The 288,358-nt window shown below is 40.0% G+C and overlaps 1 protein-coding gene and 2 pseudogenes across 1 annotated transcript; 1 reads left to right on the forward strand and 2 right to left on the reverse strand.

Moving 5' to 3' along the window:
• The first annotated feature begins 41,118 nt into the window (after positions 1-41,118).
• On the forward strand, positions 41,119-226,347 carry SATB2 (SATB homeobox 2). Its single transcript, XM_028122827.2, has 11 exons — positions 41,119-41,144; positions 45,492-45,719; positions 66,754-66,930; positions 119,109-119,235; positions 120,418-120,541; positions 131,979-132,081; positions 152,301-152,773; positions 170,990-171,202; positions 175,643-175,798; positions 190,970-191,167; positions 225,886-226,347. The coding sequence occupies exons 2-11, from the start codon at positions 45,551-45,553 to the stop codon at positions 226,345-226,347; spliced, it is 2,202 nt and encodes a 733-aa protein (XP_027978628.1). The 5' UTR covers positions 41,119-41,144; positions 45,492-45,550.
• On the reverse strand, positions 81,226-81,748 carry LOC114223834 (protein S100-A10 pseudogene; annotated as a pseudogene).
• A 40,223-nt stretch (positions 226,348-266,570) lies between the features above and the next one.
• LOC148164684 (small ribosomal subunit protein uS8 pseudogene) lies at positions 266,571-266,924 on the reverse strand (annotated as a pseudogene).
• Positions 266,925-288,358: the final 21,434 nt, after the last annotated feature.

Raw genomic sequence — 288,358 nt, forward strand, 5'->3', positions numbered from 1 at the left:
TAAGAAGAGCAAAAAATCAGAAAAATCCAATTATATGTTGAGGTAGGGAAGTGTGGGAAAGGGAGAGTGGGGTTAAGAGGAACGTTAATCCTATCAAGGCATCCAGGGAAGAAAGTAACCAACCAAACCAAAGGGGACCATATTTGCAAAACACGTTTTTGATGTTAGAGCATTTCCAAGAAAGACTCCAAAAACATACGGTTTATTTAACTGACTGATACCTACTTTACAGTTTTCACACTTGAAATGTAGTGTACTATAACCCCCCTCTTTTGCCTTTAACCTACCTGTAACAATTATGATTGATAATTTCAATAAATGTCAACTTTTTAATACCCAAGGCTTTGACATCTATGGTTTTAGACACACGTAATATTTTACTTTTATTATATATTTTGCTGATGTTATATCTTAGATTTGCTCTCTTGATGTTTGGGATTTTGCTTGTTTCTTTGTTTGCCTTGCCTTTTGGTGATATTTTATTTCGTAGAGATTGTGAAAGGTGATTTCAGCTGCTGAGCGAAATGAGTTCTCCTGTCACTTGTGTTTTTTCTTTGGCACAGTAGAAGTAAACAAACAAACAACAATTAAAAACTCACCACTTCACCCTTACCAAAATATTAACCATGTGAATTAAAGCAAAATATAAAAAGGATAATATATCATGATCAACTGGGTTTTCTCTCAGGAAATGCAAGGCTGGCTTAGCATTCAAAAACCATTCAATAGATTTCACCACATTAGCAGAATAAAAGAAAAAAAAATTATGATTTCAACAGATTCAGAAAACTCATTGAACAAAATTCAATGCCTCTTCTTAATAAAAACTCTTTAAAAATTACAAATTGATGAAAATATCCAGGCTTAACTCATATCCTCCTTTTGATGAAGTGCTGTGATGGGGGCAGTGAGCAAAACACAAATTTATAATCTCAAAAATTATGGGAATAGGCAGAGCACAGAGGAGCACAGAGGAAACTATGCAGTATCATACCACAATGGTTGATACATGTCATTACAAATTTGTCCAAACTCATAGAATGCGCATCACCACAGTGAACCGAATGTTAACTATGGACTTCAAGTGATAAGGATGCATCAATGTAGGTTCATCAATTGTAACAAATTTCCCATCTGGTGGGGATAGTGGGGTAGAGTATGCATATGTATGGGCAGAGGGTATATAGGTAATAACTGTCCTCTCTGCTCAGTTTTGCTGTGAACCTAAAACTACCCTAAAAAAATAAAATCTGTTAAAATGTAACATCATTACATAAATAATATACAATCATAAATTACACAATATGCTATGAGGACATATATAGCATGTAATGAGAATGCAAAACAGAAGTCAAAGCTTCATTTGGTTGTGCCTCTTTGAAGATGCTTCATTATATTTTAAATGACTATGAATAAATGGTAGAGTTCAAAGATTATTAGGGCACATACATTTGTATCTCTAACAATGGACTGACTGTCCCAACACCCCTGATAAATAAGCCATTTTCTCCCTCACTTATAGTAAATGCCAACTTTATTGGTCACTACATCTTTATGTAACCTAAGTATTGATGGACCTTCCATTTTACCTTATAGTTAATTTCAGCACATTATCATTAACAGCATACAAAAATCCCAACAAATAGTCTCCTCCAAAAGGACTGAAGGGCATGGTGGATTGGGGGGATGCTGACAAAGGCATCATATGCCTCTGCATGCAGTAAAACTTGCTTAAAATTCTTTTTAACTTGCCATCTTGCCCTCTACCAAAGTTTTATCCAAGAATTTAAAAACTTACCACCCCAAAACTACAAGTGTAATTTGACTTTTTCCTCTGTCTCATCTTAGTCACCAGAATACAGTCACTTGCTAGTCCTCTTCTAGAAGCAGGTGCTCCTGCCCAGTGATGCTTCCCACTGATGGCAGCCTCTTAAGCAAGTAGCCCATCTCTTATCTCAATGGGGCAGCTCCCCAGGAATTCAGGCATAAAGACCTCATATTCTTTACTTCCCTTTGCACATCTATGCACCCCTTCTTTTATTACCTTAGTCGTGGGTTTTAATATCTGATAGGGTAAATAATAAGTCAATAATCTTTCTCATTCTTCTTCTTAAAATGTTTTCTTGGTCAATCTTGTTTCAGATAAACTTGAGAATCATTTTTACCCTGATCTTCCGCTTGCTTGTAGTTTTTTAAAAAATTGTTTTGAGGCTCATCCATGGTTAATTAATCAATTTTTCCAGCTTTATTGAGGTATAATTGACAATTAAAATTGTAATATATTCAAAGTGTACAACATGATATATACATACATATGATTTGATGTATGTATACATTTTTGTGAAATGATTCTCCCAATCAAGTTAATTAATACATCCATCACCTTACATGGTTACTTTTTTTTTTTTTGTGCTTAAGATCTACTCTCTTAGCAAATTCCAAATATACAATACAGTCTTATTACCTATAGTCATCTTGCTATTCATCAGATCCTTAGATTTATTCATCTTATAACTAAAAGTACACCATTTGACTAACCTCTCCCTATTTCCTTGCCCACCCCCCAGCCTCTGGCAACCACCATTCTACTCTGTGTTTCTGAGTTTGACTTTTTATTTATTTTTTTATGATTCCACATATAAGTGATTCCGTACAGTATTTATCTTTCTCTGACTTACTCACTTCACATAATGCCCTCCAATTTCATCCATATTGTTATAAGTGGCAAGATTTCTTTCTTTTTTATGGCTGAATAATACTCTATCGTGTGTGTGTGTGTATATCACATTTTATCCATTCATCCATTGATAAGACACTTAGGTTATTTCCATATCTTGGCTATTGTGAATAATGCTGCAATAAACATGGGAATACAGATATCTCTTTGAAATAGTGATTTTATTTCTTTTGGAAATATACCCGGAAGTAGGATTTCTGGATCATGTGCTAGTTCTATTTGTAATTCCTTGAGGAATCTCCATACTGATTTTCATAGTGGTTGTACCAGTTTACATTTCCAACAACAAGGTACAAGCATTCCCTCTTCTCCACATCCTTGCCAGCACTTTTTAGCCCTTGTCTTTTTTTAAGAGAGACATTTTAATAAGTGTGAGGTGATATTCCTTTGCAGTTTTGATTTGCATTTCCCTGATGATTGTTGATGCTGTGTACTTTGTCATGTACCTCTTGCCCGTTTGTATGTCTTCTTTGAAGAAATGTCTATTCAGTTCCTTTGCCCATTTTTTAAGCAGATTATTTGTTTCTTTGCTATTGAGTTGTAAGAGGTCCTTATATGTTTTGGATATTAACCTCTTATCAAATTTGTGATTTATAACTATTTTCTCCCATTTCATAGGATGCCCTCCTTCCTTGTTGTTTTTAATTGAGATTTTAATTAGCATTGCATTAAATTTATTATTTGGAAAAACAACTTTTTCACAAAATTATCTTCCTATCTAGAAACATGGTTTGTATTCCTATTTAAAGTCTTCTTTCCCATACCTTGCATACAATTTTGTCTTTTCCTTCGTATAGGTCTTTGTGAATTGTGATAAGTTTATCAGCAAACTGGAAGCGGGTACTTTCTAAACATTGCAGATTACCAATTCCCAGCCTCATACTTAATGTAAAACACTAAAAAGTCCTTTAAAGTCAGAAACATAAGAAAAATACCCATAGTAACTTCTGTTATTCAGTGTTATTGTATACATTCTAACCAATACAGGAAGGAAATAAAAATAAGAAGATGAAATTATCATTCTTTGCAGACATTAAGATTGTGTGCCTGAAGATCCAAAAGAATCAACTGAAAAACTATTAGAACATAGATAACCTTTAATTGGTGTATCTGTTTATGAAATTATTATGCTAAAAATTTGTAACTTTCTTATATACAGCAATAACTAGTTCAGAATGTGAACCATTAACGGCAGGGCAAGTGACGCCACAGATCATAGTGACTTATCATGCCCCACTAAAGGAGTTTTCCTATGCAGCCCTTCTCAAAATAGCCTAAGTGCCCCTAGTTTTAACTCACATCCTTATTGCAGCAACTTCTGCTATGCGCTAGTATGAATTGCCTGGCACTATTGTCTGACCCCTCATCTCCATGAGATATAAATTGTTCGTGGACGTGACTCTCATCTGTGTTGTCTTCATCATGCCTCATTTCTGCCACACGAAAGACCATATTCCACCTCTAGACACCCAGTATGTCGCTTGGTATTCAGTGTGAAGGGTGCACCCCACAGCATAGGCATAAGAGAATGAACAGTTGGGTCAGACATAGCTGTGTTCAGATTCCAGGTCCACTAATCCACTACATGATCGTGGGAAAGTTCTTAAACTCTTCCTTGTTTCACATTTCTTCATCCTCAGAAAGGCAAAATAGTAGTGTCTACTTCATAGGGTTGTTTGAGGGTTAAACAAAGTGATATACACTTAGTAGTGTACTTGACATCTCCTAAACACCTAAATATTAACAAGCTGGTTAACTACCAGCTGGTAATGGCACAGATAAATTACCAAGCTGGTAATAGTAAGAGTAAAAGTCAGCGTTTTGGGATGATTGAGGTAATTTATAATCATTATCTGAACCTGCTCGGAATGCTTAAGATGAACCAAAATATATCCATGATGTTGGGTTGACTGTAACTACCCTCCACTCACCTATACCACATGATAAAGTCTTTGTTAGGCACTGAAGCCAGGATGGGTTCCAACTATTGTGACTTAGGTCATGGCGTCTCTGTCCTGCAGTGTCAAGGAAGCAGATGTGGTAGCCTAGCAGCCATGTTGACCAGCTAGCAGTGGTGAGAATTTCAGACCACCATGCTGACATCTTCCGCAATGTGTCACATGACGAAGAAAGCAATAGTTGTTCTCTGGTCACAAACTGCTAAAGAAATACAGTCACTTCTTTTTCTAGGCACTTTATTTAGCAATTTAAATCATGCCTTTTTCCAAAAAGGGACTTGAAATTGCTTACATGCAAAAACATAGTGCAAGATGAAAAAAGTAAGCGAAGAAATTGTGGAAAGGGGAAAATTAGAGTAGGCCAACAAGCTAAAACTGGGGATAACATTATTACACAAAATACATATCTAAGAGTTTAGTATAAATTGTGAAATAAGGTCAGGAATTCGACTCAGCTTCCTAGCATCAAGAGCAAAAAGAGTGAAACCTTTTCATAAAAGTTGTTCAGGAAAATGACAATCATTCCTGATGCTGAGTTCTGAGAGGAATCTCTCTACTGAGTAGCCTTAAAGACAATAATGCCCCATAACTTAGTTGACAAGGCCCTCAACAACGTACAAACAGTGAACAATGCAAGCCCTCTGTGTAGGCAGCCAAGGGAAGGATTTGATATTTTTACACCCATTGATTCTCATATAAAAAGGACTGAAAATGTCTCCTCTTCCTTGATTAGCAAATTCTGTTAGATAAAGGAAGACAGATGTTATGAATGGCCATAACATGTGGTTCAAGATCCATGAGGCAAGTTTTGGTTCCTTTGAATTCCTGTAGTGAAATGTTTGCTGTAGCTGGGAGGGCTTGAATAAGAATTTTGTAGCAAAAAAGGACTTTCACATTGAACTCTGTGAGATTCTTTGCCGGCTTTTTATTCCTATGCAGTACAAACTATCCTTTTTATAACTCTGCAGGGTACTTAATGAACAATATTTTATTGTAATAGTAATATGAACTACACAGTTGATTTACTACCCACATGACTACTGTTCTCTTCCTTCTATTAAGACTGGCTTTGTGTGCATTTTTACATACGTAGATTGAGCAATAAGAATGATGAGAGTAGCTCAGAGGAAAAGACAGAAACAAAAGGAAGGAGGGGGTACACATTTTTATGGTCTCTGGTTTTTGTCCCTGGTGCTCTTATAGACACAGAAGTGGGGCAAATTCACACTTTATGGAACACAATCAGCTTGGGCAGAGACTGTCCCTGTATTTGGAATTAGTTTTGGAAGCAGAACAGAGGTGTGTTTTTCATTATGCCACATTGGATTTTCGCATTCGAGAGTATAATTACCAAACCCAGCCCTCAAACCACTGCAAAAACATCACATGCTTCTTACACACATTTTTTCCCTTCAAACTAGCACTCAAGCGCCCACCAAGGGCCCTGCCCACAGTAGGGTTAGTTTAAAATTCTTTTCAGACACAGTTGCAACATGGCTCTCATCCACAAAACAAGTATTATCAGCAGTTAAATCACGGGATTATTCTTACATTACAGATAACTAGGTGCATTTCGTGTAGAGTAGCTATTATAGGAAGACCCCGGGTCAGACTCCCTGTGTGTAAGACTGCTCTCCAGGAGTCAGGCTCTCAGCAGCACGCCGTATCCCTTTCAAGCCTATAATGAACCCGTGCTACAAACTTGAAGTCTAGAAGGCCAATTCAGTTTGGAGTTTAACTTCTATTAAATTTAAAGTTTAGAAATGGTGCTAAGGAGGAACAAAGACCAAAAGCGGTAGACATTTTATGCTTCTTCTCTGCCTGAGAGCCCACTGGGGGTCAGTCAGGGAGAAATTCTAAGTGCTGGGTCTTCTTACAACCCCCCTTCCTCCCTGCAAATCCACGATTCTCCTGCTCGTCCCTCCGGGCTTGGGGGGGGGGGCGGTGGCAGTAACTGAGGCTTCCTGGGCAGAAGCAGTTTCTTACTGAATTGGATTCTAGCAGCTTAAAAGATTTAATGCACTTCTGGAAGAACCTCAGTCGAGAGGAGTAGCAGTGGAGGGAGGGGAAAAATTGATCACATGGGTTAGTGTAGACTATACAACACTAATATAATGCAAGATGATTTTAGATGACACATAAACACATTTATCATTTTAATAGTGAAGTGTTTATAATAATAACTTACATTTAAGTAACATTTACTGTGTGCTAGACATTGTTCTCAGTGCCTTATACATATTAACCCATGTCACAGCAGCTCCAGGAAGAGGGTAGGTAAGGTGTTACATCCCCTGTTACAGATGAGGAAGTTAAGGCACGGAGAGATCAGGTGATTTGTCCTTGGTTGTTTAGGAAGTTACCACTACTGTTTGGGGGTAACAATCATGTGAGCCAGCAGTTGCACTGTTAGGCATTTATCCCAGGAAAATGAAACCCATTCACACAGAAACCCATGTACAAATATTCCAAAAACTGGAGATAACCCAAATGTTCTTCAACAGGTGAGGAGTGAAAAAAATAGTGGTAAATCTGTACCATGGAACAAACTATTGACACAGGGCAACAACTTGGATGGATCTCGAGGGAATTATGCTTAGTGAGAAAAGCCAGTCCCAAAAGGTTACATGGTTTCATTTCTTTAATATTCTCGAAATGACAAAATTATAGAGAAATAGAACAGATAAGCGGGTGCCAAGATTCAAGGAGGGTGGGGGAGAAAGGTGGCTGTGGCTATAAAAGGGTAGCTTGAGAGATCTGTGTGATGGAACTCTTCTGTTTCTTGAGTTGATGTCATCACCTGAAACTACACATGTGATTAAACTTCCATAGGACTAAATATACACAAAAATGAATGCATGCAGGGGCGCTTGGGTGACTCAGTCGGTGAAGCGTCTGCCTTCGGCTCAGGTCATGATCCCAGGGTCCTGGGATCGAGTCCCGCATCGGGCTCCCTGCTCAGGAGGGGAGCCTGCTTCTCTCTCTCTCCCTCTTCCCTTCCCTGTCCCGCTAGTGCTCGCTCGCTCTCTCTCTCTCTCACTCTGCTCTCTCTCTCTCTCTCTCTCTCAAATAAATAAATAAATAATCTTTAAAAAATGTGTTCATGCAAACTGGTGGGTGATACCAATGTAAGTTTCCTGTTTGTGATATTATTCTACAGTTATGCAAGATGTTATCATTGGGGGAACCTGGATGGAGGGTATATAACACTTCTCTGTATTATTTCTTTACAACGGCATGTATAGAGCTCCTTTAAAAATACAACAGCCAACCTTATTTTAAAAATCAGGAGAAGGAATAGAGTGAGTCCATTCTGAGAAAATCTACAGAAAGTAGTACACAAAGAGATGCAAAATAAGAGAAAAGAAAAGATAATTATATAATCAATATGGGTGGGGAGTGGCTATTAACTATTTTGTGGTTTCTTTTTGGGGTCGTGAAAATGTTCTAAACTTAGTTTATGGTGATGGTTTCACAGTTCTGCGAATATGCTAAAAACTATTTGAATTGTACACTTTAAATGGGTGAATTTCATGGTGTGCAATGATTTAGAAAAACAAGAAGAAAGAAAAAATCAAACCAGGAGTGCTAACACCTGACGAATAGAAGGACAAAGAGAGAACATGAAAAACATTGGGGAGAATATTTCAAAGAAATATTTCAAAAAATGTCCTAGAATGGAGAGATATACATTTATAGAGTTAAAAGACCTATGTAAGGCATAGAACAGTGAAGACAATATACCTACCAGGGCACAATAATGTAATATTCTAGAATGTTTGGGACAAAGAGAAAATTCTAAAAATTTTCAAAAGAAAGTCACATATAATGGTTGGGGAATAAGAATGTTACCAGCTTTGTTTAACTTTATTTTTAAATTTACACAGAACACAGTCGGCTTGTTTTGGTGTACACTTCAGTGAGTGTTGACAAACGCAGAGTCATGTAACCACCACCACAAATGAGATACAGACCAATTCTTTCTCCTCAAAAAATTCCCTGTGCTGCTTCACTGTAGTCACACCCTCCTTCACCGATATCCTCTCACAATCGCTGATGTGTTCCCCATCCCTATGGTTTTGCCTTTCCCAGGTGTTATGCAGGTGAAATAATGCAGGGTTTAGCCTCTTGAGTCTCAGCCATGCTGTCGCATATATCAATAGTTCATTCCTTTTGGTGACTGAGTAGTATTCCGTTACATAGATGTACCGCAGTTTGCTTATCCATTCACCAGGTGAGGGACATATGGGTTCTTTACAGTTTGGCAAGTAGGAATAAACCTGCTAAACTCATTTACCTATGGGCTTTTGTGAGAATATAAGTTTTCATTTCTCTTGAGTAAATGCCTACAAGTGGGATTCCTGGGTTCTGTGGTAAGTGATTGCTTATAAGAGACTGACTCTTTTCCAAAGTGGTGTCATGTGGTATTTCGACCAGTAGCGTAAGAGAGTTCCAGTTTTTCCACATCAACGCCATCATTTGTGTTCTCTCTCTGTTTTGTTAAATTAGTCATTCCAGAAGGTACTGGTTTCTCAGGGTGGTTTTAATTTGCAGTGCCCTAATGACTAATGATGATGAGCATCCTTTCATGTGGATGAATTTATTTTTTGCCATCTTTTTGTCTTCTTTGAGGAAATGTCTCTGAATGTACTGCTCATTTTTTTACTGGTTTTCTTTTTTTCTTAAGAAAAAGAGTTCTTTATACATTCTGGGCACAAATTCTCTGTCAGATATGTGATTTGCAAATATTTTATTCCAGTCAAGGAGTTGTCTTTTCATTCTCTTGTATATAGTATCAAGTAAGGATGCAAGTGTTTGTTTTACTTGTAGAGATTCCATTGTCTCTGCACAATGTATTCAAAAGACAGTCCTGGGGCACCTGGGTGGCTCAGTCATTAAGCGTCTGCCTTCGGCTCAGGTCATGATCCCGGGGTCCTGGGATCGAGCCCCACATCAGGCTCCCTGCTCCGCGGGAAGCCTGCTTCTCCCTCTCCCGCTCCACCTGCTTGTGTTCTCTCTCTCACTGTCTCTCTCTCTCTCTGTCGAATAAATAAATAAAATCTTAAAAAAAAAAAAAGACTGTCCTTTTGCCGTGCCACTGTTTTGGCACCTTTGTTGAAAATCAACGGATCATAAATGTAAGCATTTATTTCTAGACTTTTTATTCCATTCCATTGATCTGTATTTTTATCATTGTGCACGATCTTGAATATTATGGCTTTACAGTTAAGTTTTTAAATGAGGTAGTGTGTATCCTGCAACTGCCTTCTTTTTCAAAATTGTTTTGGTTACCTCAAGTTTTGCATTTCAAGTAAATTATAATATCAGATTGTCAGTTCCTAAAAAAAGAAAAAAAAAAGACCTTCTTGGGATTTTATAGGGATTGTGTTGAATCTATACATCAGTTCGGGAAGGATTGACATCTTAACAGGGAACGTCTCTCCAATTATTCAAACTTTTTTTCACGTCCCTCAGCAAAGTTTTGTATTTTCAGTATACGGGTCTTACACTTTGTTAAACTTATTCCTAAGTTTGATGCCGTTGTGAATGAAATTGTTTCCTTATTTTCACATTCATATTGTTTGTTGGTAGCATGTAGAAATACATTTATACTAATCTTGTATGTCATGACCTTGCTCGTCTTGTTTATTAGTTGTAATAGTTTTTGTACATTCTCCAGGGTTTTCTACACAAAGCATCATATTGTCTGTGAGTGAGAATGATTTTTCTTCATTCATCTGCATGCCTTTAACTTCTTTTTTTCTTCTTTTTTTTAAAGATTTTATTTATTTATTTGACAGAGACACAGCGAGAGAGGGAACACAAGCAGGGGGAGCGGGAGAGGGAGAAGCAGGCCTCCCGCGGAGCAGGGAGCCCGATGCGGGGCTCGATCCCAGGACCCTGGGATCATGACCTGGGCCGAAGGCAGACGCCCAACGACTGAGCCACCCAGGCGCCCCTTTCTTTCTATCTTCTTATACTGGCTAGAACCCATAGTAGAATACTGAATTGAGGCAGTGAGATTGGAAATCACTGCCTTGCTCTCGATATCAGGCGAAAGCTTTGGTCTTTCACCAGTCAATATAATGTTAACTGCAGGTTTTTCATAGATGTCTTTTATCTGATTGAGGAAGTTTTCTTCTAACCTCTGCTTATAATTAAGAGAGCTCTGTCTATGGGAACTCTTCTCCCTCTCTCTCCTGTGTCCAGCAGCTTTTTCCTGCCTGCTCTCCTTTACCCTCAGTGACTCATGTGAATTCAACCTGAAGTAAAAAATCCAAAGAAATAGTCAAGCCATTTTCACTCCTTACACTGTGGACTTCATGGGCTTCCAAAGCAAGGACAATCTGTTGTTCTGCAGCCTATATTTTTAAAGGAAGAATTAGCTCAGATGCTATTAGTAATTAGAGTATCACGCAGAAGTCGTGTTTACTTAAATGTGATTTTTTCCTAGCATTTTGACATTTTGTGCCAGCAAGTAACAGCAACAGAAAGTAAAGCCCCTAACACAACTGGGGAGCACAAAGCCAAGGGTGTGAGTACAATCCCCACAGTCTTCTTGTGTCCATTGATGTGACTGGCTGCTTCTGCCCATCGCTGTGTATTTTGCATTTTTTGCCATAGTTCAGCAATCTTAACTCTTCCTTTCAGCTCTGTTCATTTATCTATTGCTCTATAACAAGCCATCCCAAAACTTAGTGGTTTAAAACAACATAAATACTCAATTTACTCATGTACTGGCAGTTTTGGTGAGGCTTGGAAGGGACATCTCTCTGCCTCACTGCATCTGGGGCCTCCCTTAGAATGACTACAGGGTGCAGTGGGCTGGCTGAGTCTCTCTCTTTCAATCTCTGTCTCTCTGCCCTGTCTCTGTCTCTCCCCTCCCATGTGAATAGCTCAGGCTTCCTCAGAGCATGCTGATGTCAAGTGGTTGGACTGCTTATACGGCAGCAGACCTCTCTAAATGGCCAGCAGTCCCAGAGCCTATGGTGGAAGCTTCACACGTTCTTACGATCCGACTCAGAAATCCTAGCACGTTACTTTTGCTACATTCTGTTGGCCAAGCAAGTCACTAGGGCTAGCTCAGATTCAAGGAGAGGGAACTCAACTCTGCTTCTCAATGGAAGGAACAGTGAAAAAAAAATCGTAACCATCTTTTATCTATCAAAAGCCCCTGTCGGGGCGCCTGGGTGGCTCAGTCATTAAGCGTCTGCCTTTGGCCTGGGTCATGGTCCCAGGGTCCTGGGATCGAGCCATGCGTCGGGCTCCCTGTTCTGCGGTGGGAAGCCTGTTTCTCCCTCCCCCACTCGCCCTGCTTGAGCTTCTGCTCTTGCTATTTCCCTCTCTGTCAAATAAATAAATAAAAATCTTTAAAAAAGCCCCTTTCAACAAAATAATTTGATTTTTTTCAGCTCAAATTCCATATTTACTACAGTACTTTTTATTGGGAACTGATCGTATCATTTTAAATTGTGCTGGTATACTCATTTTAAATTGTGCTGCTTGTTGATTTACGTGGTGCCCTCTAATTCTTAAGTTCCATAGGTTTTGAATGGTTTGGGCCAACCCAACTATATTTTTCCCCACAAATGTTGTTGTTTTGAGTGTGAAATTTCACAGAACTCAGTATTTTCAGGACGACTTTAAAACATATACACCATTAACAGCGAAACATCTGCAAATTCATGTGCTTATGGTCCAAGGGTCTTTACTGAGTGTTCCAGGCCTCTGTTTAGACCCAGCATTTCTTAAGGAGTCCCAATTTCTTATTTTACTCCATGACCCCAATGCAGAAGTACACTGTTAAATCAGACAATGCTCATTCTCCTAGCAGAAGCTGCCACAAAGAGGCAGTAATAAAACTGATCTTCTGCGATGAAGATGGAGATTAATTTCTGGGTGAAATTAGAAAAGTGTTTTTTTCAGATTATTGTTGTGTCTGTTTTAATAATTCAGCACCTTGTTACACATGTGGCATGATGGAGAACTGCATGTAAGTTTAGCTAAAGACATGGAAGGCATTTCAGTTGGCATAATGCCCAGAGGAAGTGGGGTGTGAGAGAGAGAGAAAGAGAGAGACAGGTGGAGTTGGGGGGGACAAAGGGTGTTCTGTCATTCAGAGGCTCTGTTGAATTCTTCTCATGCCTACTTTGTACCCTCATCATCCCTCTGTTAAGTACTTTTCAAAACAGAGGAACACTATAAAGAAACCAAATACCGTTCTTTTACTACTGAAGCTAAGGTATTGACTTTTCTTCTGGCCACATTCTCTGAAAATAAACACACACACATGCACACACACACAGAATTTAGTACTCAGAACTTGAATGCCACCACTGAAGGGTGGGTCCTCACACCAGATTTCTGACTTAAAATCCCATAACAGGATAAGATCATTCATAAAAATTCTATATAAGACTGACTAAATTAGTACCACCGTTGGGGCACTTGGGTAGTTCAGTTGATTAAGCATCCAACTCTTTTTTAATTTTATTTATTCATTTGAAAGAGAGAGCGTGCACAAGCAGGGGAAGCAGCAGAGGGAGAGGGAGAAGTAGACTCCCTGCCTAGCAGGGAGCCCGATGCAGGACTCGATCCCAGGACCCCAGGATCATGACCTGAGCCGAAGGCAGACACTTAACGACTGAGCCACCCAGGCACCCCAAGCACCCAACTCTTGATCTCAACTCAGGTCTTGATCTCAGGGTCATGAGTTCAAGCCCCATGTTGGGCTCCACATCGAGTGTGGAACCTATTTAAAAAAAAATTAGTAGCACTATTAAGATGAAAGTCATGACAACTTATAGTTGCAGAGCAAATTTCAGCAAGTATTTCTTGACAACTTGCTATATACTCATAACCATGTGAGGAGGATGTATGAAAAGAAATAAAATAATTCACTTCCTATCCCTTAGTTGCTTGAGCCAAAAAGCTAAACTCTGAACACTTTGGCTTCTCCCTTTTCCAAAGCCTCAGTAACTGCTGTAGAATCTACTACCCCGAACATGTCTGGTCCAGAACCTCTTTGCCGCCCATGGCGCCCCCTTTCTAGTCCTGGCCACTGTTCCCTCCCATGGACTCCAGCAGCAGCCCCCCAACTGTCCTCCCTCTACCCCATCCCACCCCGTCCTGTCTGATTGCCACACAGCAGCTGGGACAACCTTGCTAAAAATTAAATCAGATCACCCCATCAATGGTCCAAATAAATCCAGACTCCTTGCTGGGCCCTTCAAGGCTCCAGCTCCTCCCTCCTCCCTCATCAGTGCTCTCCGCTCTCCATCTTGCTCACTCCAGTCCAGCCACGCGAACTTGCTCACTCTACTCTGAACACACTTTGTTCATCCCCCCCCCCCAACCCCAGGGCCTTTGCACCAGCTGCTTCTTCTGCTCGGACTCATCCTCCCCTTGCCCTGACACCTGACCCCAGAGAACCACTTGATTTGGGTTTCTGCTCAAATATCATTTCCTCACAGTGGCCCTCCCTGCCCTAAAATATCTTGCTAAAGTAGCAGAGGCTCCCAACTCTTCAGTCTCCCCTTAGCCTAATTTTTTTAATCTGCATAGCCCTTTTCAATATTCATTTTTGTCTTTGTTTTTCTTCCCCACTAAAATGAAACTCTTAAGAGCTCTGTCCATCTTGTTAACTGCTATAAGCCCTGTGCCTAAAACAGTGCCTGTCGCATAGTAAATACTTAACAAGTATCTGTTGGATGGTGAAATAATCTCAGGGTTTCAGAAAGATTTTACTGGCAGCTGTGTGGTAGACTGTTTGAGGCAGGTAGGTCTCGCTGTTGTCCTGGCCAGAACAAGGTCATCGCAGAAAGAATGGAGAGATGGTGAGGGACAGGAGGTGCGTTTTGAGAGAGGGTTGAGAGGGCTTGGTGACCTAGGTGTGGGGGACAATGGGCCGGGAGGAACAGGCCTGCGTATTTTTAGACTTGGATGGCCTGATGACATGCGTCCTGGTAAGGAGCACTGGAGACGCGTTCAGGGAGTGAGGAGGAGGAATAGCTGTGCTCTGCCTGGTGTGCTTCCATTCCAAGCCCTTGAATGGCTCTTTCCTACTTTCCAGCCATCAGTTAATGGGGGGAGCCCACCTGCCCGTGTTCTGCAGTAAATTGGGCGTGGCGGGACTCACACCTGCTCCTCCCTTCCACCCACTGAGTCTCAGTTATTAGGCCACACATGTGAGCCTGTCTCTCTCTGCCTTTGGGACAAAATGTCTCCCAGGTGGCTCTTTGTCTATCTTGAAAATAGATTCCAAGCAATTCTGCCCCACTGGTCGTGCTCAGGCATGCTAAATCCCAAAGGGGGCCAAGACTTAAGCTCAAGCCTGGACCTACCTTAACCGCATTGTATAATACTATTGGATTTCTGTTACTCTTTGTATGTAATTTTTATATTATTCAACTCATACATGAACGCTTTCCCATTATTAAAAAAAATGCAAACAGAAGTACACAAAGTCTTGAGAGGCTCCTTTCATACCCCTTCCTTGAAAAGTAAAGAAAGTCTACTCCCCCTCCTACCAGTAAGATGTACCTCTTTTTAGTCCTTCAGTGTATGCATTTGCACAAGTACACGCTCACGTACACACACACGCATGCACACACACACGCACGCACACACACACACAGAAACAATATGTGGTCTTATGCGCTGTCTTTGGACTCCGATTACTCAGAAATCTTTTTCCCTTAAAAATCTGTCTTCAAAGGTTTTCACATCATTAAAAATAAATCCACTTCTTTCTTTCTGAACTACTGAATAGTCTTCCATGACAAAGATGTGTGTTTGTCATTTAATCATTCCCCTTCTGAAGGATGCTTGGGTTGCTTCCAAATTCCCAAGATTATAAAAAGTGAATACCTTTGTACAGTCTTTTTTGAATACATTTGCAAAATGTCTCTCTATGGTAGATCCCTGGAAGTAGAATAGGTGGACAGTCCTAAAGGTATTTCATTTTATTTTTGCTGTGGGCTTCCAGCTTTTCTATTCCGTCTTACTATGTGCTTCCAGCTGTTGGTACTGAAACAAAAAATTTTCCTGAAATTGTGAAGTCAGTTGAATCTTGACAAGATCCATACTGAGGCTAACATCAATCCAAGGACAAGCCCAGCACTCAGTGCTGGTTATTGTGTTGTGTCCCAGAAGGCTAGGAACAGTTGGCCAACAGGCATAATTCTGAGGGCTCTATAGCTTTTCTGGGGCCTCCTGAAAGGTTTGAGATCTGACAAAAATGTTTGTTTCAATATACGAAAAGAAAACTAGAACATTGAAATTAACACAGATTTATAAAATAATTATAAAATGTAGCATGTGTCGACCTCATTGATATTAGATTTAGTATTCATCAATGTTCTGTTATTGAACAACCCAGAATTCTCCTGAATCCCAGACCTGCTCTACCTCCTAGGTCAAGGGACCACCACCAGCCCTTTGGTTTCTCCTCCTCACGTTCAAGGAAGAGATTCACCCAGAAAATAGTTTCGGGGCTTCCCTTTTCCCTTCCCTCCTTGCGGCTTCTTTCCAAGGGGATTCCTTTCTGCTCCTGTTCAGGAATGGGGCAAGTTAACCTAGGACAGCCTTTTGGGGAGAGAGCTCCTTTCTCCAGGAGGGGGCAGTATTGGGGAAGAAACTGCATTAGTCAGGTGGCAAATGCTGGGGAACATTTCTTTGGTCGTCTGGAGGAGAGAAAAGACAGCGGGAGCCTGGAAGGAACGGTCCCAAGCCCTCAGCGGGGCAGTGGGGCAGTGGGGCAGGGGCTCTGGGTCACAGACTCTCTGTTGTGGGGGTGAGGGATAGGTGATGGATGGGATCTCCCTCTGCCTCACCTTTTTAGTCTGAATATCAAATTCTTTTTCAATGTATTTATTTTCCTCTAGTGCTTAATTTCTAGTGTGGCAATGACATTACAGCCTACTATTTTTCACTGTAAAGGTATCCTATTTCAGCAGCACTGTGGGTTAAATAGTCCTTTTGGGATAGGCTGAGGCCCTAATCAGCAACAATATTTCTATGGGATGCAGGGGAAAATGCATTCAGATTGCCAACAGCCGATTTACAGATGAACTTTTGTGCACAGTCCTTTCCTGATTGAGCTCTGTTCCCATGGGCCACAGATGAGATGACAAGACCTTTCTGTTTTCCCAAAGAGTTCCATTTTGTGATTCCCTGGGAGATGTCCCAGGCCAGGGGGTTCCTCCGTAACAAGCTACAAAGTACTGTGCGGGATGCTTTATGGACTGGTCTATTTTATACTGTTTTTAAACTGGTAATTTTGTAGTTTACTAAACGATCTGTAAAGTTTGGAGGCTTGCTGGGATGGAAAGCTTGAGATGCATTTCAAAGAGTACAGACCTCTTCTGCTGGCCACTTGGGTCCTAAAACCCACAGGTTCCCCTGCATAGGGATTGTTGGGTCTTCCCTTTCTCCTTTTCTCTGACTCCTTCTTCCCTGCAGCCACGCGTGGAGTTCTGTCCGGGCTCTTTAAAGATGAAGTGGACTAAGCTCTATAAAGTTGTAGGAATCGTCCGACTACTCCCCACCCTTCTCCCCATGAAAAGTACCTGACTGTAAAAATCTCTTTATAGATCATTCACGGTCTGGTGACCTTAGTTCCCTCCTTTGTCAGACAATGGAGACTGAGTTGTGGTCTTCACCTGGAGTCCCCTCCCGCACACACCCAGGAGAGCTCTAGGTAGGCAAGAAGCTCCCCCAGTGAAGCTCAGTGCTTAAGAAAGCCTCCCAAATGTTTACTTATCTGAAATAAAGCTGCACAGGAAAATGAAAACATCAAATGTCTTTTGCTTTTGGCTGAAATTGTATAAACTCACCAGTTGAGACATTGGCCATACGGAGATGAGGAAGAGATGGTCCTATTTTCAGAGTTTTCACTGTCTAGCAGGATACTTGGTAAGTACTCAACACATGCTTGTTGAATTAAATTGAGAGCCAAGAAACACTGGAGGTGATTACATCCACGAACTCTGCTGTCCTTAAATCCCCAGAACCCTCAGTTGTCCCTTGTCTTGGCCGTTGCACTGGATAGGCCTGTCCCTTCTCAAAAGGAGGTACAGCTTTTGTTTTGAGGAAACTTGCAAGGGTTTCCCGTACCCCCAGCACATGCCACTCTCCGTCCACAACTGACCTGAAATTCTCACCTTCGCAGCACGCTTTTAGGTTAAGCCACTGTTCTCATTCAAATACCTAAGTTACTAGGAAGGGAGGAAGGACCCTGCTGGTTCAAATGTGTGTACAGGTGTGTGTGTGTGTGTGTGTGTGTGTGTGTGTGTGTGAGAGAGAGAGAGAGAGAGAGAGAGAGATGTGGTGGTTATTAAAGGAAAAGGAAGAGTAAAGAGGCTGGACGCTTCTAATTTCCTCTTATTACCATTGAGCCACAGATAGCTTCCATCAGGTCATTTATTGGCACTTGTAAGCCTCGGAAACTTGGCTTTGAGGATATAGGAAATGAAATGGCACTGGGTGATACACTTTAGTGCTGCGCTGTCTAATCCGACACCACCAGCCACATGTGTCTCTTGAGCCCTTGGAATTCGGCTAGTCCGAATTCAGAAGGGCTATAAATATAAAATACAAAGTATCTGTATTCAAAGACTCATGAAAAAAAAAAAAGAACATAAGACACGTGTCATTAGTAAATGTTTATATTGATTACATGTGGAAATGAAAATATTTTGGATCTATTGGGATAATTAAAATCTATTATTAAAATTATTATACCTGTTTCTTTGTATTTTTTTAAAGATGGCTGCTGGAAAAAAATGTAATTATGTATATGGCACTATCTTGTTCTTGGACAGCACCGCTCTAGTGGCTAGGAGGCCAGACCCACCCGGCAGGTGCTGTGTCCAGTGCTTGGGCAGAGGGGCCAAAGGAATGAGAGGTAAAGGCAGCAATGTCGCCAGAAGAAAAGAGTAGCCTTGACGCAGGGGAGTCAAAAAGACTCCCCTGGTGTATCTGGGTGGCAGCCTGGCTGAGCACACAAGAACCCCCCCCCACCCTCTCTTCCCATCCCAGGCACTTTGAGTCAGTTGGTTAAGTTCCCTCCTCCTGACTCCAATGTGGAGGAATGGAGTGGGGACCAGGTGCAGATCCCTATGTCTCTAATGAGATTTGGCTTGGGATTAGCTTCTGGAGTGATCCTTGCACCTTCCGATCCCAGGTTCCACATGCAGAATGTACATGGTAGGGTACTGATAATGTTCCATCTGAGCTCAATGTCCTACTCTGGCTTGGGAAGGCAAATAATTCTATTGATTTGGTTGATTTTAACGTTTCAGATAATAGATTTTATCTGTAGGAGTTTTCTTTGTTCTTTTTCTAAATGGACTTTGCAGATCACTGCATAGACATTGATCTCAAAGCAAGAATAACTGGATTTTACATAGTAGTTTACAGTTTTCAATGTCCTTTTCAGCAAATTATCACTTTTTATTGTCACAACATCTTGTGAGGCAGGCGAAGCATGTATAGATTTTTATCCATATGTTATAGCTAAGAAACCAAAAAAAAAGTTGCCTTGACCAGCATTTGAAAGCTGTTAAATGACAGAATCAGGAATGGATCATGAACAACCTAATTGGAAAGCATGGCTTCCAGTCTTTGGTGGCCTCTACTGGTACACAGGGGGGTCACCAAGGTGGGCCAGGGGATGAGTGGCTCATGGCTTCCTGAATTCAAACAATTCTGCCCCCTTAAGGATCAGGAAAATAATATATGGGCCCAGATGTCAAGATTTGGAAAGCTGCCATTTGGGCATCCAAGGAAGGAGCAAAATTGGAGCACTGCCTTCCACTCAGCGGGAATGCATTTGAAGTCAGCGCCTCTGCTTAATTCCCTGAGGCGGCCTCCCTGGTCCACGTCCAAGAGGCCCAGCCAGTTCCTCTGCAGAGAGAGCTTCTGAGCGGCAGGCAGAGCCCCAGCGGAGGGTGCTGAGAGCCCACTGCTTCAGGGTGGAACGGGGTGGTCAGTAGAAGAGGAGAAAACGAGAGCTTTCCTATCACTAGAGTGATGTTGACGATGATGATATGAATAAAAGCCAAGATACACATGGTGGGTATGGTGTCATTTGGAAATGTTAGAAGATCTAGGACAAGTCCTCCGTTTCCACCATGTGCTTGTGGTAGGGCTGTTAGTTGTGAAATGGCAGCCAACAACAAGCAGGAATTGTGAGGCACAGAAGTGAGGGAACCAGAGGGCTGGGGGGAATAGTAGCAATGATTTCTGGGTCAGTACCGCAGATCATTTTGTTGGGCTTGACCACACTTTTATGATACATTAACAGATCACCATGATCACTGACATGGTACATATTGGAAAAATAGGTTCAGCTACTGATCTAGATCCCAGCAAATCATCGCACGGCCAAACTTAGAACCACAATCATTCAGTAGAGTGATGGAATTAAAGGAGACCCAAATGATGGTCAATGCCTTCGTTTTATAATTAAGGAAAATGAGATCCAGAGATGGAAAACTCCTTGCCAAACATCACATAGCTTGTAGTGGCCTAGCATAAGAACTAAAGACAGTGAAGTATCAATATCATGATCAGGAATACAGGTGATGGAATCAGATTTGGCTTCAAATCTGGGCTCTAACAATTATTTGTTCTGTGACTTTAGACAAGTTATTTCACTTTTCTGATCTTGGCTTCCTCATCTGTATAATAAGGATAAAAAAGTACCTACCTCAAGGGTATTAAGTCAGATAATGAATGTGAGCATTTACATAGTAGCTGCTCATTGTAAACATTATGTAAACATTCAATAAATGATAACTGATGTGATCATTAGAATTCAGCTTTTCTGACCTTCAGGCCAGAATTCATTCTTAGTGTATGTGCTACCGAAGCGAGCACTAGAATTCATTCTTTATAGTAGGCAGGCTCCCCCAATCCTCCTCAAGCCTTTTGCATGCCTATGCCATTCCCTACTTATTCATTTTGTTGTGACATCTTCATGGAAGATTGTATGAATGGTATTAAGGGAGTTACTTGACTTCGCAGTTTCTTTACCAATAAAATAGGGTAACACTAGTCGGGCTCCAGGCTGGCCGATATAACAAAATGACTCCTGAGTAGAGTGGCTTAAGCAAGATAGGAGCTTGTTTATTTTTCATGTAACAGTCTAGAATTTGGCAATACAGGTCTAACAGGACAGTCTGCTATCCTCAACATTCGATTCTGACATCTAGGTTCAAAGTGACTTCTCCAGTTTTTTATATTTTCTCAGACAAATGGGACCAGCAGGTGCATGCCTGATCCTTTCAAAATTAAGACCAAGAGTAGCACCCATCTCTTCTCTCTTTTAATTGGTCAAAAGTCAGTCACATGGTCACAGCTCACGGCAAGGGGAGCTGGGAAATATAAGCTTCGGCTGGTCAGGCAGGTGACAGAGGAAAATGACCAATATTAGGTGAAAACCTGAGGCTTATCACAAGCTCTTTACTGTTACATCCGTGGGAGTTGCTATTAATGTGAGTGCTAATATTTCTGAAGATTTATCCACTTCCCTTTTCACAGAAGACCCTAGAAAAGTCTACTGTCAAAAAGAGTTTGGTTCTTGGTTTGTGATTCAAAAGTCACTTAGAGGTAAGGCGGTTGCTGGTGGTTATAGAGAGAGTGATGAACGATGACTCATATAAAGCAGGGCTGGAAAATGAGTGGAGAACCCCGGAAGCAACTGAGAAAGTGACTGCTGTTGGAGAGACAGAGACATCAAACAAGGAAGCGGTGTGCTGCACAATGAAATAGAGATGCTGTTTGACCGTTTGGGGGTTACATTTCCGTCTCAGAAGGAGATGCCCCTCCAGCACCTGGCTGACCTGGAGCCCCTCTAAACCTGCTCAATCTGGAGATGGCCTCAGGAGGTCAGTCCAAGAGTCTGAATTCATAAAACTATTTCTGAAAAGCTGGAAAACAGTTTCCAGTGTCTTCTCAATATTTCTAGTATGTTAGTACCTTCTTGGCCTTTGGGCCAAGATTAGTTAGATCCACCTAACTAGGATCAGACCGTTTTGTGAGATGCTAGGTGATCCAGGCTCTGGAAGGGAGTGATTGGGGTGGGAAAAGTCCAGGCAAGGATTTCCAGAGACGATGCCCCAGGAGCTGGGGCTCCAGTAGGCTGGGTTGGGGGCACTCTCTGTGCCATTTCAGTTATCAGGAGAATGGCTGATGGTGGCCTGCTCTGGAAAGTTTCTCAGATTCAGCCTTTTCTCCCCCTTCCCACTACTCCTGCTCTGGACTTGGCCCTCAGGACAGGCTTGTTAATCCTGCTACCCTTCTAATTTGTCTCCTTGCCACTCATCTTTTGTTCCTCAAAGTCATCCTGCATATTGCTGTCGTGATAATTCTCCAAAATCCTTTTCTTTTTTTTTTTAAGATTTTATTTATTTATTTGAGAGAGAGATAGAGAGAGTGAGAGAGAGCACAAGCATGGGGGAAAGGGAGAAGCAGGGAGCTCGATGTGGGACTTGATCCCAGGACCCTGGGATCATGACCTGAGCTGAAGGAAGACACTTAACCGACTGAACCACCCAGGTGCCCTTCCAAAATCCTTTTCATTGTGAGCCTTCTTTTACTTCAGAATTTACCAAGTGGAGTTATTAGGGATGTTTTATATTTCTTTTTTTTTTTAATTCTTTCTTTTCTGTTGTTGTGTTGAGCTGTGGTTTTTCTTACACGTACTTTTAAATGCCTCTACAAGAAATACGTGTGATTTTTATAATAATGAAAAGATGGAGCCAGTTTTAAATGTCTCAGAAGTTGAAGCGGGGCAGTTGGGAGTACGGTGGCTCTCATTTCTTCTTCATCAAGTCTCTTTCCTTTTGAGTAGTATTTGAGACCTCCATAGGCAGTCCTACTTTAGCTACCAAACATAATTCCCTTCAATTCTTCTGTGGAGAGTGTTGCAGTTTCCTCAGGGCAGCTTCTGCTCTTGCCACAGCCTGTGCCCCCAGACCACTTAAGTCTCAGCCATCTTTCCAGATCTAGTTAACATGTCACCTTACTGGACTTAATCCTGAAACTCATCTGTCACTTCCCTGACAATTTTGTTTGTACCACACTCTTTATGATGCCCTTTTAGTTGTTGCCAACTCTTTTACCTGAGCGAATCTTGTCTCTTGAATGAATTCCAAGTGCTTGGAGGACGAGGGTACTCTCATAAATTCTTTTCTTTCCTCATTCCATCTGGCGTAGTTCTAAGCATATAATCCATAACTCACTGATATTTTGAGAGCTTCATTCACATTGTAGCTGAATGATTTCCCATGTATCAGACCACTGTGCCACCCTTCCTACACAGTACTTGAAGGAGGATTTCATAGGGAAGGTAATCATTAATATAGAGAAACAAAAACGTAATGGGCGGATTTGAGGTATCGGTAACAAGCTGACTGTGCAGCCTTAGAAAACATTACCTCTGCCCCGACTTGCCAGTCACTTTCCATGTGACTCTTGTCGGCTGTTCTGACCACTACCCTGGTGAGACCATCTTATGTCCTTACGAGATTGTGAACCTCATTGTCTACACCAGGTTGCTCCCCCCCACCACTGTGGACAATTTTGTTCATTCGTCTCACTTCCATCAGCATCAGGAGTACCCCTTTCTCCAAGAAGTGGGCCCTAAATATTGTCAGTGAGATAGTGATCACTTCTCCTCTAAGCCTTCATTTCCAAATAGGCTATGCCTCTGCAGTTGTCTCTCGACAATATGAGCATGTAGCATTGTATATTTGGCTAGAAAATGTTTGCTTTCCCCTGCCCACTATCTATGTGGTCCAGCAGTATGTGGGCCTTTTAATAGTTGATCTTAGGTTGAAAGTTCTTTGAAGGTGCACATGATGCTTTTTTTTTTTTTTTTTTTGATGTGCCAGGGGCCGTTCCTGGCCTGAAAACACGCTTCCAAAATGTTCGCTAAATGGTACCTTTAGATAAGGTCACATGCATAAAAACTTATCTCTGACTTCTCGCTCTTAAGCTGATGCTAGAACTAGATAGGAAGTCTGAGTAGCTCAGATCTGCTAGTCAAACCCCACTTTTTTTTTTTAAAGATTTTATTTATTTGACAGAGAGAGACACAGCAAGAGAGGGAACACAAGCAGGGGGAGTGGGAGAGGGAGAAGCAGGCTCCCACGGAGCAGGGAGCCCGATGCGGTGCTCGATCCCAGGATCCCGGGATCGTGACCTGAGCCAAAGGCAGACGCTTAGACTGAGCCACCCAGGCGCCCCCAAACCCCACTCTTAATTAACAATGTAATCTTGTGCCAATTATTTAATCTCTGAACTCACGTTTGAAATGTGGATGATAATAGTACAAATCTCACAGTACTGTTGTGTTAAATGAGATAATGCATGTAAGGTGCCTAGTAACGTTCATGGCTATTATTTTGGTAGTTGTTTTCATTATTCCTTGAAATTGAAGGATAGCTGAGCAAAAGAATGTATGAACCAGTAGCTTCTCCGTGTATTTGTTGAATTGAAATGGTTCAGTGACCTGTGTTTGGGTGTTCCTGATGCCAACAGAAGCCTGAGCCTTTCAGCCAATCCAATTTGGTGGCTACTAGCCTTATCCAGTCCTCTTTTTTTCCTCCTTCTCCCTTCCCTGGGACTGAAGCTGTCTATAGAAAACATAAAAACAAATGGCTATTTTGCAGGAGGGGAGGGAAAGAGAGAGTTAATACCTCGGGCTCCATACTTTGTTTTGTAATAACCCAACCCAATCCAAAGAGCCTGAGGATTTTCATCTTGGGATGAGGGTTCCCAGAGTGTTGGTGGCATCTTCCCTTAAGCTGCAATAGGGAATTGGTTAAAAGAAATCAATTTATGTTTGGTTTGTGGGAGGGAACACGGTCTGGAAGGTCATTGAAATTTTATTGTATGAATGTTTCAAACTGATGTAAATAACTAAGCTGAGCTCCTAAGGGACAAAACATGGAATCAAAGAGAGAACCAGACAGAACAGCATCTTGTGTTTTCCTTCTGACATTCTCTTCCTTGGCCTCACGACTCTGCATTTTAATACCTACATCTTATGTCAAAGGCAGTGGTAGGCCAGGTGTAGAATGAGCCTGCCTAAATGAAACTAATCTGGTTAGTGTGTGGACTTTGAGAAACCCTCAAAAAAAGAGACACAAAACCACAAGAAGGAGAAAGTGGGTCTTTGGCGGTAACTCCCACCATCTGCTCTGCTTTTGCTAAAGCTGGAGAGGCAGTTCCTTTGAGGCTTCAGGCGTAATTCTCCCGTTTTGCATTTGGTCTTCCAGGTAGGTGAAGGGAATGACTTGGCATTGCTGCTCCAGAATCCTCTGCTTTTCCACTGCCCCCTTCTGGGGCTGCTCGTGCTCTTGGTGTAGCTAAAAGAACACAGCCCAGAGAAAAATCGGACCACAAAGAGTACAGCATAAGAATGTGTACACGGGATGGAGAATACTGCCCAATCTAGCAAGGTGTAATCTTTTTCTTTCATAAAATCAGATGACTGTAACAGGGAAATGGCAATGTTTTCTTGGTCATCACCAAATAAAACCACATTGGTCCCTGGGCAAATTCAATGTAGAGCGGTGAGAGAGCTATTTCTCAGAGACAGCCTAAAGGGTTCTCCCCATTTGGTGTGACACCATGTGTCCCTGCAGCAGCAAACAAAAGACCAGAGGACACAGTCTCTGAGTCCCTTTTCCGGTATCCTGAGCCGATATAATGTCACACCTTGGAGACAGTATGATGAAAAGTTCCAACCTGCCTGAGCAGAGCCCTGAATGGAAGAATTTGAAATAACTTCTGGGCAGATAGTCCTCATAATCTCTGCCCATCTTGCCCAGCTCAGGAGCCTCTGGTGTAGGGACAGAGTGCAGGACAGCTGATGAAAATGTTCTCAAGAAATGCCTACTAAAATTCAGAAAATCAAATTCAGAAAAACTTCATTGGTGATGAAGTAATGTAAGGTTTCCTGTGTTACTTTGGTTTAAGAAATGGATCTAAGAGAATAATGTGATTCAAGCTTCAACTCCTAGTTCACAGTCAGTGATCTGCAATATGAATTAAGAGAAAGAGAGAGCCAGTTGGATCAGCAATTCCCACATCATAATATAATGAACATTTTTTTAAGTTGTTGCTATGTTGCAGGAACTGTTTTAAGCAAATTACATGTAGTATTTCATTTAATCCTCAGTTTTATGAGATAGCTATTGGTATGACGCCCATTTGACAGATAGGGAAAATGAAATTCAGAAAGGTGAGTTAAGGGCACCTGGGTGGCTCAGTCGTTGAGCGTCTGCCTTCGGCTCGGGTCATGATTCCAGGTCCTGGGATCGAGCCCCGCATCGGGCTCCCTGCTCGGCGGGAGGCCTGCTTCTCCCTCTCCCACTCCCACTGCTTGTGTTCCCTCTCTCGCTGTATCTTTCTCTGTCAAATAAATAAATAAAATCTTTAAAAAAAAAAAAAAGAAAGGTGAGTTAACCTCCCCCAGGTTTCACTGCTAGTAAGTGGCAAAGACAGAACTGACTTACCGTGTAGGTTTAAAGTCCTGAAGCACACTACTTCACTGCCCCCCCAATATTTATAGATTTTACGAATTTTTAATGGTTATTAAACTTATCATTGTAGCGTGATGGATACTATTGTCTAAATAAATTTCGTTTTTTTTTTTAAAAAGAGTTTTCTGGGGTGCCTTAGTGGCTCAATCATTAAGTGTTTGTCTTTGGCTCAGGTCATGATCCCAGGATCCTGGGATAGAAGCCCACATCGGGCTCCCTGCTCAGCGGGAAGCCTGCTTCCCCGTCTCCCTCTGCCCCTGCTTGTGTTCCCTCTCTCGCTGTCTCTCTCTCTGTGTCAAATAAATAAAATCTTTAAAAAAAAAAGTTTTCTGCACCAGGTCCAAGCCCATAACCTCCTTAAAAGTGGCATAACCTCCTTAAAAGTGGTCATAGTTCTACTTTTCTCTCCATCATACTCCCACACCCAACGTCTTCTTGACACGAGCCTTCTCTGAGGAGAAGGATGTAGGCAGTGTTCCAGATCCTTCTTTATGGGCATCCCCATCCAGTTTCTCTTGGAGAGGAGAATCCCTAGAATCCAGCTTCAGGGGGAGGGGGCATGACTAGAGTAAAATGAACCACATGTTCTGGAAACACGCCCCTCTTCTAGAGTGGTGAACAAGAAAAACTCGCTTCACCATATCCTTCCGCCCACTCCCACAGGCACAAGGCAGAGAAAAACTCAACTCACCCTAGCCAGCAGGGATTTCCTAGATCATGATGCTAAACCCAGAGGATTGAGCTAAATGAATAGAAAGCTCTGGAAGGCAAAGATGTTCAATTTTTCTTGGAGTAAAGGGAGGGAACAGGAAAATCAAAGTAGCCAATATGCAGTTGTGTTTAGAAGGCATTATAGTAAACCTTCCCTGTTATTCAATGCCGTTCACCCATAGGGAGTGCCAGGGGAGAGGAAGTCTGAGGTTTGTTTTTATTCATGTATTTTCAGCTTTGCTGTAGATACTGTTGTGTGTGGTAATTCCTAGGCAGATGTTACAATGTAGAGTTTCTCCAGGCATTTTTCGTTGGCATTTTTAACAGGACTTGGATTAAAAGTTTTTCTCCTCAAAAACCTATTCAGTGATTGAGGCTGAAAGGAGCCTGGCTTTGAAATTCTCTCCTGCGAAACCAAAGACAATCAGAGCAGCATTATTGTCGTGAGTGAGTCGGCTATAAACCTTCGCAGGTGTAGGCCACAGGAAGGTCTCAGCCCCTCCCAGGTTGGAGGTCACTCCAGCCCCCAGACCACGGAGACCCCTTGTGAGATCCACAGCAAGTGCTAGGCTTCAGGGACATAGTCTGGCTGTCAGGGCCCTGGAGCAGCATTTATGGGGTTGGTTTGAAAGCAAATGTGCCTATTCTGTTTCCTGCCCACCGCCCCACCCCCCCAGCCTACTCTTTCCCTCCTGCTCCCGTTGTTGTATATAGGCTAACTGAAGACTTGGTCTTTTTTGACTTCTATAAGGTTGAAATTGGAAGGGCAAATAAAATGACAGGGTGGGGGAGAAGCAGGTTGATCAACTGAGTGGCCTCCACGTCATTCCTTTATGAATTTCTGTAAGCAATATTTCTGAATTGTCAATTTTATCAGCCAAATAAATTTTTGCAGGTGTATGATAGTATAAATATTGCACATCTCAGCCAACCTGTGTTTTTCCTTCTTCTCCCCAATTCCCAATGGACTTTGGAGAAGGGAAATCAATAAATCAATTGGTACCTTGTCCAATAACCATTTCAATGACCTCACAGCGCCATTTGCTAAAGATCAGACATTAGTTACAGAAAGAGACCGAGACATTTCCATTTGATAATGTATGTCTTTGCCTTTTTGAACCAGATACAAAAAAGGAATAGTGGAGTGTCCTTGTAAATAACAATCTTTGTGTTGACCATATCAAAAAATGAAGTAATTGTGGAGAGAATGATAGAATATCATTTACATCTCAGGGTTTATTACAAACCCAGTGGGGAGTGTTTTCTAGGCTTATCTTATAGTATTTTATTCAAAACAATTTTGCTCTACTGTGGCTAACTCAACTTTTTAGAAATTAGATTTTTCTTTTTTCAAACCTGATTTTAGAAATGTATGTATTATTTCCTTTGGGTCCTTAAAAATGACATCAGAATTTAATACCTTCAAAACCTATAAACAAATACATGCACTAAATTAGTTCTGATTTTTTTGGAGAAAAATTACACAACTTAGAAGAATACCTTTATAATACCAATGATCCTGGGGTTTTTTTTTTTGGTATTATTTTGTTCATTCATTCATATATTTGCATATATCCCATGTTCTTAAATTGGGATAAAACAATACAACTATTTTTGTTTAGTCTCTCCCCCAAATGCTTCAAATGTTATATGTAATTTCACTTCTAAAATTCAGCCTTCCTTGAACCAACTGTAATACTCTTTTCACACAGACCTTGCAGATTTTGTTATTGTTGCAATTTTATGAAAGGAGTATGTCTTACTAAGAACCCTAAAATATATGGAAATATATTAATAATGACAAAGATAGCGACAACAGTAAAATGCAATTCTGGTCCAAACTGTACTGGACTGAGGGTCAGAAGAGGAGAGCTAGTCTCACCTCAGCATTCGGGGACTTTCTCACCTGGAGTGTGAATCTTTGCCTCTCTACTCAGCTCAAGTCCTCACCCGTAAACTACAACCATTAGACTAAATGGTCTTTAAGTTTCTTTCCAACTGTGAAATTCTTTGCTTATGCGATTCTCTCTGAAGACCTTTGATGACTTGGCCTTCCGAGTTGTGGATTCCTGTGGGAAGCATGGCGTTTTGTAGAAGGAGAGCTTGCAGGCTTTATCTGTGGAAGCATTCTCCAGGAAGTCTCTGGCCCCTCAAGCTCAGGTGTTCCACCACCCTGCGCACAGTAGAGTGGTGTGTGGGTTCACAGCCCAGCTAACGTCTTTCCCCTTGACCCTGGATTCGCGTTGTTCTCTAGACATTGGTCGCATCTTAAAATGAAAGCTTCTGAGCCCTGGCTTAAGTATATGGGGTCAGAAGGGGAGAGAATCCCTTGGTGCTATTACCGCAGGAAAGTCTCATCTCAGCGGCTGTTTTGTGCTAGAACCATCTAAAGCTTCTTGGACGACCTGGAAACACAATGAGAAGGGATTAGATCACCTAAAATTTTAAAGAATTTTAAAGGCTCAAGAACAGGTCTTAACCACTGAAATGTGTTTTTCCTCCCGTTGGATATGGTCCAAGGAGGTGATCTCACCTACAAATTTCCTTAACTTTATTTGGACCTACAGAATATACTTCGGTCGTGTCTATCTTCTTTCCTGTGCAATAACCGGGACTCCGGAACAGGCCCGGCCCTGTGTTCCCTTCTCTGCCGGCCGTGCTCCCCTTAAGGGCAGGTGAAGAAGCCGCCGCCGCGCGCCGCGTTCCGGGTTGCGGCGGGCGGCAAGGCCGAGCCGAGAGGCCCGGACCCGGGCTGGCCTGGCGCCCGAGGAGGCTCCCCCTACCGGGAATCCGGAGCAGTGCCGGTGGCCGGGCCCTGGGTGGCACACAGCCGCCTCCCTGCCGCCGGTTCCTTCGTGGCTTCGCGGGTGGGATCAGCGAGCTGCCGCCGGCGGGGTCGACCAGCGCAGGGCGGAAGCGCTCGGCCCGGGTAACGAGCATTTTCCTGCATAAGCAATTAGCTGTGAATAAACATCTGAAACGGCGGCTCCGTAAACCGAGTGCCCGCCGCGCGCCTCTAACGGGCGGGGCTGTGTGGGGGGTGGGGTGGGGCAGGATGGTAAGATTCGAGGCCAGGGAAAGAAGGGGGTGGGGGACTGTGCAGGGAGGTGCCCCAACACGCGCTCCCCGAGTTCAGAGGCGCTTCTTAAGTTACCAACAAAGTCAGGGCCGATCCCCGGAGAGGTAACCGATCGTCCGGTTACACGGCGCCCTTTTCCCCGCCTGGGATCTGCGCGCGCTGCAGGTAGTCAGTACAGTCTACCCCGACACCAGATGCCCTTCGAGACCCGGATTCGGGGAACGAGTGCCTCTGCGGGGCGCAGCCACTTTGCACCCGTCGGCCCTGATACAACCGATAGTTCATTCGGGCCTTCGAGTGTCTCAAGTCAAGGTGAGCAGAGGAGTCCTCCAGCCTCCGGCCCTCGTCTTTGGGACTTCTTGCCCTGGTCTTGGGTCCCAGTATTGCCCCGAAGGCAAAGCCGTTTGGGGTGACAGACGCGGGGCGAATTTGTTCCAAGTGGGAGGATGCTTGCACGTGCTCGGGGACGCCAGCTTGTTGAGGGTGCGCACTGCAGGAGCTCTGGCGAGGTTGCAGCTCTGGCGCTCAGGTTTGGGCGAGGATTACTTGGCTGGGCCCGAACAGCCGTCAGTTCTGCCAAAGTGGGCTCTGCCCTGGGTTCTTCCGGGCGCGGAGAGTGGGTAGGGTACAGAATACCAAAGAGCGGTCACCTGGGAAGCTGAATCTGCAAAGTCTCGTCCAATCCTCGGGGCATTTTATGTTGAGTAAGCTGTTGGAATACAGCAGTCATACACCTACCTAAAAAAGATAAGGACATGGAAAAAAGAAAAAAAAAAAAAAGACTGTAAAGGGGTGAAGGTTTGACCCATCACGGAGCATCTTGCCTTTGCCTTCTCCACAGGCCGAGGGCTCTCCTGCAGGTAGCACCAGGCGCAGTGGGTGTCACCCCACTGCCTGGCCCCTCTGAGGTCGTGACCCACCCCGCTGACCCAGGCGGAAACCCACCAGCTTGGTGCATCCTGGGACCCTGGGCCCAGTCTTGGCATCCACGGCTGAGACGGGGCCTAATCTAAGGGCCGCGGTGGGTGTCCTCAGCCGGCCTCGCCTCAGACCAAATTCCAAGGAGTCCGGGGAAAGGAAGGCCGACGCTTCCGACGTCCCAGGCTGCTTCCCGGGAGGCTTTGGGCACAGGGTTTGCGACCTGTGAGTGGAGAAGGTGACCTCAGCTGCGACCTCAGAGGTCTTTCCAGTGTGGGGCTCTCTAGGGTCAGGGGCACCACGGGAGACTGCAACGACCTTCTCGAGCAGCCCGCGCTTCCTTGCCCGCCTGGACTGAGCAGGAGCCGAGAGAGCTGATGTCTTTTCAGCGCACTGTCCGTTCCCAATCGGGGTGAACTGGGCTGGGGGGCGATGGGGGGGTTGGGAGTTGGGGGATGGAGGCATTCGTTTTCGACATGCTTCTGTCATCTCTTTTCCTTTTCAGAATATGCCTGTGCTTTGACGGTTGGGCTCTTACAAAGACGGACTTTATAACACCCCCCCATATTTCTTGAAGGTGTTGCAATATCCCCCTACCACCCGCCTTTCTCTAACCTGCTCCTCCTCCCACTTTCCCCGGAAAGTGTGAGTAGTATGTGTGAAAAGCAACTTAGCCCAGGTCTATAGCAGAGCTGCAAGTCGAGTGCGAGAAGAGGCTTCCCTGAACGGTTTGGTGTTTCTAAAGTTGCTAATATAGCCGTAGCAAAGTAGCTGGGCTTGTTGGCCAGTAAGACGCCGAGTCCCGGCGCGCTCAAGCTGTGTGCAACTCGCACGAGGAAGGTCTGGCCTCTCTGGGCTCTAGGCCCTTCGGATCAGCCAGGGGCCAGGATCAGGCTCCTAAGGCAGCAGGAAAAGGCAGACGCGTAATTTCACTACTTTACCCTCCCTCGCCCCCACCACCACTTTTGTTTTTGTTTTTGTTTTTGAAGACGGGCTGTGTAATAGGCAGGTAGCCCGGAAGCTGCGATGTAGGAGTTGTGAGCGATCCCGGAGCTGGCACTGCCCTTCTGGATTTAGGAACCGTGTGGGGGAGGAGGAGGGTCAAAGGGGCATCCGCTTCTTTTGAACGAGGGCGCGGTTTACTTCCCGCAGACAGCGGGCGGGGAGAGCTCAGAGCGGAGGGCTCCGTGGGATGTCTCTTTGAGCAGGTAATTTCTGCGGCGGGGTCGAGAGCTGGTGACTGACACTCTCGGTGACAGCAACCAGGCCGGGCAGCGCCCTTTCCGATTATCAAGATTATTAACCTCCGGGCCTTGCCTCTGGTGGGATCACCGCTCCTCCATCACCTTTTCTCTCACGGGGATTAGGGGGCGCTCCTTTCAAAAGAGGACCGGAGGGTCGCGGCCTTGGCCCTTCCTTAGCTCTGTGTGGCCTTGCATCTGAGCAGGGCTGGGGGAGGAGGGGGCGGCATGCAGATCCGTCCCTTCTCGTCGCCTACCTAGCCGAGCCGGGTTCACTGGGCCGGTCCCCCGCGGTCCCTCGGGTCACCTCCCCCCGCAACCACTTGTCTGAAACTTACCAGATTCCAACCTTAAGGCAGGAAAAAAAGTGTTTCATATACAAACCGATCAGGGTATTTGCAGATAATTGCGAATGTCAAATACTGGGGCGTGATGACAAAGTGCAGAGATTGCCAGGACCCGAGCTCCGCCTGAGGGGCGGGGGCTGCTGGCCGGGCTCCCGGGCCACCTCATGCCTGCTCAGAGGAGGGGAGGGGGCAGTCAGCTGCAGCTGCCTACAGCCCATTTAACGGAGATGGCTGTTTCTTCGACCCCTCTGCTGTAGAGCTGATTCATGGATTCATCCACTGCGTCCACACTTGAGCACCGCGCGGGAAGGCGCTGCTACGGTGAATACAGCACCAGCCCAGCTCTCCCCACACCCACATGCACACACAAACACCCTAGGCAAGATGCACGCATTATGGGGGTTACTGGGCCTCAGTTGGACGCCAAGGCCCAAAGCCCTGCCAGGCAGCGTTACCAGAGCTATTGCCAGACTGTCACCCGCTGCTGCCTGACAACAGGGGGGAGGGGGGAGTCACAGCCTACCTTGGGGCCAACTGCTGCACCCCTCTAGTACCGGAATTAGTCCTTTACAGAAATAAAAATTTTTTTAAAAGGCCCCTAAAACTTGACCCTCCAACCTAATTCTGCCCTGCTTGCAGGAGGCCAAGGAGGTGGTTTGCCCTGGGAGCCCTAGCACATACAGCCCACCAAAGTCGACCCCGTCAAGGCCTTGGCGACAGCAAAGGTGACTGCTCCCAGCAGCTTTCAGGACAACTCCTCTGAGACGCCCTCCCCCGCCCCCGCAGACATGCTCAGAATGTTTCAAGTCCCCCAGATCCTATCTATATGTATATATGGTTATCCTTGTTGGATTCCAAATCTACTGAAGACCGAGGGGATCGATTATAGATGGCACAATGAAGTTAGTGGCAGGTCCGCAGCTTTCCGGGGGTCAGAACCGCAGGGGTGGCGGAACGTGGGTGCTATTGCTGGGGACTGGAGGTAGGGTACGGAGAGGAGCAGAAGAGGTGCACACACCCCCTACAGGCGTCATGATGACTACCACAGGCAACACAGGGCTCTGGCCCCTGAGTCCTGGGTAGCTGGACAACGTCAGGGGAGGGGAGGAGGCTGAGTGACCTTTGACATGCTGGCCCCCTTTCCTTTCCGAGGGCTGAAGAAGTGGCGGGATGTTCCGGAAAGTGGGGGGGGGGGCGGGGAGCAGACTGGGAGGGGGTAGGAGGGAGGGTGGATTACTGCTCACTCTAGTGCAGCCAGGCTGCCAAGGGAGGAAAGTTCAGGAGAGAGAGCAAATTGGGACGTCTGTTGCGAGTCCCTGTCCCCAATCCTCAGCCTCCCACCCCCTTCCATTGAGCTCCTGAAGTCATCATAACCCTGGAAGCCCTTAAAGTTTTACACTTCAATTGTCTGAGGTTTCCAATGATGACAAATTAGAAAAAGGCTTCTGCTGCAGCCCAGCACCTAAGTCGGAGAGTTGGGGGGAGATAGGATACTGGATGCACAACTAGGGAAAAGGAAAGTCTTGCCTCCCTGGCTTTCTCTGCCAGGTTGGGGCAAAGGAGAACGGAGGACTAGGGCTTGGGACTAGGAAGCACTTTGGTAGCCTGGATCCACAGAAGTCCAGGGCCTGGCTCCTCAGCTAAAGTGCCCCAGGAGTGCTTTGGGTGTTCAACCTTTCTTACCCTGACCAGGAAGGCCTTGATCTTGCTGGAAGACCCAGCTGGGGGTCATGGGAACAAACAGGGTGACAAGATTTGTGGGAGAGACTCGTTCAGGTCCAGTGAGGCGGGTGTAGACGGACAAGAGCGTCTATCTCCAGCGTGGGCGGCCAACCGCGGACCCACAAGTGTAAGATGTGATTCTATTTGACTTTCCAAATCAAAATGCATTGATTGGGGCCCCGAAGAGTTCACGGCACATAACCATCTTAATTAAACCTGCTGTAAACAGACAAATCACTTCTCCTCTTGCACATAGAGCTCTGGGAGATTGCACAGGGTCTGGCAGAAGCTAGGCTTGAGGGATGCTCTTTAAAGAAAGGAGTGTAAATGAGGCAAAGAAAAAAAGTGGAGCTTCTACGACTTAGAAAACAGCTTAACTGAAACCAAAACTCGAAACAGCCAGAAGGTATGGGATAGGGGGAGATCCTTAAAAACCAGGGGACAACCTGGTTGATGGAGCAGCTCCATGGGGACCGGCAGACCAGGGTGGGACCTGCAGTGGAAGCGCAGGGAGGGAAGGGGAGGCCCCAGGTTGTTTGGGGAGGCTGAGGTACTCATCGCTGAGGCTCTGAGTTACCCCACTCAGCCCTGCGCTTTCCTTTCCAATCCTTCCATCTTTCCCTGCCACTGTTCTCGACTTCTGGCACTCGGAGGACAGCGCCGAGAGGACACGTCCTCCCTTAACTTAGTGTGGGGGACAAGGGGCGGCCGCGGTGAGTGCCCTTAGCACGGAGCCACTACGGTGGGGCACTAGGAACCTGGTGATGGCAAGGCTGGAGAGGATGGGTGGGAACAGGAGCTCAGCCGGAGCAAATGGGAAGGGAAGTTGTCCGTAACCCTCTGGGAAAGCGGGAAACGGGGAGTAAACACCCATAGCTCAAGGTTCACTCCCTCTTCAGCCGAGTGCCGACACCGTGGTGCGATCTCAAGAAGCTGGATGAGGGTCAGGCGCTCTGGTACCATCAGCCCGCGGGTGCGGAGAAGAGCTTGGGGAAGTGGCGGCGTTGGGAAGGGCCCGCTAGACACCCTTTCTGCCTGGAATATGCAAAGGGCTGAGTCTATCTCCGAATAATTCTGGGCCTCCGGAAGTTACCTGGCAGAAAGCGACCCTCGAGCTGACTTTGGGTCTCACATCCTAAAACAAGACGAACGAAGGGGAGCTCATCGATTTTCTAACTAAAAGTGAAAAGGAGAAGTTCTCCATGATATGTAAACACTGAAGATATAAGCGCACAGGTTTGGGTGTGTTCCTGGGAACTTGGGGAGCTGCCTCCTCCACCCTCCATGGTTTGCAAACTTGAATTCTCATTGCTTTTCATTGACTAGCTTCTGACCCCAGCAGTAATCTGATTCAGAAATACTCTTCATTTCGTTAGGCTGACTTTGGCAGGCACTAGTTATGTTGTATCTGGTAGCGAATTTAAGTTCAGTTAAATTTTAGCATAATGCTTTTCGAAAAAGTCTTTTAAAAGATTTTTTTACTTCCATACAGCAAATGAAAACATATATGTGTGTGTGTGTGTGTGTGTGTGTGTGTACGATTGGAGAGAAACATGCTTAGATTGCCTTTAGATTTTTGAGATTTTGTATAGACGCCAACAACTCCGTGGACAGAAACAAATGGGCTATTTGCAGTTATTATTCATGAAAGGTCTTTTATATTTTTAAATTGAGGCATGGTTCCCAGGTGGAAAAATTCTTTATGACTAAGAACATGCTTTCAAAAAAGATTAGAAAATTTAAACAAAAATTTGGAGTGCATGATAGTATAGAAGTCTACTGAAAACAACCGATACCACTACCATCCAGGAGTTGAAGTCAAAATGTAGTAAAAGTTCATTAAAATGCAAACTATTAGGGAAGCATTGCAAATGTCTTTGTCACATCCAAAGGGAAAAATCTTTAGAAACCTCTCTCCCTTGTTTTATACTTGAATTGTCAACATTTTTTTTCTTCTGAAATAACAACAGTTCACCTTTCAAAACTCTTCACCACAAGAGCGACAATGATGATTGTTCTCCAGGCGAAGGACTTTTGAAACAAACAACTTCTTTCACATATTCACACTTGCACACCCCACACAAATGCACACAGTTGCCGTTTTTTTTTTTTTTAAACGTTGCTTTTGAATGAGAGAGAGAAAGAGAGAGAGGAGAGAGAGACAGACTAGGAAACTCGAGCTTAGGTAACCAACGAACCCAATTACTAGGCTTTATTGATACTAAAAGGAAAAGTTCCCCTCGTAAAATTTCTCTGAGCTTATTAGTTATTTAAATCAGCCCCAGGGCTGGCCAAGCGACGCCGCAGGCACCCACTGTCGGCTCCTGGAGGTGAGCAGACGGCGTCCGCGTCCTGACCCGCCGCCTCTCGCCCGGCACTTGGCACCAGGGGCAAAGGCAGGCACGGCGAGCTGAGGTGAGCCACTTGGCACGAGTGCCGGGCCTGGCATGCTTGGCGATAGCTCCGCGTGGCCGACGGGTACTACAATTTAGAAGCGAACAGGTCACAGCCAATGATGAGGGTGTGGGTGAGCAGGCCAGGCGGACAATGGGCACCAGAACTCAGCGCGCTGACGGAGCTGCTCCGCCGCGGGAACGGCTGGGCACCGGCCCCTGCGGCCCCGGTGAGAGCGCGTTTGCTCTCCCCGCTGGGCTGGCGTCCTGTAAGGGTGGATTTGGTGGCGGCCGCCAGGCGTGACCGCTCAGGCCTCCAGGGCTCACTTCTGTTTTGTGTGGGGCTAGGAGTTTTGTAATTGGATAGGTACCAGGTGAATTTACATTGTTCTGGGTCATCGTCCCTTTCAGGAGCTGACAGTCCCAAAATGTGTGTGTGCGTGCGCGTGTGAACTGTTGAATTTATTAAAAAGAAGCCCCAACCTACCCATTGAAGTCCTCTGAGAACGACATGGGGGCTCTCAAATCTGACGTAGCGCTGGGGCAGCTCAAGGTGATGCCTAGCTCAGCTGGGCTTGGCCGCGGGCCCGGAGGCAAGGCTCGGCGGGGCCGGGAAGAACCGAGCCCCAGAACACCGCGGGCACAGACTACCCGGGAGTTAACCCGGGGGTCAAGCCTTGACGGACTAAGAGAGCTTCCGTGGGGCTTCGTGAGACGGAGAGAACAGGAGAGTCACCAGCCCAGGAAACCCTCTAGATTCCTCGACATTCCAGAAGGGTTTGGACCGCCAAATAGACCGACTACCCGCTTCGTCCTCGGTCCCAGTAAGTGCTTGGCACCTTGGGTCCCGCAGAAGGCTTTCTCGCTCTCCCCCGCGCGGTTCTAGACCAGCGCGGGCCCAGGGTCGCTAAAGGCTCCCGGAGCTGCTGGAGCTTCGGCCGCCTGGGACCCGGCTTCCTGGGCCCGCTCGCCCCTGCTACGGGTGGGCGCAAATTTCAGCACGCAGGCTGCCCTGCCTGTAGTTTAAGGCACCCGTGGGGCGCCTGGAATTCCCAGGTATGCTTCTCATTACAAGGGGTTGGGACGCCGCAGAGGTTTTGCTTGCCCGGTGGGTTTTTGTGTAGGGTGGTCCGCTTGTGACCCGGGCCGGGGACCTGCCCATTTCCCGCCGCATCCTTAACCCGCGGACGTGAGGCGACGCGGAAGGGCGGGCTCCCGGACACAGCGGACTGAACCGGCGCCGCAGGTTTCGGTCGCAGCCCACGCGGTGGCGCTGTCGGGAGGGGACGCCTTATCTCCGGTCTGCGACCCGGGCGGTGACCGGGCTCCAAGGCGACGGGGCCGTAAGGATGAGTCGAGGTCGCGGGCTTCTTCGCCGCTACCTTGGGCCCCGGGATTAGAGATGGGACAGACCCGTCCTCCTTGCTCGGTGTTTCCGGACAGAAAACGCCGCGGGTCGGGAGCGGGACTCCGGGCTCAAACCCCGGCCGCCCCGGGGTGGGGGCGGGGAGGCAGCGACAGCTCCTTTGGTGTTTCGTTTTCTGTCCCCCATAGCCTTGTCACTGGTCGTTTAAAGTCGATTTCTATTTTAAAGAACTAGTCTGGCAGGGCAGTCATTCTCTGCCTGCGATGCTGCAGGAGATCCCGCTGTTAAGCTCTAGACTCTGAAAAGGAGTGAAAGGATCCAAGAGCCTGGGGGCGTTGTCATGTGTCCTTGGAGTTGTGCTCGGAGCAGGCCCTCCGCCTTCCTGGGCTTCCCAGCCCGCGGCCGCGGAGGAAGCACTTGCACACCTTCAACCAAAGTCTCCCTTACCTTCAAATCATGTCCCTTGGCTTTCCTTACTCAGGGCAGACACTGCCCACCACCGACGCCTTTTCCCATCCCCTATATTTGGGACCGCAGTGCACAAAGCTCCCAGTCCTCGACTGAGGCAGCTCCTGGGCCGACCTTCGCGTGTCCCCTCCCGCCCTCTGGGCTTCTGCATTGTCTGTTCCCCTGGTTTCAGACCCTCCGACTTCCCGGGCGCTCAGCTCACTAACACAAGCTAGTTGCCCACCACGCATCTCCAATCAGTCGTCTCCCTGGGACTCATCTCTCTGTCCGGGCCGCAGGGGCTCGTTCATTTGAGGATGGGTGCAGGACCTTCACCACCCCTACCTTAGGCGGCCCGACGGCTTCCTCACCGCTCCGCCCCCGCCCAGGCCCCAGAGCTGCTGGGGGAGCCAGGAGTAATTTATCTTTGCCTGGCGCGGGTTGGGATTTGTCCGGCTCTGATGCCAACGAGGAAGGCGTGCGGATAACGAAGTAAGTGTCCCCCGCCCCCTGCGCTCTGGTCAGTCCCCAGACGCCCCAGAGCAGTCTGGGAAAGGGCTCGAAGCCCACCCTAGTTGATCTGCCTTCTAGGCGCGTGCCCCTCGGGGCGTTCTGGCCCCGGGCCCCAGTCTCCTTGGCACAGGCAGTTTCCAATCCAAGCCTGGGGCAGTTATGAGGTCCGTGAAAATGTGGGTCGCCTAATTCTCCCCGGACAGTCCGCGGCGGAAATTGGCTCCAGAACTGGTGTGGGCTTCGTTTGAGAGAAACGATTCCCTCCCGCCCTCCTCTTGCCCCCAGCAGAGCAAGCCCCGGGTGGGGGGGGGGCGCGGAGAGGGGGAGAGGCAGGCCTGCGTGGGTTCCTAGGAGCCATAGAAGGCTTTCGACGCTGGCAATAACCGTAGAGTTTTTCTTGTGTGTGCGAGAGTGGAGGGAAAACGCGGCATAACTTTCCCGTGTTCTCTAAGAGGCAGCGCACCGCCGGGAGGGCCTCTTTGCCTGGGCGACCAGACTTGAAATCCAGGAAGCCCGGTGATGGATGCTGGGCCCTCAGAGGTGTGGGTGGCCCGGCTGAGGGCCGGCGTTCCACGCCCGGCACCCGGTACCCTACGCCCGGGCAGTCGGGCCTAGGCCATCCTGCGCGGTCATTGGGGAAGGAAGGTTGGCCACAGTCAAGAGCTAGCACAGTAGAAACCTCGGTGTCCAGAGAGAGAAATCAAGAAATGTTGCCATTTAAAAGTGCAGGCCATAAAAGGAGAAGAAAGGCCTGACAAGAGATAGAGAGAAAAGGGAAGAACATGAAAATAAGCAAAAACATGCATATTTAAGCCCAGCGCATAAAGATCCGTTGATTTTTAAAATAACAAATCTCAGTGTGATTATGAAAGACAGGCGACCTTTGACTAAATGACATATGAAAAAAATTGGGTGTGGGGGAGGAGAGGGGAAAAAGTCTTAGTAGATTCCCGACAGAAACGTCAGTGAGAAGCAAGTTGGGGGATAAAAACGTCCCCCAATATGAACTTTATGCTTTGAGCACTGGAGCAAACTATCTGTACAAAAATGCGTTTTGGATCAAATTATTAAAAAAAAAAACACAAACGTAATTAAAACCAATTCTTTTCTTGAGTGTGATTGTTTTAAAAATGTTTGAAAATAAACCACTTGAGGAATATAAAACGAAACCAAACAAAACTTTTGAATCATAATTTATTTACTGTTTTAAAAACTAGAAAGTCTTAAGCAAAAGATAAAAATGCTATTTAAAATTTCTTATTGTCAAAATTAAACATGGTGAAAATAATTGCTTACTTCAGTTGAATTAAGGTCAACACAAAAATCGTGCAGTAAAAAGCTTATGTAATTTGAAACAGAAAAGGCCTTTATTAGGGACAAAACTCAAGGGGAAAAAAAATAACCCACACCGGGCATATATCACAAAATTTACTAGAATTCGCCTTTTCTAAATCGAAAGAAATTTGTAAAATGTGTTAATAAACATAAATCTGCAAATATTCAAAATACATTTCTTGTAATAACTCATAGTTTCCGATATTTTCTTTTATGCTAAACGCACCTTTATATAGAGTTCTTTAGACCAAAATGATAGTTTTGTTCACTATCAAAAACGGACAAGAAGAAACTCTAATAATGAGAAAATCAATTGATTTAAAAGGGTGCAGAGTCTGAAAAGAAAATAGCCACAATGTACATTTAATTGTACTTAATTGTATACTTTATTTAAATCACCCTTCTCAGGGGTTTAATAATTTAGAATCAATAGTTCCCTTCAAAACATAATAAAATATTTACACTTTATAAAATATTAACCCATTAACAATACCGCTGTGTTGTTTATAAGAGTGTGACTGAAGTCCCATAATCATGCTGTTGACATAAGCATGTGAGGTTAGCGAAGTGATCCTTCGCAAAATGTAAATGAAGATCTTCAGACAGTGGTGTTTATAAAATAGCTCATTAATGACTTAAGATTGAATCGCTCCAACCATTCGCATCATCAGATATAATAATAGTGACGAATCAGACAGGAAAGATCCTGGCTAAACCATTTGCATTTTTTTTTTCCAGAAGTACTGAAGTCCTAATATCACCATTTCTTCTAAGTTCCTGGACACTGATCCGGAGGAGGATTCTGCAGTTCAACACCAAGGTAAGGAAAGAAACAGCGTTATTATCGTTGTTAAGATATTTATAAGAATTGCGCCTCTCCCCATTTTGAAAACGGGCTCAAACTTTGACAGTGGTAGTTACCTTTTGCAAAACCCCCTTCCCATTCCGACGTGAAAGTACAGATTTAAAAAAAAAAGTTTGTTGATCAAACTTACAGTTTCTTTGCAGCCAAAAACCTTTTAGCTACCACCACGAGTTGGTTTACTTGAGCCACTTTGTTCTCACAGACTTCGAATTGTTGCATTTTCTCTAACCCGTTCGTTCAGGGAGGTAGGGGAGATGGGGTTTGGGGAATAAAAAAACAAGGAAAGGAAAATGCTGCCTAAAACTCCCAGGGTGGCTCCCCGAAGGTTTACTATCAAGCTTGCTTCCTTTCTCCGCTGGGCTCCGACCGCCTCCCGGGTGGCCACGGGCTGCTTTGGAACTTGGTGGGCGGCGCCTGGGTGCGGGGGTACTCCGAGATCTGGGCGTTGAGACTTAGGCCGGGGCAGGTTTAGTTTCTGGGACCCTTTCTCTTCCAGAGGCTTCCTCGCCTCCCAGGCCTCTGCTTTTGAGGGGATGACTGCGCGCACGCCGCCCACCGCGTAGGTGCGGCGAGTAGATGGCGGCCTACCTCCGGGTACACTAGACTGAGGCGGCTTCCCGCAGTCTGTGCACCGGCCCGAGATTTCCAGAATTACACCCGAAGCGCGTTTCCCAAAACCGAATTTAGTTTGGCCCTCTGGCGCCGCCGTACAGCCAATACTTCTTAAGGGGGACCGGCGGCTCAGGCAGCGAGATGGTGGGGAGTTCTCTGGGTCCAGGGGTTTAGGAAGGAGACACAAGGTGCGCGGTAGAGACTGGAGGTACCGCCAGCAGAGGGGCTTCACCGGCCTCAAGGCGGGCGGGGACGCGTCCTCATTTTCCCGCCACAGTTCGGGACCAAGAGTGTAAGCCGGCGCCCCAGGCGACTTGCGGGGGCCGCGGCCCCTACCCACGTGCTTTTCTTTAAGGAGGTCCCGCGCCCAAGCCGGACCTTAGGGACAAAAGCGCGGCCGGAGCTCGGCCTGCTCCGCTAGTGCCTGCGCCACCTTAAATGAGCACCGCGGCTGGAGTAGGGCTGCGGGCGGCTGCGGCCGCGGGAGTCGGCAAAAGTTTGTGGCTCAGTTACACCATCGCGGGACCTGCTGTGGACGCCCCCGCGCGGCCTCCCCCGGGACGAGGAGACCGGGTCCTCACCGCACACTCTGCCCGTACTCGAAGCCTAGTGCCTGAGCCGCTTGGGGTCCCAGGAGTCCCAGACGCGCAGCTGGAGGACAGGCAGCCCCACCGCCCTCATTGCCTCCGCGTCACGGCCTCCAGGCGGCCCGGGCGGAGCTGCTCGAGATGTCGCCGGTGCTGCGAGCGCTCCAGGGACGTCATCCAGGGATGCCCCCCGCCCTGCGCCCCCCACGCAGCCCCCTCTCCTGTCCCACCCGCAGCCCGGCGGGCAGTGCTGGTACTCCTGCCACTCAGGACACCCGGGCTATTGTTCTGGACCCACGGCCGCGCCGGCTCTGAGAGAGAAGCGGCCTTCCCCGCGCGCGCTGCGGCGCGGCGGGCCCGGACGGCCGGCTCCGCGCGAAGGGGGAGCTCACAGGCATCGGGAAAAGTTGCTCGGAGGGGCGGAGGCGGTGGGTGGTGGGCGGAGGCGGTGGGTGGGGGAGGCGATAGCCCTCCTATCTCCAAAGTCGAAAGTACTCGGCGCAGTTAGCAGAACCGGGAGCCGAGGCAGCCGCGGTTGCCTCCTGCGCGTCGGTCTGCGCCTCCGCCGGAAAACGAGGCGACCAGCGCCTGCCTTGTCGCCGCCGCCTCCGCGCCGGGACGAGTGCTCCTCGGGGCCGGGCGAGGCGGCCGCGCCCCGGACCCGCCACGAGGAGGAGGACCATACCCGAGCCTCAGCGCCCGCCTGCACCCGGGCGCACCCACCCGCCGGCCTCGGCCACCGCCTCGCGCGGCACTCGGTTCTCTGCCATCGGTCCTCTGCCTCCCGACGCGCGCGGTCCTCGCCACACCGCTCTGCTACAGCCGACTCTCCCCTTCCTCCTCCACCCTCCTCCCTGCCTCCCACCCGCCCCTCGCCAGTCCCTCTGCCTCCTTCTCAGCCCCGCCGCTGTTTGGGTCGCTGGGCTCACAGCGATTGATTGATTGATGTTTAATTTCCTGCCAGGCGGGGCCCCCCTCCCCCCGCAACCTCCCCAGCCCTCCTCCCCGCCCCCCACTCTCCTCCTTCATTGCGGTGGACCAGTCTGGCTTGGGTTTAGATCTTCCCCCCCCAACCCCCATCCCGAAATAACCCAGAGACTTCCCCTACCCCCACCCCAAATTATTATTTTGAAGGCGCTAGATCTGGGGACGGAAAGGGGGAGGGGGAGAAATCGGAAACCGAGGACAACCCAAAAGGACTCACTTTGCCTGATGACTCAACGCAACTAATAATCATCTCCCTCTCAGTGTATCTCTCTCTGCGGCTTGTCAGTGAGTCCGGCTCCGGCTGCTGGCGGCGGCGGCCGAGAGGGGAGAGGCTGGAGGTGACAGCTTGGGCGGCCGCCGCGTTTCCTCCCGCGCGCGGTCCCGGGTCCCAGTGCCTTCTCGGCTCTCGGTGACACCGGCCCTAAGGCTCCGGCCGCGCCTCCTCGCGAACTAGCAGACCTGCGAAGCGGCAGCACCGGCCCGCCTCCGCCTCCTCCCAGTCCTCAGCCCTTTCTCTCCAGAACGGGTCTCCTTCCCGAAGGTGTGAAAAGGCTTTTTCAGCCTTCTTCTCTCTTTTCCCCTCCTCCGCCGTCTCCTCCCCCGCTCGCTCGGGTGCCCCTTTGGAGGAACCCTCCTTTCCCTCTCCTCCTCCTCCTCCCCCTACCCCCCCCATCATCATCATCATAACAACCATCTCTGCACTAGAAGACACCCTGACCCAGGACCTTAAACGTTAGGACCTGGGAAAGAGGAAAAGGGGAAGGAGTAAAGAGGAAAGAAGCCTAGGAGAACACTGCAAGGCAAAGCACCAGAAACTTTCCACCCTGGATTCTCTACTTTTGCTCCATGGACAGAGCCTCAGCCAGCCAAGTTACAGACAGACCGTGAGCAGTAAGTACTCAGGGCGAGGACTCCCACTCCAAGCTCGGGAGTTCGGGGAAGCCCCGGGTCCGGCTAAGGTCCCTCCCGGCAGCTGTCGCTCTCTCGGACAGCGCTGCCGAGGGAGTGCGGGCGGAATGTTCGCCCGCAGCCCTCCCGCTCGGTCTGCGCATCTCTCTCATCTCTCCTCTCACCTCCCCTCTGCCACCCCCACCTTGTCTCCTTGACACGCGGCTTCTCCCACGGCGAGAGCGCCCGCGAGGATTCCTAGCGCACTTTGCTGTGCCGGGTTCCTGCTTCTCGGGGATGTCAGTGACAATGTGAGTGCCGTTTCATCAGGTGTTTCCTCCTCTTCCGCCGCCCCCCAAATATCCCGGGCTGCCGAGATCTGCGGGTTCCTTGAGGAGCACGCTGCCAGCCAAGAGACCCAGAGGAAAACTTTTTGGAAAAAATTTTTAAATTGGGGTTGATGAAGTCTGCTCCTTAACCTAATAATTTAAGTGCTTTTTGCTTTTGTGTTTTATGCCGAAGAGCTTTTAAAAAATCACTTAGGATCGGAAGAACATAAGAACGTTCCAAAATAATAACGATTGTTGCCCCCGCCATTGTGATGAAGGTTATTCTGGAGAGTATTCTGATGAATACCTCGAAATGTTTTTGGATGCTCATGAGTTGGTTTTGTGCAAAGTGTGTTTGTGTCTCAAGACTTGCTCGGTAAAGGTAAAAAGCGGGGATTCAAGGAGTCCTTATGCCAGGCCTTTGGCTCCTGCCCCGCCATTCACAGCACATTCATCATGTGGTTAATTCGGTTTCTTATGGACTTGTGTACATCCCCACCCCTTCTTCGAGTGGGTGAGATGGCTTTTTATGACGTTCACTTCTTCCGCAACCCTGACCCCCACACGGCGAGGCTGTCTCATCCGAGAACGGCTTATGCCAACCCTGCCCCAATGAATGGGCCACTTCTGGGCGCCCCTGGGCGCTGGCCTGGTGATCGTCACCGAGAGCTAACTCCTGGAGAGCGACTGGGCAGTGTCGCCGCACCTCGAGCTTCCTTTGGGCCGCCCAGTGTAAGGTGGGGACCCGCTTCCCGGCTCGGGCCCCTCAGGCAGCGTGGGAGGAAGTTTGTGTGGCTGTGGTGCAGCGCTCTGCCACTGGCCTGAACGTCTATCACGTGTGTGAGCGGTTTTCCCTCTTTTTTTTCCCTCCCCCTTCCCTCCCCCCGCCCCCTCCCTAGGTCCCTGCGCGTTTTATTGCGACCTGCCGGTGGGAACTTTGTCTCCGAGTCGGAGCAGCATGGAGCGGCGGAGCGAGAGCCCGTGTCTGCGGGACAGCCCCGACCGGCGGAGCGGCAGCCCCGACGTCAAGGGGCCTCCCCCGGTGAAGGTGGCCCGGCTGGAGCAGAACGGCAGCCCCATGGGAGCCCGCGGGAGGCCCAACGGCGCCGTGGCCAAGGCCGTGGGAGGTAACAGCCCGGAGCGGGGAGGCGCGCGCAGCCCCGCGGCCCCGCGGTAATGGCCCGGGTGTCAGGGTTCAGGTTGATTAGGCGCTGTCGCGGTGTAGGATTACAGGAAGTGAATTCCAGGTTGCCAAATAATGCCCCCGTCGCCTCTCATCTGCAACTGGTAGCTTCATCTAGAGTTAAAACAAGAAAGTGGTTTACCCAGAGGGTGGCATTTTTTGGGCACTTTGCCACTGTGTGCTGAGGTGTTGGCAGGTTTATGTCACAGCCAGCTAACTGTTTCTAGATTTTCCTAGAGAGCTTTTTAGTGATTTAACTCTTGTGCTTTGCCTCAGAGTGTCTGCTGTAGAGATGAAGTTTAGGTGCGATCGCTTTTGTGGACTAGTTTTTAATGCTCAGGAGCAAGAGTGTTGGTGTTACTTTGTAGGTAGGACAGTGCTCCGAGATAGATTAGTAACAACTGGGAATATTTCCTGCCACATTTCAAGTAGGAAATAAAGAATCATTATGAATCTGTCAGGCCCTTAGAGGCTTTAAGGTCACCGTTTCTATAAAGTTTAAGGTCATATGCATTTGTAACTTTGTTATGAATCCTAGCACAACAGGTAAAAATAGCAAAGTAGTCTTAATGGCTACATGCTGTTTACCTTTCCAAGAATTTAATACTATTTAAAGAAAAGCTTTTGTAGATTTTACTACTTAAACACCACTTTCTTTTAAAGTGATTTGGAAAAAATTTTTAGAAAATAAAGATACATAAGAAATGTAAACATTATTAAAATATTTTGAGACTTACACCATTTGCTTAGTTGTTTTCTGCATATAAAATGCACAATTCAACCTGGCAGGCAGTTTTTTTGTGTTTGAGGTCAATCATTAGTTTAAATCTTTTTTTGCTTCTAGAGGTTTTTTTCCCCTAATATTTTCAGCAGTAGCTTATTTAATATAATTCTTTATATTCCTGCCTGAAATGATGCAAAACCGTGGCAAAACTTAATGATAAGCTCCAACCCCATGTTCTAAATAGCCATAGTATGTATTTCAAAGTAAAGACTTAAGTCTAAATGTCCATGCCTTTTTAAAGAGTTAAAATGGACTTTTTATAAAATAACACGTTTCTATTTTTACTTGGTTTGCTATTATTATTTCTTCATGGTATACATTCAGAATGGTTTGCCGTAGTTCCTTATATTAATCATCTCCCTGGAGAAGCATTCATTCTCACCATTTCTAAAGCTTTAAAAAATTATTTGGCTATACATTATGGCTTACGTGCCTTTTATTTTACGGACTTAAAGATATACTTTAATGAAGCAAAAGAAAACTTGATAGTTCTGTGACCCACTTTTTTAAAAGTGGTGTTTGTTTATGTGTTATCTTGAGACTAGAACAATAACTTCAGACTTTTTGTAACATCTTTAGTATATGCATATAAGAAAGAAAAATATATAGCGAATATGATAAAAGCAAGTGTAAGATGATATAAGTGCTGATACTATTTGATTGAAAAACTGGGAAATCCCTTGGAGGAGATGTGTTCTCGAAGTGGCCTTATGCACATAGAAAAAAACTTGGACTTGAAATTTTGGTTTCTTTCTGAAGACCTACTAAAAAATTCACTAGATTGAAAGAAATCTATCTAAACATTTTAGAACGTAATTGTTACCAATTGTGATTCCTTAAAATAAGGTTGTTTTTTTTTTTTTCCTATAGCATATCAATTTCGTTGACCAGGGATACCTTTTGTGTAAAATAGTGGTTACGTTTCTTATTTTCTGAGATTATGATTTACATTTGACCACTTATTACAAATTTGATATAAAGCAAAATTAAGTCTTCAGGAGGAATAATGGGTTTGTTTCAACAAGCTGCTTTAGTCATTTTTTTCTAAGCTTTAATTTAGTAATATCAAAGGTCTTATTAGTTGCTTTCCAAACTGAAAATAGATGTCATTAGTTTGTCTCAATAGATATTACATATAATACTTAATAGTAAAGTGGTTAAAAGAATTCACATATGGCAGGTTTTAAAAAATTTTTAAAAATTTTAAGAAAGATTTTGCTCTATATAGCATAAGAGATTATTTGGAAAGATTTTAATTTAGAAAACTTTAAAATATAACAACTCCTAAAATTTTGACAGTGTAAAGTTTTTCATTGAATGTTAATATTAGTTTTGGGGTTTAAGTTTGTATAATTTCCTAATGTACATTGAGATGGTGATAATTTCATTTCTTTGTAACTTTTAATCATGTGTATAGATTGGAGAAAAGCAAAACCTTTTAAAAAATACACATTTTAAATTTTAAAAGAATGTTTAAAATACATTTCTAGTTAGCAGTTCTTTGTAATTGAAAGGTTTTTTGGGACATAGAATAAATATAAAATAGATTATATTTCTCTTACCCTACCTTCCTTTGTTTAAGTTTTCTTTATGAAACAATATAATAAGCTAGACAACTACAAAATTCTTAAAACTATCATTTATTGCCATTTTCAGATATATTGTAATCCTGTCAGTGTTGTAAAGATGGTTATAATAATTAATGTTTTAAAAATAGAGCTCAAAATTTGGGAGGATGTATTTGTTAATCTTTAGTGATTCTCTTTCTTAAAAGCTTTGCCCCTAAAAATAGGGGAGATCATTAAGTTAATTGGTTGCCCAATAACATGGCAGTTTATCTTACTATTTTTGATAAACAGTGAGGTGAATAAATTTTTCTGAATGCATTGGTTGCAATAGTGAATTCTGTTGCCATGATTCCACATTTTTAGAGAGAGACAGTTTGGTATATTTTTTGAGAACGTGTTTGTTAAAAAAAAAGAGAAATTATTTTAGTGTCTGGATTTAACTAGTTGAGGTGGTAGATACACTATCACAGTCTTCAAGGTTGCGTTTTAATAGGGGACTTAAAAGTTAGTGTGTTGTTTACAATGTGGTTAGCTTTAGAAGACTATTAGAAAGTAGTCAGTTTTGCTTTGTCTTTACAACACTTTCTGGGATGTTTTTGTTCTTATCTAAGTAGTGTGTTTTAAACCATGTATGTAATAAAATAAGTGCTCAGATGTGTATGACAGTCAGCTTTTATAGAAGGTCCCCAGGAAAAAAAAAAGGCTAATATCTCTTTAAAAAACATATGAAGGCTGGGAGAGAGTTTAGAGCAAGCAAGAGCACCGTGGTGTTGACAGCTTTATATCCCTGCTGGGTAACATTCACTTACTAGAATTGGCCTCCCCTCTCAGCTAGTAATTCACTCCATAAGGATTTTGAAAAAGGATGATTAATGGTGGGGAAATTTATATTTGTGAAATTGTTGATTAAAACTTACAGATCTATTTGAAGATTTAGAAAAAGAAGATTATTAAGGATGACGAAAATAAGAATCAGATGATCCTTTTTGCCACCATTAACATAAGTACCTAAAATGTTCTGCTGTGTGTAATGCTTCAGCCACGAAACGCACAGCATAAAATGAAAGTGATGCCAATCAAGTTTCCAGAGGAAGCAAGGCATTCTGCTTTCCTCCTGGACTGCTGAAAGGCGCTGGCCAGTTGTGCTTTAATAGCAATAAATTATTGTGCTTCATTCATTGTTAACACAAGTATTTTCATTTTTAAATGTTTGGCTTAAAGAAGAACTTTCAGACAGCTTTATTTAAACTGAATGAACAGCGCTGTAGTATACCAGATGGTGTATTTGCTGATAGGAGGCATTAAACATCAGAAATCTTTTTGATATTTTTCATTTTTCTATGAATTTTGATAATTTTTTGGTGTTAAATGTTCTAGATTTTAGGGGAATGAACACTGGGAATATCTTTTAGGGTTATTTGCTGTTTTTGAAAAAAGTTTGCTTTTTTTTTGAAAAAGAATTTTCTAAAATAATGATTTAATTTTGTTGAGAAATTGCTTGTTAAAGTTATCTTATAAACTAGTTGACCCAAAGTCGGCCTATTCTTCTTGCTAATAGGCAGCCCTTTGAAGAACATAACTGTCTTGTTACAAGGGGGAAAAAATCATTATGCAATACACACTGATGTATTCAAATAGGGAAGCAAATGTGATCACGATTGTTGGGCAGGGCCTCATTTAGAGCTGAACATTGTCTGCAACAACAGTTAGTTTAATTGTCTACATGTGGAACATTTCCTTTTAGGTTAAAAGAAATGTAGTTCAGGTCAGGTGCAGTCACCATATTAGCAGTTGTAGGGAGACATTTTACTTTTTGAAAGGAGTGTAGATATGAAAGAATATAGATATTGACATATTAAAATGTATAAAATACTTGGAAATTTAGAAACATATTGTCAACCTGGGTAAAATGTCAAAAACTCATTAAATTCATTTTAGCCAAGGATGAACCCCATTATGCTTGTAGGGAGGCTTCAATGTTATTATTTCAAAAGAGAAAAGATTGTATTTCCCTTTTACATTCTACTTTTTTTTTTTTTTTTAAGGGTTTAAGATCTTTTAATAGAATGAACTTAGGCTTTGGGGTCATCCAACAATCTAGCATGTCCTCTGTAGTTTTGCTGAGGTAGAAAAATAGCCCTTCTCTAAAGTGTTTTTAGTCCTTGGCCTGTTATTAAAATAAAGATATACTTGGTTAAAAAAATATATGCAATGGAACATACACATTAAACAGAACATAGGGTATCCGCCCCTCAAAGTCCTGAGCATAATTTGATGTTTCAAGTAATTTTGGAAGCCTTGTATTCCATCAACAGAAACCCACTGACCATTATATATTCAAGATCATCTGCGATGAAATGTGTGTCTATGTGTATGTGTGTTGGAACTACATAGATGTCCCTTAAGGCATCTATTTTTTAACCCCTCTAGAAAATAAGCAATATAATTCTTTCCCAGGGGGTTGTGACTAGTAGAATCCGTCTGTACATCTTAGATATCTTGTATATATGTTATTATATTTATGTATATATAAACAGACTTATTGTCATTTATTAAAGATCTAGGAATGTGAATTTGCATTATTTTAAGAATGTGGAAATCAGTTTTATTCCAGGCAAGACAGGGTAGTTATTTGGTATGTCTGGCAAGGTATAGCTGGTAAGCAGTCAAGTTTGATGGTTCTACTTTAATAGTTTAAAACCTTTATTTTTCTTTTTTAAAAAGAATTCAGTGTAGAGACTCTATATGCATATGTAAAAAAGACAATAACAGGGCTAGGTGAATTCCAAATTGTATTATTTTTTTAGGTCTTTTTAGAGTATTTAGGTTTCTGTTGAGATAAAAATGACCCATTTCTTCACCATTAAAAAAGTTTCTTATAACTAATAATCTCACATTAGGTGCATAAAATATGTTCATAATTTGTCTTATTTCAGAAAGCCAAACTTTATCCTACATAGCATGTAAATTAACAAAAAGTCCTTTATATTCTTTTATCTAATAAGTAGGCTTTTTAAAAAATAAACTTATGTAACTAATGTGTGGTAACAGTACTTTTTGCTATCATCCTTATATGAATGCTGAGGTACAATGGCATTTTGGAACATATTTAAAGATGGAGCATTTGACAAAAGTTGTATGTGTAACAGTTTGTCAGTGAAAAGTGACAAGTGGTAAATGACAAATGAAATGTTGGCATCATCACTCTTTATTTTGATAAAAATGTCTCAATTTGCAGTGATATAATACTGTTTCATATTATTTCATGAGTTGTGTGAGATGCATAAGGGGAATTTAGATTTTGTGAACGGAAAATTAGCAGCCCAAACTCTTTTCAGAAGCTTTGGCAGCACGGTCCCTGTCCCCCCCCCCCACTCCCCAAGAATAAGAACAGCAGTGAAATATTGGATCTAACCCATACATTTTAACTCATTATTTTGAAAGAAAGAAAGAAAGAAAGAAAGAAAGAAAGAAAGAAAGAAAGAAAGAAAGAAAGAAGAGTGAAAATGGTTTCAAGTAGAAGACCTTTATGTTTAGCTCGAAAAATGGAGAGAGTTTGCCTTTTAGCTTCCATTCTTTTCTTTATAGTGATTTTAAAATGAGTGATTTCCCTCTGCTGACTTTGATTATATGGGGCCTGTCTCACTTCCAATCACCACTGCTCTCTAGCATTAATTTAGGGTGCCAGTAAAGAGAGTTGTGAATTCCTTTTATTTTAAAGTGCAATAGAGGTTTGAAAATGTCTATGTGTTAAAAATGGATTTTTATATACAAAGGATTCATCATCCTCCTACTTACGGGTAATGTGATAGATATTTCAGAGTCCAAGTAGACGGCCCTGAGTGGAATTGAGGTATGAGTTAAAACAAAAGCCAGTTGAGTACTTACAGATTTCCAAAAAAGCACAGACGCAGCCTCTATAGTGTGTTCTTTTCCATTTTCTGAAGTCACATTGGTTCCCTTATTATCAGTGATCAGCCAAACATTTATTTTCTTCTTTTACATGAAACGAGCCCTACAAGCACCTCATGCTACACAGCATTTATGTAAAAGTGTTCCATGCAGGAGTTTTCAAAAGCATGGAACTCTATGTAATTTTTTTTTGTTTTCAGTTAGCAGAATTGTTTTGCTGCTTAATAGCAAGTGATTTCGAAATTGTGGCAAAATCAGTATAATGAAGTGAAAGGCTACATCAGAAATGGTCTTCTACAACTTGTATCTTTTCTTCCCATTTGCAGTTTTACTTATTACAGATTTTTTAAGAACTAGGTAAAAATGACTTAATATGGAATAAATGTGCTTTAGATATATCATTATGGCAATGGGGTTTATGGGATGTATTTTTTCCATTTTTCATTGATGTGTGTACCTTTAAAACTTTAAAAATAAACTAGTGACTATTATAGTTACTAGTTTGGCAAATGCTTAAAATGAAGAAAAGACTATTAATAGAAATTTTAAGAATTTGAACCTTGCAATAAAATTATCATCAAATTATGGCAGCTGTATCGTAGTAGTAAGAATGTTCTTTATTTGTGGTTATGACACATTAGGACAGTAAAACTCTGGGGGGAGTAGATTTGCATTTTAGTTGCTCACGATAGAAGGCAAATTTGGATCTCTCCTTAACTAGTTGTCTTATCATTGGAATGGAGTTCTGTCTTAGCACAGTGGGTTATTAAATGATAGCATTTAACATAACAACAGAGATTAAAAAGTTCAGGGGAAACACTGCAAGCTACCACTTATAAAAAAAGTATGCATTTCACACCACAGTAACTGTTTGGTGCCCACTGATGGTTGTACAGTTACTGAAATGTGCCCAGCAGCTCAGTGACTTTATTTGTTGAAGACTTGCACAGATATGGAAAAAAAATTAATAGAGACTCTAGTTAGAGCAAATGTTTTCCAAAGCACTAACATCTGACAGAGGTGATTTGCATTTTTCATAGAGACAATTTTAATTTCATCCTGTTCAGCAGAGATATCTTTCTCTTTCTTTAAAACAATTTTTTTTACTTGTTTTTTTATTTGGCTGGAAAGCAAGTGTATCAGTTCTTTTATAACTGAATATGATTGATTTTCAAATTTCTTGATTATTCCCTATATTAAAATTGCATATTTTTATTGCATTTGTTCCAGTTCTTTGTATGTATAAGGAAAGGCAAAATTGATAGCTTATTAGGAAAAAGCACTCATATCAAAACTCTTTAAAATGGCAGTGTTTTCAAAACATTATATTTTTTTGGTTAACAGAACAAGAACTTTCTTTTATCATAATCCAAAGATGCTAACAGAGCAGCATGATAAATGTCTCTTTAAGTATCGTAGTAAAAGAAAATGACTTGCCTTCTGAGGCAGTGGAGAGTTTATGTTGTTTTGGACCTATTTCCCAAGCAGTGATCGAAAACAGATTACAATAACAATTATACAGTCAGAAGATGCAATATCCATTTCTGCTTTAATTGAGTGAAAGAATAATAAAAACATCATTAAGAAAAATGAGGTGGACCTGTCACACAATGTACAAATTTTTAGTCTTGGAGAGGATGCAGAATAACTGAAATGCTTTTCACTTACTTTGTTGCACTTATTAGCTAAAATCAGTTTTGGGAGAGACCATTTGGTTCTTGATCCTCCCTGGGAAGTTGGGAGAGGAGCCCCTGGGAGGTGGTTGCTCAAGGGACAATTAAAGTGCTCATTGATTTTTGTCTTCATATGATGTTTGAGAAAGGAAATCAAATTTTCTTCATTCTACCTGAGGTATAACTACCTCTTTTTTTTTTGTTTGTTTGTTTTTTTTTTGTTTTAACCTGTGTAATGGAAGACGAAAGTAATGAATATTTCTCTTACTACAAACTTTCCCTAGTAAAGGTTAGGTGTGATCCCTGGGCCTGCTGTTCTTTCTCCTCTGGACGTTATAACCAGGCTGAAGGGGAGAGAGGGAGTTGAAGGTGAATCATGAGTGCCCTTATTTCTCCTCAGAACACACAGGGTTGGGGGGACGCTGAGTTTTCGTGTGTGCACATCACTGACATTCACTCAGGTCATAGAGACTGTCACTTGAGATGCATAGGCTCTGGCCTCCATTGGAAGCCATTGGAGCCATTATTAAATCCATAATCCTTCGCATTGCTGAGCCTCCAGGCCTCATTCCCCAGAGTGGAGCTTTCAGCAACTTGGAGTGAGCTGACCGGCAGCAGCCAAAATCAGTGGCTAGTTTTCTTTCACTCTGAGCTATATTTCTTACTCTATTCATAGAAACTGTGAGCTCCTGGCAACTTTGATGATGACAGTGGAGTTAGCCAGACAGTGGAGTTAACCCCTGCTCATTGTGGGGGTCCTAAAGCCACAAATAATGTTGGCCATCAGGACATTTGGAGCCCAAAGTTGGACTCTGTTGACAGAGTTAGAGGAGAATATCTCTTTAATCTGTAGCTAAGAATTTTCTTGGGTTCAATATTTAAAAATCTTTCTGAGGATGGTAAAGTGAAAGGAATAAGATGGGCAGTAAACCCTTACTGGCCTAGGTCTCCTAATCCCAGAACTGTCCCAAGCATAATCCTCCTTAGAGTGGAATTTATATCAAACAGCTCAAAAGGCTTTTCTTTTTTTTTAAAATCAGTTCAGAGAGTCTACTTAATAGCACCTTCATTAAAATACTTTTGTCAGCAAAGGGTTTTTCAGTTTTAACATTTACATAACCTAACAGTGGTGACGAATGCCATGAGCTTTAAGGGTCTATTAGTGGTTCCGTTTTTTCTGGACTTTATAATTTAAACCTAAACATTAATTCTGGGTGGAACTTGGCATAATGTCTTTTTGCCTTGGAGGGAATTTTTGTTGTACAATTAAAAAAAGTTTTTTTTTTCGTACAGTCACCTTCTCCATGTCTCCCCTTCCCCAAGTAAATAGCAGTTAAATAGTCAAGGTCTTAAAAGGGCTTATTTAAATTAAGAAAAAAAAAGGATTGATTATTTTAGGTAAATTTAACAATTTTCCATTAGTTCACATTGTAAACTAGTGCTTTTGATATTAACAAGACCTGTGAGGCTGATAATGCAATGAAAATATTTTTCTTCTCTCTCTCATGTATGAAACTCATGTGGTAAAATTTTAAAGAAAATCAAATTTGATGACCCATGAGACTTACAAATCAGTGTCTTACCTTCTTTATTAGAAGGTGAGAGACAAAAAATTCTTTATTTTATGTCACCTGAAATTATAACCTTGACCAGAAGGAAAGAAGTTGGAATCTCACTTTTAAATAATAAAGTGACAGAATATCCCAGTAGTATTTTGGAAAATTAAAAATGATCTTTTGTGTATGTTAATACCATGTTGGAGTTGAAATATTATATAGGGATCTGATTACAAGATAACGGTGAAATTAAAAACAAGTGAGGAAACCAACCCTGCAATGACGGACTGTCATCCCTCTGAAAACTAGAAGGCATTCCGAACGCTAGTGAAGATGCATGCCAGGAGAAAAGAGCTCGTGGAGTAGAGTGGGGCTAAGCCAGGGTACTCCTGAAGCTTTGTGCAGCGTTCAGCTTCTGAGGCTCCGTTCAGACAAGATTTTGTGCCATAGATGTGGCAGGTGTAGTCTTAGAAGACTAACACCTTTTATTATTGAGGGGGTATAAGAGGAACATTATTCTCTGAAAGTAAGTTAAACACATTTAAGACCCAAGTAAAGGTACTTTGCAAGAGTAACTAAGGTGATCCTGATTTTTTTTTTCCTTCCTAAATGAATCTCCAGGTAACATTCAGCAAAACTCACTCTATTTACAGTCCTGTTCATATAGTAAGTTTGAGCCTTAAGCACATTTTTAAAGCTAACTTATAAACCCCCCCCAAACTAGAGCTTACCATTGAAGGCCTGCCAATGCTGTCACAAATGGCCATTAGTTCCCAGGAGACTTTGAGGAGAATAAGAGCCATACGAAAATGCCGTGACTTTGGTAAGAAACATTTTGTTGCATTTGTATTTTTTTGCCATCATGGTGAAACCTTGGGCGGAGGGGGGAGGCGACCTGCGTGTTCAGGACTGATACTGCAAGCTCTCCCATGGAAATGTATAGAATTCCAATTAGCACAGGGTCAGAGTATAAATGTACCTCTTTTCACACTGTTCCAAGTGGGTAGTGGAAAACAAGCTGCAAAGTAATTCCCTTGGCCCCCCAATAAAGAGATTTATAGCAAAATAATTCTCAGCCCCATAATGGGACTGTTGTCGGTTTGTGTTTGATATTTATAAAACTGAAATACAGTCCATGTACCCAAACTAAACATTTATTGTAAACAAGTTAACTGCCAAGAGCTTATATTCTGTCAAACATAATTATATTGAAGATTGATGTATAGCTTGAAAGCAAGTTTGAGGGAGACAGTTCTCTTTACCCAAGGACAGCCTCTGAGGTGCAACCCTCTTCTCCCTTTGACATAACTCACGAAATCGTCTTTCTTGCTGCCAGCCTCTCAGATACACAGTAAACACAGGCTCGCTCTTTGAAAACATCACTTTTGTGAACCCTACTTCTGTTAACAAAATAAAGAGATGCGTTTATGTTCATGGAAACTGTGAGGTACAGTTTCTTTCATCGTCTTTATGTAGACGCAGGCAGCGGTGGTGCGAAGAGGAAGGGGCCGCTCTCACCACGATGGGCAAGGCACCGTGGCCACACTGGAGCTCACCCACACATCTAACCCTCAGTTCGCCCCAAAAGGAACCACTTTCTCCTTGAATGTGGAGTTTGAAAAAGAGCCTTAGGCTTGTCTTTTCTGTTATTTTGTGTTGAGCTTGTGAGATTAGATCTGTTTTGAAACTGGCCCTTTGTGGGTGAAACTACATCAATATGCTTGATTTTGTGGCTCAGAAGTTAGAGAGTTAAAGAAATTAGGAATCTAGGGAATCTAGAAGTAGAATCTTTGAGATTGAGATGTTCCATATCTGGGATCATCCCAGATTTAAAAAGGTGCAGTATTCTTCCAGGGCCTTTTGTTTTAATGAAAGTAGAAACTTGTATTATCTTTCCAATTAAGATTTATCCTTCTTCCCCCCCCCCCCCCCCCCGGGAGACAAATAAATTTCTTTAGGCTTTTCAAAGATAGTTAAAAGCGGGATGACATTCCTCCTGTGGCTGGATAGTATCCTTTGGATAACATTAAGGATGAAAATAAGATTTTCAGTGGATTTATATGCTGTAGCTTAAGTGATCTCTTTAGTTTTTTTTTAATATTAAATTTAATATTCTCTCTTGGAAATTATATACATTACAAAGGGGATGTATTAGAATCATGAAGTGAAAATATGAGTTTTCTCTGTTCTCTTTTTCTTATTTAAGTAATTGCTGTAAATTGCACAGGTACATATATACTTAAAATATCTTTTCTGGCAAGTATTCCATCATTGGGGACCTGAGTTTCCCCAGTCTGAAGGCTGGGTTTTATTAACTTCATCTCAGTCACAATAATAATATCCTATGTATTGCAATTGAGAGATCTCGGTGTACCCTTAGGGAACTGCAGAATACACACTATGATTTTGACTTTCTTGCTCTCTCCTTGTTCTTTTCTTTTTCTTCTAGTGTCAGCCCTTTCAAGGGCTTGCTTGCTCTTACCTATCGGTGGAGGCATTTGTTGGGTACGAGAATGAGAGTGGCTTGTAGTCCTGATGGCTGCTTGTCTAAGCTTGGCTTTGTGAAATCTGCATTCACTTCACAGTGATGATTTTTACACATCTATTAGACATCCCTACCTGTTTTGCCGTTTTGAGAGTAGGATTTCCTTTTGTAAGGAGAAAGCCTTTTATTTTTTACTCTAAAAACTTCACCTTTTCAGGTTTTTATTTGATAAAAATCTCTCCACTCTAGTATGATTTCCTTTGGGGCTTTGCACCAGTGTTTGATCTCAATTTTTAATAATTTTGGTGAGTTAAACTCCCCAAAGAAAACATGCTTGTGTTGTGAAATATTCCCACTAGAAATCTGGGTAGTCTTGTCTTATTGAGAGCCCAGTGCTTGATTCCTTTATTAATTTCTTGCTAGTGAACCTCAGTACAGTTAACCTTTCCTTAACACTACACTGGAGAAATCAATCAAGGATTTTTTATTTTAATTGTTAAATTAGACAGAATCACATTTAGGCAAAGCTCAAAACTGGATATGATAAAGCAAATGTTAATATAAAGACAATTTTTATTGACTCTTTTTCTGACTTTTGGGACTCTAAGTTGCAACTAGCTTTTCCAGAGAGGATAATGAGAATGAGGGGAGCGGCACATACATCTACACTTAAATACGATCTGAAAAATTATCTTCTCAGAGACTGCTAAAATAAAATTTTACATAACGAAGGACAGAAATCTTACCATTAATGAATTATGGTGTAGTTATTTTAACAAACCATTGAGTCTCAAGACTTCCTATATGCATTGATAACCCACTGTGAAAAGAACCGCAAACATTTAGTTTTGAACTAAGGGATACTTCATGTTTGAACTCCTCTGTGATAATTGAACTTACATATTCTACTTTTTTCTTAAAATTTTTTTTTTTTTTAAATTTCGGGGTCAGTAAACATTTTTGTCTGTCTGATTTAGGAAAGATGTAGATGTTGCAGTCTTCCAGTATGGGCACTATAGGACTGCAGATCAGACCCCTAGGGCTCCAGGATGTATATGGTCACAGAGCATAGTACTGCTAGCCACTTGCTTGAGTCTTAACACCAATAGACTGCGGTGCCTTCCTGGTGATAAACCAACAATTTCTGTCCACAGTGGTCGCACGCAGCCCTGTGGTCTGGCGGACGTTCCCCGGAGAGCATGGAGCAAGCCCCCAGGTCCACTTGTGTGGATTGTTTCTTAGAAAGCTCTTCTTGTATGCTGATGCTGAATGCAATGCAGTGGGCTATGGTGATGTGACAAGTTCAGCTGGGAAGTAACGGCAAAAAGCCAGAACTGACATCGCCTCTTCATGGTGGTTCTGAATGTCTGGCTAGAATTAGCATTTTGTTGAACTGCACCAACATTTATTTTGGACTTGCTGTAAGTCAGGCTCAGGGCTGTAGCGGTGAGTGAGGGAGTGAGGAAGACTTAGACCTAAGTCCAGCCCATGTTGGAGAAGGAAAAGGCAGGCCTCTCATTCACTTTCACTGGACATTCCTGACATCAGGGGATTTAGTTCCTTGGGTCAGGCTTGCTATGGCCCAGTTCCCAGGTGTAGCTCAGGCTTTTTTGTTTAGATAAGTAGCCACACTGTGCCTTCTGTGTGCCTATGAAGTCCTGTTTTGCAGACGGCCTGGCCAACTTGATCCTGCTACCACATTTCTATAAATGAGGAGTATTGAGAGACGTGGAGTTTATCCTGCAGCCTTCAGATCTGGCTTCAGGTTGAATCGTGATCTCTCAGTCTGGGGACAGGCCTGGAAGACCAGAACCCATCTCCTCTCCCTACCACTTGAAGCTCAGTTTGAGCCTTTAGGGTGTTAAGTAAGAGAGGACTAGAGTTCGTGCATCTGCCCCACCCCTGGCCTATTTTTGTTCTTATCTTCCAAAGTTAAGATCTGCCTCAGGGGCTGCAAGGTAGTGTCTGGTTTTACTAGACAGGATTCTGAGAGTAAAGTATTTCTTGATAATCTTACCTCCCCACCCTACTTCCCTAAAGGGAGAGAGGCATTAAGGAGCGTTATTGTTGAAGCTTTATTTGGAGATGTAACCTTGAGTTACAAATAATTGGGTCATGGATGAACGTGAAATAACATTTCTGCATATATGACTTAATATGCCTTAGAGTAATTGTTAAGCAAATTTTGCCTTCTCCATCATTGTAGGATTAACTGTGTTCCTCCCCCTTTGAATGACACAGGTTGCCCCTCTCAGTCAGCTCTTGCTTCCTCAGCAGTAAGACTTAAAAAAGAAAACCAACAACTAAGACAAATGAATTAATCCTTCAGAGAACCTTTTGCAAGCAAGGGTCAGAGAGAAACTTTGAAAGTGGAGCAGTTGAGGGGAGCCTAGAGGACCTCCAGTCCACCTGCGGATGGCTCCCTTGCCCCCAGATATTTTTGCTCTCCTGCCACGCCAAGCCTGGTGAAAACTTTTTTTTTTTTTTAATTGCATTACGTGAAATTCTTTCCATTAGAAGTTAATATAGGATACAATGAGTTTCTTTTACAATGAAAGTATATCTAAGATTAAAGGACTGCTAAACCATTCCAACAACAAAAGTGTAGCATCTTTTTATCTATTAATCTCTGTGGAATTTTTGAGCTCAGCCCCTGGGGGAATGGGAGGTTGGAGTGGAATGGTGGAATGCGGAGCCTCTGGTTACCATAGCTCAGGAGATTGGGTGCCTAGGAGAGGACATCAGGGGCAGAAAAGAGCAGAGTAAGAAAGATTTACTTGATCCATCTTGAAATTTTGCCTGGGACCCCAAGAAGGAGGTGAGGGACACCCTATTCTTTCTTTTTGTTTCTCTCTGCAATCTCAGTGCTCAGACTTGCCTTGATTGTTTTAGGGTGGGTGGCTAGAGGCTAATACTGAAGGTTAATATTGAAGTGACTTCTTGTATGTGACTCAGGGTGTGTGTGTGTGTGTGTGTGTGTGTGTGTGTGTGTGTGATAGAAAGATAGAGATGGAGAGGAAAAGGGGGAGGGGAGAGAGAATGAAGTTTGTTTTGTTCTTCTAATAAATTTGCAATAAGAAAAGATAGTTGCCACCCCTCACTCTTTTCTCTCCCAGTCCTCCCGGTAGACCCTGTATTCACTCTCGGTTTACACGGTAGAATTTGTTTCAGTGTTTCAGGGTTCTGTGATTTATTGATTGTGGTGGTTGCTAAGTGTGGTGCTTTACTCCAGGTTCAGTTTTATACAAAGAACAGATATGAGAGGCTCTGCCCTAAAGCCTTTGTAATCTTCAATTAGCCCTGGGACCTTCTCAGGTGATAGAACCAGATATACTGCCAGCTTCAGGGAAGGGAGTGGGCCCTGTGGCTGCCTTCCTTCGGGAAATAGACTGTTTCAGGAGCCCTTGGAAAGGGAGGAGGAGAAAGGCTGGCCTCCTATCATAGACTGGCTCCTGTCATTCAGGGGGCAGGTCCAAGAATGAGGGTGGACCCAGGAGACAAAGGGATTGGGGTGGCGGCTGGAGCCCACTGTCACCTCCACCTCCACTATGACTCATTTGAGCCTTTCTTTGTCTATGAGTGACCAAAGGGCAGGGACTGTGTTTGATTCCTTCTGTGTGCCTAGCACAGTGCCTCACATGTCAGAAGGTGAATTTACTTTTAAGCAATGCATGTCACCCATTGGACTTTGCGAGCAGTGAAGGGGCCTTTGCCAAAAGGCCAAGCCTTTGCATTTTTGTGGGTGTGGGTTTCCAGGTGTAGTTTTCCATCCCCAAGAAAGCAGCGTGCCTGGAGTTTAGAGTTGGCTAACCTGAACTGTTCTCCTTGTGCTTCTCTTGAGCATGTTACTTATTTTCCCATGGTGTTTCCTCATTTACTGGATGAGAATAATGATACCCTCTCATGGGGTAAAGGTGGGGAGAAAGATGAAGGTACGGTGTATGCTAGAGTGTGTGGTAAGTTAGCAGGTGCTATGCAAGTGACAGGTTTGTTTTGTGCGACGGTGGAAAGCGGTGTAATCCGGTTCTCTAGACCCTAGCCGCTGGACCTTCTTCCATCTTTCATTGTTGAGGTGAGCTATCCAGAGCATTACAGGATTCTTGTTCCTTGGGCCACTTTCATGACAGTGTTGTGGCATTTCCTGAAAACTGTTCTTTAAAATGAAGGGAAGGGGGGAAAAAGCCTTTCCCTTATTAAAGAAGTTGGATTAATACAGTTAGGAATAAAACAATGGCCTACGCTTTGCTTGATGATGCAGAGATGTCACGTTAGATTTTGGAGTTTAACCAATAGTACATCTGTCCTCAAGTCTTCTACGATCTGGAGCACAGAGGAAAGATAACTGAGGGGCATCCAAGAAATGCTCAAAACAATTGCACAATTGTCTTAGTTATCAGTTTGTGATGACTTTATCCTGTGTCAGAAAAACCATTGTATATGTTGGTGTAGGCAGGTTGCTTAGAGCAGCTCTCCTAGAAATATAATATGGGCCACATGTATAATTTAAAATTTCCTAGTAGCTTCATTTAAAAGAAGTTAAATAGGTGAAATTAATTTTGATAATATATTTTATTTAACTCAGTGCATCCAAGATATTTCTACCTGTGGTTGATTTTTAAAAATTATTCATGCTATATTTATTTGTTTTTTGCTATTAAATCATTGAAATTGAGTGTGTATTTTACACTTACAGCACATCTCAATTCAGGACTAGTCACATTTCAAGTGTTTAGTTGCCACATGTGGCTAATAGCCACCGTAGTGGGCAAGCAGTTTTAGAGTATAAAATGTGTTTTTAATACTTTCACCCTTTTGCTTGGGGCACATTGAACATCTTAAGTAATTCAATGATTATGAGTATCGTTTTTATTCTGAAGAAAAGCTTTTTAGTAAGTTTCATGAGCATTGATTATGGACACTGAAAAAAGTTATTGATTCCTTATTTTCCTCTGTATTAATGGTATTAATTAATGGTATTAATACTGATTTTGAAAAAAAAGAAAAACAAATAGGTTCCATTGTTTGAGAACTGTCAGACTACTATTTCACAGAGTTTAATCCTCACAGCAACTCTGTGATGTAGACATTATTATTTGCATCTTACCTGGGAGGAATTTGAGCCTCTGAGAGGTCAAATAAATTACCCGAGCTCACTACAATAGGTAAAGAATGACAGTGCCAGGATTTGATCCAAGAGTTGCCTGCCTCCTTATGCAGAGCTAGTCACCACCACATTTGACCATCTCCCATTTGTCTCTATTCCCATGGCTGCCGTGGTGAAGATTAGGTTGCCTTTATAATCATACACACTTTTTCAGAAATAATGTCACAATGAAAATGACAGTTTGAGCATTGGATCTAATGACAGTTGGGAAATGCATTTTTCTAGTGGAAGGAATCTCCTGCTCATTTTGCCTCAGTGCTAACAGAATTCACCATTCATCCCAATTGTCAGAACAACTCTTAATTCTTAGCAAATGGCTGGGACTGTGTGCTGTCCCTTAGACAAAACTACCTGCTTAACCTGCCACAATTGTAAAAAGCTTAGCGAGGCTTATAATCAAAAGGTTCAAAGTTCCCTACTTGATCATCTGGAAATGGGTCTGTGCTACAGTAAAAGAAAAATAATGTCATAAGTTCCAGATACAGGGCTAGAATAAGAGTTTCTTTCTTTTTTTTCTTGATCATTTCTAAATTTTGTTGTAAATACATTTCATTTTTACATTGTTATTCTTTTATTGGAACTTACCTTTTAATTCTTCCCATTCTTATTTTTTGAATTGCTTTTCAAATACTCTTGCTATCTTTTTATCTACTGCCACTTTTTTCTTTTTCTTTCTTTTCTTTCTTTCTTTCTTTCTTTTCTTTTCTTTTTTCCTTTCTTTCTTTTTCTTTTTCTTTTTTGCCTGGAGAGAGTGAGGAGGGGGGACCAAACGGAATGCCTTTTTTTGATATATATTCCTACTCATCCTTTTATAGTTTTATTTGCGAGGGATTTGCTGTTTTTAAGTTTTTAAAACCTATGCCTTAATTTTCTTCTTCCTCACACTTGACCCCAACTGGACTGTTTTACCATTTTTCATTTCTCTTGCTGTTGTCACTAGTAATCACACCTATTTTTCCTCTTCTTTTGTAAAAATTGTGTTTCATTGTAAAAATTTCATAATTGAAATTTGATATTTGATTCATGAAATTCTAGTAAAAAGGTACATTTTTCTTTATATAATCCGTTTATTTTTAGTAGCTCATATATATATGCTTTCAGAGTAAATTCTATTGTCATACACTTCTGGTTAATATTGTTTTATTTTATAAATGACTTCAAAATCCTTTTCTTTTCCTTTCTGTTCTTTTCTCTGCCTTGCCTTTTCTTTCCTTTCCTTTTCTCTTTTCTTTTCTTTTTAAGTAGGTGATGCCTGTGAAGGATCGGTGCTTGCTTTTTGACTGGAAGGAGTTATTGCTCTCATGTCAGATAACAATTGCTTTCTTTAATCACTGGACTAAACTGTTTAGGAAATATTTTGATAACTGACACTTTCAAAACATAAGTTCCTGAATGGTATAGACCCTTGTGCTTTAATGTTGTATTTCATTTCTTACTCACTGAACTGTTATTTTTAAAAATTAATAGGGTCTTAGGTTTTTTTTTTTTTAGTTGACTATAGACTTGAAAAAGATTTATGGTTCCTAAGTAATGGATACATGATAGCTTATGAAGGCAACTGGATTCATTGAAAGGCCTTATCTGTGATTCCCAGATGTGTGACACTCAGATGTTGACATTAGGAACTGCACATGGATTTTCAGCATTGAAACTTATGTACACATAGGTATTAGTGGTGAAGTAGCTTATGGCACCACTGACTACATGGCCCTATGTGTGCATACGCTGAAATCATTACAAGTAGAAATCAACCTGCTTCCTTGGACAAAGATCATATACCAGTATGTAAGAGTTAAAAGGTCTAAATGGGGGCTATTCCCTGCTGGTAAGGACTCTGATGGATAGGTCCTATAAAATGCCATTATGCTTGCTTAGGAAGATTTTACAGCACCTTCAACAGCATTGAGGGCAGGAGCCACATCAGACTTGTTCTTACTTGTGTCTCTGAAGCCACAGGGGATACCTGGCACACAATAGGTGTTCAGGGAATAAAAATTGGATAAATGAATGAGCACAAAGATAATTTGGAGGCAATGTAATTTATAGTGTTCATTTCATGTCTTACCTACATTTGGGAATAAATTGGGCATAAGTAAGTAAGCATTTGATAGACTAATACTGGTCACAATTCTAAAAAATATTTTATAAGGCACCATGTGGCCAGGCTAAATTTCCTTCTTTGTCTAAAACAGTCTGCTTCACCCTTATTTCCTATTTTCTATAAATCTGTACCATAGATAGTGTATTTGCTACAAACAATAATGCTGCCTTATTGTTCTTGAGAGTGAACACGGAGTCAGTAGTTGTCCCGGGGAATGGTATGGTGTGACTTGTTAGACTGTTGTGCTGGCTTAATAATAATTACCATGATCCTTAATGATAACAATTCTTAATGAGTATTATTATTGTTAATAATGATTACATTTAATAATTACACCCTATACTTATTATCTTTAATAATAATAATTAGCACATGGGAACCAGTTGCACCATTGTATTATCTTTAGAACAAAAATCTGCATCTGTGACCTGGTAGTTTGTAGGGTGTCTGCTCCCACCTTCTGCTTTCCAGATGAGAGTGAGTCAGGAGGCTTCTAGGGTCTAGGCAGAGGGGAGGGGCTTTTAGAAAAACTCCTGTGTAGTCTGTGTCTCACAGGCAGAAGTCCCATGGGTCATTTACACAGAGGTCTTATTTTTATTGTAAAGTGCCTTCAGCAATGACCAACTAATTGTCCACCTCCCCCCATCTCTCAGCTTGCCCACCTGTCCTTCATAACTTTTGGTTTTCTTGCACGAAGAGAGAAGACCCAGAACAGATCTTACTCCATAACATACTAATTTGTGTGAATTACATGGGGCAGAGTCCATGTTTATTACTTGTATGTTGGTAAAACTTTGATCTTCTTATGCCTTGGCTATGTTTAGATTTAAATGCCTGTATGACTTTTTTAAAAATAAAAAACAGTTTATAAAAAAATCTTTGGCGAATTAAACATTTTTTAGCTTTTCACACTTTGATACAAAGCAGAGAAATATTTCAGTGACAACAGATTTCAACAGATTTTCAACTAGACTAATTTGCTTTATTCTTTAGGGTAGTTTACTTCTTTTCTCTGAAAACACAAGAGGAGATAATTCCCTTTATAGTGGTAACTGGTGTTAATATGTAAAATAATAATTTAAAAGAAGACAAAGTTTTACATTTGGTTGCGTGTTTTGACATAAGTTAAATGTCAGTTAAGATTTTCGTGAGCAAGATATTTGCAGACTAATTGATGACCTGTTTGCTGGGACTTAGATAAAAGATACAAGAGGGACTGTTAAAAAATTCCTATTGGCTTTCTTAGACATAGTCACTTGATAACTTAGGCCCCGAAATCAAATATGCCTCTCTATAGGTATCTTACAGCATTTCCAGACAAAAGCAGATCTGATCTGGAAATGCTAGTCCCGATTAATAGTTAATGACAAAACCATAGACATGAAGGTTATGAGGGTCTGGAAGGTCATCACCTTAACCTCAGCTTTGTGGCAGCTCTGGAGTTAGGGTCTCAGGCAGGACACCTCTGATGGGCACACTCCACATTTTAATGACTGGAATCTGAGGGCTTCTGCCTTTGCCCAGGGCAATTCTGCTGCAGTCTGATAGTAATAAGGAAGGGGAAAAAAAATCCACAGCTTTCCCATTAGGCCCATCCAACTAAGAGGCTTGTTTAATCTAAACCATTGTCGATCACAGATGAGTAACTTTTATAACTGCCTCTTCCCTTCTCATCACGGTGACTGAGATTTGCTTTGTAATGTTTGTGTTTTGCTCTTGAATTTTGTCTCTTCAGGTTTGATGATTCCTGTCTTTTGTGTGGTGGAGCAGTTGGATGGCTCTCTTGAATATGACAACAGAGAAGAACATGCAGAGTTCGTTCTGGTTCGAAAAGATGTGCTTTTTAGCCAGCTGGTGGAGACCGCGCTCCTGGCCCTGGGATACTCCCACAGCTCTGCCGCTCAGGCACAAGGTAGTACTGCGTGTCCCCTCCTCTCCTCTCCCCATGCCTCTGTGTGTCATGATTTGAGGAAGAATGTGTTTCCTGAAATAATTTTCCAAACAAGGGTTGAAGAATGGTCAGGTTTAACATCTTTTCCAAACAGCGAATAGCAGAATGTTTCTTGCGGCGTCTTATTTTCTGGTTGCTTTGGGAAGCATTTGACCAGCACCTCTAGAGCCACCAAAATAAACTTGCATTTTAAAGTGATCATCTTAGTTTTTTTGGCATTGATAACTCTGGTATTCTCTCTAAGTCCCTAAAGTGGGGTTCTCAGAGTGCAGAGATGTTTGATCCTAACTTATCCAAACTTCAGTACAGGATTTATAAGCTTTCAGTTTTCTAAATTTATTTATTGCTTTTAGGCCTGCAGCTTCTGCACTTTACAATCAGCTTTTAATTAAATACAAAAAAAATGGATGCATTTTACAAAACTTTTGTATCTTTGAAAATTGCTCTGTAGTTTTAGGGTAGTCCATTCAGTAAAAAAAAACAAAACAAAACAAAACAACAACAAAAATCTCAGTGTTTTTGTGATCAATTCATTTTATCTATTTAATTAAATATTAAAATTGCATCATTATTTCCGTGTGTATTGTACAGCACTGGCGAGCCCAGCCCATTGTGAGCTTGTGTGGCTTCACTCTGAAGCATAGCCCATTGTTCTTTCATGGCAAAGAATTGACAAAACAAATAACATAAAAATATCCCCCAAACCTTGAAAAATGAAAAAAAAATTGACCTAATGGAATGATTGTTACTGTATTTAAGCTGAAATGATTGAATTGTACAATTTATGATAATGTGTTATAACCAAAGGAGAGACATATGTAACTTCCAGGTCTTGTTTTATATATTAATTTTCTATATTATTATTCTTACTTAATGTTGGTATATGTGCCACAGATTTTTGCAACTTTTGTTATGAGTCCCTCTAAATATAATTCCTAGGAATTGTCAGTCAGAGTCTCCATTTATTCAGATAAGAAAACTATGAAAGATTAAGCAATATATACAAAGTTACAAATATGGTGACCGAGGACATGGGATTTAATATCCAAGCCCTTGACTCTGATTCTGTAAGCAGATCATCACTGTTTAAAAAATGTTTAAGTATTTAAATTAGATTTTAATTCTACCAAGAAAGCAACCCACCTGAAACCAGAGGTCAAGAATGTTTTCCCAGGGCAGGTAGTAACCCCATGGATCATTATGAGTCCAAGCGCTGTCTGAATCCGAGCGCTTGGCCTGTCGGGTGCAGTAATAACAGCTGAATTGTCGAGTCCACTGCTTTCAAAGCAGTGTGATAAAGGATGATTCATTTCCTTTCTCTGACGACTTTCTTTCTTGTGTAAGGGATTCAAGATTTGATCCCGAGCAAATTGCATACTGGGCACCATTGCTTTTATTTTATGCTATGTGCCTAAATGAAATAAAAGAATCCCTCCTCCTCCCCCCCATAAACTTTTCATGCCATTTTAGGGATTTTTTTTTCTGAATGTAAAGGTCATTGTATCCCACTGCTTGCATCCTGGTGTGCCAGCTTCCTGTTTGACAGGGCTATCCATCTCAGTTAGCACGGTTGCTCAACACGCCGTGAGCTCACATGTGGAGCACAGAGCACTAAGTGGCCAAGATTTGATTCTTGGCACATGCTCAGGGAAGGGGCTCTCAGGAAATTTGCACTAGGGAGCCACACTGTTCCATTTAGTGATGTGGACTGAGAGTTCTACCCACCAGGGTGAGATAGATACAGTAGCAAGGGATATGGTCTACAGTGGAGGATTAAACAGGAGAAAAGTCAAAAGCAAATACTTGCTTCCCCAAAGTTTTTGAAAACCATGGTTAAAAAATACTGAATGTTACACTTTTAAAAAGTTGAATCAACATTCTGAAGGTACTCTAGATCACAGTTAATACTTTATTTTGTAGGTAAACAAAGGTTTTGGTACTAGGTCCTGTACTGTAATCTTAGAGGGGAAAAAATGCAGTTTGCTTAGTTTTAAATTAGGCTGCTGATCTCTGTTTTGGGTACATGGAAAAACTTGGAATTGTTTATTTTGAAATGAATGTATTAGATCTTTGTTGTCATTTAGATCATCAAACATAGGCAATTCGCTGCATGTTTATTATAGACCAAACAGAATGCATGATAAGACTGGTCATTTGTGTGCTGGACAAGCAGCAGCAGAGTGAGAGAAAGCTAGAAAAGGAGGTAGAACAAAATATGACTGCATATTCCAAGTCTGAGTTTGTATGGTTCTGATTTTCTGTTTTGTTTTGATTTTGTCTGTTCATTGGTTAGGTAATTCCCCCAAGTTGGGGAAGTCATTGGGTGACCTAGCAAATCCATTTGCAGCAGAGAAACTGAGCGTTTCTGAACTTCTTCCTACGTTGGGAAACTTGGACAGAACTAAACTGCAAGGAGAGTGGGTTGCTTGAGCCTATATTTATTTATTTGTTTGTTTGTTTGTTTATAAAAGATTTATTTCTTTATTCTAGAGAGGGAGAGCACGTGAATGGGGTTGGGGGAGGGACAGTGGGAGAGGGGGGAGGGAGGAAATCCTAAGCAGGCTCCGTGTTCAGAGTGGAGCCTGACTCAGGGCTTGGTCTCACGACCCTGAGATCATGACCTGAGCTAAAATCAAGAGTTGGGTGCTTAACTTACTGAGCCACCCTCGCACCCTGAGCCTATTTTAAAAATTAAGGCTCTTGAAACATGATTTTTTTTATTTTGACATGCCCAGAAAAGAGTTTGGAGGGTATTGAAATTGCCTTGAAAAGAGAAAATACATTAGCAATGTCATTATTTTGGAGTGATACTCAGGTCCTAATGACAAGATAGTGCACCCATGCTTTTGTGAGTGTGGGATAGTCAATTTCTTTTTTGAGAGGACATTCCCTCCAAGTGAGCTTAAGAGACTTTATTAAGAAAGAATATTTGCTTCTAAAGGATGAAGAAATTCCACTAAAATGGAGGTCAGGGATTTCCAACACTCTCCCCCCTCCCCTTTGATAGTAACCTTTATTTGAAGCCACATATTGGGACTCCAGAGAAGATAAGGGCAAAAAATACTGTCATAAGTGATGGGCATGGTGCTTCTAACCGAGCCAAGCCCTCCATTTGCCAGGACACACACCATTAACTCTCTGTGATTCTCAAGGACGAGAGATCCAGGATACATTTGACCTGCTGTTTTACATATGCAAAAAGTCAAAAGATAACCAGGCGTTTTGCTTTTCCTAGAGTAGGCAGTCTAAGAGATAATGAGTAGCAAGCACATTTTATGATGGACCAAGAGTCCGTATCTTTGAATCAAAAGTCTTCCTGGTTTTGAAAGAGGAATGCTAACCTAGGAAATTGCTATGTAGCAACCCTACCCACTCCCCCAAATTAAACTTGGTCATTCCCTTTCTTCTTTCTTCTTTTCTTTTCATCCTTTCAGTTCTGCTCCATACAGCTTTTGGTAATAACTATGGATCTCTCCACGTTATTGAGAGAGTTCTTTATCCTACTGATTAAGTAGCTATTCATAGGTGCTAACGTAGATGGTGGATTTGGGGAGGTGGCGGTGATGGCAACGTGAGTCCTCACTGTGTACAATTGACTAAATTTGTAAGTGGGCATCTTATTTCTCCTCTGCTTCCTATAAATTTTAAAGTAACTTGTAGAATTTTATTTATATATATTTTTGAGGCATAATTGACATAAACATATTAGTTTTAGATATATAACATAATGATTTGATATTTGTGTATATTGTGAAATAGTCACCCCAATAAGTCTAGTTAACATCCATCACCACACATAGTTGCAGAATTTTTTTTCCTTATCATGAGAACTTTTAAGATTTACTCTCTTAGCAACTTTCAAACATACAATACAGTATTATTAACCATAATCCCCATACTGTCTATTATATCCCGAGGACTTATTTATTTTATAACTGGAAGCTTGCACCTTTTGACTCCCTCACCTATTTTGCCCACCCTCACCCCCACCTCTGGCAACCACCCATCTATTCTCTGTACCTATGAAGCTTGGTTTTTTTTTAATTTAATTTTTTCTTTTAAGATTCCACTTAGAAGTGAGATCATAGGGTATTTGTCTTCTCTGTTTGACTTACTTCACTTAGCATAATGCCCTCAAGTTCCATCTGTGTTGTCACAAATGACAAGATTTCTTTCTTTTTTTATGGCTCAGTAATATTTGTGTGTGTGCATGTGTGTGCCACATTTTCTTTATCCATTCATCCATTGATGGACACATAGATTGTTTCCATGTCTTGGCTTTATAAATAATGCTGCAGTGAACATGGCTGTTTATATCTTTTCAAGTTCGTTCTCTCTCTCTCTCTCTCTCTTTCGTGTTAGTATTACCTTTTCGGTAAATACCCAGAAGTAAAATATCTGGATCTATGGTAGTTCTATTTTTAATTTTTTTTTATGATTTATTATTTGAGAGAGTGAGAATGAGAGAGAGAGAGAGAGTACATGAGAGGGGAGAGGGTCAGAGGGAGAAGCAGGCTCCTTGCCAAGCAGGGAGCCTGATGCGGGACTCAATCCTGGGTCTCCGGGATCATGACCTGAGCCGAAGGCAGTTGCTTAACCAACTGAACCACCCAGGTGCCCTTATTTTTAATTTTTTGAGGAACCTCCATACTGTTTTTCACAGTGGCTGTACCAATTTACATTCCCACCAACAGTACATAAGTGTTCCCTTTTCTCCACATCCTTGCCAATACTTGTTATTTTTTGTCTTTTTGATACTATGCATTCTAACAGGTGTCAGGTGATATCTCATTGTGGTTTTGATTTGCATTTCCCTGATAAGTAGTGGTATTGAGCATCTTTTCATGTACCCGTTGGCCTGTATGATTTTGGAAAAATGCATGTTCAGGTTCTCTGTCCATTTTTCAATCAGATTGTTCATATTTTTGCTTTTAAGTTGTATGAGTTCTTTATGTATTTGGGATATTGGCCCCTTATCAGATATATGATTTGTAAATATTTTTTGTCATTTAGTAGGTTGCCTTTTCATTTTGTTAGTGGTTTCCTTTGCTGTGCAGAAGCTTTTTAGTTTGATGTAGCCTCACTCGTTTATTTTTGCTTTTGTTGCCTTTGCTTTTGGTGTCAGATCCAAAACATCATCTCCAAGACCTATGTCAGGGAGCTTACTGCATGTATTTTCTTCTAGGAGTTTTATGGTTTCAAGTTTTACATTCAAGTCTTTAATCCATTTTGAGTTAATTTTTGTGTGTGGTGTAAGGTAGTGGCCCAGTTTCATTCTTTTGCATGTAGCTGTCCAGTTTTCCCAACACCATTTATTGAAGACACTGTGCTTTTTCCAATGTATATTTTTAGCTTCTCTATTGTAAATTAATTAACCATATATGCATGGGTTTATTTCTGGTCTCTCTATTCTGTTCCAGTGATCTGTGTGTCTGTTTTTATGCCAGTGCCTTACTGTTTACTCTGCCTTTGTACTATAGTTTGAGATCAGGAACAGCTTTGTTCTTGTTTCTTAAGATTGTAAAATTTAGTTTTGACCAGAAAATTTTATTTAAAAACAAACATGCTGAGCAATAAATAAGCAAAAATTCTTTCTGGCTGGTTATTTTTGGGTTCATCAGTATATAAAAATTATGGAAGAGAAGGTGTATTAATTATCATTTTTTCTTGTTTATGTTGGAATAATTAAATTTACACAATCATTTAAAATGATATTTTTAAAAAGTGACGCAAAAGTACATTTAATACCATGTTATGTGAATCAAGAAGAGTGCCAGATACAGTCTCAATTATATAATATTATACATATATGCATAGAATAAAGACAAAGGAAATCTATTCAGATGTCATCAGTGTGGGTGGTGGGATTATCTGGTAGTGGGATTGTGTTCTTTTTCTAATCAGAAAGAATATATAAGTATGAAAGTCTACTTTCTCCATGAATTTTCTTAATAAGTGGGAATTTGATATTTCTACCTTATTACCAAATTTTGATAGGTAATTCACTTTGTCCCTAATGTATCCATAAGTGTAAAAACTCGTCCACGATACAGATGTACTTCTGTTGTTTTTTCAGTTTAAGATGAAAAAAAGAGTAAGTCGTTAATGAGTCCTGTGATGTATAAATAAACTAAGGGATTTCATAGAGTTTTAACAGTGCTAGGTAATATTAATTGAGCAGTTACAGTATAGCAGGCACTATTCTAAAAGATATACATGTACTGATTCATTTAAATATCACAACAGCTTTTTGAAGTAAGTTATATGTTCCCCCATTTCAGAGATGAAGAAACTGAGGCAAACAACGAAGGGAAGTAACTTTCCTGGGCACACAGGGCTATGGGTGGAAGAGCTGAGATCTGAAGCCCAGGGATCCAACTCCAGAGTCAGGGTTCTTAACCACAGGACTGTTCTGTGATAGCCATCATCAGTGGGAGTTGGGGTAGGAGTCAATTCTTATTTAATGTTTGCTTCTTACTCTTTGACATAAACCCTAAAAGGCAGGACTTTTAGAGTGGCTGCTTAACATAAGGATTCTAGCTAGCTAGCTAGCTATGAAAGAGTGTGAGCAGGTTGGCAGGGGGGCACAGAGGGAGAGGGAGAAAGAATCCCAATCCCAGTCTATGTGGGGCTCAATCTCACCACCCTGAGACCATGACCTGAGCTGAAATCAGTCAGATGCTCAACAGACTGAGCCACCCAGGCGCCCCAGGATTATATTTATTTGATAATGATTATATATATTCAGTACTGATAAATTATACATAGAGATACTTTTTCAAGGCAACTGAGACAGCCTTCAGTAAAAACAAACAAAAAAACAAATCTTACAGAATTGTTGTCTATTGAAGCCAATTCCTAAAACTAAATAGAAGGCCTATAGTAGGTTGAGTAATTCAAATATACTGTTCCTACTTACGAAGCCTAAATGATTCTTGATATGAAAATAAAAGCATATTCCTCAGCAATTCTGATTTTCAAATTAGTTAATTAAGCAGTATTAAATGCCTACCATGTTCCTGTCATTATTCTAGGCTCTGGGGATAAAGAACTGAAAAAAATCTTGCTTTCATGAAGCCTACATTTGGTAGTTCAATAACACAAGAAAAGTTTAGTATGTAGATTATTAGTTGATTTTTGATCCTCTGAGCTCAGAAATATTGAATACTGAGGTTCGGAGAATAGAAATGCATATAAAATCTGTTTACAAGTTTAGTGCTAATTTATAACTAAATGTTAATTTTATTCTTGAAAAATACTCAAGAATTACTCTTTTTAGTTTTTGGAAGTAGGTGACCAGTTGGAAAATATGGGTTAAAATTTCCAGAAAATTCTTGCTTTGCTTCATTAAAAGAAAGCTATTTATTTGCCACTCCGTCTACTGTTGTCTCCATTTTTAAAATAGGCTTGTTGTTGGCTTTTTTATTGGTGAAACTCTTGTGTTCTCAGAGACTCATTTTTTTTTAGAACAAAGGGTGGGACTTGTGATAGGCATTTAGTCAATGTTGGAAGATTGAACAGATGGATTGACGGTATTATTTATTACCCTGGAGAAATATATGCAGTTCTAAAAAGTGCCAGTTTACTGTCTTCAGTCGTTATATTTGGACTTATGAACTAGAAACTATTTTGTTCCCTCAAAACAGAGTGATACATAGGACAGTGTGAAGTCTATAGGAATTCAGTAACTGTTTGTTGACAGTGAAAACAGGTATTTTTAAGGTTCATTTTTACTAAACTTTATCCATGAAAATTTTTTTTCCTTGTATATCACTGTGAAGTTGGCTCCCATTCATGAATTAGCTGTTTTTATCAGAAGTAAAATATAATTTGACTCCTTAGTGATCAGCTTCACCATTTCCAGATTATTCCATGTCATCATCCCATGGGCAGTGATGTTTTGGTTCCACCCATGGGGGCAAAACACTTCAAATAATAACTTTTAGACTCAAAGAGCTATTTATTCAAAACATACAAGATTGCTGGGATCCAAATTCTTCTAATCAAAACAGAGAGGTATTTTGTCAGTGTTTATCTGGACCTCATCTTTTTGAAGGCATTCTACACAGGGAGAACAGTTTCAGTCTAGAACTAGAAACAGTGGTAAGAATAAATAGAATAAGACTTAAAACCAAAATAATAAGGATATTTTTAAAAGGAACGGCTTAATTTATTTATTAATTTATTTGTTCATTTATTATATACTTTTCAGGGAACTAGCTTTTTTTTTTTAAAGATTTTATTTATTTATTTGAGAGAGAGAGAATGAGAGATAGAGAGCACGAGAGGGAAGAGGGTCAGAGGGAGAAGCAGACTCCCCACTGAGCAGGGAGCCCGATGTGGGACTCGATCCCTGGACTCCAGGATCATGACCCGAGCCGAAGGCAGTCGCTTAACCAACTGAGTCACCCAGGCGCCCGGGAACTAGCTTTTTACAACATACTATTGGAAAGAACGTTACAAAGAAGCTACACTGGGGGTAAATTTTATCATTAGAAATGAATATACTTCCATTTTAGGTTATTCAGTGCTTGAAATGCTCTGTTCTTCATTTCTCCAAAATGTTTATTCTGGGAACATGCAACATATACAAAATAGAGAAACTAGTATAGTAAATACTCATAAACTTATCATGTAGAATCAACAATTAGCAATTCATGGTCAGTCTTGTTTCATCTCTGCCCTTACCCCCAGCTTACTTCTCTCCCACTTGATTATTTTAAAGTACATCCTAAACCTCATATTTTATCCACAAAATATTTACTAAGTATCTCTTGAAGATAACGACTATCTTAAAAATATAACCACAATACCAGCATGATTCTTAAAAAGCAGATAATTCCTTAATGTCCTGAAATATCTGATCAATGTTCAAAAATTTCCCATTTTATAATTTTCTTTTTTAGTGTGTTTTGTGTGTGTGTGTGTGTGTGTGTGTGTTTTACTCAAATCAGGAGCCATACAGATCGATATATTCCACTTGGTTGATCTGTCTCTCTCATTCTCTTAAATTTTTAAAAATTCTTTTCTAGGGGCGCCTGGGTGCCTTAGTCATTTAAGCATCTAACTTTTAATCTCAGCTAAGTTCAAGTCCTGCCTTGGGCTCCATGCTGGGCATGGAGCCTACTTAAAAAAAAAAAAAAAAAAAAAGATCTTTTCTAAATCTAATGTTTGCCATTTTAGTTCAGAATTATTTTTGTTTTGCTAAACTTAATGAAAATCTTAACCCTATAAATGGCTGCAAATATGACGATTTTAAATAAACAATTAGTAAGCTCAATCATAACCTTGTAATGGAATTCAGAAAAATCACACTTTTTTGGGGTGGGGGGAGGGAGGATGCTTAAAAGGCATATGTTTCTAAGAGCCCAAAGGTTTTTTTTTATGAAAGTTTGATATTCTCCCTACTGAAAATGTTTAAAATGATCTCTTGCCTTATATTGCTTTCCTGGTTTCTTTCTTTGGCTCTTTCTCTCCCTCACCCCCCCCCCCCCACTTTTCCTTCTTTAATTAAACTCTCATGTTTGGGAGACTCTCTCAGCAGTTTTTTCTTTATAAGGGCAATGTTGAAAAAAGGTGCATATTTAGAAATTTTAGGCCTTGGAGCAATCTTTTAACAAACAAACTACTTTTTTAAAAAATTCTGTGGCTCTCAAAAGAGAGCTAAAAAAGCTACCCAAAATTGCTGTTAACCATGTCTCACCCTCATTAGAGCTGGATGGGCCAAAATATAAAACAGTGGCTGTGCTGATATGAATCTCTAACAAACCCCCTATACTCTTCCCTCGTGTACTACATAAAATTAAATATTCATATATGCTTGTGTACATATGCTTATTAATCTGCACAGAGCAAAACCTGAAATACTACTTTTAAATGCCAATGGAAGAATAATGCCATTTTACTTCCTTGTCCAATATATATTTAAGGATGAGGGGCGCTTGGGTGGCACAGTCGGTTCAGTGTTTGATTCTTGGTTTCAGCTCAGGTTGTGATCTTGGGGTGGTGAAATCAAGCACCACGTGGGGCTCCGTGCTAAGCACAGTCTTCTTGATACTCTCCCTTTCCCTTTGCCCCTCCCCCAACTCGGGTGCGCAGTTTCTCTCAAATAAATAAATCTTTTTTAAAAAAGGATGAATGTCTAACATAAATGTTTGTAGTTCTGTATTCCTTATATTTGCTTATGTTGGCACAAATATGTGTTACTTAAAATATATAGATAATTATGGCTCACATGAAGGTCAGCTGATTGAATTACTGTCTGCATGTACATTTGTAGAGGATGAAGACCCTATCCAACTTGACATGCAGGATGCCTAGCAGTTGAGTAGGAAATACTTGATAAAAACTGTTAAGGGCAGTGAATTAAAAAAAAAATTAGTCTGATCTCTGACCTTTCAATTTCTACTTGAATGCCCATTTAAAAAAATCATATCAGTGAAGAGAATTCATTAAAAAGCTAGCTCATTATTTCTTCCATGATGAGGGAAGTGCTTAGCAATATTTTTAGTCAGCTGTTTGTTTGGGGCAATTGGCCATGGTGGCCATTAGCTTTGGTGCATTTTTAAAATTGCTTAAAATCTCTCTTTTTGGGAGTTAGGTGTGAATGTCTATAAGCTGGAGGGGACTAATCATCTAGTTCTATGTTTTGGCATCATGTAAAATGATCTAGGTTAAACAGATTGACCCACAGTGATATACAGCTTTTATTTAATAATTAAAGTATATCATTAAAAATATATAGCTTTGAGGAGTTATGAGTAGGAAACCTACAACCTAAAATTGGTGATACTGTGATACAATTTATATTGTGATTAATTTTTTATTCTATCCTTCTAAAGTATAACTGTCTTTTACCAATATATAGATTTTAAATGTAAGGTGGTCATTTACTGAAATCCCACGTCTTTCTGTACTTTAAGAAGATGTAGTACAGATTCCGTTCAAGAAATTCATTTAATAAAAAGCATATTCACTGAAACACTTATAAGTGCTACAATAGATTGTGCTATTACCTTTTGGGTAGATCTTTGATAGTTAAAGTTCTCCAATGATACAACTCTCAGTCTTGGTGCTATACCATCATATTTCAACTCTAGGAAGAGTCTGTTTTGATATTCGTGATAGACAACAAAAAATTCTTGGCCATACAGCATTTTGTAATATTAAAATGCTTTTTAAAAATTCCTTGCTTTTTTCTTTTTTTTTAATGGATAAGAGCTCTGTCATCTAAATCTTATATTTTCAGTTAATTCTTTGCAAAATTGTGAAATTTCAGAATCATAGGTCTTTCACTTCTTATATTAGTGTACATTTTACATTTGTACTTTGGATGGCCAAATTTTCTCAGATACAATCTTGTTGTATTTTAAAATTATTATGGCGGGGCGCCTGGGTGGCTCAGTTAGTTAAGCGACTGCCTTCGGCTCAGGTCATGATCCTGGAGTCCCGGGATCAAGTCCCGCATCGGGCTCCCTGCTCAGCAGGGAGTCTGCCTCTTCCCTCTTGTGCTCTCTATCTCTCATTCTCTCTCTCTCAAATAAATAAAAATAAAAAAATCTTTAAAAAAAAAACAAAATAAAATAAAAGCCAAAATCTGTGGGGAAACCTTGACGTATACCCTTTAAAAAAAAAAAAAAAATTATTATGGCATTTCAACTCAATAATTCATTCATCTGCATAGCATCAGTTAGTGGGCAGTTTATTTATCATTTATTTAGGTAGCTTGGCAGACAAAGTGGTGTCCTGAGATGTCAGGGACCTCTTTTATCTGCAGTGTGACCAGAGGGCAAGCTCAGCGGTGGTCATGGGAGGCAGGGATGAAACGCATCCTCCTGGTCTTTTGGTCACTCTTGGGCACCTTGGTTTGGTTTCCGAGGTGCAGGATAGATTTCACAGGATTGTGATGAGCATTTAAAACCCATCACTTTGAAATTCAGTGGGTTTTTTTTTTTCTTTTTCTTTATGGTAGCTTTGCAATCTGTAGAGTGAGTGCCATTTGCTCACTCAAAAACGGTAATTGGCAAAATTAATTGTGTGTCAATGAGAAACAACACAAAGGTTTTCCTCTGTCTTCCTCTTTTTCGTTTGAGGAAATACCACTCAGGACAGAACTGCAGATCTGCACTACTGTTTTACAAACTCGTTACTGGGGTTTGAAAAGATCGCTGCAGGCTATATGCAAATAGACAGTGCCCGAGGTTCCTCTCAGCTTCCCGGGCACATTCGACAGAGAAATAATCCGACATATTCTTTCTGTCAGTTTTGTAAATCAGAGAGTGAGATGCTGGAAAGCTAATAGCACAGGCAAACCTGTGTCCTCCATAATTTGGCCCTACAAAGTCGAATAATCTCCGAGGTAAAAGTTGGGCTTCCCACCCTGGGAGCGGATTAAGAGGGCAGTCTGTTCTTGATCCAAGGTGCTGAGCAGTTTACCAACTTCAGATGGTGGTTCCTGAGGATAGATGCTGCAGAGCCACAGCAATAAAGAACAATTTTAAATGTCTTGTTTTATTATTATGAATACAGTGATTCCTTGTGGGGTGGAGAAGAGACTTATTTGAAAGGGGGCCTGCTTTAGACACTCTGCAATGGAAAATATATCAGAATTATTTGGAAAATAAGCTCTTTATTAAGATCTTTAGTCTCTCTTATAAATTCTCTGGTTCTCTTGCACACTATCATGTTATTCATTCATTTAACAAATACTTTGTGCTGGACATTGTTCTAAGTGCTGGGGACACAGCAAAGAGCCAAACATAATGACCCTGTCCTCAAGGTACATTCCAGTAGGGGACATAAAAAAAATAAACCAGAAATATATAAAAATGTTAGGTAAAGGAGCGCCTGGGTGGCTTAGGTGTTCAGCGTCTGCCTTCGGCGCAGGTCATGGTCCCAGGGTCCTGGGATCGAGCCCCACATTGGGCTTCCTGCTCCACGGGAAGCCTGCTTCTCCCTCTCCCGCTCCCCCTGCTTGTGTTCCCTCTCTAGCTGTCTCTGTCTCTGTCAGTCAAATAAGTAAATAAAATCTTAAAAAAAAAGTTAGGTAAGACCTGACATTATATTATGCTATGTTGACCTTATTCTCCCCATCTTTTATTTTTATTATTTTTTTAAATTTAAATTTAATTAATTAACATATAATGTATTATTTGCTTCAGGGGTACAGGTCTGTGATTCCCCATCTTATCCATAAGGGAGTTTGGCAAATTCAGGCTTCTCCTTAGCCAGAACAAAACTGAAGATCTCAAATGGGGTTTGAGGATTAAAAATAAAATGGTGTAGGCACTTAAAAGGTTAAGTCTCAGTTTTCTGAAAATTTTACTTGTGTGGCCTCTTTCATTTTTGGAATAGGATAAATGTAATATTGTCAGAATTAGCTTATATTAAGCCATGGTTTAATTTTTTTAAGGGAAACTGGAATTTTTACATGATAGACATGTTATGAATATATTTAATAAAATTGATATTATTAATTAATATTAAGTACTAATATCTAGTACTTTTTATGTACCAGACACTGTTCTGGGTGCTACACATGTATTTACTCATTCAGTCCTTATAATAACCCCATAAAGTACATATTATTATTATTTTTTTAAGATTTTATTTATTTATTTGGGGGGGAGAGGGAGAGAGCACAAGCCGGGGGGAGGAGCAGAGGCAGAGGCAGAGGCAGAGGCAGGCACTATACTGAGCAGGGATCCTCATGCAGGACTCAATCCCAAGACCCTGAGATCATGACCTGAGCCAAAGGCAGACCCTTAACCGGCTGAACTACCTAGGTGCCACAAGTACATAATATTATTGTCTACATTTTATCAATGAGGAAACTGAGACACTCTGAGGTAATGAGGTAACTTTAGCTCAGAGAGGGAAAAAGCTTGGCTGACACCAAAAACTACTGGCTCCAGAGAATGTGTACTTAACCAGTATCCCATTCAGTGGCATTATATTTCCAGTCTGTGAACTTAGTCTACAATTCAAACTGATAGTGACTGTATTTTACAGGCATGAACCAAAGATTGACATTTTGGAATTGGTAACTGAACATATCTATTTTTAAATTGAGTGGGGAGCTTGTTTTGAGTTTAAATAACAAAATTGAACTTGCTGTCTTGGGATGGCATTTTATGAGAACTTATTTTATGAGACCCCATTTTTGTATATTTAAGCTCTTTATAAACTTACAAATTTTATTTTATTTTATTTTTTTGAGGAACTGAAGAAGGATTTGTTTATTGAGGGTAAGAGGGTGCAAGCAATATAAAAATCAAAAGCTTATCTGACTTTTCTTTCTCTGCTTCTCAAATGGGGGTTGGATTTTATTTGTACATTTTCTGAGGGTCCCGATCTGCTCATGGAATCCTTTATACAGGGGGAAGCTGTGGGGCAGATTCCTAGAGACCCTTCGGGAGAACTCTCATTGGGTGGGCAGGAGTGTTGCTCATGTTGCCTACTTCTTTCCCTTCTGCTTCATGTGTATTACAAAATAGTCATTGCATGCGATGGTGAGCCCAGCAATTAGCGAGAAGAAGCTCTGGAAGCCCACTTTGCCGTCTCGGCACTGGTCCAGGTCCTTCATTATTTTGTCCACGGCCAGAGGGTCTTTTTGATTTTCCAAAAATCCAGGGAACTCCTTTTCCATGAGTACTCTCAGGTCCTCCTTTGTTAAATAGCCTTTATCCCCAGCAAACTTGTGAAACGTGAACATCATGGTTTCCATGGCGTGTTCCACTTGAGATGGCATTTTGGTGAGGTCTGTTGAAACCTTGGCCCGAGGTGCGGCTGGGACGATTGGCTGGCTGGGACGCACGGCCAGTGAGCGGAGCGCGGCGGGCTAAACTTACAAATTAAAAAAAAAAAAAAATCTTTTTCTAGTAGTAAACTAATGCCTGTTAGTTATAGAAAACTAAAAAATACAGAAAAAGTGGAAAGAAGACAAAGTCACCCAAGGACCAACCTCCTAGAGATAAATGTAGGTAACATTTTCAGGCATTCCCCTTTAGTTTTGGTTCAAGGCATTCTTTTACACAGTTGAGGTTGTATATATGCAATACTTTCACCTGTGGTTTTATACTCAATATTATAATGCATAATGTACATATTTCTTATTATTTTTAATACTATGAAATAGTAAAGCTTTTGGTTTTCAAATCAAATGTGAAGTACTAGCTTTCTTTTGATTATCTAGAAAGATTTAGGAGCAGTCAGTAAATTAGGAGGTGGTAAGTGCAGACAATGTGCCTAGTTGATGCTAGACAATCAGAGTGACTTTTATTCTATCCAACATTTATATGAGAGTATAGTTACCCTTTGAAAATAATTTTTTTATTTGGTTCATTGCAGGTGAAAGGCCAGTTATTAAGAAAGAAATTGTCATTGTCCTGCTTTGTTTTTACCTTTGCCTTGTGGTAAAGAGTCAAGTTTTTTAATGTGGTAGAAGAATAAAAAATCATTGTGTCATTCAGGAAACTTTAGTTAATTGATTTCATGTTTTGTTTTTATAATAGTCTTGTTCTTACCCACATTTTGGTCTTTCTCTTCTTTAAAAAAACACATACACAGCATTGTGTGGGTTACTTACTGAGTGCTTACTAGTTTTACAATGACAGTCCTGTGTTAAAGATGTCCCTTGGCCCAGGAATTAATAACTGATGACAGTTTGTCTATTTTTTGGCCTCTGGATTTTGCCATGTACAGTAGAATGGAGATTTTATGTAAGAATCATTGGGGGAAACTCTCAGGGAGGATTTGTTCCTGTGCTTGAATTGATTGAGCACAGCCCACTATTGGAGGTAGGGAATTTGTCAAACAAATCATGAAAGCTCCCATACTTGCAGTGGGTTGTGATCCCTTTTGGTGGTTTATTTCTAGAGGACCTCAGATCCTGCTGGGCATGGAAAAGAGATGAGCAGCTCTCTGGCTTCCTTCTGTATTTTATAGTTCTAAGACTGACCCATTTTCTTTTCATAGTCTTCCCTGTAGCTTAGCAGGTGTGAAATAGTCTAATTAGAATTAAAATGTATTTGGCCACCTACCCTGCACCCCTTCCCAATAGTATCATTGGCACCATTCTGATTGGCTCCTTTTTATGTGCTTTTCTGGAGTCATTCAGCCTACACTGAGGTCTGTCCTCAGAGGTAGGGATCATTCTCTTCCTATGTGGTTTATGATTGTGGCCCTTGGATAGAGAGAAGTTATTTGCTTTCAATAAACATTTAGGTGGGTTTTAATTATAGACATAATAAGGATTGATGTAACTCAGATTATCTATTGAAATATACTCATGTGACCAAAATATCAAGTTATATGAAAGAGTTTTAATTATGAAGCCAGTGTCTCATTATGATAAAAATAAGTGTATGTGTCAAAGATACTTTATGTAACACAGTAAGTTATAATTTGCTGCTATATTTCTTTTTTACTTGTAACCCCTAATGGATTTTAAAATGCACCCATTTACGGTTGAAACTAATGCAATTAACATCAACAACTGCTTTTCTGTCTTACTACTAAGGGGAAATTTCCTTTTGTGACTAATGATGAAATTATGAATTTGTCTGAGTCTCTCTGCAGATATTAATTTAGCCAGGTAAATTAAAAAGAATAGGGAGCACCTGACTGGCTTAGTCGGGAGAGCATGCCACTCTTGATCTTGGGGTCATGAGTTCGAGCCCCATGTTGGGTGTAGAGATTACTTAAAAAAGAATAGACCCAACACTCTTGTCAATCAGGGGGATTAAAACACTTGTGGGAGTGCTGTGTTCTTCCAGGAGAGGGAGGTGTCCCTTAATACTTAATAAGGGATCTTGGCTACATTGTCTTGAAGTTTACTAAAATAACTAATACATCACCCAAACAAGGACCCACCAATAGAACATATTCTCTTGTCTCTCATTGGGATGCCTCCGTATTAGTCAATAAGACATAATCTTGTTATGTTTTCATGGATGTTTAGTCCTTAAAAAAAGAGAGAAACGCATATTGTTGCTAATTACAATGCTAGCAAATGCAGAGCTTACTATGTGCCAGGCATTGTTCTAAGTATGTTACATGCGTAAACTCATTTAATGCTCACAAACCACGTGTGACATAGGTACAGGTATCTACATCTCACAGCTGAGGAGACTGATGCACAGAGAGGTTAGCTGAGTTACCCCAGGGCACACAGCAAGTTAAGTGAGGGAGCCAGCATTCAAATGTTCAAACCCAGGCATTCCGCCTCTTGAGGCAGTGGCTTAGCCACCACATGCCTGCCTCTCTATTAGGCGTTGTTGTGGTAGTGAATATAAGTAAAAGCTTCTACAGGCCTGCCCTAATACGACTAGACTAACTCATTAAGATGCTACATATTTCCCCCTCTCTTTCCTTTGTTTATTTTTTTTTCTTCTTGTAGTAGATTGGGAGATGAGAACTTTAAAGACATTACAAGTGCATTCTACTTAATCTGAAATATTTTGATGCTTCTGGAAAAGTGAGATGATTTAATTTCATATATAATTGCATGAGGAATTATAAATTATGTTTTCTAAAATACCTACAACACTAAACCACAAAATGAACAGATAAAACTGATTTGTTCTCTGACAAATCAAGATATATGGCCGTGTTTTCATTACAAGTGCTGTTTGTGGAGCTGGAGCAGCTGAATGTGCCACAATGACACACACTCTTCCCAGGCTGCACTGCCTTCACGTGGGCATCCCGAGCTGATTTACAACACACACTAAATTTTTTTTTTAAAACATCAAGCACAGCCCAGGTTGAACTTCTGAAGTCATGGAATGCAGATATATCTTTTTTAATTGACCTTCTTTAGCATTAACTTAACTCTTCAGAAATAAGTTTTTGTTTGTTTGTTTTTTGTTTTTTATCCTGTGGAGAGAATGGACCATTTTCAGGGCAATGGGGGAGGTGGCATTTAGAAAATTATTTCTTAAGTGCATTTAATAGTTTCCTGGAAGGTATGTGTTGACTTCCTCTGGAGGGTAATTTATTCATAGTAAGACTGAGTAAGAATTTTTTTTTTCTTCTACTGGACTAAAAACAGAGTGTGTTGTTGTAGGTCTCTGTGGTGGTAGAAGGCTAAAACTCAAAATTTGGATGTTGTGAGTTTAAGCACTTCTCAAAGAACCTGTGTCCCCAAGCTGCCCCAGTCATTTGTTTGTCCTGAATTATAAAAAAAGGCTTTGAAATATGTGGAACCAAAATAGTTCTGTTTGTAGTACTAGGGATTCTGGGAAAATAAGAGTGTCGTCTTCTGTGTGGGAGAGATTGATACATGCTGATTGCTGGTGGGACTGGATTTTGTTGGGCAGTGATGGATTTTTCACTAAGTCTGCTGAAATCAGTCACTTGGTCTTCTTTGGATCTATGAGAGCTGATCTGTGATGATGGACAGGCAGGAATTGTAGTGGAGACCAGATCTTTGGGCCAAAGATAAAAACAGAACCCCATAAGGCAAATCGTGGTCAAATTTTTTATCAGATTCCAGCCCAGTGAGTTCAGACCATAGATGTTATTCTGTGTAAGTGGGACTTGTATTAGAATCTTCATGTAATTTTTTTCTAGGTGTATTTTCTATTATGTATAACAAAAAGCTGGTTGAAAATGGTTATTCAAATTAAATGTTAGAATTTATTAAACCAAGTAAAACAACCAATAGTGCTGTTTTATTGAGAACATAGAAGTAAGCCAGACCAAAATTTGAAAGTAAAAGTCACTGATAAAATTTCACAATTGTACATTAGTTTTTTTTTTTTTTTTTAATTTAATTCCCAGCCTAATGAACGTAAATGGTTAAAAGCATATTGACTTGCCAGTTTCTTTTCTCCCAGGCAGTTAGGAATTGGTCACGGTGCAGAGTGGATCCTGCGGGCTTAAGCTCATCTAACTGTCGGATCAGCGAAAAGCTGCCTAACATGGTGTTAACAGAGGTTTGGACCTCGGATTCTCTGTCTCCTACAGTCTTGTTCTCATTGAGGACAGGATAGTAGAGTGTGACGGCTAGATGTTAACTGAGTCTGACTGCTGGGCTTTTAGAGTCGGTGCTCTCACTTCCTAGTTCTGTGACTCTGCCTTGTGCCTCCCTCATCTATAAGACACTTCTCTTGTGGGCTTGTAGGAAGATTAAGGGAAATAATCCGTATAAAGTGCTTTACACAGGGTGAGGGCTGTGTACATGTTAGTTGCTATTATAATTATTATTGTTGCAGTTACTTTACAGTGCAGAAGCCAGAGACGATATGTTAATTTCTTTTGTTTTCTGTAGCTTCCATTCATAAAGCCCGCCATTCAGAGATAACTGGATGTGAATTACTGATATTATTTCCGTTATCCTTTTGATTTTCATAGAGTATCGGAAGAATAGATCCTCTGATATTCATGTGTTTGGATCAACAAAATCCTGTTCCACGGCTCTTCACCAACTTGGGAAAGAGTTGGTTTCTTTTTTGTGGACAAAGCATTCTACACTACGTTGTTTCTTTCCAGTTTTTTTCAAAGCATTTAATATATATTTTATACATGCCGATAATTAACAGAACCTCCCCCAAGTCATCTGGTTGAAATCGTGTCTTTTTAAAAATGAAATAGCCTTTATTAATGAGAAATGGAAATTTAGATGTTCACTGATGGCTTTGTAATCAAATGAGCTAGTTTTTTAGTCAGGTGACAAATATTTTGCATGTGTTCAATTTTTCTCCTTTTGTGGCATTCTGAATGTCGAGTTACCTAAGTACAAATGCAACTCACCTACAGTGAAGCCATTTTATTTAGCACAACTTTTTTCTGCAGTTGTGTGGAAAACCAGACTACTTTCCCATTCATTCCTCCTCCGAAACAGTTGCTCATACCTTTTCTGTTCTGACGTGGTTCCACTTGTAGAGCTGCCTCAAAGCAAATCTGGGACTGTGTGGAGCGGAAGGAATGTAAATGTTTTCCCCTTGGGGACTCAGTAGGTATTTGTCTCCTGGGAAATTTTAATGTAATGTCACCTTTGCATTAGGGCTCCCCTTCTTTTCATCCCCCTTTTCCCAGAGTCAGGAGCTACCTCACAGGAGGTAGCTTCCTGGCTGAATCCCAGTACATGGGCGCTCTTTCGCCTGGACTAAATGACCGTGGCTGTAAAAAATAAATAAATGAAAAAGGAAATAGGCGTATTTGTGTGACTGAAAGCCCAGCTAGATAAAGACATTAGGTTGTGTTGTGTTCAGTTATGTTCCAGCATGAGGCACTTAGCTAGTCAGCAGGGCAACGAGGACTCTGCAAGGATGGTGAGCCCCAAAGTAGCAGTTTTCATGTATTCTGGTCTGGTGACTTCCTTCCCCTCACCTCGGCAGTCTTCCTCCATTCGCACCATTTCTCTCCCTTTTCTTACTATTTAACATGTTCCTGTCTCCCCCAACTTCCCTGCCCTGTTTTGAGCAATTCTATTCTTAAAAAGAAAAAAAAAAGTCGGTATGCATTAGCTGTGGGAAAACAGCTTTTAAAGACCTCTGTCCTGCCAGCTAGTAGATGTGTGGTCCCACTGTGTTTTGGTGTGTGTTTATTTTAATATTAGAATTACCAACTGAAAGCTAATAATACTCTAAGAAAAGTATAATTACGAAGGTAAATCTGTATCAAAAATTGCATGGTGTACCTCAAAGTCAAATATAATTATTAGTGGAGAGTCTTCTATTTTGATAATTATCCATTCATAGATTTGTATATAAAGTAATGTTTTTAAACTTGTGCATTTTAAAAATTCATTCAATTTCCCACAAAGTATAATCCACTAGATCTTAGGCAAAATAACCCACTTTGGTATAATAGAACCACACCTATATGGAAATAACCGAAACACACTAAAATAGAAATATAATGTTCCTCCTGCCAAATATTATAATGTGACTATTGCCAAGTCCTGGTGCCTACTCCTTCTGGATCCAGTTGTTTCTATTTTTAACTTTCCCCAGTCCTCACTCCCGCCCCAGCCTGTGCATATGACAGCTACCTCTTTACCCTGTGGCCGTTCGCAGTGGCCGTAGGGGCAATGGTGGTGCTAAAGGTTGGCAGAGGGGCTTGGTGGGGCCGGTGTGGCCCCACAGAGAGGGCAGCTCGCAGGGAGGGGTCCTGGGCCAGGAGGCTGCCCTCAGAAGCCTTGGAGGATAGGGTGGAGCACCAATCAGGTCAGGAAGGAGAAGGGCTGGACCAGGAAGGGCATAGTGCAGGCACCACAGGTCTAGCTTCTAATTATAAAAGTTATGTGACCACAGCCCACCCTTCTGGGGAGGCATTAGAGAGGCAGTGGGCCACTGGGCACCCCGCAAGCACAGTCTCACTGGGGAAAGTGAGGGATTAATTCATTTAATTTGATTTCTCATGAGTGAAGTACTCACCTTCACATCAAATTAAATAGCTCATTTATGGCATTTTAATACAACTTCAGTATCCATATACATTATCTTACTAACGCTTACTCAGTTTAACCCCAGAGTGTATCGTCAGTATTAAATGCTTATTAAAGCAGTATCATTTTTAATTATAGTATACATAGTAGCTAACAAGTTATAGCCCTTTCAGTGATTCATATTCATTATTAGCAATTTTTCTCAGGTTTATAATATTAATGACTGCGACTCCATTCCAATTAATTGTGTATATAGCAGTTGCTTTGCTTTTGCTTATTTTGAACAACTGTTTGAGACCTTGGCCAGTGGGCAGATGACAAACTTAGAACTATTCTGTCCCTGAAGATAACGTTTTCTTTTGGGATGTTCAGGTATAGAGCTAGTTCAGTTTAACTCTACTGTGAAGGACAGCATGTTTCTCACTTCAGGCCCTATATTTGAATATGTAAATTTTATGGCTCTCATTTGAGTTATTTTGTTTTTTAAATTGTATTCAAATTTCACAGACTCTCATTCTGTAGATTTTTCCTTCTTTTATGATTCCTAACTTTTTGCAGTCTGAACTGAATGCTTCCTCGGTGTTGCTATGGGGTAACCCTTACTTAACGAGAAGACTGCAGTTCTGTCCTTGGGACTGGTTCTGTTACCACAGTGTCCTCCTCTTTTACCTCTCTCTTGCACATGTGCCAGGGATAATATCTGGAGGGACAGGTGTGTGTTGACGGATGCCACTGAGGCCCTGCACCTGCTGGAATTATTCCATTTTATTTGTGATCCGTGGGGAGAAGAGTGACCAGCTAGAGGCTTTTCTTAAGCAGAAGCCACATGGTGTTTCACATGGAAAGGCTTTCTGCAGGGCTGGGTGGGGGGGCGGTGGGGGGGGCGGTGGGGGGGGCTTGTGACAGGCAGGAGAAACTGGCGCAGGAGTCTTGAGTGAGCGCTTTGACACACCGAGTAACAGCCCATTATCACTTGCACTGGTGTCAAAACAATACAGCAGTTTGAACTGCAGCTCGGCTTACTCCGGCTGTCACAAATGCTCCCTCATAAGTCATTAGAGTGTTGGCGTGGACTCTTTCCGGGATCAGTCAGAGATGCATTAGGAGAGGGGGAAGTGTTTATTAATTCAATTTAAGAAGTGATTATTAATCATCTGCTATGTGTCAGGCACTGTGCCGGGGGTGGGGGTGGGGCTTCCATACCAGAATGACAAGGTCCTGCCCTCAAGGTACCTCTTGCCTGGAAGAGAACCCAAGTGCAGTCGCTGTCATGAAGAGTAACCCAGGAGAGGGGCAAACAAAATTGCTTTGAGAGTTCAAAAGAGGGAGAAATCTCACCAGGTTGGGGGGGGTCCATTTAGACTGATGAGGGAGATGATGTGTGAGAGGGGCCTTGACAAGGCTGTAGGATTTTGATGGACAGAGATGAGTTGAGAGAGACAGTTGTCAGGGAGTTGTGTTTGGCTGGTATGCAGGATATGTTGAGGAGGTATCAGGACTCAAGAATCTATTGTAAAGAGCTTTGGATGCCAGGCTAAAGAGTTAATGTTTTAGTTAGTGGTCTGCTGCTTGAGACTTCCCCTTATGTCAGGTTACGAATATGTCAGTACACAGTGAAGATGTTCGGTTAGGTACTAATCATTTAATATTGTGAGTGACTACATGTAGCAGAAACTCTACAACAGTAGCTTAACCAAATAGGGGTTTTATTTGTCTCACATAGGTGACAAATCCAGGCTAATACAGTATTTCCCAGTGCAGCCGGGGACATGGACTCTGGCTCTTTCCTATAGTTGCAAAATGGTTGCTGTACCTCCAGGCATCCAGTTAGGATTCCAGGCAGGAAGAGGCTGAGGGTAAAGGGCAAAAGATGAAATGCCTCTCTTCATGAAGCTCTGTCTTTATTATTCCAGAAGGAACATCTTCCCCCAGGACTTTGTCATTTATCTCAGTTTTGGGTCTAGAGAGCCTGGGAAATCATGTTTTTTATTTGACACAATGCTGCTCAGAAAAAAAAAAAAAATTGGGATTCTTTAGGAAGAAAGGAGGGGAGAGTGGGTATTGGGTAGATAAGTAGCAGTGTTGGCCGCAGCTTGTTTGTGAATCTATCATGGGAAATCAGGGAAGACAGCAGAGGGGCAGAAAGCTAACCGTGCCAGCAAGGACTTTTGATTAGATTCAGAGAGAATAACTTTAGAGTTCGGTTTCAATTTTAGGTTTGTTTAATGAAAGACTATAGGACAATGAGTTAGGGAAAGTAGGCTTTAAATCTGGCATCATTATTAGGCATGCATGTGTTTGAAGAAGTCATTTCTCTGAACCTGAGTGTTCTTATCTGTGAAATTGACTTCAAAACCTGTGAGGCCAGTTCTAGGAAGCTAAGAAATGATTGCATATGTGCTTTCGAATACTGTTTTCACATTTAACACTGAGTAAATGATAAAGATAAATGTACCGATTATGAAAAGATAAAAATTAAAAAAAATGTTTTCTCCTAATTTGAGGAACCAAAGAGATAGCCAAAGTGTTCCAATGTATTAATTTTTAAAATATTTTTTACAACAACACTCCATAATATTCCATGGCCCTGGCGTTTTCTGTTATTAACTATATTTGTGTTTAGTTACTGGAGGGGAAGTACGAGATAACAGATTCCATTGCTCTAACAGGATTATTTATAATGTGACAATTTATTACACGGCCTTTTCCTGATAAATAGCTCAATTACATTCCCCATGTATTTTACAGTTCCATCTGGGGCAGCTCTTACCATATAAAGCGAAGATACAGTTTCTGTTTTTCATCTGTGACTTGTCCCCGTTAGAAGAGGTGTTGTCTCCTGCTCTATCCTGATTTCTTCCTCAATCCACTGTGATAAGGAACACATGACCAGCTCAGATGTGTCCACATTGTTTTAAGTAGGGAGGGAGATACCAAACAATATAAAATTTGACCCTGACTCTCGGGGGACTCATTCTCACTCTGGGAAGAGAATACAAAGACCCGTAGAGCAAATGGAGAACAGCACAAAAGCCGAAATAATGAAGTCTGAAGCAGGTGCTCTCTTTGTGTGTTGCCCAGGTTAGTGGGGGGAAGTGCAGCTCTATGAGGGGTCCCCTCCCTGCCTCGTGCTGTGCTCCCTCCTTGCTCGCTCAGTCACAGTCACTCAGTTTCAGGACCTTTCTTCATCATTTGTTTCTAGAGTTCTTATGTCTTTGATTTCTCCCTCTTCATTGGCTCTATGTGTTTGGTCTACAAAAATGCTCAATCAAGACTGCCCCAAACTGAAACAGAAATTCTCAGTATTTACTCCCTGACTCAGACCACTGCCATATTTTATTTTTTCCTTGTTAAGTGTTTTCAAAGTTTGCATCACGCTTCATCCTTAACAGTCTAGCTCTCATCCATCTCAAATTGCTTTTTCATTCCCAGATCAGCAGTGCTTTCTTATTCACCACAGTTAGGGGCTGCACAATCTGCCTTGTCTTCCTTCTCATCCGCTTCCAACCAGGTTGCTGCCTCTCTCTCCTTCCTCACTCAGAACTGAGTTTCTCGTTATTCTTTGGATGCACCATATTCTTTCATGAATCTCTGTCCTTATGCACTTTCTTAAATGCTTGCTCCCTCACCACTTCACCTGGAACACGGAAGACCCAATTATAATTATCCTAGGGGGAGCATCCTCTGGTCATCCCACGCCTGCCCATGGAATAACATTAGCTGCTTCCTTCTCTGCTACAGAAGTTAGCATAGTTTATGCTTACTTATCTTTTCTCCTCTCATCTGTGAGTTACTCTAGTCTAGGGACCATGTCCTGTCCATACCTACTGCTTGCCCTATTATTCATACTATACTGTAACCACTCTCGAGGCTAAAGTCCTGGTTTTAGAGTGACACTGCAGGAGTTCATGTATTGACAGGACCACTTGCTTGCTTTGTGACATTGGATAAGTGTGTAAACTTCCATGAACTTCAGTTTATTTGTCTATAAATAAAAATAGTACCTACCCTCATAGTATTGTGAAGATAAAATTGTCTAAAACATGGCAGTAGTCATGGGGCGCCTGGGTGGCTCAGTTGGTTAAGCGACTGCCTTCAGCTCAGGTCATGATCTCAGGGTCCTGGGATTGAGCCCCGCTTCGGGCTCCCTGCTCGGCGGGAAGCCTACTTCTCCCTCTGACCCTCCCCCTGCTTGTGTTCCCTCTCTCGCTGTCTCTCTCTCTCTCTGTGTCAATTAAATAAATAAATAAAATCTTTTAAAAAAAAATCTAAAAAAAATAAATAAAACATGGTAGTAGTCACATTAAAAGAATATTTAAAAATATATATTAATAAATAGAACAATATTCTTTTGGTGGTAATACCATCTCCCTTTTCTTTCACATCTTGTTTGATGTAAATATAAGCAAGGAAAAATAAAGGGAGTTGTCATGCAATTATATACTTGGTGAGCTTCTGGAGGACAAACTCTACTCAGTGAGGATACAGGCAAGTTTTAAGTGAGAGTGGAATGACATAAATGGGAAGGGAAAAAACTGGTTTCTAGACATAAAGAGTTACTTGGAAAGAAGCCTTGTCAGACATGGCAAAGGAAACTTTGTTAGAGAATGAAAAGGGAATGTATGTGGTGGAGTAGAGTAGGTGATTCAATGTGATTTGAATTTGATACATAGTAAGGTGGCCCAAATGAGATCTCTGTCATAAGAAGAAAGAAACTATCCAAGATTAAGAAATGCCATTTATTAGCAATTACTATTTGGGCTTCTTTAATTAGAACAACAGTCTCTAGGCGTCAAGATCACTAATGGAGCTTTAGAAGTAAGAGGCAAAAAGGGTTTTTATGACTTTTTAAAAAACTTTTTATTTTTGTATTTACAAAGGTGAATGTAAATGTTTTACCAGACCATAAGTGTATGTTTTGATCTACTTTTACACTAATTAACTGCTTAGTTATAGTAGGAAAATTCATCATAGGTTTTAACACTTGCTTTTATGATAGCCTTATGATGTCATTCCTGTGTAGCACATTGCATTAAAAAGTAGAGTGACCACCCTGAGCAGTTGGTTGAAAGAATGGAGCATTCATTTTTCTTGAACTGCAGCCTAAAATATTCTGCAGTTAAAGTTACAGCAACATGCGCTGGGAGGTCAATTTCTCGGTTGTAATCTCGCTCCAAGATTGGAGATTGGTAAAGATGGTAATTCCCAGCATTCTTTGTCCGATTCTTAGGGAAGAAGCAAAGTTTACAGAGATGATACTGGAAAATACTGAGTTCTGAAATACTGAGACATTAATACGGTCTTATCCTGATTGTTGAGTTATCTGCATTGAGAAATGAGTGATTGATAATAGCAGTTTAACTCAAATACCAATTGAGATGAGAATACTCCGCCCATGGAACAATGACTCCGTTTACAACAGGACCATGAAATGCAGCAGGATCTGTCCCAGCTGCCTCAAATATCATTAAACTAATCTTAGATCCTATGATTAAGTCTGGCTGACCAATTGTCTTCTCAGGGCAGAGTTCAAGGTGTCCTAGTTGAGTTTCAGGGAGCAAGTAAAACAACCTGCTCTTGATTTTTTTTTTTTAAACAAAGGTTTTTGTTCTAATAGTGCTTTTAAGACCCTCAAATAGCCTTAACTGCTAAACTAACACACACACAAAGAAAGGGCAGTTCATAATCTCTGTAATAGTCTTATGAATGACTCTGGGCTATCAAGTGTGTACAAACCAAAAAAAAAAAAAAAGTTGGTAAAGGGAGAAGGGTGGCGGTAATGGAGGGAGAGGGAGCCATGCTGACAGACTTCCTCCCTCCCTCATCCTTTGCACACTTGTAATTAAATCCAGACTTAGCAGCAGCATCATTACATTGTAAAGATGAGCTAGTGACTCTTTTGAAGTTGGATTTCTTAACATTGCCCCCTGCAGTAGAAAGGGCATCTGCACTGTGACCAATCTTTAAAAACAAAACAATGCTAAACAGCATGCTTATTCCAAGCAAAGATTCCTCCTGCATGAAAAGTTGACATTTGTTGCAGGTGGTGTTATGACACGATGGCATAGAAAACTGTAGTCTTGATTTTTCAAATAAGGTATTGAAAATATAAAGTAGGCACAGTTGTAGGGCACAGATTAATTTAGCCATGATAAATGTGTTAATTCACCATCTTGTCCGTGCAAAAAGCTTTTCTTATGGGAGATGGTATTAACTATGCAATGTCTATATCTCTCTATAAAATGTGGGAAGTTTACATATGATCTAAATTCAGCTTTCAAAAAAAAAAACCTCAGCTTTCTATTATTTTATTCAGTGTCTTTTGTACATCAATAAATCTACTGTAAATTCCCTCCCTCCAGGGCAGTGTAGGTCACCGTTAAAATAACATAGCTGAGTAGTGGATGGGACTGACCTTGAAAAGAGAAAAACTGGAATGGACTACTGGGATTATGGTTGAGTCATACACCATCATCTCTGCCTGTCCCCCACCACGGTCAGGAATCTCCTCTACTACTTCTCAAGCAGAGTATTATCTAGCCTGCACTTGGGACAGGGAGATCACTTCTTTGTGGGCTATAGATGTCCATTGTCAGTTGCTCTAGTTTTATCATTCCAGATCACTGTAAAAGAAATAGTGTCCAGACAAAGTGTACTAATACTACTTCCTTTGCTTGTTTGTAAGACAACTTAGAGAACTGGAAAATAACAATAAAAACACACTCTCGAAGACTTCCTTGTTTGCAGGCTACACAACCACAGACATCTATGTGTACATTTGATCCTGTGTCTGTCCTTCCACTCTCTCTATCACCCTTGTATCTGGCTGCTCTCTAGTTATCCATGGCCCTCTGAAGCTAATTCATCTCATTACCGCACATAAGATCTTGATTCTATCAGTGCATTAATTGTGTTTAGCAGATATTCACAACAGTGGCTCATGTTAGTCACCTTAATGTAATCAAGTTCGGTTCTTGTTTTTCACATGAATTTAGGTACAGTAAAAAATTATATATTATATTAACGTATTCATTCCTGTTTAAATTTCCTTTTGTTTTATCAAGTCAAGTGTTAGTAGCCCATTGAATGAACTATATTGGTTGCATGAACTCTATACATTTTAGAAGCATCTTCATCCAAATTATTGGCACAATGTTGAATCGGTAGGGTCAAAGACAGAACACTGGGTCATAACCCTGAGAAGCACCATTGAGTCTGACTTTGAGACTAGTTATTTCAGTAAGGCACAAAGTGCTTAACTCTACCGTCTATCATGTCTATAAGGTATGATGAAAGATTTTCTTAAATATTTGTGCCCTGGCCAAAAGACATGATTTATTTAATTAAATCAATTAATTGATTGATTTAATTAAATTAATCAATTAATTAATTTATTTTTTAAAGCCATGATTTTAGTTTGACATTACACTTTCTTCATAGACTGAACTTTTTCACGTTTTAAATTTCAAACTTCGAGTTAAAATTTGACTTGTTTTGGAATTCTTTTGTTTCTTCATGATTTTACTTATTTACTTATTTATTTGCCATCAGGTATCACTTCTACAAATTCTAATACCCTGGGACATGAATTCTTTGGGCTAGAAGACTTATTTACAGCAGTCGGATGTTCTTTTATGCCTTTATTTCCTATATTAGCTTTCAGGGCTTTCCTAGCCATTATTCTAGCATTTCTAGTTTGAAGCTTCTTTTGCTTTAGCAAATAAAATGGAGATAGGGCAGTAATTGGGTAGTTTTGCCTCCAATCTTTTCATCTTTTTTAACACGCTATCATCTCCCTTAAACAGTCATCGTGTCTTTTCTTAGATCATCATTTGCTCCCTGAATTCATTTAAAAAGTTTTATGTTAAAGTTAGCAAGTTTCCTGTCTCTTAGGTCTTTCTGAGCTGTGACCTCTTTGATAAAATTCTTAGAAATTCCTGCTTATTTCTCTGTTCCACTTTCCACGATTTTTATGGAGTCTTAAAAATTTAAGCTCATGGGAAAACTTCCTAAGCAGTCACACAGAAGGATTTTTAGGATAGTGTTGAGATCCTGGCCTTATTCCTTACTAAGGCATCTGACCTTGCTAGAGTTACTTAATTATTCTGTGCTTCATCTGTAAAATGGGTTAAGAGCCCTCCTTACTTTAGTACTGTTTTAAGGATTAAGTGAGATGATTAATGACCAAAAAGTGACGTTGTAATCAGTGAATGTTACTGTTATTACTCTAATTTCTCATGTTGATGCCTACTCATATTCTTTCACATTTTTGTGATTGTACAAGTGTTTTCACAGCTTCACAACTCTTCTTTTAAAATTTTAAGTAATCTCTACACCCAACGTGGGGCTCAAATTCATGACCCCAAGATCAAGTATCACATGTTCTACCAACCAAGCCAGCCAGGCACCCAACCTCATGAATCTTTTAAACCATCTCCTCTAAAATAACTCTATCCATAGAAACACACCCATTATTTTCTTTCATCTTTTTGACATCTGCTTTTCTAGACTATAGGATATATATCTCTTCTAAGAATACCATTGCTTAAACTGTATTGTCAGCATCAGGAGAAGCCAGCTTTTGTACCTCTGAGACCGCTATGGCTTCATATCTCTCAGGTCTACTCCGATTTAAGCCCAGCATAGTCCCACCTTCATAGAGGTGTTCATTGTGTGGTACATGGCAAGTCCCATAAGCCAGATGACTTGGGCAAGCAGCCTACAGCTGTCAAGATATGAAAAGCTCTCAGAAGGCTCTGGAAAGTGTTGTTCTTGGTGGGGGAGGGGGATAAATTGTCAGCTTAAGGTTTTGGTACTTCCTGAGGTTTTTTTCACAAAGGGCTACATGTTGTGATAACCAAACATATTATTAGCATACAGGGCTTGGAATTTAATGGGCTTAGGGAAAAACTAAGTGAGAATTGTGGAGACATAATCATGAAAATAAAGGGTTTCACTGTGTTTACATTTTAACTCCCTACCTTGTTAGGTATATTCATTGTAGAGACTCTGCATGTTTTTTTATCTGCAGTATGCAGAGAATAAATAATAGTAGTTGCTGTGGACTATGCAATATTCATGTAATTAAATATTCCTAAATTTTTAGAATTCCTAAGTGAGAATGGATTTGAGGGAGTTTGGTGCTGAGAGCTTTCTTTCTTTTCCTTTTAAAGAATATACACATATATACACGTGTGTATGTATATATATGTATGTATGTATGTATATGTATACACACACACACACATATGTAAACCTAGAAATAAGCATGTGGAGTTTGACTTCTTTACCATGAAAGAGTATACTAAAATATTTCTAGGACATGCTTTAAGTTTGCAGTTATATGTGTGAAGGTTCAGAGAATACTTTTGAGGAAACGTCTTTCCTTTTTCCTGAAAAATTGATAGTGGTGGAGTAAAAAAAAAAAAAAAACAAAAACGTGGCTCCCCTTTCTGCACCCATCATTTGCATTTTCCCCCTCGCCTTCTTAGGGAGACAGACCCTATGCTAGTATTTCCCCGAGAGGCCTGCTTGGCTTTGGGGTGCTTATGTAAGTGCAGTTTTCCTGGGCCCATTCTAGCCTAGTGCATCTGGTCCCTCAGTGGCAGATCCCAGAATCTTCATTTTCGTAAGTTCTTTATGGGGGGAGGGTCTCATGTCCCCATATTTTGAGAACGACCTCTCCAGGCAATTGTCATTGGCTTCTGTTATGTCAGATGAAACCAATGTTATGCAGTCTGAAGTGCTTTGTTGTTTAAGAACAGGCTGCTGGTGGGCCAGAACAGATTGTCACCATGTAAATGGGGAGTCAAGGGACGGAATTTTATAGGCTCACACCTCTCTCTCAGCCAAAGACATTTCAGGTTAGTTGTGTGCTTGCACTGGTAAAGGAAGATAGACTCATTTGAACTGGGACAACCCTAGTTCTGGGTACATTCTGTGGTATTATATTTGCCAACTCACATTCAGCCCATGCATTTATAATTACTCAACTGTTTCCATGCATTGAGTCATTGCAGAAAAGCCGCTTCTTTGTAGAACCTCATTAAGATTTCAGCTGCTAACAGATTTTATTTTACAGTTCCAGCTTTCATGATATTAAGATATGGAGATTTGGGTTTCTGGGAGGGGCTATTTACAAGTGTAAAGCGCTTAGCTATGGGAACATCACAGTTATTTTAAGGGCATAACCAAAAAGGAAAAAAAATGGGTAGTCCAGTATTCTTATTGATGTAATATAAGATGCTGGAAGCAAAAATAAAGAATGCCAAATTACTTTAAAAAATTTACTTGAGATTTGTGTGATTTTATTTAAAATGTCATTTAAAGCAGTGTTTTTATAAATGTTATTTATTTGGGGGGGACTGAAAAGACTCACATAGAATTAAAGCAATACAGTGTTCTTATTTTTTAAAGGAATATACTTTCTTTATGCTAAATATACATGGTAAATTAATAATCTCCGGCCTATATGACATATTTTTTTTGTGGTTGTACCCCAAATTATACTGAGATATTTTATATCCTATATTGCTCTTTATCATGGTATTTTAAAACTTTCTTCTAAATAATGTGCACTATTTTAATTAAGGTAAGTAACCATTAACTGAGAGTTATTGGTTATGTCAATTAGAGCTGCCACTTATATTTTGTCTTCTATCTGTTAACATAATAATTATTCCTTAGCCCACAAAGGGGGAAGTGAGCTAAATCAGAGCAAGCAGGTCCGTATCAGGAGCCAGGAGTGCTAGACTCTGCGAAGGTTGTTTTGGTGTGGAAGTTCTTATCTCCTTTCTTATCTTGGTATTGACATTGCTTACATTGATTAGGCATTGGCTACTTGTCCCTTTTGGCAGTCCTCTTTAGTATTTCAGAAGAGGAAGTGTTACTCATCCAGCACAACTTCTCTGCAGCATTCAGAGGCAGTTCTTTCCCTTGTTTTGCCTTCCCTGGGCACATGCATGGGGATCATTTACTTGCTGATTTGTCCCTGATGTCTTGCATTACCTGCTCTTTCTCCAGCCAGGTGATGAGAAATCCTTGTTGATAGGGATTACCTTCTGTTTTCCCGTATCCCCTTGTGGTGTGGCATCCTGCCTTCTCCAAAGGCACTGCGTAGATGTTAGTTGAATAGGTGGTGAAGAGTATGAGGGGACTTAATTTCTGCTAACTGGCCAGTTTGATTTAATTTGTTGGTGTTCCTATCCAGCCACTTTGAAAATCAGGGCTTTCTTGCTTAATCTCCTTTTAGACAACATCAGAACTGTTCCTATTTCTATGTGAGCGTTTCTGAATTGGAGGGTTTCTTATCTGAAAATAGTCAAGAATTTATAAAAGAACCGAGATTTCTGAATGCAAATAACTTTTTTTGTTGTAGGTTGCTTTGCTTAATAATTTGCAAGGAAAGCACAGTGATTTAACAGTAATAAATGCACCCATTGTAGAAAATTTGAAAAATACAAAACAGTATGAAGGATATAGTAAGATTCCCATTTGATGTCATCTGTGGTCCAAGATATTTCCTTTTCTTTTTTTTGAAAGATTTTATTTATTTATTTGAGAGAGAGAGCACGAGCAAGGGGAGAGGCAGAGGGAGAGCAAGAAGCAGACTCTCCACTAAGCAGGGAGCCCAACATGGGGCTCGATCCCAGGACCCTGGGATCATGACCTGAGTCAAAGGCAGACACCTAACCGACTGAGCCACCCAGGCGCCCCGGTCCAAGATATCTCTTTTCTTTTCTTTTTGTTTTTTTTTAAGATTTTATTTATTTATTTGACAGAGAGAGATAGCAAGAGCAGGAACACAAGCAGGGGGAGTGGGAGAGGGAGAAGCAGGCTTCCCGTGGAGGAGGGAGCCTGATTTAGGCCTCGATCCCAGGATCCTGGGATCATGATCTGAGCTGAAGGCAGACACTTAACGACTGAGCCACCCAGGAGCCCCCAAGATATTTCTTATCTTAACTAATAAAGTCTTTTCCCCATCCCTCATAGTCTTTTTTTCTTCCCTCCTCATAAGCACAGAACTATATCTTTATAAAATTTTCTCACTTAATATAGCAAACATTTCCCATGGCATTAATTTTTAATGATGGTGTGGGTATACCATAATTTGCTTAACCATCCCATTTGTTTTAGGCATTTAGGTTTTTTAAAGTTTTTTAATTTTTACTGATAACTTTTTTTAAATTGATAATATCAAATTTTTTTAAGATTTTATTTTTAAGTAATCTCTGTACCCAATGTGAGGCTTGAACTTATAACCCTAAGATCAAGAGTCACATGCTCCATGGATTGAACCTGCCAGGTGCCCTACTAACTCTTTAATAAATATCTTTGCATTTGTATGTCATTCTGTGTTTATGACTAGTTGGTAATGGACAATATATTTTTTAAAAATTCTAGATTATATTCCCAATTGAGAAATTTCAAATTTCCAATTTTCACCATTATTTAAGAGGTTGAATTGTCAAAACTTTAAATTTAACTTATGGTTTTCTTGTTATTACAGTTAACCTGGGGTTAACAGAATTATAAAAAGAATTTATAAAGGTTCCCTAAATGACAAGACTGCTCTATCTGAGTATTCTAGGATATGGCAGTCATTTAAAACTCATAACATTAATAATCTCTAAATATTTCATTATTAAATATGCCATGTTTACATGAGTAACATACATGTTTAACGTTGAAGAATAAACCATAAAACAAGCACCCTTGTACTCACTACCCTGCTTAGGAAATGGAAAGAACATCCCAGGACCTTTGAAACTACTTCGTGGTCTCCTCTCTCAACCCCTCTCCTCTCTCTCTCTCTCTCTCTCTCTCTCTGTATATATATATATTTTTTATTATTTTTATTTTTTTTAAATGGCACAGAGCTCAGTGATTTGGGAATGGGGAAGATTGGGAAATGTCTAACTTGTTCCATGTCCACTGCTTCCCCTGGTCCAGTCTGGCATGCCTTCTAACCTAACCTGCTGCAACAGCCTCTAAGCTCAGCTCCACGTCTGTTCAAATCCCCTCTCACCACCCCCCCCACCGCCCCAGCCTGAGTGGTGGCTTAAATACAAACGGAACAATGCCAGTTACCTTTCTAAAACCCTTCCCTGGTTTTCTGTGTAATTCAGAGTAAAATCCAAATACTTGCTGTGACCTGCAAAGGCCTTCCTCCTCTGTCCTGGCCTCCATCCTTCGCCACTTCCTCCCCCCATTCCTGCTTGCAGCCCCACTGACCTTCCTTAACTCAGCCTAGGCAAACTTCCCTTCTTCCTGGCCAGCCTACATTCTTTCCCCACTTTGGGGCAGCAGCCTCTTTTCACTGTTGACAAGGCAGGTTCCTTTTCATCCCTTGGGCCATTTTCCCTGACTACCCAATTATGCTTTCTCATAGCATCCTATTATTTTCATGCCTAGCACTTGTTAAATTTTTAATGTCATCTTTGCTTGTTGGTTAGACCTAGTAGACTCTAAGTTTCATGAGTGTAGGCACCAGGCCGATCTCGTTCACCACCCTGTACTTGTAGTACCTGGGTGAGCACCCCATAAATGTTAAAATGAATGAGTAAAAAAATGTAATGATACATTTGAAAGATAATATTAGTATTACACAGCTCTTTATGTTCAAAAGTGATGTATGGTATTTTGGGTCCAACAAAATACAACTGATTCAGTTCATTAAATCAGGCCTATACTCCTGGGCCTCTTTTTGCCTGCATATATTGCTATTTTTAATTCTGACGGACCCATTTATTAAATGTGACCAATCTAGATTTAGATCATCTATTAGAGATTTATTTTATCTCAAATGCTTATCTCAGGTATTTAAAATAGAAAGATTTAGGCAACGTAACATAGTAGAAAGGATCTTGATATAGGAGAAAGAATGTGGGCTTTGGAGCCATAAAAACCTGAGTTTTAAATAGTAGTTGCACTGTTTATTAGCTGTGTAACTTGAGAAACTACTTAACCTTTTTGTCCTTCCCTGGTATTCTCATCTGCAAAATGTGATGATAACATCTACCTCGTTAGTTTGTTGTGAAGATCAAAGGAGATAATATATGTTAAATCCTAGTGTTGTGCTTGGCACAAAATAGGCACTTAATTCCTGGATTTATTATCATTATTATAAGCTATGCACCTATAGCAAGTTGCTTAATCTTTTTCTGCTACTATTTCTTAATCTTTAAAATAAGGATAATTCTTACTTTATAGAAATAATTTGAGGATTAAATAAGTGTATTGATGTAAGACACCTAGAGCAGCCCTATATGACTCATAGTTGACCCTCAATAAACGAATAAGGGCGATTAATAAAAATAATAGCATGAAAGCGTTGGTATCAAGTTAGAGGCAATTTGGAGTCTTTAAATTCCATTGATTCAATCACTACATATTTATTGGATGCCTATTTTATGCCAGGTGCTCAGTTTAGTGCTAGCGATATAAGGATGACCAAAAGGAAGCTCCATTGAGTAGCCAGCAGTTTAATGGGGAAAGGAGATTTCACATGAACTGTAGTTATTTACTTCATGAATAAATACATTTGCAGTGAGATTAATTCTTGGTGGTGGTTGGGTGGGGATGTGGATAGGAAGAGTGCTGTTCCTGCTGGAGGTATTGTTTGAGTTGCATCTCAGATGCTAAATAGGAGTTCTCCAAAGGGTAAGATGTGCCATGATGTAGGGGTTGGGGAAGTGGGAATATGGGCTTTGGGGTCAGGCACACCTGGCTTCAGGTATCTGCCATTTAACATTTTTGTGACCTTAGGCAAGTTCTGTAGCCTAATCTAAAACAGAAACACTCATATTTATATCATAGGATTTTTGTGAAAATTAACATAATGAGGTGTCCAGTTTATAGTAAGAACTTAAAAATGTGGGTTCTTTGCAGTCACTGGAATTTTGTCCTTTTTTTCTATATATGGGAAATTATAAAATAACCTCCATTCTTAAGAGTCCATAATTATATGACCTTTCCTGGTCAAACATGATTTTTTTTTTTAACTCAGTTAAATCTTTTTTTTTTAAGATTTTTTATTTATTCATTTTGAGAGAGAGAGAGAGAGCACAAGCAGAGGGAGAGGGAGAAGAAGACTCTCCGCTGAGCAGGGAGCCCGACGTGGGGCTCGATCCCAGGACCCCGAGATCAGGACCTGAGCCGAAGGCAGACACTTAACCAGCTGAGCCAACCAGGCATCCCTACTTGGTTAAATCTTATCTATATCCTTGTCCTTAAGAGTTCAAAGATTGGCTATTCATCACCACTCAAGGTGTGTTAGAACAGTTACTTAGCTCTTTAGGAATTTCAGTCCTACTGTCAGAGAGAAAATAAAATCCTCCCGATTCTAAGATTCTAAACAAAAAATCAGTCATTTGAAACTCTGTCATTGTGTTCATTCTTTATAATGTCAACAACACTGGCAACTTACTTTTGCTGGCAGTTTAGAATTTACTGAGAGCCTGAATTCCTATTACCTCATTTAATGCCTTCAACAGTCCTTGAGATGGAGACCATTGTGAGCTTATTTACAGGGAGGAGACTGAGAGGCACTACTGAGAGATAGGTGACTTGGTCTTCTGATTCTAACCCAGTACTTTCACTTGATAGCATTCCTACCTTTCTGTCTTGCCTGTCTTCAGATTGTGTCGTTCCTTCCACAGTGGCCGGCAGACACCCTCTCTTCTCTCTAATGCAACAATTGTCTAGTTCCTCTACGGTCCAGGTTATCCAGCAGGCACCTATGACGTAGCTTCCGTAGCTCGAGGAAAGCTGGTGCCTGCCTTTTGCTGATACTGATAGATTGATAACTCTTAATCATTTCTTAATGTTCTACAATGGCTTCTTATTTCCCTGTGAAGCAACTTCAAGATCCTCTTATCTTCCTCAAAACCACCTGGCATTCCCATTTTTTTACTTTAATGACCTTAATACGTAAGATAAAGATACAGCTTCTCTGAGGTGGAACCATTTTCTTGTAACATCCGTGTGCTCGCTAGCATCCTGCTAAGCAGTTTCTTTATGTCTTTCTAAAGCAACAGAAACCAGAGTTCATCACGGCTCTCTTTTGAGACTTCCATGTCTACATTAACTCCATTAAAAAAAAAAATTGTCTGATACACTTACCTTTGTGTGTTTATTCTTCTTTTCTAGAATTTGTGTGGCTTGCATTACCCACCATTCATTATTGCTGAGTTATGTACAGATTCACCCAGTCTTGAACGGAATGACTTTGATGATAAATTCCTAGGATATGAAGAGCACTGTCACTTTAAATTATTCTATGAGCAGCAGAAACCAGTGTTGAGATGATAATGGTGATACTTAATATAACATTTTTCTCTATTAGACAGATCAGAGGTTTACAAATAATTATTAGTCTTGGAATTTCTGTTAGCTGCAGCCTGTTTCCCAGAGCATATTTCCATTTAGCATGTCTTTACAAAATATAAGAACACTGAATTCAAATTCAAACTGATTTAAAATTATACTATGGAGGATTGTGAAGATCTATTACAAGATATAAGACTTTTTTTTTTTCTTTTTCTTTTTTCTTTTCTTTTTAGCATTTGTGATCCCTGCCCACTCCTTTTCCTAGCACCTTTTATTTTGTTATCTTGGTTTCAGTAAATAGCCATTCAGGAAGATGGTTTGTACAAAAAGAATGAAAATCAAGGCATGAAGGAAAATGTATGCACTACCATCTCCTTGTCTCTCCCTCTGAGATTTTATGTATGCTCGGCTTCAAAAACCAGTTTAAAAATAAAAAAGATGAGGGCGGTTGCAATCTGCTTCATTTTATGCAGATTAGGTATGGCCCTCGGGCACCTGCCAAATTGCTAATATGGCCTTCCGTTGGGTCTGATTAGTGTGAACCCAGATCTTCTTTTCCATTAAAACAGAAATGTATTTGCTGGGAGTAAGTTAACAATAGAGGTGATATTTTCACTAACAACCATGGGTCAGGTTACACTTGGGCAGTGTCTCAGTGTAGATGAGGCAAACTAGCCTGGGCATTTATGATTTTCTCCACTCTCAGTTGCCTTCTTCTCCCTGAGGACTTTGGGCTTTCCTGAGACTGGTGAGACTGAGACTTCCCTTTGTGCTGTGGTGACTTTGAAAGGTCATTTTCTTCTGCATTCCAGATGCAAAATGTTATTGTCGCTTTTTGTAAAACATACCTGTAGGCCTTACATTTGCAAAAGCAAATACCTTAAATTGTCCAGAATGAATGTTTGTGTAAGGATACTCACTCTGGGCAATTGAATATTTGGATTATTGCAACAGTTATTTTGAATGCCCTGGGGTGAAACAGTAATTGTCTTCCAAAAAGATAATAGAGACAGCAAATATGGAAATCTCAAGCATCTCTTATGACTCTATTAGAGCAGATCTTGAGAAAATACTTTGATACTAATGACTGCATTTTGTAGGAAAAGCATAAAAGGTTCATATGAACCAAGCAGGAACTGAAAATTCAAGAAGACAAAATTGGGGCTTTATCTCCGGGTTTGGGTGCGTAAAGAGTTATAGAAAACAGTTATGTTTGTCAGTTGTCTAAAATCAAGCCCATATTAAAAATTGCTGGATATTTAACACGGTTAATAACTCATGTGAAGTGATTTTATAACCCAGATTATTTCTTACCAGTAGAGGGGCAAGAAACGAATGAAACAGTTGGACATAGTCTACATACATCATGACTAGGCCGGCGAAAGAAGTCACTGTGCCCCAAAGTCAGTACCATAATAACTTGTTTACATGGGTTTGCTTCACATGGAGTGCTTTATGGATGAATGAAAGATTTGTTTTCAGGAGTCTTATTCTGGTTTATTATAAGCATTATTACATGCACCACCCCAATCCAATATTTTGTGTCATCAAGTAATTCAGTAGCAGGGACAAGAATTGCAAAGCTCTTGCTTCTAATTTCTTTATTTTGCTTGACAAAATACAAATTGAATGCTAAAGCTATATGTCACATAGATGTGGTTGGGGAGGAAATTTGCAATCGTTATTGGATTCACAGTTCTTAGAACATAACCATGTTTCAATAATATTATGCAAGCATTTTTTTTCTTTTTTTTTTTTTAGCCTCTACTAAGTGTCAGTCAGAAGGCTAGGGCATTCAGATGAATGAGATAGTCCCTGACTGATGGATTATGACTGGTTTTGAGATGTTTCCAAGTGTATAAGAACCACAAATTGATAAATAAATGTCTGTGAGCATTTAACTTAAGTAAGTTTAACTTACTGTGAATCATACCGAAAAGTATTATATTAGAACTTAAAAACTAATAACTTATTATTTGTTTATGGTATGACTTAAATTTAATGTGATAACTTGGTTAATCATTTAATTGGATAACTTGGGTGATTACTTTCTTCTAGTGTACTAACGTAGCAATCCCATGGTAAGCGTAAACTAAATACACAGTTTTTTGATGGATAGTTATAAAGTGAATATAATAATGCACTACTGAACAACTAAAAATGACTGCAAGCTGCAGCTGCCAGTCAGCCTGCACGATCAGCAGGGTAAGCAACTGACGCATTTACAACTGTTCCATATCCAGATAGCCATTATGTTTTTCATGTTCAGTACAGTATTCAGTAAGTTACATGTGATTTTCAACATTATTATAAAATAGGTTTTTTGTTAGGTGATTTTGCCCAACTGTAGGCTAATGTAAACATTCTGAGCACATTTACGGTGGGCTAGGCTAAGCTATGATGTTTGGTAGGGTAGGTGTTTTAAAGGCATTTTCAACTTAGAATATTTTCAACTTATGATACGTTTGTCAGGACATAACCCCATTGTAAATCTAGGAAGATCTGTACAAATGTATCTTTAAGGAGAGGAAATTACTTATTTGTGGAGGCATATAGACAATTTATTTCTTCTGTTTGGTCTATGGAAGTGCAAAATTGATCTGAGAGTATCTTGTGCTAATGGTTGTGTTATTGTCTTTCATTAACATAAAAGAATCCCTGGGGAAGTTAGTCTTAGCTAATAATTTTAGTGTAAAGAAGTAATGAACATAATTATATTTATTCAAGTAGCAGTCCATTAGTAGTCTGTAGGCACCAGCTTTCGTTATTTTGGTAAGAAGTACAGTTGGCAAAATGATACTCAGAAAAAATCCTGATTGAGCCACGTTCCCTTTTTTGGTTGATGTGAAAGCCATTGTTGTTTTGTTCACCAACTGGCAGACCTTCAGTTATACTGAATTTAGAAGTTGTTTACTATACTTTGAAAGTTTAAAAATGAGCCCTCCCTGAGAAACAAAAAGCTGGGTGCTTGCCATTTTTTTAATAGAAAAGTAGAATTTTAATGAAAGAAAAATCAACCCACCAATTCAATGTTGAGTTTATTTTCACAGTTTTGAAGGCTTAATGTGTGTTTAAAATGACAGTAATCAAAACCACCATTACTGGGCCCCAAAGTATTCGGGTAGTGTTTTGATTTAGAATGTCAGAGTTACAAGGGGGAGATCATCAATAAGTCTCTGAGGGTGATGTGGATTCCATGAGAAAGTTTGATTTGAGGCTTTTAGCCCCTCAGGCCTTTCTCTGTGCCTTCAGCAGCTGTCTAGAATATCTCTTGTGCTGGTCTTCTTGGATATCCAAGGTGCTAAGAGTGTAGGAGCTCATTTTTCTGCTTTTTGGGGGTGAGCAGGATGCTGGGGGCAGAGTATTGGTAGGGAACATCAGGTGAACCTGCAAAGTAACCTAGTGCTGCCCATGGGTTATGGCGGAGTGGCCCTCCCTCCCTCCCTCCCTTCTTTCTTCCCTCCCCCTATGCATCTTCCTTCCTGGCTTCCTCCCTCCCTCCCTCCCTTTCATCTATACATCCATCCATCTCTGGGATGCTTTGCAGTAGAAGGCATGTGGTGAGATGCAGTTCCTAACACCTCTCAGATTGCAGTCTTTCCTAAAGATGGTAAAATGGAGGCTCAAAGAGATTAAGTGACTTGCCCCAGATTCTTTTGATACGTCAGATGACTTGCCATAGTAGCCAGTGACGTTTTAGAAGATTCATGTTTTTGCTTAAGTAAAGGAAACTTTCCCTTAAAAGCACTCTAAAAAAATGCAAAGCGTACCTCTTTTATGTGTACTTACAATTCATGAATACCAGCATGTGTTTATACAATGCTTTATAATTTTGAGTATTTAGCTCGTGTTTTATTATAATTACCATTTTGTGAGTCAGACAAGGGAATTTTTTTTTGTTATTGGTGGCGGTGTTTTTATTGTTTTTGCTTTTAAATCACCATTTTATGGAAGAATTTTCTCTTCCATAAAGGGGCCCAGAGAAGTTAAATGGGTTGCCTATAGATGTGAGCTACAGCTGACAGGGGACAGATCTAAGACCAACCCTAAATATCCTGATTCTCGGGTCTGCTGCTCTTTCAGACAAAGTGGCTTTCTTGTTATGTGACTGTCACACACACACACACACACACACACACACACACACACTCACACACACACTCACACACACACAGTATTTTAGGTCTCCTTATGCTTATGGGGCTGTAGCTAGCTAGTGTTGTATAAAGCGGTTAATGACGTGGCCCTTGCTTTCTGGTGGTATATAGTTAAAGTAAAGAGACCCGGAGTTTATGTATGTATGGGGAACCATTTTTTTTTTCCTGCTTTTACCTATTTAGCCTATGCCAATCCTGCAAATTTAAAAAGAAACAGTTACAGTTCACCTCCTGACCCCATTTTTCTTCTCACACGCCGTAACTTTCTCCTTTCTCTTCACTTACTGTGCTTGACAAATATGTGAATATTTGCTGGTGAGTCGGAAAAAAGGAACCTGGGATTCTTGTGGTCTCTTTGCCCTTCTCTTAAAAGTCAGAGGATTGACTTTTTTTCCCTACTACAGGTCCTCGTTTTTTTACTGGACAACTTGGACAGTGCTTCTCAAACTTGGTTCATCCTTAGCATCTTCTGGGATCTACCCCTGGAACTTTATGTTCCAGAAGTCAGGGTAGGGCTCACAGCTCCTCTAGGGATGAACTTGGAACCCATTCACTTCATCTGACCACTCTCAACAGCACAGTCCTCACTAAACTGCAAAGTCCTGGAAATGGGAGGAAAAAATAATCCATTTTTGACCTTCCCTTATCCTCCAGATCATCTCCAGCTGTTCAGCCCAGCTACCATGGGATAACTAGACATCTTGTCAAGAATGATTGCTAGGTGTCTACTGCAGTTCAGTTGCCTATTGATTCATATGGCATTTTTCTAACGTGACTGAATATTTTAGGGGATTCAGATAGACTGTTGTCATTATTCATCACCAGTGCTTATGTTGTGGCTACATATCTACCTCTGTTTCAATTCAAAAACATTTGCCTAATGAGCAAGCACTTATGTATTGGACCCTTGGCTTCTATATCATAGCCATTAAAATGGTAGTGCCATATTTAGAAGTGTGGTTTGCTGTACATTTCCCCCAAAAATGGAAATCAAGGAATTTTCAGAACTTCTTTCAAGGGGAGCTCTCTGAAACTTGTAAACTGTGTACATTATTAGATGTAATTGTAGAGTCTGTATGAAGATGTATTGAAAGCAAAAATTATTAAAATGTTCTTAAAGGAACCCCAAACAAAACAAAACAAAAGGAAACAAAACAAAACATCTCCAAACGAAAAGCAGTTGCCATTTTGTAATAGTTACAGCCATATTTGCTTCCATGTCTTATAGTTTCTTAACAAATTACTGTGAAATCAGATTAGTTGGCACATGAATAAAAATGTACAACATAAATGAGTATACTTTTTGCCTGCATATTATATGGCAACATTTTCTTTGATAATCAACATGCCATCATAATATTGCCCTTAAGATCAGATATTATGTAACCTTAAATTATAGGAAACAGAATATGCCTGAGGGACAATTCTGGAATATATAATTGGGAGCATGCAGTTGATAGGGTTTCCAAGGGTCTTTTTTTAAATTTTTTTTATTGTTAGGGTCTTAAGCCCAGTGATGGAGTATGTACCTGGAAAGCTAGGTCATCAGGAAAACTTACTGCAACATTGGAACTCCAATCTGAAAAGAATACATGTAATTAATTAGGATGGGAAATATGTGCAGCAACTGTATTTTTAGATCTTCAGTGGACACTTCTTACCCCAGAGGATGCAGAAACACTGGCTAAACATAAGTTATGAATAGCATCTGCTAGAATGTAGCAAAGTATGTTAAAAAGAGTATACTTTTTCCCTTGTGTCTTTGATTATTGAAGATATTTTAGGGGGACAAATGCTAGAGGGAAATCTCTTTATGCAAATGTATTTCTGAATAGAAAGGAGGAAAAAAAGGAGAAGTTTGTGTTACCTGCCAAAATTAATCCTTTAATTTGAAACTCTTTTAGATAGTGATTAAACTGAGAACAATAAGAAAATATATTCCAGATGAAATAATTTTTAACCAGTGTCAGAAGCTTAGAACTGATCCCAAATAATTTCTCATAACACTTTTCTTTCTCATTTGTCCTCTTTCCCCATGTAATGGTTTTGAATGGCACTCTTATGAAACAAATAACTAAATGCCAACCATATTTTTTTCATATCCTGACCAATATTTTGGCTGTTTTTCAGAAGAATTGGAATTTTGAAAATTAAATAAAGGTTTTTAAAATACCAACTTCAGAAAGTTTTATTTAATTTGTGGAATAATTTTGTTCTCTCTCTCTGTTTTTTTTAATAGGGTCTTTATTAATTTAGTCTAGTTACTTAGTGCTTATATTAAATAATCTAATAAAAGTCAGGGTTATAACATAACGTTTCCCAAATGTGAAGCAGCGTCTATTACATGAGACAAAATCTTTATGCTGCAAAATGTAAAAACCATGTATAGAATTACAAGGCACCAAATGGTACTGTATATATTTTTTAAGTAGAATGTTTCTGTAGCACAAGGGGGTGATCAGCTCCAGAAAAGATTGGTAGACAGCTATATCTCACTATAGTTTATTCAGAAAGTGCTCTGAAATTCACATTTCAGTCTTTTTTGAAAATAAACTCTACCCCCAACGTGGGGCTCGAACTCACGGCCCCAAGATCAAGAGTCACGTGCTCTACTGACTGAGCAAGGCAGGTGCCCCATATTTCAGTTTTGTAATGCTAGTGTTGTTCCTGCTAATACTATCTCCTGAAAGATACAGGTATTATTTAAGAATAAAAGTTAATGTCATTAAAGAATAAAAAAAAAACACCTTGTTTGTGTTTGTCAAAAATACCTGAATTGTTGCAGGTGAGCATGCAGTGTGTGGTGTGTGTGTGTGTGTCTATTGATTTTTAGATAAATTTATCTAACAGTATGGCTTCAACATTTATTCTGAATCATTGAATTATTTATTTTTGTCTGTTGATTTCTTTTGTATTGTTTTAAACATAGGATTAAGTGTATTGTAAGTTCCCAGACAAGTGTGTTTTGAGGTTTCATTAATTCACATAAGTTATTATGGCACCTGAATAATGTAAAATGCCAGAAAAATGCTATTTCATTTTCTATTTACTTTTACCCCAATGTAAAACATTTGAAATATAGTCTTTAAAATAAGAGCAGAGTGGCTCCTGGGTGGCTCAGGCGATTAAGTGTCTGCCTTCAGCTCAGGTCATGATCCCGGGGTCCTGGGATGGAGCCCTGCAGCCCTGGGATCGAGCCCTGCATCAGGCTCCTTGCTTAGCAGGGAGCCCACTGCTCCCTCTCCTGCTCCCCTTGCTTGTGCTCTCTCTCTCTGAAATAAAATAAATAAATAAATAAATAAATAAATAAATAAATAAATAAATCTTTCAAAATAAAATCAGACCAGAAGCTGTAGAAGAGTCCTACTGAGTTTTATTGGGGAATGGAAAGCAATGCATTAAAGAAGACCTGGATACTTTAGAAACCATCTCTGTTTTGCCTCTTTTCTCTTTCCTCATTGAGAAGTCACCCCCACCACAGGTTTAACAATAGTAACTACAATTTATGCCTTTCTGCTGCTACAGTTTGATGATATACCACAGTCAGGCCTAGGTTAGAAACCCAGACTGAGTTATTATGTACTGCTGGGTAGTGATTTCATGTGAACTGATTTATGGCTAAATAATTCTATGTTCTTATTATATGGGACAGACAGTTTTTAATTTCTTTAACAAAGCATAGCTGAACAACAGAAAATTATATGCTATCCCGTAGGGACATGGCCACTGAAGGAGGATAAACTGATGCAATCAACGTCATGAGTTCTCCCGTTTCTACAAGGGGCCCCGTCAGCAGTTGGTGTATTGCGGAAATAATACCGTGAACCAGAAGCCCCAAGGCTTAGTTCTGAGGTTGGGGTTTTTATTGATACTCCTTTGCTAAGATCTTTTGCAGGGAGTTATGAGGTATATAAACCCCAGCCTTTGTCTCGTTTTTTTGTTTTGTTTTGTTTTGTTTTTTTTTCTCCTCTCCCCAGGCTGGGTTTTCACTTTGCTTTGAAAATTAATGTTAAAATGCACCTGGCATAAAACAAAGTTATTTATTGAGCTGTATTATAAGAATACTGCTGATATATTGCTAGCTTCCTGTATCTGTCTCAGAGATTGATTTGTGGGCTTTATTCTATAGGACACCCAATATATACCTATTTTATCAGCATATATCTATATGCCATGGCAGACCGTGAGAATTATTCTCATGTACTTCCCAGGCATTTTGTTGCAGTTCTTCATGAAATAAATGTTTGTCATTTTTGAGGCACAGGGGGTAAGTACTGTTATTTTGGTTTCTTTTAAGAGTGGTTTCACTACTATATATATATATAGAGAGAGAGAGAGAGAGAGAGAGTAGTAATAAGCTTCTCTACTCATTTGCGAGCTCCATAATTACAGGGTAGTGTGTATAAAGGTTATCTTTGTATCGTAGTGAATTGTGCTAGAGAAACAAAAGAAAAATTTGTTGAATGAATGGATGATTAGTGCTTAATACAGTCTTTCTATTTTATTGATTATATTGTATTATCACATTTTGTTTTATCCCCAGAAGTGATTGACTTTCTAAAAACTTGAATCAAATATTGATGAACTATATTGTGTGTTATCACCTCTCTCTTTTCATATAGAGGTAAATAATACTGATGATATGAATTACATATCTACTGAGAATAATATTTGATTTCCTTGAGATAGTTTACAAACTGATAGAAATAACAAACATGAACACAAACCACTTTCTTGAGATTTCTTTTTGTGATATGTCAACTCTTTGACTCTGGCAGAATACTGCATTGAGAGAGTAAAAAACTGGTTTCCATTACTGCATGTTTTTAATTTTAGACAAAAATTGCCTCCATTCCCAACCTAATTTTACATCTGTAATGAGAAATTTACCTACAATTGCATTTTGTTATTTGGTCTAAAGGCATTACACAAAGAGTGCATATAGGTCCTTTGTATTTTAGCAAACAGGTTTGTCTGGATAGAAACAATTTTATTTATATTGTGCTCAATTCAGTCATGTTAACATTTTTATGAATTTAAAACCCCAAATAAAGTCCCATAATCTGTGACTCAGAGACCTTGAAACTGCATCTGTAATAGTCCTCAGCACCAGGCATTTTGTAAATGTTTGCAGATGATAAGTTCCTTGGAAATAGGAAAGACGATTCGGGAAGTGTTTGTCTGAAGTGGCACTGTTGTGGGAGATCATTTTTTCTAGAGAAGTCTCAAGTGTAGCCGGCTTTTCAGTCTTTTGGGCTTGTCACCTGTTTGCTCATTGGTCTCCTACATTACGTTGTTTAAATATCAAGACGCTGTCTGATGTGTGACTGTGGACAAGCCATGACCAGGCTCTCCGGAGGCCCCTTATGTGGTTGAGCATTGGCACATGAGCAGAGCTGAGAAGAAAGGTTTTTGGTCCAGTAGCTAGAAAACTTGCCTGGTTGTCAGCAACTGATGTGCTTGAAAAGGCGCTCTTCAGCTCACTTCCAGGTAAAATACTGATGCCTTGCTGTCCTCCTGAGGCTGAATTAATGCTTTGGGGGAAACACACACACACACACACACACACTTCACAAACTAAAGTAACATAAAGGGGTATTGTGATAAAGTAAGTTTTTTATAAGATACACAGACTGACCAAGAATATTTCCTGCAGTGCTACGTAGGGAAAAGGCTGGGTTGATCAGGGTTGGAATTATTTTCAGGGAGAATTTGAAGAATGTGTACCATTTCTAGAAGTGAATGTTGGGGATCAGTATTTCACAGTGAGAGTGTGAAGTGTATTCAGGGAAGAAATGGGACTTGCCATTTATTGAGCATTTACCGTGTGTCTGGCTGGGCTTGAGCTGTGTGTGTGCATGCACGTAGTACTATCTAATCATTAGTTTTTCACTTTTCAGATAGCAGTTGTAAAGCCTACTCATAAAGTGTGAGGGTTGAAAATTCTATTCGTATACTTAGAGTTAGGCTGTTAATATTGAGGTTTCTCCAGCACGGCAAGTCACATCTCCCCGGCAGGCCCATAGCCTGTTCTTCCTGGACTGTAGCATTCGGTGGGAGCATATCCCTCTGTGGAGGAAGTGGGGAAGAGGCTGTTAATGGTTATATTTAGACACGCCAGTCTGGATTTCTCAGCTCGTTTTTCCCCCTTAGAATGTTGCCTTCTTTTAATCCACCTGCATTCACTGGAGGTTAATCTTCCTATCACTTTGCTTTGGTGGTGTTACATCTACACTAAAAACTCCCCAGGATCTATTTCCCCCCCTTAATGTTTACTGAGATTCATTTGGGTCAATCCTAGTGCTAAATTCTCATTCTCATTTAAAGCCTCGTGACACCCCTCAAGGGTAGGCATTGTTTTTAGCCCCATTTTACAGATAACAGAAACAGAGACTTGGAGAGATGACACAACTCCCCCAAAGTCTGACAGCTAACAAGCAGAGGAGGCTGCACTCCAGGCCTCGCCCCTGACCCCTGACCCAGTGTGCTTCTGAGTTGGCCATTCAGGGCCTTCCAAAGTTGGAACCAGGCTCTTTTCTAATCTTCTCTGCTTCTCACTTGAACCACTGTGAGTACAGGATACTAAGTACAGGATCCTGTAAGTACAGGATACTAAGAGTCAGAGCATGGTATTTGAAGTGAATCTGGGTTTAGTTATTGCATTGGTGGTACCACTGAAGGTAATGCAACCCTTCTGAACTTCCATTTCCTCTTGGAAAGAGTTGAAAATAGATATCTAGGCAGTGAAAGTCCGATGGAGAATTGGACATGCACTTCTGGTACACATCTGGTGGTGCTTTAAAAAAATGAGAGACTGAAGGGAACGAGACTGTTGTCATGTTTTTGTTACTTTTAAAGTAGGGGAGATCTGAACCTACTTCTAGGTCGAAGGAAAGGAGGCACCAAGGGGCAAGGATGGAAGAGATGAATGGGGAGGAGGCAGTGGGGAGGTGAGGGAGGTGAGGGAGAGACAACTGATGTGCAGTCCTCCTTTTTGATTTAAAATAATGAGGGCCTTTTACAGGTACATGACCCAAGTAAAGATTGAAAGATAAGGAAGTCATAAAAGAAAACAAGAAACAAAACTTGAGTCATAAGTTGACTATGTCTTTTCTAAAGGAAGCATTAAAAATGTCTAAATAATTGCTGTAAACAGCTAATTGTTGAAATTAATTATATCCAGGCTCTGTACTAAGGGCTTTCCATTTAATCTGCACAATATTCCAATGAGGTCAGTACTTTTACTGTTCCATTGTATAGAGAGAGGATTGAGGTATGGAGAAATTAAGTCACTTTCTGGGGTTACATGGTAGGTGGAGGAGCCAGGGTGTGAACAGAGGCAATTTCACTTGGAAACCTGCATTCTTAGTCACTGTGTTATAGTGCTTCCCAGTTTGATTTCCTCAATTAACATTTGACTTCTAGCCCAAGTAATATTTTTGTCTGTTTTGTGTTGGGGAAGGAAGACTGTATCTAAGGGATGCATTTCCAAAGAGGGTTCATGCATTAGACAAAGACCATGTTTGGAGGAAAGGCTTTTAAAAAAGAGTTACATCATGTCCCTGCCTGGCTGGAGGAGAGCAGTCTTCTAGACATAGTTGTCCTAGCAGATGTTGCACCTGCAGACCCTGGTAGATAGAAGAGCAAAGAAAGTGACTTCCAGGACCATGCAGGTTATTCAGTATGGTGTGAAAAAGCAAAAGCACACGCCACTTCCCATTGCCTGAAAAGAGCATGTGTCAACAGCTCTCTTCCAAGATGTAGAAACCAACCTGTAGCAGCTGCTCTCCGTGGAGGCATTAAGTGTTGTGAAGACACCTGTGCGTGTCTCATTCCAGCCCAGACAAGTCTCCTCCCGGCTCATCAAGGTGGGGAGAGAATTCACCTAAATGGAGATTACTGTTTTCCAGTAGAGTGATTTGTCTGTCATTTCCTGCAGAGATCCCTCCCCCAATACCCTTTTTTATATTGAGATACAATTTATGTACAGTAAAATGTATGCGTATTAAGTGTTGCATTTGATGAATTTGACAGTTTTTATGCCCATGCAACCAGCAGCCAAAACAAGAAAATCCCTTTACATTTCTTTCCAGTCGGTTGCCCCTGCTGTCCAGAGGTACCCACTTTCTGACTTCAGTCCCCATAGATTAGTCCTGTAGTCTTGCCTGTTCTTGTATTTTATATAAATTAAATCCTGCAGAGATCCTCTGTTGTGTGTGACTGCAGTGTGGTCTATTCCTACAGTGGGACACTACTCAGCAATAAAAAGGAAAGAGCAGTGACACACAGACACACAGCAGCATGGGGGAACCTCCTCTAGCATTGTGCCTGGCAGCTGGCAGGAGTTGTGGGCTTCATGTTACCTTTGTATTCTTCGTCACCAAAATGACCCACACAGTCAGCTTCTTCTACTTACCTGTCATAGGGCGCAGGGTGCAATTGCTGACTTCCCTTTTCCCTCCTTCCAATCTCTTATAATGAAATATACCATGTTTTTAGAATATGGCCGATTTATACTCAACGGACTATCATGATAATGATTTTTTTAAAGGAATTTAAAGTTATGTAGTGATTTTTTTTTAAAAAAAGGAAATATGTTAGACACATTATATGTTATCTTTTTTAGTAATTTTCAAAGGTCAGGAGGAGTCAAAGAAGCAAGACAGCAGACCCAGCCTCTCTCCAGGTGGCTGTCCAGTGGGCCCTGGATGTTCATTTCATGGCTACTTTATGCTGCATTGCTGTGCACTTTTCATTGTCATGAGAGAGAATGTTAGCAAAACTATCCCCACAAGAAAACAGCTTTTCTTGGCAAGTGAAATGTGACTTAAGGAGCCAGAACTGGAGACATACGGTACTATGAATGAGAGCTGTGTTACTTTATTGGATCTGAGTCCAGGCACTATTTATACTGCAGCATATTCAGCACCAGATTGTTAAATCTTAATACTGAAACAGTGCATCATTTTAATATTTTTGTTCTGTTTATTCCCTGTTTTCAAGCATTATGTCAAGCATTGCGCATTCATTTATTTCATCTTGGACAGGACGTGCCCTGACCAGAAAGTTCATTTCCTATTATTAGAATTTTACCCCATAGCTATAAAGCATTATTTTGTGAAGCTTTTAAAAGTTCACTTGGGTATACAGGTGTTCTCTCTCTTTGACGATAAAAAATATTTTGAAAGAACAGTGTAGTTGGACTCACCTGTATTGTCAAAAAAAGATTCTGTTCCTTTTCTTTCACTAAAACAGTTGTTTCTTATGTGTGATAATTTCTGACATCTTGGGGACCGTTGGGTTTTTCGTTGCATACAAATAAAATTTTTGTTACACTGTGTTTTTGAATGGGTTTTTCTTTATTTTTCTTCATCAACGTTACATGTGCCCTTATGCACCAGATAAGGTGGGTCCATCTTATGAATAAGTTAGCATTTTCATCATGTTTTGCTGAAGCTGTCCCACAAATCTTCTTGTCACAAGGGTATTCCTAAAGTCACTGCTCTGTGTTGCCCAAGTTTGACCAGGATTTTTATTCTCTCTCCATTGTTGTGCATGTTTACCATATGCAGCAGGAAACCCACAGGGAAATGGTACCATTATCACTCTAAAAAGAGCAGAGGAATAAAATTAAAAAAAAAAAAAAAAAGGAAGTTGAAGGCATCTCTGCTATTTCTGATCTGTGGTCAGTCATTGTGCTATTGGAAAATAACCCCTCTGCCTGGTGAAACACGAATCTGGAAGTGAACTAGAACTGCTTCATCAGCTCCAAATGCTGTTTGCACTGGGGATCACACCACAGTCAGGATGTGACTGTGTGTGTGCTGAGCCCACACACAGGAATTTTCTTGTACAATTCAAAACCAAATCTTATATTTACTTAAGTCTTGCTTTTTTTTTTTTTTTTTTGGTCTATGAAATCAGCAGTCCGGTATATTTAGCATCAGTCTTAAGTTAGAATGTGAAACAAGACTTTGGGGGAAGGAAGTATCCGTATGGTTTTCTAAGTAATTTAAGAAACAGGAAAACATAAAAGAACTGATTGTCCGTGATTAAACCTCATCCTTTCATTCCCATCTTCCTGTATAGTTAACTCAGCTGTCAGCCAGAAAGAAATAGGTTATTGCACCGGGTTGTAAAATATCTCTGAATGGGCCTTGAATGTTGACTATGGAATGACCTTCTGAACACTGAACAAACAATGAGAAGGTTTAATAAATAGCAGAAATGTGTTTACTGTGTTTTTCTTCTCTTTGCAGGAATAATCAAGCTAGGGAGGTGGAACCCTCTGCCCCTCAGCTATGTGACAGATGCACCCGACGCCACAGTGGCCGACATGCTGCAGGATGTCTATCATGTCGTGACGTTGAAAATCCAATTACAAAGGTGGGTGTCTCTGAACATCTGCCCTTCCTTACTCGAGGAGCCGCTCCGTCGGTCAGAGTCGCTGCCGACCTTAGAACGTCCTGTCTTTGTTAATTTGTAGACATGGATGAAATGAAAAAAAAATTAAAAAGGGAAAGAGAGAAGGGAAGGAGGGACACTTCACCAGGCATCTTTATAGTCCACATTCCAACTGTTTTATGTTTTGTTTTCAGAAGCAGTGAAGTGGTAACCTAGGGGAAGCTTGATAAATCATTAAAAATCTGTGGCCCTTAAAGGGGAACTTTCCACAGCCCCTAATTTAATGGGTTCTCTGTTGAAATGCTTAGCATATACTATTTGAAGAATAAGCACTTCTGCTGTTTTCAGGTTTGTTTTGAAGGCTGAGTTCTGTCCCTGTGTAGCAGGCTTACCAAGAAGGTGCTGGCACTGGGTATCTTTTTCTTCCCTTCCTGGTGGCCACCTTAAAGAAGCGCACTCTGTGGCCTGCAGAGGTTCTGGAAATGATTTTTTTCAGGTACAGTATCCAGAACAAGTTATGCCTCTAAAGCATCTAGTTCTCTGCAGCGTCTTGTATCGGAAAGTGCCTGTAAGTCATAGGATTTAAGAAATGTTGTCCTTTAAGGGTTTTGAATTTTCTCATTTTAGAGTATTTGTTCTTTAGTAGGACCCCAACATCCCCATCCTTGTCCAGGAAGGCGTTAGTGTCCTCTCTTAAAAGTTATTTTTGGTTAGGGAAACAACATCTCCGAATTGTTCTAGGAGAATGAAGAGTGGACCTTCAAGCTTTGAATTTGATGGATTGTTTGTCTACATTTAACCTTAGGGATGTCCAATAATTAAACTTGTATTGTGGAAGTTTACAATCATATTGCCATGCTGTTTTCATCAACAAACTGGAAAAACCATATTTTAAAATATTAGCAATTCTTCATATCTGAAGTGACTATTTTTCTTAGGCCAGTATGAAAACAAACTTAAAGAAGCCGAATTGGGCTCGGTCCAAGTCCTGGGGAAGCAGTTTTTCTCCGTTACCCTCATTCAGGGCCCACAGTAGACCCTGAGCTTTAGCAGTTTTCCCCCTGCTGGCAGAGGACCCGGGAGTGACTGTCACAATCTGTACCCTCTGCAGCCAGGGCCCTCCGTTAAGGTTTGTGTGTTGTTCATTCTTGCTCTGTTTCCCAGTTGTTCGAAGTTGGAAGACTTGCCTGCGGAGCAGTGGAACCATGCCACAGTCCGCAATGCCTTAAAGGAACTGCTCAAAGAGATGAACCAGAGCACATTAGCCAAAGAATGCCCTCTCTCCCAGGTCAGTATATCCAGGTGGGGTTCTGGGGAACGTAGAAAGTCACCGATGGACTATGTAATAGGAGGGGTGGTCCTGCTCAGACAGCTGTCTTCTGTCTTTTAGTATAGTTACACTACACTTTAGGTGGGAAAAATATGGAGGTTTGGTGCTCTTTGTTTTGGAGTAGAAGTTATCACTTACCGAGAGCTTTGATATAATGGGCAGGTATTAAAACATTTCACATTTGCAATCTTTAACTCATGTTAATAACATAATAGTTCTCGTGTATATCACAGGAGGTAGGTACCAGTGTCTCCATTTTATAGATCAAGAAATCAAGACTCAGAAGCACTTTACCTTCCTAAGCTTACTCAGGAGGCTCAGTGGCAAGTTGAGATCCTAATCCAGATCTCGCCTGCAAAGTCTCAGGCTCCAGACCATTCCTTTACTTAGTCAGTGGAATGAGTCAGCCATGTCAGACCCATCTTAATTATTTTTTATTTATTTATTGAGCATTTCCCTTTGCTGGCAAAGAGAGATGATCTTTACATCATACACATTTGTCTAAATTTTGTAGTGGATTTGCCATGTGAAAATGCATCATGAGAAAAAGTGATACTCCATTTTTAGTGAACTGATGAGAAACTAAAGCCACAAAAATAAGAGGTAGATAGGATCAAAGGAAGGAACAGAGTAGGAAAGGGCTGCCTTTTCCATTTGTGCTCATGGGCAAGGGGCCCACTTTTTCTAATGATGAGGTAATATTTTGGTGGCTAGGGTCAGTGGCTTAGGACTGCTATGACATGAACTCAGGTTGACATTGTTTAAAACTGTGAATGGAAATCCATTTCTTGGGTGAGTTGCTACACTTGATTTAAGACAATGGGACTAATTACATGTCTGTCAAGTTCAAGGGAAGGTGACAAGAACCGTAGAAACTTGATGTGCCCTGAGCTGTGTTCTAGGATAATAGAGTCTTTGGGGGAAGCCGGAAGCCTGGTGGTTAAAGAGCATGCATTCTGAAATCAATTAGATCTGGATTCATGTCCTGGCTTACAGGCCTCTATGACCTCACTTCTGTGAGCCTATTTCTTTGTCAGTAAAACCAGGATAGTAATAGTTCTAAGTCATATAATGAGGAGTAAATGAGATAAATCACATAAATTCTTGGCCTGGTGCCTGGCATACAATGATGCTCCATTAATAGTATCAGCTATTAATATTGAGACGCGATATTGTTGGTGTGAACTGAATATTTTTTATGTGTGTCATGGAGCATGTTTTGGACTTTAAATCCCATGAGATAAAGCATGCAATTAATATTTTTGCTTCCAAATACTCAAGAAAGCATGCACCTGAGTAGTAGGTAGCTAGATAGAAAGGAACACTGGTATCTCTCGACCATCGGTTGTGTTCCTGCTCTTGAGCTTACCGCTTCCACACAGGCCATTTCAGTACCTACGTGTAGGTGAGTATGTTAAGTGCCAACACTTGTTGCTAGGATTTTGATTTATTCCAATGTGATTGCTTATGAAGTTATAAAAAGAATTTCAAGTTAATTCTGATCATATACTGAGATTGATAAAGAACAGTTTAGGGAAAAAAATTCAATCATTTGCCCTGAATTTCACAGTCACAATTAATTGTCTATTGAATTTACGTGGAAATCAAAATGGGCTTCGCTTGGAAGTGGACAAGCTCCTAACTGAATATCACCAATTCAGAATTGTGTCCAGGGCTCTTATAGCCGATGGAAATTTGGTCACAACTGATCTATCATGATGATCAAGTTTAGTTATAACTGTAAAATATAACTAGAGAGACAGCATGAGTGGAAAGAACCCAGATCAGGAGCTGAGCACCCTGGCTGCCATCTCCCTTCTTTTTTGCTGGAAGTGCGATGCTGGGCAAGCCCGTCTACTTCTGGAGCCTTACTGATTTCCTCTGGAAACGGCATGACTGTATCTATACATATTTCATATAATTTGCAGGGTTGTCTTGAGGTTTGAATGGGATCACCTTTACCCCTACTATAAAAACCTCTTTCTCCCCCAATTTTCTATTCTCATTACTTGCCCCCCCGCCTCCGGCTGCCCAACCTAAAAAAGTTTCTTCTCCATCACTCTCAAGTTTGATCCTGTGGATTCTACTGCCTTCGTATCTGAAATCTTCCTCCTTCCTGCCCTTGCCCTGTTTAGACTTAACTGCCTCATAACTTTAACCTTTCTCCTGTCTCTTGCTTTCCCAGCACCAAGATCTTGCCATTTCCTCCTCTCCCAGCCTCCAGTGACTGCTCCTGCCCAGCCTGAAGGAGGTGCAGACTGTGTAACATGGCCTGTAAGAATTGTTAAGATGATACTGTCCAGCCTGATTTCTCACCAGAGCCGCCTTTTTCCTTTTACCTGCATCCTCTTTGTGCTCCAAACACATGGAGTTAATTATTTTGGAACATTTGCCATTGCTCAAATGTCACCAAAATATTCCTGAGGGTGAGAGCAACCTAACTAGTACCCTTAGCATTGCAAGTCTAACAATGAACTTCTTGTGTTATTTTAAAAAATCATGCAAAATTTATATTCTACTCCATATACCTGGTTTTCGATATTTTTAAAATGCCATAAAAATCACTTTACCTGTGAAATTCTCCTTCTGTCCACGTGAGATTGGCCTTCCAGGGAGACACACCGCGTTAATCTCTGGCTTTGGTAGCCCCGCATACAATGCTGGTGACTCTTGCTTGCTTTTGCATATGCAATTTCTCCCGGCTAGCATGCAGTGCTGTCCTCTGCTTGATGAAGTCATCTTGCACATTCCAGCTGGAAAGTCACTGCTGGGGAAGTACCCTGACCTCCTGGTTGAAGCAGTTGCTTCTTCTGCCCTGGGTAGCCTCTCGCACACACCCCTGTCGTAGTGCGTATCACAGCCTGTTGTCAGTGCCACCTGCCAGTTCTCCTCACTTGATGGGCTGCCCATGTCTTGTTCATGTTCACTTCCTCAGCATTCAGCACCATATATGTCTTGCAAGAAGTTGGTATTCTGATGGAGGAGTTCTCAGCTTAGCCCTATTTAACTTTTGGGTAAATAACTCTTGGCAGGCGGGGGCTGCCCTGTGTTTTGCAGGATATGTAGCAGCATCCCTGGCCTCTACCCACTAGATGCCAGTAGCATGCCACCATCTCCCCTCCCCCCAGTTGTGACAACCAGAATGTCTCCACACATTGCCAAATGTCCTAGGAGGGGAGTAAATCACTCTTGTTTGAGAACCACTGCTGTAATGTGTTTAATGAATTAAGTATAAAAGTGTTTTAGAAAGTGCTATAAACTGTAAAGTTTTATTATTTTTATGGTGTTCTTGGCAGCCCTAAAATGTTTTGAACTAGAAACAGTGAATATAGTAATTTGGTGGTCGATGCTCAGTGCATTTTCAATCAAATGGGGCTCAGTTCTGTTACTTAAATTTTGGGGAGATTTGATTTAGGCTTCTGGTATGCTGTGTGATTATGGAAAATCTTACTGGGATAGTCCTCAGTGAGCATGGACATGTCATATGGGCCCCAGCATTAATCCTACAGCTATTACCCTTAAACATTTTAGATTATTCACTTGAGTTGCATAGCTGGATTGCATTTCAGTGTGGGGATAAGCTCACCTATTTTGTTTGTGGTTGTCATAGAACAGGTACATGCATTTTTTTTAAGGTTCAACCTGCATAATGTGAAAAAGAATGCATTTTTGTTCTGAGAAGGTGAAACAGTACTTAAGCAATGTATTCCACCAACATTACTGGAGTCCCAGTTAGGAGTCAGGCACTTTGCCATGGGCTGGGGAAGCCATGGGGAAGATGAGAGAGGAGGACAGCTTTCAACCTAGGAAGAAGAGTACTACTTAGTTCAAAGGGGAAAGTAGCTTATTGGGCTATGTAAGATAGACTCCATTCAGGAGTAAAAAAACTGACTGTTTTGAAATAATTCTTCCTTATTATCTCCAAACCAAACCGTACTAGGTATTTCCTCACTCAAGTGTGGCGATTGCATAAAGGAGTGATGATTCAATGGCCCGTATATATTTTCTCCAACATCCCAGTATTCTACAGTTCAAAAGAGCAGCCTTTAAAGGCAGAAGAAAAGAAAAGTGGAAAAGTCCATAAAAGGGCAACAATTGCAGGCTGAGGCATATATATTTAAAGGGAGAGAAGTCATGATTTTGCTATTCTCTGTCCGGCTAGGTGCTTGGAAAGTATAGGTTGTATTTGTGTGTCTATGTATTTAGTTTTGATTTCACCTTTCCGAATATGTTTCAGTGCTGATGGTCTCTTCCCTTTCCTCTGATGCCCCCCTCACATTTCGTGTGAGCTTGTTTTCATTTGAGTCACCACTTCCAACCTCTCCGTCCAGCCATATAGTCTGTGCCAAGCACCCTAAGATACCATACCTTAGGCATGGGTCTCCTATTAAATAGTCTTCTCTAACTAACTGTTCCAATTTGGAAACATTATGAACGCGTCTTTCTGTGGCTTACTTATTTTTACTCAAGGAAGAGTTAAAGACAAAATCCCAGGTCCTCTGGGGTTTGATCCATTAAAATAAGTAGCGCTAACAGTACCTTCCTTGTCCACCTCATGGGGTATTATGATCAAATGGAAAGACTAAAGAGACAGTCTTGTTAACTTAAACTTGCAATGAATGAACAAGTAATTTGCAAAGGCATGCACCTTCCAGTGTTCCCCTGCAACCCCAGTAACATAACATGTTTTCTGTGACTCTAGATAGGTTTTTTTTAAATTTATTTTTGTGGTAAAAATACATAACATGAAGTTTATTGTTCTAACCATGTTTAAGTTTATAATTCGGTGGCATTAACTACATTCACAGTGTTGTGCAACCATCACCCCTATCTATTTCCAAAAAGTCTTCATCACCCCAAACAGAAAGTCTACAGCCATTACGTAAAAACTCCCCATTCCCCTCTCCCCACCCCCAACCTCAGGTAACCTCTCTTCTATTCTTTGTATGAATTTACTTGTTCTAACTGCCTCAAAAGTAGAATCGTAGAATATTTGTCTTTTTATCTGGCTTATTTCATTTAGCATATAGATTTTTTTTTTAAGATTTTATTTATTTATTTGAGAGACAGTGAGCGAGTGAGAGAGAGAGCTCAGGAGAGAGAGCATAGAAGCTGGAGGAGAGGCAGAGGGAGAGGGAGAAGCAGGGTCCCCCTGAGCGGAGAGCCGATGTGGGGCTTGATCCCAGGACCCTGGAATCATAACCTGAGCTGAAGGCAGCTGCTTAACCGACTGAGCCAGCCAGGCACCCCTATAGATATGTTTTTAAAGCAGCTCTGTCCCATGCCCTTAGTGGAGGTTTTATTGCCAAATATTTGAGGAACAAAATGACTGGCAGAAGTTATTGAACCGTGAACACATTAACTGGATTTCCAGTATGATGGTGATGTGGTGTTTATACAGTCTTTTTAAGACATAGACTGTTGGATAATTATTTCTGTCATCCTGAGCAAGCCTTGCTTATTTGGGGATCCTTAAAAGACCAACTTGAATGTACAATATGCTAAAATAATTGGGCAGTGAACTCAAGCAGCCAGTTGGGTTGGTAGAAGAAACAAATTGACCCTGTGCTCATCTACAGACAAGAGGCTTATCAACTGTGTGGACCAGTGTTGTCTTAACTAGTTGCCAACTGTCTGTTGCATTTCATCTTAAATTCACGTATGTAGTCAGGATGCCTCCTGTCTTATGTTAACCAGTTGCCAACTGTCCCTTCCAGTTATTTTCACGTGAGTTTGTTTTCGTTTGAGGCCCAACCTCATGACTCTTGTTGAAGGAGGTGTACAGATGACAGCTGGAAATGAATCCCTAACTGGGTGATTGCCATGAACAGTTGGAATGATTGTGTGGAGGGGAGAGAGCGGACACTCACTCACTCTGCATCTTCTGTGTCAGGTCTTGTACACAGATGATCTCTCTGAGTCCTTACAGCCTCTGAGACAGGTAGCAACATCCCACTTCCACAGATGAGGGTGCCACCAGCAGCCCCTTAAGGGAGGAGCTCTCAGATGTAGTCCTGTCAGACTCCAAAGCCCAGGGCAAGTGTTTCCTCCAACTAGAATGGCAAAGTTTTCAATTCTTTTTTCTTTTTTTTTTTTAAAGATTTATTTATTTATTTGACACAGAGAGAGAGAGAGTGCACAAGCAGGTGGAGTAGCAGGGGGAGGCAGAGGGAGAAGCGGGCTTCCCGCCGAACAGGGAGCCTGATGTGGGGCTCGATCCCAGGACCCTGGGACCATGACCTGAGCCAAAGGCAGACGCCTAATGACTGAGCCACCCAGGAGCCCCACAAATTTTCAGTTCTGATGGTATAGCTGAGAAATGGGGATAGAAAGGGAGAGCAGAAGGCTGCCAACTAACATTAACTGAATTTTTCATGACAAAGTATTTCTCCAGATCAGGTTTTACCCTTTACTATACTTGATGGACGTATCATTATAATCTCATGTTTAATATGTAATTTAGCATACTGCAAAGCAGAATAAGAAGGCTGAAAATGAGCAAAAAATGCATATATCATTCATTGCCTGCATCATGCTCTCTCCCCCGTAGCCGTGGAAAGGGAAGCTACGAGATGCCAGCTTCTCTCTCCACTCAACGCTCTTCTTGCTAAGACAGGGCATTCCTGCTGACAGAACGTGTAACCATTTACTTTGGTTTTAAAATGTTCTTTTTTATAGCAAGTGTATTATGTTATCTGCAGCTTAGCTACTCAGCATAACACTGCTATTCAAACAAATAAATCTTGCTAAGCCAAGGAGAATGTGGTAAAGGATATCCAATTATTTTATCTTTCTTTTCTTGGGGAGGAAGAAGGGGTGCTCAGGGCTCTCTTTTCAAGTGTATTGTAAAATCATCTTAACCTGTGTTTATTGTTTTGATTTCCCTATTAAGGTTTAATTTGTCTTTAGGTTCCTTAGTTTTATCTGATTCTAAACTCCTTAATTAAGTCCTATAAGGGGCCCAAGGTCACAACTTGATGTTTTGCTTTTGTCACACCTTGTGTCTTCTTTGTCTGAAGAATTGGTTGCAATATTCGCTGTTGAGTTTGTACCAGCTGATGGAGGTGGTGGTGAATATTTACTTTCTTTCATTAATTAGTTTCCCTTCTTAAGAGACCCATGAAATAATGTGGCCTGGTATTAGGGTCATTTTATGGTGCTTTCTACTGCTATTTGACTTTGGACAAGATGCTTCTTCATTCTGAGCTTCTTGGCCCTCAGTTTGAAAAATGGAGCCATATCACAGGTGACATCTGTTCTTTGAGCTAGTGAAAAACAAATAAGTGAGTTTAAAATTTGTCTCAGGAGCCTAAAAGAAAATTTATTTTTAGATAGGTCTATCTATTTAACTATAGTAACTATTAAAACAATACATTTTAGGGCACCTGGGTGGCTCAGATGGTTAAACGTCTGCCTTCGGCTCAGGTCATGATCCCAGGGTCCTGGGATGGAGTCTTGCATCAGGCTCCTTGCTCAGCGGAGAGTCTGCTTCTCCCTTTCCCTTTGCCTCTTCCCCTGCTTGATCTCTCTGTCTCTTTCTCTCTCTCAAATGAATAAATAAAATCTTTAAAAAAAATACAGTTTATTGTTTAAACAATATATATTTAAAACAATATAATATTCTCTTGCAATTTGGCTTGGTGCAAATTTAAATCAGCTAGTAAATTTTGACGTAACTGATTCTGGTATATTTTTAAATCCTCAAATACATTATAATTATTATAATATTATTATCATTATTATTTTAAATAACTTTCAAATATAACTGGCAAACTAGGTGTCAGAGTGACTGCAAATGAGGAAACCTGGATTTTATTCCTCATTTAAAATATTCATATTTAAGATTTAATGATTAATTACAAAGAAGTCTGAAATTTTCCAAAAGTTTGTGTAGTTGGGAAGATATTTTAAACCTTCCTATTTATTTTAACACATAATACTTTTTCATAGCATAGCTTTGTCTACAGTTACTGTTCTTGTGGTGTTTATGGCTGTGACTAAGTACCTGAAGGGTCTGTCTGATTGCCCAGTGCATGCATGCCTTCCCCTTTCCTTGTCACAGCCCACCACCATGCCATTAAGCTTGCTTCATAAATGCAAAGTCGTTTTCACGTGAGCCTCAGTAAAACGTAATCCCTTCAAGTGTTAAAAATAACAGCATGCATCTCTTTTGGGTTATTTGTATCAGCTTTGTTTTACACAACATGGATGTTCAGGAGTTGGTTGCATTCTGGATTGAAAAAGTCCACTCAAATCTTTGTTCATTTGTAAAAAAGATGTGGGGATCTTAAAAGTCCAATAGTGTGGTTGCTCTAGAATTACTGGAAAACATAAAAGAGCAATATAAAGTACAAAACCATATACATACTTTAAAAAGGCAATAAATGGAAATTAGGCTTTTTTTGGCAGAGTGGTTGGTGGGAGAGATTTTAATCATTACTCATCCTATTTTTGCAGCAACTGTTTCTCATCAGGTCTAAGATGCTGTTGATTGTAACATGCATCCCAATTTCAGTGACATTAAAGTATTTTAAAAATGTGGCTGTAGAATGGATGAAATGTGGTAAATGCAGATTTTCTGTGCCCTAGGATCTCTGGGAAACTTTATACCATGTAGAGCAAAAGTAAATATGTGCTGGGTCTGTATTAGCTCCTTTTAATTTTGTTTATAGTGAAGTAAGTTTTGATTTTTTAAAAACAAATTGACACTAACATTTAGGTGACCTTGTGTATCTGCCCAGAGTGTTCTAGTGAGGCCTAGTGGTTCAAACTCAGGCTATGAGAATATAACAGTCTAATTTAGGGTTAGAGAATACTCATGAAAATGGAATAATAAGACATAACATGACCTTTCATCTGAAATATGCCCCTGATGTACCTCTTCTGTTTTTTAAGCTCTCTGAAGATGAATTATGAAAATTCTTATCAGTAGAACTAGTTTAAGTGTCAACTATATGTAAAGACCTGCAGGTAATTAATATGAATAAAATGTGCCACAAACTCAAAAGAGACCTTTGAGTGACTAAGGATTCTCATTATCTAGGAAAGTTTCTTTATCTGCTACCTAATTCCTTTGCTCAACTCATAGTTTAAATATATCCCCCCACCCCCGCCATGGTCAGTAGTGATAGAAACTCATTTATAATAATCTGCGGAAGAGAATAAATCTGATTGAGTCTCTGGATAGCCAACTTCTTTTTTAAATGAGTTGTGTGAACCTGATTCTAGTATAGGATCTGGTGATGGAGACCATGGAAGCCCAGATATTAACTACCTTGCCACATAGATTGACACTGGCTTTGTGCAGGGTCAGTGAAGACACATCTGGAGCAAGGACAAAATAAGTAAGGCTAGAGAATGTGGGAAAGGTGGATTATCTGGGGCCACAATGATATGGGTTGGTGGCCTGGTCTTGTGGGCGAGGAAGAGTTGCCAGACAGCTCCAGATAGTAATTGAGACACTTTGCATTTTAGTCTGCCTCTCAGACCGACTTTGCAATAGGAGGCTTACCTCGGTTTCCTGTCATGGTTATCTGTCCTGTGCCTCTCCAGAGGTTAACGTTCATACAGACAACATACAGAGATGACAAGTACATTTGCAATTATTCGTATACACCAGCATAGCTGGTGCATCTATTATTAGGCCACTTTCATGTTAAAATTTCCATTATTATGACATTTCAGTTTGGCATTTTAAAATTACATCTCTGTCCCTTTTCATCTGTTATATTTGAGTGACTCAGATGTCCCACATCAGAAGTGTGTTAGACATGGGGGGGGGATGAAACAGACACAGTCACTGTCCTCAAGGGTTTCACAGTTTAAGACAAAGAGAAAAACTCAGCCCAGAGAGGGAACTAGCCCAGCTAGCCAAGAGACTTCTTTACTTCTTTGTTAGTAACACACAAAGCAGAATCCTGCCTCAGGAAGATTAGGATTCCACTGATCCTCTAAGGCAGTAGGTAAGGTTCTGGAAGTTCTGAGATACACTCAGGTGATACTGGCTCTTTGTGTTCCCAGGGCTGTGTTCAGATCCTCAGATTAAAAAGGTTCTTCTTACTATTTCCCCTTAGAGAACAGAATTGTCATTTAGAGATCAGCAACTGGGGGAGGTTAGCCATCTGCTATGTAGAAAGGGCCAAAGAGGTTTCTGTGAATTGAATTAGGATTCCCCTCCCCCACCAGCACTGCATAGTGATTTTTGAAAAAGAGGGACTCTGTGGGCTCAGTGAGGGAACTGTTTTAAATGGGAGTCTATGCAGGACTGTTTGCTGGTGTTTGAACCTCTTGGTAAATAACTTGCTGTTGCCTTGATTTATTATCTTTTTTATCTTGACTACTTTGGAAAATACCATTAGAAGTTTTGAGATTTTGCACAGCTGCTCCATCCATATCTGGAGATACCTTTTTGAAGAAAGGTGAGATTTCAAGGCAAGATATAAAACCTTACAGAGGTTATTTGGATCTCTCGAGTTTATGTCCATTTGTTTTTAGACAGAATTTGCTGAAGTAAAGATCTCTGTATAAATCTGTGACTGTATTATCATAGTCAATTCAGGTATATAAGTTAACATCTGTTACAAATGTTGGTCCAAACGTGCCATATTGACTGAAAACATACCTGTAGGAAATTTCATTCAAGGTGTGCAATTATAATTTAATTTTTTAGTGGTAAGTCAGGTTATGCTCTTCTCTTTCCTTTTCATCCCATTTACAAATCAGCCAAAGCATAGAGCTAAGGAGGAAGAAGGGATGAAGAGCAAGAAGGAATCACGTACTTAAGCACTCAGAAAGTTTTAGCTTGGATTCATTTTTGGTTGAAACACAGTACAAGTGTTATGTTTAGTTTCCCCTGCTCTAAAATAGCACTGTTAATTTTTTCATTTGGTGAATTTTCACACAAGTGCTAATCACACGTTTCTATAAATTATATTAATTTAACTTATTTCCCTAAATGTTGTTCTGCAGTGTGTAGCACGGATGTTCTCAGATTCTTGGCTGTGTAAGCTTGTTGCAGTTGGAAGCAGAACAGAAACATCTGAAAGGCATTATTTGAATTACCGATGCTGGAGCATCTGATCTCACCTTTTACTCTGGTTCCTAAATCACAACTGTTCTTTCCTTTTGTATCTAATCTGTATGTCCTGCCTCCTCCATCTTTGACATTGCCCCAAGGTTGTTTTTTTTGGAGAAAACACTGTCATCATACAAGTAGAAGTTAAAGAAAGAGCAAATTTAGGTAATCATATTTGATGTTTGATAGTTTAGTTTGTAGAAGGATGACTACTTCAGATTTAAAAGACAACGGAGATCGGTGTGGGTGATACTTCTTATCCCTAAAAAGGAGTACTCGTTTATGAAAAATGTAACTATTATGTTTTTTTTTTCTTTTCAGAGTATGATTTCATCCATTGTAAATAGCACATATTATGCCAACGTGTCAGCAACCAAGTGCCAGGAGTTTGGGAGATGGTATAAGAAGTACAAGAAGATTAAAGGTAAACTGATGTTTCGTTTTTGAAGCCTATTTTTAGTGTCTTAGGGCAATGAATTTTTGGTTCTTTGGAGTTCATGCTAATTTTAGGTATACATTTTTATAGAATTATATACAATTTTTACAAAGGTAAGATTCTTAATATTTCCATCAGGAGATCCTAATTAGCTCCCTTAAAACTAAGATGGTATTAGAACTAAAGTAAAATTCATAGCATAATAAATGAAGTTGATTGTCTTCACAAGAGATGCATGTGAAGGCCAAGATTTTTAGAAATACTTGAAATGATTTATTCCAGGTAAGCATGTCTATTTAAAAAGCTCAATCATTTAATCACTGGAAATTTAAAAGCAGTCATTATAGGTTAAGTCAGCACTTATAGTTCAAGTACCAATTAACAAATTAGAATGACTGCTTGCTGTGGTATCAGGAAATCTTTGGTTAAAAATGGAGTTTTAATGTGTTTATTTGGTGACAGTTCCAGAGCAGTGGTTAAATCAAAGGGTCTCTGCTGCAGTAAAGCAGACTTGTGTTCAAATCTCTGTTCTCCCTTTGCTAGTGTGTGTTTGAGCAAATTATTTAACTTCACCAAGATTCAGTCTCCTCCTCTGAAAATTGAAACAATAAGAGTATCTAAATCACTCACTAGCTGTGAGGACTAAATAGGTTAATACTGGCATAAAGAAACCTCTTAATAAATAATAGCTGTAATGCCATCATGCTATAATAATAATTAATAGTAGTAGTAATATAGGAAATGTGGAATTGTATCTGGTCCTGAAAATACAGTCTCTTGTATGATAAATGGCATTCTATTTAGACCATCCAGCCGTTTAAATATGTCAGTGGTATTTTTCCTTTACAAATAATGTCAGTGTTGGAAACATTCTGTGTCCTCACGCAATTCAAATGCTATTCAAATTCAGATCCTACCAGCCCCTGAGGGGATTTGGGGAATTTTTGGGTAACATAACAGGTTGATGTTTGAAGGTCCTTCCACTCTATGTTTTTGCGTGATTATGACATCATCCATCATGCCTTATTATAGGTATTCATAGCCTTGCTAACAGTTCACTGCCCCCGTCTGAGGTTCAAATGACAATTTATGGTGGGTAGGTAAAAGTAAAAGATGAATTTATTTGTTTTACCACCTGCTGGTTTCCTCCAGAGAGACAGTATCGAAGTAATGCTTGTTGGTTGTTTGGTATTTGGGAGCTGTTTACCTGGTTACCTTTTGAGGAAACGAACTTCACATGCAGTGGCAGCACAGTTCTGATTACAAAAGATTGAGAGCAATTTGTTCTAAATATCCAATTTATAAGGAAAGTCAAGATGTTGAACTACCCAGGAGGAATTAAAGTGCAGTGAAAATTGAATTAAGATCCATTTCTCTTCAGTGTATTCTAAAATTCTTAGAAGCATTTAGGTTCCAGTTTGGGCACTTGCTTTACAATATTATTAATATTAACTCATATACAGGATAAGATGAATAACTCCTTCTCATTATAAGACATGATTGTGTAGTTCAGAAGGGTTTCTTTTCTCTAAGTGTTGTCTCCCAGGTTTTTCTTTTAAAATAAAATTGTTGAAGTGTTTAAACATATCCTCTTTGGCTAAAAATCAAAAGAATCATGCAGCTTCAAGGTCATCTGTTAGATCCCATTTACTTGCTGTAAGAAGGAAAAGGAAGAGAGAGTCCTCTTTTAATAGGCAGGAGTATAATTCCAGATTCAGAAACTCTCCAGTCTAGTGTTTTCAGAATTGCCACTACAGAACCTGTGTGTGTATGTATGTGTGTGTGTGTGTGTGTGTGTGTGTGTGTGTGGGTGCGTGTGTGTGTCTGCTCACATATGCACGCACACACACAGGAACACTTGTATCTTCTACTTTTCTCTTTCTTAGAGATTCAATTCTTTAAGCTATTTTTTTTTCAAGATAGTAAATGCACAGTTAAATCTTAAGTGTCATAAAAGCAGACCGAGACCTTGATTTCAATCAGGAGGTCAAGGATCCACACCTGAAGAGGCTGCCAGACACTGTGTACACATGCTATTCAAAGAGATGGAGCTAGTCATTGCTGTTGAAAAGTGTGTGTGTGCATGTGTGTGTGTGTCAGTAGGAGGAGAAAAGGGAAGGTTAAGGTATGTGTGAAGTAAACACAAGCTGCCGTAAAACAGTTCAAGTGGTGTTGATTCATCAACCAAGGGAGTGGGAGGAAAAACAAAGAATTCGTGGCAGGTATAATGGTGTACAGAAAATAAACACCCGGAGAAGTATATTTTATTAACTTTCGACCCTCAGAGAAAAGGAAGTGTCGGACCTATCCAGGCACATTTCATCTGAAAGAGGCTTTGTGCTATGAATAGATGTCACTGTGGGAGTTCCTATCTAGTAGAATCCACTTCTCATGGGAAAGAAATTATTTTGTTTGTAAAATTTCTGTTTTTGTCTATCCATTTTCAAAATAAGAGAAGTAATGAGTTTCAAATCTGGAAATGAGTAGTAGCAAAAGCAGAATTCTACCTTAGGGCTCTTCCTGAGAACCTGGAAGCCAGAGTTCCGTGTCCTTCCTTGCCCCCCTACCCACCCCGTTTCCACCCCCAAATTACCAATTTACATGTATCCTGCTGATATAATGTATAGAAGAAAATCTCATGCGAACTTACTAATGTCCCAAACTAAATGCAGCTACATTGTTAAATATGTTTCCTATTATCTGCTAATGTCTGTTTTAATAAAACAGTGGGAACTAAATGGTTGCTTCTTAATCAAAACCATGATTTCCTAACATAAGCTATGTGATTCTGTTACAAATTGCCACATATAGATCTCCTCGGTCAAAATTTTTTTCTCTTCTCATAGAAATAAATAAACAGTAAAATAATTATATACTCTGAAAGATCAAAGTAAATATGACTAAAACCTGGCAAAAATAAAGTCTACTGGGAGAATTAAAAAAAAGGATCAGATTGCAAATTCTGTAGTTAATGCTTAAATAAATATGAGAAAAATGAACAATCAATAATTTGATATCATTAAAAACAGATGTAAAAACTATATACAAATGGAATTGTCTGAATTTTGAAGTAAACATTTTAATGTGCATTTTTTGAATTTGTTGTTATTATAGCTAAACTATTTACACTTTTTCTTTAAAATGTCCTAAGTTAGTTTGGCTTAGCATGTTAACTTTATTTTCCCCGGTGATCACAGCAAAGTACATTCTGTTTACCTTTTTTCTTTAATTTCAAAGACAATCATGGTTGACACAGACATATTTGAGTTAACATTAGTGTTAATTCAGGATGGGTGGGGAGAGAGAGTTGGCATACTCTGCTTTTAACATCCAGAATTATGAACCTGCTTCCCAGGAATTTTTGATATTGAATAAAATGAAGTGGGTAGATAGGGTAGTAGGTTGGTTTAGACAGCATTTTTTATTACTGTTCATCTAGTACTGTAATTGCTTCTGGCCTAGATTTTACAGCGTAGAGCTCATAAGCTCCCAAGTATAAGGAAAAAAAAATGTACATACTGTGTAAAAGCAGGGGAACAAAAGACAAATATTAACAGTTGTTTAATGTGTAGGAGTTTTAATGTTGGACACAAGGATAATCCACAGGGACCTGGAAATGTTCATGCTGCTACAAAGTTATTTTTAAGAATATTTGGAATTATGTGGACTTTATCCCATCAATTTTTCTTTCATAAGTTCTGCAAATTTTAATGAAACACTTATTTTTTTAACCTAACTCTTTTCTATTAGCTGTGTAGATGTAAACTTGCCTCATCATTTTTATGAAACTAAGTGGCAATTATATATGCAGTACCATCAGAAATTATGCTCTATGGCAATCTACTTCTGCAGGGCATCTTCTAAGAATAAAAAAGTGCCTTAACAAAGAAGGACTCATATATTTTAAATGCTTCCTAATTAAAAATTAATGAGTTAAAATAATGTTATATCTAAAGTGTTTTTCATCTGACACCAAAAGCAAAATGAAGTGTCATCTTTGGTCAGGTCAATCTCAGCTATTTAATATGTCACAAGAATTAAGGGGTCATTGCAAGTTCACACAAATACTAGTGGATATTGTAAAATTATTTGTGTCATAAAATAATACCACTAGAATGAATGGACCTAACCAAACCCCATATTTTGGCCAGAAAGCAAAATTATCCTCATCACTTTTCTTTTCTCAGTCATTGCTCAAGAACCCCCTGACTGTTAGTTGTCTTAATTTTATTTATTTGAACTTATTTTGCAAAATATTAAAAAGCTGGAAGAAATGAGGATTTTAAAAAACCAGTGTTACTTTTCCAAGCCTGGTTTATTCTAGTAATCAGTATTTTATCTGACCCTGTCTGATCTAGTCTTGCAAGATCAAACGTCCAGGCCAGCAAGCAGACAGTAAACAAAGCCCGTGAAGGGTTTCAGTAAACACAAAGATTAGATGTTGAATGAAAATTAAACTCCTTGAACTAGTCCTCTGTACTAAAGTGGTTAAGTGGGTTGTGATTAAAAGAAATAAGTAATTATGATCATTATAGCTGAAATGATATAATGTTACCACATTTAAAGCACCTCTTGTACCCAGAAATGATTGTGTCATTTACAAAGTGGTGCCTCAGAGTTGAATAGAGAAATCAGTGTCCCCTGACCTGGTTCCATGAGGCAGCCCCTGCTTAGCCATGGTGGTATCGGTGGTCAGGACAATGCCTTTAATCAACTGCCGGTACTTCTCCCTCTGCTGTTGTTTAGCTCTGATGAGGTAAAAGCAACTTACTTTTGTCTACCTAATTTTTCTGAGTCGTGAGAGAAATTTTCTTCCAGCTTTGGATCTAAATGAAGGTGTTCAGCAAGGAAGTTTGTCCCTCTGCCTGTATTGTATCTTGCTTAAAGTAATGCCAACATCAAATCCTTGGCTTGTATATAAACCCTTGAACTTACATAAATTTTATATAAGTGTTTATGGAAATAGAAACACCACTTCCACAACCAGCCACTTTCCATCTTACTGCTTTTCCAACATTTGGAAGAGCCTTGTGCTTTTTTACTGTTACAATCGCTGATGTGCATTCATCAATCACTTTAGCCTGTTTGGCCCTCCGACTGGAAGCTTATTGGTAGTGTCGGCAAGTAGAAGAATGGTATGTGGGAAATGTCACGGACCCTAAGCTCAGGTATGGGCCAGTTCCTTGCTTGGATCTTAAGAAGCTCATTCTGGCTTCTTTGGCCTGAACTTTGTTTATTTGTAAATGGGCATAAATGTTAAAATGTAAAACAGTCATTTGTCAACAATATGGATCGTAGATTAAAAGAAACAAACTTGCAATCTGCTGTATTTATACTATTTATGATGCCATTTTAAACAGATGTTTAAAAAGGATGGAAAGGGAAAAATTTCTTTTTCCTTACTTATCTAGCCATCCATTCATCTATCTTACATACTTATTATTTGAAAGAAGTTTAAGACACAGTTCTTGGTTTCAAAAAACCGGCATCTATAAAGTTAGTTTGAGTGTCAACTTTATATACCTGGAAGGATTCTAAGTGGGGGAACATTACATAGTCCCTCCTTGCAAGATAATTACAGTCACAGTTACAGAACTCATTTTAATTAAACAAATGTTTAGTCAGGGCTTCTACTACAGGCCATTTTCAGTGCTAAAAGCAGGGAGAAACATCCAGAAATGCGTAAGATGTGGTTCCTGCCGCTAGTTGGGTTGCTGTCAGCCTAGCAGGGGAGGCAGCCCTCCATCTGGAGAAAATACCGCTTGTGTTATGGTAGCACAGAGAATGGTCCATAAGTTTTACCTGATAAGTGTTAGGTTGGAGCGGAGGGTAATTTGAAAAGCAGCCCATGAGTTATGCCTTAAGGACAGTAGAGTTTTGCAAGGAGAGAAAGAGAAGGAAGAACACTTCAGGCAACTACCAAGTTCATCGGTATAGATGCAGAGGTGCAAAAGAGCATGAATGTTTAGAAAATATGGGTGGTTGTCCACTATGTCTAGAATGACAGTAGCTTTATCACAATACTATCATGTGATGCCCAGAATGCCTAACATTTCAATTGGTGAAAAGGAAAAGATAGAGCATGGCTACCTGAGGGGTTGATGATAGCATCAAACATTGGTAAATGAGGGGCGCCTGGGTGGCTCAGATGGTTAAGCATCTGCCTTCGGCTCAGGTCATGATCCCAGGGTCCTGGGATCGAGTCCCACATCGGGCTCCTGGCTCAGCAAGGAGCCTGCTTCTCCCTCACCTGCCTCTCTCCCTGCTCATGCTCTCTCTCTCTCTCTCTCTCTCTCTGTATCTCTGTGTCTCAGATGAATAAATAAAATCTTTAAAAAAAAATTGGTAAATGAGCTGAGATTTTTGGGGGGATCTGACTGTGGGTAACATTTGTGTTACAATGATGAAAGATAAGATTGGTTCCTTCCCCTGGGGGAACTCTGGGAGTTTGGTTGAGGCATATTGAGAATCAGTAAAAATTTTTCAGCAAGGGAGTTGATATGATGAAAGTGGTGGTTTAAAAAATAAATTTCTTTGGAAGTCCACTAAAACTATATGTGGGGGTGAGTGTGTATGGCAGAAGAGGAGGCAGGTGGGGGGTTAAGGGCAGTATGTGCACCTGGGAGGAAGTAGGCAAAATAGAATCTATTGCCTCCATCTATACAAGTAAAGATAGAAAAGTGAGGCCTTGGCTTTTGGTGGCAGCAGTGAGAAAGAGAGAAGTGACCAATGCCATATGTGTGTGGGAGAGAGAAAAAGAAATCAAAGTAGAATTCAAGGTTTTGAGCTTAAGTGACTATGGTTTTGACAGAAATAGGACAATATAAATTGATCTGTCGCTTATACTTCATTGAAATTTGGTGAACTAAGTAGAGATATCCATTGGGCCATTCAAAATGTGGAACCAGCTGACCAATGGGACAGGACTAGAGAAGTAATTTTGGAGCCAATGTTTTTGACATAATAGTTAAAATCCACCAAAAGAGCATTCTCTAAAAAAGAGAATGAGAACAGGAGGGGATTAGAAGCTTTGAGGGGAAAGGAGCCATGGGTTAAGAAGATATGATTAGGAAGAAAGTGAGGTTTCGTGGAAGCCAAGGCAAGATGGGTTCCTAGTGGAGAAATGCTATCAAGGGAGCCAGGAGGAGGAGAAGAAGAGGTATTTGGAGGTTCTTAGCTTTGGCAAAAAGGGGACCATAATGACATTGGAGGGAGCTATTTCTTCATAGTGTGACAACAAAGGGAACATATATGCATCTAAGAAGGGAAGGTGGCATGGAAATGAGGATAGCCGGTACTGGCTTAGTCAGGAAAGGATATAAAAGCAGCTGCCTACAGCATTAGGATTAAGTTTAACACGCACTCCCCACCCTGTCCTCAGTGCTCCGGAGAAAGAGGATGGAGCCAGTGGAGGCAAAGGCTCTGGAGAGGAGGAAGGGTGATAAACAGGAGCTGACAAACAGGGGAAGGATGGGATCTGAGGCACAGATGATGCTTTGCCTTTGAAGGAAAGAGAAATAGCCATGTTGTCTTTAGAACCCGAAGGAAAGGAAAGAAGGTGGGCAAGGAGACAGGTTTTGGAGATGGAGGGAAGTGTAAAGAATGAGGCACCTCATACCCTGGGTCGCTGTTGTGCGTATCTAGCAGTACAAGAGAGAATGGCTAGGATGGGGATTGGTGAGGAGCACACCTGCAACAGATTCCGGGCCAGCCATTTTTGGGCAACAGTGGGAGAATGGGGAGCTGAAGGAGGTGACATAGTCAGGGGTTTGTAGTGGTTCAGGTCTCTTCAAGTCTTGGCTTTTTCTTACAGTGTGCTTTAGAGTTCTCAAAGTTTCAGATTTCCATTTGTCCTGCCCGGAAACAAAATTAGAAACTCAAAAACAGAGATAGATCTTGTGGTGCCTGATGAAGACTCTACAGTGAAATGAGTTTCTGTATGTAGACCACAAAGTGTCCAGCTTATTAAAAATATGGTATGATTGTGGTGACATCATCTTATTTTGGGAAAATCCGTGGGTTAGAGTCAAGAGAATTCTCTTGCTTTCTTGATCAATTAAATACAAATTATTTATTTTTCCTTGGATGATTTACAAAGTTAAAAGAGGAAAAGCACTTAAATTCACAAGGTGCTCAAAGCTAAGTACAAGTGCTCTGTATGCTAGACATTGTTTAACTAGTTATTTACTTGACTGATGATAGGCCTTCATTTCACTGTTTGCAGGAATTTGAGATGATCTGATTTAGGAATCCTGAACTCCCAAGGGAATAGATGACTCTAGACTCATATAGAATATAAGTCAGGCTATGAGTTCTAACATTGGGCCTTTCAAGCTGTCACCTTCCTAAGTTCCATGTTCTAAAATAATTTTGACTCTCACTTGTTTTTTAAGATTTATTTGAGAGAGAGAGTGTGTGCATTCGGGGGGCGGGGGAAGGAGGAGCAGAAGGAGAGGGAGAATCTCAAGCAGACTCACCGCTGAGTGCAGAGCCTGACACTGGGCTCCATCCCACAACCCTGAGATCATGACCTGACCTGAGACCAAGAGCCGGATGCTTAACCAGCTGAGCCACCTTGGCACTCCTTGACTTACTTTTAAATAATCCCCCTACTAGACTGTAAGTTTTTTGAAAGAACATCTTAGGGACACATCCATTTCGTACCCTCCTCAGACTCTTGTGAACATAGGACTTTGAACATTGTAGGGACTTATTTTAGTAAATAGTAATAGAATTGGATTTAATATACGAACTTATTTGAACATATGCATTTAAAACAGTTTTATTTTTGCACATATGATATTGTGACTAATCTTATTTGCTATCCAATATCTCAATTGAGAGAAAAAAGACAGTCTTTGCCTGTTTAATTCATATTACAAATGTCCTTAACAAATTAGTAATGGGTTAAAATTTATTCTTTTTTTCTATTAATTATTGAGTTAAAGATTTAGCAATAATCAATTCCACTGAAAGAGACAGTAACACCTTTGTTAAGTAAAAATTAGGGACCATGTATGTAGCCTACGGAAAGCATCCCTTTGAGGTTTTTCCAGCTAGTTTATTGAGTATTTTCCTTGAAATAATGGCCTGAAACATTTGAGTCCTGTAAAACCAGAGAGAAAGGCTAGTGGAAAAGAATGAATTATGGGTTTATTTTTTCTTTGATTAACTTCTCTTTAATAGGTTGAATTAAAGAATTAATACACATAGAATGCCAACTGGCAAAGGTAGAATGCTCCTCAACAATAATGTTAAGTTTCTGAAATGCTGTTTTTTTCTATTGTGCTGAACTCACCTCTGAAATTATAGCTTCAGATTAAAATAAGGGATAAAAATAAAGATATTATTAGATATAACTTGCTTTAACCTGTACAGAAAGTTACAGGAATGCTTGAAATGGTCAATGTTATCAAACCACGATAAAGCGTTGCTTGAAATCAAAAGGGACAGTAGTGTTCAGTTGGGGAGGGTTGAGATTACAGGAAGGGTAAAGGTGGATAAGGCTCACTTTTTCCGTGGAACATAATAGGTCCTATGAGCTTTTTTTTGCCAAAGCACAGAGGTGTCCAGCTTTAAGTGCTTTATGGTAGATATATATGTTTTTGTGGATCTTATATGATGGAAAAAGGAAGTTGATAATAAGGGGAAAATACATCTAAGAAAACCAGTCATATGGTATTATCACAGTGCCGGCTGGTACACTTCGCTTATGGGGCTGGAAGCATTTTCCTTCCAAGCCTTGTTTTATTAGGAGTTAACAAGTTGGCTCTGAATATCTTGCTCTAGGCAGAGACTTTGCAAGCAAGTTCTCAACCCAGAGACAGATTCTCTTTAACAAATTTAGAGAAAAACAAATCTTTAACTTTCGTAGTCCTAAAAGACTTAGCTTTTTGTTTTTTTTTTTTTTTTCCGTTTGCCCTTCAGCCCTTTCAGACTCCTAATATTTTTCTTTAATTATATTTAGTGAGTTCTTCTGGTAATAGTTTTTTTTTTTCTGTTTTAATGCTGTGGGATTTATATTTGATATATATGGAATATTAGCTTTAGCTCTCAAATCATGTCTGTCTGCGTTAACAGAAAATGGATTTTGTAACTCTGGTACAAATTGACGTTGTACCTCAGTTATTGTCTAGGACAGAATAAATCAGAAATCTTTTCAGTGATTGGGCATATTCAGTATTAACATATGGGATGCTGTTACGGTTTGTCAGGGAAGTTAGGGTTATGATTCTTTGAAAAAGAATTTAACTCAGTGAAGGAGTTTGGGTGGACAGTATGGTTGTTTAGTGATAATATGTAACCCAGTTCAGAGAGAAGAGTCAAGATAAATATCAGGTTGAAGCATATGAAATTGCCATTTTTGTAGATTAAAATTATGTATTGCCAATTTCATATAGTTCAATCATATAGGAATTTATGTTATTACCTTCTTATGTGAGTGTACATACCCCTTTTTATTTCTTGTTTACATGTTTCAAAGGAACACTTCATATTTACAGAATTTATAAAGAGTTACCTGTCAACGCTTTCAGTTGTGTGATTCATGTCTTTAATCAGTCAGGTGGGAGTCCATGTTGATGACACTCATTTTGGAGCAAAGCTTTTTTGGCTGCAAGAAAAATAAAAGAAACGAGTGTGAATTTTATTATACATGACTAGAATAAATTGCTAATAATCAACAGAATTGGATGAAAGGAACTATGTTTTATCATCAAATAGAAATGCATTTTAAATTGTAGGCAGGTGGTACAGGCCTATCTATGTGTATGTAGCAAAGAGTTAAATTGTCTGAAGCAAATCAGAGTGGAGTATTTGAAATTAATGCTACTCGGTACTGTATCTCCAGGGGCTGGCATCGTTTCTGGCACATAGTAGTTGATTAATAAATACTTATCGTAGGAATTAAAACAATAAACAAATGTGAATAATCCTGTTTTAGCGATTAGCTAATTCCATGGTTGAGGAATCAGTGATTTCTTCACTTTGTAGAACTGACCAGCTTTTTCAATCGATCACATCAGAAAGGTTTACAAGGCATACGGTGGAGGCATCAGGTTGTGCCCTCATCATTCAGACAACCCATCCTTCCTCCTCATGTCACTGTTGGGTATACATGCCTCATGCATGCGTGCATGCACGTAAAATAGAAAGCAGGAATTTTCTGTAGGAAAGTGGATTAGTCCTGACTCAAATCCTAATATTAATAACAACCACATACCCCTAGTTGGGTTTTTTAGCATAATCGGTGGAACAAAGGCTTTAAGGTCCTAAAGATGTAGGTTCGAATGTGACTCTTCCTTCAATAGGTATGTGATATTATTTTTTCTGGGCTTCAGCTTCTTCAGTAAAGTGGCCATAAATAATATCTCTGTCATACTACTGTGAGAGTTCAATGACAATGATATGTGCAGGGTTTAGCTCAGTGCCTCAACTATTGTATTGACGGTTGGGCTTCATGTTACCGGAAATGCCAGTGTGTTTTAAAAGAGGTATATGAGCAAGACAGTTATGAGAATTTCTGCACTTATAATTACGTATTTTTCTCTAAAGAAATTCATTAAGAAATATTTGTGATGTATGTAGGCCCTGAGAAGTTAACTTTGAGTAATGCAGAGAAAGAGAAAAACTAGTTTTTACTCGTCATGTGGTTTTGTTATTATGCTTATGAGGCTTCTGTGCCGGCAGCCCTAATCATTTTGAATATTCCTAAATATTTATCTACATTTGGACAGCTATTTGACCTTGAACACATTATCTGACCTCTCTGGTATTAGATGGGATCATCGTCTTTAAAGTTGGGCTCCAAGTTTTTGGGCCTAAGGGTTGGGGAGCAAGGAACTTGGGATGGAGGTTTGAAAATCCAAGGCAGTGATATACTCAGGAATATCTTTCATCTATACTCCAAGGTTTGGGTACCAATTCGAAATTACCAATTTGATTGGCAACTTTCTACCAAGAGTGCCAGAGGCAAACCTGTGTCGTGCCTTCGTAGAATCACTTCCAGAGTACTTTTTGAGTTGAAGGAGTCACACAGAAATTCTGCCATCATCCCCATCCCACTCCCCCTCCTGCTTATATTCTTCTATCCAGGGTTTCCAGGAGATGTTCTAGGGAATACTAGAGTGTTATCTTATTAAGGAATCCATTAGCACTCATTCATGCTAATCCGTTTACATTTGCATAAGCATCTTAATGGTTTTAGGAAAAATCCATAGGCCAGAAATTCCAGAAATTTCTCATTGCAAAGCTTTTTACCCAATTCATTGCTTTCCACAGCTTTCTAAGTATGGACAGACCCCCCGGGGTTATTTCCCAAAAGCAACTGTGTTAAGGTTTGCATTAAAACACTAGGTTCATGGTTCTGGAAATTTTATCAGTCTTTTAAGTGGTATCGGCCAGATAAACCTGCGAGAGCAGTACTACATCTACAGCGAATGTCACTGTATAAACTACTATTACTCTTGTTGCAATGGGGAGTTTTGCAAAGAGAGATATCTTAGGGGAGTCTTAAATTCGCCCCGAAGAGTCAAGAAGCAGAAGCAGATATTCTGAGAAAGGGAATTGTTTCTGAAAATTCTAGCAGTAATACTCTTTAAGATACTATTAGGTAAGTAACCTGGAAGGTTGCTTTAAAACCACTTTACAGATAATCCTCCCTATTTTACAGGTAATCCCCAAATCACCCAGGAAGTTAGAACCCAGGCCCTAAACATGCCTGTTTGTTCTTTCTACCTATCCTATGCCATCTATTGTGATTGGCAGGCATCTGATGTGTGCCAGTCAGACACTTCTCCTTTTGCTCTTAAATTCTCCTCAGCAGGTGTATTTTGGGGCATTTAGTCATTGGAGTATATTTTGAGTATTGAAATTTTAGTAGGTTTACTTTACATGGCATCTACAGCAAATAGACATAATAAAAACAATGAAATCCAACTGAGAAAAGCACTGAACTAAAGAGGAAAAATTATGTTTTTGTTTTTTTTTTTTAAGTGTGGACATTTCAATGCCTACTCATTTCCCCTGGAAATAAAAATAAGACATTGAACATTTGCCTTAAAAAAAAAAATAACATAGGATATTTTCCTTCTTTCTTTTGGTTGATGTAAATGTACTATGTATACACTTAAAGCGTATTTTATTCCTTAAGGTTTTTTTTTTCATTTTTATTCATACTAACTTTTGAAACTTAAAGCTGTATTTGTGTAACATTTCTATAAATGTAATTTCAAAAGTTGTGAGATTACATCATTTTATTTCTCATCTATTCTGCATCCTAATTTGAAGGTCAGAATATGAACTATCAAGCCTCATTTGGAGAAACTGAATAGCAACATAGTCCTTTGTGTGCTGTGAAGCATGTGACTCTATACTGATAGTGAGTTCTTTTAAAGTATAGGATTTATTTTTAAAAGTGATATGATGTAACATGGCATAGTTACTTGAAAAAAAGAAAAGATTGCAGTTCTTTAGGTGACCTTTGAGGAACAGCAGACGTTTGTCAGAGTGTCTTAATCAGGAAGTTTTGAAATGGGAAGCCTAATCTGTTAATCATAATTATACAGATATTTTCTGAAATTTACAATAGTGCTTTGACAAAGATCTTTCACATAGATACTAATCATCTAAACTTTACTCCTACAATTCTGAGATAATAATATTTTCCCTACGGCAAGACTGAGGGCCAGAGACTCTCCAACTTGCTCAAGGAGGCCCCATAGCTAATAAGAGGTAAAATGCAGATTTGAGTACAGCTTCTTTCTAATACCAGGTCCAGTCAGCGCTTCTCCAATATAATGTGACCATCAACAAAAACTAAAGATTTATCACGTAAATTTTTAAAAATGCTTATACATGTATAATATAGTGAATGTTAAGTAAGATTAGAGAGAAGAACGGACAACAGACTTGACAGTTAATGAGTTTCTGGTATAGTCTCAAAAGACAACAACATATAAGGAGTGCCCCATGCTTACACACACACACCCTCTCTCTAAAATAAATAAATAAATAAAATCTTAAAAAAAAAAAAAAGACAACAAGGTGAAAGCAAAGACAACATAGCACAGTGATTCTCAAACTTTAGTGTGCATACAAATTACCTGGTAGCTATCTGGTAGAATTTCAAAAGACAATCAATAAAAACAAAGATGATATAGATGTTGATGCTCAAACTTTAGTGTGCATAAGAATCGTTGGAATCTTAGTGTACATAAGAACTCTAAGAGATTCTGATTTGGAGCCCATGAATTTGTATTTCTAACAGTCTTCCAGGTGATAGGATTTTGATGGTTCAAGGACTATACTCTGAATATCTCTGACATAGCACAGACTGAAATGTACAAAGTACTTAAAATATAAGAATATATCAGGGATTTGTGATAATTAAGATAAATACTTGACTTCCTGGATGTACTGTAAAATTGCTTAAATAAAATGAGATTTTTGCACCAAAGATCTTTTAATTGTAATACAGATTCATCCCTGGGGAGGAGTGTGACTTTCTAGTCTATGAACAACCAGCTGTAACCAGCAATCATGGCCACTAATAGCTAATGGTCATAGGGTGCTTTTGGTTAGAACATCAACTCTGTGAACTTGGGAAGGCTCTAGAAGCTCCTGCAATTCTAATGCAGGGCTACAAAGGCCTCTCCTACTTCGGAGTTAAATAGAATCCCAGAAGCTCAGAGAGTGGTTAGATGATGGTTTCCCATTTCCTGAAGTTTTCATTCATTCCCAGAAAGCTCAGAGGAATCTGTAAGATACCCTGGAACTCTGAGTTTCTCAGAAACCTGAGCAGACTCCAGATCTCAACTGTTCACCTGCAAGGCCCCTGGACTGAGACCCTTTTCCAGAGGCCAGGAGAGCTACAGAAAGCCTCTCAGCTATGAGGCATAGAAATATTTCAGCCCCACTTGCCTTGACAGTTCCTCAAGCCACGCCCCATTTGGAGACTCAACCTGAAGCTGGAGACATCATTCCTTCCCAGACACTTCGCAACCCCACCCCCATCAGGACTTCAGCAACAGTGGAACCAAATTCGTTGTGAAGTGAATTGCAGCTCTGATTCAAAGCCCTGGAAGTAGTTGTGTTTTTATGTCTCTTTAATAAGTAAGCATCTTGGCTTTATTGAGAATGTTTTTGGTTGTGAATGTGAACATGGCTTTCATCATCAGAGGCAGGACTACCATTTATCCTTCACTTTTTTCAGGATTTCTTTTTCATGGCTGAATATTGCAGAGATAAGATGGACCTTCAGAGCCAAGGTGTTGTCTTTGGACTTGGTTTAGTTTTTTTTGTTTTGTTTGTAAAGATTTCATTTATTTGACAGAGAGAGAGACAGTGAGAGAGGGAACACAAGCAGGGGGAATGGGAGAGGGAGAAGCAGGCTTCCCGCCCAGCAAGGAGCCCGATGCGGGGCTCGATCCCAGGACCGTGGGATCATGACCTGAGCTGAAGGCAGACGCTTAACGACTGAGCCACCCAGGCACCCCTGGACTTGGTTTAGTTTAAGACAGACTTGATATTATGTCTTCCATTAGAGGGAAAAAGCAAAACACAAAATCAGGCACTGCTGTTAGGTCTACGTTTCAGGCATTGTGATTACTTCCAAATAGATTTAAAAAGAAAGCGAGGTAGAGAGGGAGGGAGGAAGGAAAGAAGGGAGAGAGGGAGGGAGGAAGGAAGGAAGGAGAGAAGGGAAAGAAATAATGAATGTGCAAGCTCAATTTTCAGATGGAGTCTAGTACACTGTGATGCTCCTCTGAGTTTTTTTTAAAGCATTTGTCTTTCACCTGCTGTGACTTTAGAGGCTAAAATACTATTCTGTTACTTTTATGAGAGTGGTAGCAGAAAAAAAATGAAAAAGGTTTTCAAGTTTGGCAAAATCTGTACAAAATGTTACTGAAACCATACACTGCTTTGGTCAGTGGAGAGGCAGCCTGTTGATGAGCGTTTGATTTTTAGACAGGATGTGTGATTTTTCTTTCTTTCTTTCTTTCTTCAGCCTTAGGAAGTAAAAAACTTGGCTTTTATTGGTAAAATTGTCAGACACTGAAAAACAGTGACAGAGATTCTTCATTTGACCAAACTTTTTAGTCAGGCTTCTAAATTTTTTCCATGTTACATCTGTGTACTTCTTTGTAAAATCCAGTTTTGGCAAGAACCCTGCTAAGTCAGTGTAACCTGAAACCCCCCCATATCTGACACCCCTCGGTATCTGATCGGGTTCCTCATCTTCCACCATCCCCCGAGTGATGTCTGATCACCCTGGCCTGTCTTCAGCAAAGAATCCTGTTAGGTCAGTTTAGCCAGACCCCCCCTTACTCCTGATGTTTCCTCTTAGTAATTTTGTATCTACTGACCCCCACCCTGATTCTTAGCTATAAATTCCCATGTGTTTATGCTGAGTTGAGTCCAGTCTCTCTCCCCCACCCATAAAATCCCATTGCGGGGGTCCCTGTACCTATTGCAATGGTCCTGGATAAGGTCTTCCTTACCATCTTTAAAAGTGCTGTTGAATATTTTAACAACTTAAGGGGTCTTTAGTCTTTAGTCTTATAGGTAGCCTATAGGCAGTATCCGGTTTTCAGATATACTTTGTTTGGCATTTGTTGTGTTTTGCAAATGGAGTTAGTTGCCAATACTTGAAAAATAGGCACTAGCATGTAATAATCCAGATTTTGCATTTTCTTGAAAAAACATCTGAAGAAATGACAAGAAAGACAAAACTGGCCAAGGCAAGGTAGCAGCTGCTTCCTTTGGACTGGGAGGCTTTCTCTTACTCCCCCTAGTACCTCTCCAGCTGGCTTCTCTGCCTTTTGTTCTCTACCTGGAAGTTCACACATTTGCCTTTGCAATTGCTTCAGTATGGTTTTCTGAGGAGTTAGTACTTCCTGGTGTTACGGCGTGTCCTTAAGGACACTTCCCCAGTCCCCTTTTTTAAGTATATGAATTTATAAGGATCTGAGAACTTGTAAGAAAAAGGACATACTATGTATAATCTTAAAGAAATGGAGTGACATTATTCTAATTCTTATTGCACCAATTCATATAAGTTTTTTGCAGCTCTGACGTTAATGCTTAATTGTGTGCATAATTATGACTACATCTGTGAATAGAGTTTTTTATTAATGATGTGATTTAGATACATTTCTTTTCTTTATTTTTTTAAAAGATTTTATTTATTTATTTGAGAGAGAGAGAGGGAGAGAGCACAAGTGTGGGGGAGGGGCAGAGGGAAGCAAGACTCCCTGCTAAGCAGGAAGCCTGATGTGGGGCTTGATCCCGGGACCCTGAGATCATGACCTGAGCCGAAGTCAGATGCTTAACGACTGAGCCACCCAGGCGCTCCTATTTAGATATATTTCAAGAAAGTGTAGTTAAACCACTGAAGAATGAAAATACCCAAATTTTGGAAAATTAGCTTTTAATCAAAGAATGCATGCTATTAATGGATGGTTCTGTATTTTTTTTTAAGTAGAAAAAGAAATGGATAAAATTTTACTTCTTAAGTACTTGAAAACATAATTTAATATTTGGGGTTTTTTTTGTTTTTATTTTCTTTTTAAGATTTTATTTATTTATTTGACACAGAAAGAGAGCGAGAGAGGGAACACAAGCAGGGGGGAGTGGGAGAGGGAGAAGCAGGCTTCCCGCGGAGCAGGGAGCCCGATGTGGGGCTCGATCCCAGGACCCTGGGATCATGACCTGAGCCGAAGGCAGATGCTTAACGACTAAGCCACCCAGGTGCCCCATAATTTAATATTTGAATTTGCCTTTATTTTGACTGAGTTAAAAAGGAATTAAACCAAAGTGAACCAAGTGTCTAGTAAGTGCCAACTATTTCTATCTATAAAGTACAACTTTATTCCAGACACAGTGCGCAGCTCCTCTACTGCATTCAGTGAGGGGATCATAATAGTAATTCCTGTCATATGGAAACTGTGTTACATTACCTTTTGAAGGCTCTCAACCATTTGCTTGGTTTGATTTTAAGATTGTGTGCCTTAAAGTTTAATTAATACAATGACTGAAGAACATTTGCATTTAGAGGATAAGGTTAAAATAATTTGTTCTCCTTGAACCTTGTGAAGGAAAGGTTAATACGACTAAATGAATTACATTGAAAGGATTAAGTTAGAAATTGAGCCTTTAAAGAAGTCTGAGGTAAACTTTACTTATTTGGGGGTTCATAGGAAAGTTAAGCATTCATTTTGGTTTTTTAAGCAAAGCAGGAATAAATACTATGTATGTCTGAATATAAGGTGATCCCAAGATACTAATGTTTATTTTCCCAATGAGAAGTTTTGAATATGTAAAACCCTAAGACATATGGATAAAATGGTGAAATATTTACTTGCATTTTAATTAACAATTAACTTCCACATATGTATTTTAAAATCACATATTACATAAAATATTAATTAGAAATACTATTTTTCTCTACTTTTTAAAGTTCATTGACTGATTTTATTTAAATTCTTCACATGTGATTCAGCACTTGTGTCTCTGTCATTACAAAACCCTGTGTTTGGAATCACTTATCCAGTTTTCTAGGACACGCCATTTCTGCTTAAGTTTTTTTTGAGACTTCAGGCTTTTTGATGTAAATATGATTCTGCCATTGTAAACATTATGCCAAGCTACACATCAGTTGCATAATAGTGGGACAGTTATTTTTAAAAATTTGTCCTCTAGGTGACTACTTTTGATCTCTTGTTCTTTAAAGTTATCTTAATAGGCTTTTACATGATCATATCCAGCATTTGCAATTTTAAGAAATAATTACAGAATCTGTTTGGAATTTTTGCTCTAAAGAACATATTTTGTTGGGGCGGCACCAGGGTGGCTCAATTGGTTAAGCGTCCGACCCTTGATTTCAGCTCAGGGTCGTTAGATGGAGCCCAGCATCCATCGTTGGGCTCTGCACTTAGCTCAGAGTCTGCTTAAGATTCCCTTTCTCCCTATCCCTCCGCCACTACCCCTCCCACTCTTTCTCTCTCTCTCTCAAATAAATATTTTTAAAAATACCAGATTTTGTTAAATTACATTTGTAAGAGTTTAAAACTAGGAATAATGGAGGTTATTTCAGCCTCATGTTTTCTCCAAACCAACCTTTGTTTTACATAATAATGTGATACTGAGATTTAGATAAGAATTTGACTATGAGGGGCACCTGGGTATCTCTGTTGGTTAAGCATCTACCGTCAGCTCTGGTCATGATCCCAGGATCCTGGGATCGAGGCCTACATCAGCTCCATGCTCAGCAGGGAGTCTGCTTCTTCCTCTGCCCCTCACTCCCCACTCATGCTTGCTCTCTCTCTTTGAAATAAATAAATAAAATCTTAAAAAAAAAAGAATTTGACTCTGAGGTGATTTGCTCTTTCCTGGGAAATGTTCTTGGGGGAGGAAAAAAATCTGCCTGATGTTTGAACGTATATGATACTTCCTTTTTCTTCTGCCTTTCCAGGTTATTCCTTAAATCTTTACTACTAGTAAAGTGCAATAAAATGTAGTAAGGTAGATATCCAGTGGGGGGGCAGGGGAGCATCTTATATAATGGAAAGTCAAGGCAATGTTATTAATATTGTGAGATTTTTTTCTTATCCTAGTGCATATCAACAATTATTAACATATCCATTTCTTAAAGAAATATTCCTATAACAAAGATAAGTGATAACAAGATAAAAGGTTATACTACATGGTACACATTTTCTATGAATGTTCCCATAGTTGTATAATACTTATTGTGTGAGATTTTTATTAGGAGGTAGCAGTTAATTTGGCAGGAGATGTTGTCCTTGTCATTTCCTGATATCCATGAACTACACCATTAACCACAAACTACAGAAGATGAGAACGGCTGGTGATGAGGGAGATGAGAGAGCTTGGGAATATGAGAGGATTTAGAATTTATCATGTTTAGTGGTTTTTGTCTTGGTTATTCAATGAAATGCCTACTTTTAAGAATTTAAGAAAAATGAAGTGGTAAGTATTATTACTTTCATATCACCTATGAAAAAATCTATTATTGTAACATTTTGCAGGGAGGGATAGCTCACTTTTACTCTGGGGCTTCCAGTTTTGTATGAAAAAAAACTTACGTCATTAGTATACCAGAAATATGATAATTCAGTACTACATATATTAGCAATAAATTATACCAGTGAAAATAATGATGAATTATCATTGTTATCTCTTAACAGTGGAAAGAGTGGAACGAGAAAACCTTTCAGACTATTGTGTTCTGGGTCAGCGTCCAATGCATTTACCAAATATGAACCAGCTGGCATCCTTGGGGAAAACCAACGAACAGTCTCCTCATAGCCAAATCCACCACAGTACTCCAATCCGAAACCAAGTGCCCGCGTTACAGCCTATCATGAGCCCTGGTCTTCTTTCTCCCCAGCTCAGTCCACAACTTGTTAGGCAACAAATAGCCATGGCCCATCTGATAAACCAACAGATTGCTGTTAGCCGGCTCCTGGCTCACCAGCATCCTCAAGCCATCAACCAGCAGTTCCTGAACCATCCGCCCATTCCCAGAGCAGTTAAGCCAGAGCCAACCAACTCTTCCGTAGAAGTCTCTCCAGATATCTACCAGCAAGTCAGAGATGAGCTGAAGAGGGCCAGTGTGTCCCAAGCTGTCTTTGCAAGAGTGGCATTCAACCGCACACAGGTATGATTAGCATTGAACATGGTAATTGGTGGTTAAGACTAATACTAAGGACAGAATTGTGACGTACTTTTTATCCCTTTAAAAAATTTTTATGGATCCCAGAGCACTCAGGATTAACTAATAATCCTTAGTTCGGGAAATACTGTCAGCATTGATCCATATATGGCCATAATTAATTAATTTCAGTAAGGTAATGAACATCTGTGAACTCAGGATCCAGAATGTTACCAGTGACTTGAGCCTGTGTGCTCCTCTCTTCCCTCATCTTTTCCATCTGCTTTTCCCCAGGTATAACCCTGATCTTGAATTTTGTGGTTATTCACTTGTTTTTTAAAAACTAGCTCTAAAACTTTATGCATATGTAATCTTTTATTTACCTTGTTTTTGAACTTCATAAAAAGAGTATCACTGATGTCATGATTTCTATAATTTTTTTTAAAAACCTTTCAAAATATACAAGTTAGATTTAAGATATTGATAAAATGGTAATGGATAATTTTCTCATATTTTTTAATGTTTTGGGGGAATTACATGCAATACTAAATGATAAAAAGATAAACAGTTTATTTATGTATATCTTGCTTTACTGAGGCCCTCATCTCAGTGTTTCTTTTTCCATAGTCTGGGGTGGGACCTAGAAATGTGCATTTGTAACAAGGTCCCAGGTGATTCTGTTGCTGCTGGCCTAGGAACCATACCTTGAGAACCACTGATTTAGTCTTTATATGAGTAACAAGAAAACAGAAGTGCTAATCTCAAGGAGCTAATGACGTGGTAGTAAAAGAAAAAAAAAAGTATTCAGATAATGAAAGTAAAATGAGAAGTAATATGAATAGTGTAGGAGAATAACCATGGTTGTAGTGGGTTGTAGCTCCATGAAGAGCTGGGCATAAAGAATAATTACACTAAGATGAATATAGTGTCGTTAAGAGGAGTAGGTTTAAGTTTGGCTACCCTACTAAATGCAAGGCAGGAAGCTAAGCTCTGTGCAAATGCAAAGATGAAAAAGATCATGGGCGCCAGCTCATATGTAAACACCTGACATGAGTATTAAGTTGCTGGAAAGTTAGACCTTGAAGGATAAATAGAATTTAACAGGCAAAGATGGAGAAGAAGGGTATTTTTGGCTACAGGAATTAACGAGAAAAGTGCTGAGTCAGGCAAGTGTGGGAATAGTTGGTAGTTGATAGCAAAGCTAGATAATAAAACTTAAAAGGCGGAAACAGATCAAAAAAGGTCTTAGGGCCATGCTAGGAACTTTGAACTTTAATAGGCACTGGAAACCACTGAAGGTCTTATGTAGGAATATGCTGTGATCCAATAATCAGAATTGGATCTTAGGAAGATCTTTCCCCCCCAGTCATGATGGCAAGAGGGTAGGAATATCATTTAGAAAGCAGCTAAGTGTAGCTGAAATGTATAGAAGTTTTGAACTAGGCTGGTGGTTGTGGAGTAGAGTCCAGAGTCAGGAAGCACTGTGGAAGTAAAGTTGACAGAAAGTGTAACCATCATAATGCCAAGGTTTGAGCCTTGTGGCTGAGAATAAATCTGTAATCACTTAGAGTATCAAGGAGAACATTGAAAGAGATGGTTGGAATAAGCTTAGAGTGATTATTTTGGATTAGGCTATTTTGACTCTGAAGTGCTGGCAGATTTCTTAAATGAAGGTAGGCAAAAGTCATTGAAAATGTGAATTTGGTGCTAAAAAGAGTTTTCAGGGCTAGAGGAAGAGATTAGAAATTTATTGCCAGAGCCTGGGATTTAAAGAGTTGGGAGAAGGAGGAGGAAAAACCGTCACCACTACTGTCACCAGGAAAAGAGAAGAAATTCCAGTAGAGATGGACGCAGGTGGAGATGGAAGGGTAGGGAGGTTGTAGTGAGAGTACAGCAACATGAGCAGAATTTCCAGGAGACTTGTCCATGTGTACAAAACTAAGACATCTGGGAGTGAGAGGCTTGAACCATGGCATGAAATTTGGTGATTGGTTGGAAGAGACCTATGGCGAACTTAGAGTAGAATTTCATTAGAGTGGAGAAGGCAGGAGCCAGAATTTAGGAGTTAAGGAGTGGCTAAATGTTGAGGATGCAGAAGCAGGGGCTGCAAATTACTCTTTCCAGAATTTGGTGTTGAAAAGGAGGCCAGAAGTGTGTTGACAGTTTGAATGTGATAGGGCTTCAATCTGAGATAGAAGGAATTTTGAAGTAGTTTGGGATCTCAGCTGAAATTAACAGGCATGACCTAGTGATGGAACCATGCACTGTGGTTTGTTAACAGTCTCCAGGAATGCTGGAACCAGGGGAGTGGAGCAGGGAAGAAGCACAGTGGGGTTGTTTGAGGTTTAGTGCTGACAGATTAGGTATGGCAGGAGACCAAGAGGGGGAAATCTTTTGCTCCCTTGACTCTTAGCTAATTTATACATTCTATTATTGACAGACTCACTTGACATCATTTAAAAATGAGTTTGGAGGTTCACAGAGGTCTGCACATGTTCCGGATATCACTCTATGGCTTCTTTTTTTTGACTCAGAGTAATCAAGCAGCATTTGTGTGTCCACAGTTATCTGAACTAGGGTTATGAAAAACGCCGGTCCTTTTGAGCATGTCTGTTGCATATTTGTTGCTAAATACAAAGTGGAAGGATGCGTCTTTCAGTCTTTATTTTGCAGGTGTGTGTGTCCTTTCACCTGTCATTCATGCGCGTGAATAGGCGTTTCATAGCTGGCCAACATTTTATTGCCTGGTTATATATACAGTTCCTTTGGCTAAGGATAAAATTGAAAGCATGGTTGGATTTTAGAATCAAATACAGTATACATTTTATCCAAATAGCATGAAGCCTCAGACTCGCAGAGAGACTAGACAGAAGACAGACCATGCTGGTGTGAGGGCGTGCTCTGCCAGCCAGGGCCCTAGGATCTTGGCGGTCTGTCTTCTCCCACACAATCCTTTTTGTCTGTCTTCATGGATTAATGATTTTTCTTTGGCATTGCCATCGCTGAAGTGCCAAGTTATAAAAGGTCTAATTGAAGCATGGAACACATTTTATTATTTTCCTCCTGCCATTAAATTTGTAAGATGGCTATACCCAGAAAGGAACATTCACTTTCAATCAACAGGAGTTTGAGTTCATGGGCCAGCCTTGAGGATATCAAATGGAAACTGCATAGGAATGTATGAGTATTTCCTTTTAAAATTCTGCTTTTAATTTGGGAAAGCTTTTCATCCCTCTGGGATCATAACCTGTTGTGTATAAAGCCCAACCTAATCAAGGTAGATGGTATTGACAGAATGACTTAGTTTGAACTTAAGCCAGAGGTCAGCAGGCAGATTGTTTTTGCTGTATGTACTGTAGTCACTAACAGCAAGGTTGGACAGCTGGGTTTCACCAGCAGAATCATTAAATGGAAAATATGGTGTACTATGCCCCATGAAACCAACCATGGATTTTCCAAATGTTAGGCCTTTTTGAGTGGAATCAGACATTTATGGGTGATATAATGATTTGCCAGCTATAATAAACAAAAATTAACTTTATAGATAATAACATAAATGAATGGTTAATCTTTAGATAGAAAAGAATCTCAACTTTTTTTTCCCCCCCAAAGCAAACAGGATCAGAACCTCTTATTTTAGATGGGTACCTAAGGCCAATATCAATCTTGTACTTAGTTGCTTTACTGATATATGTAATATATCTTTAGTGCTTTACTGATATGTAATATATCTTTAGTCCACTGAATATATTCTTTTTTTTTAAGATTTTATTTATTTATTTATTTGAGACGGAGAGAGAGAGCATGCACATTCATGCATGAGCAGGAGGGGTGGAGGGAGAGGGAGACGCAGACTCCCTGCTGAACAGGGAGCCCGATGAGGGGCTTGATTCCAGGACCCCAAGATCATGACCTGAGCTGAAGGCAGATGCTTAACTGACTAAATCACCCAGGGCACCTCCACTGAATATTTTCTAGAAATAGTTCATGATCTCTATTATTCATTTATTATCAAATTCAATAAAAAGCAACTTGATTTGTCACCCTATAGTTCATGTTCCTGGTTTTGTGCTTGATGATTGGACCAATAGCATCTAGTAATTAGAGAGACAGAGAGAGAGAATGTGTATAGAACAAAACCCAGACGTATAACATTCATAAATGAAGTTAAAACTAAAAAAAAAAAAAAAAGCATCAGCTTAGTTTGTCATGTTTAAAACTTCCCGATGAAGAACTCAAATTCATAATAAATAGCATTTGAAAATGCCACTTCTCCAAAGAGAAACTATTAATTACTTTGTATATCTGATCCATTGCCACTGTAAGTATATCATTTGGTGATATAAAATAACACAATTGAGGGAATAGAGCTATATTTCCAAGAACTTGCTTTTAATACATTTTTATGTTAATCAATGTGCCTTGAGATCATGCAATGCTAGAATATCAAATCTTCAGCCTGGGCACGAGATTAATGTAGTTCTAGATGCAGGGTATAGCAGAGCATCATATCCTGTCTGTGCCATCAGGATGATAGAAGCCTGTTTTCATCATTATGACCTTACATAAAATATATTCTGAGCATCATCACTTTCTTCTTTATTAGTCTTTTGGAGGAAAAGGTTAACCTCACTTTTTGGGTCTCTGAGGATTTTATGACAAATGAGAGATAAAACGTTTTCTGACCTGGTCATTAATTTTCAGGCAATCCTGTGATACAGTTCTAAGTGTTTCTGTTACCTGTGATCACGAAATGAGGTGGTATGGTCAATACACCAGAGGAGGCTGAGGCAGATAACATGTCTGCTCTGTTTTTGGTGTTTTAATTCTCCCTCACCCCCTATTCCCCCTACTTTTACTTCTAGAAGCTAGCAACTGCTAGTCAGCTTTTCATTCAAAGAACTTTCCTCGGGCTACTGGATTTTGCTTTGCTCACACTGGCAGAGAGCTGTAAAATACTTAACCAATATCTGGTAGGTGCAGGAGGATGAAAGCCCAGTTCCCCTTCCTCCAATAGAAGGGACAGCTCTGAAGCGTGACTTCTACTCCAGAGCTCTCTGCAGATGAGGCTGAGGCGAGGATTGTATGGGCTTCTTCCCTTCCCTGCCCTGCTTCTCCCACTCCCTCACCAGTTTCCCTCAGAAACACTTCCTTAATAAATCACTTCCACAGGAATCTTATCTCAGGATGTGCTTTTTATCCCAGGTTATAGATCAGTACCACTGCTAGTCTTGGCTTTCGGGTATATCATGGGGTAGTAGGTTGAATAAAATTTGATCTTCAATATTATGCCTACTACCTTCCAAATCTAAAGTAAGATATCACTATGGGAATAGTATAGATGTTTTTACTGTACTACTTTCTCTTGAAAATATTATCACTATTATTATTTTAAACTGAATTCAATGGACCGATACTGATATTGTCTAGATCTGCTTATGGATATCGAATGTGGGGGAGAGAAAAAGAAGGAAAAAGAGAGGGAATGAGACTGAAACAGACACTGGATTTGAAGCCCTGTGAGATCTTCCAAACTTGACTTAAATGAAAACCACCCTTACTGAGTCTGAATGGTGAATTATGTAATCCATGTGAGTTTCAGAGTAGCTTTGGCTCCTTGCCTGCCCATCTCCAGTGCTCTGTCAGTGATGCAAGTGGTGTTTGTAGCACTAATAATTTCAAGAAATAATAGGACCAGTGCTCTGTCTAGTTTATTTTTTCTTTTTCTTTTCTTTTCCTTTTCTTTCTTCCCTCTCTCCCTCTCTCCTTCCTTCCTTTTTTTTTTTTTTTTTAATTTTACCTTCCTTTCTTTTGCAATTCATTTTCTCTTGCTAATTTCCTGAATTTATTTAGTGTTGGCATACTTTCACTTTCTAGGCCTATGGACATTAAATAAACTGCTTGCCTATTTACTGTGTTTACATCTGTGCTTTTTGACAGTTTGATTATGAATCCTAACCTTGGGTGTTCTTTTGCCCCGTGTCACTTTGTGGACTTAAAATTAATCAGAGGCTTGTGACACTATGAAAAGGTTTATGACAGTATTTTAAAAGACTGGCTATTAGCAAGGAATGGTTGTGGGATGCCTACTGACCTCTAATAAGGATGGTTTCATAAAATATGTACACTGAATCTTCCTTAATAGATAAACTATTCTCTAATTTATTTAAAAATCCAATGACCTACATATTCATATGTTCAGGAGTCCCCCATTTACTAACATTGTTTCTCCTCTGAGACCTCCCATCTGAGCAAATCTGTTAAATGAAGTAGAGGAAGCTTTGATCCAAACGAGGCTAAATCCATTGGAACGGATGCCTTGCCCCATGTGAGTGGGAGCATTAGAATGCCAGAAAAGGGGAATTAGGTGTGACCCCCATCCTGTCTCTGCACCACTATCCCCTTACCTTGATGGTAGAGTTCAGGAAATCCTCTTACATAAGGAATCAGCAGTAAGAAGTTTCTACAGTTTGAAAATGAGACTTTTGCCACATTCATTATTCATATAATGGAGTATTTTTCTTTTTCCTCTAGCAGATTACATCATAACTCAGAAAGTTCAGGTCCATTTTCTGTTTCAGGTAGTTCTCCTGAGCCAATTCTTAGAAACATGTTTTCAGTAGAAGCACAGATGTGTTTCACAAAATGTGCCATTCTGTAACAGTAGGGCTCTAATTTGGTATCTTGCTCCTTCTTCAGTTTGATGCAAAAGTCACCGAGTTACACAATTTGCAACCTTTTGTCAGACACCTTGCTCAAGAAAATTGTTCATCATGGTCTTATCTGATAGAGAAAAGGATTTTAAAAATCCTTTGGGAAATCATTTGGTTGACCTGTCCTTATTTGACTACTTTTTATTTTTTATGAGACTTTGCAAAGAATCTGCTGTTTACTCATCAAAGCCACATCATTTGAAGAAACTTAAGGCCAGGGTCATAAATACAATTTTATGAAGTGACTCAGCAACTGGAGAATGTTTTCAACAGATTGGAAAATTAGATTGAATTATGTATCAGGAAAGTTGGCGGTGAGGTCAATGGCTAGAAATGTACATGTCTATGTGAAAGGACATGGATTTTGCTTTTAAGCTTTATCAGCACCAAGTTTATAGTATATGCATGCCTATATTATTAAGGTCAAAAATGTCTAAGGACTTGCTACACATATTTTGAAATGGCACAGTTAGAAAGAGATACGTAGCAACAACGTGAACATTTTAACAACCAAAATATTTGGAAATCTGAACTTAAGAGCATTACCAGTCAATTTGGGGGAGAAGAAAGTCTTGTGTTTGATTTATACATATTGTTGGCCAAAGATAGACTTGATTTAATTACACATACAGTTTATGTTTGTAGAAAACTTGACCTCCAAGATACTCAGAATTATTTCTCAGCCAACCTCTGGTCCCAGCCATCATTATTTCTTACTATGCAACAGAGATACGGGCGCTCAGCAAGTCATACAGGAATAGAACACAATGTAAACCCAGGGGTCTTGACTCCATGGTCCAGTGAGCTGGTTATAAAATGACAAGGAAACCTGTGAGAAAAAGGAAGTCCATCCACTGAAAGATGGCCTGTAAATATGAAATGCTGCAGATCAGGCATGAACATATTATTGGGTTTTGAAGCAAATAATACACCCTCTTTTGATTTCAACATTAAATTAATAAAGTGTAGGAAAAGATGGCTCCGCTGGCTTCATAAAATAGGCAATCTTTCATTTCAGAACCACTGGCTTGAATTCATAGATTTAAAGATTGTAATAATATTAATATCTCTCAGGATAGCAGTGTCTCAGAGTTACTAGATGGCTTAAGGATGGCCTCTAGCTAGTGGTCTCACTTTAGTTCCTCTTATACATATAAGAACTATCATTAATTAGCACCTTTTGGGCAATTCCAGCAAAAAAGGATGGAGGACATACTGGTTTTGTTTTCTGGGTAGAGAGAAGGTTGACTCAGTAGTCGTCAAACGTCTATAACCCTCTCCTCATTCCTAAATCTACTTGGAATAGCAAGTTTTGTGTAAAAGAATGTATAAAGACACTCCCCCCTTCACAAAACTGGCACCAAACAATCAGAGGAAACAAAGGTGATTGTTTGCTGTTCTATTTCTATCCCTGACCAGTGTGCAAAGTTCTTAAAAATTAGTTACTGAACTAATTATAGAAAATTCCAGTTTCTCTATTTTAGCTAAACAAGGCTGCCTTCTAGGGAGGTTTTGTAAGTTTTTGTCACTATTTTCTAACAAGGAGTGATCAATTCATTTCACACAGATAAGGCGTCTCTCTCTTCAATAAGGACTTTCTTTTACCTCCAGTGAGTGTATCTCAATATACACCTGTATTTTCAGTGTGAAGGCCTGTTTTAGTATTTAACTAGTTTCCTCCAATCCTGGGTGTTGTTTACAATTGAAGTAGAATTTTTATAGAAGAAATACAAGGACCACTAGCCTTAGATCCCATTATTTATATACCTTTTCACCATTGCTTATTTAAAGTAATGAAAAAATACACAAGGAGTGTTCCTTTCATGGTCATTGATTGAAATGATGACCACTTGGCCTGGGGTTAAGTGCATGTTTGTTCAAATAAAGCAAATTAAGTTTAAAGGCCAGAAATGCTGTGAGAAAAATATAACTGAATCAATTTGAAGTCAGTTGGAGATTACAAGGTTGTTTACATTCTGTCTACAAGTTTTGTACCTAAAATTATCATTGTAAACTACAGCATTTACTTTCAGACTTCTCTGACTGAAATACCCAGTGAGAAGTACTTTTTGCATCATGAGCTGGTACACACACTCACACATGTGCACATATGTATGTGTGTCTATCTTGAGCTCCATCTCATTTCCACCTATATTTTTATCTATATGTTTCTAAAGCAAAGCCTTCATGAAGGGAAGAAAAAAAAAGCCTTCATCAAATAATACTTGTACCATGTATGAAGTACCCTGGTAACTTCCAATCTATTTAATTGCATTTCATTATCAAAAAATAGTTACGATGTACTGAAGTAATTCTGTCATCCACTAATAATTATGATCCATGTTTAAACAATGATGCAAATGAAAGCTTTTCTTTAAATGACTACAGAATTACTTGGGGAAGAAAAGTCGTTTTACTTTTCTGAGGTATAAAATGAGTATCTTGGTTTAGTGATAATACTGGATATCCATATGGTCATCCCACTTTATATAATTAATTAAATTTTTCTTTACATTATCCTCTATCCCAAATAATTTTAATTATTCTGCTTCCTAGAAAGTATTCTTTACATTTTCTGCCTTCTGTATGGGGAAGTGTTTAGTGAAATATAAGTGGAGGGCCTTGAAAATTTGAAGTTGCAAATTCAAAATAAGAATTGTACTTTGAGGGGTACCTGGGTGGCTCAGTCAGTTGAGCCTCTGCCTTCAGCGTGAGTCATGATCCCAGGGTCCTGGGATAGAGCCCCGTGTTGGGCTCCCAGCTCAGCAGGGAGTCTTCTTCTCCCTCTCCCTCTGCCCCCCCCCCGCCTCCCCGCTCATGTTCTCTCTGTACTCTCTCTCAAATAAATAAATAAATAAATAAATAAATAAATAAATAAATAAAAATCTAAAAAAAAAAGATTTAAAAAAAGAATCGTACTTTGATATTAGTTCTGTATTTATTAATTCATTCATTTAGCAAATATTTATTAAGCATTCAGAGACTATGGTAGGCATTATATTGGAGGCTAACATTTATTGAACACATGTATCAGGTACAGTTGCAAGCTCTAGGGAATCCTATGGGGGAAGTACAATTATTATATCAGTTTTACAGGTGAGGAAACTGTGCCATAGGGAGATTAATCTTTATCCAGTTGAAGCCTGGTTTTGAGCCCAGCAAATCTGACCTCAGAACTCACATTCACAACCACTTTAGTCTCAATTATTTCTGTTATCTTTAAATTTTTTATTGTTATGTTAATCACCATACATTACATCATTAGTTTTTGATGTAGTGTGCCATGATTCATTGTTTGTGCATAACACCCAGTGCTCCACGCAGAATGTGCCCTCTTTAATACCCATCAGCAGGCTAACCCATCCCCCCACCCCCTCCCCTCTAGAACCTTCAGTTTGTTTTTCAGAGTCCGTCGTCTCTCATGGTTCGTCTAATTATTTCTGTTATCTTAGAGCAGAAGATGAAAGACACAATCCCTTCTTCAAGGAGGTACAAGGGTAAACAGGCTTTCAAACCAGTAATCCCATTGTGGTATAATAAGTACTGTGATGTGTTGCATGTACTGTGTGAGAAAAGATGCTTTTGACCTTGGAGGTGATTGAAGTTAATGCAGAAATATTTCAGCAGGAAAAAAAAAATAATGTTTTTTAACTGTTTTAAGGACAAAGTCAACTCAAATGTTAACAGACTGCTTTACTTTTTATATCTGAATGCATTTGATACATTTGAGATATAAATATTCACTGAATGTATGTTTTTGGTTTGTTTTGTTTTGTTTTTGGAAAGTACTATTTTTGCCAATGTTTTGACAAAGTAGCCAAAGCTAGTAAATTTTTTTGGGCAGTTTGCCAGCAGTTTTGTTTCACACAATACACATAGAAACTAGAAATAACCAGGGCCCAGAACTTTGTGAATGCAATAGTCATGTGCCAGGTACTTGAGGTGTTAGTGGAAACCACGTATGTGCCCAGAGCTGAGAACACCACTGGTAAATGTTTCCAAAGGGAACCTGTTCAGTTCTCTATTTGCTTTTGCTTTTTGGGTACTAATGTGTTTAAAAAATTTTGACTTAGATTGTGCATAGCCCCCCATTCTGGTACCTAGACTTTCTAAAGACAAGAAGGGAAGGAATAAGGAGGAAAAAAAAAAACCCACAAAACTGTTTATCTAATTGCATTATCTTTGCATTGAGTAGGTAGGTAAAAATAATAAAGTCTCCAGAAATCTCTTTTTGGCTGCGTTCCTTCATTCTGTGTGCTCAAGAGTGGCTTGGACAAGGGGATTGCAGTTAAGAGAGCCAGACAGTTTTGGTTTCACCAATGTTTTTGCTGTACCCATTCACTTTGTGTTGCATGCTTACTGCATTCTGATGTGTCAGGTGGCATAAGTGATGTTTTATTATATACATTAGAAAGAAAGCTGTCTTTGAGGGAAGTGTCTCATTTAATGAATTGCAGATTAGGGTCCATGAAATATCTGTTCTAAAGTAGAGTCTGCATGGCCCAAAATTTCAGTTTCCATTATCTTCATGTTTACAATAGGTTGAATGAAAAGCTCTTGAGTGTAATATGTGGTCCACCAGGGCCTGTTGCCGGCTGTTCAGAAAAATGAAAAAAAAAGTGCATTTGGTACTTTCTTAGAGCCCCGTGTTCCCGTATGTTCCCAACTAACCACTAAGTACAAAGTATACAGATTCGGCTCCCAAGGAATTTACTGTATGATGGGGAGAAGAGGTTTTATAGTAGCACAATGTAAAAGATGGTAAGTGTCATAAATGCCAAATAGAACTAGTGCCATCTCAGTTCAAAGGAGGGAGAAAGTATTGCCAACTGCAGTATATATACATACATACATATATATATATATATATATATATACATTTTAGTGCATTACAGAATACATTTCTACAGCAACAACATTTGTCTGCAAATGTTACTTTTGTATATAGCATTTATATTTGCAGAGTACATTAATTCCCTTTAGATGCTCAATTCTATCCACCCCCATCCTAACAAAAATGCTACATGCATAGGCTGTCTTTCCTAATAAAGAAATATTGTAATAAAGAGAGATTTTATTAAACTAATGCAATAACGACATTTTCTTTGAGGATTTAACACATCATTTTTAATAATAAAAATCAAATTGTCATTGTTGTGCCCTGTATACCTTTTATTCAAATCAGCCTAAGTACTCTGGCTTCATGGCTAAGCAGTACTCTGGGGGGTGAAAGGGGGTTGAGTATTTTTAGTATTACGAATGAATTTCAGCATTCAGGTTCATAGTGGGGTTGTAGATTATGAATATGGAACCCAGGGAAACCTGTTTATATTCGTGAGCAGAGGGGAAAATGCCTCTCAGGAGCATCTAGAAGGAAATGAGATTGGAGATTAGGAAAGAACCAATTCTGTTAGGTCAGCTTTCAGATGGTAGGATGTCAATACTTTCTATAGAGATGCAGCTGATTTCACAGTTTCGATAACTGTGCATTAACCACTAAGATATAAGAGCTCACTTTGTATGATTAGGCTAGGAATTTGGTATTACCTGATTTTCACAAAAGAACACCAGTTTTTGGCTCTCACATCAGCTGGAACCAGACATTTCAGAACTGTGTGAAAAGTAAGGCTAACAAATAAGCATGCAAATGTGAAAAGTGAAGACATGGAGAGTGAGACATGAAGAGTATCTTTGGAGGGTACTAGGGTTTTTTTTTTTTTTTTTTTGTAATTCAAGGGAACTACGTGTAATAGATCATGCTCAGGGCAGGATGAAGGATTGGCTGATATGAGTGACAAGGCCCCTTCTACCTTCCACTCTCTATAATTTTAATCTATAAAATGGGGGGGGTATATGTGTCTTTGAACCTTGCTGATTGGTTATGACATCATTTGTTTAGAGCAATATATAAATATGAACTAATTATATTTTCCGACTCACTACCATGTACGTAATACATATGTTTCACCTCATATATCCTTGAAGAGTTGTAAGTTGATTTCTGAAGATCATCATTAAATAGCTTATATACTTTGTTAATACATCTGACAATAAATAATTAATATACATTATTAGGGGATGGGGTTTATGTTCTTTAAAATCTTTGTTCAGATTGGAACTCAACACTTTCAAACTATTTGCTTATATGATAAATGAGTATTTTTTGGTTGAGTTACTTCAAAGGTATATATTACAATAAATACGTGAACATTGCAAGTTACCCTTTATACCTCCCACTTCAACTGCCACAAACAGAAATGTAATTTACAGAAATGAAAACAGTCTCCAGCTAGCTTGAGGCTTTTTCCAAGAGGGAGCACTGGGGTTTGCTGGGCCAGTTTCCTCAGTACACACCTGGTGTATATCACTTTAAAAAATAAATTATGCCTCATTAAATTACAATTAAATGGAATCATGATCATTTGTTTTTCTGGAAGGAAGATGTTTTGCATATTGAAAGCCTAATTTGTTGCAGGTGACAAAAAGGCTGAACAGATTATCTAATATCACTTCATTTTGGGGGTAATGTTTGCTGGTTATTTTGTGTATACTCCAGTAGTTCGGAATTGTATTAATGTGGACTATAGTATTTTCACTTCAAAATGTCTTCTACTGCCCTATCAGCTTTTTCTACTTTTTTTTAAAGCTTTTAAAGAAACAGAAACTTCTCTAGGCATTCTGGGTCAGTCATGCTCTTTCTTTTTCTAACAATGTTTTAATACTTGCCTATCCCCCTTTGCCTAGTCTCATCATTATCTCTATATCCATGTACTGTGCGTATTTCAAATCCCAGCCAAGTTAAGTCCCACTTCTTCCAAAATGTTTTCCCTGAGTCCTGCAGTTGGCAATACTTTTACCCTCTTGTGAACGGAGCCGGCACTCATTCTATCTAGAATTTATGACACTTGTCATCTTTTACATTGTGTTTCTATGAACCATCATATAGTGAACTCCTTGGCAGCAGAATCTGTGTTTTCTTAATATTCTCATCCCTTTCTTAGCTTCATACCAAGTCATAAGAAATGAATTAATAGACTGACCTGTCATTTTTTTGGTAATAGGTACATTGAGTTTGGGGGTTCCCTAGATAATCAATGGGAGATAGAGCCTACAGAATTACCAAAAGTCTGGGAGATGTGAAGAATGAGAGTCTGTTAAAATCCAGGCAGTAATGACCTCAGCTGTTGCTGTCAGTCCTGAGAAGGTCTGAGGGGCTCAGACTCAGTGTTCCTAAAACCCAGTCCAGGTTCTGGTTCTCTTCTTGCTCCATTAAAGAATTAAGGGTCCATCATAAGCAATTTCTCACCTGTCTCAGACAAGGCCTCAAGGGCTAGTGCAGAAACTTAGAACTAAATTTTATAGAGCCAGTCATGGTGATGTTTCCCAAGCATTGCTGAATGTCAGCATGTATTTTATACACTAACAATTTGGGGCAAACTATATAAATTGTTGAAGAAATATGGAAATCATAATAACATAAGCAAGAAAGCTCATCAACAGAAATTGCAGATTCAGAAACTATGAGGTCATTTAGTTTGTCGCAAATAAATATTATTTAAAATACTAGAAATAATAAGTATATCAATTTTTCATTTTAAAAATTAGCCCTAATTCTTTGTTCTGTTTGTGGAGTGGAGGGTAGCCTGTATTAGCCACCAAGCTAGATGGCATTATATTATCTCTTGTGCTTTTAATTATTTTGTTTTTATTGAATTTTTTGCCAACGTCATATATTCTTTGTGGGTACTAGAAATAATATAAAGCTTACAAAATCCCCCATTAAAAGGCTAAGGAGAGGCGCGCCTGGGTGGCTCAGTCATTAAGCACCTGCCTTCGGCTTAGATCATGATCCCAGGGTCCTGGGATCGAGCCCCGCCCGCATCGGGCTCCCTGCTCCGAGGGAAGCCTGCTTCTCCCTCTCCCACTCCCTCTGCTTGTGTTCACTCTCTCGCTGTGCCTCTGTCAAATAAATGAATAAAATCTTCAAAAAAAAAAAAAAAGGCTAAGGAGAAGGCCAATTTGAGGTTCTTTTTGCCAGACTCCGTTCTTTTTTTCAGTGGCTTGTAACCCAAGAGCTATTGTGCAAGGTGTCTTTCTTCCCTGTGCAGATGTTCACTCTACTCCTTTTCAGTCAACATGTTTCCTGGTCTTACATAACCTCAGCTAACACCATGCTGGGAATTGTTATAATCTTTCCCTTGAGAAGGCTCTGTTGCCTACAATGAGGAAAATTCTTAATGACCACTTTACTCAATACTTTCAATATGTTTTAATATGATTACTGATATGAAAGTTTAATAAGCAATATCCTGGTTAATTTATTAATTTCCCTCAATTTTCACATTCTCAATATTCATGACCTTTCTATTCATAAAAGTACTTTTTTTTTTTCCAGCGCCCAGGTGCCATGCCGCATTTTCTGTATCTCGGGCTGCGTAATGGGAATGTTCAAGTGACACCTCCTGCCTGGCTGGCTGATAATTAAAATGCCAGACAACATAGTGGCAAGGACTTTAGAAATATTTATGTGAGATAAATTATTAATTTATGTTCTATTCAAGACAGTTTCAATATGGTAAACATTTACTTATCTTGATAATTAGATAAGGTGGTTTGTGGTGTAAATTATGCCATAGATTTTCTTATGATTTCCTACCCCCCCCCCCGATGATTTTCAGCTAACTAAATAAATTCACTCTACATTCATGAGCCTGCGGAATTTGGACTATATTTTTTAAAATTCCAGCTTAAATAGTGAAGAGCACATAAATAACCAAAATGAAAAAGACTCAACAAAACAACTAGAACTCTTTTTGTGCTCACCAGTTAGCCACTTGTTGTTGAAAATGTCTGATGTAAAAAGAATCTGCTTTGGGACCATGGCTACACAGATGAGACTTTAAGTAAATAATTTAGAACAGTGTTTTCATTCTCTGGGGCAATACATGGAGGCAGCAGTGGTCACCTTGTTGGTTTGAGACTTTATCTTCAATTAGGCAAATGAAACAGAGGCAACAGTATATTCCACCAGCCCCCTCAAAATACAAACATTGTCTCTCATTCACTTCAGAAATGATGCTGATGAGCAGTCATTTACAAGGATGCTTTGTCTTGATTTTTCTTAGAGATGGATTCATTTCCCTCTAGGGTTGTCCAACATGTAAAAAATGTAGGGGAAGGAACTCCACAATTTGTGTGGGGAAAAAAATAAAGTGGACCAAGCCAAACAAGAAACAAGTAAAAGACCTCTGTGCTTTGGAATAATTTTTTTATTGATTAGGAACGAACAAACTTGCTATTTTGAACCTGGTCCATTAGAACAATAGTTTTTGTTATTTCACCATTTTGTATGTAAGAGCTTCACTATAATGGACTCCACTTGCAAAAATAATTTCACAGAAGAATACTTTTTACAAATTTTGCCTTTGAGATACTGTAAGTATAATTGTCGTAACTAGCATGAAGAATATATCCATGCAGAGTCCCCTAAAACTCCTCCAAATTTGGTAGTCTGAGATTTATTAAAATGCTAAAGTTGCTTATGCTAGAGAAAGAGAAGGAGGAGGAAGGGACCAACTCATCCTGTATGTGCAGAGTTCATTTAGAAAGCTCAGGAAACATCAGTCTTAGTGTCTTATTGGTATTGATTTTAAATCCACTTCCCTCTTGCCTTTCTACATATTAATTTGGAGATTTTTATCTTAGGACAAATTCATTATTAATATTTCAAGTTGCTTAATGCAAGTAGAAAGTAGGATAACTTAAGGCAGAACTGACTTTTAATATCAAAAAAAGAATCCATACCTAGATTGTATAACATTTTCTGGAAGACAAATGTCTCTTGCTTCTTAAAAGCATGATAAGAAATCTGTATTTTCTTACAATCATTTTACCAATATAGTATTTTCACATTTATGTCCTACCTTTTCCTTTCTTTGGGCATGCATGCCTACAGACACACATTTGTTAATATTTCTGCTAGCTTCATTGTATGGCATATTTTATTCTTATTTACAAAGACTTCTCTAGTCAAAGCAACATGACACCCATGTTTCAGAACTATCGTGTGGCATACTACTTGTAGATTCCTTATAAATTGTCTTACATGATACTTTGGTGATTACCTCCTTGGAGTGCTGATAGTCGAGTGATGCACATTCTTGTGACATTTGCTTCACTACATTATAATGCATTACTTATTTTTAAAAATTCCCTATCTTACCCTGAAGATTTCTGCCCAACCAGAGGTTGTATATTCTTCTTGCATCTAACATCTTTTTGTATTTAAGCCATATTTTACAAACCTGATAGTGTTTTCTTTGCATTAACATTCCCCTCAGTGGAAATGTCTTTGGCATCTACTTTTCACAATTTGGAGTTGCCCCATGTGTTCTAAGATACAGAGGTTAACATTTTAGCTCTTTCTGGAGGATAATCCTAGACTCTGGTCTCATACTGCCCTGAGAAGAGATGCCCTGAGTTGGAGGTGTAAAGTGGTGCCTCTGTGTGATAATCTAAAAAGAGTGCAGAATAGACATGGTTTAGTTTTTGCCCAAATTACTTCTGTGGTCCAGCCCTTTTCTTGAGTGCATACTACTTTTCTCTAGACTCGTCAACATTTTCCTTTTTTTTGTGAGTTCCCTGCCATCAGAACACATGAAAACACTAGCTTCCTATTTAAAGCTTTCTATATGGATGAGTCACATATTCAGAAATTATCTGAGCCTATACATGGCAGTCTCTGATGTGTGCTCTGATCCCTCACCAGATGTGGCAGTATTTCCATTGTTTTAATGGTGGGATTAGAGCTTCTTCCTCCAGGGGGGGAAGAAAGGTTTGGGTGCCCTCACGTACATATACAAGGATACCGATTATGTATGTGGATTGAGAAGCTATCAGAGGGTTAACACAAGTTATGGCCATTTGCTTTGTGTCTTTTTTTTTTTTTTTTTTTTTTTTTTTGCCATGAGAAACATCTATATTGAAAACAGTGGCCGGTCACACAGAAATTCAGCCAAACTTTTTTTTTTTTTTTTTTAAGTCGATGTAAATCTCCCATGCTGTTTAAATGTCGGAACTAAATTTACCAAACTTGGCAGATTTGTAAAGCTGAGCAGGACTGCCAAGTGTTCCCAGTTTCAAGCAGAGAGAGTTCTAACAGTTCCTGAAATACTTGTAGGAGGCACCTGGTGGTAACTGCAGTTTCACAAGGCTTCCGAGCGCCTACCTTGCTAGCTGGCATCTCTGTATGCTGACGATTATTACAGTGATGATAAAGTGTCAGAATAGAACAGTCCAGAATAAGGCACAGCCCTGGAAGGCAAGCACATTCCCACAAAATCTTCCTGCTGGAGAACCCTCAGCGATTAGACTGAGGTTCTTGACATCACAGCCAGCTGGTTACACCAAACAAATAAAGGGGGAGGGGGGCAGATGATGGAAACCACACACACACTGGCAGATATGACTTAGCCTGTTTTTTGTTTTTGTTTTTTTTCCATTTAATCAGGGATTGTTGTCTGAGATTTTGCGTAAGGAAGAAGACCCTCGGACAGCCTCTCAGTCTCTTTTAGTAAACTTGAGGGCCATGCAGAATTTCCTCAATCTGCCGGAAGTGGAGCGGGATCGCATATACCAGGACGAGAGAGAGCGGAGCATGAACCCCAATGTGAGCATGGTCTCATCAGCCTCTAGCAGTCCCAGCTCCTCCCGAACCCCTCAGGTGAGATATTTGTTCCACTGACTTTTCACTCTTGGCCTTGGAAACATCTTGCCTTCACTGAATCTGTGTTTCTCTCAAAAACTAAGAGGCTTAATTCAAGGATTTCTTGATTCACTGATCATGTTGGTCAGAGGATATGAACCTCTGACCATGTAATAGTGGTTATCCTTTACTGTGTCATATGGTATTCCTGTCCCTTTAGAAAAGAACCATTCTTCCACACAGAAGGGGCAGGAGTGGGTGGATGGGTAGGCTCTAGAATGTGTGCACACAGCTGCTTAGCTATCTAAGATGGGGCCAGGGGATTTGAATTGAAGCTGAGTTTGCATAGCAAGGACACTGCTTTTCCTTAAACTGTATATTTATTTGGATACTGGGCAGGGAGGGGGGATGGGGGTGTTGGTTAGGGTTGGGGGCAGGGGACAAGTAGAGTAATCCAAACTCTTCTTTATGCAATCTGAAAAAAGACAAAATGGGGGAGAAATCTCTGTGTGGTGGAAGCATGTATGTGCAGCGGCTGGATCAGAATGTTTGGGAGATCATTCAATGGTCCCTTAGAACACAGTAGTAGTGAAAAGTAGGCCTTTTTTTTTCTTTTTTTAAGATTTTATTTATTTATTTGAGAGAGAGAGTGAGAGAGAGCATGAGACGGGAGAGAGTCAGAGGGAGAAGCAGACTCCCCACTGAGCAAGGAGCCCGATGTGGGACTCGATCCCGGGACTCCAGGATCATGACCCGAGCCGAAGGCAGTTGCTTAACCAACTGAGCCACCCAGGCGCCCCGGAAAGTAGGCCTTAATGATTTTCCTTCCTAGGGTCATCTTCCCTACAGAACTCGATGAATAAGCTTTCCTTCCCTCATTTTTCTGCACTTTAAAAGCATTCTGATCTGGTCTTCCTGCAAATGCGTACATACATCTAGTAATGCTGTGTGCTTCAGAGATCCTAACTTTATAAAGGGGTCAAGGTCTCAAGTCAGCCAAGCGATCTTTCCAGTTCACACCTGAGCCCATTCATTTATAGTCTACTTTCTATTTCCTCCAAACTCTTACTAGCCAATAGATTGATGTTAAAGCCATCTCATTCACTGTTGCTAGGATGCCTGCAAGTTATATCTCAAAACAAATGTTTAACAGGTACACATTTGTACAAATCAGAAAAATGGGTAGTTTGAAACCAAAGTTTTTTTTGTTTTTTTTTTTTTTTTGCGTAGATACTATGATTTTGGTGTTATGAGTGTTTTCTAATAAGTTCCAAGGAACTGATTAAACATAGAAACAGAATTTTATTCTAGTAGAAATATTTGAGCTTTTTCAAGTACATCCATTTTTTTTCCACACATCATAACTTTTTTTTGCTCTGCAATAGATTTTTAACTGAAGATCATTTTCTATCATGCAGTGCCAAATTGTGATACTTACACTTTAGTCTTTGGTGAATTATGGGTTTTAGTTACTGTTAAACCAAAAATAAGTCTCTTGATTGCTTACTTTGGATGAATGTAACCAAGCTTTTTTCTTTTTATTTATTTTTTTTAAATCTTGGGGCATACATATTGAGCTATTGAGTTGGACGAGTTGTTCATTTGCACTAATATTTACTTCTATTAAATTCACCGATAATTTTGCCACTTTTGAAGCCCAATAAATCATTATAGAGAGGCCAGCCATACTTTATGGCCATTTAACCAACTTAGAAAGTCACTTCTACTTGTTAGAAAATAACCTGGGTCTTGGTGGTTCATTTTCTGCTTCTTTGTAATATTTTTCTAGTGCAATTATTTCTTAGACACTTTTCAAAGACCTGATAGCTTTCAGAGTCAAAGCAGTTTACCAGGGAAAACAATCAGGGTCAGTATTTTGCTTTATTGAATAGCAGAAAAATCTCATCTAGAAAATTCCTATGTAGAAGTGCCCTTTACGGACAAGAATAACAGGGAAATTGATCATTTAATTTCACAGTTTTGAGATTTCTGAAAATAATTATAAAATCTTTTTGAGAATATAGTCATATCACTGGCATTTGTACATTCTCTGGAACTTTCTTCATTTTCTGTTAAACATCGAGAGAAGGAAGTTATTAAAGTCTTTTAAAACATTTTCTGATTACCTACTATTCAAACTTCTTTACATACATATCTCAGTAGTAAAGATCCTTAGTAAAGCTTTCGTTGTGAGAACAAATGTGAGAGGAGCATCCACTGATGAAGCTTTTAGTTGGAGTCAGCATTCTGGAACACCCAGGCAGCCTATGTAGGTTGATGGAGAGCATTTCCCAGAACCCATCAACACTTTACTATTGGTTTAAAACAAATGGAAGAAATCTAAAATGTTAAATTAAACCTTCAGAGGCCCTTCTCATAATCTTTGAGTGGGCCAGTATTTCTTGATGTACTTAACAACGACAAAACAACAATACAAAGATAAGAATGATCATTTATTGAGCACTTGCTGTGTATCGGGTACTGTGAGCATTTTGCATGAATTCAGTCCTCACCATTTTGTGTGGTTATTCCCATTTTACAGATGAGAAAGCTGAGGTTTGGGGGGTTAAATAACTGGTGTAAGGTTGCATGACTGAGTTGGAGAGCTACGATTTGAACTCTGGTTATTTTGATTGGAAGGCATGGGCTCCTAACCATATATTATAGTGCCTTGAGGGGTTCTGTTTTAGCCCTGAGCGTTCTAGAGAAGATTTGACCCGTCAAGTAAGATGAAATAGTCAGTGAGGCTGATGAAGAAATTTCAGTTGCGAAAGGTGGGATTGATATACTAAAATAAGTACTTAACAGGAAAAGCACGGTGGATTAACTAGTGATAGTTAATATCCAAGAAGATAAAGGACTTTCTTTAAAAAAAAAAAAAAAGACAGAAAATTGGATTGTTATGAGAAGACCCCAAACTAGAAGGCAAGAAGATGTTTGCATCTTCTTTAGCACCCAGACTAAACTGGAGATTTGGGAGATAGGATAGTGCAGTATCCTGAGACAATGCTCTGGAGCCAAAAGCCCTTGAATTCAGATCATGGTTCTGTCACTTGCTGCTGCGTGTCCTTCCAGCAGGTTGAGTATCCTTTTCTTTTCAGTTGTCTTCCTCAGTAAAATGAAAATAATAAAGCCCAACTTAACCAGGTTCCTCAAAGAATTAAATGAAATAACAAAAGTAAAACACTTTCTGGAGTGCCTGGCAAATGAAAAGTACCACATACATTATAGTTACTATTTATTCTGTGGTAATTAGAAAATAGTAGGGGGCAGGGAGAAAGGAGAATGCAAAAGTCAGTGAGCACTCTCCAGAAAGAAAGCCTGCATAGAAACTTGGGATATTCACGCCGGCTTCAAGATGCTATGGAGCATGATCCCACAGTGTCCAGGCTGCATGCTGGGTCTTTCTCCAAATCTGCAGGCTGCTTCCTCAGTGGGGGAATAGCTCAGGGCATCCGTAGAGGGAAAGTAATGATTTGGTGACAACTGCCTTGGTTTGGGATTCTAGGGTGAGTGGAGACAGAAAAATACCCAGTTTAGTTCAAATCAGCCAGGTGTGCCCAGGAACCAAAAATCAGGGGTGACTTTTCTTGCAGTCCTGCGGCCACGGGTTCCGAGAAGGCTTCCTAGCCCCCTCTCATTATACACCAGAGTAAATGCTCCTGACAGTCTTTTGGATCATGGAGATGCAAATGTTTTAGGGTTATCTTAACCCCAAGAAGTACAAACACCTTCTAGATTGTCCTTCATTTGTCTCTGAAGCTGATGGGAGATCATTCAATTAAAACGAGCACGGCAGAATACATAAAACCACAATATGAGTTTAAGGAAATGAAAACGGCACATCAAAGGCATTCTGAAGCCTAGTTTTATGAAATGAAATTTTGTTTCATTTCCACTGATTTCCTAGGTGAAATTAGGTGACTGTCTGGGTAGCATAATGATGATAATGATGAGAAACCATACATACTCAAATGACATATGTAAAGCTTTAATAAAGAATGAGAGAGACTCAGGGGAGTGCATTAAATTGAGTAATAATTTATTATTTAGAGACCTCTACCCATTTACTCATTTTTTTTCTGGAAGAATCGGCTGTTCCTCCAAGGTGTGCCATTTTTAGAAAGAAAAAGGTAGCTGCGTGTGTGTTCTGCATGCTTGTTTTGCAGTTAGGTGGATCGCTTATAGTTTGGTGCCCAGAGTAGCCACCCTACCTGTGAACTGTCGAAGGTACTGTGAGGAAAACAACAGGGTTGACAGGACTCTGCGTGTCCTATAGGAATGCACTGCAATTATTTCCAATCACAATTAACCTGATTAGAATAATGGACAGGAAGTGTCCCTTTGTAGCTAATGCAGTTTGGCATCAGCTGACTGAAATCCTTTGGTAATTTCTGCACAGATGGCTGGGCTGAATGCAGCACTTTTTAAATTATTATTTTCATGGTCTCTTGGTAGGCCAAAACCTCGACACCGACAACAGACCTCCCCATTAAGGTGGACGGCGCCAACGTCAACATCACAGCTGCCATTTATGACGAGATCCAACAGGAGATGAAAAGGGCCAAGGTGTCTCAAGCCCTGTTTGCCAAAGTGGCTGCAAATAAAAGTCAGGTGAGTGGTTTTTTAAAAGAGCGAAAGCAAGGGCTGGAATTAGACCATTCTCCTCCTCCCACCAATAAAAATACATCTGTTCCTATAATAATAATAATAATAATAATAATAATAATAATAACAATAATCCCTAGGGAACCTGTCATGGTCTGCATTTTGCTCTGCAGTTTGCTTTTATTCCCACTGGAGTTCAAAATAGAGACTAAGTTAAAACCCAGATTTTTTTCTTTTTTTTAAAGATTTTTTTTTTCTAAAAAGCATCAGCCTTGAATGCTCTCTCTCATAATTCTAAGCACTGCTATGTATCACTTTTCTTTCTCTCTCTCTCTCTCTCTTTTTTTTTTTTTTTTGATATTTGAGCAAAACTTAGCATGTACAAAACAGCATCTTCCCGAGACCCAGTTGGAATCTTGTCTCATCCCCTCTCATATTCCCTCCAGGGGAACCGCTGACTTTGTTATAATAACCTCTTTTCTCCAGCCCCAGAGACACCTTGCCATGTCAGGTGTTTCTTTTATGTGTAGAATACAGTTGTTTTTTCCAGGAGAAAACACATGTTGGGGGGGGGTCCCCAGAACGAGTGCTAAAATTTATAACAGAAAAACACAGAAGCTTATCCAGTACAATTTCTCAGTGCCGGGATTGTGGGGAATGGAATGCTCCAGGGAAAAGGGTAAGCAGATGCTTAGGTTTTTTATTTCTGAAAGCAGCACAGTTGATGGGATCCACTATCTTTCTCAGTTCGTTTAAAGGGACAGCTACTACCCTCTCCTAAAATGGGTTAGGTTGAGGTGCTTACTTATTTATCCCTAGGATGAATAATGATCCAGTGCAGGGTAGAGGAAACAAAAGTTAGCTGAAGCATAATTTTGAGAGTCCTTTGATTCTGAGCTTGATTTCCTCTGTGGCCTTGCATGACAAATGTTTTCATCCCACATATGTAAATGGTAAAATGGTCCAGCATCTCCTTAACAGATCTTCTGTTGTGTGCTGAAAAGAAAGGGAGTTACTGAATATTGTATTTCTATTAAGCAGGAAGGTTTTCAATGAAAATTAAATTATCATCTTTAAAATGATAGGTAGCTAAATATTGTATTTAGACTAATTATATTGTTTTGGGATTAGCCTTTTTTACCTATAGTTTTGCAGTAACCTGACAAGTTATTTTTCAGATGTTGATAAAGAGAAAGGAGTAGAATATCAAGGAATTTTGAAGAGAATTGAAATACTCCTTTTCCTTTTTAATTTCAATGTAGTAATTTTTCCAGGTTATTCTTAGTCTTCGCTCATCAATGAAATCATTGAAATACAGTTTGCTAAGATACGATGTCCAACCGTAGTATGAAATACATGAAAAGAAAACACCATAGAGCCTTCTTAAACTGTTAAATGCATAAAATCCCATGTACCACATGGCAAAATATAATGAGAGTTGGAGCTGTTAAACGAATAAAGCTGTTAAATGCATAATGCCACTTGGCAAAACTACTGTGCATTTAATGGTTTTCCACTGTGTAATAAAGGACATATGTGGTAAATGTGCAGTGAGTATAAAAGCTACACAATTGATTTTGCAAACCTACCCCTTAGTCGTGACTTGACGTAAATACCAAAGTTTCACTCAGTTCTTCTTTCATAAGCAGCTTTGAAGAAAAACTGAAGCCCATAGTCTGAGAGCTTGATTCAAACTGCCTGTAATCTTTCTGTTGACTTGGCACTATGGCTTTTGGAAATGGTGATGCCTCCAGCCTCCCAAAATAATTCAGGTGGCTGATTGAAAGCTGTATCTGCCAGTTGGCACAAGCTTGGCTCACCAAATTTTTGATCCCCCCCTGAAGAACTCAGTAACCCTGATTTTGTGGAATCTGGAGGAGAATGTAGTTCTGGGAATTAATATGTTGGAGGGTGAGATTGAGCCTCTGTGGGGATAAGGTGCTTTAAGGTTTTACCTTTTTTCATTGGGACAGTGACCTCATTCTCATTTATGAATGGGGAACCTTATTATAGATAGATAGCTGACTAGATTGGCAAATCAGGTGTTAAGATTTTTAAAAATGGTACCCCCCCCCCCAGCAAAGTGCACTTACCTGATAGTTTCAAAGGCAACGTAAGATATTCACTCCCTTTTGTACGTACCAGCATTTGTTTCATAAAGAGCATATTTCGTGAAATTAATTGTACAATTTGGTACCTTGCATATATATTTGGCATGTATCCATAAGGTGTGTTTCTGTGTGTGTGTGTTTCTGTGTGTGACTAATAGTGGACCTTTGGCCAAAGTACTTAGCCTCTCCAAGCTGCAGTGGGAAGTGGCCGCACCCTCTTTATTGGATTGTGAGGATGGAGAATACAAAGATATTCTCTTCCTCTCCTGCATTTTCTTTCTTCCCTCTCTCTGTTTCTTTGGAAGAATCGTAATTTCTTGGGAGTGAGGCAGAATAGCAAGGGCTCTCTCTTCTCTTAGAGGTGAAATTAGAAGAACCTTTAATTAGGAACTCTTGTGATCTGGAGTAGGTTTGGAACCTTGAAGGCCCAGTTCAAATATGCGTAGCAACCCCTTCCCTTCCATTTTACATTTCTTTTAAAATAGAAAAAAAGCCCTCCATTAAACCTCATCCACTCATTGATGTGAATTCCTGTCATCAGTTATTAAGAATAATACCTATAACTGTGTTAGGCAAGCCTTGAATGAGAGTTAGAAGAAAAACCGAAAGGAAAATTTTAGAGAGATTAGGGTGGTGGGCCAAGATGGTGCCTGAGGGCTCTAAGTGTTTAGGGACACAATGGGAGGAGGGCTTCAGAAAAGGGGTTGCAAGGATGACAACCTTGTGCAGTTTCATCTGTGGTCTCATTGGTGACAGTATATTACTAGAGAGAGAGTGTGTGTGTGTGTGTGTGTGTGTGTGTGTGTGTGTGTGTGTTTCCTTAGTGTGTGGGTTACATCAAGATGCCTTTGTAGGCTTCTTTGTCCAACTCAGCTCTAGCTCCTTTGTTATGCATGGCCGGTCTATCATCCACTTCCTCTGAATGTCTCCTATTTGCCCTTGCCTTTCTTTCCTACAAAGAGAAGGAGCCAAAGAAGGAAAAGTAGAAGAAAACAGTAAGAAGAAAAGGTATGCTTGTGCATATAGATTTATTTCACCTTTAACTTTTCCTTCATTTCAATTTAGGATCAGTGTGTGTGTGTGTGTGTGTGTGTGTGTGTGTGTGTGTGTGTATGTGAATTCTGAGGATAATCTTTTTTTTTTTTCTTTCTTCAAAATATTCAGATTGTTGATGGTCTTCATGGGAGAGTATACACTCTATTTGGTGATTGTTTTTTTCTGAAATAGGAGACCTTAGTAGGAGGGGTCCTTAGTAGAAGGCATAATTTAAAGTCATACAGGACATTTTCTGATCACTGCAGTGTGACCCTTACATGCAAAGGGCTACCAGGGAATGAACGTCCCCGAGTGCAGTCTGAGTGGCTGCAGGAGCTCCTTGTCATCTCCCTGTTGCTCTTACACTCTGTGGGGTGGCTTCCCCCCCTTCCTCCCCAACTGCAGCTTATCGCACATGACCTGGGAAGTGGAAAGATGGGGAGAGGAGATGCAGTGGCCCGCTGCAACCCTCCAGGGCTGGCCGAGTGCTTTGTGAAAGCGTCTTCAGCCACATTTCTTTCCCTTGACACCTACTGCTCCCTTCCCCAGAAACGAATTCCCTGTTTCTCCATATACTGACCTCTTCTCCTTTTTATAGTCTACAGTAATTCAGCTCATAGAATGCTGACAGTGATCTAAAGTTGGTGTTAGGTTTTTGTTTTGTGTGTGTGTGTGTGTGTGTGTGTGTGTGTGTGTGTGTGTGTTTTGCAAGGAGAGTAAATCTTTATTATTTGTGTACCCAAAGACCCAACTCTACCTACATAACTGCCTTTTCCTACTGTGTTTGGGTGAGAATAGAGTAGGTAGGAAGACTGGAAGGGGCTTATTTCAATTTCTGTTCTCCCTTGTCCCCATTTAAAAAAAATAAAAGCCAACAAACGAACAAAAACTTTAAAAGGGCACTGGGTTTACTTCCCTCTTTTTTTGGTGGTGGTGAGGGGGGCTTGCTTTCTGCAGGAGGAAAGTAGAGGAAGGCTGGCACACGGCAAAGAGGAGAGATCAGTAACCTGGTTGTGAAATCTCAGATGCTGCTGATGACAGGGCCAGCCCCAGAGGAAGTCATCTGGGAACAAACAGGGACCCTGGGGGTAGGGTGGGGTGGGGAGCCTCTCTGGTGAGCATGTCCTTATCCCCACCAAGATTTAAAGACCCTGGAGTTCCCCTCCCTGCCACACACTTTCCCAGTCCCAGCTAGCACTGGGATCAGGGATAGGAGAGTCCTTATTCTTCCTGCACAAAGAAGTTAGAGAGGGAGCCATCATCATGATCCCCCTGCAGCTGGGGAAGATGAGTCTCTGGCCTCCAGTACACAATTCTGACATCCTTTTCCCTATAGAAGCTGTGTTCTCCGTGGTGATTGGGTTTCAGTATGTTCTATGCTTCATGTACATTAAGTAGATTTTGTGTACTGACCTTTATTCCTTCCTTATCACTTATCACTTAAACATTTCTATCCAAAAGAAAAAAGAAGTGTTCCATGTTCCTACTGACTTAATAAATTGTATTCCTAAGTAGAAGGCTACTTATACTTTAGATGTAGATTACAAACTCATATTTTATGAACTTTCTTCCCTATCACAAAATCTCTCCTTATAATGGTCTAATTTGCTTAATGGGCTGAATGATTTAAAATATGCAGCTCTTCATGGCAGGTCCTTTTAAAATAAAGCAAAAATGAAGGAAAGATACACAATTTTATATAAAGAAAAATAACAGATATATTATTTGGTTTGTTCCTTTTATCGCTCTTTGCTGTTGGAGTTTTTATCACATTCAGTGTATGTGCTAACGTGTCCTTCATTTGGTCAGGGGTTACCACATTAATCTTTGCTTTTGTGTCTCTTTAAAATGTCCCAGGCACAATTTAGTTGTACATATTTCTTTTTTAAAGAAATAACCTCTATTTTATGATTACTTAAATAATAGCATCCTCATTTTTGAAAATGTAGAAAATGAAGAAAAGTATAAAGGTACAGACATGAATCACCTGAAATTCTATAGTGCAGACATGGTTACTATTCACATTTTAGAATCCTTCTAATGTGTAGTGTGTGAATGGATGTGCACATGCATGTTTGTATCCTAATCAAGATCATACTGTGCAACACATCATTATGTGACAAGTTAAAACTAAAATTCTTTTTTTTAAGCCCAACTTTTCATGTAGGAGAGTAAATATACAAAGTATAAAATATTACTATTACCTTTTATCTCATTACTAGTTTCTTAGCCTTTAGAAAATACCATACAAAGATCAAGGTTTTGCCACTTTGCTCAGAAAGATGTTTGACATTTCTCTTATTAGGTTCCCTTTATGGAAATGGCTTTATTAGAGCTGGGATAGCTCAGGCTACTGGAAGTAGAGGCTTGGCTGCCGCATCTCTCTGGTATAAAAAGTGACAGGAAGTAATAACCATACGATACCCTATGTAAAATGAGTCAGTGGTCTTAGTCTCACTCCTAATGATTTTGCTTTTGCTATCTCATATTTAGCACGTAAGGCAGGTTAAAACGAGGCAGCACGCAGCCTAGCCTGAGTTGCTGCCCCTTCCTGCTGGGCAGGTTTCTTTGTAATGTAACCATATTGACAAACCATCAAGAAGCAGTTTCTCCTTTTGTCAGTTGGGGCATGTTTACTACAATTTCAGGGCTATCCACCAAATTCAAATGAAAAAAAATTAATGAAATATACACTACAATTACCATTTGAAAAAGTTATTATGCCAAGTAGTGATGAAATTAGATTTCTCAGCATCCCCAAGTGCTAAACTAAAGTAGGCAGTCAACACAATGATGTTGAAGCATCAAATTGAGCCCTTCATCCTCTGCCTTTTTTTCTCAGCATAATCTCTAGCGATTACATTCTGTTGAGAGATTATCAGCAGAAATTCCCTCAAGATCTCAGTTTTTATATCAACCTGATAGTGAGAAATTGGGTTCTTTTTACTGTCCCTACAATTAATTATGTTAATGTTTCATGCCCTAAAACGACTTTTAAGGGAACCCTTAATTAGATATCCATGAAGATTAATCACGGAGTTCATATGCAGTTCTTAAAATGTGAGATACCTTTACCCATCACTCATGTTTCTATATGGCTTTTAAGCACATCTTTATCTATTGCAGAAATAGCAGTAGAAATAGTTACTTTGCCAGGTCATGACACAGCACCTTTGGAAGCTTGCATGTGAAGCAAATCAGGTTGACATATTAAAACTACTTCTCCAAACTCTCCCAGCCCTCTTACAAAGAGCACGTTGGGTTATAACAGGGTTCTTACAGCTGGAGAATGCTGGTACCTATGAAGAGTTCCTACCACTTTGCTGTAGAAACTGTTCAATCATGTTCCTTTCACAGGGCCAAGACCAGGGTGAGGCAAGCTGGTGCAGATTTTAAGGAGGCACACACTTTCAGAGCCACACTCCTGAAATTTTGCACATTAGTTGTTTGCTCGCCTTACTCTGGTCTCAGCTCTGATCTTTAAAAAAAAAAAAAAAAAAAGTCTCATTCACAGTTTTCTGCTGTGTCTGGTTTTTTTCCCCCATGCACTTACAAGTTCTTGAGGCAGTTTGCAAAATATATAGTATTACATCACAGGTATGCAGAATTTGGACCTGAAGTCAGGAACTGGAAATAGTTGGTTGTTTTCTGCTTCATGGTTCAGCCTAGCACATTTTGCTGCTAATACCTTTCTAGTATTTAAGTGGAGAAATACAAGATTCGAGATTCATTCATCTTTTTGGCAAATACGGATGGCTTTTTCAGGTGCACGTTCCCATGTATGCATGTATGTATCTGTGTACATATTTGTATAAAATCATACCAAATTTCCACATTATTCTATAGCTATGTTTATCCCTTGTATCTTTAGTAAGGAGGGCAACAAGATTTTATGAAATCCACTCTTGTCTTGAGCCCTCCATAACAGAAGTTAAGAAGCTGTTCTGAAATAAAATTTTCATTACTGTTAATTACAGATTCAATCTTTACAAACACATCCATAGAAATGTGAGGGACATGCCCAGAGACAGCTGAAAATTGGTCCCCTTGAAAATAGTTTAGAATTTAGTGTATAGTTTTGAAATATACAAAAAGAAGCCGATCATTTTTACTTACCACATTCAAGGTATAAAATAATTAACCTTGAACTGTAACCAGATGCTTAGCACAAACCCTTTTCAGGGTTAGATGACCTCACCGTCAGGGAGTCACTGAAGCCCTTGACAAGTCTCCCTTGCAGTTAGCCTTTTATCCATTTCAGTGTTCTTGATTAGGTTATCTTGAATCATTAGGGGGTTTATTTATTTTAATAGACACTTATTGGATTCATGAAAAGAGAATTTGGTGACTAAGAAACAAGAGCTGAATATTATCTGGCTCATTTCACACTTCAGAAGAATCTCAACCAGCTGAAGAGAAATCCTTCGCAGTTACAAAAGTTTGTTTGGGGACTTTATGTGCTTCCATTTAGAAAGCGACTGTCTGTGGTTAATAATATGAATTTTCTTTTGAGGCACTCAGAAAACATTTCCTTGTGGTTACATATGCTGACATTTTCTGTATTGAGGATGTGGGTGAGTAAATGGCCTTTTACATCTCTGTGCAAGAAGCTTTGAGTCATTCTCCTGAAGAACTGTTCATTTGCTGACTTATTCATTCATTGGAGTTCCTAGAGGGGCCACGGGGGTGGAGGGTACTTACTATTTGTAGATTGAATTCACTTATCAGCTCTGTGTTAGGCACATTGAACAGCACAGTACTACAACATGACTGTGACAAGGCCTTGCCTTCAAGGCAAGTACAAATTACTTAACAGGAACGGTTATTTATTCCATCTGTCTCTTTGTAGATCAGACTAGGCTGTAAACTTGTGTTGCTAAGCAGATCCTGGTTTGTATTTATTCTGAAATATTAGAAAAACTAGGAAATTTGTCACCAACATAAACCTTAATTTTTTTAAGGAAAAAAAAAAAAAAACATGGGAGAAGTTGGAGTCATTACCAGTGTCCTGGGGTAGGAAAACAAGTAACTTAGTACACACTGACATTTCAGTACCACGGACAGGAACCCTTGTCTTCCCGTTTGCTTCCCCTCCCCCTGTCAGTTAAGGGTAAGGTTTGGAGTTTATGGGATTCAAAGCCATTTCTGTTGGGGTCCAAACTCAAACACTGGTCGTATTATTGTTTTGTGAAAGACCTCCCTGGTTATTTGGACATTCTCAGCCTTTGGTATGTAGTTTGGAGAATGTCGCTCAGTTATTGTCTACCTGAAAATTTTAAACCTTTAACATTTTCTAGAACTGAAATAATGGGATATTACCCTTCCTGATTCATTTTGAATCTTGGAAAGCTGTAAGAAATTCTCATATGAATAACAACAACAACAAACACACAGAGAAAAGACAAGGGTTAAAATGATGAGAACAGTTTCTTTTTAAATGATTGATATAGCTTGGTGTTTACAAAATGTGTCATTTTTTTGTTAGAATGAAAACTCCTATTGGGTGAAGCATATGAAGTATGTACTCTACCATTACCAGGCCACTGTGGGTCCTGATTTTGCTGTGAAAGAAAAAAAAGATCTAGACTAGGATAAGTGGTGTTCTTGACTTTATCATAGTCTTCCCTAAGGACTTCTTGTTAGGAAGGAATGAGGGAGAAAGGAAGGGAAAGCAGAACAAAGAAAAAAGAAAGTTAATTCTTTGTCATATCATTTAGAAGCCTTCAATAGCTCCCATGGCCCATAGGATTAAGATGAAATTTCTTTGCATATTATTCTTTAAAATCTGATGCCACCTCTGTTTCTAGACTGCGTTAGCCCCACAAAGTTGCTTTACATTTCTGGGATGTGATAATTTTCTAAATCTCTGCATTTGTTGATAATGTTATCTCCGCTTGGAATGTGCTTCTGATCACTTCCCTGCCCCACCTGGTGAAATCCGTCTTTACCTTTAAGATCCACTTTATATGTCATTAGATCCACTTTATATGTCATTTTCTATGATGATATTCTTCCTGAGTTTCATAGTCAGAATACTTCCTTGCTGATGATCTCAACTAACCTTGTTGTAAAAATAATCAAGACAAATGACATATGTAACATACTAGCACATTGCATGGCACGTAGTAGATGGGTGCTCAACACAAGATTACAGACTAATTAATGTTCTGAGAGACCTGTCACTGTTTGCGTTTACATATTATATACAATGCATAAATATATAACGTAAATTGGATCACCCTGTTTCCTTTTATCATATTCATGTATTAGAGATGGGAAAACAAACCTCAGAACATTGACAGGGTTTCTTAGAAGCAGGGCCCCTCTCCAACTATAACATTCCAGTAGGCTAATTTCTATGCACTCAGATAATTTCAGTTCAATCTAATGAGCGTGTATTAAGCATCTTTGATGTGAAAGGAACCACAATGCTATGAAAATGCTAAAATGAGTAAGAAACCAAGACTTCCCTCCACCCTCATCAAGAAGCTGACCGTTCTGATGGGGATGCATACATGCCCACTTAGAATAATAATCATCATCAAATTGTAGAAGAGTATAAGCGAAATGCTTTGGAGTCATACAGGAGTGAGCAAACAGTTCTTACAGGTCAGGTGAGGCCATGTCAGCTGAGCTTTGGAATATAGCTTCTCACAGGGGGATAGAAAGTTGAGTATGAGACCTTCCAGCCAAGGCAGTAACATGAGCAGTATTAGTTGTGCTCAAACACTTATAATTCACTTGGCTTCGGTTCTCCCATATTAAAACAGTTAAACTGACCATATGACTATTCAACCAACCTTTGGTTAAAACTAAAGAGAAATACAGATGGGTAGATATATACCCCACATTTCGTGCATGGAGATGGAGATACCAACCATAGAGTCTGTGAGTAATTCACAATGGCTGGAGCACAGAGTCGATAGAGGAATTGATGGCAGACAAGGCCATGAAAGAAAAACAGGAGCAAATTGTGGTTCTTATTGTTGCCTTTCTTAATGCTTTTGAATTGGGAACGAAGGGGTATCTCATTTAGGTAAATCTTTAGTAAAACTATCAACTCACTAAAAGATCAACTATGGGATTATCATTGGCCTTTTAAAAAGAAATAAGGGCACATTTCTTCAAATCATAAGGAGTCCTAATATATTTGCAACACGATTTGTTTTATAAATTTAGGTTGACATACTTTTCAAGAACACATGGATTGTGTGTCGCCTCACCTGCATAGTTGGAAAGAGTGGTCAGAGTTGTTTCTTCGACCGTTGTTTAGGAGGCTGATTAGATGGCTAAAATGAGATGTTTGTAGATATTATTTACTTACGCACTGAATGCTTAAGGACTCTCTTAACCATCTATTGCAAGGATGCAACTTTAAACTTATATTCCTTCTCTGGGTTCAGATTTTTTAAGGCAAAAGAGTTTTCATCCTAAATTCCTTGGCATCATTACACTTAGACTCCATGTATATTTTTCTATGTAAGTTTGGTGTACTTTGTACTTTTTAACATTTTTTATTTTTAACAAATTTCAGACTCACGGAAATGTTGCAAAATAGTAGTTTCCATATATCCCTCACCTAACTTCCTCTAATGTTAGCACCCTACATCACCATAGTGCAGTTATCAAAACCAGGAAATTAACATTGTTTTAATGCTCTTAACTAAACTAAAAAGTTTATTCTAATTTCAGTAGTTTTTCCACTAATGAGCATTTTCTTTGCCAGGATCCCATCCAGAGACTGAACTGCATTTAGTTACTATTTCTCTTTAGTTTTCTGTAGTCTGTGACAATTCTTAGGTCTTTCCTTTTTCTTCCTTTTTTCTTTTCTTCTTCTTCTTCTTTTTCTTTTTAATGACAATTTGAAGAATACCGATACGTTATTTTGCTGAACATCTCTCAATTTGGGTTTGTCATGATTCAACTGACGTTGTGCATTTTTAGCAAGACTACTGCAGATACTGGGTTGTGTTCTTTGCAGTGCCTCATACCACAGGCCTCATGATGTGCATATGTTCTCACTGGTGATGTTGCCCTTAATCACTTGGTCAAGGTAGCTTCTTCTTTGTACTTTAACCCTGATGGCTAATTATTATCTATTTCTGACGGATAACAAGGTAACAGATCATGGAATGTAGAGTTGGAAAGGGAACTTAGAGACCATCTTTTGTAAACTCCTCCTTTTACCGTTATATCCCAGAAGCTGTAAGAGGGTAGCAAAGTGCCCAAAGGTAACCCAGTCACTTAATGTCAGGGTTCCGAGTTGAATACTCTGAGCTTCCTAGCTATAATTCACTTAGCCTCAGTTTTACCATACTAGAAGGGCTAAACTGACTATATGAATGTTCAGCTAACCTTTGGTCGAAACTTACAGCCAGCCTAAAAGAGAAATCACAGAGAGGTATGCACCCCACAGTTCATGGTGCCTGCTCACAGAGCTGACCAAGGCTGGAAATCAGATAAACTTCTGTATCAGCATTTCTGAAACGAAAATAATTCTCCTGGAATTCTCCACATAACACACAGGGAACAACAACAAAAAACCTACTTGAGATTTTTAACAGAAAAAGGAGATTTGTTTATTAATAATTCATGAGTTCCCATTGAACATGCACGACAGAAACAGTGCTATTCAATAGAGAATACTGTCATCTGTCACTGTTTTATTTGACATTTACACTTTTTTTTTCCTGATACTGCAAAACTTTCTTGGACGGCATGCAAAAATTATATAAATGAAAAAAATCCCAGTGTGGAGACTCTTTATCTCCTCTGTGGTGGGTTCGCTCACAGTTACATACGTGTGTGTTCATGCAGCAGCATGGCACTTTCTCACACATTCATTAGCCACCAAACAAGCTAATAAGAGACCCCATTGAGAAAACAGAGATAAGCATCCCACATGGGCTGGTGGAAGCATCATGTGAACAAAAAGATGGAGGGTGAGGCGGGAAGTGGGGTGGAAGAATACATTTCCGGAAGGTAAGCATTCAGATACGTGAAACGAGCTGCGAGTCAGAGCAAAAGGAATGTAAATTATGGTCGCCATGAAGAAAACGGACAAACATACATCTCCATTTCCGATGCAAAATAAATGTTTAGAAATGGCATCACGGGAGTGCCACTCGTAGGGAATATCGGCCTTTAGTGGAAGAGCAAGTTAGAGTTAGGAGCACCTTGTAATTTTGTGCTACCGTAAGGCTCTTGACAATCTTTCTGCTCTGTAGGTTAGTTATTATTTATAAAAATCACAGAACCAGCTGATACATTCATAAGCTAATTATTGAAGCAGCTGGGTACACATGGTGCAATATGTCCAAGGCTGTGAAGTATCACAGATTTCTTGGGGCCTGCTGTGGTGGGGGTGCACTGTTGAAGGCTCCATCCCTTAATCTGATCAGCCAAGCAAACACTTTGTGGGGAAACTAGATTAATAACCCTCTAAATACCATGAATGTGCTTTATCTTCAAAACCGGGTTCCCTTAAACATGCTATTAGCTCAGCACCATCAGGGATTTGAGGAAGTTCTCTGGTGCCCAAAGAACAGGGTCTTGTTGGCTACCTCCCTGTGCCAGAAATTAATTTGGTTTGCTTATGTCTGCACACATGATCACACTTGTGTCTAATCTGCTCCCTAATAGCTTCAAGGTCAGGACCTTGCATGTCAGTGGGCAAATTGAGCACCACACTTCTTAAAGACTGATGGCAGACAGCACACAGTCCATAACGAGGCCTGTAGTTTGTCCTAAGTGATTGTAATGAGTGCAGATTATAACAGCGCATATAAATCAAATGCGGCCATGAATGTTGTGCAAGACATTCCGCGTCTCGTAAGTGGAGATACCACTCAGCTGTCACCTGTCCCCTTTCAAGCTGCAGCTTCCCACAATGCAGTTCACTCCTCAAGCGGAACAGCAGGTGCTGTCCTCCTGAAGGTCTGGGTATCTCAGAACTTCGTCTTTTAACAGATGTAGGTTTTTGTTTTTATTTTCTGTTAAATGATTGGTCTCTATGCTATAGCTTCCCCTGGGAGTTGTTAAACATACCTGTTTGAAACATTTGAAAGAGTTCAGTTGGAGACTTATTCAGATCTTTGAAAAGACAGAGAAAGAGGAGCTTATTTTTCCACAGATGGTTTATTTTCCATTTCAAGAATTCTTTCCTTTGTACAGAGAAACCCTTGAGGAAACACGTTGGGACTAGATTTTTTTTAATATAATTTATTTTCTGATAGGGCTAAAAAATGTAATTGTCTTCAATTTTCATATATGTTGCACCTTGAAAATCAGCATTTACCTGTCTCTCAATTGACTTGAAAAAAAAAAGTCTGTGAAAATACTTGGAAAAACATTTCCAAGCAAATGATTCGATATCCTGTTTTCATTCTTCCTAACCCTCTAACTCTCCCCAGCTCCCAGTTTATTGCAAGAAAAGATCAGGTCTGCGCAAATGTGGCCTCTCACTTGTAAAAACAAGGCAGTGTTGTGTTACAGATTAGTTTATAAATCCCCAGTGGCTTCACAGTTCAGTGCCTACAGCTGCTGCAGATGGGCCTGGGTTTTTGTCTCTTCGCGGTGCTGCAGCCGGCAGTTGAAGGAGAAAATGGAATGATCAGGTTATTAACATGGAGGCCGCGAGGAAGAGGCTGCACAATGAGAACAGCTGGTGTTGCTGTCTTGGCTGATGCAGCGGAGATAATCAAATCTTGCCCTTTTTTTTTGGGTAAAGGCAGAAGACACAGTGGAGAGTTAGACAAACAACGGCTTATGATATTATATGGGGTTTTTATGATGCATGTCAGGAACTTTCATTGGCTTACAAGTTATGATATAAAAATTTGTTGAGATTTGGGATTTAATTTTTTCAAAGTTATTTGTGTTTATTTCTGCACCTTTTTAGAAAAATTCTTACTCTTTTGCAAGAGGCGTGATGTGGGACAGTTCTTGTTTTTAAAATGAGCGATGTAGCTTGGAAGTGATGGGTTAGAAAGCTACTGGGTAAAATATTTTGACATGAGTCAGTGAGCGATGTTGACAGCATCCTCTGTATTATTTTCATATAATCCATCATTATTTGCATTACATTTTCTTTCTCGTGCAGTTTCAAGCGAGAGAACATCCGGATGCCAGAATTGGGAGACACATTTGCAGGTGTGACCCGGCCAACTGCCTACCTTCCTGCAGGTGTGGCTGTGGCGGGAAGGGGATCGTTAAGAGGGCCTAGAGCCCAAGGCATTCACAGATGGAGCAAATATACAACTTTTTCATTCTAGCTAAGGTGGTGGTTTTTATTTTGTGGAGTTACTGAAAATTCTAAGACTATTTCCTTTCTAGAGAGTTCAGTGCTGTTTACACTCAGACATTTTTTTTTTAAAGATATTATTTATTTATTTGACGGAGAGAGACAGCGAGAGCAGGAACACAAGCAGGGGGAGTGGGAGAGGGAGAAGCAGGCTTCCTGCCGAGCGGGGAGCCCGATGTGGGACTCGATCCCAGGACCCTGGAATCATGACCTGAGCCGAAGGTAGACTCTTAATGACTGAGCCACCCAGGCGCCCTACACTCAGACATGTTTTGTTCCTTAGAATTTACTATGTTGTAATACGTATTTGTTCATTTTCACTCTTCTCTTAGGATGGAAACTATCCAACTGGGTAATTTTTAAAAAATTGTAGCTGAGCAACATGAATTACTTTCTTTTCAGAGAATTAGATAACTGTCACCTTGCTTGAGTATCTTTTACAAAGGACCTGTAAATGCATTGAGAATATATTCAATAGGAAAGGTGATAAGGCGATTAACAAGCATGAAGACTCTTGGCTATTGATGTAACCACCTCTGTGGTCATTGGTTGGTTTTTCAAAGTTGTCAGCTGTTGCAGTATCTTCCTGGGTGGGTAGGAACAATTTTGACAGGAAAAATAAGCTACACTGGGATGGCATTACACTGCAGTCCAGCCATCCTCTGCTGCTCTGCACCCTACAGATTAACCCAGGTGACCTTCTCTCTCTCTTTCTCTCTCTCTCTCTAGGGCTGGTTGTGCGAACTGCTCCGCTGGAAGGAGAACCCCAGCCCAGAGAACCGCACCCTCTGGGAGAACCTCTGTACCATCCGTCGCTTCCTGAACCTTCCCCAGCATGAGAGGGATGTGATCTACGAGGAAGAGTCGAGACATCACCACAGTGAGCGCATGCAGCATGTGGTCCAGCTTCCCCCTGAGCCAGTGCAGGTCAGCGTCCCCTTCTTCCCCTAACCTGGGCAGGGCTATTGGTGCCAGCAACTGTCAGGGGTCAAAGGGGGACACCACACCACTTCCCATTGAAAGGTGTCTCATGCCGTGTCTCCAAGGACAGAGGCCCCTGTTCTCATGGTACAGTGTATATGTGTGTGTGTGTGTGTGTGCGTGTGTGCACACACACGCACATGCTCACACAAGGAGAAAAATGAGTGAGAAATTGAATCCAAAGGCAGCTGCTTTCCTGAGTGTGTTTTACTTGTGGGACTGTGAAGCCAGAGCACTTGTGGAGAATTAAATCTCCCAGTCAGAAAACACAGTTCATAGTTTCCACCATTTTCTAAAGAAAAAACTCTGAAGTAGCTAATAAATTAATCTAAAATCCCTCAAGGAAAGTTTGACTAGGCTGAGGAAAAGAGCTAGAGAATACCATTGAATTCAACTGAACTTTGAGAGAAATTATGATAGATTCTTAGAATTTTAAGATGAGTTTTTGCTGTTTTTGGTTTCCTCTCTTTTAGAAATCTGTGTTCATTTGCGTTGCATGTTTTGTTTGGTTAGTATTTGCTCTCATTGAGAGAAATAATATTTCTTTCTAAAAACAATTGAGTTTAGCTTCTGAGTCTTGCAGCAGTCTAAAATCAATGACTTTCAGGAAGAAATATTAACTAGGCTAATACCCCAAATTTTGACCCCTTAGAGTTTGCCCATAAATTTTTCGATAGGTTTTGAGATTTGTCCTACTGTCCAATACCAGCAGTCCCAACTCCCACCAAAGAGGACCCTGCAGGGCTTCTGTCTGACCCTCCTTTTGTGTAGCAAGAAGGAAAGAGGAATGCATGCATGTGTGCATGTGGATGAAGAATGGAAGGAAGATGAGAATGAAGGAAGGGTGGGGTGCATTTCTTGATCAAGATATCAAAGGAGACAGTGGTGAAGGACTTGGCAAAATGTTCGACCCTGAGGTTTCCTTGTCTCCTTTCACCTCGATCTCATCCCACATGCCTGGGGGAGAAGCCAGAAGTCAACGGGTCCATTATATCACTTATCATCCAAATATTGACATCTCAGTCAGTGCCTTCATGCTGTCATTGGTCAGTTTCCAAAGTCACAGAGTGAATTGCCCAAATGATTAGACTCATGAATTCATAGAGCTAGAAGCAGTCTCTTAATATAGTCACAGTGAACTCAGAACAGGTGGGTGATAAGAGTATACAGCTAAGTGGTGGAGCCCCCTGTCCTGGGCCTGGACTCGTGGTAGGGTAACCCCTTCCCTGGAGGTGAGCCCCAGGGCTTACCCTTCATGACCCACCTTCCCCCTTCTGTCTCCTGTCCTTTCCTGGCTGGGGCCTCATCCAAACACTTACAGATAATTGGACAAACATGCTAAGAGCAGTGTTTTTCAGATTTTGAGATTTAGTAGAAATTAAAGAGGGAGCTAATACAGGTGTATCGACCTTTTCTTTTGGAGAATACATTGATTTGAAAAATTCAAGGGAAGCTCCAATTTATTATCCATATCATTTCATAAAACAAAATACTCTTTAATATCAACAAGTTAATGGAAAGGATAGCCTCAGACAAAAGATCTTACAAACTATATAAATTCAGTCACATGAGAAACTCACTGTCACCCTTATTTTTCTTGTTTTGATGTGAAATAGTCAAAATGTCTGTGTTGAAGCAACACAGGCCGAGAACTAGCTTCAGGGAACCACCAACTTTGTATGGACTTTTCATTTAGGGTCCATCTTAGTTAGTTCAGCCTAGCTGAAGTGAAAATAGAAAGGGAGTGAAAAACCGATTTATTGTAGACATTTAGTGCATCCAGTTTTTATCATAAGATGATGACAAAGTTGGAAATGTAGAGAAGTTTGAGATAAAATACTAAAACCATTATAATTAAGGACTTCCCTTCATTTAGATCATGGTTCCTATACATTTCTTTCTCCATTCTTCATCCAGAAGTTCTCATCTCTATGAGGTTCCTATGTTTAGGTAGCTAAGAGGATATTCAATATATAATATTCTAACTGACCAGTTTGAGTAAAGTAAATCATAGAAGCAGACCGCCAATTGATTTATGTGTTTTATTATCTTTTATGTTAGTGTGTCAGAACTGGAGTGTGCCAACAATATTTAATGGCTAAGAAAGAGTCAGCCTATAATTTTCCTTTTTCAGTTTTAAGCACTTCGTGGCTATTAACATTAACTTCTGATATCACTAAGAGAATTCACTTATTTAATAAAAGGTTATTCCTATCACTCAGCTCTTAGCCAAAGAGTTTACAAATAAGGTAATTTTTTCTACATTGACTTTGCCTTCGCCATTGACCTTGATCCCATAAGTACTGTGAAATTCTTCAATATGTTACTTTTTTTTTTTTTTTTTTACATTGCACCAGTTTCTCAGTGACACTGCTTTGAAATGCTGCATTTGTTTGTCAGCAAAATACAAAACTTTGGGTTAATTTTATAGTATAGTCATGATTATAAAAAGGGAAGAAAAATAAATGGAACTAGCTGGCAGAACTCTTGAGATTGGAGACTACAGTTGGCATAGCCTCTGTGACTTAGGGAGGACTGTATTTTAATAAAAGATCCCAAACTACTAAAAAATGTCTATAATTGTGCGAAAGTTAAGTCACTGGACTCAGAGTTAGGATTCATTTGTGCCCTTATATCAACGAAAATTTTAGGAAGATGCAATTATTTACATGTTGTAGGAATTTTATGTAGGGTCATACTAGTTTGGGGTTGTTACATTTTGTCTAGTTAGGCAGAAAATGCACCATTATCAAGTTGTTAAGTAGAGTTGAAATCAGTGATTATGAAGAGCTTCTGATATATGTAGCATTTTGAAAATCATGCAGAAGTCCGCTCCATTTGTGGTTATGGAAGGGTGCCATTTAAATTTCTTTAAGTAGTTAGGGTATACTATTCCTCAGTTTTTCTTATATGGTAAAGATATGAACCGTTGTGCATAACTACGCACCAGATTAGTCTGTTGAATTAGGCCCCCACTGATGTACTAGATAAAGGAAGGAGCTTCACAGCACCCCTGCCCCATTCAGTGTTTTCTGTGATGTGAGAAGTCCCTTAGAATCTGAGCCTCTTTCCTTAAGGAAGAGAGGAAATTTTTCCTGCCATTTGTTTGCAAATAGTTTACATATTGATAGTGTTACATTGCCTGCAGTTGTGTTTCTTTTTTTTTTTTTTAAGATTTTATTTATTTATTTGACAGAGAGAGACAGCGAGAGAGGGGACACAAGCAGGGGGGAGTGGGAGAGGGAGAAGCAGGCTTCCCGCAGAGCAGGGAGCCCGACGCGGGGCTCGATCCCAGGACCCTGGGATCATGACCTGAGCCGAAGGCAGACGCTTAACCGACTGAGCCACCCAGGTGCCCCTGTGTTTCTTTTTCTTAAGCCACAAAGGGTTTTAAAAATTAAAGCCCACCCTTCAAAATTCGGAGATCTGACATCAAATCCCAATTTTGTGTAACAATGCAGAAAATCAGATCTGACCCACTCGTCCACATGGCTGGAACTGATACTCAGTATTTACCATGCTGCTGCAAGATCCTCATTGCCCACATCCTGTCCATTTCATTCATTTAGACCTTGTTGTGTCGTTCTGCCCCCCAAAGGCTGCCTTGCCCCATGAGTCCAGCTCTACACCCGAAGGTGCCTTTGCCCATGGTTCTGATTTCTTCATGGTCGCCATTATGTGCCATTTATTTTTATAATTCTCATATGTAACAGAATCTTTTACATGCTTACTGAGAGATGCATATTTGATGGACTGCCCCTTCAGAGATGAAGCTAGGTTATAGTTGAGACAAATTTTAGGCTTGGGGCCACTGCGAGGTGCTATCAGCCCTGACACTGTGGTCCGGGAAGAGTGAGGTGTTTCCTCCTTAGGAATCCAGACCTCTCCAGGTGAGGCCCAGCTGTCATATTGAGTTACCTGCTCTCTCCAGTTTTCTTTCCAGTATTCTAAGTCTGTTTAGAAACTCTCATCGAAATCCCTGCTGTGTAGGGGCGCCTGGCTGGCTCAGTCTGGAGCATATGACTCTTGATCTTAGGGTCATGAGTTCGAGCCCCACAGTGGATGTAGAGATTACTTAAAAAAAAAAAAAAAAAAATCCCTGCTGTGTAGAAGGTGACTTTCCAGGCCCTGAACACACGTTATAAACTAGATCCGTCTTTACCATGGCCCTCAGTGGGGGGTAATAATTGCCTTAGGGAGTGAAAATGGATTCTTGGGGAGCATAAACGTCTCACTTTACAATGGTTTGTGGCCTTTCAAAAGGACACGGTACATGAAGAGATATTCAGTATCTCTGGTATTAAAATTTAATGAAGCAAGGGAGATGATTAGGGGGGGAAATGCCTAAAAAGTTTCCTTCAGAGGTTGATAATGAAAAAATAAATACTGATGTACATAATGTTTTTAGTCCTTGTATAGACAGCACAAAGAAGGCCAACACAGGTGAGATGACATGGGAAACTAAAACATTCCATGAAAAAGATGAAATCAATTCCACTTTTTCATGCCAGAAGGTCAGAGACAAAATTATTTCTCGTGATTATAGTGATTTTCCCCCCTAGTGGTTATTACGACCTGAGGCCCTATAGTGAATGGATATCCTCAACTTAAAATCAAAACTGGTTAACTCAGGGTGTTCATTATTACCAACTCCATTTTACAGTTGGAAAGACTGGAGCAGAGACATTGAGCCTCGCTTGAAGCCAGAATCGCCTGCTGAATGAAAGCACAGGCATGTTTGGCGTCCAGTCTTTCCTCTGAACGCACTCCCCTTTTAATGCAGAGAGAAGAAAGGACATTGCTCATGCTATGACTAGGTCACTGAGTGGGGTTGATTGGGGAGCATTTGCCAAATTGTTCCTGTCTGTGTCGTTTGTGCTTTATTGCTTTATTATATTTCCACCACAGTGTTTCCATGGCTTATTTTGTAAGTTCAGGAATTCTGAGCTTGCTGCTGTGTGGTTTCCTGACAAGTACTTGTTTTAAAATTCCATGCCGTACACTGAGTAAGAATGTGAGACCTGGTGGGTGACAGCTGACACCAGCATTGTACCTCTGCTCGTCTGGATCGCTGCCCACTCCAGGGAATTCTCAGCATGTTCGAAGCCAACAATTCCTTGTCACTGGTATCAACCAGTGGTTCTCAACCAGGGGTGACTTTGCCCTTCATGGGAAATTTGGCAGTGTCTGGAGACATTTTCAGTTATTATAACTTAGAGATGCTACTGGTATCTACTGGGTGGGGGCCGGGAATGCTACCATATAGGCTGCAGTGCACAGGACAGCCCCTAAAAAAAAATGACCTGTCAGCAATGTTAATAATGCTGAAGTAGAGACACTCTGGAGTAGAAATACCATTAACTGCCTAGCAGCGTAAGATAAAAAAAGAAAAAAGAAATTATAAGTACGTATGAGACTGATTCTGTTTTTCCCATATAAAATTTGGGTATAATAATAACAATGAGGATGATGATGGTGTTGGTAATAGTTCTTCTTCCTTGGCAGCAGTTAGGCTTTTTGGGTACGAGGCTCTCAAAATGTGAGATTTTTATATGTCTTATCTTCTTTAAACCTTATGAAAAACCAAATAGGAGGGTGGTTTTTTATATACTCTCACATGTGAAAAACTGAAGCCTAGAGAAGTAACTTGCTCCAAGTGAGACCTTAGATCCACATCTGTGTATCTCTAGAGTCTGATTTTTATCTGTGTGATGGAAAGAACTGCCCACGTACAGCAGCTAGCATTCCCTGAACACTTCACTATTAGCCGTCTGGTGCTATACAAAGCTGTTTATGCACGTCATTTAATTTGTAATCATTCTACTGAATAGATTTAGTTTTGTGAGCTTTCTACAGGATACTTAACGCAGTGAAACCTATAACTTACTGGTGTGATGTCAAAGAACTGATGTGACTGAACTTGCCACTTTTCATTAAGCTGTTTTTGAGATAGCTTTAAAATGTGACTCACTGCTAATGTTTAAGCATACTTGAAACCTATCCTTAAACTGTGCGAATATCAATCACACCTTTCTACTCCATCTATAGAGGCTATATCTTGCTTTCTGAATTTGCTTCCAAAAGAACAACTTCTAAGAAAATAAATAGGCTAATTAATCAGTTAGGGATGTTTGCAAATCTCTAACCAGGTTACTGGAATTTCTCCCCTCTTGGGCTCATTACAAGCTCCTATCCAAAGTGTGCTGTCTAAGGTCGCTCTAGAGTGTCGAAACCCTATTCTAGTCCTGAGGAGAGACGTAAATGAACACTTCATTTTTAATAACATATTGCAGCAGTTGGTTTATAAGTCCTCACTTGGGAAAACTTTGAGAGTCCCTGACCATCCATGAGGAGCCACACTAGCTTTTTTCATATTAACATTAGGTCATCCTGCATGTATTTATTCAACTTGAAGAACAGTCTTCATTTCTAATGTTATCGGTCAGCTTTTCACCATATTCAAAGTTTTCAGTTTGTCATTCAAGAATAAAGAGGTTTGGAGGTCATTTGCAACCTTTTTTTTTTTTAATTCTAGAAGAAAGGACATTTCCATCTTGGGACTATTTCTTCCAAAATATAGTGAACAGGTTTTTTTCAATGATGATGTCAGAAAGTTGAAGGAGCTCATTAAGGGTAGCTAAACTAGTAGATTAGACATTAGCTACGGCTTTGTTCTTTTCTAGAGATTTAGGCAGGTTGCTTGCCTACATTTTAAAAGTTTCTTAAAGTTTTGGCAGTTTTCTTTTTTGTTTTGTCTCATTTTGTTTTGTTATTGCAAGACAGGAATTCCAGCTTAACTACTAGAGCTATGTTAAGGGCAATGGAGAGTGATTGAACTTCCTGAAAATTCGGATGTGGGACTATGAAAACGGTTAGGTTTCTCTAAACCTGGAACTGGGAATTCAGCATTCATGGAGATTCATGGGTTCATCCTCTCCTTTGCTAACCTTGATGTAACATAGCTCTTCCCCACGTCAGAATCCTTCTGTTAGCAAGCTTTTCTTCCCATCATCATCTAATTTATCATTTATATCTTTGTCTCTCATATAACTTCTGTCTACTACTCGTAGTTTCTTTGAATTATAATCCTTCCCCCTCAAAACCTTGACTGGCCTATGACCTCTGCTCTACTTCACGACTTTTTTCTATGCCTTTATAAAATCCAGCTTCTTTTTCCCACTCTATATTTACTACTGCTTTAATAACAGGATAATTGACTGGTCCACCTTATCCTCATGAAGGCAAACCGTCTTGAAATTTAATTTCCAATCAGTCATGTGAATGCTTAATTTAGAAGGCACTGCATTTTAAAGGAAGAACTCTGTTGGGGAGAATGTTAGAATAAACTCAAGAAGAATGGGAAGTAGAAAGTCAATACTGGCTATAGACCATCTGCAGGTAACTTGTGAATGCGCTGCCCTTGGGCCAGAAAGTTAGACCCTTTTAGTAGATCATGGCTCCTATAACCCTGCATTTATCAGGGTAGATGGTTGCAGGGATGATTAACAGGTCTCATATAAAATTCTCATATCAAGAGAGATTTATATGACTTTTTAAATGTGAAATGCTATAGACATGTAAGGAGTAGGAAACAAATGCCTAAGATTGATTTTAAGCTCTCTATATATCCAAAGCATTATGCCTTTTTATTTTACTGCAGTTTTTCTTACATTTATCATGTCCTTCCTTCCATGTGTTCAGGCACTGTGCTATAGATACTGATAGAAATTAAACTTAAAATTTTATAGTAATAGTAATGTGGGTCTGCCTATTTATTACTTTAAAGTGGGTTCAACAATTTACTAGGCTCACAATTTTAATAATTGGAGTTAGCTTATTGCTTCTCATTCCTCATAGGGTTGTCCTAGTGTTTTTGCCAAGCAGAGCTCTCCCTATGAGTGGCTGAACTTTAATAACACACCACCTTCCAAATTAAGCGTTCAGGGTTGGCCCTTGGTTGGAAGTGAACTGGGTTCCACTTCTTCCAGTCTTTTCCTGCCCTGTGGGAACATAGAGAACCTTGGTTTCTTCAGTAGCTCGCTCTTCTGTAATTGCTATGTTTCTTTAAATAACAGCCTAATTTTGATATTTTGCATTTTCAAGAGGCAGCACAGTCCCTTCAGCTCATGCTGTCGGTTACTGATACACTGCTCATTTCTTTTAGGTCCTAACACTGAATAGAAGGCACTTGGCCTAACACTGCTCGTTAAGTAAGGCGAAGAGAAGGGATTAGCTGTGTCATTTCCGTTGGTACAAATGCTCCTCATTGACACAAGTGTCTGCAATGCCCAGTGCTCAGAAACCACTAATATAAATTATCTTCCTTTGTGTCTGTTTGTTAAAGTTTTGAGGACAGGAGGATCCTCCTTGTACACATTGTCATAGTCTTTTTCCTTCTGCTGATACTAAGTGAAACCACGTATAAGGCAAAACCTTTAGCACCTTGGCCTTTTGATGCTCCGATAGGAAAATAAGACTAAAGATAGTACTTTTGAACATGAAGCTTAGTTGTCTTAAAAATATTGCTGTGGAATTTGTTAGGGGATGTTCTTGCTACTCTACTGGCCAACTCAATGTAGCTATTTTTTCCTACCTCCTCTTTTCCTTCCTACCCCCCCTTTTTTTCTTTTCAATAATCTGAAATACTTTTTTTTTTTTTTTTTAATCTGAAAGAACAGGGGGCAATGGCTAATTTTGTGAAGGGGCAAACTGTTTAAATATGAGCAGTGTGGAGCAAATTGAAAAAGGAGACAAAATAAATAGACTAAGATAGTGCCTTAGAATGCAACCCCCCCAAAATAAAAAAACAACAATAAACTTAAGCTAATATTAAGGCATTTGTGGATGTTGATGTGTCATTGTTCTAATCAAGGGCCTCGCTACACTTCCTCTGTGAGGAGGAAAATACATTCCTTTATACTTGTATAGATATCTAGTCAAGTCTGGCTTTTGGTAAAGATGATTAGAATTGATTGATAAAACTGTTTTCAGGCCTCAAGTTACAGACATGATTGAGAAGGCTGGCTATTTTTATTCTCATATTTTTACTTACTTATTTAACAATTATTTGTTTAGCTCCTTCAGCATGCCAGGTATTAATTCTAGGCAGCACATGTACAACAGTGAATGAAACATACAAAATTTCACACATATATCGAGCAGTTTTCTCCTTCACTCAGAGTTGTGTTTTTTAAAACAGATTTCATTTTCCCTCTGGCTACCTTACCTTAATCTAGCATTCAGACTATGATTTAGTGGAATCTAGAGGTTCTGTTTCTTTCTCTGATGCTTGGGTGCCATCTCTGATTTTTCAAGCTGTTTCCCACATACACTGGATAATATCTTTAAAACATGTTGAGCTTCCCAGGGATTTGATATTACCTTTAAAAAATGGCTTTTTGAAAGTATCAAAACAAACAGACTTTCTGAATCTATTGTCTAGAACTGATGTACATAGTTCTAGAAAGAATTTGGGGTTGAATGGCATTTTAAAATGTGGTTTTGGTAAAAAACAAATGGATAATAAATATGTCCACTCCACCTTACTTTCTCCCTGACCACACAGACAGACACTCATTTTTTTTGCCCTGGTCATGTCCATTCTCTCCACCCGGGGTGACTTCTCCAAGTAGCAACCCTATTACTTGGCAGTGGGGTGTAGGCTAATTCATTGTTGTATTCAAACCGAGTCTTTCAGTGAAACCCACCTGGCTCACTGGGCATGTGTTGATAAAGCTGTGGTCCTTGGAGGGCGAGGTGTCTCTTAACAGTGAGCTATTGTGACAGAAAAACACATGCTGTTCTAGGACCATGGAAGCCTGCTTCACATTTTCTCCTTAAATTTTATCCCAGAGTATTTGTCATTCATACGTAATTGTTGGTGTGAAACGTATTCATCATTTTCACGGAGGAAACAGGTAGGAACATCTACAGAGAGGGATAAAATGGATAAAATTCTCATCATTTGACTGGTCAGAGCAAGGGTGCTAATTTCACATACTTTGATTTGGGCCTAGTCCCTCAAACAAGTTCGTAAATCTGGGAGATGGTTGCAGCTGAAACAGGGTATGTGGGTGGCTTGGAAAGCCCAGTCCCAGTTGCCTTCTTAAAGAGGTAAGAGGCTTCAGGCTGGGAAGCAGATGGAACTGACAAACTTGACCCACAGATACATACTGATGCAGCCATTTTTATAAGATTCTGAACTGCCTAGTTAAAAAATATTTTGATAGAAAGTAAAATATCCAAATGAAAGATCTCTTTTAACCTCCTTTTCTTCCTTTCTTAAACATAAGTGATACAAATTGTCATGTTGCTTCTTCAAGTCAATTGAAAGGATAGCTCTGCCAGGAGCTTCAAGAGTGTGGACAAAGAGGAGGGGGCATTGGGTCTTCAGAAGGCCTGGGGTGAATTCCAGGGCCACCACCGGACTTGGAGCTCTGGGGTCTTGCAGAGGCCACTTAAGTTTTCTGGAAACAGTGATAACCCCAAATCTTTAGGATTATTTGCGGTTTACATGAGAAAGTGATTGCACCTGAGAAATAATAAGGGTATCTGAGCTCTGTTAGTATAATTAATACTACTACGTGAAACAATTCTACTCTGAAGAGTTCAGAGTTGAACCAAGGGTAGTGTCAGCGTATAATTCTATAGCAAAACCTGAGAGTGTGCCTTGCCTCTATTGTGTGCGTGTTGTACAATTGTTTTGAGACAGATTGAGAAACTCCAAGCTGTGTGGTTTTATCTGATCTTTCTACATTTCCAAGTTCTTTTAAGAGTTATTATTCTAGAGGAGTGGCCGTGTTGGCCGCTACCCACTGGAGCCCAGGGTGGGAGGACGGCCTGTCGCGCCGTGTGGGATGCCGCCTCGGAAGGGCAGAGGCTGAAGCGTCCCATGCTCGCTGCGCATCAAAAATGATTAAAACAACAACAAAAAGTCAGTATAAGTTACTTGAAAGTAAGTGAGGCCTTTTCTTCTCAGCGCTGAATAAAATCCCTTTAGGGCATAAAAAATGCCATTGGCTATTACAAAAGCAAATTGGTACTTTTTTTTTTTTAAGCTTAAAAAAGCAAAAAGATCACTCACCTTCTGTATAATCTCTGGGAGTTCTACTGTCCTTCTTGCAACCTTCTTAAAAGATGTGTGAAGATGCCGTGCAGTGATGATGTTTGAGTTTCTGTGGTGTAGTGTTAAGTACGCATCTGACACATCTGCAGCTCTGTACTGGCCTCCGATGGACTCACACAGGGGGAAATAAATTTTCTCTGATCTTGAGTTGCTTAGAGGCCAGCAGGGATATGAATATAGACTTTGCAGAGCAGACTATGTAGTGATATGTTGAGCAAAGATGTGAAATTCACTGAGATCTTAGCACACTCTTTAATGGGTCCTCCATATTGCAAATGATAATGGGTGGTTTTCATGTAAGTGACTCAGTTCCTGGTATCACTACCTGCACTTCTACCTCTTTCCCTCATATGCAAGTAAACAAGAATGCAAGTGTAGATGAATAGTGTCGTTGTAGAAGGAATGTAGAATCAACTCTAATTTACCAAAAGCAAAACAAAAGACAAAAAGTAAAACACTTGAAATTTTGCTATTGATGGTGACAAATTACTTGAAGTGCAGGTCACAACAGATGCATAAGTGTTGGCTCCGTGATCGAAAGCCACAGGGCTAAGGACTTGATAAAAAGTACAACCATTTGATTTTAATTTTGGAAAATTGTGATGTTTTGCTTACATAATGGTAGAAACAAACATAAATACTTTTCTTGAAAGGAAGGCCTTCTGGTTATACATTTTTTTTAAAGATTTTATTTATTTATTTATTTATTTATTTATTTATTTATTTAATTTATTTATTTGGCAGAGAGAGAGCAGGAGAGCACAAGCAGTGGGAGCGGCAGAGAGAGAGGGAGAAACAGGCCCCCTGCTGAGCAGGGAGCCCCATGTGGGGCTCAATCCCAGGACCCTGGGATCATGACCTGAGCCGAAGGCAGTCGCTTAACCAACTGAGCCACCCAGGCGCCCCTGATTATAATTTTTAAAAACACATTTAAAATAGATGGTTGGGATTTGATTAAATCCAAGTGTAGTATGACATAAAAGTAAAAAGTTCTCAAATACTTAAAATTTTACTGTATGTGTTTGTTACCCGCCCCCCACCAAGACTTTCTGGTCACCATTTCAGGAGCTAGAACATCTTGCAAAAAATAAACTACTACTTTATTTTTTTATTTTTTAAAATATTTCACTTATTTATTTGACAGAGAGAGACAGCGAGAGAGGGAACACAAGCAGAGGGAGTGGGAGAGGGAGAAGCAGGCTTCCCGCCGAGTTAGGGAGCCCAGTGTGGGGCTCGGTCCCAGGACCCTGGGATCATGACACGAGCCGAAGGCAGACGCTTAACAACTGAGCCACCTAGGTACCCCTAAACTACTACTTTCTATCTCTATTTCTAAACAACCATTCAGATAAAATGAGAAAAAAGAAGATGTGGTAAAGGAAAGGGCCCCAAAAGTGACATAGACTCTAGTCACTAGGACTGAGCATGTGACTTTGGATGATGGGTTTTATCCCCTAATGTCCTTCTACTGTTTTGTAAACTGTTATAACATGGGTTAGATGATCTCAAAGACTCTTTCTGTCTGAAGCACTCATTCTGTGAGTTGGTTTATCTATTTCTGATTCCTGTTTTGAGTATTTTAATGAAAATGTAAAAAACAAACAAAAGCAAAACCACATTGCTTCTGGGAGGTTCACATGGATTTTGGAAAACAAATCAGCAACAAAAGAACAGATGATGCACACCTTATATCAGCTCAGAAAGATTCAGTTGATTTTCTTTTGATTCATAGTTATGACAATAGCAAGAGAAAGCCAGCCACTGAGTTTTAAACTATTGTAACCAAACCTACCTACTGTGGCTTCTCAGCTGTTTCTGTTTAGTGTGGAAATCTAATGTGGCTGAAAACTACCGCTGATTTTTATTAAGTTGAAGTCTGGAACTTCCCCTTGTAATGACAGAAAAGCACACTTTCAATTAAAGGAAAACTGCCAAAGTTCTGAAATTCATTTATTTTATTATTACTCAGTTTAACCCTAGAAATGGGAGATCAAGCAAACTGGATAGATTTGACAGTTCTAAGGTCATAAGTTCAATTTCCTCACAAGTTGTTTCTAGATCCAATTCACTGCAAGTCATATAACCCTTCACCTTTTGATATGGAGTCTTTTATCAAATTGTGTATCACATGAGGGTCATCCTAATCACTCTGGGGTGAGGAAAATGACAGGTAAGTCAGGCCAGGCAAAGGAGTTCCAGTGAGCAAGTCTGGGAGGCAGAGGCGGGTGGGTATCACTTTCTATAGCAGACTCAGGGTGCGCTGGAGTAAACTTAAACTGGCTAGCAGGCACTAATTGTTAAATTTTCAGGAATTTTGAGAGGCAGTTGTTATACCCTTAGTAGAATGAAACTGGCCATGGTGGGATTATTCACACTACGAATGATCCAATTGGGGCAAATGATCCAATTGGGGTTTTTTTCTCTAGAGAGCCAGTTGCTACACATTTATCAGGCACAACACAGAAAAGACTCCAGTTTAACTTTTTTTTTTTTTAAAGCCCTGTGGATATCCATATATTTATTTTTTCATAAAGACATGCCAAAAACCATTGTGTGAAAGAAAGGTGTTTCCAGAACTGAATGGCTTTTGGTAGTATACAGCTCACTTAATCACCCAGATAGAGAAAATCGTTTATTTAAGCAGTCATTGTTTCTACTCTTTCCCCTTCATACTCTCCTTTAGTTTAAATTTATGTTTTTGTATTCAAGGAAGTTTGTATTTCTTTGTGTATATAATATTCAGGGCTAACTAGAGTATCTGGTTAGACTCATTTTGCAGAATCAGAACCATGTAGAATGATAAGTTCCTAGTCTGATTTCGTAGTGCTGAACACCTAACAGGTCTGAGGTAGAAAAAAGGACAATTTACTTTAACACAGTTACTTTCTAAGATCTGATAAACTGAATCCTTTATTTCACAATGAGAAGTCACTTGTTTTTTGAAAGGTACCCTTTTATCTTAGGGTGCTAAAATCTATGATGTGAATTCCTAAAGAAATATGTTGGCTATGGAAAGATCTTCTTATTTCTGTTGTAATCTAAATGAACAGAATATACTATAAAGTGAGCACATACTATGTAAGTACAATATGTAAATGCAGATGATATTTTAAATACAGTTTTCCTCATTCCAGTTTTTGGACAGTTCATGTCAGCAGTATACTCAAAAGTGTGGTAATGGAAGAGTAGAAAGGGATTATGGTGACAAATGTCAACCATTTCTATGTAAGGCATGATTTAAGGATATCCTTCTGAGAGAAATCCTCATTTGAGTTTGTGCGTGGGACGCGAAAGCCTCCCAAAAAGGTAGAGCTAAAATAGTTAAATGGGTGTGTTGGACGTTAATGCAATCACTTACTTAGTAATGAAACGAGAGAAGCAAATTGATGAATTCTTTGACTTGTAAAACAATCTGGATCAGATGTACCGGTATGTTCTATCAGTTGATGATTCTTTGATATATCTTCATATTAGAACCACTGATGTACCAGGGGAGAAGAAGTTCTCTTGTCATTTTATTTGCAATTGCTTTTGCGCTCCTAGAACAAGACAGAGACGGCATGCTGTGCTCGGGTGATCTCTACATACTTGTGTGTATGAAGCAGGGTTGTACAGGACACTGTGAACATGTACGAGCATCTGTGCTCTGTGTTGCCGTTACTCACATATAGAATGTGTATGGAATCAGTCCCTATTTTGTGTCATATTCATCTGCATTTGCAACATTTCAAAGACTAGTCTGAAACATCTTGGCACAGATGGGAAAAGCAGAGTTTCTTTATAAGCTCCAGAACTACAAAGACACAGATCTAACATATGATATTAATAAATAGCTTGAATTGGGGGGCGGGGATTAAAAATTAGATTATTTATTTGGAAAGTTGAAAGTCTTCATTTGTGATCATTACTCTGCTCTTGAAAGGAAATAGGTGCTGGGTTTTTTGTTTTTTTGTTTTTTTCTCCCATCCTCACGTTTCCCTTCTCCCCCTTCCTCATGTTTTGAATTAAAATCTAAAGACGGACCAAAAGAGTGTGTATATAACTGCAAGAAGGATGTGGTAAATCATGGCAGTGGTTTGTGATCTCACAGACATGTTGGTGTCAGGAACTAAAGACCAAAGGCGAATCCTCAGCTTCCAATGGATTTACTTGAAATCCCTCACCCTTGTAGCATATCATGGATAATAGCATATCATGGATAATTACATTTTTACAAACGGTAGAGAAAATCATTTTGACACACACATAGTATTTTCCAGCCAGACCAGCTTTCCAATCTTGTACAGCTTTCATGCATTAAGGCTCATATTTTCTTTGTTTAGTTTTAAAATATTATCATTAATAATAGGTTTGTTCTGTGGTCAGCCTCTGAATAGAAGACACTGAAGAAGACCCCTTTTTCTCTATTGCCCCAAGTCAAACATTTGATACCTTTTCCTTTGTAGAAGTTTGTGCTACTCATGTTTTTCATTAAGAAAGTTATGGCAACCAAATTTTCATGGAGATTTTTAGGAGCTTTGGTCATTTTTCAGCTTATAGCTATGTGTAATAGAATGAATTATGTTTAGTGGCAAATCACTGAAAAGAAAAAAAAAACAGAAAAAAGTCATAGAAGAAATACTGTCATCGATTTCTTTGGCACTGTTATGCAGTGGAGTGAATTCTGACTGGATAAACCTGGAAAAGGTCGTCCGCATTAGCCGTTCAGCTGCATCAAAATTCCAGAGAAGGGAAAAAATTGGGGGACAATATTTTCTTAACCCTTTCCGATCAAATGTGGTATTTAATTTTGAAAATGAAATTAATTCCCCCGAGGCCTTTGAAACTTTAATAATACACAATAAATAAAATCATATCTAATAACTCAATGGTTTCATTTGGCACCATCATCATCTCCTAGATGTACTGCAACTGCGGAAACATAAATACTTGCAGGCCTCGAGCGCCCAGTTTCTATTTGCTAAATAAACTTGGCTTGCTTTAAATTCCTCTGTGTGCAGTCATTAATACAATCCACTTTGACAGCATTTAATTAAAGTGCTTTTCTCTATTAAATTCATTAAAACTCCCCCCCCCCCCCACGTATAACTGCTTTCCAGATGCTGAGTGGCAGGGACCTATGAGCCTCACTTTAAATAACTTCTCATTTCTCTTTGTAAAGTGTTTATTACATTCAATTTAGAAACTGTTAAATATGGCTTAGAAAGAAAGTCAGATTCTAGGACATGTTTGCCATCCCTTTAGCAATTCTTTGAAAACAAATGTTAGTTTAACTCATCTGAATAAGCATTTATTATCTGAATATTTTTCTTATAGTCTGTCAACACTCCTAGGCATTTAAGCTGGGAGGTAATAAAGATATGATTTTTCTATCAGGGTTGGGGAATTTGCATTAATTCTAAGCATGGTACTTGGCTTGAATATCTTTGCCTGCAGATTCAGGGGGAGTGAGCGTAACACTCCAGTATTAATAGATTATTGACAGTTTAATGTCTTGGCACCTACTTAGCCCATGCAGTATAATAACCAAGGAGCTGTCTGATATGAAAGCAGTCAATAGCATTTTCAATCAAAACCTTTCAGTTAATTGCTGGTTGACCTTAGAGATTTCCTTTAGGCAATGCCGTCTGTAGTTGAGACCAAAAGGACCATATTGATTTGTAGAGTTTATTCAGAGATGATTATTTAATACCCATTGCTCCAGTATATGCGGTAAATTTTGCCTTTTCTGTGTCTACCAAATGAATTGTCTTTTTGGCTGTGCTTTTCACAAATATACCCTTTACCAGCTCCACTTTGAAAATACCTCATTAAATCTGTTCTCTTCTCAGAAATAGAAAGTTGGGAATCTTGAGGGAACACATGATCAAGTGTTTTAATACGATAATAGAATTTTCATACAATTTTTTGTTCAGTCTGGCATTGCAGTTCCAGCAGAGAGCCTGACAAAGCTAACAACGATACTTTTGGTAAGGGTGGTCATGTAATACCTTATACACACACACACTACACCTGACAACACAAACATTCTCTAAAGCCTCGTGCTTGTTGGTCTCCATAAGTGTCAGTGTGCTGGCTTATATTTAGCATCTAGAGTTTCTGTACTTCCATGATTTATTTAGTTTTAGTTGAATATTTTTAAAAACAAATTTTAACAAAATCCAAATGAGCTACTTCCGTGATTTATTTAGTTTTAGCTGAATATTTTTAAGAACAAATCTTAACAAAATCTAAATGAGCTACCAAGGCAGGTAGGAAACAGCAAAGGCAGTTCCTGGCCCTAACTTTAAACCATTTTGCCTTACTTTGGATTGTGTGGTGTTAGAACTACAGAGATTGAATCAAAGTGGGGACAAAAATACAGATTTTGAATTAACTTTGTTACTTTTCTTTTTTTGTGGGTTCTTCACACGTGGGTTGATGTCATTCATTATACTCCAAAGATAATCATTTTTGGTGTTTAATATTTGTTTTAGAAAAGACCTATAGTGCTTTCCATAGCATTTTGTAGATAGGCAACAGTCTTTCACATTTCACTCGGTTGGGAGCCATTTTGTCTCAGGCTTTTCTTAGGATACAGATGATCCGTTTTAAAGCAAATATATCTAGTTTTTGTATATTCTTTTTTAAAGGTTCCCTTTCTTTGTCTTATATGGATTCTGTCATTGTTATTTGCTGTTGTGCTTATTTTGTCTCCAGCAACTTTTTTTTTTTTTTTGTCATAGAAACTGCTGTAGGCCTTTTGAGCTCTGTTGAGAGTAGAAATATTTCTACAGACTGGGGAGGGAGAGAGTGAAGCAAACTGATGAATGTATCAGTTTTTATCCCTGAGAACAGTAACCCCCTTAAGGTGTATCTCTGAACGCCGGCCGATTTGGGGGGATTAACTGCATGAGCCCCTGTGCAGTATCATTAGCCATGCAAAGTGTGTATGTGAATTTAACACGTTACTACAAACTGTTGTATTTCAAATCTTGCCAGTAATAAGTGTATTTTGTAATAAGCACCTATGTGAACTCACCACTTCTCCCCTTAGAGCTATTAGATGTGTTCTAAATTTTAAGAAGACTCTTGGTTTGTAGCATATGGCTACTACCAATACAGAAGAATTCTGGAAATTTTAGGATAAACTGCTCACTTGAAACATAGTACCTGAACCCTGTGCTGTGTGGAGATGAATGTAACACGGAATCTACCCCTAAGGAGCACACAGATTCACGGAGAAACAGGTATGAGGACAGGTGACTGCAGTAACAGTATGTAAGTACAGAGACAGAAAAGCGTAAAAGTGGGACACGTTTGCCCATAACCTGGTGAGCAGGAGGACCCAGAAGGCTTCCAGGAAGTAGTGCTGCTGAGGTCCCTTACAGAATTCCTCATTAGAGGAGCTTTCTGGGTAAAGGAGACAGCAAAAGTGAGCGCGCAGAGGTCAGAGGGACAAAACAGCATGGGGGGGGGGGGGGCTCCGGCTTTAGAGCACTGCCCAGAAAGCAGGGGTTGAAGAGCAAGGACAGGAACAGGGACGAAAGCTACCGTCGGGTCTCAGGGCCTTCTTGGGCATGCGAGAGACCTCGACCCATCTTAAGGCCACTGAAGGCCTTTGGCAAGATGCTCTGTTGGCCATGGCAGGAGACCTGTTGGGAGGAAGTTGTAGTAATTCAAACAAGACAGATTATCAAGGACAGAATAACAGTAATGGGGTACATAGGGAGAAGGGAAAAATTAATCCAAGGACTGTTTAAAAGCAGTAATCAGCAGCACATGGGATTGACTAGATGTGGAGTTTTAGATGAGGGGGAAGAGTCAGCAAGAACTCTCAGATCGTGGCTGGGGCAAGTTGGGTTGAGGAGGTCTCAGGGCACAAGCTGAGAGCATTAATGATTAATTCCCTGTTAATGTCATTTGTAAGTATGTTTTGTACTGAGTTTTCAACTATTAAAGTAAGCCCCCCCCCCGGCAAATTCATATTTGAAAATATAATGACTTGACAGTTCTAGTGTCTAAAGACCTACACAGGGTAAGCAAATAGACTTGAAAGGCCAAGGCGATGTGGCACAGAGACAAAACTGGACTTGCTTTGTGAATCTGGGTAGGTAAGGATGTTGCGTGACTGGCCTCCTGGAAATAGAATGGTTCATCCACAGCTTGGAGACTGGAATCTTTCTTGTGGGAAAAGGAATTGCCGATCTAGTTATTTCACCCCTGGGAACTAGGAACTGAGATTTTTCTTCCCAGTGACCATCCTTGGTGCTCTGAGAGCAGCTTTATTTTTTTGAGGAAACCACTGTCTGAATAAGAGTGCCTGGCCCTGTCTGCTTTCCATCTCTCACCCCGTGTACTTACCACGGAGCTCAGAAGCAAAGGTTTCCCCCTACCTGGTTTCAGTTAGGAAGATCATTCATGTGGAGGATGTAAAACCAGGGTCCGCGTAATGAATTACAAGTGGTTTAGAATTTAAAAGGGTACTTTAGAATTAACCTTTGGGGAGTTTTACCTCACATCATTTAATTTTTCCGTATCATTTTTCTCTTGAAAGAAAATAATACCAAAGAAATCCAGTCTCTGATGAAATTAAATGAAGTTGAAAACTAACGGTTGTGTTCGATAAGCTCTCACTTGACACCTTTTCATTGGTAAACCACAGGAATCTTCCCTAGAGATCCGTGGCCTTTACCTCACAGTCTGAGGAGAAAACCCCTCTTTGATCATTTGACTTTGTTTACCCAGTTTGGACTTTAGGGTATAACCATAATATGTCAGTGGTGTGGTAATGCTAGATATTTTGTCTTTTACCAGAATGGTTGATTATAATGCACTGCTTAAGATTTGCTTTCTATAAAAGGAATATTTGTACTTTTATGTGTTTGATTCACACAGTACAGTTTTCTCAAGTCCTGTTATTAAGTGGTTACATCCAGAAAGCGAAAAATATGCTGAGGTAGTATTTTATTGGCGAACATCTAATATTTTCACTAACCATAACTGTCAGATTGTTCTGACTTCTGAGTGCCCCAACTGTAAAAATTATACAGAAAATGTGGCCTATCATCGGATTCTGAAGAGCCCATGTGAGGCCTCAAGCACATGGATTACCTTCTCTCTTCTTTCTCCCCCCAAGTAAAGAATGTAATCTGTACACTCTTTCTCCATAAGTAATTTAAGCCCTCTTCTTTAAGGAACTTGGAAAACAGCATAACTGCAGTGTCACTAGTTGTGTTAACACATAAATGCCATCAGAACTATGGGGATTTTTTTTATCTTGGCTGAACTTTATCAGGAAGAGTATCTCTTTTTTATACCAGCAAATTTTGACAAGCTTGGGTATATGCTTTTAAAAATGGTACACAAAGACAGAAAAAGGAAAAATCCCTTTAGAACCCACTCAAAATTAACATTTAGGAGAGGAACTTCTCCATAATATATTCTAATTTATCCCAACTTCTTTGTCTTCACTTTCATCTCTACACTTGAAACATTGAATAGTATCCTCTGCCATTCTTAGTGTCATTTTTATATTTTAATGAGATGTTCATTCACACGAACATGAATTTGTGTTAAAACTTACATTTAAACAGAATGTATTTTTGTATTTTTCTCCATTTGCCAGCTAAACAGCAGTAAGCCTGTTAGTTACATGTTAGTCTCACAGGTGTGTGATTTGGGGGTCAGAGCTCAATCTCACATATTCATTTCCTCCTCTGACAAATAAATGCAGTGGCAGCCATTGGCATCATGAGATTCGAATGTTGTTGTTTCTAAGAAACAAGAAGTCCAAAAGATAGGAAGCGCTTGATGATATCCTTCTTATAGGATTTAAATAATTATAGAAATTATAATTCTTATAGGACTACCAGGTCACATTAGATCACCTGTGTGTAAAGCGGGGAGAGTAAGGGTTTATTTCACTGCTTTGGAAATGGCTTGAATTCACTCTTGAGCTTTACCTTAGGAATCATTATGAGTCTTCACTGATGCAGTCCTTGGCTGGCTACATGATGTCTGTTCTTGCAAAATGTATCTGTTCTTTACCTCCATTTAACATGTTTTCACTTAAAAGGAATCAAAACTCTGCTCTGGTTAAACCTATTGGACAATATTTATTTACCTGAAGTAGTTGCTGTATTCTTTTCTTTTAAGCTTACCTTGAATTTCTGTTAAAAACTCAAGTTTCAAATCTCACTGGGTCATGTATTACTGGCATTTGATGAAGTTATTTTCATTTGGGCCACATTTTACTTCACCTGAGACTGACTTAGTTAACTGGATTAACTGTTTCAGAATTCTAATGGATTGTTCTTCTTTTGAACCCTTTGCAGGTCTCTCTTGGCCTTTTGCCATTGATGAGGTATTATGAACCTCCAGGTTGGTTCTTTAATACCACCATGAATTCCTGGTATTCAAGTCATCCTAACCTTTTATCCTTTTCATTTAGTTACCCTGGTGTCTTTAAGGTGACTTGAGAGCTTTTCTTTCATTCATGCTAGTGCAAAGCCACCTTTTCTTGATTATACCCATGAGACAAATCATGTGTTCATTTAAAAATCAGAATTCCGGAGGTAACTGCCAGATCTGGTCATGTCCATCTTACTCTTATCTCATTCTAATTCAGATATAAGGTCTCTAAAGACACTTTGATAATACCCATACCTTGAATCTAGTCTTCAAAAGATAGACCTTCTCTGTGAATTTTTTGGCTAGGGTTTGTGATTTGAGAAGACATTGTTGAAAGGCAGTGGAGATATATGGGAACGGGGAGGAAATGAAAGCTCATGGGGGTCAGGCAAATGATATTGGGGTGGGTGGGCTGGGAGGTGGTTTCTCCCAGCAGAAGGACACATGGTCGTGGCCTGGACCATCCTGAAGAGTTTGTTCTTCCTGGATTCTCTCATGGATTATGTCTGTCACATTTGTGGAACGGTTTTGGTCATGTTAGGCCCTTGATGGTCAAATAAATTAATTTAACAGATGATGCTGATGGAGGGAAAGGTCTGATTGCCATTAGGTTCAATATATGTACGTGTTTTACCTTTCTTAGATTCTGACAGGAGAGATGATTGTTTTTCATGTGGCATGGTATCTGTTTGAATGAGATATAGTCATCTTGACATCTTGAGCCTGCTTAATTTACTGTCTGTCAGCTCATCTCCTTATATTGAAAAAGCAGCTCACCCAGCCACCTCTGCAGTATTTGCAGATTCTGGGCACTCCCAATAGTCGGATTAATGACTGCAACATTCTTTTTTTTTTGCCCTCCAAACCATACCAAAGTTGTTGGTATAGTTGTTCTCAATTTATTACCAAAGAGGAAATGATATAAGCCAAAGGCTGTTTTAAGAACTATGCTTCCTCCATCCCCTAAGTTTATTTTAACAGATTATTGTGTCACAGTGTTTTTATGCTTTTATCTTTGACCAAAGTGTTTATTTTGAGAAACAATTATTAAACTGCATTAAAAACATACACGATGTTCCAATACCATCTTGGTTACAATATTAAAGGAAACTCAGACTAAGGCTGGATGAAATTGAACACATATTTCCATGTCAGACTTCCTGCCATTTTGCTTGTTTGTATTGATTTCTCCTAACATGCTCCTCTTTTATTGAGCACCACTTTTTTTTTTATTTTTTCTTATTCTCTCTCTCTCTCTTTTTTTTTTTTCCTTTCTTTTAAATCACCTTCGTAGAGCTATATGTGCTAAGAGCAATTGTAAAAGGAGACCAACTTATATTAAACCTGCCTGGAGTCAAAATGTAATCTAACACCTGTAGTCTGCAATTTGTCATCACTTCATGGATACTTGTTTTTTTTTGTTTGTTTTGTTTTCTTTTCTTTCTTCTTCTTCTTTTTTTTTTAATAACAGATTTCCTGAGTTTTGACCTTAGGATACTGTATAATCCAAGAAAAGCAACAAAACTAAGCCATGGTTTTTAGTAAGTCTTATAGTAGTGTTAGGATGTGAAATTACGACCGTTTAAGAGTCAACTCAAGTAACATCATTTGAAGTTAGAACTAGTGCTGAGTTGTATATCTAAGAGAATGTTTTGCCTGCGAAAATGTTTTTGAGGGATAAATTCGAGAGACAAATCATAACGCACGTGTAATTTCTCTTACACCCATTCTCTAAGACCTTCCTAGGTGACTTGGCGGAAATAAAGATGTTTTTAACTGAAGGGGACATTCTGCATTTTATATTGGAATGTTTTGTTTTCATTAGGAGAAAAACAGGGTTATCTGTTGTGGTTCATGTAGTAGAGTTTTCAAATTTTTTGGTCTCACTATCCCCTTCCACTCTTACTACTGAGGACTCCAGTGATAATGTGTCTATCAATTTTTGCCACATTAGAAATTAATTCTGAGAAAGTTTTAAATGTTTATTAATTTAAAAAATAATTGTAAGTAATATGTGTAAATGTTACATCTTTATGAAAAATAACTGTATTTCCAAAACAAAACAAAAATGAAAAGAGTACCATTTTATATATATATATATATATATATATATATATAAAAATTTGCAAATATTTTAAATGTCTGGCTTAACGGGTGAGAACTGGATCCTCATAATCGCTTCTGCATTTAATATGATACAATATGTGGCTTTGTTTGGAGTAAAAGAAAATCAAGCCTCACACAGACAAATGATTAGAAAGGGGAGGAGTATTTTAATAGCCTTTCCAGGTAATTGTGATATTTTTCTTTGTTACTTACAGGAGAACCTTGCAAATGGTAGTTTCATAACAGTTAGTTGCAAAGTGGAATCTAAAGTCATACTGATAAACTTGCATACTTTATAACTCACTGGTCTGCCTTGCACTTTGAATAGATCTTTTACCTAGACATAATTTCGTAATACCATGCATTGGTCATTTGGAGAGTATTGATTTACTGAGTGATGTGGATCTTCCAAATGCTAACACATTTCACTGTAGGACTTTATTTAGTCACTTATTTATTTATTTTTTAATTTATTATTTTAAAGATTTATTTACTTGAGAGAGAGGAAGTACAAGCAGGGGGAAGGGCAGAGGGGGAGAGAGAGAGAGAGAATCTCAGGCAAACTCCCCACTGAGCACAGAGCCTGATGCAGGGCTCGATCTCAGGACCCTGAGGTCTTGACCCGAGCCGAAATCAAGAGTCGGACACTCAACCAACTGAGCCACCCAGGCACCCCCACTGTATGACATATATAAAAATTTTTGTTAAATTACCACCACTGTCATCAGGAGTCTTTAAGTATTGGGGAGCTGTTAAGCGTATAGCAGCAGCTACATGTTTTCCAAAGTTTTAGTTTTCGCTTGAAGGGTCAGATTTTATCATTGGCAAAAATACTGCGTGATTATTTTCTTTGAAGTGGTAGGCTCACTTCATTTTTAAGGACATGTCTGTCAGATACCCAAGTCTGAATAACCGTATTTTGTTTGTCTGTTAGTTGTTCTTTCAAGTAAAAATGAGATTCCATGAGGAAGGTGGCTAGATCAGCTTGCAAATCAGATAATCACACAAGCACTCTTTCTCATGACCACCGTCCTCGTACAGTATTCTATACAAATTCTTTATGTGCACTTCCCACACGGACTTTTAAAAAGGGGTATACTCAAGGGTTGAGTTTAATATAACTAATAATATGTCACTACCTCATCAAGGACATTCCTAAACGAAAGTGGCATTTTTACCATGCACACGTGGCAGCGAAGAATACAGCTACCAGCGAAATTTGGTGCCATTGACTTAATTTATTTTCACAGGCCAGCAGTTTTCCCACCGTTGCTTTTATACCATTGGTACAAATTTCAGCATGGCCAGAAAGGCAAATAATGTCTTAGTTTTGCCATGAAAATAGTTTTGATGTTCTAGACCTCTTGACAGGGAATCAGGATTTCCCCAGGGGTCCATGGACCACATTTTAAGAACCACTGATAAAGTATGCATTCCTAAAAGGATCCTAGGCTGTGCATATAGAAGGTGTCACCTTGAACGGGTCTATGACTATGAGATATAATTCCGTGTGACACATGCTCAAAAGGCAACTTATCTGCGTCAGGGGCCATGTTAAAGAACAAAGATGTATGTAGTATATGAGTTAAAGAAATAGGGAAACTTACTGGTAGACATGCCCATTTGTAGATCTGCAGATCTTTGGAGTAAGAAGGACAAACAGATCTCTGAAATTGTTGCTAATTTTTATGATAAGCATAACTGAAAGAAAAATACATGAAGCATTATACTACTCATTCTTAAATCCTTCTCTCATTTTTTCATGGTAGTTATTACTTACAGAAGTCTTGCTTATGACGAGAACTCTGCTAAGTACTTAGCATGCATTATCTCACAGAATCCTCCTAACACTAGAAGGAAGATTTTACAGATTAACAAGCTCTGTGGCTCAGAGAAAGTAACTTGCTCAGAATTGCAAGGCTAGTAAGCAGATGTGCTTTTCAGGGTAAGGACTGGTTTCAAAGCCAAAACTCTTGTGACCCCAAAACCCCTGCTCACAGCTTATATACCATGCCATTCTATGGGTTATACAATGCCCTGCGATTTTTAAAAAATAAGAAATGATTAAAAAAATATCATATTTGCTTTCAGATACCCAGTAGATCTAAGTTCCTATGAGTGACAGTTTATTTACTTTTTAAACATAGTTTTGCCAAAAGGTAATAATAACAAGAAAAATAATAGCAAGTTATGCAAAACAAGAATAATAACTGGTCTGAAAATAAAGGAGAAAGAATATGGAATTACGCCAGTAGAGCAGAACAAAGACGTACTGACCACTTACCGTGTGCCAGACATACAGTGTACCAATATGTAGCTCGCAGTCTGGTAAGTGAGATCGGTGCATAGTGGTTACAATAATATATTAATTAGCAATCCTTAATGCTAAGTTCTTCCCACTGAATTTTGAGCCAAAATTAATTGTCTTAAATGCTGATTTTGGGGAGAAGGGAATATTAGGGGTAGAGCTAGATTAATATCTCAGTTACATGATACTTTATATATAGTATATTTTAAAATAGCACCATTCACTCATTTATTTATTGAACAAATTCTAATCAAGTTATGCACAGGGGCTTTTCAAGTGTTCCAACCAATTGTTCTCGTTGCCTGGTAAATACATTTTCTCAGGACTTTTAGTGGAAGAATGCTTTCCTTTTTTGGATCAACTATTTTACATTCTGTTGTCATAGATGAGGTAAATTAAACAAGTAAAAATAATTCCAGTATTAACGCAAAATAAATGCAGACAAAAGTCCTCTTGTCTGTGTTCTCCTCTCTACTGATGAGTGTCACCATTTAGGACCTGAAGCTCTGGGGGAAGCTCAGTCCTCTGGGTAAGGCTTGTCACAGAAATATGGATGCATCCACCTGGGAAACTTTTGTTTTAACCTATTACTACACTGGTTCAGCCACCCTCTACAGTCACCTTTCTAATAATTTTTCATTTTCTCTATATAAAAAAGACCACAAAGTCTTGGCTTATTATAAGTAATCCAGTTTACCCCATAATGATACAGTGAATTATATACTTTCCTGAACTTAATCATTCAAGATCTCACTTCCTTCCCTGCAGGCAAAAACCATTATATTTTACACATGGCTCCCAGCTGGTTTTCATCGAGGCCTTCAAAATCTATTTGAACACTGAGAGGTTTACGAAGAGCTGCTTTATCTTTCTTAGTTGACTTTTGTCATGGTACCATTTTGTCCTTGTGTTTTCAAAATGTCCAGTTTTGAAGGCAAAGAAACAACATGGGCCCATATTATGGTTGTGCTTTGTCACTGGGCAAGGAAATTTGGGGTTTTATTTTGAAGTTGATGTCTCTTTTAAATATATTTACAACTTTTATCCCTTCATCACTATCTTTATGTTCATTTGTATCTGTGTATATCATATTTCAGCCCAAAGAGATTTCAGCAAGTATATAAGGAATTTATTAGACTTTTAACTTTCTATTTATGTATATCCTGTCCATAACTTATTCAACATTTAATTGTTGGTGATAGGACTACTTATTAGAAAGCTTTGTAAATTAATAGGTCTAATTATAATAGACACTCCATAAATATTTGATAAACCAACACTTTTTTTTTTTTACTCCTTTAACCTAGGGTTGATTGTCTTCAACATAATTCCTTTCAGACATGATAAGCACCTCTGATGAAGAAGGCAGCCATCAGTTAAATGTAAATTAACTGTTCTCTTGAGGATAGGAGTACCAATGCATTCTTCTGGTTGTTGTTATGATAGTGTTGCTATTTGGGATGCTCTGTTGAAAGTCCAGTAATATATTGGGAGCTGAGTTTTTCCTACTTAGTATGTGACTATATGACTACCTCTCTTCTGTCTAGTAATAGTGGCGGTTTCTAGCCCTACTATATTTCTGGCTAAATCAGATTATGATAGCAGTTCATTGTGAGGGTTTTCCATCACCTTGACAGAGAATGCCAGTACCCTGTGTACTCTGGCTCTGGCGACCTCACAGTTGTCATTTCTCTCTGGCATAGGGTTGTTCAACACTACTTTCTTGTGATGGTGAAAATGTCCTGTGCAACATGGTATTGCACAATGTGACAGTCAAGCACACAAAATGTGGCTCATATGACTGAGGAACTGAGTCTTGTTTTGCTTTTCGTTTTAATTAATCTAACAAAATGTAAATAGCCACATGTGGCTGGTGGCTATTATACTGGGTGGTGCAGCTCTAACGTGCTGCCTTCCTTGATGTTCTTCAAATATATCAAATATATTCCTCCCTACTGTGCTTTTGCTTACTGTTTACTTTGCCTGGAATGCTCTTCTTCATGGCTTGTTCCTCACTTCCTTCAGACCTCTGCTCAAGTGCTGCCTCCTTAAGGAGCCTTCCTTGAGTCACCATATCTAAAATGACTTCCCCTCTCCCCAGTTCTCTCTTTGCATTACTCAATTTTTTGCTTATACTGTTTATTACTACTGATATTTCATTTATGGTCTGTCATCTCAAAGTCTAGAGAGTTGGTTCAATTTTCTTATGTAATCTTGCACTCATAGAAGGCAGGGGAACGTAATGCTTAAGCGCATGGGATTTAAAATCAGATACGTTTTGGAATACCAGTTCTACTTATAAGCTATGCGACCTCACACAAATTACCTATACTCTCTCTGAACTCCGGTTTTCTCATCATAAAATAGGGGTAAAAATATCTACCTGTAGGATTACTGTGAAAATAAATAAAATTAAGTAAAATTAACATATATTTAGCATTTAGGTCAGTTTTCAGCTCATGAACTTTACATGAATGCTACCACCTATTACTACTTCTACTACTACCACCACTGCTATTATTATTGAAGCTACGTAGACATTTCAGTGCTATGAACACTAATTGGCATATTGAAAAATTGGCAAGAGAAGTTATGAAATAAAACTCTTTGCAGAAATTATCAGAGATGAATTGTTGACTAATTTAAATTCAGTTGTGATGTAAGAAAAATCTAAACCAAATAGAGCTAGAATGAATGATCAGGCTTCAGTTTGCAAAGGCCAAAAGTGAAGGGATGCATGGCTATCTTTACAGCAGGATATATTCTGTTACTTGGGAAAAATCACATGAAGAGAGGTGGTAGGCGTTACAAATAGAAAAGGTCAGCTACAGGGCCCATTTTGAAAAAGAGGAAAAAGGATGAGGCTGGAAAGTTTGTGGACTTGGGCATTTTTTTTTTTTTTTACATAAATATCTGGGAAGATGCTCCATTAACCTTAATTGAAAGAAAAATCCCAGAAAACAATAATCTGGTAGTGTGAAGAACTCATTAGAAAAGAACATATATCTGTTTCAGAGGTACAGGTCTGTTATTCATCAGTCTGACACAATTCACAGCATTCACCATACATTATATGTTAAAAAAAAAAAAAAAAAAGAAAGAGGTGCCTGGGTGGCTCAGTCTTTAAGCTTCTGCCTTCGGCTCAGGTCATGATCCTGGGGTCCTGGGATCAAGCCCCACATCGGGCTCCCTGCTCAGCGGTCAGCCTGCTTCTCCCTCTCCCACTCCCCCTGCTTGTGTTCCTGCCCTGGCTCTCTCTCTCTCTGTCAAGTAAGTAAATAAAATCTTTAAAAAAAAAAAGAAAAAAGAAGAAGATAGTAGGAAGGGAAAAATGAAGGGGAGGAATCAGAGGGGGAGACGAACCATGAGAGACGATGGACTCTGAGAAACAAACTGAGGGTTCTAGACGGGAGGGGGGTGGGGGGTGGGTTAGCCTGGTGATGGGTATTAAAGAGGGCACGTTCTGCGTGGAGCCCTGGGTGTTATGCACAAACAATGAATCATGGAACACTACATCAAAAACTAATGAGGTCATGTATGGTGATTAATATAACATAATAAAATAAAATTTAAAAAAACTAAAAAAAAGGACATATATCTTGATTCATTTGGCAGGGCATTTTCTGTCTTGGTTGAAGTAATTGTAAATTTTGTGGTTTAAAAAAAAAAAATCAACCAGAAAATAGATGCCTGAATTGTCAAATGAGCTGAGGAATAGGATGACTTATAGCTACCTCCAACAGAAATCAATGGTCTGGCCTCTCACTTAAGTTACTAAGGGCACTTGGTGGGGACAGGAACCAGACTTGATTCATCTAGTTAACTAACAAGGAATTTTGAGCATCTCTGAAAAATTCAAACAGAAAAACTAAACTTCAGTTACATGGGAATTCAGAAACCTATCCCATGAAGAAGAGGCTAGAAGAGTTGACATGATTTACTCAAGATGTAAGAAAATGAAGAAAAGTTCCGCCATTTAGATGGGAGGATTTTAAGACAGGGTTGTATTGATCGTCCTTTCTCAGAAAGACAGTCTTGTAAGCATTAGGCTCTACTCTACTTTTGTTCAGAGGACTTACACCACTGGCAGGAAGCACTGTAGGACATTGAGAATTCCTTGATTGTCATAATAATAAACCACTGCAACTGGTTAGTGAGGAAATCTATGCAGTGTTTTCATTTCGTTTTGGTTTTTTTCTTTCTTTCTAAAAATTGTCTAGAGACAATAAACAACTTTCTGCCTGGAGTAATTAGAACATTTTGGTGGGACAGGCGCCTGGGTGGCTCAGTTGGTTAAGCATCTGCCTTCTCAGGTCATGATCTCAGGGTCTTGGGACTGAGTCCTGCATCAGGCTCCTTGCTCAGCTGCGAGTCTGCTTCTCCCTTTGTGATCTCTCTTGCTTTTGCTCTTTCTCAAATAAAATCTTAAAAAAAAAAAAAAAGGAAAAGAACACTTTGGAGGGAATAAAGCTAGTTGAGACACAACTTGGGGACGACTCTTGTCTCACGTCTTACGCATATTGTGGTTGAGAGGGAATTACAGCCCATGGCAGTGTGACTGAAGAACCTCAGGCAGGCCCTTCTGGTAACTTGTAAGGCAGTTTCACTTTAGAGCTGCTCATTTTGTCATTCTCTATTTTGACTGCTCTCTCCTTATCTGCTTGAAGATGCTCGAAATGTCACTTAAGCTTCTTCCTGTAAATATTGTCACGCCACCCAGCTCACAGTACACTATTGTTGGACCAGCAATAAAACATTTCTCTCTGTAGATAATTTCTATTGCTGTTACTTCTCTGAGAACCATCTCCCCTTCTGTGATGGGTAGTGACATTACTCTTGTCCCTTGGAAACCTACCTTCTCACACTGACAGCTCCCGGTGTTTATAATTTCCAATGTAAAGGGTTTTCCTGAGGTGCTGCCTATTTCCAGGTTGTTCTTTTTTTAAGATTTTATTTATTTATTTGAGAGAGAGAGAGCACGAGCCGGGGGAGGGGCAGAGGGAGAGGGACTAGCAGACTCCCCGCTGAGCAGAGAGCCCGATGTGGGGCTCGATCCCAGGACCCCGAGATCATGACCTGAGCCAAAGGCAGATGTTTAGCTGACTGAGCCGCCCAGGTGTCCTCCAGGTTATTCTTGATCCAAATAGCGCCTTACTGAGGAACCGTGAGGACTAAGTAAACCAATGCGTGTAAAGTTGTTCACACTGCCTGGCCCAGCGTAAGTGTCCAGTAAGTGGCAGCTCCCACTGTTCATGGGTGGCTTCCCTGCTTGCATGTGTTAGCACTGCGAGAGTCTATGAAAGGAGAGGTGAAGCAGGCCAGTTGGTTGGACCTATGAGAAGAACAAACCCTATCATGCAGAAAGATTATAGTAACTTCAAAGTCTAGTTTTGGAAAATCTCTTTAAATCTAACCAGTGCAAAATGGAAAACCCCTAAAGAACCAATCTAATTATTTAACTAAATGGAACCATTATGCTGACTTTTACTACAGAAGGCAAGCATAATTTAGAAAATGGGGCACTTTAATTCTCTTTTGTTTTCCAATTAACACAATTGCTCTAATAGGAGGTACTCGTGCTTGAGTATATATGTTCTTTGAGTACATATTTCATATATACTTTCAGTGTCTCTCTCTCTCTCTTTCTCACCAAAAAACAGAATCCTCACCTGTTGACATAGTGGTTCCTTTATTACATTGGTCAGGCTGCCCAGATTATGACCTCAGAGCAAATATCTTTTGCCATCAAAGTGCCCTGAACAGGCCCACAGCACAACTCTACGTTCCCTTCCGGCTATAATTAGGATGTTGAAGTAACAGAGCTCTCAGTTTTTTGCTGATGCCAGCTTACCACAGCAGACCACATGAATTTACTCTTAGTTGAAAGTAGTAAAGAAAATGCCAAGAACATTCATTTTAATTGGTCAACATTATATGGACCTTTAGTGCCACTGTTTTATGGTCCTGTGTTTTAGATTTCTTTCTGCCACCAGCCGTAAGCTTATTATGGTGGATATTCTTATTCGCATTTGATTATCCTTTTTATTATTATTTTGATTGTTAGGTGGTTGCTGATTATTTGAAAACTTCCCTCCTCTTCTGCTTGTTGTTACCTTCCCTAGGTTAACAATTTCATGTGCCCTAATATTTACTAAATTACATATAAAAGACTGACATTTTCACATCGGTAAGGGATTATTTTCCCATCAGAGGGTCCCTGAGACTGGAGGAGATGGCAGAATTTTTTTTTTTCTTAGATGCTTGCTTTGATGTTGCTCTTTCATAGCCAAAAAAAGAAAATGGGTCATGTGGGTAGTGTGTGGTAGTGGTAGTAATGGGGGTGGGAATGGTGGTATACCATCGATTGTTTAATGTAAATAGACATGTTTTCTTCTGTACTGATGGGATTGATTTCCCCCTGGACTCCGGAAAACGTGTGATTTGTAGCTCTAACATGAAAGAGATGGCATAAAATAGGAGAGAATGGTAAAAAGAGAAACGTATGTGAACTCAACTATTCTTAAAGGCTCTGGGAGGACCCAGAAAGTTAGGCATTGATCTGAGTATAGGAAATGTGGTCCTTGTCTTTGGAGTTGACATCATGCCTAACTACGGACCATCACAGTAGCATTTTAATTATGTACTATTGCTGCTGGTTTTGTAATGTGTGAGTAGTGGCTGAGGCCCCTCTCCAGGATCCAGCAATCCTCTTTCCTTGCCATGAAGCCCATCTCATGTAGGCCTATGACTGGAGCAGGGGCGAGTTGTTAATGACAGTCTTCTCTGTAGAGCTTTCCTTCTTTGGTCAAATTGAAGAGGTTCATAAATAACTAATAAAATGGGAACTTATTTCATGCAGAGAGACGATGTTGAAGAAGCAGTTATGAAGATCAAGAATAAGCTTGCCAAACTAGGGTCATCTGACAAAACTAAAACAATTTAGTTACAAGTTTGGTGTCCTTTGTTCAAGGAAAACAATCCAGGAGTTGGGAGAGTATGGTACCTCACAAACAGTGGAGCACCATTTCTGGAGGATCTGGGGCAAGATCAGGTTTTATAGATCATTAGAAGGGGCAACACAAAGAGGGCATGGTTGTCTGGGGTTGCACACCTGACCTTATTTAGAAAGATCAAAGAACAAGAAAATAAGTGTAAAGCCCAGAGCTGGCTTGGTGTTTGGGGATTGGCCGACAGGAAGTACTGTGCTTCTGGTCAAGTGGCGCATTTACAGGGACTAGGAAGTTCAGTCTGCTGATGTGGCACCCTGGGCAAGAGCAGCTCCATGTTGGGTCTAGAAATTTATTTAAACACTAGAGGTTTTTTCTGTTTTGTTTTGTTTTCATTTTTTAAAAAAGATTTTATTTATTTATTTGACACACAGAGAGAGACAGCGAGAGAGGGAATGCAAGCAGGGGGAGTGGGAGAGGGAGAAGCAGGCTTGCCACCGAGCAGGGAGCCTGACTCGGGGCTCAATCCCAGAACCCTGGGATCATGACCTGAGCCGAAGGCAGACGCCCCTGTTTTCACTTTTTAATGAGTGGGGAATATGCAGATAAAAGAGAAATTTAAGTTAATTATAACAACTAGAAAACCTGAACAATTAAGGATTAAAAAACAAATTAGGGAGTGTGTGCAAAACAGAGTATTAATAGTTTATAGTGATATTGAAGTCCATCTATGTGAGTACAAAGTAGTCATTTAAAATTCTTCATTTAAGAAAAATGTTATATCTTTAAGTTAATTTGGAAGTCTTGTATTTTTTTAAAAACATTATTTAAGGATCAAATATCAGGGCTGAAAGAAAATAAATGAAAGTTCTTCCTAATTTTATGAAGTATTGATTTTCTGACTGAAATACCAACTCTTTCTCTGTTACACTCTTAAGGGTAATTATGAGGCTGATGGTAATAATTACTCTCATTTATTGAATGTTTGCCCTAAGCTTGAGGTGGACAAACTATGGCCCGTGGCCAAATCCGATCCGCCACCTGTTTTTGTAAATAAGGTTTTATTGGAACACAGCCACCCTCATTTGCTTATCTATTACTTACGGCTGCTTTCACACTACAAAAATAGAGTTGTCATTGCAACAGAGACTGTATGGCCCTGCAAAACCTACAATATTTATTATCTGGCCCTTTACTGAAAAAGTTTGTCAACCTCTGATTTAAGGTAAGCACTATTCTTTGTATACATTATGTTACTTAATTCTTACAACATCTCTAGGAAGTCAGTGTCTTATCCTTCTTCTTTTATAGATAATGAAATTGAGGCTTAAAGATGTTATTGCCTTGTGCAGGGACACCCAGTTAAGTGGAAGAGTCTGGACTTGAACCCATGAGGTCTGATTGTAGAGCCTGCACCTTCTCACTGAGTCCAATTTCTTTGCCATTAGGCTTTAGGGAGGTGGCATATCACGCTGGTTAACAGCAGGGAAGGCTCTGGAGCCAGATTGTTTGAATGCAAATGACCTTGGGCAACAAACGTCTTAACTTCTTTGTGCCTCAGAATATAAATGTCAGCACACCTTACTATTATTAACCTCTTGTTTTGTAAATGAGATCCTAAATCTCCAGAAATTCTTTTAAGTTTGCCAAAGACCTTAATTTACAAATGACAACAGCAGTACTCCAAAGGTAGATAGACCACACATACTTCAGAGGGATAATGGCTTTTGAAAGGTAAAATCCTGAGTCAAATGTTAAAATTTTTTTTCTTAATTTTAATTATCAGGTCCTTCATAGGCAGCAGTCTCAGCCAGCCAAGGAGAGCTCCCCCCCCAGAGAAGAAGCTCCTCCCCCACCTCCTCCGACGGAAGACAGTTGTGCCAAAAAGCCCCGGTCTCGCACAAAGATCTCCCTGGAAGCCCTGGGGATCCTCCAAAGCTTTATTCATGATGTGGGCCTGTACCCTGATCAGGAGGCGATCCACACGCTTTCTGCTCAGCTGGATCTCCCCAAACACACCATCATCAAGTTCTTCCAGAACCAGCGGTATCACGTGAAGCATCATGGGAAGCTCAAGGAACACCTGGGTTCCGCGGTGGATGTGGCCGAGTATAAGGACGAGGAGCTGCTGACGGAGTCCGAGGAGAATGACAGCGAGGAAGGCTCTGAGGAGATGTACAAAGTGGAGGCCGAGGAGGAAAATGCGGAAAAAAGCAAGGCTGCGCCTGCTGAAATTGACCAGAGATAATGTGAACTCCTACCAGGCAAAGCAATACATCGGTCCAAGGATTTTCTGTTTTAATTTCATTAAAAACATTTTTTTTTTTGCTTTATTTTATTTTTATCTTTTTTTTTTTTGGTCTGTTTTGTTTTTCTTACCTTTTTTGATGTTTCTTTGTTGCACAGGATACACCTATAGACTGAATAAGTTCAGTATTTCCGAATCAGACATCGCCTTGGCAAAGACACTAAAAGTGTTACACTTTTGCAATTGACTGGATCATAGTAATTATAATCACAGGAGACTCTGCCTTCATTATCCTTGCACTTATGGAAGAGACATCAGGCAAGTTCCAGGATGAAAAGATCTACAAAACAAATGAAGGAAGCTACAAGTGTGTGTGTATATGTATATGTATATATCTATATATTTACATATATATATTAAATTGCATGGGACAGAGAACTTTACAACCCGAAAGAATAGACTGTGAAATGAGTTCTTAAAGAAGAGACTTGTTTATGTATTAAAAAAAAAAAAAAAAACCACTTCACAGTGAGTCGCTTTGGCTTTTTGATAAACTGCGGCCTGCTCTCAGGGTGGGGTGACTATTTTTGAATTCCTATTTATTTTCTGTGTTTGTCCCTGATTTTTTTTTTTTTTTAATTCTATGGCTTCCTATCTGGCAGCTTGATGGGTAATTTTTGAGGTATGTATTTAACAAAATAAATCAACACTGCCAAAAAGAAAGAAGAAAGTAAAGTGGAAAAAAAATCAGGGCACCTTAAAATGATATGTCAAATTGCTCTTAAGACACAATGCACACTTAAAATGGCTCGATATGTTCCGTTATTCAACTTGTCATTCCTGTAGTGAACAGATGCATTTCTGTGGAATTCCAAATGAATAAAACTGTAATTCAGTACAGAGAAAACTTGTCCTTTAAGTGCAGTCTTGATCAAATGACATTTTGATGTTGGACGTATGGAATTCATAGTCTGAGCCACGTTTTATTGTGAAACTTATTTACCTGTTCGTGGCTTCAAATCTTAAAATTAATAAGCCTGCTCATTTGAAAGTTGTTTGTTGTTGCTGTTTTCTCTTTTTTCTTTCTTTTTTTTTTTTAAATAGAAAATAGTTCAATGTAATGTTAAGTTAGAAGTTGCTGCCCAGTTAAAGGGGTTCCCTCTCAAATAAATCTCCATCCTTCCGTCTCCCAAAAGATGTTTCTTATTTCTGTTTCACTTGGGGCTTCCTCCTCTTCGTACACATTCCATCCACCTAACCCAACGTTTGTGGTCCCTGCTCTCATGCCTCATCCTTTCCCTGGTATGGCAGCCTGAACAAGAACCTGTTTTTGAATCATTGTGCAGCTCCAGGCAATAGAGTAAGCAAAGCGATTTCAGTGGAATCACGTACTCATCATAAATGGAAACATCTTCTCAGTTACCTACATAGCAGTTACCTTACGTAAAGCAGAACTAATGCCGACTGGCTGTTTAGTGGAATGAGCATTAAAGCTGCAATCTACTATAGCTCTCCAAACCTCCTGTAGCTTCCTCTCAGAAGCACCAGTAGCATTACTTCCCACTTCTACTTAGAGTAATTGCAAGAGGTGACCTCACCTTCAGGACCTAATCCCTGCTTCAACGTGACCATCAAACAGTCCCACACGGTTGGATTTTTTTTTTGGAGTCATGCTCTCATGCAACCTTGTCAAAGACCTCATGCAATATCACTTTGAAAGTTATTTTCTGTTTACTACACAAACATTGTAATATAACTGTTAATACTATTTATATATTTGAAAGGTATAAAAGGTAGGAGTTAAAAAAAAAACCTCTATGTGTAGATATTAACTCAGAACTTACAATATACAGGGAGAAGACATGTTGCAATACAAGCTAATTCTAGCTGCTCAGTAACCTCTGGAGTTTTTAAAGGGACATTTTCCTGTACTTTTTCAAGTAATGATGTTGAAAAAATTCTCTTGACACGAGCGTCACATACCTTTGCAAAAGGATGGTGGTTTGCAGTTAAGCCCTGGGCCCGTCCTTCTGCTTCTGTAGTATGCTGCAGCTTTAATCCGAAAGTCCACGCTTGCTGCTTCCTGATCTCCGAGTTACTCTTTCCAAATTGTCTTCTTACACTGTTGCTGAAGGTCACTCTGTACATGTAATGGAAACTGATTTTGCCAAGCTCTTACAAGGTGGTTCATCTATCGATGGCATCCGCATTTGGTATCTTTTACACTTCAACCAAAAATTTATTAGGTATTTTTCAATGCTAAGTCTTGCCTTTTATTTTTTAATTTCACTGCCAAGTTTGCAGTGATTCTAAGTGAATCTGTGGGCATTTTAGCCTGTGGTCTTGCCAGATCTTTGCGAATTACAATGCATATATGTCTATTTATTCAATATCTGTCATATAATATCTATTTGGAAGAAGAAACTTTCTCTTGTAGTGCCTCTTGACAAAGCACAATTTCCCGCCTTTTTTTTTCTTTTTTTGTGAAATGAAAAAACAAATTGTGTTTTATTGCGGTATCAACAATGTGAATAAGGATTAACATATTGTAAATGTTCTTTTTTCCATGTAAATCAACTATCTTTGTTATCACTAAGTGATAATTAATTTTTAACTTATGTGCATTGTTAGGCTGTTAGAATTTTTTGGTTGTTAAAATAAAACGCATTCAATAAACATGACTTTGTTTGTCATGTATTTTACTGGGCATTGCCTTCTGTCCCATTTAACTTTGCATGTGGAGTGAGACCTGGTGTCAGAAAAACCCACTCCCTTATTTTAGAAGTAAGGGAGCAGCACCCGCAATTACAGATGTTTGAGCCCTGTACTAGGTATGGGGTTAATTGTACATGTGAATGCGTGTACATCTCTGTGTGTTTAGAAATGCACGCATGCTCACATTATGGAGCTGGCAACGGGGAAAGCCATTGCGCCAAACATTTTGTCGTATACAAAGAAAACTCAAATGTATAAAGACATATTTATGGGCTTGCTTCTTTATTTTTCTAGTGAATATTTTCTGTTTATAATTAAAAACCCACAAATGACTGCGTGTCAGGAAACTTTTGGAGCACATATGTCCATGGTTAATGGACATAATAAAAGTCTTTTATATTTAGAGCTGGGGTACCATAATGTGTGCATAGAGGAATGCCGGAAGGATTGATGTATCTGAGAAATGTGAGAAAATGATTTTTTAGGAAGTGCTTACAATGGAAAAAATTGCTCAAAAGACTCAATAAGGAAGGAGCAAGTGCTTAGCTTTAGAACCGGCAAAGAGAAAGTCAATTAAAAAGTGATTTTATTTTCTTTTGATACTGTAAATTGTCTTTTGTGCGCACAATTGTGTGTGTGTGTGTGTGTGTGTGTGTGTGTGTGTGTGTTTTGCATTTGGTTGACATACAGATGTGATTTTTCTTTCCTTTCTTCCTTAGTTTCACTTGCCTTTTTTTTTTTAGTTAACAGCTCACAGACCATGTGGAGAGGTTTTAAGGACAGTTTGTGAACACTGGGTATTTGCAGAAAAGCAGACAACCCCAAAGCACAGAGGTCTGAGGGTTTTTAAAGAAAAAGTGGAGATTCCATACAAAGCAAAACACATTTATGCAAATGTAAATGAGTTCTGCGTTTGGGATAAAGACTTGGAAGGAACGCATGTGTAAGATAACTGACTTCTAGCACAAGTAACTTGTACACGCATGAGGTGTTTTTAGGGGTCCACCGTCATCATAGGTGACAAACTTGAGAGTGGGAGGCTCCGCCCACAAATGGATTGGCTTCTGCCAGAAGGCAGTCTCTGTGCGAGCAACTTCTCTTTCCAAGAAAGAGTACAAGTTTTCTTGACTCTATATGTTAAGTCATATTATAGCATCTGAGAGCCATCACTCCATCGGTTGAGTTTTTGTCTTTTTAAAATTTTTCTTAGAGGAGATCTTTTCCTTTACACTGTTATTTCCCTTTCTATAAAGGTTTAAATAAAGATTTAAAAGTCCCTACATTTTTTCTAAAGGCCCATCATGGCACAATGAGACAGTAAACATTTATTTAAAATGTACTGTATGTCAGATAATTTGCTAGGAACTGAGGTGACAAGGGAAAATACATGACTTGATGTTCTCCTCTCAAGGAGCTTATAACTTGTTGGAAAGTTTTAATATAAGTCCAGGAAAAGTGAAATAGTCATACAGTGGTTGTCTCCAGACAGAGATTTATTTGTTTAGTGAATGGTACAAACATGTGCTATGAATTTGGAGAAGGAAATGATAATTATTTGTGAGCTGGAGTGGTCTTGAAAGGTGGATCACTTAGGATTGGCTGCATATAATGGGGGGGGAGTAATTATGATGCAGACAAGGTAAAAATTTACCTGTTTCTTACAAGAAAGAAATTGCTGAGGTAAGCTGGCTTCATGAAGTTGTCAGGGACTCACGTACTCCCAGCTTCACTTTTCCTGGTGTTCCCATGTTCCTTCTTTCTCATGGTCCAAAAAGATTGCTAGAGCTCTCACCATCACATCCACCTTCCAGACATCGAGATGGAAGGAGAAGTAAAGAATGGCATACTCCTTTTGTGGAGACTCCTTCAAGCCCTACACCTGAATGCAAGGGAGATTAGTAAGTGTTTCTAGCTGTTTTATTAATTCCAGAGACAAGGAGGGATGTGGATATTGGGTAGGCACCTAACAGCCTCTGCCACAGAGGATATCGGGAAAGATGTTGAACATAACTGATAGGAAGAAGATAAGTGAAAGGCGCATTTGCTCGGCGGTTACTCCCTGTACCTCGCACCTCCTCCTCCTGACCACCCAGAGTTCTTTCCCTGGTCAAATTTAAGGATCAGCCCAAGCAACACTTCTTCCAGGAAGCCCTTCTTGATCTGCTGTGCCAGTGTGCTTACAAATTCTTCTATGCTCACACAGTGCCCGAGTATCCCGCCGTCAAAGGACTGTCACAGGACTTGTGGCACATTGTGGTTGCTGTGGTTGCTTGCTGGGAAGGTGTGGAGTCTTTCTTTGCATCCATGCATGCAGGGGACAGGGGTAGGCAGGGGGAGGTGACACAGGTCCCGTGGAGAGAGATGTGACAGTGTTTCTCGGGATGAGCATGCCCCCAGGACTGGCATGTTGAGTCAGAGACAGAAATGAAGGCTGAAACATGCAATGGGGGACAGGTGATTTCAAAAGCTGCCTATCCATTGTTGCCAAGGACATAGTGGAGCCAGGGTGGGAAGCCAGGTCTGCATGCCTCCACAACTTGCATTTTCACCCTGGTATTGCACCACCTCTTGTTTTCATGTCCTAGAATGTCCTAGAAAGTCTGTATGAACTGAACATCAATTTATTGGCCAGCATACTTTATATGAGACGACCTTTTGACTTCTCTTAACACACTTCTTCATAATCTTATCTGAGTATGACATTTCTGATGGAATTTTGTTCTGAAAGCAAAGTCTATTTTTAAAAAACACCATGCTCTGCTAGTAAAACTGTCCCAGAAGAATCTAGAAGTAGCTTCTTCAGGGACATTTTAAAAGGTTTAAAGTGTTACCTTCACATATGGAGAAATAATTACAAAAATATTCCATTAACACTGTAATAAATAGTGCAAAGCAATGATTAATTAAAGAGAGAACTATAATTTATTCACTATCCATTAACAGGCATAATCCCATTTTAACATAAAACAGCAGAGACGAAAGGAATTCTGGGAGGCTCAGTGACAGCTTTGGACTGAGCGTTCCTTGGGACCCTCCCTCAGCTTAAGGAAGCGGTAAGAAGAAAAATTATTTATAATTTCAGTCTGTCTCCAGTTGATTGTGAAGAGGCAGTGAACTATCCTAGTACCTATTCTCAACAGTTTTGCAGCTTAAGTTATTTTTCAGATCCACAGTTTCCTCTGTGGGGAATGAAGCTAATAATTCATATATCTCAGAATTGTTATTATTAAATAGGTAGAAGCATCTAGAACAACCTCTTTTTATTTCCTCTCTCCTTCTGAGAGAAAGAGCAGGATATAATAAAATGTTATAAATGACTTAAAATAATTCAGATGAGTTTTAAAGTAGAATTAAGTCTGATGTTTTCAAAAAGTCAGGTTACAAGATTTCAAGCTTTTGTGCCTAGAGGCGCCTGAGTGGCTCAGTCGGTTGAGTGTCTTACTCTCGATTTGGGCCAGGTCATGATCTCAGGGTGGTGGGATCCAGCCCCGAGTGTGGTTCCATGCTCAGAGCAGAGTCTGCTGGAGACTCTCCCTCTCCCTCGGCCCCATCCCCCCATGCATGCTCGCTCAGGCTCTCTCCCTCTAAAATAAATAAATCTGAAACAACAACAACAATAAAGCTGATGTACCTAAAGGGTTACTGTGCTCTAGTCCCTGCTTTGTACCTCCTCTCTCCCTCCTTCCATTCTCCCTTATTACATCTGTTTCCTTCCTGCCCTCCCTTCCTTGCTTTCCTTCTCCCTTTCAAGAGCTAGAATGTGGTTTTCTTTATGAATGCGATGTTTTAGTAGCCTTCTGAAAGCTTCAAAGTGAGTTGTTTAAACACGGATGGCACCTAGCTCTTGTTTTTCTCCTGCTTCATCCCTGCTTGTTTTGTTTGCTGATCCTTTCTTTTCTCTCCAGAGCCTTGGGGGCGGGGGTCTGCGGGGCGCACTGCAGGGTTCCTCCTCTGGTCCTCCTCTTCCTGGATCTGCACTCTTTCCTCATTCACTATCTTGATACTTAGGGTGCCCGTCTGCTGACAACACCCCAGTTTCTTCTCCAGGTCTCCAGATTGTTAGTTCCAACGTCCGCTCAGCACCTCCACTTGGTCGGCTCACTTCACGTGGCTCAAAATGACCTCCTTGTCTTCTTCCCAGATGTGCCCCACCCCCCAGCTGATGGCAACTCCAACCTTCCAATTGCTTGGACCTCGAACTGCGGATTTATTCTTTATTCTGTTTCTTTTCTGTCAGCAAAGTTCTTTCGGGTCTGCCTTCCAAGTATATTCACAATCTGACAAGCTCTCCCCTTCTTTCTGCTCCCAGCTTGGTCAGAGCCACATCCTCTTACCGGATCTGACCCTCCCTGACCTTCCCTTCCCTTCCACTCTCCGGGGGCTTCCTGGGCTCCCACCACATCAGCCTCCTGGTTGCCCAAAATACACAGGCACCCTCTCGCCTTTGCTCTTCTTCTACCTCTAGGCTGCTCGAGGAGAGCTCCCTGCCTCCCCCCCACCCCCCCCAGCCAGGTCACACTCCTCCATCCCCTTCAGTCCACTCAAACATCACCTCTTCAGTGAGGACTGCTCGGACTAGCTTATTGGAAATTGCGAACCAACCCCTACCCCTGCTCTTGGATCCCTTTTATCTTATCCTACTTTAATTTTTTCGTAGCTTTTAACATAATCTATAATTTACTTATTTTTCATGTTTTTGTCAGTCCCCTTACCATCCAATGAAAACACCAGGAGGGCACAAAGCCTGTTTTTTTTTTTTTTTTTTAAACCAATAAATGTTTAAGTAGAGTACATTTCATAGTTTTTATCTAGTTGGATTTTTTCAATTTTCAACTTCAGCCAGGATTAGGGTTTGAATTACTTTATAGAGATGAACTTCATCTCAATATTTCTTTAATGCATACCCAAGGCACCTGACACCTCAGGAACCTCTAAGGCTGACATTTGTAAGCCCACATCTGGGTCATTCATTCGGGTCTGCCATTCTCTGCTTTCTTTGAAGATATAATCACTGAACCACAGATTTTGTTGTCTAGCACATCCTCTTATTCAAACAGAAATCCCTTCTCAGGTTGGAGGCCTCCTTGGCTGGAGGCCATGCAGCCTTGTCCCTCAATGACTAGGGGCTTATGACTTTGGAAATCAGCCCATTGCCCCTTTGCTCAGCCCTGCTGTCCCTGAGCAATCACTGGCGCCATCCTAGGCAGCATTTGCTCTTCCAATAACCACCTCACATATTTGAGCTCACGCTGGAGCAAAAATCCCTGAAGTTCTTAGGTTTCTTGTATTAATCATGTGATATAGGTACACAGGAAGCTTACATCATTTAAACTGTATGAATACAGCTTAGATCAAGGAAAGGGATCATCCTATCCTCTTCAAACTAATCAGGCCACATTATAGCATTTTTCTCAGTTCCGGATGACATGTTTCAGAAAAATATTGGTAAATTGATGTATATTCAGAAGACAGAAAGTAGCCAGGATGGTGAAGGGCCTTGAAAGCTTATTTTCTATTCATTTATTCTATTCTGTGATTTTCTTATTCATTAATCAACAAACCAAATTTATGAAATGTCTATTATATTGACATCACTCTGAGGGAAACAAAGTCAGGATCTTTAGTTGACCACAGCAGAACTAACTTGAGCCACATAAGCAGAAGGAGGAATTTGCTAGAAGACATTAGAGTGCTCGGAGAACTCCAGGGAGAGTCAGAAAATCAGGGTTATAAGTTAGAGTCAGTGTCCCAGACTACTCTGGTGGAGACCACACTGCTTCCCCCTTCCCCATGGGGCACAGACATCAGAACTTGGTTCCCTGATCTTGGGCATGGATACCACATGCAGAACCTCTGCCTCTAGTGCCTCTGAGGTCTGGATGGCTCTACTATTGCCCTTAACAGAATGGAATACACATGGTCTACTTTGTGTTAGTCCACTCCTTTCCAAATCAAAGTGTCATGCAGGTGTGACTGATTGAAGTCATCTAAGTCACGTGCAGGGAAGGCTGAGAATGTGAATTTCTGTCTTCTCTCTTGGGGAAATATGGATTCATAGGTGGGAACTTCACCAAACGTAGGAGCCATAGTCAGAGGTACTCAAGGCTGAAAAGCATGCCAAATGGGATGACTAGATTGTGAGCTCTTTGAGGAAAGATACCATGTCTTATTCAAATGACATGGTGTTTGGTTTGAAATCAGAAAGATCTGGTATGAATCCTGGCTACTCCACTTCTTAGCTTTCTATGACATTGGGCTATAAATAATATGGATCTCAGTTTTCACATTGATAAAAAGATGAAAATAATACCTACCTTGTAGTATTTTTGTGTATGAGAATCATGGTTAAAGCATCTAAAGCATAGTGCCTGCCTGTAAATGATGGGTTTCTCTCAATACCTTTATATTCCTATGACTGAGGATGGTGCTTGGTATAGTGTTCAATTTTTTTAAAAAGTGGGAATGTTTATGGAAGTCATGCCTTCAAGAAAAATACCAATGGGCAGGTAACATGTAAACCTCAAAATACTAAAACCCAAGGTGGCACAACCTAGATCCACTGTGGGTGGGAAGGTCAGTGTCCTCCAAGGTGCTGATGTTTATTTTTATCCATAGAAACTAGGAGCGGCCTCAAGTTATACTTAGTCCTGATATTTTACTCAGAGCTACTGAGTGTGAACTTGGCCAAGGGTAAAATCACATCCATCAATCATTCTTCTTCATGTTTGTATTCAGCTGGATATTACTAAATATTTCCCAATTGCAGGCCAACTCATTAGATTATCTGGGGACACATTTTATAACTAATTCCAGGGTGGGCAAGCATCAGATTTGGGTGCTTGAACATCAGAAGGACCATCAAAACATAAGAGAACTTTCTCTACATCCAAGACAGCTCACAGATAACACTGCTTTGAAAGCCTCCAGGCTCAAACCGGAACAACTGGGTTTCAACCAATACTTACACATAATCAAAGTTGCTTCCTGCAGGTAGTCTTCAGGCCCAGTTCTAGTGGCAGTGAGGAAGCCTATTGCATTGGGAACAGCAGGAAGACTCTGCAATCTTCAGCATCAGCCTAGAACCGGTGGACTTATGCCAAGCCTTTGTCATCAAGTATGCCTCTCAACTATCTGCTACTCTGGAAAATGCTGTTTTGGGAAGACAGTCCATGGTGTCATTGCCAGACATTAGGCTTTCATGGACCAGTAATATCCAACCCCACGAGACTTGGGGACCAACAGAGACTTGTCAAGTTTTATATTGGCAAATAAAACATTCAACAAACAATACTAAATATAAAATGGCATCTGCTCCACCAATATTACATCAGAGAAAGGACTTTTAGCCCCTACCAAAGGTGGGAGGGCATAATCTTAGAATGAAGCATCAGGAAAGTTAACCAATCGGCAATGAAATGTATATGTCTTGGTCTTCTTTTTCTCCTTTGGGGAGCAGTGAAAACTGTATCATAGCCCAGAAGTTGACTGCAGATGACATTTGAGAACTGCTGGTCTGAGGAATACACTGGGTATTTACTTCCCCAGATACTCTATCTTTTGATTAAGTCAGGCACCAGAAGATCCACACTGAAACCAAAATGAGCTCAGCCCACTAAGAATGGACTTAACTGTTTTTTACTGGTATCAAGGTTTGTTCCAAGAAACCGCAGACATGTGGCCCTTCCCATTGCTTTTTTTTTTTTTAACATTTTATTTATTTGTTTGACAGAGACACAGAGAGGGAACACAAGCAGGGGGAGTGGGAGAGGGAGAAACGGGCTTCCCGCAGAGCAGGGAGTCCGATGCAGGGCTCCATTCCAGGACCCTGGGATCACGACCTGAGCTGAAAGCAGACGCTTAACCAACTTGAACCACCCAGGTGCCCCCTTACCATCACTTTTGCTGTTAAACTAATGAGGCAACTGTTGCCTATAATGTCTGTCACTGGCTCCCAAGTCAAATTCCACTTGAGAAATTTCTTTTAGAGTTGGAAGTAAAAGAGATCATTGTCTCTCCAGTGGAACAGGTATGTTATGTTCTTTTGCTGATAATGAGAACCGTTGAACTTTTTGAGTTACCTTTTTGGACCCAGCCACTCGGAAGCTCAGAGTCAACTCTGATGTTACTCACAGCTACTGAATGAAGCCTGTACTTCTAAATAGGGAACACCTGAAATTACCCAGAAAACTGAGCTTAGAGAGTACAGAGTTTTAGCAGCAAGTTATTAAAAAAATTAAACCTAATAAATCCATCCTCCTGAAGAGACCAGCGAACCCCCCCAAGTTCATATTCGGGATATCATGTGATCGTGCGGGTTATTCCCAGCACAGGTGCACTGTGTCCAGGTGAAGAGGCAGTGGAAGCTCAGCAAATCACGTGCTTTGGTGTGGGGTCTGCTTCTGTCCAGAGAAAGAAGCCCTTTTTTCTCATTAGCACCGAGGTGCCCCCTTGCCCACACTCACGCACAAACCCGTTCACTGGTGCCTATCCTCTTTCAGCATCTGCTCCTCTGACATCAGAATTCCACACCTAAATATCTTATGATTTGTGAACACAGGGAGCTCTCCGAGGCTGACCTGGGCTTTGCCAGGGGGTGAGGCCAAGCTGCATCCCCGCTTCGGTGGACTTTGGGCAACAACAGAGCTTTGCCTCAGTAGAATCGCCACCGTTTTTCTCCACCTCTAAGCTTTAGTAGGAAGGCCAAGACAAGAAACAAGAGAGCTACCAAAAGCAACAAAAAATTGTTAGTCAGAACTTTTGACTGATTGGTGCCTCCAATTTCCCCCAACATGCCAGATGTACAGCTTTTTACTGTATGTAGTTACATATGTGTCCTTTGCATAAAGCCTCTCTGGCTAAACCTCAATCCCTAACTATTATATATTCTGAATAAAAGTGAAACATCTCAGCATTTGCAAAAATTCAAGATTTATCAACATATTGAGCTTTTACTAAGTCATGAATTCTTGATTTGTATTCACAGTGCTTTTACATATTCATAGCCCTCTTTAGCCAAAGATCTTCAATATTCATTTACTATGGAGTGGTAAGTATATATTATTCAACTCCATTTACCAATGGGTAAACTGATGCCCAACTGAAGGCCTGATCAGAGAAGCCGAATAAAGAGCAAGATGCTCTTAGCCCTTCAGAGAGAGCTTGCTCCAGCTGTCTCCCTCCAGAAATAAAGGCCCAAGGCCTGCTTGTGATTCTCACTTCTCAAGCATCAGGGGAATCAGAATTTTTCCTTCTGGATTTGTTGGAATGTCTTGGATAGGGTTTTCTCTTAAAGTGCATGGGACACAAGAATAGCCCAGGGGAGTGAAAAATAGCCTTATTCCAAATTGCTTCAAATCCATGATGGCAAAGGTTAATTGAGCAGATTAGTTCCTCTTAAATTTGGGGGAGAACAGGTAAAGAGAATCATTCATTTGCTCCAATAACCAATTAATGGCATTGATTGGGTGAGAAAAATCCTGTCTCTCCCACTTTTATTAGAGAAACAGAGGTCAATTTTCTAAATACCTTCCTTTAATACAACCTATTTCTTTAGTTTCTGAATAATTTGTTAAGGATCCTAACAACATATTTACGAGGTGCTGATTGAAGGGGAATTTAAAACATAAGAAAAACATTTCTGGCCAGATTTAGAAAATTATAAGGGAAGAAATTGGAATGATCCCATAGGAGCAACCAGCCTCTAACACACCACAAAGGAGTGTCAAGACTTACGATTATTTTTGAAACTTCACAAATAATGTACTAAATACATTTCTGTATGGAGATAGTATTCTGCAATAAAAATTTTTTTAGAAGAATGCCTTGTGTGATATTGAAAGGAAGACTATCTCAAAGGGTTAATTTGGGGGAAAAATGGCTATCCTGCCCCCTAAAATGTTCCCTTGAAAGCTGGTAGTCAACAGGAGCAGTCTCTGTTTCACTCCAAAACAAATAAAGTAGACGTAATTATTCAAGATTTCAACTGCATGAATGTCTGTTTTTATCGAAATGTGTTGCTCTTCAGATGGCGAAAAGATGATGCATTGTGTTATTGTTGATTTTTATTAATAAGCACATAATGTAAACCGAACTCATAATAATCTAGAGCGAAAGTCCCCAGTGTCAGAAGTGTTCTGCGTCTGTGTTGTCTACTGTGCTAGCTCTTCACACATGTGTAGAGTTGCCAGATTTAGCGAAAACAAAAGACAAATTTAAAGGCTACGTAGTTAAATCTTAATCGCAGATAAACAACAAATAATTTTTCGTGTGCATATACAATATTTGCATATCATGTAATGTTTGGTTCAATAAATGTTAGCTATTATTATTATCGAATATTAGTATTAATTCATTTTATTTGTGTTTGGCTAGAAAGGAGTCCATAGATATGCAGTGCAAAAGAAAGTTCTTTGAGGTGGTAATGGAAAACCATGAAATCAAAGTCCTATAATGTAGAATACAATGGATCCTGATTTTTTCTGGACTCTGTAGGCTTTCACCATTTAGTAGCCAAAAACTATGGCTGGAGACCAAGATGCATCTTTACATTTTTTTCTTTAGCATCTAACTACAATCTGAATTTCCAGGTTACCTCAATTTATGCAACAAGTGTGTCTCCTGAAAAGTTGCTTTGGGTCAGTTTTACCTGAATCAAATAACTCAGGATTCGTGCTCTGTTTAAAAGAATACTGAGATGGGAAAATATGTATATCTATGTGTACACACACACACACACACACATACACACACACGTACACACATATAAATGACAAGTTATCATATATAACAAATCATCAACCCCATCATTTAAAACAGTTTTGATATGCATATCTAAGTTCTTTGAAGTATGGTGTTTCCATGAATATCTGGGCAGGGAACAGATGGCACATGCAAAGTGTTTAACTAAAATGAGGTTAATGAAGGGCCTGTTTATAGAGGTGTGGTTAGTGTTAAAGGAACCAAGAACGGATGCTGGGCACCCGAGGGCTGAGCAATGGGGGCAGCTCTTACAATGCATAGGTAATAAGAGGCCAGAAGGTTGAGGGTTAAGAGGTGCTATGTGGCTGGATCTTTGGCCTCAGACACTGAAGACCACAGCAAGGCCCTCGAGGGCAGGGGGTGTGCATAAAACCCTTGTTCCCCTTCTGTGTTTCGTTTCCTCCCATTGGCCCAAACCAACTTGAAGCCAGTGGCCAGAGGGGTCTGCATGATGGAAACAAGAGAAGTCATACTCCTGGCACAGAGCAGGGCAATGGAGGGTGAGGGATAGATCTGAGGGGAAGAGAGAGAATGGCCGACACAGAGAGTACACACTCTTCATCTTTTTTCTGAGACTCAAGTCACATGTTTGTGAGTATTATGGAAATAGACAAACGAAGTCCCTGTGCCTGTGTATGAGTTTTCATCACTGAGTTAGTTTGGAAAATCTTATGCAAAATTAAGTCAGTCTTAGGATGTCTAGTCAGTTTTGTACATATAAGGAGTGTTGAATGTTGGAGTCAAATTATTTATGTGGAACACAGACAAGAATTTTGCCCTAAAGTTGTATTTTGTGCGATATGAGTATCAACCACACTAAAAGCAATTATTTTCACATGTTGCAATATATCAAGATAACAACAGTACTCTGTCTTGTTCTCAGGCTCATGTGCATACACTCTCTATTCAGAAGAACCACATGGTTAAAATGAAGATAATTCTCACAGTAATTGGTGGTTTCTTATAAGATTTTATTGGGGGGTAAAGGAATATCTAATTTGTTTATGGAAGTTTGTATTACTCAGTGCTGCCATCTTTCTCATGTGCAGTAGAGAAGTATTTTAAAAAATTAATAAAGAATCCTTCCCTTTGTGAGGAACTACTACATAGAGTCGGTGAAAAAAGAAAGGGGCCAAGGCACCATGGTAATACACTTTTCAAAATTTGAGCCATTTAAAAAAATTTACCCTGTAAAAAGAGGACATTTCTTTTGTGTATCTGCTCCCAGAGACACATTTCTTGTTTTATCACATTTTCCTTTAGAAATCATACTCCAAATAGTCCTAAAAAGACTCTTCCATAATGGAAATGTTATGTGTATGTGTTTAGAGTGCAATCATTAAATGCAAAGAGGCCACAAAGTGGGACCTTCAGCTATTTATTGAACCTCTCAGTGCATTCATTTACTCATGTTTGAAATGGTCAGAGTATCAATCTCACTGAGTTCTAAGGATTTAATAAGTTAACATTCCTGGCACATAGTATAAGCTCAATAAATGGTAGCTATTATTATTGAAAATTATTATTCACTTATTTCATTTGCGTTTGGGTAGAAAGGAACTTACAAGTCTAAAGTCTCAAAGGGCAACAGAATAGAGTTCTTTGAGGTGTAATGGCAAACTCAGAGTTCTACAACTTGAACAGATGTATTTTAAGAGATTACCTACTCTAGCCACTAGAGCCAGAGAAGTTAAGCAGTTCACCTACTGTCTCTTGGCTAAAATCTAGGGCCCTGCTTACTGCAATGCTGGTGCCATTTCTCCCCCACAATGCCTTTTAAGAGCATGCTGGAGCCTACTCAAGCCAGCTTAGCGGCTGTTACATTTTTGGGAATGTTGTGAGCTAATGGTTAAACATAGCCATTATTAAAAATTAAGTTACATAAATTTACAATGAAATGAATTTTATTAAAATAAAGGTGATCCTCAAGACGTATCACTACATAATTATTTTCCAGCATTACTTAGGCTCTTGTGTCATTTCCATCTGTGTATGGCAGAAATACTGCATAATGCTGTGTTGCTTGCATCCCTCCCCAACTCTACGTTTGGTGATGTCATGTTGGTAGTTTGAAATTGGCCTTGGATGGTGGCAGGATTTATACCATACAAATTGGCAAATGCTACAAATCAGCACCCTTCTTTTTTGGGGGGGAGTTGGTTTTTAAACATTTACCACGACACCACTGGTTGGACATGGCTGCTTTTTGTTAGTGCAAAAGGGGGATAGTAGGTATTACATTGAACCAAACTTATTAGAAAGCTATGCTGGACAGATGATTTCAGGGCAGTAAAAGGCACAGAATGGGAAATTGATTTTAGCTGTTAATGAATTCTAATGAACAGCAATGCTGGAATACTGATCTCCTGATGTAAATTGATCCCTCATAAAGGGCTGTTGAGATCAATGGGTGAGGTACTGATGAGAAATCAAGTGGTTTTTGCCAGAGCTCTCCCTGAAGAGAGCCTGTACCAGAGAGAGGTGACAAGGAAGGTTCAGACTCACCACAATGGAGTTCCTCACCACCATTCACTCCAGTATAGTTCCCGTGAAAGATCAGTTCACAGAAAGCATGTGCTATCCACAATGAAAGAAGTGAGAAAACACCATTTTTGCCAAAGCTATTAGGTCTGTAGTTTCTCACCCTCACCGGGGGCCTCTTCCCGAACAAGAGTGTCTTCCCTTTCACCATGGAGAGGAGATCAGGCTTTAATTAGCCAGGAACACTGAGAACCTTAATTTAATGCTATGTCAAACTAATGACCTTGTTTGTCTTTATTCACATTCTATTATTTCTGGTCCCAGGAAAGCTGTGACTGAACAGTCTCTTTAAATCTCTGGTCATCCCCCTTGGTAGGAGAGGATCTCTGAAGACCATTCACAGACTTTGTTACGTGAGTGTGTATGCTTCTGTTAACGTGCATTTTTTGTTAATTGACAATTCATCTTTTAAATGTCTTTTGTCAAATTTCCTGTCTGTAACTTGAGTGAGGTCAGGATGGGAATTCTGAAACATTAATATGGGGCGTGAGACAAATTGGGACAGATGCGCCTGGTGGGTGGATCTAGAAAGGCTCCAGAGCCATCCACTGAGGAACTGCGCAGGGTCAAGGAGATGTAGCTGCAATAGCAGGACTTCAGCCATGAGATGGATGCAGAGGCAGGAGTCCAGTCCCTGGGATAACCACAAGGCAGGGCCTGGTGAAGGTGTGGCTGGATTGGAGGGATGGATTATGCCAGTCTGTGTCCTGGAGCTTGACTTTTCAGGTTTGAATCCTTGAATAGGTATAAAAGCTCTCTTTACCTCAGTTTCCACAGGTATAAAACGGGAATAGTAATTCTGCCTATATTACAGGGTTGTGAGAATTAATTGACTTAATACATGTGAAGTACTTTGGAAAGTGATTGGCTACTGTTGTAATTATTATTATTCGCTATTTGATGGGCATCATGTTAGGCCTTTCATACACGTTATGACATCAGGCTTTTCAACAGTCTTTTTTTTTTTTTTTAAAGATTTTATTTATTTGAAAGAGAGAGTGCGAGTGCGTGTGCACAAGCAAGTGGGAGGGGCAGAGGCAGAGGAAGAAGCAGACTCTCTGGGTATCATGGTCTGAGCTGAAGGCAGATGCTTAGCCGGCTGAGCCACCCAGGTGCCCCCTCAGTTTTCTCAACAGTCTTATGAATTAAGAAATGGGTTTGACCCCAATATGTAAAGAACTTGGAGTCATCACAACAAGAAAAATGCTGAAGAAACTAAAAACCAATGACTTCTATTAGAGTCCTCAGAGAATTGAGGTCACAGGGCAAACTGCCACCCCAAAAAACTAGAAGGAGAGGAGAATGCCGAAAATCACAGCTCAGCCGACCTTACTGGGAACAGAAGCAGTTGGAGCCAGTAACTGACAGGAACATGTTAATGGCAATTGACGAATTGCTGGAGACTGAATGTGGGTTGGGATTTCAAAACCCCTGGAGGCCCAGACTTGGGGGAAGAGAGGATATGCCTTTGTGGGTTTTATATCCAAAAACTCCCCTAGGTTCTCAAGGTGAAGACAGTAGAAAAATTCCCTTATGCTTCCAGCAGAGGGAGGGGAAAATGACCCTTTGGAAATGTGCTCAGAGCATTTTCCATAACAAAGGCCTGCCCCACAAGAGAAACTACTATACTAGAGCCTTATCTGACCTTATCTGATCAGGGGAAGGACAGTTAGACTACTCCAGCTGCCTATGGCTTTCCTGTTTTACATCGTGCAAAAAAAAAATAAGGCTAAGAAATTCTTCTGAATGTCACAGCTCAGAGACTCAGGCCCACCAAGAAACTTGAGATTTAATCATAAAATAATGGGATGCTTCCCCTCTCTGACACCTTATCACCATATCTACAGGGCTATGGCATCAAAACAGTGATTTCCGGCTGAGAGAGCCGCAAGACACACACTCTGTTCAAGAAAGAGTTTCTTAGGGAAACCCGAAGGACAACAGAGGAGAGGGAGATGACAACCAAGAAGTCGGAGGAAATGGAAGCCTCTGGCACCTACCACCACAGCAAACATTAGCAGCCAACCACTAGCCAGATGAACATAAAACCCGACATACACTGAAAGCCTGATTCCCTCGGTTCTTATTACCAGATACATTTGTCCTGCTTTCAACACAAAATTACAAGGTATGCCAAAGGAAAGGAAAAAAGAAAAAACAGTCTGAAAAATGAGAATATCCACCAAAACCAGGCTTACACGTTTTGGAATTATCAGATAGGCAATTTAAAATACCTATGATTAGTATGTTAGTGTTCTAATGGAAAAAGTAGACCGCATTCAAAAGCAGATAGGTAATGTAAACAGAGACATGGAAACTCTGAGAACCAAAAGAAATGCTAGAAATCAAAACACTGTAGGAAATGAGGAATGCCTTTGATGGGTTCTTCAGTAGACAAATCAGGCCCTACGGGGGGGAAAATAATCAGTGAGCTTGAAGATAGGTCAACAGAAACTTTGCAAAGTAAAATGCAAAGAGCAAAAAGAAGGAGAAGAATGGAAGAGAATATCAAGACTGTGAGACAATCACAAGAGGTGTAACACACTTATAATGGGAATACCAGAAAGTGGAGAGAGAAAGGTGGAGAAGAAATATTTGAAGGCTGAGAATTTTCAAAAATTATTGAGAAACATGAAACCACAGATCCAGGAAATCGGAGACCACCAAGCAAGATAAATATCAAAGTTTCTACATGTAGGTACATCATATTCAACTTGCAAAACAACAAAGAGAAAGTCTTGAAAGAAGGCAGACAATTAAAAAAAAAACCACTTTATCTATAGAGGAATAAGGATAAGAATTATATCAGACTTGCCATGCAAACAAAAAGAGGTGGAGAGAAATATTTAAAGTGTTGAAAGAAAAAAAAAAAACCCATCAAATCAGAATTCTGTGTTTAATGGAATTATCCTTCAAACGTGAAAGAGATACATATGAAACTAACATAATATTGAATGTCAATTATACTTCAATAAAAGAAGTAAAGAAGAAATGTATGGCCACTTTTTAAGAAATGCTAGAAATTCTTCAGGGAGAAGGAAAATGGTATAGATCAGAAACTCAGATCTACAAAAAGAAAGGAAGACTATCAGGGAAGGAATAAATGAAGGTAAAATAAAATCCATTATTATTCTAAATTACTTGAATCGATGATTGTTCAAAATAAAAACAACAGCAATGCATTGGGTGATTATAGCTAATAGAGAAGGGAAGTGAATGACAGCAATTTGACAAGGGATGGGAGGGAAACTGGGAACACTCACTGTATAAGGTGCTTGTACTAACCGTTAAGCCAAGTGTTACTTCAATGTGGATTTAGATTAGTTGTAAATGTATACTGCAAATTCTAGGGTGGCCACTAACATTTTTTAAAGACATATAATTGATATGCTAAGAGAGGAGAGAAAGGGAATCATATAAAATGTTCAAATAAAAACAGAGAAGACAAAGAGGGAAAAATAAAAAAGAAACAAAAACAAGAAATATAAAGCAATTAGAAATGTAGTAGGTATTAATCTGAGTATATCAGTAATCCCATTAAATGTGAATGGTCTAAATATAGGAATTAAAAGACAGACCATAGAAAAGATCAATGAAACTAAGAGCTGGTTTTTTGAAAAAAGTAAACAAAGTTTACAAACCTTTAGCTAGACTCACCAAATAGAAAGAGAGAGGACTCAAATAAAAAAATCAGAAATGAAAGAGAAGACATTGTAACCAATACCACAGAAATGCGGAGGATCATAGGAGACTGAACAGTTAAATGATAGCAAATTGGACAGGTTAGAAGTGGACAAATTCCTAGAAACATACTATTTGCCAAGAGTGAATTATGAAGAAATGGAAAATCTGAACAGACCAGTTACTAGTAAGGATTTGAATCAGTCATCAAGAACTACCAACAACCAAAAGTTCAGGACCAGGTGACTTCACTGGTGAATTCTGCCAAACGTTTAAAAAGAATTAATACCATTTTTTCCCCCAAACTCTTTCACACAGTACAAGAGGAGGGAACACTTTCCCTCATTTTCCAAGGCCAGCATTACTCTGATAGCAAAACTGGACCAGGACACCACAAAAAAAGAAAATCATAGACCAATATCTCTTATGAGCAGGAAACAATTTCCTTAATTGTAACAAATGTACCACGCTAAAGAAAGATGGTAATAATAAGGGGACGTGTGTATGGGGCAGGTGTATCTAGCAACACTCTGTACTATGTGCTCAATTTTTCCTGAATCTAAAACTGCTCTAAAAATCAGTCTATTGGGCGCCTGGGTGGCTCAGTCTGTTAAGCGACTGCCTTCGGCTCAGGTCATGATCCTGGAGTCCGGGGATCGAGTCCCGCATCGGGCTTCCTGCTTGGCGGGGAGTCTGCTTCTCCCTCTGACCCTCCCCCCTCTCATGTGCGCACACTCTCTCTCGTTCATTCTCAGTCTCTCAAAATAAATAAGTAAATCTTAAAAAAAAATCAGTCTATTAAGTTTTTGTTGTTGTTTAAAGAAATGCATCCATTTCATAGATGAGAACGCTGAGGCTCAGGACTCTGAGAAGTTAAGGGGCTTAATGAAAGCCACTCAGGGAGCAGTTGCCATGAAAGTAGATTATCCTGGTGGGGACTCAGGAGCCAAGGCACAGAATAGGAACCCATTTCCTAATCTGGGCATAGTTAAACAGGTGTATTCTGTTGTGGTGTGAATGTGGGAATCCCAGAAGCCCTCCAGGTGATTCTGATGTGTACTAATGCTTGGGGAGTCAGGAATAGAGCCAAAGCTGGGCTTAGTTTGAGAGCATGGGGGAGCAAGGTGGGGGTCCTTATGGAAGCCTGTCTGCTCCAAGGGATCACTCCTGGATGTGACGTGAGAGGGGTTGAGATTGCCCAGGCTGGGGAGGATGCCCACAGAATGAATGCAGAAAATGGAATTTGTGCCCCTCCATGTGCAAAAACTTGTCCATGAAACTTAGGAGAAAAGCACTCATTTTAATCCCATTTCCTTGCAATGAGAGTAGGAAGGAAATACATATACTTTCTTCATCTTCATGATTTGGTATTTGCAGTAGAAACACTTTCTTCAATGGACACGTATTTACTGAGTGTCTGCTATGTGCCAGGCATCATTTGAGCTCAGGGATACAGCTTGAACAGACCGTCCTGGTCGCTTGCAGCCTTCATTCTCAAGGGGACAGACAAATAACAGAATTTTTTAAAAAAAAACTAAGGTAATGATAGGTTCTTTACCTCTAATATAGCTCGTATTTTTGCCTGTCTCCTCAAATGTGTGATGTGAGGAGCCTCATGGAGGAGACCTCCTCCCTAAGTTACTTCATGGACCCCATTGTTTTATAGATCTGGGGTGAGCAGATGTCCAGCATCTTCTTCCATGCAGAGAAGAATTATGTGCTTGAGTTGTTGCGGAATTCATTCTCCATGTGAAGAAGAATGAACATTTTGTGTTGTTTTGAATATTGCACGACCAAAAGAAAAAGAAAATAACCCATACAAAAATAACTGCATGGCACTAATGTTAAAGATTTAAATTCACCAAAACAAGGACATTCCAAATTAAGGCCAAATATTCAGGACCACACTGCCTTTTTAGCCGCATCGATGTGAGCGCTACCAACCAGGATTCTTTCTTCACCTGGTGTTTGCTTGGCTTGTCATTTTGACACTCAGCAACTTAGTCACTACTCAGGGAGAAATGATCCCCATTCCCTCAGGTTGTCCCTCTGTTTTCTTTGCTGGGATTGGTATTTGGAAGAATTTTTATTAAGCAACTTCAAACAGGAGGGTTTGTTTGTTTCAACTTTGAAAGTTGATCTTCTTTATTAAAAGTGGTGGCACTGCAAAAGAAAGATCAGAATTGATTTCAATAATGTTTAAAATATATCTCCACTCTAAATAAAAATCAAAGAAAGCCAAGGAGTGAACTCCCAAAGAAAGGAGGCTATTAGGGAAATTGTAGAGGAAGAATAAACCTTGGACTTTGTGCAGCCCTGCCCTGTGCTGGAACATAGCAGAATTGCCAATTGCAAGTCTGTGCTCTACCAAAGAGAAATCAAGATAACTTCAGCCCTATTATTATTATAATTTTCTCCCCTGACTTGCTAAATCTACTCAAACTAGCTTTTCCAAAGCTCTAAATCGGTAGCTTTCAAACTTGACTGCATTTAGAATCCCATGGGGAAATTTTAAAAATCCCAATGCCCAGGCCACACACCAGAACAGTTATATCAGAATTTCTGAGGATGGGATCTGGACATCAGCATGTTTAAAACTCCCCCAAGTGATGCCAGTGGGCAGCCAAGTTTGAGAACCAGTGCTCTGAGTAACTAGTTAATTAGCCTCATACTTGGCAGTGATGGGCCAATACTAAAGTAACCGTTCTTTGTCAGAAAGGGATGAATGAATGGATGTGATTGATCGAGTTTACGTACCTTTCCATGGAAAGGAGGAAAAAAAAAATAAAAGAAGGTTCTTTAGAGATTTGGTATTATCAGTTAAAAACAAAAAAACTTTAATATACTTAATAAATGTTAAGCAGGGGGCGCCTGGGTGGCTCAGTTGGTTAGGGGACTGCCTTCGGCTCAGGTCATGATCCTGTAGTCCCAGAATCGAGTCCCATGTCGGGCTCCCTGCTCAGCAGGGAGTCTGCTTCTCCCTCTGACCCTACCCCCTCTCATGTGCTCTCTCTCTCTCTCTCTCTCTCTCATGCTCTCTCTCTCAAATAAATAAATAAAGTCTTTAAAAAAATGTTAAGCAGAAAGTGAGCTAATTGGTTTTTCTTCTCGGTAAGAATGCATGTCAGTCATACTAAATGGAAGAAATTAACAGGTCTGGAGATGAGGAATTAAGATTTAACCCTATAGCAGTATTTAGCAAGCCAAGAAGGACAGGGTTTGAAGACATCAATGTATCCATTGCAGGTATGTTTTATCATCAGGAAGACAAGGCCGAGTGGGGAGTAGGGAAGGTGCCTTGCTGATGTCAGGCTCTGTGCTAGCTGCTAAAGAGTTCAAGGTGTGAAGGTCCAGGAAAAAAAATGCTGAGGTTTTTTTTTTTTTTTTTTTTAATTTAATTTATTTGAGAGAGAGAGCACAAGAAGCGGGGAGGGTCAGAGGGAGAAGCAGACTCCCCGCTGAGCAAGGAGCCCGATGTGGGACTCGATCCAGGGACTCCGGGATCATGACCTGAGCCGAAGGCAGTCGCTTAACAAACTGAGCCACCCAGGCACCCAATGCTGAGTTTTTCTAATGGAGGTATGACTGAAAATAAATGAGAGAATATCTGAATAAATAGTACTGTCCGAGTAGTTAGTGGTGGACTACAGGGGGTATGTTATTATTAATGATAATAAAAGGAAAAGGAAGCAGTGGTAAGATTAGCACCTCAGATTTGCAAAGTCATTGATATTAGCCTTCGAAAGCACTTCTGTCTGTCATGCTTGGTGTCCTGACGGGCAGGTGTTGTTTTTGTGCTTGGAGAAGATGATGAATGAGGAGAGCTGCGTGATTTTTCTGGTCTTTTTGGATAATTTTGATTTAAAACTCACTGATTCTCCAGACGCAGGATTATTGAATGAGAATTACAGGCATGCTTGATGGTAACTCTTCTCTTCATTTTGTCTCTAGACAAACATGTCTCCAGGTAGAAAAAGTGATTCCAATGGAGTTGGAGGCAGGACTCCAGACTCTGCCTAAGTGACTAGACTACTTTTATCTGTGCCCCGCGTCACCACCTGACAATGTGGCCGGAGAACCCAGGTGGTGAAGAGTTAAAAGGTCCTCTGCTGAAATTCTAGTGCTGATTTTTGCTGGCTGTGAGGCCACCAACAAGTTCTGACATCCTCTGGGCACCAGGTTCCCCATCTGTAAAGTGAGAGATTTACGATTAGTGTTACACACGGGGTGCCCAGTACTGGGTCTGGCACGTTGGTTGACTCAACCAATGGCAGGTGTTCTTGTGGTTCTCTTGGATTGTTTGTTCCCATGTAAAGAACCTCCCACCCAGTTATACTGCCAATAGATGGAATATTTCTGTGTGACAGAGTTAAATAGGCCCAGATTTGGCCCTGATGGCATGAATCAGCAGAGACCTGGAAATGTAGGATATTTGTTGGGCCACTGTGCATTTGTTGTAAATTTTATGTTGAGCCCTTTATCATATAGGAGCATGGCAGCTTTATTAATTAATAGCTATAGCTGGCCTGAAGTCAAAACCGACTCCCTGGATGCTTTTAAGTATATATAAATTATCAAATGATGTTGTAAATAACCTTGACTGGCTCACTGAGAGTTTAAAAATGAAGTACTTCCACTCAGTGGAGAGAGGATGAATACTACCAAATGGCAATTGGAATTTTTGTTGGTATTTCACTTAGAGCTCAGACCTCAAGGTTGACGGGTTGAGGATGAGAGCTGTCGATCCAAACAGGAAGCATCCAAGCATCCTTGTCACAGCATTTAGCCTTATCTACATGACATGGGAGGTGGAAATGCGTAGCAGAGGACGGGTTGTGCACTGCGTAAGAGTATGGGGCATTTAGGTCAACAAACTCGGGCTCATCTCTGCTCCTGCTGTTCATTCACCTTCTTATCTTGAGCAAATGACTGATAACTTCCGATTTTGTTTCTTCATCTGCAAAAATCATAGTACATACTTCAAAAGACTGCTATGAGGCTTAAATGAAGGGAAGCACATAAAAGAGTTGGCATGGTGGGTGGCATATGATACATAGCAGCTTTTTTTTTTTAAAGATTTTATTTATTTATTTGACAGAGAGAGACACAGCGAGAGAGGGAACACAAGCAGAGGAAGTGGGAGAGGGAGAAGCAGGCTTCCCGCCGAGCATGGAGCCCGATGCGGGGCTCGATCCCAGGACCCTGGGACCATGACCTGAGCCAAAGGCAGATGCTTAAAGACTGAGCCACCCAGGCGCCCCATACATAGCAGCTCTTATCACTGTTATTATAATCATTATTATATCAGATCCAGGGACTCATTCCAGGGCAGAGGAGGTTCAAGGGAAAAGGAGATGTAAGAATTACTGAAAAAGAAAAAACTGGAAGAACCGAATGTATACTCGAATCTACTGTGATTGGCTTAAACATATTAATTCAGCATAGGTTGTGAGGTGGCTGTGTGTCTTTTTGTATTCCGACCACACTCTCCACGTGAAAATTTTTTAACCTTGGAAAACTGTGTGAAGTGTGATCATCACAGGAAGGTCAAAGACCTACCAAGTGACAATTTGTAACCTTGTGACTAAAATGAACATACAACAGAGGATTGTCCCCTTCTTTCCTTGCTTTCCTTTTGGAATTTTATTTTGTAAGGTACAAAAATATGCTATGCTCATGAGCTGCGATTTCTCCTCGTGTGCACAGCAGGTGTCATAACACAGCAGATGAATTCCAGTCTAGTTGCTGAAGTCAGGTTGGTTATTGACCGAACCACTCATGTGCTGCCTCACCTGTCTGAGGGCAAGAGTCCTGTGGTCAGCAGCAAAGCAGGCGCGAGAGGCCAGGAGAACCGCCAGGCAGGCCTGCCATCCCCACGCCTATGGCTTCTGAGGGCTGCCTAACAAAGCTACACACACACACACACACACACACACACACACACACACACACACACACAGCTTAGAACAAGAGAAATTTGTTTTACAGTTCTGGAAGCTGGAAATCTGAAATCAAGGTGTCGGCAAGGGCCATGCTACCTCCGAAACCGATGGGGAATCCTCCCTGGCCTCTTCCTAGCGTCTGATGGCTTGCCAGCCAGCAATCATGGGTAAATACGTCACTCCAGTCCTCTGTCTTCACAGGGCGTCCTCCCCGTGTCTCTTCGTATCGTCTTCCCTCTGGCTCTGTCTGTCTCCCTGTCCAAATTTCCCCACCCATCAGACTTCATTTTAGCCTGATTAACTCTGTAAAGACCTTATTTCCAAATAAGGTCACATTCTGATGGATTGGGGGTTAAGGCTTCAATGTATCTTTTTAATGTTTTTTATGGAGAGACATAATTCACCCCCACACACCAGGGATCCTCATATTTAGACTGAATGGGTGTCTGAGGCACTACGTACAGTGTGGCAATTGAGAGAACACAACAGGCATGGGAAAAATTTAACTGTCTTTCCAACCATGGGGCCATTCATTTCAATTTCTTTTTTTTTTTTTACGATTTATTTATTTATTTATTTAACAGAGAGAGAGAGAGAGAGAGAGAGAGCACAAGTAGGCAGAGCCAATGTGGGGCTCAATGCGGGGCTCAATCCCAGGACCCTGGGATCATGACCTGAGCCGAAGGCAGCCGATTAACCGACTGAGCTACCCAGGTGCCCCTCATTTCAATTTCTTAAAAGTAAATCTTGTCATTATATTGTGAAGAGCACACAGTATTGCATTCTGTTTATGTCAACAATGTAAATACACAAAGGGTAAACACCTAGAATTCACTATAAATTTTGTAATCCTGTTCTGACATTTCTATTACCTTGGAAGCCTCAACAAATCAAAGTGGCCACAGCCCATGAGCCTGAGTCAAGTGTCTCCTCATGACTGAACATGATTTGAATCTCCTTTGCAAGGATTTATCCCAAGGGGGCAACTATGTTTGCTTTAATGTTCCTTTAATGTTTGCTTCCAATGAAGAAACATCCAAAAAACCCCAGAAGAATATGGACAAACATTGTTGTTCAGATCAATTCCAGGGAAAGGGAATACACAATAGTTCAGAAAATCCCAAGTTCTTGAGTGTGTCAGGCACTCTGCTAAGTTCCTTCCCTACATTATGGAACCCTGCACTCATTGTTGTTAAATTTAATGGAATTTAATTACATTAAGTGGTGGAAAAACTTGTAACTTTATTGACTGTAACTTTGAGAATAAATATGGAAAGATTGCTCTTTTTAAATTCTTGGTTACTTAGGAACTTAACATTCTGACTTTTCCCCCTCTTTGCTGCTTTACGTGATCGCTTGGTATGATGTATTGTTTTCACCGTTTCTCTGTTTCTTGTTCTAAGTGTCCAGAAATAGGATCGAAGAGGGAGTCAGTTTCTGCCTTCCTAACACCTGACATGGATTGGAATAATGGCCAGTTGGCTGTATTTAAACAATGAATACATTATTTGTGCCTTTTATTGAAGCATATACATGTTTAAACACTGTGTGAAAGTGTCTTTGTGTGTCCTATTTTTACATTTACTTTGAAACTTCCTAGTCCTTGAGGTATTTTTATGGTCGGGCACATATGCATGCAATGACTGTATGACCACCCTTGGATTATGTATTGCATCTAATGAAATTAGCTTTTTTGCTCACCCCTGGGCAACCTTTGGAAATAAGACAATAGTCTCAGTTGTTTGTTTCCTGGAGAAATGTTAATGATTAACTTAAAAAAGGAAGAATTTCTTTTACCCACTGCCTAATTTTTCATAATTCTGTACAATTGCTGTGTACCTTATCTTTGTTTAATATATCCCATGCAAGATATTAACTTGTATAACATTGGTATACGTGAATTTTTGGCGAAGGAGAAAGCACTACCGTACCTAAAGACTTTAGTTCTTTCCAGTTGGGGTGGTTGGTTTTTTATATTAAGCCTTGTCTACAGCCAGAACATGTTGAGTTCAGGCTTTGCTTTAATGGTTGTAAGATAAAGCATCAATCTGATTTATTTGGATACTAACTACCTTTTGCCCGAATCCACATAAGAGCTAATGTTTTCCACATGTGCCCAGCGGATCTTTATTGATGTGCTCCAGTGTGATGTGAAATACTAAAGAAATGAGTGTTACTGCAACTAGGTTAAGAGTTTTGCGGCATCTGGGGAGTCAGGACAGGCTTTGATGGGCCTTGGGAGATGCCTACCTACTGTCCTGTGGCGGATGAAGCATTTGGCTTTTAACTATGGCTATCTGCAGGTTAATAGTGGCAGGTTGGGTCCTCTGTTGGACTAGGCAGATGGATCTCTGGGCTAACCCAACGACCCTCCCTAGCAGCCTGGGCTGAAGTTCGCTTGCTCGATGGCTTGACGTCTGAGTGTCTGGATTGGGCACAAGAGTGCTAGAAGCATAGCACTGAGCCTTTTATCTGTACCACCTCTTTTCATTTGCCTAATGGTACTATTAGGTAGGTACTAGTATTCTCTCCCATTTTATCACGAGGAAACTGAAGGGCAGAGAGGTTAAATGCCTTGGTCATAGAGATAGCAAACGATGGAGGAGAGATGTGAACCCTGACAGTCTGACTCCAGGTCCCCATTTGTTTGGGGTCAGCTCTTAAAATTCCCAAGGGAGTCTGTATGATTGAGTGGGAAAGACCTGGGCTTTCTGTATAGACAGCCTTGGGGTCAAATCCCAATTCTGCACTTAATATGGGAGTATCTTTGAATCCATTATTCTGCCTTTCTGGGTTTCAATGGCATCATCTGTAAAATGAAGGTGCTGGAAGGATTAAGTGAGAGAATCCATATTAATGCCCAGCCTGCCAACTAAGTGTTCAAAAATGCCAACTCATTTTCCTTCAAATGACTGGCTTAGATTCCTTCCAGCACCTTCAGTAGGTCTCTCAACGTGGTGCTCAGTTGTGCTAGGGATGGCTCCACCGTCACGCTGCCAAGCTACCTTCGCTCCTCCAATAGATGCTTCTCACATTTGGGGCTTTGGCCAAAGTTCCAGGAGTTTTGTTTCCCTTCAGGTCGAGGTAAATCCAGCCAGACATCCTCCTTTTCAGCACCGAGGGCTGCATCTGTTTTAGACCAAAAATAATACCTTGTGATTGGAAATGCCTCAGTAACATTATTTGTATGTTTTATTGAGGCAGAGGTTACAATTATTAGTGACACCAGGAATTTCAGACATTTAAACACAGTTTTGACTTCTCCGGAGGAAACCACATCCCTGGGCAATTATTAGTTTATCTAAATACCTTCCATCCGAACCCTAAACCGGAGGTGGCCTCTGTGGATGGTGGTCCCGCTGAGGACACACTCTGCACGGTGTTGTCGGGGCAGGCAGACAAACCTGCAACTCAGCTGGGGGTTGCAAGAAAGGTGACTCGGTTCTATTAGCTGGTAATTTGCTACCTGGCTCGGGTCACCTCCTAGTCACTGCCAATTTGGCTAGGTTATTCCGACTCCCTGTTTGAAGCTGACCTTAAGAATTTAAAAGAATTAAAAACAAGGTTTTCCTTCCCTTGGAGTCTGCTCCTTCTGTCATGTGATTTCTCTATAGCATCCATTTCAGCCAGGCACTCACAACCCAACATCTGTGCCAGAGAAGGAAACACAAACAATTCAAAAACCAGCCTCTCCTTCAAAGCCTCAGAATCTTACCTCCAGCTGTTGGGTTAAACATGTTTGTTGTTATTTTTGCTTATTTCATTTTAACAATAGTATTAAATAGAAAATGGCCATAGTGCCTTTTAAATTAGAAGTAAGTAATCAGAATGGGCGGGCATGTTGTGTTATTAGAGAAGATGAATTAGGTTTTCTTTGAAAAGGGCATACTTATCGCTTGATCTATGTTATAGGAATTGTGATCTCCACCTACAGATGAGGAACCAAGGCTCACAGAGAGTAAGGCATTCGTACATGATCACACAGAGGTGGGAGGGCCAGGATTTGAACCATGTCCATGCCATCCAAAGCCTATAGTTTTTCAGCCATTTCCTGCTGCTTAAATGTGGGAGAAGCAAAGAGGCAAGGCTTGCAACTCAACCATGGGTCCTAAACACATGTCACAGAGTCATGGACTCTGACCGGCTGATGTTTGTTGTTGCTGTTTTAAATCTGTTTATTCTCACTTAAAAATTAAGCATTTAGGGGGCGCCTGGGTGGCTCAGTCAGTTGGGTGTCTGACTTCGGCTCGGGTCATGATCTTGGGGTCCTGGGATGGAGCCCTGCGACAGGATCCCCGCTCAGTGGGGAGTCCGCATGTCCCTCTGCCCCTCCCCCCACTTGTGCTCTCTCTCTCTCTCTCTCTCTCTCTCTCTCTCAAATAAATATATAAAATCTTTGAGAAAAAAGAAGAAAAAAATTCAGTGTTTATTTGGATCAATCTTCAAATTGCTAATATACCTACATTCGCTAGGAAGTTGTTGAGTGTGCCACATACTGCTTTGGGCAATGGGGAGACATCCTCGGGACCAGAGTAGATGATGAGGAGCTCCTGAAAGCATTTAAGCTAAAGTGTGCTATGAACCTCTTTGAGGTTTGGGGAGATGGTGGACAGCAGTATGAAGAATGGATCAGGAGAAGGACTGAAGATGAGACACTTCAGAGGGTATTTTCCTGGCCCACGCAAGAAATCATGAGGGTCTGACCAATACTTTCTCACACCAAAATTAAAGAACAACTGAGACCTTCTGTGGGTTGAGGTACCAGGTAGTTTCTTAGTAAGCAGTCCCAATATTGGCCAAATTTCTCTCTTTTGCTATATCTCCCATTCTAGCTCCTTGGGAGAGGGGATGGTTCCATTCTGGAAGACTGCCTCTCCAAGGCCTAACTCATTTGGTGCTGGGGACAGAAGTGGCATCGTGGATTACAGAGGGATGCGTTAGCAAGAGCCTTACCCTCTGGATGGATGGGTGGATGGATGGATGGATGAAACAACCCTGCCCACTGAGAAACTATGTAGCTTAATGGTGGAGCAGAGGAAACAAAGGAAGAGTCTTGGTGAGAGGTAAGACAATGTCTAGATCACAAAAGTTCATGCAAGGCCATATTACAGAGGCTTAACCATACACCATCCAGTGATGGGGAACCACAAAGAGGTTTTGAGCCAATCTGGGTGGAAGGGTGGGGTAATGTGCACATTTCCGTTTTATAAAGATCACCCAGACAGAACCAGAGGCAGGACAACCAGTGAGAGACTATTGCAATAGTCCTTGGGAGGATAATGAAAGCCTGAACTAAGTTAGTATTTGTAGTAAAGGGGAGGGAAGGATGTAAGTGAGAGATATTAAGGACTTAGAATCTGCTGGCTTTGGTGACTGGTTGGATGTGGTGTGCGAGGTAGAGCGTGAGAGGGATCCTGGATATCTCCAGAGTTCTAGATTGGGTGATGTCGATCTTCCCTGAGATGTGGGACAGGGAAGGAGGAGTTGCCGTGGGAAGATGGTCAGGAGCTGTTACATTTGAGGGTCTGTGGGACTCCCGAGTGGAGCTAGAGGCCTAGGAAACAGTTACATGGACAGGGCTCAATCTCATGGAAGAACCTCAGGGTGGAGATCCTCTGAGCACAGGTGTCAGTTGAAGAAAGATGATGAGATTTGCGGGATGAGAGTAAGGAAAAAGAACCAGGTTGTTAGCAGCCAGTTTTAGGAGAAAGGATGTAAAATCTCACCTGCTTGCCTTCTTAAAGCCACTCTGTTGTGGGGTGGGATGTGTACAATGCGCCTGAAGTCCAAACAGCAGAGAATTATGTTCAATTCTCAGGTGCCTGGTTCATTCATTCTTTATTATTGCAGGTTTTTAAAAATCTTAAATCTTCAACCAAAATGTACCAAATTGACTTTAAAAGTTAAAAAATCTTTATCACTCTCATCACTCAACTCTACTCAACCTCTTCTATCACAACCCCTGCAAAATATTTGAGAAGCCATGTCATTAGACATCTGGTGCTTTACTCCAGATGTCATTCATTCATCCAGTCATTCTTTTTTGCATTTATTTGTCCAATTTTCCTACTAAATATTTATTGAGCACCTCTTATGTGTCAAGCACTATTCAGGCCCTGCAGTTGTAGTGGTCCCTAATCTCAAGGAGTTTCCACGATGGTGGAGATAGATTGCTCTTAAAACAAATAAGGAAGAAAATTTCAGCATATCCACTGAAACATTGCCATATACGTACATTATCTACATTATCGCATGAATTTAATTTAAAAGGAAAAATATTGGTAGAATTTTGACTTGTGTGCAAGTAGTAATGGATTTCTGGGTCCCTTTAAAGTACATTTCCATTGTTATATTTTTTTGGAAAATGTTCACCTCTCAGGTGAATGCGCAGGTGCCTTTGATTTTGTTGTTGTTGTTGTTGTTGTACAGTTTCTGAACAGACTACCCCCCACCTCCTCCCCTATTAGCTGTCTACCTCTGGATCAGGTGAATGAGGAAACAAGGTATCACATTCTAAGACGGCTCAGACACTTCCTCCATGGGCTGGGGTGAGGTTCCTGGGCATGTGATTGTCATCCACTTGGGTTTGAAAGTGTTCTCGCTCCCCAGGAATGCCCTTCTTGGAGCAGTGGGGGCTCAGAATGTGGAATGGACTTGACTTGCTCACCCAGGGATATTTAAGCAATCTCTTCCTTAGAAACACCCACATGAAGTCCTGTGAAAACAAAGTTCTTCAAATCACAGAATCAGGTGATCATACATTGAGGCAGTTGGGCCAGTCAAAACTGCACTTGATGAATGAATAATTCGAGAACTTCTTTATAAAAGTGACGGCTTTTTAAATGGCCACCATATGGGGGCAGGCAGGTGGCTGGCAAAGGTTTCTGTCCTGCTTTTGCTAGACAGGCTGCCCTCCAGCATGCTGTCAATGAAGGGCACTGATACAAAGTGATTCCTGAAGCCTCTTGCCAGGCTGTGTCTTGACAGAGGACACTCCTGCCTGAGCAGGCGGCAGGTGCTGGACCGGGCTGAGCCTTGAGCTCGCCCGCAGTTATGCTGTCAGCCTCTTTCAGCTCTAATGCTTCGTGACAACTGCCTACCTGGACTATGATAATGGCAGAAAACCTCTGCAAAATTGATGGGGGACTTCACACAGAAGAGTGGCTTCTCGTGTTATGTGAGGCAGAACACTCTGGTTTTCTTTGCCAGTGGGAGACAGAAGGTTAGGGTCAGGACCTGGGCAATGGTGTAGCTCTGAAAATCCAAATTTGTGGCTGACTCCACCCCCTCCCTGGCTCTGCATGTCACATACATTTGTTTTCTCTTGAATGCATGAGCCTCAGCTGTGTTGAAAAAAATGTCACCAAAAGATTATCTTTCAACTGGATTCCACATGACATGAAGTAACATAGAAGGCTGACAATAAATGTAATGAGTCAATGCTTCCACTGTGGATCAAGGAGGATAAAATCCCACATTGTCCTTGGTTGTCTGGATCAAGCTGAATGTTTTGCGTGAATTATACAGCTGATTGAAGCTTATTCAGCGGTTCATAGCCAACCATTTACGCCTTGCCACTTAACATCTCTCTTCTGTGCGGATCAAAAGCACACTTTTATCTCAAACCTCTGTTGTTGTTGGGCTCATCAGAATTATTAAAACTAAATGAAATGGACTTCATTGTTTGTTCCCTAGCCTGTAGGAATGGAAAAGAGACAGCTCACCTAAGAGACCTTGAAGAGCTAGTGATAATCAGAGAAGTAAAATATTAAACCCCAATTACTGGAAAATCAAATGAGCTAGTACATGTAAGGGACTGATCAGGATGCCCCGGTGAATGTTAGCTTTCATTATTTATTATTATTAACAATTTTCATTTTGCTAGGATTTGGGGCATTTCTGTCATTTTTCAGATGTTGCTAATTAATTTCTCTTCCTCTCATCTTTGTGACTATAGAGGTGGGAAAGGGGCAGCAGGCTGGTTGCTTTGTATACACATTTCTGTTAGACTCTTAACTGAGCAACTGTGTGAATGCATGGGGCATGCTTACAAATGGCAAATGTACCTCTGCTGTGTCTTGAGAGTATACCAACCTTTAAAGCACATGAGACTTCAGGCTATTTCTAATACTAGATAATTGGTAGACTGTGTGATTCTGCCATAAAGTTGAAAATGGACTCTCATGAAAACATCTGCCTGAGTAAACGTTTCAAAGTGATATTTTCCACTTCTTTCCTCATCTCGCCTCTCATTGGAAACTCTTGGCATTCCAGAACCTTCTGTGCCACGGTCTTTGTTGCGTCTGTCAGAGTATTATTTTCAAATAGGCAGTGGTGAACCTGTTTTGATGGCAAAGATAATTTTAAAGGATTAAAAACAAAACATACCAGGACATCCTGGATATCAAAATTTCCTCCAGTGTTCACAGCTTTAAATACCTATGATCTGGTACTTATTTTATTTTACTTGATGTTATTTAACACTTTTATAGAAATTACTATATAGCAGGTACTATGCTCAGCACTTTCCAGATGAGTCAATACTCATTTAACCTTCCCAAAACTGTACCAGGGAAGTACCATGTTTAACTCCCACTTACAGAGGATGAGACTCAGGCAACAAAAGCAAGCAACACAGCCCGAGTCTATGTTCTTACTCCCTGCGCTGCCTCTATGTTCAGCGACACAGAAGGAGCCATGCTGTATTTCAAAGAGTACATCAAGCTTTGAGGCTAATTTTTCCCATATGAATTTGGGTGTCTTGCAGGATATCTTACTAAACTTCAGAGAAGTTTTAATTTTGTAGTTTTCTCTTAAAAATTGGAAATTGCTCCTAATTGATTGTTTTAACTTTGAGCATTTCAACGTTTTTGAATGTAAAAGAGTTTTCTTTAATATTAAAAGCTTTGTCATATTCCTCCCCTCCCCCCGTCCCCTCAGATAATTTTAAAAGAAAAAATCGGAAATAGCAGCCTCACACGTACCCATGACCACCCTCTACCACTGGGATTCCTGCAGGACACACTCAGGCTGGAAGAAACTCAACCGCTCTAGGCCTGGGAGCCTTAAGAAGAAGGTCAGGACCTGGCAGCGGGGAGGGGGTGTTGGGGGTGGGGTGGGGAGGGGGCTGCAGGTGCAGGACCCCCATGTTTCCAGCGCCATCGGTGGTGGGGAGCCAGGCTGCTGGGGTCCTGGGAGGAGAAGGCAGATCCTGCGGCTGCCGCACGAGGCCCCAGCTCTCAGCGCAGAAGCCGTTGCTGGCTGCTGGCACTTCAGTGATCAGCCTCCTGAAGGAGAAACTCCAACCTTATTTCTCATGGTCGGCCAATCTCGCCCTGCCCTGGACTCCAGAAGCCTGAGCTGCATGGTACCAACGGACCCACTCTGTGACACGAGCTGACTGAGCAAGCAAAGGGGTCTACATTACTTGATGAGATACCGAGCTGCCATTTATGGGTGAAGATTTAAAGAAAGAAGAGAACTGGAAACACGACGACAGCAACAACAAAAAACAAATAAAAAAGAATTAAGAATGCTTTAGCAATGCTTTAGGAAATGAGGAGATAGCAAAGCCATAAGTTTCAAATGAGAACAATTCACGAGTGGAAGGGAAAAAGAATCCATAACGCTGAAACAAAATTAGTGATCTGTAAGATCAAATGGAAGGACAATTTTGAACAGATAGCAAAGAAACGAGGTGAAAGAAATAAAAATCATGAGTGAGAAGGTGGGCTAAGAGAGAAGGAAGACAAACCAGGAGCTCTCATAAGCAAATAACCATTACTGAAGGAGAAAAAGTAAGAAATGGAAATGAAGCCATAACTGTAGTGAGCTCGTGAACATAACCACGCATGTGTGCGTGCCCACATGTACATGTGTGCAGAAGTCCTTGTGCAGAACAAACACTTGAATTTTCAGATTGAAAGGGGTCATCATATCTCAAGAAGAATTAAAATTAAGAATGCTCTCAAGTAAGCATATAATTATCCCCTACCTCCTCTGCATTATGCTCTATTTTTGATGAATACACTGAAGTTTTTTTTTCTGCTTTGCAAAGAAAAAATCCGGTTAGTTCTGGTCTAGAGCACTTTGTCATAAGGTGGGATTACAGCAATGTACAGAACAGATTCAATTCCTGCCTCAGAGCTAACAGGCCTGTGGCGTAGACCAATAAGTATGAAAATGGTATGTTATACACCCCATAACAGAAGAAACCCAGGGCGATGTGGGCCTATAGGTGAGGACCACCTAACACAGAGCTGTTAGCTGGAAGAGGAGAAAGCGTCCCAGGAGAGGTGAGGGAGGGCATGTTGGAAGAACTGGAAGAGATCTTGCTGGCAAGATTCAAGGAAAGGAGTTGGGGTGGGGAGGCAGAGACAGATGAAGCAAAGCAAAACAAAAACAAACAAAAAAAACCTGGGGCCAGATCAGGTATTGAGTGCTTTCTATGTTTTGGGCACCATTCTGGATATTTTATCCTGACCATGGCCATACAATGGAAGCACATCCCCATTTTTCAGATGAGGAAATTGAGGCAAGAAGAGGTTAACTCACTTGATCAAGTTCACCCAGCCAGTTAAATGGCGGAGCCAGGAAGTCTGGCTCCAGAGCCCATACCCTAAGAATGTTGACAAAGGAAGGATTTTATTTTTCAATACTGGTTGACCTTAGGAACCATATCTAGTGGTTTCAGACATAAGAGGATAGTCTCTGCTAAACCACCCTCACACAGCCCCACTGCAGTAGCTGACACAAATGCCCGCCTGTCGCATCTGTGGACTTATCTGAGTGCTCTTAAACCATGGGTAAGTGATCCCCAGGCTGTCTTTAGGATAATTAGAAACAAATGGGAAATAGTTCTCCTATATTATCAACAGCATATCAACAAAACTTGTGTCTTAAAATGTGCATTCAATTTCTAATATTAAAAAAACATAGTTGAAGCCATATGTTGGATATTATCACGCATCTTTGTGAAATTAGTAGGGGACCCATTTGAATAACCATTTTGTTTAGATCAAACTTACTGGAGTTTTTTTTTTTTTTTTTAAGTCTTTCCTCTCCTTTTCCTCTGACCCCTCTGCAAATCCAAATATGAAAGGAAAACTCTGTGTGTGTGTGTGTGTGTGTGTGTGCATATGTGGGTGCCTGCAATGGGGATAGATTGTCAAAAAAACCAAAGCCATAAGTTTGGAAGATTGTAATTTGTAGAGATGGGTGAAGGCAAGGGAAGCCAGCAGTTGTTCAACAAGAATATAGGTTGTTGGTGATTAACACATGGTGGACCCATAAAAGCTCTTCCTTTATTTTCTTTTTCTTTCTTTGGCCTAGAACTTTGGTGGAGGGGAGCGCTGGTCTGTTTTGTCTAAACTTCTAGTTATTCCCCTAAAAGCCTAATGACCATATCATGTAGCTCTAGGAGAAAGCCTTTTAAAATCTCTCCCCTATCAATGCTTGGGAAACTTTAATCATTGTTGTTTTGCTAATTTCCCCATTTAAGGTCATCATACATAAGTAAACACTGGGTAGACTCGATTTTCTGAAATGAGCAGTCCCTTGAGAGATATGCCTTCAATATTACCTTCTATTTCTAAAGAATGAGAATCATGAAAGGAGTTACACTGGTATATTTGGGAATGCGAAATGTTAAACAACCCTTTTATACCAACCAGTGAGCCATCTAAATGTTGTGCAGACGTGAACTTACAGTGGGCCCTAAGGAATGCTGGGAAGAAAGTCCATCAATATCATCAACCAATGTGATGTGAGAAGGCAAGAGTCCTGTGGATTCCTGCAAATTAAAAAAACAAATATCGCATTTTGTAACAAATTAGTTGGATTTCCATAGAAGACACAAGCAAAGAAGTAGATGACTTAGAAAAAATTTAAAGGATAAAAGCATATTCTGATCACTGAAACTGAGAGGGCCTTGTCAAACACAGAGTTTAGCCAAGGTAAGAAAAACAAAAATCAGGAATAAACATGAAATCAGTTGATTTAGTCTGCCTTAAGTAAAATTGAACAACAACAAAATCTCTTGATTGTAGGAGCTGAATCAGCAAATAGAATAAAAATCTCCCCCAAAATCAACCCTATATTTACAACCCACTTGAGGTTTTTCACTCTGACAGACTAGTCACTAAGTATAGACGGTCCTCCCACTGTTGGTTTGTACAACTTTAAATTTGTCTCTTTCTTTGGTCTGGGCGCCAGGATATGTTCTAGGGTCAGACTGTGTCACTTTGTGCTTTTTAATTGATGCTTCATCTATAACAAAGAAGCTAAGGTTTTCCATGAGAAGTTTTCTCACACAGAAGCCTAGTAGAAACTCACCTCATTCTCACTGCCTAATAGGGGCAAACATAAATTAGGCTGGTGGGGTTAAATGCCACTGGGTTTGGTAAATATGTATGGGTATCTACTTTGTGTACAATATTTGGTTAGATGTGTCAAGATAAGCAAACCATATCCCTTACCTTCAGGGCAGTGTACATACTAATGGGAAACTAAGACAGTTTGAGACAAGCAGGCCTAGAAAAGAAAGAGGGCTAAGAATTTTTTTTTTTTTTTTAAAGCTAAAGTATTGTTTGTGTTCAAAGGAGGGAGCAAGAGCATTTCCAGATGAGGGAATCTGGGAAGGTGGCATTTTCCTTAGACTCCAGGAAATGGACAAGATTTTGAGAGGCAGGTAGTGTCAGAGGAGAAGAGCATGGGTAAGAACGCATGTGGAGAAGGAAGCTGTTGATGGTGCACAGTGATGGGACCAGCCTGGGGTGGGTGGGACACAGTGATGGGGCCTGGCAAGTGGGCGGGGGCACAGTGATGGGGCTGGCAAGGCAGGGAAGGGGCACAGTGATGGGCTGGCAGGGGTGGGGACAACAGTGATGGGGCCAGCAGGGGTAGGGCGACACAGTGTTGGGGCCAGCAAGGAGGGCACAGGGTTGGGGCTGGTGGGGGGGCAGGCACAGTGATGGGGCCGGTGGGACTGGGGGGGCACGGTGATGGGGCCAGCTGGAGGAAGGGGGACAGTGATGGGGCCAGCCAGGCAGGGGTGGTGGTGCTGAGGAATGGTGGGTTAGGTCCATTGGTTCAGAGCCTCAATTGCCACGCAGAAGTAGTTGTAGTAGGCATTTGAGAGCTGAGTTGTGGAGAAGGTAGAGCTAGGACACTATCTACCTTGATTCAGAGAAGATCCCTATGTCAAAGACGCGCAATACTAACAGCCAAAATGTGACTTGAAGGGAATACCAAACTTCACTTGTCTTCCAAAGGTAAATTAAAAGGACCTGATTCATAGTCACAGTCACCTCTCTCCTACCTTGGTTTTTCTTCTCCTCAAATTCCTCATCTTCAAGCTTTTAGCACCTCCCACCATCCACCCCCGTGCCTGTTCCTGTGGATTTTATTCTCTCTCCATTCTCTCTAGGTCTAGATCTTTCCGGGTAGGCTCTTGTCATCTTTCCCCTGAGTCTCTTCCCTCTGGCCCCTCTGCCCGTCAATCTTTTGCTCATTTGGGGGTGGAAATTTAATCTAATGGTAGTTCTCTTATGTTCTCAAGTCTGAGGAGCATGAATGAGACCTGAGAGAGTGAGGGTGGGAAGGAAGCGATAGACAGAAGAGAACTTTAGTGGCAGAACCACTGGTGGCAATAGGATTTGGCAGCAGATAAGGTGAAGAGGAGCAGTCAAATGCAGCATCAGATTTCAGGTGAATGGTAAGTAGTTGCAGGTAGACAGAGAACTCTGGGAGAGGGAGTTTTGAGGGAAGATGATGATTGCAAGCTCTGTGGTTGGCATCTTAAACCTGAGATTGGTTTAGATGAATATTACGAATGGTCACATTTCAAGGACAGGAAAAATTTGTCTAGTGAAATGCTCGGATTAAAGTTAAAGAAAGTTTAGTCTCTTCACAAAGAGACTGGGCATTTAGGTGGGCAAGATTTTAAAAGGTGGCATGATGAGTAAAGATATTATGAAATGCCAGTCTTTATCCTACAGGCAATGAGAAGTCACTAAAAGTCCTTGAGCTAAGAATTAACTCAAAGGTAGATTTTTTGTTTTTAGATGAGATCAAAAAGACCGTCTGGAAGGAGGATAGACTGGAGTAAGGGAGAAATGCAAGGAGATTTGTGTAGTAATAAAAGGGTCAGTGAATAGGTTATGAATAAAAGGGTTATGTAACTATGTTAGTAACAGTGGGAATGGACAGGAAGAAACAACCATGAGAAATGTTTTAAAGGAGGGAGTGTGTTAGTTAAGAGTGTGGTTCAGGGCTCCAGAAGATCTGGTTCAGGTTTCTCTTCTTAGATGCTTCTTTGCTGTGTGATCTTGGGCAAATATAGTTGTTCAGTACCTGTCTGAGCCTCAATTTTCTTAGCTGTAAAATGAATATGAATGGTATAACATCACATTGCATGGTTATAAGGATTAAAGAACATAAGCCACATAAAGTTCTTAGTACCGTGTTGTAAAACTAGTTAAGAATGCCTTTTCTTTTCTTTTTTTTTTTTCTTTGTTGAGGCTCTTTATTTGCATGTATGTATTACATCCCTAGAAAAAGAATCCCAGGATTTTCCCTCCTGTGTTTTCATCTTGCTTTTTCATGGTCCATGATGCCAACTGATGTTTTCAGTACAATGAAACCAAACTGGTGGGATGGGAGCAGATTATTCTATCATTTTTCTTAATCTTTGAGTTGTTCATCAAATCTGGAGCCAATCACTCCACGCTTGTTTAACCTGCCTGTGAGGTTCACACCAATTTTCCCAGCTGTGTAATCATCAAGGGTTTCAAATTCACCAAAGTAACCATACTTCATCATCATAGTTAGAAACGGGATGATGACTCTGGAGCATGGCCTGATAAGAATGTAGCATTTACCTCTCTTTTCAACATTGTTAATGCTCTTGAGAGCATCTGCCATGACATTCACATGCATCATTATGGCAGCACAGAAAGATGGCGGAGAGAGCAAAGAATGCATTTTATTACCAAGAGTACAGTCCTTGGCAATAGTAATGACTATGAAGAGTGGAAGAATCAACAGGACCAGCTGCCTAATTGAATATGAGTGAAAGGAAAGGGGTCACTAATGACAGGTTTTGTACTTGGGTTACTGGACGTGAGACCACAGAAACAGGGAATTCAGGAGGGGAAGCAGAGAATGACAAAGAGGCTGGTTTTGCCATGTGGAATGGAGGAAGTGGCCCTGCCTTCTGGCACCATGGAGGAGACCACCTCACCCCCCTGAGTCTGTCTTCTGGGCCCTTGGCAGCAGTGGCCATCAGCCTCTGAACACCCTTTCAGGTCATTCTTCCCTTCCTTGAACATTAACTCATGTTCACGGCCAAATAGCTCTATCAGCCCATTTCCTGCCAGTAGAATCCCAGAAGTCTGCCAGCCATCCTTCATTTTGTCCTGGCCCTGTCCCCTCCAGAGCAGGCTGGCACTGTTTCTACTGAGATGGGTGGTTACAGCCACAAGTCACATGCCGAATCTCTGTGGCAAATGGTTGTCCAGGGACACAGGAGTTTTCTCCAGAGCATACTGTCATTTTGTTGCAACATGGCTAGGTGGAATATTTTCCAACTTTTCAAGTTCTGGGTCCTTTTTGCTTCTTCAATTTATCTCTCTCCTCTTGTATCTTACTATAAGCAGCAAGGAGAAACCAAGCTATGCCTTCAATACTTTGCTTAGGAATCTCTTCAACTAAAGATCCAAGCTCATCTTTTTTTTTTTTTTTTTGTAGGCTGCAAAGCAAGGTTTATTGAGCGATAGCAAAGTAATAGTGCAAAGCTCCCAAGGAGGGAGGGGACCCAAGAGGGTTGCCCTCCAAGCTCATCATTTTTAAGTTCTACTTTCCACTCCAGGGAACACCATCCAGCCAAATCCTCTACCACTTTCTAGCAAAGACTGCCTCTCCTCCAATTTCTAATAACATGCTCCTCATCTCCACCTCAAGCCCTCACATTTACAGCAACATTCTTTTCGAGGCCGTCTAGGTTTTTTCTCTCATGCACCGAAAAACTCTTCCAGATTCCATTTATTACCTTATTCCAAAGCACTTCCACACTTTTAGGTATCTGTTACAGCATCACCCTGCTTCCCAATACCAAAATCTATATTCGTTTGCTGGGACTGCATAAGAAGGTACCACAAATGGGGTGGCTTAAAGAACACACATTTAGGGGCACCTGGGTGGCTCAGTCATTAAGTGTCTGCCTTCGGCTCAGGTCATGATCCCAGGGTCCTGCGATGGAGCCCCACATCGGGCTCCCTGCTCAGCGGGAGGCCTGCTTCTCCCTCTCCCACTCCCCCTGCTTGTGTTCCTGCTCTCGCTAACTCTCTCTCTGTCAAATAAATAAAATTAAAAAAAAAAAAAAGGAACACACATTTATTGTTTCACAGTTCTGAAGGTTAGAAATCTGAATCCCAGGTGATGGCAGGGTTGGTTGCTTCGGGGCTGTAAGGAAAAGAGTTGCTCCAAGGCTCTCTCTTTGCCTTCTAGATAACTATGTTCTCTCTGTGAACAACCATATTCTCTCTCTTCGTATGGCATCCTCTCTATGTGATACCTCTCCCTGCATCCAAATTTGTCCTTTTTATAAGGGCACCAGTCATACTGGATTAGGGCCCAACCTAATGACATCATTTTAATTTCATTACTTTTGTAAAAACCCTATCTCTAAATAAGGTCACATTCTGAGGTACCTGGGATTAGGACTCCAAGACCTTTTTTTGTGAGGGACACAACTCAATCCATAACAGTTGAATTATGGGAGTTGATCAAGGGGATTTTACAACCAAATTATTCACTTGTGGATTTTCTAAATCAGTCTTGTGCTTTCAGAGCATGACAATTTTTGACATTTCTTATCTGTTTTGATGAGAGCCTCTAAGTCCAGGAGAAAGCAGGCGAAGAGATAACATGATGCCTTTTGTTGGTGTTAGTAGCTTGACGGGTAGGGTTGCGGGGGAAGGGGAGCACCAAAATGGTAAAACTGATTCCTTTTCCAGCCTTGCCATATATGGGTCTCCTGGCTTCTAACAAAATAAACTTCCAGGGATGAACTGATTGTCCATTTCAGTGTCTTCTCTGCCACAGTAGAGGCCCCTTCTGCATGAAGCTCTTAAGGACACATAGAATTTATATCTCTTAATAGAATTTCATCACAAGGCTGTCTAGGGATCTGCTTCAGACTCTTTCATGTGCAAAAGTCATCATTTGTAATGGCTATTTTAGAGTTTACGTTGGAGACAATCTTACAGAAATGGCAAAATATGCTCTTTATGGTGGAGCAGCAGCTGAGTGCTTCTATGATTTTAAAGAAGGTTCTAATCTATAGAAAACTCCTGAAATCCTATTGTATTTGCACTCTAGTAATGATACTAGAAATATTAACTTATGAAGTATGTTCCCCTCACATCATTATATTATAAACTATGAACTCGAAGTAGTCAAGGTTTCTGTACTACCAATTTAGTTGTTTGTTTTTCTTTTATTTTTGGCCCCCCTTCTGGCCCCCTTTCATTTTATTTTTCACCATTCTCTTTACTTCCTGTTCTGTGCAAAAGTGAGGCACTTGACCAGAAATATTCAAATCTATGCGCATGCACACGGAAAAGAGTCTGCTTATTATCTATGAAATCTGGATCAGACGCTTCCTGATTGTCTGCAACATTTTGTCAGACTCTCCATGAGTCCTGTCATCTGGCACAGATTCTCTCCTTCATGGAAGGCCTTCCCAAGCCTGTGTCTGGTTTGTCAGCTCCCATCTTCTGACTGACAGAGCCGACTTACTCTGCATTGATCGTCACCCCCTTCTCCATGCCAAGGAAACAGATGGAATGAAAGGAATAGGAATCAATAAGATTAAAAAAGTTTAATTTCCTTGGTCTTCCCACAGTATGCCACCTTCATTCCAAAGCTAGAGTTTTCAAAGGAATGAAATACAGCTCCTTTAAAGAAAACCAAGGGTGTAGAAGCCTCTTGATTGCTTTGGAGTTTGCTCTGCCACAGCTTGACTGTTTTCTTTTTCTTTTTTCTTTCCTTATAATTACAAAATGTATTCTGTATGTAATTTTCCCTCATATTCACTTTTGTTTTGACTGCATGCTAGTTATTAAAGATGAGAGATACGAAAGAGCCAAAAATCTATGCACGACTCTCTCCACTTAGGTTGTGAAGCATGGTAGAAAGAGCACAGCGTCCGAAGTCACACAATCCACGTTCAAATCACAGCTCCATTATTTACAGACTCTGTGATCTTTGACAATTTGTTGAACCTCTTTGAGCCTCAGTTTCCTTGTCTCTGAGAACATCAATGTTACCATGTTGTTGGAGGTTCTGAAGGGAAGCACATAGAGCATCTTGAACAGAGTGGGATACTCTGTTGACTTCCACTGATGGTAGCCGTTTATCACTATTCATCGGTGGACTACTAAAATGTAGAGGTAGATGTAGAAAACAAGGAACATTTACTATGGAAAAACTTCAAAAAGATAGTCATGAGATTTGATTCCTTTTCAATTGGAACAGATAATATACTTTTTGGCACAAATAAAGCAACTGATAGTAAAGTTTTAGGCACATGCTAAAACATTTTTATAGCTTTTAATGGCCTCTGGGGTTTCGTGCTTGGAAATAGTTGTCTAACATGTTATTCAAATTAACACCATATATAAGCCCAATGCTTCTGGTGGGATGTAAGCAAGAAAAGTATCTAACGACACACAAAATGCCAGTTGTTGATACCATTGTTATAAAACTCTGCAGAAACATGTTATAAACTACTTTTGTTAGAATATTTGGTTCACTAATAGTAGCTGAAATGATAGAGAAGACAAGGATAAACTCTGTCAGAGATAAACGAAGCCAGACACTAAAGTGGTAAGGACAGATTTTAATTAGTCATATACTGTTGCAAAAGGGAAGAGGGCCCAGCGTGAACTGAACTCAACTTGGATTTGTACGGAGTTGACCTGGCATTTTAAAGAGAATGAGGGAGTAAGGAGGAGGTGAGTGGGGGCTCAGTAGAGTTGGAGGAAGTAAAAAATTACAAAGAGTTGGTTGGTGTAAATGCTGATTGGGCCAGTTGTGTCTGTTAGCTGGCAGTTACCAAAGTCGGGATTCTGTCCTCCCACAAGAGGTGAGACCCACAGGCCCCATCCGTCCTGACGATTACATTTGAAAGGAATGGCTTTCAGGTCTTTGAGAAAGGCACTCCTAAGTTGGGGGAGATACTGATAATATCTCAAAGAGACGGAGGGAGGATTCACAGTTGTAAACCCCCTTTAGTATATGCTCTAAGAAAAAGTGGTCCGGTGCTTCTCATCAGGCATTGACTAGAACACTAAACGGCATGAGGCTTGCACTCATGGAACTTGTAGTCTAATATCACCTCACACCTATTAGAATGGCTATTATGCACAAAATAAGAAAGAACAGGTGTGGAGGAAAGGGAACCCTTGTGCACGGTTGGTGGGAATATAAATTGGCACAGTCACTATGGAAAACAGTATGGAGTTTCCTCAAAAAACTAAAATTAGAACTATCATATGACTCAGCAATTCCACTTCTGGGTATGCATCTAAAGAAAACACAAACACTAACCCAAAAGTGTATTTGTACTCTCACATTCACTGCAGCTTTATTTACAATAGCCAAGAGATGGAAAAAACCTAATTGGCCACTGATGGATGAATGAGTAAAGACGATGTGATATATATACATATTACATAAATAATAACTTACATCTTATTAATATAATAATTATTATATATTGTATAAATAATAATATATATCTCAGCCATAAAAAAAGGAAATCTTGCCATTTGTGACAACATGGATGGACCTTAAGGGTATGATGCTAAGTGAAATAAGTCAGGCAGGGAAAGACAAATAGCTATGATCTCACTTTGTCACCTATATGTGGAATCTAAAAGAAAAAACAAAAAAAGAGCTCAGCTCATGCATATAGAGAATAGATTGGTAGTTGCCTGAGGTGGGGGGTGGGTAAAATGAGGAAAGGTGGTCAAAAGATACAAATCTGCTGGTATAAAGTAAGTAAGTCCTGGGGATGTAATGTACAGCGTGGTGACTAAAGTTAATAATAGCAAATAATTTGAGTCTAAATATGATATGATATGATAGATTATCAAGTAATCAAATTATATATTGTGTGAATGCTTTATTTTATATATATATATATATATATATATATATATATATATAATCAGGCAGCTGATTAACTGACTGAGCCACCCAAGCATCCCTCAAAGTACTTTTTTTAAAGTGTAAAGTGAGAGGTGCCTGGGTGGTCACTGGGCGTCTGCCTTTGGCTCAGGTCATGATACCAGCGTCCTGGGATCAAGCCCCATGTTGAGCTCTGCTGAGCGGGGAGCCTGCTTCTCCCTCTCCAGCTCCCCCTGCCTGTGTTCCCTCTCTGTCTCTCTCCTGTCAAATAAATAAATAAAATCTTTAAAAAATAAAAAAAAATAAACTGTGAAGTGTAATAAAAATAAAACGGATTACTATTATTGTCACTGGAATTATTGGTGTTCAGTGGACTGCATGTAAAATCATAAAAATTCAGGTCTGTACTTGACTTATACTCAGGTTTTATTATGGCATGTACATTTTTTGGAGGAAGAGTGCAATTTGAATACTATTATCATTGAACAACTACTCTGTATTCCTCAGAAACACATCGCATGGAATTCAATATAGAAACAGGTTAGATATGGTAAAATGTGACCTACATACACTGCAAAGGTATCTGGGCGAATGCAAACAGGAGGAAAGTCAGCTCTGACAAATTGTCAGGGTTTTCTTTCTTCTTTTTTTAAAGTTGCTTTTATAGTTGGATACGCCAAGGTTTTCAGGATGCTTAAGAGATGTATCTGGATATTACCTGCCCTTTGGGATGTCCTCAGAATCACAAATTCTTCCTGTTGAGACATCTAATTAAAGGAAGCAATCCTCTGTGTGGATAAACAGGGTCACTTGTCTCAATGCTTTGTAAAACTGCCCTCTCGAAGTTTCCTTTTTTCTCAAGAGCCTCTCTGCCTCACTCCAACAGTCTGCTCTTCGAGACTTCATTCTTTGGATGACCTTTGGTCGTCATGTTGCATCTTGTGGCTTTACCATGAATAGCTATTCTTTGAACCTTCTCCTCAGCTGCTGATGGCCCAGCTGTGCACAGTTTGGGGTTGTGCAGGATATTAAAGGGTGGACAGCATCTTCAGAATGGTTCATGGACCTTGTTGTAGGTGACAATAAGCATGTGAGGAGGGAGATGGGAGTTGGGTACCGCAGGAATCTTCACTGGGTGGCAGGTGTTAAGAGGCCTGTAGAGATGAGGATTTTTATTATTATCTTACTAGGCTTTATGTTCGGTGGTTGAGCGTCCATAGAAATGCTCATAATGCTCTCATTGCTTGAATCAAGGTTAAATAGACAAATGCATAGTAATGTCCCTGGCCCCTTAATTAGAGCTCTCTTAGGTCCTTTCTAACAACCTGCCACATAGAACAATATGATTTTCCTGGGCTTATAATGGTCGATAGCTATTGGAATTCATGTACGAAATTCGACTGGGATGTTGTCTGCCAAATATTTACAATATATGCTGAAAGTCTTACATCAATATGTAAGTCTGATCTTCAGATATGTATGTATATTTGGTAAAAATCAAAACAACAGAATCTCCCCTAAAATAGAACAATAGAAAAACACCAACAAAAAGCCCCAAAGACTTGACTTGTATATGAGAAAGAAGAAAAGTTTTTAAAAAATCATCAGACTTCAGATTATATGGATATGAATTTATCAACATAGTGTATGAAAGAAGGAGCTCAAACTAACAATTATAATGTGGTCAAATTAAAGATTTTGCTATTAAATGACAAGACAGTTTAAAGAGGAAGATAGAATCGTCAGCAGGCTTCGTTGAGCTTGTCATATTAAAAGCACCTAGGGCAAGTGTGAACTCATTTAGTCAACATATATTGATTTGCCACTACTGTATATGCTAGGCACCGGGTGAGGTATGTGGGGTTGCAAAGTTGGATCACATGCATAACCTGTCTACAAGATGCACAGAGGGAAGACCATGTGAAGGCACAGGGCAAGACAGTCATCCACAAGCAGTTAGACCTTTGGACCTTCTAGCCATCCAGTTGTATAGGATCACTGAGATTGTTTTATTTACTTGATATTAGTTACATATGAGTGTCATGTCATGGTGGCATTTTTGCTATAGAGGTTGAAGGAAGAATGAATTAATCAGGAGACCAAGCATCAAAATATTTCAACTTCACCATCTTTTCTAGCTGAGGTGGCCACAAGGGAGAAGATCATGCTTACGCATTCTCTGGTTGGCAATCCTAAGGCACAGACATAAAAGGAGAAAAAAATGAATAAAAAGTGAAATAAAATAAGTAGAAGATAAAAAATTAAAAAGAACGACAAGAGAAGGAACAGTAGGAGTTGTATGACTGCCGATGGGAAGGGGAGTTTAAGCTTAGGAGTGCGACCTCCACTAGCACTGGGTTTTGTGGTCTGATTGTTTCAAGACAAAAGTTGTAGTTTCAGTAAGGTTTCCCATTTTCTAGATTTCTTAGATATTTCACAGCATCCCATTATAAGTAAGCACAGTGCATTAACCATAGAACGCACTGTCCCATGGATGTTGTAGTATTTGGCGTTCAATCACCTTTAAGTGTAGAGGACACTTAAAATTAAATAATCCATGAAGTCATCTAGGAAATAAGAAAACATGTGATTACTGTGCATTTATTAGTGAGCCACAGATTCCTTGCTGTTTCAAGCCAGTTCCAGTACAGGAAAAGAAGCCTTTCGTAATAATTCAGCTGTAATAACATGCCTCATTTAGAATGTATTAGGAATACACTTCTCTTACTGCTTATTTAAAGAGGAAAGAATATATCAGGAAATTATCTCTTCATTTCAGTTTATTAGAAAATTGTGTATCAATTACACTCAATTGCAATTAAATTTCTCTAATTTATTATGCTATACCTTGAATGAGCAGTCAAAGAGGACATGGTATAGAATGTATATATTACAAGGATAGTTTGAGTAATATGGTAGAATGCCTCTATCGCAAGATCTGGAAGACCTTGGAATCAGGCTCAAATTCTAATGATTTGTGCAGCTCTGAGACCTGGTGGTGTAACGCATGGTATAATCTCCTCTTGTCCTGCATTGTGTGTTAGAAATTGTTTGTGAAAGGATTCTTCACTTTTGTAGCTTTCTTTATCTGGGCTCTGCACAGAGCATGTATACTGTATGATTTTTCACTGTTGATCTTGTGCAGCTGTTTGCTATAGAAACATAAGGAAGGGTTTTGAAAACAATTGATTTTTAAAAGAGATTGGGGGCTAGGAATGCTTTGGAGATGTTCGTTAGTCTTCCCATTTGAATTTAAAGCAGCTCTGAACAGCCAGTTCATTGTTAGGTGTTGTGATTATGAATGGGGCACCTCTGTGTGAAACTATCAAGTTCCTCTTAGAAGACCTTCCAAGCAGAAAATAACCTTTCATTTCCTGGCCTTTACCTCCCAGAAGCGGGGGGTGGGGTGAGGGGATTGCAAATAAGCCCAGCTTTATGCAAACCCAAGAATATATGGTGTAATTGGTTCTTTGGATTGGCCACGTCTAACTGCAGGAAGAGTGGTCTCTTGGCCAAAGCATCTAGAGGTCATCAGCCAACTAGTCTAGAAATTTAATGATCTAGCCATATCCTTTTGTTGTAATTTCCCTACAGTAAATGATCTAGTTATATCCTTTGTTTTTTATACCCAAAGCACGAAATATAACTGAACAATAACAAAATTGATGAGCAGTTTAGAGTTGCCATTGTTTACTGGATGCTCTCATCTCATTCTTGTTTTCCTGAATATACCTGTGTCATTTAGTTCTACTAAAATTATTTTTTGGAGGTACTTTTTTATGATTGCGCTTTCTGAGTCTTGTGGCTTGTGTTTGATTGCGGTTTATAGTCTACCACCTATTAACTTTCAATGTTGAAACCATAGGGAAAGGCCTGTGTAAGTGCAGTAAATTTTAGATTTTTTTTTTAATAAATTTGATAAATTTAGCAAAAGTTACCAGAACTTATTATACATATGGATAAAATGGTTCAGTTTAGTAGTCACTTGAAGAGATGTTAGTTTTTCACTATTTTTGTGAAGAATAACTTATATTCATTAACATTCTTTAACATATGAATCATAGTTATTTTAACTTCCTTGTTCATTTATTGGCAAATTTCTTCTGACTGACTTTTCCTTTGACTATTCATCCCATTATCCTGTGTAGTGATTTCTATTTTGGATGTTCAGGGTGATGGGTAGCTGAGATTGGGGTTCTGCTCTCTTTCTCTGAAGACCGTTAAGTCAAGGTGTAAAAAGCAGCTAGATTATTGGCAGGTTACCTTGGGGGCTTGGTTTCTTTTTTTTTAGGGTGGGCCTATTTTTAGTATTTTCCTAGTCCTAGAGTGAATCCCTTAAGTTCTGGGAAGTAATTTTTACTCTGAAGCACAGTCCTCTGGGGTCTCCACAGAAAGGCTGAGATGTTTACCAAGTCCCTCTAACTTACAAGGATGTGCATTCAAACTCTGTCTCCCCTGTGCTGGGTGGCACCTGAAAGTTATGCTCATACCTGTCAGTCTTCCAGATACTGTTTGCCCTTGAATTCCCTGAAGTGCCAACTGTGCATGCTCAGCTTAGGGGTCAGCCAAAAGCTCAGGAGAATTTTAGTATATGTGCTGCCGAAGCGAGCACTGCTCAGGAGAATTGATACACAGGTGTTTAGTTTCCCCTTCTGTTTTCCTTCTTTCCACCTCCTCCCTCTTATAGCTGCTCTGAAAGCATCATTCACCTTCTTCGGACTCTTCATACCTAAAAGACTGTAATTTTCTGCTTTATTTCTAGAGTATAGTATAGACCGAGGAGTACCTTCAGATGATAAGCCTGATAAGCATGTGTTTCACTCAGTGTGGTTCCATTTTTTTCAAGGGTCAAACCCTCCCCAATGTATGCCTTCTTTTGGCCACTCTCATTACCTTCAAAAAATTTTTAGTATCTTGTCCAGAGGCCATGACTGTTATCTGCAGGAGTATAGGTTATTCCTATACAAGCTGTCAGAACTGGAACTCCAAAAAGAGCGTTTTGTTTGCATCCTTAGTTTTACCTTTGGAAACTAAAAATAAATAAATAAATAAATAAATAAGTGTGTGTGTGTGTGTGTGTGTGTGTGTGTGTAAAACGAAATGTGCTTTAGTAATTTTCAGGGTATATGCATAAGCCCTTTAACCATTTTACCATAAAAAAGGACTTGTTAGATTCGGGTTTCTTTCCAAGGTTATATAATAAATATGTCTACCTTTGTTTGGTCTAAAGCTGAACTCATGATTTTTCTGCAAAACATGGCTTTCCTCTAATGTTTCTTATTTTAATAACTAGCTCCCAGTTGTTTGACCCAAGAACTCCTCCTTGTATCTTCTTTTCTGTTTACTCCCATCATGCAAGAGGCAGGACAGCAAGGACTGGTGCACAGGCTCTGCCTGCTTTTAAACTCTACTATTTTATTACCACCAATAAAAAGTTTAACCCACCAACTGATCAATTATCAGTTTTTACACATCATCATTTCTGTCCTTCCATTTCTCTGCCTTCTCCCAGTCTGAGCTTCCACTCCCAAACCAACTAATTCTCTCCATTTCTGTTTCCCCTCCCCAATTCTTTTCCCACAATACAGCCAGATTGAGCTTTTCAAACGCAGTGAGCATGTAACTCTGCTCCATAACACTATCCAGTGGCTTCCATTTGCTTTTGGCATAAATTCACACTTAAACCCTTACCACTTCTGTATGGCTTCATACTACATAGGCTCAGCTTTTCTCTCAGCCCCCATCCTGCAATAGTCTCCTCTCTTCCATGCTGCAACCACATTGGCCTTTAAAAAAAAATTGCTATTGCTAGAATTCACCCATCTTCAATTTACTTTTGGACACTTGTACTATCTCTTTCAGGTTTCAATTTCATTGTTACTTCTTCAGGGTTTCCTTTTCCAACCCTCCCTTCTAAACAATTAACCCAAAAGCTTGGTTTTGAGATGATGAATAAAATTTGTAAGTCTCTAACCAGGCCGACGAGGAAAAAAGAGAAAAGACCCAAATTACCAATACCAGAAATGAGAGCGAGAACACTGCTATGAAGACATTAAAAGGATAACACAGGAAATTTATAAGGAACTCTATGGCCACAAATTGGACAAATTGAATGCAATGGACAAATTTCTCGATGGACACAAATTCCCAAAGCTCACTCAAGAATAAATGGGTAGGGGTGCCTGGGTGGCTCTGTCAGTGAAGTCTCCAACTCTTGGTTTCGGCTCAGGTTGTGATCTCATGGGTTGTGGAATAGAGCCCTACATCAGGCCCCAATGCTCAGCAGGGAGTCTGCTTGAGATTCTCTCTCTCCCTCTGCCCCTCCAGCCTCCCTGCTCGCATGCGTGCTCTCCCTCTCTCTCTCTCTCAAATAAATAGATCTTAAAAAAAAAAAAAAGAATAAACGGGTAACATGAATAGTCCTATAATCTATTTCAAAAGTTGAGTTCATAGTTAAAAACCTTTCAATAAAGAATACTCCTGGCCCAGATGGCTTCGCTGGTAAATTCTGCCAAACATTTAAAGAAGAGGTAGTACCACTCCTACACAAACTTTTCCATAAATACAAGAGGTAGGAATACTTTCCAACTTATTTTATGAGGCTTGCATAGTTTCTGACAAGAAATGTGTTATAATTATTATCTTTATTCTTCTGCATGTAATGTCATTTTTTTCTGGCTGCCTTTAAGATTTTCTCTTTATTTTTCTTTTTCAGCTGTTCGAATAGGGTGTGTCCAAGGTGTGTGGTGGGTTTTCTTTTTGTGAGTGCTACTGGTGGTGTATATCATGTGTAGTATTCTCTGAACTTGTTGGATCTGTGGTTTGATGTTGTTCATTATTTTTAGAAAATTCTTGGCCATTATTTATGAAAATATTTCTCATGTCCTATTCTTTCTTGCTTACATCGGGAGTCCAATTACACATGTATTAGGCCTCTTAATATTGTTCTGCAAGTCTTAGGTTCTTTGCTCTGTGTTTTTCATTATTATTTCCTTTAATGTTTCAGACGGGGTAATTTCTATGGATACATTTTCAAGTTCAGTCTTTTTTTTTTTTTTTTTTTCTAGGCTCAGTGGTGTTGAATCTACATGAGCTGATTAGAGGCATTCTTGATCTCTTCCATGATTTTTATTTGTAGCATTTCCATTTAGTTTCCATTTTTAGTTTCCACCTCTCTGTTGAAATTCTCTAACTGTGCATGCATTGTTGTCCATTTTCTACAAGAGCCTTTAACACAATAATAGTTGTTTTAAATTCCTCGTCTGTTTATTCCAACCAGGGGGTCGTATCTGAGTCTTCTGTTGTTTCTTGTCTATGCCTTTGTCATCATTCTTTTCCAATTTCCTTACATACTTTTTCTCCTGTTTTTAATTTTTTCCCTCACATTTTAGGGCCCTCATATAAAAAGAAGGGAACTTGGGGCACTTGGCTGGCTCAGCTGGAAGAGCATGAGACTTTTGATCTCGGGGTCATGAGTTTGAGCCCCATGTTGGGTGCAGAGATTACTAAAAAAAATAAATAAATAAACTTTTTAAAAAAAGGAGGAAGGAATGTATATTGGTTAGTAAGAGAACTTAATAGTATTTCTTTAGTAGATACTTATGAGTATATTTCTATCTTTAATTATAAATATTTCTCATTATTGAGTGTCTCGTAGGTCTTTAGACAATTTCATGAACTCCTTTGTCTCCAAATACCAACCATCTACTTCTAGTGCTGCTATATGTTTCTTGGGTTCTGAGCCTGTATTTCCAGAAGGCTGCTGGATCTCTCCACTTGGAATTGCAACTGACTTCAAGTCTAATATGTACAAAATAACACTGATCATTTTTCCCCTAAGTCTCTGCTTGTACCATCATCCTGGTTACCATTAGAATCTTCATTATCATTATCATCTCTTTACTCACACCCCTTATCAGTGTATCTGTTGAATCTGCTCATAGCGTCACTGCCTCAGTCCCCAAATTAATCATTATCTCTTGTTTATAATATTTCTACCACCCTGCTGAGGCTACTGTCTCAGAGGAAAGACCACCAGAGTTTCTGCTGTGCCAGATCTACTGGTCCTCAATCTTCATCCTGCTTAAGCAGTTTTTAGGCTCTGGCATTATTCTTCATATAAGCACTTTTAACAGCTGAATGATATTACACAAAAATGATTTACCATGAGTTCAATTCTGATTTTAACAATTTTAGAGATTACAAAAAACCAACATAATTATAGCCTTTTGTAACTTTTGGGTTATTTTCTTAGAATAAATCCTTAAGAAGCTCATTATTAGGTTAAAAGGTATTAAGGCTTTTGATACAAATTACAATGTTCTCTTCAAAAGAGTTGTTACAATCTGTATTGCCATCAATAGCAATTGAGTCTCCTAGATCCCTGCTCCCTCATCAGAATTTTGGCATTATCATTAGCAGAAAAGTTAAAACATTTCTTTTTTCTTAGCAGGGACTTCTAACTGATGTCTTTGGCTCCAATTTGTCCAATATATTCTCCATACTGCCACTAGTGCTATTTTTCTAAATAAGACCTATATTTGATTATGTTCAAAATTCTACTCCAAAACCCAGATTGCTTCCTGTTGCCTACAGAAGTAATCATGGCATTGATGGCCTTCCGTCATTTGGGGCGGCTATCTTCCTAGTCTAGGCCCACACTCAATCACCCTGTTCAAAAACCTTGGAAAGCTCCTGTTTTCTACACAAGAAAGAATAAATTCATTGTCATGGAATTTAACACCTTTTATCACATACTGAACTTCAGTTTGTATATTCAGTAAATGCCTGTGTCCAACTAAACATGGAATTACCATGTTCTTATTGTTAATACTATCGATTTGTCATTTGCTTCTTTAATATCTTATTATTCAGCTTTTCATGCATGACTGTCTTTGTATCCCTTGAACACGGTTTCCCTTCTGCTGCAGGATCTTACTACATACTGTCTCCTAGGCCTACAGTGTTCCCCACTCCCCCCCTGCCCCCAACTCTCCTTCTGTTCTGGATCCTTAGCTCGTTGCACATAGTAGATGTTTAATATATATTTATTGAACAAATAAATAAATAAATGGATAAATACTTGGCATAGTTCAGGGTAGAGCATTTGACTGCAAATAAATAAATACTTTTCCAGCGAAACTGAAGCAGTTTTAAAATTTTGTGTTTTGAAGCAAAAATATCGTTATGAAGGAAATCTTACCCAGATGCGTCAACAAGAAAAAGCAGAGTGTTCTAGTTGCAGCTTGGAGGGAGGTCACTGGCAGAAATGGGGTGCACAGAAAGATTAGAGCTGAGTGTGTTGCTGAACCCCCAAACACCAAGGTCCCTCCCTTCAACCCCAAGGCAGTACAGAAGACTCCTCAGGCTCTATGGAATTCAGCTGGAACACCTCTGCTCCAGGCAATTATTCTGGGGGGAAAAAAAAAAAGGAGAGGTGGGGGTTGTTTGATCCATATCTTGTGACCCAAAAGTGAGCGAATACAGGAAGCTTTCTCTGCATTAATCAAAGTGAGGGCAGTTACCATGTTCAGGCATATTTCTATCCTGGCTTTTTAATCATAAAATGTTTATTTAAAAGTCAACAATGAAGACCCTTTCCCTCTTGCCAATTCTTGTTTTATCTTTCTTTGGTCAGAAGCACTTACGGGGCAAATTCATAAAATGATTATTGAGGGAAATATCTTATTCTGTATTCAAAACAAAGCAAATACCTTGTGAAATGGTGTTGTTTTGGGGCAGTGATATACATACTGTAGCATTTCATTAAATCCTTTTCATTTCTGCTCTTCACTCTGTGAAGGTTACTGACAGTTGATTTAAAATATGTATTACTTTAGCGGGGAAGAGTACATAAAATCACTAAATCAAATTTGCCATGAACATCAACTTAGAAAAATTAAACATGTGGACAGTCACCAAGGACAAAAGGCCAGCACGCTCCCTCCCATTTATTTTCTCTTCTTGAGTTTGTGCTAAGTGACTAATTCTTCTTGCTTTAAGCATGACTGTGAAGTTTCTATTGGAATCATCTCTCATTTTCAGTGGCTGCCTCAGAGGGATCAGAGTGAATCTTATGGAAAAAAGTGTTAAAAACCTGCTCTTTTTAAAAGGTACAGGGAAATCAAAAGTGTATTTGGCAACAAAAATAATCAATGGGCTTCTTGTGTCTCTTTTGTGTATCTTGCTTGAGCCAGCACATTTTACTTCTACAAGAGTCCTTGGCAGTACTTTGTTCTGTCCAAAAGGGAATGCCAATATTCCGGTATTGACGAATTGTGAAATATTCTTTTCATCCCTCCTTTCTTCCTTGGCCACTGCCTCTCTTCTTACCTTTATGATATCTGACGTTTCGTTGCACGGAATGCCGGGTGTAGGTGAATGAATGCGCTTGTAAAAATCAACAAAAAAAGGAAAGCTATTTCTCCTCCAGGCTTCTTAGCTACACTTTGTGGTGGCCCAAATATAAAAAGGGTTCGAACAACATCAGGGCTTGCAGACTCATCCTTAAAAAACGAACCAGTTAAGATGAGAATGTTAATTTAATTTGAGTGGCTATGGATCACCACCACTCTGTTAAAAAGCTACTAGCACACTTAAACTTTTCAGCAAAGTTCTTTATTTTGAGAACTTCCTATGCTCTAGGTGCCTTGCTAGGTATTGGCACTACAGAACCACCTCTGCCCAGAGCACTCATAATCGGCTGCTGGGAGAGAGGGGAAGGCAGATGAACCATTACAGTGCAGTGTGGTGTGTATTACGAGAGCTTAGGCACAGGATACCGCTGGTTAGGACTACGCCAGGATGTGCGGGGCCCCGGGCACATGTCTGTTCAGGGACTCAGTCAATAGAAACAGTTGGATTAAAAAAACACATTACAAAATCATATGCACATACATATGAGCCCCATGAGGTATATTGACTTACTGCTGGACCCCTAGAAGAGTGGGAATAGAAGAAGTACTTAGGTATCTGTTTTGTGTCCAATCAGGGCACCGGAGGATTCTTTGTAGTGTCTGGGTGCCATTTCCCATGTTCTTTATTGTCAAACGTGACATTTCTGACTAATTTGATATTCCCACCTTGAGGAAAAATAGATAGCTCTGTTGTTATCACTCACAATGCCGTGGCTGTGAGGGACTGTTGGCATTAAAACAATATAGGTCTTTTGGTTTCTGCAGTTCCCTAATCACCAATTATTTAACGCTGGTTACAGTAGTAATCACGATGCTCTGGCCACTACCAGGCCACCCATGAATACTGACTTTCCAAAAGCTGTTACTGTGACTCACTGATGATGACAACAAATTCAAGTCTTATCTAGAGTTTGCAGGAAAATGTGAATGATAATTCATTTTCTGATTATGTTAAATTTATCATCCAGGATTTCATGGTATAAACAGAGAATGACACATATTCCAAGCATATCTTCTCTTTCGGCCGCAGTCACTGCATTTCTAGAGTATGATCCCTTTCAATGTTGATTGTACTCATGACTTGTATATATCTCCACCAGTGAAATATGACAAGTGAGGGGCCCATGGTTATGCAAAAAGAGTTATTCTATTAGTGGAAGGAATGTCTGTTCCTCATGTTCCTCATTCAGTACCCTTAAGTTGACCTAAAACACTGTGATGTCAGCACATTGATCAGAGGCTAAAGAGGATGTTGATGAGAAGGACCTGTTTATATAGCAAAGCAAAGAAAGCCCTCAGAAGAGATAGGTCCACGCACTCTTTGGAGGACTGACAGATGGTAGAAAGTTTTGAGAGTGGAGTGACCTCCTTAGGTACCAAGGGTTGGGGAGCATCTAGAATAAAGGATGCCTGCTGCTACCTCCACTACTCTCAGGTGCTATACACCAGAGGCAGTGCCATGGTTAGAACATAGATGAGTGCAAAGAGAAAAAAGGCCCACACAGAGGACTAAAGCATAAGACTGTAGAATTCCAGAGCCCTGAACTTGTCCTGGTCCCATATGAGTGAGAGTCATCCTAAATTAGCATGTCAGCACCGTGTCTAGCTGCTAAATCACATGCTATCCTGTGAAAGAAATATTGCATTGGTTAACAGGAGCATTTTGCTAACTAGGCTACCTTTTTGCAACCACAGCCCAGCCATGGGGCCCTCAGAATTCCTAAAGGCATATGGCCAACCCACCTCTGGAATAGTGGGTAAGAGAGTGCCCTGAAGGGAAAAATTGAAAGATCAGGCCCAAGTACATCCAGGTCCAGTCTCAGGGAATCACACCTAGATAGTATGGCTCATTCCAGGTGCTGGAAGGCCATTTGGAAAATTTCAAGGAAGACACTACAAAATTCAAGGTCCATGGAGGCACAGGGCCTGGGATGTGGACTTCTTTGTCTGAACCTAAAGGTGGTACCGATTGATACAAGAACAAAGATGTAGGCATCCAGTTAGCCTGGGGGAAAAGAAGACCAGGCAGCCTTCCTGAAGGAGTTTTCAGTTGTGTCTTGAAGGATAATTTGACATTAGAAAGCTAGAAAAGAGAGGAAGAACATTGCAAACACAGAGGACTGTGGGTTTAAAGCATAGAGATTGTGAAACCATACGTTATATTGAGAAGGTATAAATAAATTATTGTAGCTGGATTGAAGAGGTCATGCAGGGCCTTATTTATCCCAAGTGTGGTCTGTACTAGCTCAACGATAGCCTCAGTATCACCTAGGAACTGGTGAGAATGCAGAATTTGGGGTCTCATCCTAGATCTACTGACAATTTATATTTTAACAGGATCTCTCTCTCCTCCCTTCTTTCATATAAAATTTGATGTTTGAGACGCTTCTAGGTTTCTGAAATGGGACTGCAATTGTGGGCTGAAGTCAGATACTAGATTTTGATTTTACTCTATAGAGAAGGAGGGCCCATTGTATTTCAAGCAAAGGATTAAAATGATCATATTCAGGTTTTAGAATAGTGGGGTAGCTGCAATGTAAAAGAACTGTAGTTGGGTAGGCCATGGGAGTGAGCTGATGGAGAAGGCTACTGCCATGATCTAGGCAAGATAAGAGCAGAGACCAAATTATGGCAGTGGGATGGTTTGAGGGTGAGGCAGACTGAAGAGTCTAGGATAATGTGCAATAAATCTGATCTGAGTGACTGGCTGGATAGCAGTGAGGAAGGGATGTAGGCTGAAGAGGTTTTGTGGAAGAAGATGAGAAATTTGAGATAAGGAGTTTGTGGATGGATAATCCAAAAAGAAATGTCCAGAAGACATTGTGTAAATGGAGCTAGAACTCAGAGGAGAGTGCGGGCTGAAGGTTCAGATTGGAGAGTCATCAGCGCACAGGTGGTAATAAATACCAAGAAAGGGGATGAGGTCACCAGGAAGAAGGGAATGGTGGTCTAGAACAAAGCACTGGACAATACCAACATTTAGTGGTAGGTGAGGAAAAATCAACAAGTAAGAGTTCAGGAAAGTAGGAGCAAAACTAGGAAAGACTAGACACAGGAACCAGAGGACAAGTTTCAAAGAGATTTCGATATAGTCAAATAACACAGAGAGGTTAATGGGGGGTGGTGACTGGAAAGGTTTATTGAAACTAGTTCCCATGAGAGACTATGGACCCAGGAAAACAAACTGAGGGTTTCAGAGGGGAGAGGGGTGGGAGGAGGGGGTAACAGTGTGATGGATATTAAGGAGGGCACATGTTGTGATGTGCACTGGGTGTTATACGTAACTAATGAATCATTGAACACTACATCAAAAACTAATGATGTTCTATACAGTGGCTAACTGAACATAATAATAAAAAAATAAACATATTGATGCCTAGACACCACTCTAAAAAAAAGAAAGAAAGAAAGAAAGAAGGAAGGAAGGAAGGAAGGAAGGAAGGAAGGAAGGAAGGAAGGAAGGAAAGAAAGAAAGAAAGAAAGAAAGAAAGAAAGAAAGAAAGAAAGAAAGAAAGAAAGAAAGAAAGAAAGAAAGAAAGAAAGAAAGAAAGAAAGAAAGAAAAGAAAGAAAAGAAAGAGACTGGTTCCAGGGTGCATGGGAGAGCATAGTGTCCGTGGTCTTTGGCGACTGGAACGTGGTATGTATGGATTCAGAGAAATGAGAAAGTGGTGAGAGTTGGCGTAGAGAAGCTTAGAAACAGTGACTTTCAGAATGTGGTCCCCTTACCAGCAGCATCAGCATCACAGCCTTCTGGGGAATGCATCACAGCAGAATAGCAAGGAAAGAGGCTTTGGAATTTCAAAAGCTGGGGCTTTTTATTTGCAGAATCCTAGACTTTTAATATATAATTTTAGTAGGTTATACATGTAGGGAAATGTACAAATCATAAGTTTACAGCCAAATAAATTCTCATAAAGGAAAACACCATTGTAAGTAGCACCGCACAAGGAGCAGAACATAACCAGCCCCTCAGAAGCCACCTTTGTTCCCCACCTTCCCAAGGGTAACCGTTAGAATGACTTCTAACACTATAGGTTAGTTTTGTCTATTAGTTTATGAGTGTGGAAACATAGAACATACCCTTTTGTAACTGGATCAATATTACATTGGTTAGAGTTATCCACATTGTGTTTGGTTTCAGTTTGTTCATTTTTATTGCTGTGTAGAATGTATAGAATGGTAAAGGTGTGCTACAAAATCCATTCTACCGTGAATGGGTGTTTGGGTGGTTTCCAGTTTGGAGCTATTACAAATGGTGTTGCTGTTAACATTCCTGTACATGTTTTTTTGGTAAACATATATCCGTTATTCTAGGGGGATATACCTGGAATTCTGGGTCATAGGGTAATATATGTTCAGTTTAGTAGATACTGTCATTTCCAAGTGGTTGTACCAATTTGTACTACTACTAACAGAAGACAGGAGCTCAAGTTTCTGTATGTCCTCACTAACACTTGGTACTATCTATTTTTTTTCAAAGAGCCGTGCTGGTGAGTGTGTAGTGTTGTCACATTTCCCTGATGACTTGCATTGTTGATCACCTTTTCCTGTATTTATTGACAATTTGGATAATGTTTCTGTTTGAGTCTTTTGTCCACTATTCTGTTGTATTGCCTTTTTAATTACAGGGCCTGGGCTTTTGAATTTCAAAAATCTTAACCTTCTATGCCCTATGACTTAGGGCATGTACTTTATAGCTAAGCAAAATGTGTCGAAGGACAGTAGAAGAGACAAGCAACCTGGCTGAAGTCTAGTCTTCTGAAACAAAGGCTAACTGATAATCTTATGTATGACAAAAATAACAACAATGCTATTAATAAATGATAGAAACGACAATTTCACCTGTACCTGCTGTATATAAGACACTGCTATTTACTGAGAAAAACACCCTAACATGATGAAAAAGATGTAGGAGGGAAAGTTGATGGTTGGAGAGATGAAAACAATCATATTTATTCCTAGAAAAACTGAGAGCTACATATGGACACACACAGAAAGAGAATATGTGATTATTTAAATCCCAATGTTAATTTTAAAAATGCCACTGTTATAGGAAAACAGATAAACAGCATTATTTAAGTTTTAAAGTAATGGATGAACCCATGTTGTCCCCAATTTACTAATTATCTTCTTGCATCATAGCTTAATTGTTCCCTAATGAATGTCTTGCCATTTTCAAATACTGATTAATTACATTAAAAAATTCATAATTTTCTGACTTCTTTGTGTAGATTGGTTTAGATACACAGACTCCAGTTACACATTCTGGGTGGGGCACCCCAAAAATCTAATAAGGACATTGTTAATGAAACTATTACCCAATCTATGCTAATTCTGGGAAGAGATGCAGGAAAGAATTACAAACCATTTGTTTTTGTGACTAAAAAACAAATCCTCACATTTACATGTTTACCATTGCATTTTTTATGTTAAAGGATAATGAAAAAAGAGACAAAAAAGTCTTGCTTGGTCACTTCTAGTTTCCATACTACTTGATACATTTAGCTCACTGGGTTGGGGTGTCATCAAATGCTAAAGGGCCATACTACTTGGTGTTTACAGATCTATTCCCTCTCAGTAGTATTAAAGCTCCCCCTGCCAAAAATCATTTCATTTCACGAACCTGGCTTTCTGTCCTTTAATCTGAGTCTTCTAGGTTTGCATGGGGACCTACTTATACTCACTTGTCCTTAAGCCTTTAGTAGGTACCTAGAGTACGAGCACCCTGGAGGGAAAGGACCATGTAACCCATGTCTCTGTGATTT

Source organism: Eumetopias jubatus, unplaced genomic scaffold (assembly GCF_037043125.1).
Source record: "Eumetopias jubatus isolate StellerSeaLion01/CBP00866 unplaced genomic scaffold, mEumJub1_p1.0 scaffold_3, whole genome shotgun sequence".
Classification (NCBI taxonomy): domain Eukaryota; kingdom Metazoa; phylum Chordata; class Mammalia; order Carnivora; family Otariidae; genus Eumetopias; species Eumetopias jubatus.

Coding starts and splice junctions, on each gene's coding strand:
- SATB2 (XM_028122827.2), top strand. CDS start 45,551: ATGGAGCGGCGGAGCGAGAGCCCGTGTCTGCGGGACAGCCCCGACCGG. Junction 120,542..131,978: donor AAGAATGCCCTCTCTCCCAG/GTCAGTATATCC, acceptor TTTTCTTTTCAG/AGTATGATTTCATCCATTGT. Junction 175,799..190,969: donor TGGCTGCAAATAAAAGTCAG/GTGAGTGGTTTT, acceptor CTCTCTCTCTAG/GGCTGGTTGTGCGAACTGCT.